Below are 219,317 nucleotides of genomic sequence, written 5' to 3'. Positions count from 1 at the left end.
TCAAACGCATTGCCTCTCTTGCATTGGCCCGTCGCGTCCCTGGTCTCTGTGTTGTCGGACGCGCCTCACCGCCCTGATGCATGTTACATATACGCTCAGCCTCTCTTGAGCGCCGCTTGCGTTCAGCGGTTGCCGCACGTCGCCTGTTGGGAGACACTGGTTTGGCGAGACGAGGCATCCTTCCCACACGATACTGCAAAGTAAACTGCCGCCACTGCCGCTGCCACACCATACCCAAGCAGACGGTCGCCATGCGCGCCTCGCGACAGTGACGTCAGGCCACACAGCGCCCAATCGGGAAGCCACCTCAAGCGCCTGACGACAATGACGTCAGGGCGCACCGCCGAACACACGGCCGCCATGCGTGCTGATGTGATGAGTCATCCCGCGCGGCGCCGAACCACCCAGACATCCGCACTTGACGACAGTGACGCAAGCCAATCAGGAGGCTCACACCTGCGTCTAGCGACAGTGACGTCACAACACAGAGGAGACCAATCAGGAGGCCGGAAAGCTGTGACAGTTTCTGCTAATGGCAGATGACCTTGACAATGAGCCATTAAAGGCTTCCGCCTTAATACCTTGGTATATGGATAAACGAAGGCAATAGATATATGGAAACACAGGAAAAAACAATACCAGTAAAGGGGAAGAGAAATCCAGCCATAATGAAGCACAGATCGCTATGGGGATACAATAGGTACGAGGTGCTCCGGGGTATGTGGAAAGGTGCAATGATTCCAGGACTTACTTTTGGAAATGCAATTGTTTGCTTGAAATCAGGGGTACAATCACGACTCGATGGCCACCAGAGGTCAGTGGGACGCCTCACGTTGGGCGATCACGAGAAGACTACAAATGAAGCTGTGCAGGGTGATATGGGCTGAAAAAGTTTTGAAGTGAGGCAAGCTCAGAGAAAAATTGATTATGAAGAACGACTGAGAGAATATGGAAGAAAGTTAATGGGCTGGGAGAGTGTTCAGGTATTTGTACAGGAAAAACATTGATTCACAGTAGAGGAAAAGAACTAGGAAGCTTACCAGCAAGTATGTGGCCTGTAGGGTGAGCAACACAGCAACAAAGAACATCAATTGGAAAGTCAGAGAGGCTGAAATATTCTCATGGGTGGCGGCAAAGGAACAGAAACCTGCCATGAGTAACTACCTAAGAGGAAAAAATGAAATTGGGAAAGAAACAATTTATGATAATTCAAAGGGGAGCTCATTACTTTTCGAAGCAAGATCAGGATGCCTTAGAACACGCATCTATAAAGTGAGATATAAGAAGGAAGAAGCATGTGCTTGCTGCGATAAAGCTAGGGAAACGAAGGAGCATGTTTTATTAGTATGTGAAGATATATGCCCAGCAGTCGATTTAGGCACCACTGGCTTCCTTGAAGCCCTTGGGTTCAGCGAGAGCAGGTGGAAGGTAAACATGTCCGCAATAGTGATTAGTAAGAGGCGATAGGAGTATTTGTGGAAGTAGGGAAACGACAAAAAACGGAGACTTACAAAAACAAAGTTCACAATGGGGGGTCAGAAAATTTTGTTATGGGAATTGATCGTGGAGTTTTTTTTTTTTTTTTTTCTTTAGCCTAGGTAGGACATTAGGCAGAATAATAGCAAGAGCTTGGTGGCGCAACCTACCGCCCTGTTCCAAAGGGGGCGCTCATAACATCCATCCATTGATCCATCCACCCATGCTCTACGCGGGTGCAGCTCTGCGTTGGCGAAGGTGCTTGGGTCCTCCGACTTCGCAACTTTCATTATGAATGCAGCAAGTGTTTTTACCGATGTGTTTTTAGAATGTTTTTATAGTCTCGCGTTTACCACATTAATTAAAACATTTACGTAGCTGTGAAATTGCTGCTGCGCTCCCCAGGAGTGCGCTGTGGAGTCCTTAGTCCAGCACCACAGTAGCCTCAGCCGTCCACTGTGCTCTACTAATCAATTGTTGCTGATGAGTAGCTGTAACTGATTAATAGCTGTAATCAGCTGTTGCTGATTAGTAATAATTAGTTATTAAAGCAAACACATTGTATGACTCATGAGGCGGTGTTAGCGCGACCACAAGATGGTCCAAAAAGTCGAGGGAGCTCAAGTGAGCTAATCGAGGCAGTTGATGACGCCAGTTAAGGAAGAGTGGATTAAGGCAGAGTGAATTAGGTGAAGTTTATTAAGGCACAATTAATTAAAATAGTTAGGGCACTCAAACCCACGACCATTAGTGGAAGTCGAACCCGCCACCGTTGGTGTTAATTAGGGTGATCTTAATTAAAGCCCAGTTTCTAAGATATAGTTAAGGCACTCGAACCCACGGCATTCAATGGGAGTCCAACACACGGTCTTTGGTGTTCATTAAGGCAAGGCTAATTAAGGTAGAGAGAATTAGGGCACATGCTTAATTACAATAGAGTTCATTACGACAATCGAACCCATGACCATAGGTAGGAGTCGAACCCACATACGTTTGTAGTAATTAAGGTTATGTTAATTAATATAGAGTTAAGACACTCAAACCCACGATCGTTGGTGAGAGTCGAACCCTCAACCTTTGGTGGCTTTGGTTTCACATTCATCAACTCAGGGATAACTAAGTCTTTCTTTCTTTCTTTATTAGAACATAAGAGATACAAATAAAATATTTAATCATCTCAGTGCCCCTTGAATTTTAATTATTTCATCGTGTAATTAAACAATTAATTTATCAGTACTAAAGTTGCTATAATCAGCTGTTGCAGCAGGTCATTCGGGTAATTATTTAGTTAGTACTAATAGGTGCTACTCATCAGTAGCTGTAGAGGTTAGCAAGCTCATCTGCGCACCTTCTCTCGATATACACCCGTTTTTTCGTAGGCGCCGCCATATTGTGAACGCAGTGGCGCTGCCTATGAGCAGCGCCATACTGGCTTGCGTGAAAGCGGTCTTTTGCATGGCAGGTATACGCTCGGCGGTAGGTTCTGGCATTTGTAACGTGGTCGTACGGTCTGTTTAGTGTGACGTGCGTCTTCTACGTGATAAACAGTTCTGTGAGACGTGCTGAAGTAGTTTAAGGCGTCATGGCCCGAGTTTCTGCTGGCGTTGCGGTGGACGGAACGCGCAGCGCGATGTGTGCATGCATATTTGAACCTACAATCAGCCTCGGAGATCAATTGTGTATTTCTGAATGTTCCATTCAATAATGTGACCTTATTGCAGTATTATCCTCTATTTCAAAGCTGCGGTTTAGGAGCCATGAAACATACGAGACGATCGTAACAGCGTGGGTACCGTTCTACTACGATAGGAGCTGTGATGTCAAGCGTTCAAACTGTTCGCTGCAGGTTACATTGTGTGACTACTTGGCTCGATGGATGAGGTCTCCGCCCCTGAATAAAATAGTTTTGGCAAGTAATAGCAGCATACCTTACAGTCTGAATTAAGCTTGTCCAGCAAAGGGACTGTTTAGGAACTGCGCGAGCGTCCTAAGCAGTGGTAGGTGCTGTATTACAGATATCTTTGTTCTATATACCGCATGGTCCAAGCATACGGCATCAGCAGTTATATATATCTATAAATGTGCGGCGTAACTATGCGAGGTCGTATTGCGGTGTATTGTGGCAAACAGGCCGCCATTGGAATCTGAACCTGGCAACGTTTAACGCTAGAATGTTATCTAGTGAGGCGAGTCTAGCAGTGCTATTGGAGGAATTAGAGGGCAGTAAATGGGATATAATAGGGCTCAGCGAAGTTAAGAGGACAAAAGAAGCATATACAGTGCTGAAAAGCGGGCATGTCCTGTGCTACTGGGGCTTAGCGGAGAGACGAGAACTAGGAGTCGGATTCATGATTAATAAGGATATAGCTGGTAACATACAGGAATTCTATAGCATTAACGAGAGGGTGGCAGGTCTTGTTGTGAAACTTAAGAGGTACAAATTGAAGGTCGTACAGGTCTACACCCCCACATCCAGTCATGATGACCAGGAAGTCGAAAGCTTCTATGAAGACGTGGAATCGGCGATGGGTAAAGTCAAAACAAAATACACTATACTGATGGGCGACTTCAATGCCAGGATAGGCAAGAAGCAGGCTGGAGACAAGTCAGTAGGGGAATATGGCATAGGCTCTAGGAATAGCAGGAGAGAGTTATTAGTAGAGTTTGCAGAACGGAATAATTTGCAGATAATAAATACCTTCTACAAGCGTGATAACTGAAAGTGGGCGAGAAGGAGCCCGAATGGCGAGACTAGAAATGAAATAGACTTCATACTCTGCGCCAACCCTGGCATCATATAAGATGTGGACGTGCACGGCAAGGTGCGCTGCAGTGACCATAGGATGGTAAGAACTCGAATTAGCCTAGACCTGAGGAGGGAATGGAAGAAACTGGTACATAAGAAGCCGATCAATGAGTTAGCGGTAAGAGGGAAAATAGAGGAATTTCGGATCAAGCTACAGAACAGGTATTCGGCCTTAACTCAGGAAGAGGACCTTAGTGTTGAAGCAATGAACGACAATCTTATGGGCAACATTAAGGAGTGTGCAATAGAAGGCGGTGGTAACTCCGTTAGACAGGATGCCAGTAAGCTATTGCAGGAAACGAAAGGTCTGATCAAGAAACGCCAGTGTATGAAAGCTTCTAACCCTACAGCTAAAATAGAACTGGCAGAACTTTCGAAGTTAATCAACAAGCGTAAGACAGCTTACATAAGGAAGTATAATATGGATAGAATTGAACATGCTCTCCGGAACGGAGGAAGCCTAAAAGCAGTGAAGAAGAAACTAATAATAGGCAAGAATCAGATGTATGCGTTAAGAGACAAAGCCGGCAATATCATTACTAATATGTATGAGATCGTTCAAGTGGCTGAGGAGTTCTATAGAGATTTATACAGTACCAGTGGCACCCACGATGATAATGGAAGAGAGAATAGTCTAGAGGAATTCGAAATCCCACAAGTAACGTCGGAAGAAGTAAATAAAGCCTTGGGGCGCTATGAAAAGGGGGAAGGCAGCTGGGAGGATCAGGTAACAGCAGATTTGTTGAAGGATGGTGGGCAGATTCTTCTAGAAAAACTGGCCACTGGTATACGCAATGCCTCATGACTTCGAGCGTACCGGAATCTTGGAAGAACGCTAACATAATCCTAATTCATAAGAAAGGGGACGCAAAAGACTTTAAAAATTATAGACCGATCAGGTTACTGTCCATTGCCTACAAAGTATTTACTAAGGTAATTGCAAATAGAATCAGGAACACCTTAGACTTCCGTCAACCAAAGGAGCAGGCAGGATTCTGTAAAGGCTACTCAACAATAGACCATATTCGCACTATCAATCAGGTTATAGAGAAATGTGCGGAATATAGCCAACCCTTATATATAGCTTTCATTGATTACGAGAAAGCGTTAGATTCAGTCGAAACCTCAGCAGTAATGGAGGCATTATGGAATCAGGGTGTAGACGAGCCATATGTAAAAATACTGAAAGATATCTGTAGCGGCTCCACAGCCACCGTAGTCCTCCATAAAGAAAGGCGTCAGGCAGGGAGATACGATCTCTCCAATGCTATTCACAGCGTGTTTACAGGAGGTATTCAGAGACCTGGATTGGGAAGAATTGGGGATAAGAGTTAAGGAGAATACCTTAGTAACTTGCAATTCACTGATGATATTGCCTTGCTTAGTAACTCAGGGGACCAATTACAATGCATGCTCACTGACCTGGAGACGCAAAGCAAAAGGGTGGGTCTAAAAATTAATCTGCAGAAAACTAAAGTAATGTTTAACAGTCTCGGAAGAGAACAGCAGCTTACGATAGGTAGTGAGGCACTGGAAGTGGTAAGGGAATACATCTACTTAGGACAGGTAGTGACTGCGGATCCGGATCATGAGACTGAAATAATCAGAAGAATAATGGGCTGGGGTGCGTTTGTCAGGCATTCTCAGATCATGAACAGCAGGTTGCCATTATCCTTCAAGAGAAAAGTGTATAACAGCTGTGTCTTACCAGTACTCACGTACGGGGCAGAAACCTGGCGGCTTGCGAAGAGGGTTCTACTTAAATTGAGGACGATGCAACGAGCTATGGAAAGAGGAATGATAGGTGTAACGTTAAGGGATAAGAAAAGAGCAGATTGGGTGAGGGAACAAACGTGAGTTAATGACATCTTAGTTGAAATCAAGAAAAAGAAATGGGCATGGGCAGGACATGTAATGAGGAGGGAAGATAACCGATGGTCATTAAGGGTTACGGACTGGATTCCAAGCGAAGGGAAGCGTAGCAGGGGGCGGCAGAAAGTTAGGTGGGCGGATGAGATTAAGAAGTTTGCAGGGACAACATGGACCCAATTAGTACATGACCGGGGTAGATGGAGAAGTATGGGAGAGGCCTTTGCCCTGCAGTGGGCGTAACCAGGCTGATGATGATGATCATTGCGGCGTTAGCCCATTTTCTCTTACTTTTGCGAGAAAGAGGATGATAACCGAATTTTTTGGGGGGTTTGTGTTCGTTCCGTTCTCTACGACGAACTCACACGTACTACGGAAATTTTGCCCTCAAAAATAGCCATCGCATTCTTTTTATGCGATCCCTCTCACATATTATGGCTGTATATACAGGCCAAAAAGGCAATGCCGAAGTGCACAGCTTACATATGTATCGTGCTGGTTCACCAACCGCAGTGATCGCTGTGTCGAGCAGTGCCATCGGCCTCATGCAGGAAGGCTAACGTAGACATATAGTAATTTCAAGCCTACTAGACTTGAAATGCGCGAGAACGATGCCGGTGCATCACAAATATTTGATAGCGCCTGCCACTTAGATGTTTTGTGGTTGCCTTATAGGTTGGCCGTGCACGAGCATGCGCTCTTATGTTTTACTCCCTACGCCAAGCGATCAGACAGTAAGCTGATTTATTATTTAATGCTGGTAATACAGAGACACCCGGTTTCTTTGTTGAATTAAAACCAATATAAGCAAAATAGTTCACAACACATACACACACCGCGACTGATAATGTGCGTACACCGTGGCTGATTGAGCGCATCACATTTTTGCACCCCCCAAGACATATTTATGCCTAATGTGGTTACCGATGCACCGAAATACTTCCCCAATGACCTTATATGAATGGACATGGCGTAAATTTCACAAAGTATGATCTAAAACATTCCAAAATCGTTCTGCAGCACGCGACAGCAATACTTTCAAGCAGCGCCATGCCAGGTCACCCAAGCCAGAGAGGAGAAAAGGCTCTCCGCGCGCCCTATCCTCCTCGCCCCATGAAAAGGTCTATACAGGGTGCCCCAGCTAACTTTAGTGAGAGTTTGAAAATATGCAAATGTCTTGTAGCTGGACAGAACCAAGGTAATGTTATTTGCCGTCGCTTGGAGAAACTCAAATTATTGTTTTCATTAGGGCGAATTAGATAATTAGTCTTAACTAATTAATGAACTTCTCGAATATTATTATTAGATCAAAAGTGTAAATGAGAAAATTGTAGAGCGACATGAAAAACTTCTGATAGAGCTTTCTGTTACTCAATACGTGCTACATAAACATGTTTTTCCGAATGTGAAAGAAGCCCGGGAATACACGCAAAGTGCCTCATGTGGCCAGTCGTGCAGCAATTTCGTGTGCATTTGCAGGCTACTTTCACGCTCGGAAAAACACTTTTATGTAGCACGTATTGAGCAACAGAAAGCTGTATTGGTAGTTTTTCATGTTGCTCTACATTTTTCTCATTGACACTTTTAATCTAATTATCATATTTGAGGAATTGATTAATTAAGACTAATTACTTAACTAGGTGGAATGAAAAAAATAAATAAATTGAGCATCTCCAAGTGATGGCAAGCAAAATTACATTGGTTCTGTCCAGCTATGTGGTTTTCACATATCTTAAAACTTTGGCTAAAGTTAGCTGGGACACCCTGTATATACACACTCCCAGCACTCCATTTCAGGATAAAAAGAAATGAAGCTAGCACTATTTCTTTCATTGAGCTCCACATTCACAAGTGCAATGTTAAAACCTATGTGAGCTTTGCTCTCTTGCGAGCAGACTTGCACATTCCAGGCAGGTTCTCGCTGCAGGAATGGAGCATAGATATGCACTCGCGTCACCAAATGAAATTGGATGACACGGGCGGTACACTCGTCAAAATGCACATGGTATTGAAAATGCACAAGAGTGTCGCAAAAAGCACCGAGACTGCATCAAAACACACACTGCCAAAACGCATGAACAGTTGTGGACGGTGCTTCGCTGCCCCGTCTGCGCTGTGCTGACCGAGCAAAGTGCGACAGCAGCACCACGAGATGCGAGGATCAGTGGTGGGTCGACGCAGTCACAGGAGTTCGAAAACTGAACCCTAGTCTAGTAACATTGGTTCACATGTCCACGGCGTACGAGCAACGAAGTGATTCATGTTCTATGGAGCAAGGGATGAACGCTCATCGAAATCCACAGGGAAATGCAGCCCACGTATGGAGAAAGCTGTCTCGCTTTGAGAAGTGTGAGGTGGTGGTGTCGCGAGTTCGCAAAAGGCCGTGAAGACATGCATGACTATGAGCGTTCGGTTCCAGTCAGCCAGATGAATTCTACCGCAAGCACATCTCAAATTTAGTGCTTCAATGGGAAAAAAATAGTGCAAGGTCGGAGAATACATATATTTGTAATTACCTGTATGTACCTTATTTTGGCTGATAAAACAACTTTCCGATTTGCCCTCGTATAACAGTGAAACTGCATGCATGTATGTAGTCTGGCTTAATGAATTGGTAGATCCACAGATGTGACTACTTCTTCATGGCTTTCACTTCCCTGCTCAAGAATTACCACATCAGAAAATTTGAGGGAGGGTTTTGCACTAGTCTTATCGGTCTGACTAAGTTTGGGGAATTTTGTTATGCTTTTGCAAGAGAATTACCATATTCAAAAATGCTATTTAAGCTGATGCAATGTGTACAAACATAATTAAAATAACTGAATTGAAAGAACATGGGTTATTATTTAAGTGGAAAGGAACTGTCCATTTCTGCAGGTCGATTTAAAGGAGTAGTTGCCATATGGTAGCAGAAGGGAATGGGCATGTCTGACCTGCCAATTCTTATTCTGTGTTTTTTCAGACCCTGCTGAAACAGTCACTTTGGTGACAAATTTACAAATTTACAAGTTATGTACAGTCATATGTATAACAAATGAAATAAAGGTTTTAAATGTAGTGTACTCCACATTTAAACTCCTTTGCACTAGGTTGCAGGTAGAAGTGTATGTAAAATATGTGTATAACAATTTCAAGGCTATTATTACAAATTGATCTTTGTCCTTGTTCTTCGAGAATTTAGCTACTAATTGGTCTGCACAAACTACAGTATGAACAGTGTGTGAAAAGTCTTCATAAGCTTTTCAGCTATTACTCTGCACAAGCTGCAGATATGTTGAGTTGTTCGAAGAAAGGCGTATTCAGGGCCGGTATAATTAAACAACTCTATTTAAATTCTTTGCCTTGTCGCTCATCATCAGTGTTCTAAGTGGCACCCTGCTCGCGTTATCACAGCAATTGCCTGGCTGTGAGTGTTGGACAATAAGAAAGCAATAGGAGCAAGTGAAATGAATTGTTACATTATAATGGCCTAGGTAGCCATTCTATTAACTATGTTTTGTCTTTAATATAGCATTTTTAATTTTTGAAATGTTGCTGAACTTCTTTTTTACTATTGCATTTGAAATTTTTCCTAATATGTACAATATGTTTTCAGAGTAAAGTGTTACAACTTTTGTGCTAAGTTTACTTTATTTTTGGAAAGGCTGAACTGGAGCATCTGAAATCAAAAAGAAAAGTATAGCTTTGTGGGCGGACCACCAGCAGGCACGCATTGATCATGCAACTAACTAAATGTGTCTATTTGAGAGATGCATTGCACATGTGGGCGGACCACCAGCAGGCACGCATTGATCATGCAACTAACTAAATGTGTCTATTTGAGAGATGCATTGCACAATGCAAGAACTAAGGGTGATGATTACTTTATGTATTTATATGCACTACACAAAGCCCTCAGTTTCACTTTCTCATCCTGGTTTAATGCTCCAATCATTATTGCACAATCAGCCAAATGTATGCTGCAACTTTGAAACAGCATTATGAATGTTAAAAATTTATATCATTCTGCTATAATGTACCTTGCCCTTTTTTCCTGTGCCATGCTACAAAAGAACCACCATCACCCTATGCCATGGGTGGTGGTGGATAACTGAGTAGCGGCCCTAAATGCCGTTTTCTGTGTGTGAAAGCTTTCACACCAACTGACCCCTAACTCATCTTGCCATGCACCTCTTGGCAATCACAGAAGAAAGCATCTGGCTATGCCATTGTGTGTTATTGCAGAATACAGTAACCAGGCGTTATGTCCTTGGTGATGACTGTAATTTTGCTTCAGACCTGGAAGTGTGCCAATGCAGCATTTGTCTTGTAAATAGAGCTCCTACTTATCCCAAGTTTTTCACACATTCGCAGCACAAAATGCTGCTCCAAGAGGACTGCAAGTCATCTGCAGGTCAAGCATGGATACAGTGTTGTGCTGTGAACATGTGAGGTGTTGTGCCTTCGCGACTGGAAATTGTCACGTGCGTTTGCTGCAGCCAGGCAACCTGATGTACACCCTTAAGCACAGCCACTATGTTTGCTGTCATATATCATTTTTCTGCAGGTAATTTTATCACTGCTCCTCTTTGTGTCTTTCACGGGTGTTGAAATGATATATTCAAAGCATGACTGCACCTTGAACTTTTTTTCCATATACTGGAAACTACCATCCATGTGACAAGCATTGCATGCACATGCTGTTGCTGACATAAAATCAGCATCAAAATGCTAGTTTCTTAATAATTCAACATTGAGGCAAACGCATAACTGCATAAAATGTAGCTCATGTTGGAAGCAATTAAGAGTAGACTGGTAGAAGCAAAAGAATATTACTGACCAGCATGTTCTGTAGCAAAATGTTGCTGGACTTGCAAGCTCTAATAATTACTATTGCCTTTATAGTCAACATACACCAGAATTTTAGGAATCATCAACCCAAACAATGCACTTTGATTACCTTTCCTTTTGCCTATAGAGACCCGCTCAATGTTGTGTAGAGCATGTGAATGGCCTGCACTGGCAAAATGCAGAGCCTGATCAAGCGACATTTTCAGAAAGCAACTTGCCAGTGTTACACATATGTATGGCCTCGTGTGCATATGGGCGCGCTATCACAAACCCACCAGGTACCCCTGGGCATTGCCCGCACACCGGAGCTGGCTGTTTGTGCACTCTACACAGCCGTGAAGGGATTTCCACACAGACACAACATTTATTCACCCCGTGCTACTTCTGTGGGCAGTCATTTAAGGCATAATGAAAGGCTAAAAATTGTTGTATTGTACTCGGAATAATTACCTTTCTCTAGAAGAGTACTAATGTAACTAGGACTGTTTGTCTTAGGATGCAATTACTTACTCATCTTAAATGATTTGCCATTACGTTTGCACATTATTGCACAGAATCGACAGTTGTCCTTGGAAATTTCATGCCCATCTATGCACAAAACAAGAACAACGTAAAAGCGGGAGCCAACGTTTCGATAAGTGGACTCGTCTTCTTCAAGGCCTTGAAAAAGACAAGTTCACTTGTCGAAATGTTGGCTCTCGCTTTTACCTCACTCTCGTTTTGCTCATTGTCTTGAATTTCTATCGCCCACCTTCCCCGTGTATGCCCGTGTGTAGGCACACTACGTGCATCATAATCAATAGGTGCACATACACCCTTTTGCAAGAAAGTAAAGGCAGTCCAATTCAAGTTAAAGGGTTCCAACTTTCCCACATGCTTGTCACACGCTTATTGTCTGAGTCTGTCCTTTTCATTGTGTGGCCGGTTGAAGAATGCGGACAAAGTGCAACAGGGTGATGGCTACCCTGGCAAACAATTTAGCCTCTGAAAGTTTAGTGCTCTTCAGGGCATCGGAACAAAATGTTTTTCATTCTGGTTTTAGTTTTGTTCCACTGAAAAAAAAAAAAAGTTCCGCCCTGGTTCTGCACCGGAACGAAAAAGAAAAAAAAAAGAGAAAGATCCGTAACGGTTCATAACAGTTTTTGTTTACATGCAAGAATTTTCGAAGCAACGTAACGATAAAAAAAGTATTAATTTTTCCCACTGTGAGTTCCGAGATCATGCTTGGTGGCTTGAGTCAAGGCACCAAGCACGATCTCGGAAGCAGCAGGTCATTGAGTATACTTGCCAAAATGCTAAACCGCTGTACTGATAAAACCAACTTAAACGAACATAAATGAATGATAAAACTTTAGTAACAATGCATTGTACCCACAGAAAACGAAACGATAAGCTCTTCAGCGCGCAAGCCCTGGGTTTTGCTACGATGCCGATTTACTAGTGCACCGAGTGACAGGCTTAGATTAGTGGAACGCTCGATCGGCTATTGCTCACACTATCCCTGCCTGAGATACGTGCTAATGCTGACATTGCCCGACATCGGTTGTTTCAGATTGCTGACTTTCCCCTTGAACCGAGAACCGATAAAATGTATTTCGGTTTCGCTCACAAACAAAAGAAACATTTCGGTTACATTTTCGTTCGGTCAAAAATATTTTTTTTTTGTTTTTAGTTTTTGTTTTCATTCGGACACACTGGTGCTTTTAAAGGGACAGATAGCCGCTCAGAACATGAATCGCGATGACCCCACTGATGGAAAGATTGGCTATTGTATTGGTTAAAACGAGCCATGTTGTTCTCATTAAACATGGATTTATTTTCTGAATTCTTCACTAAAAGTAGCGAAAAATGACCTTTGGTGCTCCACGCGACAAAAATATTAGGATTCATAAGCGGCCTATCATGTGACCTTCTATTAAAGTACACGGTTCCTGGTCTTTTTATTAGTATTGAAATGCAGCACACTTTCTTCTGTTATAAGTTTTTCTAACTTACAATGTGCAGATAGGCCTTCGTTTGCAGTGAGTAGAAAAGTGGCACTGCCTTCACCTTCGTTTTTGATGAGTTGGCTTGGCTCGTCTATCGGCAGAATAACGACGCTGGGGGCCAGCCAGCGATGATGTAGGCGTGTACTTGGAGAAAAATGCGGTACAAATATAAGAATGGTCTGTGCAACAACAACTTATTGTACCAGCTTTTCATTTTTAAAAGTGGTTGAAAAGGTCAAAATATAAATGGTTAACCACAGCTGCACTCACTCCTGTGAAAGCAGAGTGATGGGCAGCATTCACAATTTGCGAGGTGGGCTATCAACATTGCTCTCACTTCTCAGCATTACTGGAGAAGGTACTCTTACTTTTTTGAGGCTTCTCAGATTCAAAAATTCTGCTGACAAAACAGCCATGCGCTTTTGGAAGTAACCGCTGCAGGTGTAAAAAACACTACCGAGGGTGAGCTTTTCGTTGTGCTGTAAAAAACCAAGTCCTTAAAAATTGGCTATCAGTCACTTTAAGGGTAACCTCTCCAGGCAAGACATGCATGAACAAGGGCCGTGGAAGGTAACATTGAACACATATTTTAAGAATGAATCCAAGATATTGCAGGCTTACGAAAGTCAGAAAAAAAAAAGTGATAATTCAATAACCTAAAGTGCATGTTTTTCGCCGATCCTGTGAGACTTTAACGAGCAAGTTTCTGACCTATACTGAGTATGCATAGACTGTTCTCAGATATAGCAATATTATAAGATTTGCAGTTTCATTCCTTAGGTGTACTGCATTGTAAAACAAATTTACTTGAGATGTTCACATGAGGAAGAGTAGATGCACACAAAATTTTTCATTGCATGATACCATGGCTCACTTATTACTTTCATGACAATACATGCATTCTTTCATACAGTGTGTGTTTTAACAAGTTTACACTTTTTTCTTTCTTTCCCGACAGTCGGTTCTAGTTTGCCACAAAGTGTTTCTGAAAAATACATAAAAATGCAAAATAAGCCCACAAGTACACAACACATTATTGTACTTTTTCAAGAAGTGTAACAGACCACAGCTTGCTTCCTTACGATTAAAACTGCAGTAGCCATACTTTATTTGTCCCTTGCTGCATCCTAAACACACATGATGGGCTACCACCATACCTGGCAGGGCATAATGACTGCTACTTTTGACAAACACATTGATGTCTGCATTATATGATGACAAAAACATTGTAAAATTTTCTGCTTCCAAGCTAAGCTCACACAAGAAACTGGCTTGAACCTGCCCATTAGACTTCCCATTTGTTATCGGAGACCCTTTTCATAAGACACTTCTTGAGCTGAATGTACAAAACACTTGACAGTCAAATGTGAAAAGTGAGCACAACACACTTAATCTCATAACTGGAAAGAATGTAATGGAATGCACATTGCAGTTGTAACTTGGATAGCATCTGTGTTTCCAAGATGATTGTGTTAATTTGGTAGCATGAAAGTGAAATATGATAACAGCTGATGCATTCGAGGTGCAGGTAGTTGATCTGGCTGCCCCATGCAAGCAAGCATTGTCTCTAGGAGCATGTAAACATTCAAACTTTGAATTAACATGTAATAACTTGCCAAACAATCCAATCCAACTTTCAAATGCTTAGGTATTTAATTTCAAATAATTCGAAGTGTCAAACAGTTCTCTTCACCAACATGACATCCAAGATCTGTACATCTAAGAAGTCAGTGCAACGGTGATGTTTACACATGCACACTTTTACGGGCAGCACCACAAGCTGCTTCGGGCCAACACTGGAGGTCTTTATGTGTCACTCCTACACTTTCAACATCATCTTCTCCATCAGCAAACATCAAAAGCATTGCTTGCTCAGCCCGAGTAACTATTTACACGAAATGAGTCAACGTCACTTGTTCACAGGGATGTGGCAATATCAAATGCTAAATATCTGGTGGCATATGTCAGTCACACCATCACCGCGAAAAAGACAGATGCGGCGGTATCTTTGAAGGTTTACTGTACACGCTATATCCCATAAACACAGAGCATTTCCACAAGCTTTGTCTCCTATTTGGGTTTAATTTTAAGCTTTATTTATTAACCTCTATAAAGTGAGTTTTGCATGTTAAATATAAAAATTTACCATATTTGCATGACTCTAACGTGCACTTTCTTTTAAATAAAAGGTGTGTTCAAATTTGCATGCATGTTACAATCGTAACCTATTCTCAATGCAAGGTAGCTAGCTACAGTGCCATCGATCAGGTTGTCTGAAGAAAGTGACGCTCGGAGACAACACAAGGTGGGTCCATGCTGCGTGGGATGCCCTCTCAGAGACGATGGTTGTGGGAGCCTCTAGAAGTGTGGCAATTGTAATGCATTAAATGGAACTGAAGATGACTTTCTGTGGTTGGTAGACAGCGAAAAGGAGGTGTTGTCAGACTCCGATAGCCACTAGCCGCCAAGATTCAGCTGTGTGCGTGTCTGTGTGGCCTTTGTATGTTCCATAATATTGTTTCAACACGGAACAAGTTGACTCAGGTTTCATTACTTGATGTGTGCTGTAGAAACGGTAGCAAGTTATATTTTGGGGTATTTGGGCAGTAATATACTTGCGTGTCAATCGGTGGCATGGTATAATCATGCAAATATGGTAATTAAGCTCCTGCTTTTGATTTGATTTGTCTTTAAGCTGTTGCTGTCAGTTCAGCTCCTCCATCATGTCTTGGCCTCTAGCTTAAAGGGGTCCTGAAACACCTTTATAACTAATTATAGAATGACATCACTATTAAATTATGTCCTGCCAGAGAAATTTTTCGAATCCTTCAAGCACAAGTGGAATTATACATAGTTATTGGACCGATGAGCGGCTTTCTTTCTCCTTTCATTTCCACTAGCAAGCTGGAAGCTACACACATGAAGGAGCAATGCCTCGCTGGCCCTGCCCAAACGTTTAACGGTGAGATGGCTTATGGCGGCACCTTGTAGCAGCCGCAGTACCTACACTACGCTTTTAATCTCGGAGGCCACATGCAACTGTCGTGTGTAGACTGGCAGCGCAAAGAGTAAATCTTTTTTCTGTTGTATTGAGATCGCAGACAGACATATTTTTCATTGGTATAACACAAATGAGCAATAATTGTATTGAGAATGCTTGCGTGATCATGAAATCAGTCAGTAGCTGTTGGTGGGTCCAGCTGCTTGCAATGACATTGCATAACGCCGTTGCGAAGGAGAGAGCAAGAGATTTTTCACTGCTTTTGACACGAGATTGCAAATTCTCTGCTGCATGCAGTGCAATATTATTTGGCTCGCATGTTCACAGGAGCCTCGTTGACAGATCGGCAACATTTTCTTACTATGTTCGAAAAGAGTTTCGGGGCCCCTTCAACACGAATACATAGTATGTTTCTTTTATTTACGGACCGAATTCAATATTCTAATTTAGTCCTACATACAACTTCACACATGCATTCTAACATTACATAATCAATAAAAGCTGAAACCTCGCTATTTGCACACTCCTAATTGTCTCTAATACTTAGCAGCTTTGTTAACACGTTGACTGCGACGTGGGTCACGGGCAGGTCACGCTGGTGATTTCCCCTGTGCAGCTGTGCACAGGGCTTTCCTGTAGTGCACAAGTGACATCTTTGCTAAGGAAGAGGGTTGTAGCGCCAAAAAAAGACAACACACAGCAAGCGAGATGGGATATGCATTGCGCCTGTCCTGTCTCGCTTGCCGTGTGTTGTCTTTTTTCAGCGCTACAACCCTCTTCTGGAAACATGCGCCAACTAGCCCCTCAACAAGTATTACTTTGCTAAGGAGCTCGCGAAAGTTTCAAACGAGCATGACCCATCGGTAGGTCATGACACATGAGAAATAGGAGCTCAAAAAGTGCTGCCGCAGTGAACTGTTTCAAATAGTGCTCTTCATTGCTCCCCAGAAGGCTACCCAAGTTATGTGGAAAATATTCTCTGCACCTCACAATTCACATAAGGAGCTTGGTCATGAGGCACAGCAATTATGCATGGAAGGTAGAAACTCATGTTTATTAAATAAAGGCTAATTTTCCATCTGTATGTGCATACAATGCAGAATTACAGTAGTTTCAGATGTGCTCATGCATGATTGCTACAAAACATTGTACGTAATCACTTCAAAATGGCTGCAAAATGCTAAAAACATTACAAAAAGGCCACAATAGAGGCTAAAAGAACAATATTGCTGACCCACGAGTGCTGCACTCCTTCAGCTTCAAGCAAATCTAGTGTATTGCCATATTTGCATGAATAGAATGAAATTTTATGAAATTATCAGGCTGAGAAAACACCTCGAGCTAAATTCATGGAGCCATTCTCTGAATATAACACAAGATTTTCTTCCTTGTAATTTAACCTTTCAAAATGTGACAGGCTCACACACTGGGTGACAGCCCTGTAGATGAGCCAACTTCTTAGAATTCTGTGGTGTATACAGATGCATGTGCTTAGAGTGCAAGTATGTCAGCAAAGCAGCAACAATGCAACAAGCTGCAAATATGGCTACAAAACAAAGGAGCCCCATGGGCTGGTCTGTCATCACTACACAGATCTGCCCACAAGCACAAGTGACACGCCCCCTCAGGGCAGCGCACTGTGGCCTTTATAAGACATTTAGAGTGGAACGGATGATACACCACAATGTGCGGGCGGCCCAGCATGAGCATGCAGACCTGCATTGCTGTAGTGGACCTGCGGGTTAGATATCCACGCTATGTGAAACATCTTACCACAGTTATGGTTGTATGTTCAGATTGTTATATAACTGTAATATTGTCTTTTTCCGTCGTCGTAAAAAGCTCGCACCTTTCAGTCATTACCTATCCTTGCAAACACAGTGCACTTTACTATAGAAGACCTCACTCAATTGACACATGCTCTGATGCACACACAAAATGGTTTGATGACTCATGAAAGCTCTTTCCACACTATTCGCAAAAAGCAGCACACAAACTTTCAAATATATCTCGTAAAATATGCTCAAGCAGAGGGAGCAAGTAAGCACTTTCAAGGTCTAATACACTAGTGTCAAGTTGTGACACATCATACCGTAAAGCAGAATAATATACAATTTTGGTACAGATGGGCTATATACATGAAAACATAATAATTAAGAGTATACTTGTAAAAATCTGTCAAGGGCGTAAAAAATTTCTAGAATTATAAGAAACAGCTTACATGCAATTAAAATGAAGCATTGGAGCAGGTGATTAAACAACACTGAAATAATGGGCTAAAAACAGTATATGTATGCCTTGCATTCCAGATACAGTGGAACTGGCATGTTCTACACGTGTCAAAAAATATACAAGAAATGTTACTTCCCATGCCATGCACAAAGAAAAATGTAAAAATTGAAGGCCTGTAAGGGGGCCACATTATCTGTTCTAAATATATGTTATGTATATATATATATATATATGCAAATGATTTCACCTCTCTTCAAATTATCTACAGCGAAGCAAAGTCACACTATCTGACAGATGCAATTAGAACTATAATGACTTTCAGAGAGTATATTTACACTAACCCATATAGTTTCCTACAATAGTTGCTAGAAGGAACTCAGGCACAGTGATCGTTAAGCCACCATGGGAATGATGGCAAGTACATGGGTCTGATCTTTGTGCTTGTAGCTTCAGACATTCTTGTAGCTTCATTTATTATGCTTTATCTGCCTTCATTGGCTTCAATTTTTTAAGCAATGTATACTTTTTTTTTGTCTTAATGCAGAAGGCAACGACTGCACTAACCATGCACTAACCAGCATGCCTATGCTGGCTGAACCACCTTGCTTGCAGCTCCCATATACACTAGTGCCACAGTTCCCACTAGTAATTGTATGAAACTATGCACTAACCAGCAGAAGGCTGCTTGCCACTTGGTGACCGGGAGCATCGGTGAGCTGCGAGCCAGGACTAAAATCACACCAAACTGTGTGGCACCAGTATCACACATCATCGAAATCAGTGATGCCAGAAGTGATGCACTGCTGCTAGAGTAGTCACAGTTAGGTTGTACCAGCACCCTCTTATCAATAAACATAAGAACGACCAACTTGCCCCAGGGCATTGCAGGGCTCCATTGCAAGCAGCCAAATGTGCAACACAGGCTTAAATCATTATAGATCTCCGATAAGGGCTAGAACTTTGACAAGGTGGCAGCGCACTGCAACAAGTGCCACTCGCATGGTCCAAAGGTTGTGAGCACATAGTGTCACTACACTGGCATGATGAGACCCTTCACAAATTCCCAAAAGTGATCAACAGCTTGCCCTTGTGTGTCACCACTTGTGACCTGCAGATCACGCGGAAGCTTGGATGTCAGCGAGCGTTTCAGTTTCTCCCAGTAGCTGATGTTGTGAGGCTCGAAATCCTTGCAAAAGTTGAGTGCATCTGGTGATCCACGGTAGTACTCAGACAGCAGACGCTGAGAAAAAGGGTGAAAAATTTACTGGCAAAAAATATTTAAATAGGAAAACAAAATATTCTGCTATACTGCACAGTATTGAGGCAGCACCACGATAAATCACATACATGGGTGGGATGCAATGCTTTTTATTTTGCACTTCCCAAAGGACCAATTCTGTGAACATATGCAATTGAGCATTGTCACATTAAAGAGGCCCTGAACCACTTTTTATCGCAGTGGAGAAATGCATTTGAAGTGAAAATAGGCTATTTCAGAAATACCTTGCTGCAAAAAGTACTTCAATGCGTTCAGCAGAAGCGGAGTCATTGGCAATCAAACACGGCCTCTGCTGTGCTCCCGTTCCTTCTTCAATGCCTTGCACTGTGAAGGCTATGGCACAGTGGAGCATACAACGCTCAGTCTTCTAAATGTCACCGTGGCGCACAGTTCGAATTTCATTTTGGAAGTTAATGTAGATGCCACGACTTCTGCCTTTCGTGCCTACGACGTGCTAAACATAAGCCAAATGCAGTTGTACTCAACTAGCCACAGTGTGCTTGGCCAGTGGACTCATGGCAGAACCCCGCGGTGGCCGCGGTATCTACACCAAGTAGCTGACTGCAGCTTTATGTCAGCTATCGGCCATTAGAAGCCATCTAAGGAAATGATGAAATAAAGAGTCCAGAAGAGAGTTAGGACAGGGCATTCTGTTGAAAAGAGAGCGTTCGAAAGAAAGGTGACTTGGCAATCCGCTTGCGAGCTCCACGTGCCGTGTACGACAGCAAACCTTGGCCGAGATGTTCACAGCAGTGTATGCTACCCATTTCACCAATCCCGAGGGGTGGTTTAACAGATTTATTATGATATTCAAAATTTTCCACCCAGAAACACACACCTGAGATTTTTCCAGCAACTTCAGATTTGGAAGCCTTAAGCAGAGAACTGTTCCACATTTTTTGCTAAACAATGCTGCAAGAAATAGAGTGGCATTCTTATTTGTCTTCAACCTGACACCATCTGCATATTGCTCAGATTAACAGGCTAAATGCTACGGCTTGTTTGTTCCAGGTTTCTCACTGACCGACTACATATTAGGTTTTAGGATGTGTGCGAATTGGCAGGAACAGTGCCCATCCGATGCCCCCAAAATACCACCATCTGTAGCTTGACCCCTTCTCTGCTATGGATGAGGCGGGTTCATCTGCACATTTCTACTAAAAATGGCAAAGAACGAGCCCAGCTAGTCAACTATGATTTCCATTTTCTTGCAATTTGCATTTTCTTGTTGATAATACTTTCTATTTTCGTGTATAAGGCTGTTAAGCTTCACTTTTGCAATAAATGGTCGAGATTTTCCGTAAATAAATACTTAAATGATGTTTACATACTTTTTCATTAAGGATTCTTATTTTAGAAATGTGGCTATTTAAGACCAGAATTCAGGATAATAGTGCGGCACAAGAGGGGTTAACTTCACATGGACACGTGTTTACAGCAAGAAGCTCTTTGAGGCGTGTACTTGTTCTTGGTTCCTACTGGTGTAAGCACCACAACAGATGAAGGCATCATGAAAGCGCACGCGCGCGCACACACACACACACACAAACACACACGCACGCACGCACACACACGCACGCACGCACGCACGCACGCGCACACACACACACACACACACACACACACACACACACACACACACACACACACAAAGCATAACACATCATTACATATGATAGAATCGGAATCATCAGAATAATGTTTTATTGACTTACTCAAGTGTAATACATCAAGTGGTGCATTTATTCTATGACCACCATGTCTGTTGTTGCACAGCATTGAGAAAAGCAATTTCTTTGCACAATAAAACACAGGCAGGGATAACACAGGTTTGACTTTTTGTGATTATGGATATTGCACCCCATTACTGCTCATGTACAGTGCTCAGCAATTCAAATGCGATAATTGGCACACGTGCCAGCTGGCACTTTTTTTTGCACCCCCAGTGGGCACTGGGGACACCAAGCTGATGCATTGTAGTATTAGCTGTGAGAAGTTGGAGCAGTGCCCTCTTGTGAGTGATGTCACGGCCAGGACACCGCTCTATCCGGCTTGCTCAGCTGCTACGTGCACGCGTTCGCTTTGTGAATGCTTGGGGTATCGGGCGTGCCAGCCGTACTTCCTGAAAGATGTTTCGACTGCTTTCTGCTGTCCCGCCTAAAGTGCAGTTCCTTTTTTTAAACTGCATGAATCGTGAGAATTTGTGGCTTGGATATTGCAAGGTATGTAGAGTTGAAGGGGTCTACTGCTTTTACAATACAGAAGTGTGCCGTGTGTGTCTATAAATTTTGCGTAATAAGAATGTCTGCAAATTCAGCATGCAAAATTTTTTACGATGCTTTGCTCAAAATATAGCGTTCCTTTAGTGCCTAGTTATCGCAGACATTGCATTTTACACAGGAGAGCAATCTTGGTGTACATGTATTTGGTGTCAAGATTTTAAATCCCTATGTTATACGGATACTGCCTGCAAAGCTTTCATGAAGATTATTAGAGCTCTGGTGAGTTGTTCTAGTGAAATGTGGGCACTATAATAATGTGTAATGGGAAAAGCAAGGCGCACATTTTGTGTGAAAAAATTTGCTACTACTTTTACTGGTCTTCGAAACAGGCCCCCCAAGAAAGCATTGTTCATGGCTGTTGCCACAACTGCACATTATGTATAGTATATACTGTTTTATTAATTAGTTAATTACTTAATTCATACCTCAACCATATCATTTAGGGTTTTGCATGAGGGGTGGGCATATCTATTAGGTTATATTTTCGATGAATGCCTTGAAAGATGAATGACTGGAGTTGCACCGCTTCAGCAGGAAGCTAATTTCAGTTTTTTGCTGTCTGAACGAAGAGATGAGATGAGTGGCGGTGTGAGCTGGAGGGGGATAAACAGCCTTTGAATGGCCATGATGGGATGAAGTGCGATGCGCAGGCATGATGCTGGTCTGGTGAAGCAGTGAGTGATAAAACTTGTAGCAGAGACATGACCTTTCTTACAAAGAAGCTTGAGAAGAAGTTAAGGACCACGCAAAGAGCGATGGAACAAAGATTGCTAGGCATAACATTAAGAGACCGAAAGAGAGCGGTTGGGACCAGAGAGCAAACGGGCATAGACAATATTCTAATTGACATCAAGAGGAAGAAATGGAGCTGGGCAGGTCATGTAATGCGCCGGTTAGATAACCGTTGGACCATTAGGGTTTACAGAATGGGTACTAAGAGAAGGACAACGCAATCGAGGACGACAAAAGACTAGGTGGAGCGATGAAATTAGGAAATTCACGGGCGCTAGTTGGAATTGGTTGGCACAGGACAGGGGTAATTGGAGATCACAGGGAGAGAGTCCTTCGTCCTGCAGTGGACGAAGATGATGATGATGATGATGATGTTAGAGCACTGTTCGTTTTTTCGCATTGGACTAGATACTGGCTGTGTTAAACCAAAGGTGAGGCATGTGTTACGAAAATTACTTTCGATGTTATTCTTAGACAACGTTATGGCTGTTTCGTACCAGGCAGGTTAAAGTCACCTAAGAGGAGCAGTTGTGGATGACTGACATAACAGATTGCAGTGCCTCGTGGAAGCGAATAGTGAAGGAAGCATCTGCTTCGGGGGTTAATAGCATACACTGATAAGAATTTGTAGGTATGAAGAACTTCATGAATACCACAACAGCAATCACGTGCAAGAAAAGTTTCGTATTTAAGGTCGAGAGCCAAGCCACTACAAGCGATGGAATGTTTCATAGTGACCTGCAGCAGCCTTTGTCGACAATATGGCACACCCATCCCGCAATGGAAGTAACTGACTGTTGTTATGGCGAGGCACACATTATTCTGTAAACCCATTCATTCATTACAACTTCGAATCGAAACCATGAAGCCATTCTTTACAGTGCCAATTGCAAAGCCTAAAGTATACTTGAGGCACTAGAGTGCAGCTTAAGCTGTCTTGAAGAGGAAAATCCTTGTACCTTCTGCATCACAATGTCTCAAATCTCCATAGTTTATTTACACAAATTGAGAGCTATTTGCTGCGTAGGTGCATAAAACACCACCTTATATACTTGCCTTGTAAAGCAGTCACCACAAGCCTCATATGAATTCACTTGATATTTTACTTTCTCTGGCGAATTATACCTTCAATGTGCCCCATACTGTTAATGAATAAGGCTTCGGCTTCTTGCTCGCTGCAGCCACATGGTCTAAAAGGCATATTTCACCCAAAATGATGGGACAAGCAGCTGTGTCAGTTTTGCCAAGAATATCCGTCATAACAGTTCCTCAAACAACAAGCACCTTCAAATGACTGACCTGAATTGAGTGTGTAGCACTGAAAACAAAATAAATATTGGTCCATGGCTTTTTGTGAGCTGCTAGCAGCTGAAACCCTCTATCAGCTTTACTTCAAATTACCACCACTTACAGTTACCTGGCAAAGAACAACCTAATTTTGAGAAGCAGCTCAAAAAGCAAATATCGTTGGCAGAATTTAGACTGCAGTGTTGGTTGAGTCCTCGTGCTGCTTTTGAACATTTCTGTGAAGAAATGCAAAAATTCTGTATTTTACTACAGCCTACTAATCATTAGCAAACAAGTTTTAACGGCTTAACATCAAATTAAATGTTGTAAAAGTCGCATATAGCCAAGCCAGCATCTGCTGCATGGTTGTTGCACCACGGCAAGTATGGTGGCAAGTATTTATGCTTTTATTATCGACATGAGCTACTGCTGCGGAGTGTAGAACCATGCGTGAAAAACTGGCACCCTGCTGGACTGAGCTCAGTCCACTGGCATTGTGATGCTGCCTTTGAGAAATACATTGTTTAGGAAATACCCTCCTTGAATAAATTTTTACGATCGATGACACTGTAAAAATATATTTGAAAGGACCAACATAAGTGTACTAGATAGGGAACGAGATCAAATAAACGGAAATACCAAAGAAGACGCTCGGACGCCACCCTAACTGTAGCAGATGAGAGGGGTGAGTTCGTGCCCTGACGTTACATGAGCGGCACTTACAGCGCCCCTGTAGGTCGTTCTTGGGGCCAAAACAATGAACAGCAAGGGCCTTTGTGACGTATTGTGACTGCATTTACCCTCCATGTCCAAGCGCTCACTGGTAGTGCAAAACATGCCAACTACCATGCGGGCCAATAAGCACGTTTGAATTGCTAAGCACTGCACATACATCAATGGGGGACCAGGAGGCAAACAGAGGGAAAAGCTATAAACACATTACACCTTTTGCAATAACCTCTGCTAATGTCACAAATTCTTTTTGTTCCAGAGAGCAGAGTAAAAGTGCTTCAAAAAAAAACAAAAACAAAAAAGAAACAATACATATGTGCAAAGCCCCACAATTTTGCTGAGTGATATCTTGACACTGGTGACACTCTGTCATACTAAATGAACATCCTTCAAGTACACAATGGTTTCCCCAATTATACAATACCCCATGAAGCAATCAATAAAAAGTTGATTTCTGAAATATTTAGATCAAGCTAGCTTAACCTGCCACTCACGTGCACACTTCTACATTGCTGAGAAACAAGCTGCAGGAGATGATGCATGCCCCTCCTGTGGCTCTGTCGAACTTAGAAACTTAATTCTGGGCTTTTACATGCCAAAACCACGACCTGATTATGAGGCATGCTTTCAACACTGCCTGTCGTACATGCACAGCTTTGGTGGAAAACAAGCTGTGCAGCCAAAGATGCTGATCAGGTCAGAAACACATATTGCTTGAGATGATAGTCATAAGTAATTTGGTTAATGAGTATAAGCTTCCTTCAAACAGTAATTACATTAACATAATTACAGTTAAGCCTCGATTAACAAAGTAAAGTCAGCGATTTGCTTCGTTACACAGCCGAACCCACTTATAACAATATTCAGGTGCCACGAAAATTCCATTGTTATAACCGATAATTGTTGTAACTGGGTTGCATGAAAAAAATCAAAATTTGGGGATGGCAGAGCTGTTGTGAGAAAACTATAATGGCAGGGAGGCCAGTGCCCCTCCCCACCACCTTCCTCCAACAGGCTGCTGATTGTGTTCACTCGTTTAACTGCTTCCTGGGCGCTCCGATCGCGTGTAACAAGCCGCGGCTGTCAGCGTTAAAGAATGGCACTCTTATAACAATTGCAAAGCGGAGTCACGGGTGGCAAGTGATATGCAAGCATCGCCGAGGCATTGCTTTGGCGGCTCCAAAAGGGGCCTTTTAAAAATTGCGAGAAGGTTGCCACGGCAGCCTGTCCGGTTGAGAAATCTAGAAGAAATGCTGAACAGAGATCGCCACAAGCATCTCGCCACGTACTTCTCACTGGCTTGCACGAGAAATGCCTATGTCCGTCAGCTTTGCCTGCTTTACGCGAAGCTTGCCGACATCCTTCTCCAAGGCATCCAGGCATAGAGTTTCTAAATAAATACCCGAGAGGGAAATGAGGCACTAGTGTCTATGGGGGCTCTCCTCAACCTACATGGTTGAGCATGTAGGTTGCCTCAACCTACATGGGAATGATGGGAAGTACAGGCTTTGGATTGACTTCGATCTTTAGATTAGCAGCGTTAGCTTGCGGTGGAGTAAACGAAGCTATACTCAAGTATTTTCGCGTAAAATGTAATTTTATTTCTGAAGTGTCTTATATAATGTACAACATGTTACATAAATTTTGTATGACTGAGATTGCAGCACGGTTTACTATGGTTTATTACCAGGGCACACCAGGGTATGGGTTCTTGTGCGATTTTGTTCCTGATTTAACACCAGAGAATAATAATTTATTTATTTTTACAATCGCAATAACAACCATGCATGTGCGTATATAAAAATACTCAAGTATTTATGGAAATAAAATTTTGTATTGTGAGAACGTGTTGTGCCCTTGAGAGGAATGCTAGAAGTGTGGTCTGTTACGATGCCTGCTCACTGCAAACGCGAGACTTTTCTAACAGACGACAGGCACTTGCGAACTCTCTCACTCTTTTGAAAGGCTGCGTCGGCTGTCACGATTGCCGAACGTCTTCAAGTACTTTTAAGGACATCTGCTGCAGTGCTAGCTAGGATGCTTGTGGCCTCCTGCGAGTAGGCTTCTTTATATTTCATATTGACGTGCCGCTTCTGAAGCGTTATGGTGTGGCTTTGCACTTACCCATTTTGCAACACTAGACTACAGCCAAGATGTAGCAACCTTTCCTACCACAAGTAAGTTTGTGTTCTCAAAGTCCTAAAACATGCATTTCAATGAGCACATAAACAAGCAATGCATAATGAAGCCCTCAATAAAATTTTATTGTCAAGCCACTAGAAGTACAGCTGTCTATGTCTTGTATCAGTAGTGCCTTCTTTTTCCTATTCTGAAGTTTCATAAAGCGTGTAACGCTACAGCGCCAACCTAACACACTTGACAAACCAAAGTCCAAACGGTCAAAACAAGTTTTTTCAACGTTTACGATGCCGTCGCTTTCTCATCATGGCTTCCACACCACACCACGACACAATCATCATCCCAGCCGCTGGTCCAGTGCGCTATCGCCACTTCGAGCAACAGAATAAAGGCAGAGATCTTTGCATTTCACTGTCCCACTGCAGGTTATAACAATTGCGCTTGGAGCGAAACCAAAACTGCCAAAAAATACTTGGAGACTAGTTTGCCAGTCAACAGAATACCAATCCGTAGTCTGTACTTCCCATCATTGCCACGATGGTTGAACGATCGCAGCGCCAGATTTCCCTCTAGTTATACTAATCTGAAACTCTACGCATCCAGGTGCCTCACGTAGTGCAGTGGAAGGTTCCTCACGAAAACGAGGACAATGTTGAGGCAGTCTGCCCTACCGCATCATCACTGCCGTCGCTATCTGATGCAAGCACGGTCACGACGATCACCTCATTCATTAGAAGCACTTAGTTTCCAAATCTACAGCCGTGCGCTTTCTTTGCACCAGCAACATCATGCATTGCCGATGATTAGCGGGCGGATCAGCCATCTTATGTTTCGGCTGTGAGAAACCGCGTGGCCAGAAACGATTTCAACGTAAACAACGAAGACGAACGCGAGTGATTATGCTGTTTCCAGAACTGCGCTGAATGAGGAGCCAGCGAGCAACATGCGAGCAGTGCAGTTGGTGCGGTCCATTCTTGTTTCGGAGGGTGGGGCAGCGTAGAGCTGTGGGCGCAGACGAGCTGTGCGCGCAGCCCATCGTGCAGCGGCTTGAATTTCTCGTTTTCTTCTTTTTTTTCAAGAATTTCGCATTTCACTACCTTTCGGCTCGGACACTCAACAGCCAAACTTTATCGTTATAACCGATAATGCAGCATTGGGGCATTGTAGTAAGCGGGTTTTTCACCATGGAAAACATACAAAAGTTGACAGTGCAGCACCTTCTCATTGTTTTAATCGATATATTGTTAAAACTGGTATCATTATAAGTGGGTTTGACTGTATCTAAACTTCGTTTTATTGAAATCTGACCTTTTATGCAAACAAGTACAGTCACCGATGGACTTGCATGGAAGGGCCCGCAAAATTTTTCAAATTATTGAGTAACCAGAAAAACCTAATTCAAATAAGACACAAAAAAATTTCATTGAATTTGAGAGTCAGTTATGAAAGATACGATTTCATGCTATGTTAACGACATCTTCACATTGGTAGTACGAAATAAAGCCAGCCACGCTGTTGTCCGCAGTGAGACGATGGATCATGAAAAGCACTGGCAGCGGGGAGCGAATGCTTTGTCTGCCTCTCGCTTCAACACGTCTTCGAAACTTGAGATTACACAGCCTCCAGCACTGAATGCGCTGGAAGACAGCGCATATGGCGCCACCCCATCTCGGCATGCCCACTCTTTGCACATGCAGCAGATCACTTCTAAAACAGGGTGTGCAGGCTGTGTATGCACCACGGAGTAAGATAAGACAAAAGAGCCGACTCCACTCGTCTGGAAGGGACACATTATGAAACGCCAGCTCCTGCTTCACAGCGTATTTGCCAGACGGCGCTACAGATGAGGAAAAAACAGTGGACCGGAGAGGCACATCTTCCAAGAAACCAAAGAAATATAGGCGCTTGCGGACCAAGCTAGAGTCTCTCTGTCATTGCTATAGCAATGGTGCACGGTCGTGTTTAGACGTGTTCTTGCACCTGCTATTTGCCTATCTGTTTTGTCGTCTGCTCCGCACATACCCTCACCCCTGTAGCACGCATAGCGCTTGCAGTTTATGGAATGATGTTATCAGAAGGAGCAAGTGTTCGTATCACATTATTTTATTAATCTTATACAGGCAAAATGTAGGAAATTTGTAAGGTGGGCTACATAGAATTATACAAGGCATATCAACAGAAAATAAGCCATTTACAGAAACCAAGACCGAAAGAAAAACTAGGAAAAGGGGAGGGAAATATAATGGCAGTTAGTGTGGTCTTGAGCACTGAGAGACGACAGCAAAAAAAGTTTGTAACGCAAAGGTGACATTTATCACCCTTTTTATGTGAGCATCCACCAACTACAAAGATGCTTCACTTGCTTCTTTTCTCGCGAAGCTTCCCGCGTCGCTCGGCTCTCTTGCAAGCCACATTGCCGCATTCTCATTAAAACGCAATAATGCAGAAATCCTGCTAGTGCTTCCTGCTTATGAATTTCTCAAGAGAAACTCAGATTAGGTGTCTCCAGCATGTGGCAAATTGTTGCTTCGTACACATTTTTCGACTTTGCATGGCAAGGAAAGTAGTCGTCGGCATCGCATAGCAACACAATGTGCCCGCAAGTCTCTCGCAGTGCGAATACTGGTCAGCATCGTAAATAGTGCCCCTTCTGTGCGTCCACACACCAAGGAGTCCACATAGGCACCATGAGCATTCACAGCGGGGTACTCTTGCTTTGCAGGACCACCCCTGTACATCTTTATCTTGTTAGTAGTCTCTATCAAGCGCTCAAAGTCTTCGATGGTAGTCGGTTGTCCTTCAAGGTCGATTGTGTTATTCAAATTGCAGTTTAGTATAAATGCCTCGAATGTTTTCCCATGAAGGCCTTCCGTGACATAGATGCACTTCGTTATAGTCGAGGCAATTTCTTTACATTGCTGAAGTACCTGTCAAAAATAAGGTGCATCTCAAAGTGTTGTGCATATATTTTGTCTTTTGCTTCAAATGGTCACAGAATTTTAAGGAATTTTTTGTCTTCACTGGTGCAGCAGCTGAGGATTAGGTGGCGCCATGCAGAGTAAATACTTCTCCTATCCTTTGTCTTACATAGATTTACAGTCGGCAACACCGTTCATCGTTTCCTGTCCTGTTGGTCCATCTCTTCACGCATAAATAAGTACCAAGATACCTTGTTCCGTCAGGCATATATAAACATTCTGCAGACATTGCAAACAAAGTGAAGAAGATGAAAATTTCGAACCTTTCGCGCAAACGTTCAGGCATGAAAAACAAGTACGCCTGTTGTGCCTTTCTGTGCAGCATTATTTTTCGTCTGTTTCCACTAAAAACATGCAAAAATGTTTCGCATACATGCAGAAAAAGTGGTACCATGTGTTGATTTGCACTTCTGTTTTTTGTGTGCATATATTTTTTGTGTTTGATTGCTGTCAAACTGACACAGGCGAGGGTCCGAGTTTCTAGCAGACAACACGTTCTATGTGCGCTGCACCGGCTGTTCTGCGCCGCCATCGTCGCCAGCCTCTGCCACTCAGTGAATGGGCACCTGGAAGCAAACTCTTGAATGATTTTCACACACCTCGGCACACCGCGCTAGGCGATGAGTAGTTGGCGAAAAGTGAAAGGTAAGGAGAAAGCATGCGCGAAAGCGTGACGAGGAGTGGAGGGAGAGAGCAAAGGAATGAGCTAGACCTCCGGTGTCGCTGTTGCACGGTTTGTCCCGTGCGAATGCGTTGCATGGCATCGGAGTCAGTGCTCTCCTGTTTATCTTACTCCGTGGTATGCACTCAGCCGCGCTGACAGACATGCGCAGCCATGGCCAAGCTAGAAAAGGAGACGTGTGACGATGTCCTTGTTGCATCTTTTGGTGCCAAAGCATGCCGAGTAAGATGTCTGATGTGGCTTCATACCATTTCCGAGCAGACGAAACAATGGTGGCCTCACACTTCCTGACGTTGCACAATTCATGCCAAAATGGCAGTCGTCGTTAGTGGGAGGAGCTTAGAGCCCCGTCTCTTTGTGTGTATAACCGTATTGACCCCTCTGTTCTCAGTCACATTGATACACTTAGAATAGTTGTATAAGCACTGCATGGCCATTTTAATAGAGAGATCCTAATAACGCTTATGCCACGTGCAGTCGTAATGCGAGCACTCATGTAAGAGATGCCTTTGAAGTGACCGACTCTTCCCTCTGTGCTCATACATTATCTTCAGGCCTTGCCTGCCACATGTGTGTGGGCCCGCACAGAGATGCGGCAGTGCCTCTGAACCCATGATGACAGTGGTTCTATGCCCTTTTGTCTTTGCTTCATGGCATGTAAATGCTCCAAAACAAAGTGTCTCAAAATGCCAGCTTATTTCTAGCTTCTATGACTGATGTCTGCATCAAACTTTATGATAGTGGGCAATGAGAGTAATGTGCTGCACTGCCAGCAGCAGAAAAGTAAATCAATATGTGCAACCTGTTCAGAGCTCCTTCAGGTGATTCATGACAAACTATTTGTAATTCATGGGGGTTTAACATCCCAAAGCAACACCTCAGCTGTGAGAGATGTCGGGTGGAGAGCTCTGGATTAACTTTGACCCCCTGGGATTCTTAACGTACACCTGACTACAACAAGTGAAAGGTGTTTTTGCACTCAGTCACCACTAGAATGAGGCCACCAGTACTGGGGATTGAATCTGTGACCTCGTGCTCAGTAGCAGCACGCCAAAGCCAAGTCAGGCCAGAGTGCACAACAGAAAAAGTGTCTCCTCACTCCAGCCAGCCTCCTGGCTTTACTGGCAGAGTGCAAACTTGTATAGAAAATCAAATATTTAGTTTTCAGAGGGATGTAGCAGGACAACTTACCATTTCCATTAGAAGATCCTGAGTCAGGAATGAATCCTGGGCAACATTGTACATCATCTGCATTGGCCTTCCATACTCATTGGGTCTGTGCTGTAAGCAAGATGACATGAGAAACGTTATAGGGGGATGTGGGGCTAAAATCAAGATTTTCGCAAGATAAAAGCAGTTTCCAATTTTATTTATTTTGGATTCCTAGATATATAAAGAAGCTCATTACCAAATTTTGTTGCAATCTGCACTGTAGAAAACAAAATTAACTCTCTTCTCGTAACAGTGGTGCACACTCGATGTTGAGAGAGCCCATGAACATTGTACTCAAGGCTAAATTGCAGAGTGCACAAGAAACCAAACACGGAGTGAATGCCTGCATTAGAAAGTTTCTTTTTCGCGCTTTTCAAACCATGGGAGACCTTCCATCATGGGTACAGGAGACTGCTAAATAAAAAATAAATAAGAAAGACATAATTCTGGTTGCGGCACACTTGTCGACGAGCGCAGACAAGGGTGCTGCACTGTTATACAGCTTAAAAAAAAAAAAAAGACGACGACTTGAAGCAATTGCTGCAGAGCAGGTTCAAATTGAAGAGGATAGTGAAACCTACAAAGCAGGGTCCTTTATTAATAATTTATAATAACTTTTGGTCTTAAAGGGCCCCTCACCAGGCCCCACAGCAAATTTTGGTTATACGATGGAAGTTGTTACGTGTCCTCTGGAGAGCGTTCTGCCACAAAAATTTTATAAATCGGCTCGCTAATAGCTGAGATAGAAATATTGCTGCTGCAAACCCATGATTTCAGCAGGCGGGCTCTACTGCCAAGTGAGAAGCTCTGTCCACTCACTTTGTCTAGCCTCCGCAAGCAAAATTCCTTCCCTGCATTCTCCTATATTGGACCTCGAGGATCACGTGACGCATACATCACGGGCCCCACCTTCATTAGTGTTTTTTCCCCTCACTTCTTTTTTTTTTTGGCGGCGCTGTGCACTTTCGCTGACAGCGTTTCACGCGATCTCTTGTGATTGTCTCGTTTTGCCCAGCGCATGATTTCGCACACTGTGTGCAAGGACACATGACTAGCGGTATAATTCAATGATACACGAATACTGAGGCAGAACAAGCGGATCGCAAAGCATAATCATGCACTAGAACACGGTAGAAAATGGCATTGTTTCGGTACGTGCGCACGTGATTGCACGACCGTGTGAACAAGCAGACGAAGCGGAAGCACATCTCTCTTGCTTCGGTGCGAAGTAAAAAAATAAATAAATAAATAAAAAAAATGCAGACATTCTGTTTGTGTGCTTTATTATTTCTCTAAACTTCAATTGTCAATTCAAGAAACAGATAACACAAATAACAGATGTTGCCTTCAATAATTCTCGAAGTCACATGCCACCACGAGCGACGTGACACTGCAGACACAGCTACGTAGGCACAGGGACCCGAGTATGTCACTGTCCAGCTTGGAGCGCGATTGCCACGAGAGAAAGGGAAAAAGGCACTTGGGTTGAAATTTCAGAACTTTCCACAGCGCGTAGCGATGTAATACCTTGCAGACACTATTGTTAGCGTGCATTGTATGCTCTGCGCTTGTCAGCTCAAAATGGCCAGACCTGGTGGGGGCCCTTTAAAATAAAAAGCATCTTCTAAATTTTTGAGCTCATTTTTCTCAACTTGCACTTTTTGGCCAAACAAAACCTTTAGGAATACTGTCATTTCTAAACTGCCTCGCCAAAAGCTTCTTACAAGATGGTTTCTAGACTGAATTAAATTTTGTCAGGAACAAGGTGAAGTACTTTTTAGATCCATAAATATTTTCCAACAAAATAAATTATCAGATGTCTGACATATAATGATGACAAAAGAAATGAACTTCGTTTTTAGAGTGATGACATTTTTACAGAAAGTACAAAAAATATGCAACTTGCCTTATGCTGCACTATAAACCGTCTAGGAGGTATATAATTACAAACAATTAGTATACATTTATTATTTTTGAAATTATAGTTTCCTAAGTTGACACACTTGATTGCTCAATATGACACCTATAAGCTCTTCTCTCTTCATGCTAGGGTGCTGAAATTTAGTACATATTCTAATGACAAGAAGATTAACCATCCTTAAAATTTTTATCAAAATTGGTACAGCAGTTCAAAAGTTGACTCTTCAGCCCCGCATGCCCCCTTAAAGAAATGACCACAATGTTACCTGTATATTTATTCTAACCACATTTAATAACTTCCTCAAATATTCCATTGGTCTCTTGGTGACCAAGTACTACACAAATAGCTTTTTTCTATCTAATCTGAATATAAATGAATCTGAATTGTTATATAATTCGCGAGTTCTTACGATCACAATTTCTGTATTACCCCTTATGCGAATGCCCTTCTGGGCATGTAAGGTATATTGAAATAAAAAAATAAATAAAAAATAAATAAACAATGCCTTTGTCATTTGTAGTTCTCTCAACTATGCGACGTAAACTAGCAGCCACAGACACTTTGGAACCCAGGTCTCAAGAAATCAAGTTTAGGCAAGTGAGCAGAGCAGTGTCATGAAAAACATAAAGCGAGTAGCCAGGGCCAACGGGCTCTACTCACCATGGGTAGCTACAATTAAGTGCCTTTGCCTTTCAGGAAAGGGAGAAGAAAGTGTAATTACTATAATAACTGAGGAATAGCTTTAGCCAGAGGCAGTAAGAGTTGTGGAAGTTTGAGTGCTCGTAGTACAGTTGCACGTACCATTGCGTTTCAGAGAACCTCTCCGTCCTCTGCCTTTCATTTGAACGGGGTGGCAGCGAGTCATAAAACACTGTCACATGGCATTCACTCTACCCACAGAGGGTCAATGGGCTACCCTATTGGCACAGCTATGGCGCGACTCGAGCCCTTGCTTCTGCCCGTGAGACAGGGCTTGGGGAGACCATATCAAGGTGTCGAAAGGTGCGTGTGTTAACCTCTTTGGCCAGTGATGGCCCTTTGTTCGCTTCTGGCCGGCGGTTACTTCAGCTCATCGAGGCTCCCTGCCTCAGCTAGCTTGCACACCCTCAATGTCGTGAGGCAGTGCCTTGCCCAATCGTGTCTCCCTCTGTTTCTATACACTGTTTCTCCCTCCATTTCTACTGCTCTGGGGTGGGCGATCACAAGAGTGGTAGCCAAAGAATAGCTGGCCCCTCCAGGTAGGGTCCTTGCATGTTTTCTCTTTCGCAGTGCACCATTTGCAGTCACTGACAACTATTTGAATATCTACAGTGGGGCTGTTAGAAGCTCATTGGGTTTCTCTTGACGTTCACAGCTAGCTTGTGGAGGGAGAGCTGAGAGTGTTAAAGCAAAGTATAAAAATAGCACCCCGCAGCATAACGCCGTGGCAAGGGTGGATGAAGCCTAGAGGTGCGCACGTGAGCGAGGAATGCGGCCTGGATGCGTGCCCTCTCCTGTGGCGCACGAGGCTGGGAGATCAGGCAAGGGAGGAGGGGCATTCTCCTGCGGCTGCTAGGTCGCCTCGATGTCCTCCTTGCCTGCCGCTCCTTACAGAGTGGAGACAACCGCGGCGTCTACCACGGCGTTGGCCACGCAAATCGCGGACGCCGTAGGGATGCATTGCCAGCACTCGTGTGTCTTGTGCACGGTTTGGCACTACTTTACTGGCCTTCCCCCAGCTCCAGTGGTCTCTGGTGTTTGTGATAGCAGAGCCACACATAACTTTTTAAATTAGGATCCAATTCAGCTGTATACTTAACAATTGTGTTGTGTTTCAACCCCCAATTAATAAATGTATTATTGAAGAGCGTTGTCCAGGGTCTCTCCCTTGCTGCTGGCACGGGGATCTTTTTTCCATGAATGGGAGCAGCTGAGCATATACGTGCAGTGGCACGTTGGTACATGGTGTGGAGCAGGGGCAGGCGCAGCACCATATGGGGGCTTGGCGTGCTCGAACCCATGGTGTTTGTGTGGTGCGTGACTAGTGTGCGTGTGCCGTATAAACAGCAAGAAAGAACGAAGCTGTATGTGAGACCATAGCATATGCAATCAAGAGCAAGTTAGTCCCCATTTTTCCTTTTCAGACAGACATAAAATAAAAGGCTCACTGCTTGGCATCTTACATTTTTAAAATTACAATATAGGAAAGTGTCTGGCACCAGACTGTCACTATCCCAGGCTTTCACAAGTTTTTGGAAGATATATCTCACACTAATTACACTCTCCTCTCTCTCACCCCTTTCATAATAAATCCTGAGCTGAGAACATATCAGGGCTGCTCTTATCGAAAGGCACAGCTAATATAAACCATACCAAGAACAATTGCTACAGTCTTGAAGAATACAAGCTCAACTGACAACATAACCGCACTGGGCCAAGGCTCCGCTAGAGATCAGCTTCAAATCATTCAAGGTTCTTGAGTTCTTGAGGCGTTTTATACATGCAGAGACAGCATGCACTTCAACTCACTTCAAGGTTACAAGTGCACTCTTGTAACAATTCAACATTTATGAGTCTACTGGGCAACAAGCTGCAGCCATATTCTGTAACAGTTCGCTTTGGAACTGGTTCGGTCTGGTTGTTACGTCAAGGTGACGTCACTCGGAGAAAGAGTGGAATGTCACGGCGCGTGGGAGACCAATGAACGAGCACCGTTCTGCCGCAAGGTCAAGTCATCATTTTTGTTTGTAATTTAGGGACGATATAGTAATTGAAGGATGTTGCTAGTTTGGCAAAAAATATGTTTGTATTCATAATGCAGAAAAGAAGTAAGGCGTGCAGACACAGACACAAGAAAAGAGAAGTGGATAACACTTCTCTAAGGCGTCCGTGTCTGCACGCCCTACCCCTTTTTTGCATTATGAATCCTTACCAACTAGCTCAACTTTCTGTCGTTCTAAGCCTTGTTTGTATACAACGCTTGCACATTCAATTTCCAGTAACAACTGAACTTCCGACGGGGACGGCTAGTGGTTTATTTTATCTGCATTGTTTTACTTATTTTTTGTAGCTAGGTGGTGCGCCATACAACAAGCAATCAAAGCAGCTCTTTGCGTGTAGGCCGCGGCTCCAATTGGATTTCGTTTAGCGTAGCTGAGCTTCTTGGGGTTCATGATTGCTATGAGGGTTCTGTCCACACATCCCACATCTTCGAGAATCTTGCCGTGGTCAAGGAAGCACTCTAGAGTACGGCTTTCTCTTGCAGTGTGGAGAGAAATCTTGCACCCCTTTTTCTTTTCCCTCAACCGTAATGACCCTAGCAACGGCGGTAATGGTGCGACTGACTGACGCTTGCGACAATCCAATAGCTTCTGCATTCCAGACGCACTGCTGAAAACAACCTGTAGCAAAAAAGTTGCACGCAGAACACTTACATCGCAATATCAACGCTAGGAAATCTTGTGGTCCGCGATATTTTAGCTCGTTGCAAATGTATCGCATTCTGTTTTTGGGGTGTCTAAAATGCCTTCGGAACTCGTCTTCACTTCACTCATGTCGAAAGCACTGCCCCATTGCCTCTCATCACATCGTTGTCTTTGGCAAATGCTTGCGAGCAATACAACCAAAGAAGCCACTATCGGCGTCCCTCTCGTCGCGCCGGCCAGCACGAGACTAGCAAACAGCCACGGTTGCCCTAGCAACCCTGAAGATCATGCTCGCCACCGCACGCGACCCTCGAATGAACCACTTCTCTGCGGTTCCTCTCGTAGCAGACGACGGGTTCCTTTCCAGATGATTGACAACCTGTGTGACGACAACAAAATTTGTTGTCGTGCCCAGCAGGGATGATGATGACAAAGCGCTGACCAATTGCATTCATGAGAGCGAACCGGTTCCAAGGCGAACCGTTACAGAATATGGCCCCTGTTGCTGAAAAGATATATAATGTTTGTGCAAAAAGTTATTTGCATTCCTGCCACTTCTATTCCATGTGAAAAGGCATTCAATATAAGGGCATTTGCCCACGCTGGAAGTGCATTCTTCCATGGCAAATGCTTACTTAACAAACCACTGTAGGGGTCAAGTTTTTTCATGCAAACTACAAATGTCTGCACTTTGGTTTCCTGACCATAGTTGCAACATCAATTGCAACACATTAGAATAATTGCATAGAAAGATTAAATGTTGGTTGTGCACATTGCAAATATACTGTCTTTGTATGAATACAAAAACATATAAATACTGCGTTCTTTTTCTCTAGGATTTCCAGCCTGAGAACATGTGTTGTATTAAGAAACATACTCAATAGGCAAGCATATTACTCAGCACATGGGGATGGGGGTGACGCAAAGGAATCCAACTACAGTAAAAAGTGTATTAAGAGGCTTTAGGCACATCCTGGATCCAGTACAGCAGTGGTTCTCAAATAGGGGTCTATGGACGCCAGGCGGTCCGCGAAACCCAAGCCGATAAAAAATAAAAAATAAATAAAAAAAAAACGAATACTCAAATATTCGAATCAAATTGACTATGTTGCTGGCTGTGCGGGAGCAAACACATTTCTTAGCATTTGGTTCTAATCTAAGAATATTGTGGCGATATTGTACTGAAATATGCTATATTTTGTGCGGCACACTTGGCCACTCAACATCTAAACTTTGCACGAAAGCCAACATCTCAGTAGCAAGGGGCACAGGTTTGCCGACAGCAAGGGTGCCTTTTCTTCCTCTCTCTCTCTCTTTGTCAGCGCCACCCCCAATTCTAAGTTTATTGCTTGAAAGCAAGTGCGATGAGCGATGACCGGCACAGGGTCAAATGCCTCCGAGTTTACAGGCATTTGATGCAGTATATTAAGGCACAGGTTGCCGAGAACACCTAATGAGACTTACTCAATTTTCTAAATTAACATAAGCCAAATGCACAATGTCTTAATTTAATGGCTTACTAGTCTAGTTTGTTAACACTGACAATGCAATTGCAATGTTCCAACATATCAAATTAACCCAACTTGCTAACAAAGCATGTGCATATCATTATTCAATATTTGAAGCTTAAGTATTCGTATTCTAAAATTCTGATATTTGCAAACCCCTAAAAAAATTTTTTTTTTAATTGCAGATTTTCTGGAGGCCAGTTTGACCTCGACTAATTCCCAGTTCCGGGACCTGCTGCTGGAACTGCGGCAGCAATACACACAAGATAACAAAAAAATTAAATACATCACAATGTTCGTTGCCAATATTATTCGTCGAAAAGAAAAACCTTTGACTCCCCCGCCCCATCACTGCAAGGCATTCCCCATCACTTCCACCAGTCCGCAAGGGGTCCCCGACACATCCATAGCCAAGAACCACTGCAGTACAGCAATGTATGCCAATGCAGCCTCACTGTGATAGTGCAGCTGCTCTAACACACCTGTAACCGGCCTTTTGGTGCAGTGCTTTGTGATCTTGTCAGGAAGTTTTAACGTGGCACCATGACCAATTTGCTACCGTGACTCATGCCCAAGCAGGCAGGCCCCATCACAGGTACAGGTGGTTCAGTGTCGGCACACATCCAGTAATGGATCACTCATTACGCTACCCTAAAAGGCCCGATTCTAAGCCCGTGGATACAGATACGTAAGGCATCATTAGTTCATATTATATTCATATGATCACTTTAAACATTCGCTAAATCATTTAAAGTCACCTTTGCATTGTACATGCGCAAATAAATGCAGCATTACAGGTGAACCTGCAGCCCCATTTTACCAGGTTCTTCCTTTATATTAATTAAGCATTGCTTCCCCTTAGATATTTTCATTGCTATGAGAAAATTCGGCATCAGCACTTACAACCAGTTTCATGGCTTAGATACTTTATATTTGAAACACCATTTTCTTTTATTCCACAAAAGACAGCACATTTCAGTTCAGTTGCTTACAATCACACAAGTTAGATACTCCACATGCTCCAATTAGATACCGTTTTCATCAATCATATAAATTACTTATAATCATATAAGTTAGATACTCCATATGCTCTAATTGGATACCTTTTTTATCAATCATAAATTAGACACTCTACATAAAAGTATATTTTGTAAAACTGCTTTACTAAAGAATAACGAAAACAAAACACTGGTTTTCATTCACAGCATTACAAGTATAGACTGTTAAATTACCCATTTGTTAAATAGAGGTTTGCTATAGTACCAAACTTTTCTGGACTATATGACACGTGGATACTAGAAATAAGACATGCTAACACCTACAATTTTCTATGCATAAAGGATAAAAAAGTTATCCAACGATCACAATACTCCTTAATCGAAATTTGAGTGCAGCTCGATACACGTTTTCATTTCGTGATATGTTGAGGCAAAGAATTTGAGACCGAAACCACCGCACCAACTGGCAGTGGGCTAGATTTCATTTTTCTTTTTTCTCAATGCTATTGTAGCTTCTGTTTTTGTTTACATGCAACTGCTATGTATTGTTGCCAGTGTAATTACCATATTTGCACTAATCTAATACGCCCTCGAATCTTTGCGGGCTTGAATTGTTGTAGGCTTATAAGGTAGGCAAACAAAAGTGCACCTGAATCTAACATGCAGCTGAATGTAATGTGTGCCCAATTTATAAAAAAGAATTAAAGCATCTGTCCCCCACATTGACGATCACGAAAAACGAGAAGTGCAGAATTTTTACAGAAGGGAAACTTTTAAATTAGCTTTCATAATGGAAGCAGCACATTGTCATTGCCATTTGCACTTCGTTGGCCACAGATACCACGCACACAAGGCAGTATTCTCAAGAGATCCCTTTTAGAGATACTACTATGTATCACTTTCACTAGATATTACGTGAATCAGCACTGGGCTTGTTGAAATACGCAGCTGAGAGCGCTCCTGGCACTCTGCGCAGCTAGTGAGCTTGGCAGGGTGCCAAAAATGTTGGTGGCCGTATATGCCGATGCATCTGGTGCCAAGTCGCACGATACCTCACAAGAGTGAAAAACAAAAAGAACTCACAGCAACCTTCGAGAAAACGTGCTCTGCCCCCATCTCGCGATTGTGATGACACTGCGTCTGACGGTAGGCTTTTGCCACCGCAAACATAGTTTCGGTTTCATATCAGATTGTAACACGCAGGCACTTGTCAGACCCATTTTCTCATTAAAAAAGGTGCACGTCAGATTCGTGCAAATACGGTAAGCGCACTTGCCCTGTTGTCAATGGAATGTGGGAGCCATGGCGTAGTCAATCTCATAGCTTTTATGCTCGGCCCCCTCATCCCTTGTAATGAAATAAAATCACTTGAATTTAATTCAACCTTATAGGTGCCTTTAGTATCCTTTTAGCACCATGCAGTGCAAGATCTTACCTCTGGTGGAGGCATGACCCAGTAGGCCAGGTACTTGGCATCTACGCAGGATTCATCTTTAACATAAGGAGCTGAAAGAAGAAGAACAATTTCTTTATTAGCTCGGACGTTCTTTGCACACAACTGCCATCGAGCATAAACAGCGAACATGCTTGATTCATGGGGTTTAGAATGACACACAATACATTATTTTATCATCCAGATATGATGTAGCTCATCACATCCTTTTGATAAAACATACACAACACTTAGAAAGACTCAGCAAGGATTTGACTACACTAAAGGAAACAAATAATCCTACAGGATTATATTTAATTAAGCAGTAGTAGATGCAAGCACAGAATTATTATTACATTAACAACCCATAATGGTAAGCAAGACAGCTGGGTTTCTCACTGTGACGGACAACTGCCCTTATCCCCTCCTTGTCAAAAAGTTGGCTCTAGCCTGAGGCTTCCCTAGTACACAGATATACGAAACATACACAGGGAATGTATGGAACTTCAGTACGCAGCCACGTCAATCAACTCGCTCAACAGGTACTCTCTCCAAGAGCCAAACTGAAGGACACTGGTGAAATGGCAGACAAACATTTCATTTTCAGTTGATAAAGCTGTTAAATATTGAAGGGGAACAAAGGACTTCCAGGGAGATTTGCCTTCTTTCAAACAAGGAACAAAGAAACTTCACTGTCATCAATGACATGCTGTATCCATAACATGTGTGCCAAGCCAACTTAATTTCCCCGTGTTAAAATCTGCCACAAAAACTAAGTGATCACTTGTTTGGCGATGGACAAGTTTTCACAGACACTGCTGCAGTTCTCGCACAATGCAGTGCTGCACGCTTTTATAATTTTTCTTTTCATTCATTTTCTCTTTTCATAATGCCTTATGACAACAAATCCTCTCAATAAAACAAGAAATTGGTGAAGTATCATCGAATGCTTTTACTTTTAACCCTTTCAGTGTCACAGACCTACCGGTAAGTTTCTGTATTTCTGTCCCATTATGCCATTAACGTACCCATACGTTCCACACTTTCTCCAGTAGAAAATGCACAGTAACACGAAGTTGAGCTCTGAGGTAGTTCTGCCATCTGCTGTACATTTATAGAAACATATTGCGCCATCTCTCTGGGTTTATGTTAGCGCGCTGCGTGGAGTGCACATCGGCAGATGGTAGGGGTGGCTCCCAGACTTGGTGCACCGCTACCGCTGCGATTCTTCGTTTGAATACAGCCAACTTCCGATTTTTCCGGTTCCCTAGGGGCTGCGAAAACATTCGAAAAAATGAGTGCATGCCTTTTACTGCGCCCAAGGACTCAAATCACCACAGGCATGTCTGAAATAGCTCTGAAGGCCTGCCGGTACATTTAGTAGGCGTATCAGTGCTCTTACTGTGACCGGAGAGAGCGGTGCACATCTGCATAATTAAGGAATACATACTGCCTACGGCTGCCAGCGGATCTGCGTGCGAGAGCACCTGTTCGAGGCAGCGAGATAATAAAAATTGCGGCGGTGGTGGCTTCGATAACGCCGTTTCGGACCTGCGGTCATGGCGAAAAGTCCGAATTGGGCAGCGAAGGGTTTTTGCGCTCGAAATCTGTCGTTCTTATACATTAACTCTATAGGGTATGCGGCGGTGCCGCGAAGATGTCCGAATTATCGGTTGACTGCATTTGCACTGTAGCGTAAGCCACCTCTCTTGCGTGTTTCTGCTATCTGTCATACTTTCAGAGGTTGATTTTCTTTTTACCCCGACACGATGGCGGTATCACGGGAGCGTGCTGTTATGGTTCCCTTTATGCGGCAATGAATGGAACAGATGCCAAACGCCTGAAACACGACGTGCCTAATCGTCACGCTCATCAACATGAAATGACTTGTCCGTCGGATGTGCGTTACGGGAGTATGCACCAGTGCAAATCCTACTCTCCTTTGTCCTATGTTAACCCTGTCTATGCCAGAGAGTGGTTTCTCTCCATATTTCTCTGTGTGGGTTGACCCGACGTGTGATGAAAAGCCCCTCTACCAGGGAGCAAGAGAGAATGAGGTTGCCCAGATGCTGGAGGGTATAAGAAAACCAGCGAGACGCCACGTGGAGACACTTCTTCTCTGCCCTTGTGTGCAGAAGGACGCAGGCTGAATACTTCTGTATTTTTGTCTAAGAGCGCACCGCTCACTTGTAATGATGTATTAAACTTCTGTTATTTGTTTTTACATCATCTCGTCTTCCCTGCCGAACCCTCTCCGAAGGTCAAGCTGGTTTCAGCTCCAAGCAGGCGCTGTTGAAGGTCGCCAAAACCCCGTCCCCGTAAGTGGTGGCAGCCTTAACAGCAGTGTGCATCAGAACAAAACTAGGTAGGAGATGGAAAATGAAGATAGAAACATACTAAGAGTGCATTTGCCATTATCCGTGTCATTTTTCTTCCTTCTGCATAACCGAAAATAAACTGTTGTGTTCATTTGATACTATCCAAGAAAAAGTCCGACACTGAAAGGGTTAGAGAGTTATGTTTGCCCATTCAGTGGATGAACTGTTTTATGCCACCTATGACGTTTTACATGCCCATAAATTGCACACTTACCTTTCACTTCTGTTTACTATGCCATTATTTTTTTAAACCTTTATTTTTTGCTCTGAGGAGGAAGTGTTATTTTTTTCTCCTAATGTGTTTTGGTGCCACTCCTTATTATTACGCTATTATATGTCTAACAGTAATGTGTGCTTTTTCTCACACTTCTTATGGTTATAAACACTCCTTGTGTATTACTTTTCACAGCATTGTGCAAAGTTGCACATGCATGTATAATGTAGAATGTAACCGAGCTGTGTGTGCCATATCTGCAGAGAGGGTCAAGGTCTTGTCAGAGACTAAAATTTAGCCTTGAGCCTGGAGTTCCTCTTAGACATTAGGGAATGAAATAAGCTTTGACGTTTAACCCATAACCTGCCATTCTTGTCATCCTGCTTCAGCATTTTCAATTGTGCCCATGACTGTGTGCTCAGAAGCAGGCAGCCTTAGCTTAGCCACTGAGCTACTGCAGCAGGCCTGTATGTAAAATAAACTGCTGGATGTTTCCCTTCTATATTAGCAACAGGAATAAAATTGTCTGCATTGTATGCGATGCACCTTGAAAGCACCTAAACATTTTATAAACCCACAAGGCATACGGCAGTTGCCAAACTGGCAAATACAGTAGTACTAGCAGCACTAGTACTAATAGTAATAATATAGCAGTGTTTGTGCAAATATGGTAATGGTGTTAAATTAATGGAAGTAATAATAATTATCCACACAAATCACTTGAACCAACTTCAGATGCTTTTCTTGTTTAGATTTTAAAGCATTAAATGATACGTCTATCACAAAAGTGAACGACAAGCAGAAATGGTGCTTCTTAGAGTAGCTGGCAGTGGGACTTTCTTTTTAAGCACGGCAAGAAAAGACAACAAACTGGACAAGTGCAAGAAAAAAAGGGGGGGGGGGGGGGAGGGGGACAAGACGTGTTTGCTTTGTCCAACTTTCGTTCATTTGGTGCCCCAAACATGCCAGCATGTAATAGCCCCCACTTATTTGGTCTTGCTCAAACAGCTAGCAATGAAACAACTTACACACAATGAGGCTACCCTCTTGTATTTTAGAACTAGCTTCACCTAGTTTTTAATACTGCATGATCCGCTTCCCCCTATGTGCCTTATGTGGTGAGCATGGCAATGTGGAGCACTTTGTTTGTGTCTGCCGTTCAATGTGGAAAGCCATTTGCTTAATGGCCTAGAGAATAAATGTTTTCCATATGCCAGCTTTCAAGATGTAGTGCTTCCTTTTGACCACGAGTAACAAGGAAAGGAGGTCTACATATCTGTTGATTGCCTTCCTCTGAGACACACAGTTGATCAACATTTAGCACCCTGAACAATAATAAATGCTGGACAAGCATGCCGGGCTAATCCCGCCTTCTGCAACACCACTACCAATAAAAATTCAAGGTGCACTTACAGCATATGAGGCCAACGCATGGTGTATATGAAGAATCACTTTCACCCTTCATAGTGATCTGGTAGTCCAGCTGGGAGTTGCAGTCTCGTAAGCTTGGCTGTGGTGGAGATTTTGGGTGACTGTGGTACCAACCCACAACGGTGAGATGGCGTTGCTCAAGTGACTCACGAATCTGAGAACAGTCATGGTGAAGTGATGCAATCATGAATACTAACTCTATGAGTAGCCCAGAGCCTCTCCGAGAAACAAAGTGAAACGCTTTTAAGCATTTACTGTACCTCTTCCTCTATGGCTGGAGCAGCCTCCTTGTCCCCAAGTCTCCCTCTACATGGGAACGCTTGCAATATGGAGAGGTCTGAATGGAAAAGAATACCAGTATTCACATTATAAATGCACAAATAACAAGATATCTCTCATGCTTTATGCTAGACATGTTAACATCTTTTCTGCTTCGTGCAATACAAAAAGAATGTAATACACATACAAAACATTGAACATTTATTTTGAGCACATGGTGCACAACGAAGTTAAAGGATTTAAACAAGATGATGTACTTATCAAATAAAACCACGTGCATAGTCAATGACATGTACGAATTGCATGCAAGACTTTCATTACTGAAGATATTTTTTAAGCCTTTGACCAATGGTTGACCTGCCATGGGTTGTAGAAATTTTTGCCCAGTGCTCAAGCGAATGTCCAGCTGAACACCACAATGGACAGAAGTTGTAGTTCACACTATGATTCATTAAGGGTCTATGGTTAAGGGAACACTAAAGGCAAATACTAAGTCGACGTGGACTGTCTAAATACCATTCTAGAAACCTCACAATGCTTGTTTCGTGTCAAGGAAAAACTTCGTTTACAAGAAAAGTGCATCTGAAGGGTGTGAATACTTTTTTCAAAATTAAAATCTCCCACCACCCAACCGGGGGAGTGGTGATGTTGCATACACCATCACTACTGTTTGCTGCCATTGGTGAGTAAAATGGCGCTTGACAGATGGCAGTACTGAGCCAATACAGAGCAGTGGATTCACCGCTGCAGCTGCTTTTTGGTCAAGTGGCGTAGACCATCGGGCATCCCACGACATCACATGGAAGTTGAATTCTCTGCTGCTTGCAGTTTGTGCGAGTTTCGCGAGCCAGCAAAACCAGCGCATCACTACGCGACAAGGAAACTACTGAGACACGAAAGCGTGGGCGGCGCAGAGTCAAGCGAAAACAAAACCTTTCGACCGCCCGCATCGCTGTCAAGGGTATTTCAGAGTTCTTTTTTTTTTTTCTATGAATTAAACAGAACTGGACATGTAGGATTTTATTTCTTCTTATTATACAATAGAAAGATGTCTTTTGCAATGAGTAGTTGAATACTTGAGACAGAATTTGCTTGAGGATTACTTTCGTCATCGGGCAAGTGCTAGAATGTCCCGGGGGAGTCTCTAATCATGTCCTGCATTTACCTCAATTTCTCAATTATTAAGGCACTGTTTGCGAAAATATTGACGCCTTAGAGATTCTCGAGCCCTAATCTATCACTTTAGCTTGACTTGGTATTTGCCTTTAGTGTCCCTTTAAGTGAAACAATGAAAACAAGCCAGTGATAGTGCACTTCTGTCCGAAAAACGTCTTCCATGCTGTAACATGTGTGTACAGGCTTTATGCAAAGCCATTTTTTAACTACAAGTATAATATATACCAAGCATTTTTTTTTTTTTAGCTGCACCAAATTTTTAGAAATCATTTGAGGTAGAGATAGCACTATTCCAGCCCTTGAACTAAATTACTTGAGGCAGACATTGCTTCTGCAAGAAATAAAAAATACTTGATTGAATAATTAACATAATTGCACCAGTGAACTTATTTATTAGTTACTTTACCGCACACATTTAAATTTACAAATTGTAGCAGGTCAGTTCGCAAGCCATATACACTTGGAATGAATACTCACCATGACCGCAGTTTCAAGATATTAATTTTCAAAGTGTGCAATAAAATACAGAGGCACTCCAGTTACTTTTGCGCTTCAATGCACAACACAACATTCCCTTAAAAAAGTAAGTGGAACAACGGTGCATTTTTACCGCTAGTTGGATGGCACATTCCTCGAAACCGGTACCATCCTTAGAATTCGTCCCAAGTCTATATGCCTTGCAAACTCACTAGCTACAGTTAGCAAATTACAATATATGCCGTAAATGATTAGTAAAAAACTTCATTACTGAAATTTTGTTAATTTGTCAATCACACATTTGATTGCTTGTGGAAGTAAGGTCCACCCGATCGATTGTTTTAACCCTTTAATGACAAGACATATAAATGCCCAGAAATATTTTGATTTTGTACCTAAATGTGCAGAACCCCCCCCCCCATCAAGAATAAGCTTAATCAACAAAAAGAACAATTTCTTTGCAGAAACTTTTTTCAGAAATTGGGGGAAAACCCTAGGCAGAAAACTGGTAGTAGGCTTCACCCCAAGCTACCAAAGGCTTCGTTTTCATTTCGTATAGACAGCTCTCATCATATGTAAACCATAGGTGTACATCACATTTGCTTTACACCACCACAGCTGGATATCTTGCATCAGCCTGTCTCCTCTAAACCTTGCTTTCAAAAGACGGTGAGTCACGTGCCAAACTCTTTCCTTGTCCAGCGTTCATGCACTAAACCAACAAAGGACGCTTGCTGCCTGTCATTCAGTGTTGAACAAAGGTATTTAGCCAGAAACTTAATACTGAATACTAAAACTCGGCAAGAAAAAAGTATTTTTCTGGTATGTTGCCCGTAGGCAACACTCTACAATAAAGGGTTAGAATTCTGCTACCTGCCACAGGAGATCTTTAAAAATTTTGGTGCAGATAAAAAGAGCAGCCTATATTTAATCTTTCTACCAAAAAGCTACAGCTGAATAACTCACTATGTGCAGCAATGTCCCATGTTCCGCCAAGGTAACCAACCACTTCACTCTCAGTCAAGTGGCAGTGAAAGTCCTGCAACAAAGAAAAAGAAATAGGTGCTGTCCATAAGAATTGTTCTTAATATACTGCAATCATGGGAAAAAAGCTGCAGTTACACCCAAAGGTGAAGCATCGATTATGATAGCAAATTAGAGGATAGCTTTACAAAGTAACGATAGTAGTTTTTGTTGTGTCAGCGATAGCGCGCCTGATAAGCAGACTGCTGTTAGTGCGCATGTGCGCACAAGTGCTTATAATATCATGCTATGTGCGCTAACCGTTGATTCTTGATGTAACCAGGAGCCCGTAAGCTTCGGGCAATAAACACCGTTTTCCTGTTAGAACCCTTGCCTGATCACCCACTGACCGAGACTCAACAGTTTTATCAGCTGTATAAACTTGTAAACATAGGCATACTAAATAAATTAACAAGAATGGTGTCACGCGTGCGCAAGCAAACATGAACGTATCTTACTCGATTACTGCAAAAACTTGCTGTCAAAACGCTGCAGCGAGCGAATTGACCTTCATGCGGCCGCTCGCATCAATGCAAACTAAGAGGCGAAAACACAGCGTAGCGCGGACTCTGTACCCGTCGCACATGGCTTCAAGGTTGCCAGGTCTTTGGGAGGAAAAGTAGCCAAAAAATTCCGAAAAGTAGCCAAGAAAGTCGCCAACTGTGGGAAAAGCTTTAACTGGAAGCCAAAAAAGGTAGCCATATTGCCACAAACCAACAATTGGCAATTTTTGATGTGATAATAATGAAGAAAACAAAAAAGACTTGTAGTTTCTTGTTTTACTAATGGCAAGCAAAAATAACAGAACAAAACAAATGTTATTGCATATTATTGTGTCATAATTTACCACAATGACCAGCTGATGTTCCTTGATAATTTTTTGCTGCCCACTTTCGTGCTTTCTCATAGCCGAAGTGGTGACGCCAGTTTCAGTTCAATAAACTCGCTGCATGCCATTCTTGCACTACTATGACTTCACTTCAAATGTTCCCGTGCGAGCTGTATGACGTCACACACTTCTCTCCCTAGTATGAAGTTGCATAGTCGCATGGACATTCATGCCTGTAATGTCATGGCTGTCACGATGCATTTTCGGTTGTCGCAGTTGTTTCTGGCGCCAAGAACCATGGTCTTAGAGATTCTCTATAGAGGTACCGTCGCTGGGGGTGATATTGGGACACCACCTTCCGTCGTATGAAGGGAGCAAAAGCCTTTCCTTTAAGATTCGTTAATTCCTCTTACTCAGAAGGAGGTGCTTGGGCCTATTGAACTATCCATCCACGACAGTCCCGCACTGCTCGAAATGCTGATTTCAGCCAACTAGCGTTGCATATAAAACATCTCGGGCAGTACAGGACAACCCAGGATAAGTCAAATAGGCCCACTGACTATATAGCGGCTATGATATATTTTCAACTCCTGAATTTGCTTTCAAAGCTTGCAAGACACAAAAGGATGGCCTTCAAGATCCGGCATTTGGGGCTGTTGCTTGGATGGGGCCGTCGGCGAGGGGGGGAGTGTGATTAAGACACTACCTATACTAATTACTAGCGCCAAAAGTAGCCAGAAAGTAGCCAAGTCGCAAAGCCCAATTTTCGGTCGCCAGGAGCCTCGAAAAGTAGCCAGTTTGGCGAGAAATCAACAAACCTGGCAACGCTGGATAGCTTTCATGATACAGTGGTCTGGCCGGGCACGCGCGGCCACCCGGGCTGCCCGGAGTAGAACCCCCTTTCTCCCTCTACCTCCTTCCTTCCCTCCCTCCCTGCCCTCCACCTGAAGCCTTGCGCGCAACGAAAGGCGGCGCACTTCCTCTCCACTATCCTCCGTTGCGTGCACGAGATTGAGCCGTGATCACTGGCTCACCCTTGCATGCTTTCACTCGCACATGCGGCACGTGGCGATGATTTTATCCCGCTTGGACTTCATACGGAACCTCACGGCAATGCAGCCAGCAGAAATGCGGCCTGAAGTGTCCATATAATTGCTACCGCAAAAAAAAAAAAGGAATGCCAAGATTCTTCAACCGAAAAATACATTGGCATGATATACTTCATGCCAATGTAACATTTCAATAATTATAACATAAATAATGTCCAATTTACTGGTAGGGCACCATAAATGTCTACAGTACTGTGCTGCAAAAAAATTTTTAGTCGTGCCCGACAGTAGACAAATGATATCAGACAATATGTGCAACACTGTAAACCAGTTGTGTAAAATGCACAAACAAACAAAAAATCTGTACATGTCAATATGAATGAACAACCCTGATCGGTTTAACCATTCCCGCAATCAATAGGGAAAAAAATATACTAACAATAAGCAGTAAGCAATTTGTAGATATTGTCAATGTGAATGGTTGAATCCGGTCCAGAACACTAAATGGCGTGGAGATGACGAGGGTGTTCAAATCACTGAAAGAAAGAAAGAAAAAAAATAAAATCCAAGAAATCCAACTCTGAAGTAAATCGAGAGGGCAACAGAATATCAAACTGTCTAAAGAAAAGCATACCAATCAACATTGCGAGTCCCAAGGGCTCCATGACTTAGAATAAGAGTCTCCTTTGGTGCTGGCTGCCCTGGTGCATTCTGGTAGGCCACTAACAAAACAACAAACACTGTCAGGCACAATAAAAATGAGCATTTCTGATATTCACACCCGACTCTGTGACGTATCAAATGTAGCAATGTTTTGCAAGTTCAAGCACACAAGAAAAGCAATGCGACATTTATTTTTGATTTTCAGTGCACAATACACAGTCAAATCTCGATAATTCGAACTCGAAGAAGCCCAAAAATTTCGAATTAAAAGAAGGACTTGTTCTTGAAGTATTCATGCACCATAGCACGACGGCCGAATGGTGTTAGTCATGAAATATTCCGGCGCGCAAGCACACAGCCAGCAAAAACCACAAAACTGCCTAAGTCCGCCAACGCTCGGTTCCCGATGATGGGAGAGGCGCCGGGCCGGCTCCCACGGGGCGCATCTTGCCACTAGTGTGGCTAGGGCATTATGGCACAACGCAGAAATCGTGACCTTGCCGTTTGAGAGAGAATAAAATTTTCACCCCCCCCCCCGCACGCGTGGCATTGAGGGGTGCCTTTTTGTGGTGGGGTCAGAGCAATGCTGTTCAGTGGTGCCGTGTGATTTAGCGCGTTGCTGAGACCATTGTCGGAGCGCGGTATGTTCGAATTAACCGTGGCAAATGCTTGCGCGTTTGAATTATCGGGCGTTTTTGCCCATTGGAATACACCTAACTTTCATGGGACCATGGCGTCAGTTCGAATAAACCAGAAGTCCGAATTAAGCATGTTCCAATTAACAAGATTTGACTATATTAGTGCAAGGTTGCTACAGAAATGCTGCTACGTTCAAAATTTGAATAAACTATATATATTGATAAAAGAACTTACAAGGCTTCTTGATAACAATCCTATGAAAACAAGAAGAAAGCATACATTAGTAAATTTCTTTCCTGTGCAGTTAACACATTTAAGGCTGCATGATGAGACGAAAAAAAATTTACCCAGACTTTGTCTTCTCTCCGGTAGGAGTCTTGGCCCCAACGTTATTTTCTCTGTCATCCTGCATGCCAAATCATATATGCATTTGAATTAGAACTGCTGATTAAAAATTTGAATGCCATAAAAACAAAAACAGCTACAGTTGAATCTCGCAATAACGAAATTGGTGGGGAAGGCGAAAAAATTCACTTTTGCGGGAATTTCGTTGTTGCGAAATACAGCACAGATAGGTAATGCGTCACAGAAGGAAACTTTACTGTCAAAATTCAATTAGCCTACTTTGGCAAGCTTTACTCAAGGATATAGAACTACATTGCCGACAGTACAAAGTGTGCCGCATGCATCGATAAGCAGTGGCAGCACTGCCATGGAGCTGTATTCTCAGTCAACTGCTTTCCGAGATACAATCACTTTGCGAGATTTTGCATAACTCAGCACCGGATGCACAGCAACAGCGCTCCATGCATGCAGCAGCATTTCCCTAGCGCATGCTGTTGACCGTAGGTGCCCGTAAGCACTGACGGCTCTGGTGCTGAGCACGAAAGTGATCGCATCATGCATACTCGAAGGCAATCAATCAAGATTACGGCCCTTCCGCACAAATCTGCGTCCAGCGCCAAACCCGCATGCGATGCCTGTCGGGTGGCACCAAAACCAGCGTTCTTGAAGCAAGGGATGCGTATTCCCGGACGATTGCACAATTCTGGCCCGATGCGAGGCACTCTATGCTGCAATCGCCATATCAAGCGCCATAAACAATTCCACATCAGTGGGACGTGAATTCCCTGGTTTTTGTTGCATTTTTCTCGCCGAGGCACACATTACGCACTGCACCAGGTGTGCAAAAACCATCGTCACCTGTCGGTAACAACATGCGTGTCACTTCATACGGGCGATCAACAAACAAGACAGCGGCTACGACGTGTTTTCAGTGCATGCGATCACTTCTGGCGCTTGGTTGGTTTTGTAAACAAAAATGGTGGTGCGAAGTGTAATGTGGTGGTATTTTACGCAATTTTAGTGCAAAATAATTGCATTTGAGCACATTTTGGAGCCTGGTAGCCTTGTGCGGGTAGGCAATATGCGAGGTTACGTTCCAGCAAATTTCATTGAGGTACAACATGCATTGAATGCTATGGGTGTTCGCAGGGAATAAGAAAATATTTTGTTGTTGTGAGAATTTCGTTGTAGCGGGATTTTGCTTTCACGAGGTTAAATAGAACAGAGCAAACAATGCTTAGATGTGACCGAACTGTAGAGAACGACACACATGCTGTGCTGACTAAAGTTTTGTTTTTATTGTTCTTGCACACTGAATTTAAACATGCATTATATTAGTGTACGCAAGGGACCTAAATCATGAGAAAATTTTCAGACAAACAAAATAGGTTGCAGCACAATGGTAGGCACTCTCAAGTTATGACTGACAGCTTACCGATATCCTTGAAGAAAAGAAAGGCATACGATCAGTGCATTCTACCAGTATTGGCCTATGTGGCTAAAGCTTGGAGGTCTTGGAGGTCAGTACAGACTTCGGTAGGCACAGAAGGATCGAAATGGGCCAGAACGGGAGGCGCTGTGAGAAGGTCGATTAGATGCGAGAATGCAGAGGCCTCGTTATCGCCCCACTGGAAAGGGGCGTCTTTTTTCAAAATCTCGGTTAGTGGTCGTGCTATGGCCACGAACAAAGGCCGATGAAGCCGCGCACATCCTTGACACACTTCAGAACAGGGAAGTGCATAACAGCATGGATCTTGCCTGGGTCCGGTTGCACTCCGTTCGCATCAACAAGATGTCCAAGGACGGTAATCTGGCGACGGCCGAATTGGCACTTCGATGTGTTGAGTTGCAGACCGGCTCGACGAAAAACGTCCAGGACTGCAAGAGGCACTCGAGGTGCGTAGCGAACGTTGGGGAGAATACTAGAACGTCGTCCAAGTAGCACAGGCACGTGGACCAAACCGTGAAGAAGGGAGTCCATCATGTGTTAAAAAGTGGCAGGATCGTTACATAGACCGAACGGCATCACTTTGAACTGATAAAGACCGTTTTCCAAAGGGAAAACTTCTTGTCATAGTGGACCAGACATTGCTGTTTGAGGTGCAACATTGCAAAATGAGTCGACGTCTTCCACTTCACATACGAGTGCACAGTCTTTACCCAGCACCGATGCAAAATTATAAGCAGTCTACTCATGCAGCCCTCCGCCTGGCAAGCTTTCAGCAATGGAAGAGGTCAATAGTGGAGCCACACCACAAGAAGGGGATCCTGGAGTGTCACAGTATCTTTTTGTGAGATAGTTACCCTTTTTTCCCCAGGGCAGGTCATTCCCGTTTATTATAAATAAAATACTTGCGACAACGCAGGTTAGCAGGCAAAGAAAGCTTCCGATTTAAATATCACGTATGCGGAAGCACATGTCAGAAGCAATATGTTATTTATTGCACCTACTTCAACTTGTGCGATTAAAAGCCACTACCCAGCTAGAATCGCTTCTTCATTTCAAAAGTCATATATAGGTATATGACTAACAGACAACTATTTGAAGGTCACCAATTTCAAATGCTGACGAGTGCATTACTAACATGTCTGCCCCCTCGCCGCGATACACTAAAAACTGTACTAATGCTGCTACTTCTAAAATCACAGAAAGATGGTTTTTATTTACAAATCAGGTAGCATAGTTGAATCACAAGTTCAAGCAATGCATGGAGGAAAGCCTCCAGAAAAGGTGGCCAGCCTGAGACGATAACTATCATTTTTTCTTTTCAGTTTCACTCCGGAGAAAAAGAAACAGTAACGTAACATTGCACAACTGGTGCGCAACGTGTTTTGTAGTCTGTCCGTAGACAGTGCGCAGACAGAAGGCCCCCCCTAAATCTTTTTGTGCAGCCACTTTTGTGCTGTTTTGTTTTTACGCTGTTATCATGACAGTTCTCAAGGATAAAGGTCGCGTCACGTGTTCAGGAGGACCTGTTGCAACAAGTAGTGCAGATGTGCACCCTGGTCACTGCCCCTTCAGGCCGTCTAGCTGAACAATCGCACAGTACTTCACCTGATTCGCAACTCCGACCACAAGTCGAGTTTCTGAAATATACAAGTTTTATGATGACCCTCAGTCAGTGGCTCACTTCCTTGAAAAGCTAGAGTGGTAGACTAAGGCTACTGGTACCTACGTACAACAGACTTTCGTATATAACGTTCCATATTTCAACCTTAGTCTGTTCTACCTATTTTATTAATGCAACGAAGTTCGCTATTAACGGACCGCGCTACAACGAACTATCGGCTACAGCAGACGAAATTTGCGGCAATTTTTGTCAAAATCGGGTGTATCAAACGGTCTTTTGCTGTTTGGGAGGGTCAGTCGACGATTGCAGCTCAATATCGTGCGCGCGAAGAAGGGAGGAAAGCGAAGCGGAAGCGCGCCGTCTTTCGCGCCTCGAGCGCTCGAGGCACGGAGGAGGGGCGAGGGTAAGAGGGGGGGGGGTTCTACTCCGGTGGCTGCTGTTAATGGTGCAGCCGCCGTATCTAGAAAGCGATCTGCGATGTAGACAAAGTACGCGCACGCGCAGGCGCCATATCTTGAAAGCAATCTGCGATGTGACAAAGTGCGCACCTGCGTGGGCCTCATCTTCAAAACGATCTGCGATGTGGAGAAAGTGCGCCCAGTGCCAGTAGCTTCGTATGTGCTGTGCTTTTGACGTTTAGTTCGCGTTTTAGTGAGAGACAGCATGAATGTCAATTCGATCGCTGCTGCTGCTGCGCTTACCTTGCTTAATTTGCTATCGCAATAGATGCTTCGACTTTCGGGCGAAACTGCGACTTTTTCTTGTTTGCTTTTTATTTTGGACATTTGTGACTCACTGTTTGCAATAAACTTGTTAGACATCGCGACGAAAGTTTCGGTAGTGAGTCGCCCGGATATTACAGATATCGGATAAAACGATCGTTTTTTGTCGAATTATCAGGGCCCATTGTAAAGAGAGTCGACTGTATTATGGCTTGACTCCTGCCATTACCACTGCAGGAAGGTGCAGGACACTGGTGGAGGCTTCTGTCTCCTTTTCCAACATGGAAAGATTTTTGGACATGCTTCCAGGAAGAGTGCCAGCCACCTGGACACGAGCTTCAAGTCCAGCGTGAGCTCAATTTGCAAACACCTAGACGAAAGCTTGCTTGAGTACGTCCGAAGAATGCAGGAACTGTACTGCAGAGTGGCACCAAGTGTGCCTGAGTATGACAAAGTTGCTTGGGTCACTCAACAGAGTGACTCCAGGTGTAGACCATTTTTGTACGGCCATGCATTCGAGACGCCCTGCTAGCTGAGAGAACCTACGTGCCCCTGTTGCTGCCAAATGCTGCCTTATAACCATCACTGGCTTGGTGAGTTCCCATTGCCTGTCCCTCCCTGCATGTTGAGGCGAGTCATGTTGTTGCGTCAGTCTGTTCTCCACAGACACTGGACACCTTTGCCTATGGCCAAGCATTGCGTGTCGCGCCTGAAGACCCCTTACCAGGCCATGGCCGACTTCACTAGGAACAGTCCGAGGAACAGCAGGGTGAATACCGTTCACCCTATACTCGAGCCAGTCAGCAGGGCCCCCAGTCTGGTCCATTTCACCAAAGCCTTTCCAGAGCCTTTCCAATACCAAAACTGGAAAACCCTCCCATAATGGTTTTGACACTGGGAGGCTTCCGGCGTTTAGATCCCAAAGTACAGGCCCACACAATAGGCAGAATTTCCAAGAGCAGATAATACATTTAAATTGCGGTCAGCCAGGTCATGCGTAGTGCCAATGCCGCGCCAGTAGAGGCCTTCGGTAGAGAATTGGCCTTAAAAAGACGCGCAAAGTCGGCAACACTGAACTCTGGTAGGTTGTCACGATGCACGGCCGATATCAGGCAACAAGGCTGTCAAGAGGGCGGACCAGTCGTCATTCCTACCGTGTGTCATGTTACACCTGTTCCAACAATAGAACCCAGGATGAGCATTAGGACTGATGGAAAGATTTTTCCTGCTCTTCTTGATATTGGCTCAGGCATAGCACTTATTGGTGACTTGCTGATCAATAAGAGCAAGCGAAAGGAAATGAAACTGCACAATGTGCATGTCTGCCTGCAAATGGCATTGAGCCATATAGCTGAAGCTAATCGATGTATCCTTGCGCATCAGCTTTAATGGTAGAACAAAGAGGCAGCTTTCTGTTTGTTTGCCTTCATTGTCTGGCCAGCTACAGGCACTCAAGTTGCGTGAATAAACATCCTTCTTTGAAATGAGGACTCTGGTCTGTCTTTCTGCAAGGCTGCGTACGGTTACAGCAAGCGAACCCCTCGTGGTTCAGTTCTGGTTTAAGCAAAAAAAATGACAACCATTCCACTCTGTGAAGATGGAATGGCAGCGAAAGCTGAGGACAGTCAAAGCTCTCAAACGAAAAGCAAAGTGCTTTCACTGCCATTCCATCTTCACAGAGCGGAATGGTTGTGTGGGAATGTATGGGACAGTACCTGTAGCGCGCGATCCCAATTAGTTACGTTTCGTACATTTCCGATCCTCGTCAGGTCGTTCTCCAACCACAGATGGCCACACACTCTGCAACTAAATCCGAGATGTTTATCCAGAAAGTCTCGTTGGAACTTGGCATCCACACCTTTGAAGTTGTTCACTCGGTCCATCCGATATCTCTGCCGCCATTTGCATCGCGAGTCTGGCGTCGTTCCTCAGTCGTAAGTGCCCGGGCTCGCGATTGTCGTTTTTATTCAGCATCGTCGGAACGTTCTTCGTCAGTGATGGTTTTGCGCCGGCGCTGTTAACATTCTCATTGCTGTTCTCTCCAGTGCTCCTCGTACACATGTTATTCTTCGGGTGTACAAACTATACGTGCATGCCCCATCGATAACGCAGCTGTTGAATGGCTCACACCCCCTTAATCAACGGCTCATACCCCCATAGACACGACCTCCCAATTACGATGACAGAAGTGAATTTACGCTGGAATGATGAGCGGCAACGGAGCCAGCTGTGGAAGAAGACGACGCTCCTGCCATTGCTGATGGTGAAAGTTTTTTGCACAACGGAGCCAGCTGTGACAAAAGATGACGACGGACGCAATGGCGCTAGCACGTTTGTGCGGTTGGCGGCGAGAATTTTTAATTCTTTTTTAAACATTTTTACGAAACATTTTTACGAAACATTTTTACGAAACATTTTTCCAAAAACATCTGTTCTTACTCATGTGCCTGGGACCTCTTTGGGTCCTGCGTGTGACAATAGTTCAGGGGCACGTTACAGGTTCCCGAGCTCACAGGGGTATGTGCCATTGAGCTTGGACCCTTTCTGCACTGTCACAAGGATCGGCCCAGATGATGATTTTTTCTGTTGCTGGACGCCGAAAAAACTACAGAAGGTTAGTCATAAACAGCTTTCGCTGTAATATAATGTGTTTTTCCAGTTTTCGGTTTAGTTCCAGTTTGATACCTTGCCTGCTATCACTTTCTTTCTTGGTCAGCCAAAGTGTGCGATTGGTTATCAGCATTTCTTGAATTTATGTTAAATAAAAATTTTCTTTTGCTGGACGTGCTTCGCTGGCACTATTACGAGTGGCACAGTGCGCAATCTTTACAATAAAGTGACCTGTATAATGAACGACATTGGAGGCCTCAAGCGCTTCATTATAAAGGCTTTCAACTGCTGATTGGCATTTGTTGCATCTTCTTGTGTGTGCATTAATCTGTGGGTTGACTACGTATCGTCTACCAGATCAATACAGACAGCAATAAACTTTGCCTATATCCATCTCATAGTCTTTCCATGGAATCCTAAACTTCTGAAAATTCAAGGGATGTGAGAATTGTAGGAATGTAATTTACACTGTTATTTGGTTTAAACAATGTAATAAAATTTAAAAAAAAACCTGAACAAGAATAATGGGAACCAAAGGGCTTGATTTTTTGTTAGACACAATCACATGAAGCCAACAGACAATGAAGCAAAGGAAGCACAGGGGAAATTACCTGCAGTTTTAACTGAAGTATAGAAATGATAAGGTAAAGGCAAACAAAAGAGGGAAACAGAAATGGCTAAATTCACTGCCATGCATGGTTGAGATTTTCAGTGCACTTGTACAATTGGAAAAGATATAGTACCACCATAGCTCTGTGAACTTGTTAAATACTGTCTTTATTATCCAACAAGTGCAATGAAGCTTCAAGCATGTACCAAGAACCAAGTGACCCTGTTTGCTGCCTTGTTCTCACTACTCAGCACATCTGTTTCTGGTCTACCAAATAACTGAAAGTGCAAGAGATATGAGGTGAAGTGCGACACATATTTAATTAAAGTAACAACTGGTGAAATTTGATGTTCCAGAGCAACATCTGGGCTTTGAGAGTGTGTACTTGAGGGCTCCAAATTAATTTTGACTAACTAGGGCTCTTTAAAGTACACTTAAATCAATGTACGCAGGTACTTTTGCATTCTGCTATCGTCACAACGCAACAATAACAGAATGATGGACAGCAGCCATGAACAAGCCTATGACCTTACGCAGAGTGGCAGAATGTCATAGCCACTAAGGCACCACTCTGGGTGAAATGAAGCAGATAACGGATGCAGTAAGTCATTCAACCAATAGTGAGAACACATCTCTACATGCCCCACCATAGGTGACAAGTGTATTCAGGCACTACCTCTAAACTATGTTTTTACAGCATGTGCGTGTGTGCTACAAGAATATTACAAAATAAGCAAGTCTTCACAGACCTTCTTTATCCTCTGTTTTCTGAACCAGGTAGCCTTGTACCAATCCAGTTTTTTTCCCTTGTACCGGATCTAGAAGAAGAAGAAGAAAAAAAAAGAATAGAGCAGAACATACACAGGTTGAACAGGACAGTCGATAATTTTTTTTCGACACCATCCTGAACATATAAACTAAATTGCCTCGCAAGACATATTGCTCAGAAGTGTTATTTGCTAGAACACATAAGGGTATCATTTTTGCAGGGAATCTTTATATGGCTAGCCGATTCGTACGTCTATCTGTCGCCTGTACGCCGAAAACTTTTTCAGCACAACCTCATGAGCATGTGCAAAAAAAAAAGAGAGAGAGAGAGAGAAAAAGAGAGGCATGCAATTGGCTGCACCAGTAGTGACATCGTTGCTCTCCGTCGCAGCCGAGCTTGTGGGCAGCAGTTTCTCTCCGGCTCCAAAATGAGCAGGCCACGCATCATATGTACGCCTGAGGAGCAGGCAGCTTGCTATCAGCAACACCATGAGCAGAACCGGGAACGAGCCCATCTACGCCATTTCGATGCTGTACCCCGGGCACAAGAACAGGCTCGTGCAGCCGAGTGCAAGCAGCAACTGCGTACCGCGGACCTGGCAGCCTACCAAGCTGTCGTTTAATTAACTGTCCAAATTAACCCAGAGATAAACACTGGAGCCACACATTTCAGCTTCACTGGTTAACCATTTGTAGAGAGGGCTTGGGTGATTTTATCTTTGAACAAAGAGACTTCTGCCCGAAGCTATCCCAACAAAGTATTCATGTCAAACCTCAAGGCACTTCTCTTAATGTGTGCCACGTACAGGGTTACCTACTACAAGGGGGAACATCACAATTGTATTTAAGCACTCAAAACAGCCCATATATACAATGAAGGCCAGCTGATTAATCTTTCATAAACAGATATCTGCATAACACATCATATCCTTTATAATGTACCAGCAATGCAAAAGCCATTGCATCTATTTGAAGCTAAGCAAATGTTTTTTTTTTTACCTAGGACCATACAATATAAAACTCATAGGACAGCTTCAATTCAAGGATAGAGCGTGGACAGTGAACCACACATCTCTTACACTTTTGCTTGGTGCCTGGCAGAATAAGACAGTGCGGCATAACTAATGTGAGCTGCTGTCATAGCCACTGCAAGCCAAACATTGCCATTTTGTCTAACAGACAGGGTGTTTCCACATGCTGACCTCTAATTGCACACTCTCACAAAGAAGCTGGGCTGCAGTACAGGCTGATAATTGAAACACTACAGTGATGTAGACAACGAAGACTAGTGACTGTATGAGGCAAGTAGCCAATGGGTTGTGCCAATGCTTGAATAAATGCTCTTTCCGAAGTCAACATTTCACCCCTTAAAGGGCCCCTCACCAGGTCTGGCCATTTTGAGCCAACAAGCGCAGAGCATACAATGTGCGATAACGATCATGTCTACAAAGTAGTACATCGCTACGTGCAGCGGAAAGATCTGAAATTTGAAACTGAACGCTGTTTTCCCTTCTCCTTGCGGCCACCTTGCTACAAGCCGGAGGATGACGAACACATGCTAGTGCGCCTACGTACACGTGCTTGCACTGTGATGTTGCTCGTGGTGACACGTGACTTCGATAATTATTCAAGGCAACATCTGTTATTTGTGTAATATCTTGCTTGCATAGACGTATTAAAGCTTCGAGAAATTATAAAATGCACAAACCGAATGTGTGCATGTTTTTGTTTTACTGCACACTGCAGCAAGAGAAATGTACTTCCGTTTCGTCTGCTTGTTCCCGCGTCGTGCAGTCGCGTGCGCAGGCAGCGAAACTATGTCGTTTTCTACCGTGTTCCAGTGCGGGATCATGCTCTGTGATTCGCTTGTGTCTGCCTCAGTATTCGTGTAGTACAGACTTATACCGCTAGTCAGGTGTCCTCGTGCACAGCGCACAAAACTGTGAAATGAAACAATCACAACAGCTCACACATGACGCTGTCAGCAGAAGTGTGCCACAAAAAAGCTAGGAGAAAAAAAAAAAATGAAGGTGGGGCCTGTGACATATGTGTTACGCGATACTCGAGGTCCAGTATGGGAGACCGCAGGGAAGGAATTTTGCTTGCGGAGGCTAGATGGGGCAAGTGGAGAGAGTGTTTATGTTTGCGGTGAAGCTTGCCTCCTGAAATCATGGGGTCGCGACAGTGAAATATTTCTACCTTGGCTATTAATGAGCAGATTTGAAAAATTTTTGTGGTAGAACACTCCCTAGAGGACACGTAACAACTTCCAGCATATAACCAAAATTTACTATGGGGCCTGGTGAGGGGCCCTTTAACTGCCAATTGCGAGTTAACTCATCCTGAAACTTTGACAATTTTGGCACATGTGTAGGTGTTCAGTTTCTTATAATTTTAACAAGAAAATAATACGTAATGACTTTCACCGATATATCTTTTGGCACTTAAAAAAAAAAATGTTTTTTTGAACTTGTCACGGCAGTTAAGGGGTTAATGCATTACCTGTTTCTTTTAGCTTGTGTATGAAAAAACGTTCTTTTTCAACAACCAGCGTCTTCAGTATTGGCTTCGAATTGAACAAATTTCGAATAAAAGCTTATGCTGAATTCTAACTGCAATTTGGAGCTCTTCAAGAAAAAAAATTTCTGTTCCTTTTTGGAGAAAGTACGTTTTGACCCTTTGAGGATTGTCACCGTACATGGCAGTGAAAAGAAATCCCAAGTGATCATGGCTGTACATATACGGCAGTGACCAAACTTTTGAAACAATGCGTTCTTGCAGAACGAACTGTCACCTAGTGTCACTCCAGAGGTGCTGCAACTTTCCGTGAATTCTAGAAAAAATTCTTAAATCTGCTGCTGCCCCTTGGCTTACACCAAAACTAATTTTCTGCTTCACACTATGGTGGCTGCCCTTGTGGTACACTCCAGGAGTATTTCAGCTTCGCCTATTTTCGTGCTGTGTACTTAGGCTTGCGCACTTTATAACCTGCATTTTCGCACATGTCGTTTAGAGTTATCAGCGTCTGGAAAACTGATTTCTATCTTATTTCTTACCACTCAAAGTGTCAGCGCGAGGTGTTGCCCACTTGGCTCTTCCTTATAGGTGTGTGATTACTTTGTTTACAGGCGGGTGCTCAAAAACCGGCAATACCGCCGCACAGGCGTCTCTTTTTGTGATGTGCGCAAAAACAGACAGAACCTCATCTAGTAATCTAACAATTGATTACCATAAGGGCCTTACTGGCTTTGTTTTTTTGACAGTTTCGCACCACTTAGTTTGCTTGCAGGCGCTCAGATGACATCTTCATTCAATGATAAGTGCCTCTGTCAAAATGTTGGCTCCAAAGACACTTGTTTAATCACTAATGAGTAGCATTGCACTATTATGATACTTTTTCTTTTTAAGAAAATCGTAAGTTGCAATGCAGTCTCTTGGATTGAAGCAAAGAGGAATCCAGCTGAGACGACGACAAAGGCTCTAGTGCCTGCAAACGTATGTTTGACAATCTGTTCCATCCACTGAACCAAGAAAGCACTACTACTCAAATAAAAAGGTAAGAGATAAGCTGATTTTTTATAAGATTAGACTTTTTCAGAGTTTACATTTTAGTTCTTCATTCATTTGGTTCATTTTAGTGCCCAAAAATAGTTGAATTTCTGATTAAACTGATTAAACGTTTTGTGTTGCAAATTTAAAACCAGTGTTGTTCCAAATAAGCAGGCAAGCACTGTTTTGGCACTACAAATGCCAGTAGTTCTGTGGGCAGTCGTGCACCCTTGCTTGCTTTGACTGGAGCACAGTGTTCCAAATGCAGAACCAGTGGAAGCGTTCTCTTCTGGAGGACCGCACTGTCACAGAGCTGGTGGAATTTGAATATATATAACGTATACCAGATTTAATACTGATGAGGTGCCTGCCCTCAAATGTGGATGACCATGTACACTTCACCACAAAAACTTAAAAATATTGCTGACCTGCCTTTATGCACAATGATACACTCTGCTCTGCAAGAAGTTCTAAACATGAGAGAATGCTTGACCTTGGGCTCAGCTCCACCTAATTCTCGTATCTGAACAGGTAAGACATGCATGAATGGTCTCATTTCGCAAATGCGGCATTAAAAAATTTAGAAACCTGAAGCAGTTAATGAGTTAAAGTATATGCAAGATGTTGAGAACAGAATTTTGGGTTAGAAACCAGGACTTAAATTAACTCAAGACAAACGTATCAGGGAGTTCTAGAACTGGGTGACCAAAACTAGGCAGTTTGAATCAGCCAACACGAGAGACCTTTTGCATACAGCCTTTCACTGGCTTTGTGTTTGCTGCCTACAATGCTTATGTAAAACATTCACAAAACAATTATGGTTAAAATTATCCCGCTTCATATTTTACAAAGTAAAACAGCGTAATGAATAACAAACGGTCACCTAATGACAAAATGTTCTTGTGAAATAAAACCTTTGGGAAATCTGTCCCTGAATGTCACGCTTGCTCTGACATCGCATTTCCATGGCAGTGTGTCTCTACTAGGCGTGAGAATTCTCAGAACTGTAGCACAATATTAAAAAAAAAATACTGTGATGTTTTACTGCTCAACCTTTGCTATTGAAATCAAATCAAAGAATGCAAAAGCCTGCTTTGCCATTCACTAAACATAGCGCAAGAAAAATGGTACCTTCATCTTGAAATGAGCTGCCACGTTCAAGAGTAGATGTTAAAACAGCGAGGCTTTCATAAATAAAATTTAAGTGCAAATATTCAGTACACATAGAAGTTTAATAACAAACTGATGCGAAATGCCTTTGTATGATAAAAATGCATAAAAAAGAAAAGCAAAGATAACAGTTACCTTGTTTCCTTCGATACAAGCAACACTCTTTACAAGCCCGTTCAACTTGGCAGCTTTTTCTTTCCATTATTGCACCCGTTCTTGTATCTGCTAATGCCCTATTATAGGTGCTCCAGGAATGTAATGATAAACATAGATCTAGCAGGCAACTACAAAGCAAAGCTGTTACAACATAAGAAAACACGGATACAACAGAGCCTTCATGTATGCTTCAACATGATTTTATAATGGAGGAATAAACCTCACCGTGGACCAGCCACAACCAGACTTCTTGTCAGGGTTTAACAACTTTTTGCAGTGAACTGCCCACGAGCTAGGTGAAGAGTAGACTTCTTGAGTTTCACGCCACTTGATTTTTCCGTCCTTCAGCAAATCACCGGTGAATCTTGAACCCTGCAACAGTAAATGTCGAATGACAAGACTGCTCCAGATGGGCATATATTGCAAGGGAATTTACTCAAACCATGACAACCAAGGGGGAACATTCTAATGCCACTGGCTAACATTGCCAGGGCAAGGTACAGCACGCACACAAATACCCAATAAAGTGGATGGAGGACAACTGCCACTATAGCTCAGTTTGTCAAGTATCACATGCACCATACAGAGGCTGTAGGTTTGGCTCCCATGTGTGGCAAGTTGACTTTTCATTTCCCCTTTACTAATTTTTTCTATGTTTAATTTACAAGGGAAACATTAAATTTTCCAATTTTCCCTATGCTTTCCTTGGCTTCATATGGTTGTTAGTGATCATGGTGCCCCTTAGTAACTCACCATGGTACAATGGTGCCCCTTGCTTCCCCCGATTATACACACTCATTGCATAATGTGGGGTTTATTAGCCTAGTTTTATTGAATTCAGAGACTATGTGAATCCTGTGGTTGAAAGGATGTTCCACACTAACCACCATGGCAATTATTGGTGTTGCCCAAAACTTTGAGGGCTCAAGCTCAATACCTTAACCACAAGCAGTAAGGAAAGCGGGGGTGGGGGGGGGGCACAATTATCAAGATGAGGAAGGTGGTTTCCCTAGCCACCACAAGACCCAAGCCCTCCCATTTTATTAATATGGCCCTGGTAACAAGTTTTGGGAAATGCAGAGCAGGAAGAATTAAAGCTATGTTATAAAAGTGTCACGGTAGAGTCACGCCCACTGTGATATATTTACAACATAGCTTTCAAAAATGTGAAGTCAGAAACGTTATCTGCAGTAGTAGGTGGCTTCAAATGAGTACCTACATGGAATTTTTGTTGTAGTAGGTGGCTTCAAATGAGTACCTACATGGAATTTTTGTCTTACTTTTTTTTTTCTTTGGGTAGTTGTCAGCCAGTAATTTAAAATATGAGGCCACCATTCCTCAAGAGCGCAAAAACAAATTAATTACATCGCCTTTTAATGTGACGCCAAGTGTAGTGTGGCTTTGGAGTTGAAGCACAAGGCTGGTCCCATTACAGAAAGCAGAGGTGATAGTCACATGGTACCAAACACTACCAGCAAGTTCCCAAACTGTGACCATGCTGCTGAAAGCAGAATGCACAGGGCACTCGGTGGGCTAAGAGGGAATATAACGTAGGAAGGTCTCCCTATGCTCTCAGAGAAATTACGAAAGAGATCCAGGCTTGACTTAAATTGCATGGGGCAAATTGTAGGGCCAGCTTTTGGTGATGCAGTTGTGTGGCCTTCAATCACTACACTGAGTCAACTGGAAGAGTGTATGAGCGATTTGTGATACCACATGATTGCCAAATCCAATATTTCTGTGATGTGACCAGCCTCCTGCTTCAAGTCAGAAGCTTGTAGGGCCAGAAATTGTCCAAAATTGAAGGGCCAGCTTTTGGTGACGCAGTTGTGTGGCCTTCAATAACAACACACGGTCAACTGGCAAAGTGTATGAGTGGTTCGTGATACCACATGACTGCCAACTCCAATATTTCTGTGATGTGACCAGCCTTCTGCTTCAAGTCAGAAGCTGTGCTGCAGATAGCATGCTTCGAAATGCAGAGGTACACAGGAACATGGAGACTTTTGAAATGATCAGCAGGGGCCAATTAAAGCCTGTTTTACATAATGCATTGCTCTACATGATATTGTACATGATTTTCATCGCACGGGAAGTGCGATATCAGTCGCATGCGACGAAAATTGCAGTTTCAGGTGTCTCTACCTCCTGTAAAACACATAAACAATGTGAAAAGCAGGCAAACACCTTTTTTTTTTTAAACAGCAGATAACACACTAAACAAAAGCAAATCAAAATCATGCAGTCAAGTCAGCCGGTTGCATCCCTTCCTGCAAATGACGGCATCTTTTCAAGCACAGATGGTTCTTGCATGTCCACAGCTAATAAAGTGTGCAGACGTATCACAAGGCATAGGCCCAACAAGATGGTGGCAAAGCTGCCAATGAGTTTGCAATTACATGTATTACTGCATAAACTCAAATAACGATAGCCATCATTACTACCTCTATAAAATAAGTATCACGCAACTTGAAAGCTATACAAAGACAACATGACAATTTGTGTATATGGATCTTCCTTTTGTTAGATTGTGAGACACAGCTACTTACCGATTTATTCCGTCATCACCATCATCACCAGCCTGTTTTATGTCCACTGCAGGACGAAGGCAGTGGACATAACGATCTGCAATTACCCCTGTCTTGCACCAACCGATTCCAACTAGCGCCTGCTAATTTCCTAATTTCAAGCAAAGAGATCAAGCCACACACATTGATCTGGTTTCCAGCCCACATGGGACAGATCGAGGGTGCCCCGCCCAACCTCAATGAGTCGGCACATGGAGCTGTGCGAGGGATCATCAACCGCGTAGCTACCGGGCAACGTGACGCCGGGGGTACTGACAATCGGGACTCTCCTTCCTCGTACACCGAAATTGCTAAGCACTTTTACTTGGCTCGGAGGATCTACCCCCTCCCACATTGCAAACTCAATAGACCTCAGGCTTTGACACTAAGGCTTCTACAGACGGGGGCATACCCAAACCCCCTACTTCTTCACAAGATGTACCCCGAAATTCAGACGACAAATACATGTACACTATGCAATGACTTAGCGAACTTACCTCACATGCTTTGGCGATGCCCCGCGTTACGCGGCGATGAAAGTAACACTTCTTCACGCTGGGATGCTGTCCTATACAGCCCCAACCTCGAAGAACAGTTATGGGCTGTCCAACGGGCCCGCGACGTGGCGGAGAGGCTCGGCCTCTCTGTCCCGACGTGGGAGCGGCCCGCTGCGCGCTAGGGCGCGCACTAAAGGACCCTAATAAAGTTTTTCATCCATCCATCTAGTCTTCTGCCGTCCTCTACTGCGCTTCCCTTCTATTGGTACCCATTCTATTAACCTAATGGTCCAACGGTTATCTAGTCTGCGCATTACATGACCTGCCCAGCGCCATTTTTCCCCCTTAATGTCTATTAGAATATCGTCTATGCCCGTTTGCTCTCTGATCCAAACTGTTCTCTTTCTGTCTCTTAAAGTTATGCCTAGCATTCTTCGTTCCATCACTCTTTGCGCGGTCATTAACTTGTTCTCAAGCTTCTTTGTCAGCCTCCAAGTCTCTGCGCTGTATGTCAGCACCACTAAAATGCACAGATTGTATACTTTCCTTTTCAATAATAACGGTAATCTCCCATTCAGGAGCTCACGATGTCTGCCATAAGCGATCCAACCCATTTTTATTCTTCTGTGAATTTCCTTCTTATGGTCCGGGTTCCCCGTGATTAGTTGACATAGGTAAACGTACTCCTCCACAGACTCTAGAGGCTGACTTGCGATCTTGAACTCTTGTTCCCTTGCCAGGTTATTTATCACTATCTTTGTCTTCTGCATATTAACCTTCAGTCCCACTCTTACACTCTCCCTGTTAAGGTCCTCAATCATTTGTTGTAACTCGTCTGCATTGTTGCTGAACAGAACAATGTCATTGGCAAACCGAAGGTTGTTGAGGTATTCGCTGTCGATCTTTACTCCTAAGCCTTCCCAGTTTAATAGCTTGAATACTACTTCTAAGCACGCAGTGAATAGCATTGGAGAGATTGTGTCTCCTTGTCTGACCCCTTTTATTATAGGTATCTTCCTGCTTTTCTTGTGCAGAATTAAGGTAGCTGTGGAACCTGTGCAGATATTTTCCAAGGTATTATATATTTCAAGGCACTCCTTTATTACGTAATGCCTCATGACTGCTGGTATCTCTACTGAATCAAATGCCTTTTCGTCATCTATGAAAGCCATATAGAGAGGCTTACTGTACTCCCAGATTTCTCGACAGCCTTATTAATGACATGGATGTGACCCATTGTAGAGTATCCCTTCCTGAAGCCAGCCTGTTCCCTTGGTTGACTACAGTCCGGTGTTGCCCTTATTTTATTGGAGATTATTTTGGTAAATATTTTTTATAATACTGGGAGTAAGCTAAAGGGCCTATAATTTTTCAATTCTTTAACGTCTCCCTTTATGTGGATTAGTATAATGTTTGCATTCTTCCAGTTTTCTGGGACCCTTGCAGTCGATAGACCCTGCATATAAAAAGAGCCGCCAGTTTTCCAAGCCCAAGCATTATGTATCCTCCATCTTTCGAATCGAATCAAATGTTATTCCATCTTGTCCTGCCACTCTTCCTCGTTTCATGTCTTGCAAGGCCCTTTCTCCTCTGGGTACTGTACAGGTCAGTATAGAATTCTTCTGCTGCTTCTATATAGCTTCGGGATTGCTGATGATATTACCCTGCTTATCTTTCAGTGCATTGATCTTGGTTTGTCCTATGCCAAGTTTCCTTCTCACTGATTTCAGGCTGCGTCAATTTTTTACGGCTTCTTCAGTCTTTCTCACATTATAATTTTTAATATCACTTATTTTTGCCTTGTTTATCAGTTTTGACAGTTCCGCGACTTCTATCTGATCTCTTGAGTTGGACATTTTCATTCCTTGTCGTTTCTTTATTAGGTCCTTTCTTACTTGGGAGAGCTTGCCTACTGGTTGCCTTGGTGCATTACCTCCCTTATTCAATTGCTGCCTCTGAAGCCAGCCTAGTTATGGTTTCATTCATTACCTCTATGTCATCGTCTTCTCTCTGTTCTAAGGCTGCATATTTGTTCACAAGTACCAACCTGAATTTGTCTGTTTTTACCGTTACTGCCTCTATGTTGACCTGTTTCTTCTTGACCAATTTTACTCTTTCTCTCTTCAAATTGAGGTGAATCCTAGCCCTCACTAACCTATGATCACTACACTTTACCTTACCTAACACTTCTACATCCTGCACTATGCTGGGATCAGCAGAAAGTATGAAATCAATTTCATTTATTGTTTCACCATTACGACTTTTCCAGGTCCACTTTCTGTTGCTACGCTTCCTGAAAAAAAGTGTTCATTATTCGAAGCTTATTCCTCTCTGCAAATTCTACCAGCACCTCTCCTCTAGCATTCCTAGGATCAATGCTGTAGTTGCCAATTGCTTGTTCACCAGCCTGCATTTTCCCCACTTTTGCATTGAAGTCGCCCATTACTACAGTATACTGAGTTTGAACTTTTCTCATCACTAATTCAACATCTTCATAAAATTGAACTACTTCATCATCATCATGACTGGATGTTGGAGCGTAGGCTTGTACTACCTTTAATCTATACCTCTTATTAAGTTTGATTACGACTACAGCTACCCTCCCAATAATGCTGTAGAATTTGTCAATGCTGCCTGCTATGTCCTCATGGATTAGGAATCCTACCCCATATTACTTTTTATCTGGGAGACCTCTATAGCAGAGGAAATGTCCGTTATTCAGCAATGTATAAGCCTCACCAGTTCTTCTAATCTCACTAAGGCCAATGATATCCCAAACAATGTCTGATAGTTCCTCAGAGTCCTGCTAAGCTAGCCTCACTCGACAGAGTTCGGCAATTAAAGGTTGACAGGGTCAGTTATGTGTGTGCAGACTTCCCAAAATTCAACTCAGCCTAGCTCACGCAAACTCAGACTCAGCCAAATTTTATTCAGTGGAGCTTGCTTGCAGTCATATTAACCAAAATTCTGCTCAGCAGATCTTGCTCAACTCATATTCAAAATTCTACTTAGCAGAGCTTGTTCCGACTCATATTTACCAAAATTTTTCTCAGTCGAGCTTGCTAGAACTCATATTCACCAAAATTCTACTCAGCCAAGCTTGCTATGACTCGTATTCAGCAAAATTGTACTCAGCCAAGCTTGCTCCAACTCATATTCACCAAAATTGTACTCAGCCAAGCTTGCTCTGACTAATACTCACCAAATTTTTACTCAGCCAAGCTTGCTCTGACTCATATTCACCAAAATTCTGCTCAGCCAAGCTTGCTCTAACTCATGAACTCAGCCTCACGGGTCGGTCCAAGTTTTAGTCAGCTGATGTTTGATCGACTTCACCGAGCTATGTATACATTGTGCTGGAATCGTCTGCTCCTGTTTGACGCGTGACGTCAGCAGCCGTCGGCAGCTGCGTCTGCCATCTGTGGTCATGTGACGCAAGGGTATAAAAGCAGTGTACGATAATAAAGAGGGGTCTTCTTTCGTGACCCAAGAACACGGTGTCCAGACTGCTTCCTTGGCCAGCACACAGGCGCAGGCTCAGCTACGCCCCCCGGCCGAACACGACATGGTGTCAGATGGTGAAGAATCTTCCCACTGAGCGAGGCACCTTCGATCAACGATGTCGAAGACTCCTTCAATGCGGCTGCTTGCGCTCCAACAACCGCCACTGCTGGACTTTGACGGCACGTCAGAGTGGCCAGCATGGAAAGAGCATTTCGACGACCACCGATATGCAACAGGACTCAACGAATGCTCCGGGGAGGCTCAGGTATGCACGCTGCTGTACACAATGGGGAGGCAAGCTCCTGAAATATTCAGGACGCTTGCACTATCCGGTGAAGACGCGAGGAACTACGAGACCGTAAAGGAAAAGTTTGACTGGCACTTTGTAAAAGAGAGCAACATCGTGCACGAAAGCGCCTGTTTTCACAGACGTACACAAATGCCAAGCAAGTCAGTAGACCAGTTCATCACTGTGCTACATGGCTTGGCAGAACGTTGCGACTATGGTGAACTGAAAGAATGAATGATCCGAGACAGACTGGTTGTTGGGCTCCACAACGCAAAGCTCTCGGAAGTTCTACAAATGGATTCGCAGCTCACGCTGGCTTCAGTGATGGCGAAGGCTCACCTAAAGGAAACCGTCAAACAACAGCAATAAATCCTAGAGGACAACACAGCCAGCACTTATTGGAACTTAGTGACCAGGACCCCAATGTGGACGCTGTGGTTCAACAGAGGCACAAGGGACGTCTGCAAGTGCACCCGTCGCATGCGCGACAAATGCTGGTGCCCTTTCTGCAATGGCGACGCCCATCCCAGGACAGTGTGCCCAGCCAGAGCTGCCAAGTGTCACTGCTGTGGCAAGAAGGGACATTTTGCAAAGGCCTGCTTGAAGAAAGGGGTGGCTTCTGCTCAACGAAAGGTACATGTTTCTGCGGTCAACCAGGACACTGAAGAGACATTCGTGGGAGCAATAGAAGTATACAGAAAAGTGTGATTTGTTCAGGTGCGCATAAATTCCATGCCCATATTTGCAAAGGTTGACTCAGGCGCGGAAGTGTCAGTGTTACCATCAACTTTTCTGGGATTGCCATCCTAACTTGTAAAAACCGAAGTTTTGCTAGGTTTCGGAGGCAGTAAGCTTAACGTGCTATGCAAATTCGTAGCAGAGATCGCATGGGAAGGGAAAACCGCGTATCAAACATGTTACATCATCAGTCCATTACGCGACGTCCTTCTAAGATTGCCAGCACTTGAGGCGTTAGGGATCATTAAATTTGCCGACACAGTTGAGTCGGGAAACTTGCAGTATGAGGCTCATTTTCCAGAAATGTATCCGAGGTCTAGGCACGATGCCAGGGCAATAACCATCAGACTACAACCCGCCGCTGTCCCACATGCCATAAGCGCTCCACGCAGGGTACCAATCTGAGGGAGTCTCTGAAAAGCGAGATAGATAAAATGGTGCATTTAGGCATAATCAGAAAAGTGGATGGCCCCACCGAATGGTGCACTGGTATAGTTCCGGTTGTGAAGCCTTCAGGAAACCTGAGAGTTTGCATAGACCTCACGAAATTGAACGAATGCGTAATTCGAGAGCGTTTTACGTTACCAACTGTTGATCAGGCTCTCGGTTCACTGTTGGGCGTGAAGTGCTTTTCAAAGTTCGATGCCAACTTGGGCTTCCACCAGGTGCGACTCAGCAAAGACTCGGAAGAGCTAACCACGTTCCTAGCACCCTTCGGTAGATACTGTTTCATGCAACTACCATTTTGAACTACCTCCACCCCGGAATACTTTCAAAAGACCATGTCTGAGATACTAGGTGGCCCACCAGGAGGCAACGTTATGGACGATGTCTTAGTGTTTGGCGAAAGCAAAGCTCAGCCCGACGAGCGTTTAAGTAAAGTGATCACACGGCTAGCAAGGGCAAATGTGACATTAAACAAAGAGAAATGCTTATTTAGGGTTAAGCAAGTATGTTTTTTGGGTCATATTTTGAATGAAGAAGGCATTCATCCTTATCCGGCAAAGGTCAATGCTATCAAAGATTTGAGGCCACCCAAAAACGTAACTGAGCTTAGAAGCATTCTGGGCATGGCCAATCATATGGGCTGCTTCCTGCCACATTTTAGCCTAAGTGACGGCACCCATGCGTGTTCTTTTGCACAAGGATAGAGACTGGGTCTGGGACAGCAATCAGGAAAAAGCGTTCCAAGAACTCAGCGAGCTCGTTTGTTCAGCGCAGTGCATGGCTATGTACAATGCTTCGCTACCAACCACTCTTTCAGCTGACGCATTGTCTTTCGGTCTGGGAGCAGTTTTGTTTAAAAAGCAAAAAGACGGGCAATGTAGAGCAGTCGCATTCGCTCCTCGCTCACTCACCAAAACCGAACAATGATACTCCCAGATCAAAAAGGAAGCACTGGCGTTGACATGGGCAGCGAAAAGGTTTGATAAATATATATGTGGTCTGGAAGTTGTTTTCGAAACTGACCACAAGCCCTTGGTATTGCTGTTGGGTCACAGAGCAATCGATGATATGCCGCCTAGAATTCAATGCTTTTGTCTGCGGCTGATGCGATACAGTTTTTCCGTAGCGTACATTCCAGGCGAATTGCTAACCACTGCTGACACTCTTTCACGTTCACCGTTAGCTTGTACGAAAGTGGAAAGCTGCTTGACTGTCTCAGAGGTGACAGCTTACTCGAAAGCTTGTTTAATGGGCTTAGAAACAGGCAACAATTTTCTCACAAGAGTGAAAGAAGGGCAAGCGAATGACAAAGTGTGTCATTCACACTTTGCACATACTCTGCAATAAAAGGTGGCCCAAGAAACAAAATGTTCCCTGTTATCTTGTGCCATACTGGCAGAATCGAGCATGTTTTACTGTGGTGAATGGGTTGCTGCTGAACGGTATGAAGCTAGTCATTCCTCAGCCCCTTCAAAAAGAAGCACTAAGCAAGCTGCATAACAGTCACCAAGGCATCTCACGATGCCGCAGTATAACTAAAGGTTCTGCCTGGTGGCCGAGACTTAGCACTGAGATTGCATCTTTCGTGAAACCGTGCAACATTTGCACGATGCATGCGCCGGAACAGATCAAACTGATGATTGCATCGCCAACACCCTCTTTTCCTTGGGAGAGAGTAGGGGTCCATCTGTATCAAATTGAAGAACGGCAATATCTTGTCATGGTAGATTATCTGTCGCAATATCCAGAGATTGCCATTCTTCCGTCCACAAAGTCTGCTACTGTGATCAGCAGAATAAAAAGCACTTTTTCGAGACATAGCATTCCCGAGTGTTTGGTGACCAACAATGGTCCCCAGTTCGTCAGTGCAGAATTCGAGCAATTTGCAAAACTATATGGGTTTCGTCACGTCGCCACGAGTTCAAGGCAACCCCAGGGCAACGGGGAAGTCGAACGTATGGTAAAGATGAATAAGAATCTCATTTTGAAGTCGGATGACCCTTACTTAGCCTTGCTGGCTGATAGGGACATGCCTGGTGTTCTGAAAATCAGCCTAGTGGAGATACTAATGGGTAGAAGGCTTAGGACGAGAGTCCCAATGCTGCCTTCGCACCGCAATTCAGGATAATGCTACCCGCAGGAAGCAGTGGCCAATGACCGTAAGGTCAGGAAGGGGCAAAGCCGCCACTTCAACTGACATCACCGGTCTAAAAATCTCCCAAAGCTGGAAACAGGTGATGTGGTGTGGGTGACTGATCTCCATACCAAAAGTATTGTGCTCAAAGCAGCACCACAGCTGTGATCATACCGTGTTGAAACGGAAAGCGGGGTCGAAGTCCGTCGAAACAGGAGAATGCTCAAGCATCTCCCAAAGAACCGGGTGGATAGTGAAAGCTACGAGTTCCCAGATAGTCAGGAACTGCCCAGCAGGGCCCGATTGGTCACTGGTACAGGCAACCAAATTCACGAAGCTTCGGTGCCTCTAACTCCGACGGAGACGGGCAGTAACGATTATCAAACTAGGATTGTAACTACGACCAGATTTGGTAGAGCTGTAAGCAAGCCCATAAGGCTGGGGGTGGACGACTGATGCTTTAAACGATTTTGTTCAGTGTTGTTTTCTTTGGTGTCAAGGATGCTTATGTCTCCCTATACCATTTCGTATTGTATGCATGTGATGTTAATAGTGCTTGAAAAGGGGCTCTTGTCTGACGCGTGACGCTGGCAGCCATTGGCAGCTGCGACTGCCATCTGTGGTCATGTGACGCAAGTGTATAAAAGCAGTGTACGATAATAAAGAGGGGTTTTCTTTCGTCACCCGAGAGCACAGTGTCCGGACTGCTTCCTTGGCCAGCGCACAGGCGCACACTCAGCTACGCCCCCCGGCCTAACACGACATACATTACATGACATTAAAGTTGTGGCCTATGCGGTCCATAAGCAAACATTGCATAGGAGTCCATGTTGCATCGGATGAAAATAAAAAGAATTGTACACATTGCAGGGAGTTTTATAGAATTTAATTGGCCGCTACATGGAAGCTTCGCCTCTGTCTATTCCATCAAGTGCATTGGATCTGCATCATATTTTTGCCGATGCTAGCTATCTTGCATTGCTGGGTGACCACATTTTTACATTTCAACACAAAGTTGAATAAATGACCAGTGAAATATATCAAAAAGAACACTTACAGAGTCTGTTCTGAAAGTAGTAGGTCTGGTTTTTTCCTGGGCGAACAGGCCGACGAGAGGTGGTCTGCGCGCGCAAGATCGGTGAAGGGAGCTATTGGGAACGCTGGGAAAAATCGGCAGTCGGCTCTCGACCGTTCAAGAGAGCAGGTCACTTGTACTGTGAACCCCTGTCGAAACGCCTCGTCACGGAGAATCATGGAGCGTTTACTGGATCAGCGATATGCAATCAAATTTTGTGTAAAGCTTGGTAAAATGAGCAAAGAGACTCCCAACATGATTAAGGAGGCCTATGGCGATGCTGCCATGGGTAGATCAGGCGTTTTTGAGTGGCACGAGCTGTTCCAAGAAGGTAGGGAAAGAGTGGAAGACGACAACCGCTCCGGACGTCCTTCAACCAGCAAGACCAATGAAAATGTGTCGCGAGTGAAAAATTTACTGAACAGTGATTGTAGGATGAGTACCACAATGATTGCTGATGACTTGAGCATTCCTCAAACCCAAGTTTTTGAGATCGCGACAGAAAACTTTGCCATGAGGAAAGTGTGCGTGAAGTTCATTCCGCAAGTGGTTGTCAGAGGAGCAAAAGACCAACAGAAAGCGATCTGCCAGGATCTTCTTCATCATGTGAATGAGGACCCAGACTTTTTTGGACAATGTAGTGACCAGTGACGAGACATGGATGTTTGATTACGACCCGGAGAGCAAGCGGCAGAGCTCAGAATGGCACACCCCTTGTTCCCCACACCCCAAGAAAGCACGAATGAGCAAATCCAAGCAAAAGTCCATGCTGACTTGCTTTTTTGATCGACATGGAGTCATCCACAAAGAGTTCATACCACCCGGACAAACAGTTCATGCAGTTTTTTAACGTGGAAGTCCTCAAAAGACTGCAAAAAAGCACTGTTCGTGTTCGCCCAGCCATCGCCAACAATTGGCGGCTGCACCATGACAACGCGCTGAGCCACACAGCGTTCCGCATAGTGGAGTATCTTGCCCAGCACAAGGTGGCGACGCGGCCTCGGCACCCCTACAGCCCCGACTTGGCCCCACCAGACTTTTTTCTATTCCCAAGAATAAAATGACGCTCAACGGTATGCATCACGGATCAGTATAGGTGGTTCAACTGGCCATGACGAGGGAGCTAAACAGCATTCCGGTCCAGGCGTTCCTGGGGGTGTACGAAAACTGGAAAACTCGTTGGCAGCAGTGTGTAGATGCGGAAGGGTGGTACTTTTCTAGTCGTCTGTACTAATCTCATGAATAAAATTAAAAAAAAAAAAAAAAAAATGGGTCCTACTATTTTCAGAACAGACCCTGTACATCACTGCAAGTACAACCATCGAGAACACGATACTACAAACAAATGCACATAATAAGATGCACATGAATGCTTTATACATGTACAGATGGAATCGCATTTCAGCCGAGTTGGCCACCACCTATGGCAAAAAAAAAAAAAGCATGCCAACAGGTCCATGGGCTATAGGAGAAACACACGTAGAACCTAGCAGTTACTTCGTGTTAGCAGCTACGGTTTGCTGTCACATTCACAGCCGGCCACTTTACCATTCAAGTGTGTTCAGTCTGTACTTAGGCACACTTTTTATTGTCGATATTTTAAAATTTTAATGTGGTCTCCTCAAAAATTTTCCAATGCTCGGATTCTGAAATTTGCAAGGGTAACCAGTTTTATTTCATTATTATTCATGAAGAATGCCGATATAAAAGCTTAGAGATAATGTCAATGGTTCCCACTTTCCCTCAGAACAATATGTAGTATGCTATTAACATTCAAGCACCTTTTCAACAGCAAGAACAGGAATCAGTTTCCCTTGTTTTGAGCGTTGGGTTAATGCAGGCAATTCACGCAAGCATAAAATTTTGCAAATACAATTCACTCTGGAATACCAGATTAAAGTGTACCTGGACACTTTCCTTGTACTTTTTTTTTTTTTTTTTGTCGAACAATAGTTTGAAATGGCTCCTATTAGCATGCTCTAGCATTGGTCTAATATAGGTTATGTACAGGTCTAGCTTAACAGATTGGGATGCTTGCTTTAATTTCCAGCAAAGGGATGATAATACCTGCTCCCATTGCATAGGCTTTTGGTAATCTAGTGTTTTCAGCCCCACTGTGTTCTACCTGCTTCAACTAATGTGTTGAAGCAAGTAGAAGCACACGCATATCAACGACATTGGCCAACAGTTATGGTTGCATTGCTACTTTACGCTTGCTACAATGTATACAAAATTCTAGCGCTCTATTTTGTTATTGAACAAACAAGTGTACACCTAACAACGCATTTAATGTTTGCAGTGGGGCTATGCCGCTGCGCTATGTACTGCAACATATAGATTTAAGCTTCTAGATACAGATTCACAGTATGCTAACAGGGACACGGGACAAGTAGACGACACCCGTGTATGTTAGAATGTTATCATGCTACGTAAATAAGTGACTGCAGCTCCTAAAAGACGTGTGGTGTCAGCTTTTATGCCTTCCGAAATATTCAGAAAGAACTTCTATACATAATTACAGCACATGCACCTCGATGGAGGAACCAGGTTAGCGCTAAGATTGAAGTTCACAACATAAATTCTATCGCACATTCAGTAATGACGCACAAATCATTTGTGGCTTCCTTCAGGGGCAACATCTTCCCCTCCAACATGTTCGGTTTCTGACGCCACGTTTCGGCGCAGGACATTTTCTACCACTAAAGTACAAGGTCCTGCACCCCAACAGAGGGTTGGACAATAAATTTGTATTGGCATTGGATATCAAAAAGGCCGTTAACACCATCTCCCACCACACTGTTTTGGAGGAACTGGACGCGGAACACGAATTTATAACTATGTGCCCTTGTTCCTCAGTGACCGCACGGCTACAATTGGATTAGGCTCCGCGAGGTCAGACACCTCCAGCTGTCCTGACAGAGGAACCCTAGGCTCTTTACTCTCTCCACTGCTATTTAATGTGGGGACGAGAAAGCTAGCCCTGGAGCTAGATAAACACCAGAGTCTCAGCTGCGCGATATATGCTTATCGCATCATGCTGTAGGCTCACCAGGGGTTCTATGAGGACAAGCAAGAAACTCTTCCAAAGGTTATAGACACAGTTGTGGAATACGCGAGGGCAGTGCACATGGCATGCGCGCCCGAGAAATTGGAATTTATTCAGGTGCGTGGGAAATATGCAAAAAAGGACTGGGTGCGAATCACTCTGACTCGACGGAGCGCTGATTCGAGAAGTGGAGACACTCAGAATATTGGGGATGTGGATACAGCAGAACTCTGGAACATCCCACATCCAAAAAAAACTAAAGGGGGTCACAGGAAACGTAGCCAGAATGATACGGAGAGTGGCAAGAAGCAGAGACGGCCTAACTTAGGAAGAGACCATGAGCCTGGTCCACGCATTTGTAGTTAGCTGCACCACATATGCCCTTCCACATCAGGCTTTGACGAACGAAGAGATAATACAGGCAAACACAATAATCAGAAAAGCCTTCAAAACCATCCTAGGTCTTGCCAAATGCATTAGCACAGAGAGACTCGAGGGACTAGGTCTGCCCAATACTTTTGATGACTATGCAGTCGCCCCATTATCTGCTCAAAAAGAATGACTTTGTTCTTCAACTCACGGCAGGGAAGTATTGGCGATGTTAGGCTTTACCATGAGACCCCAGTATTGCGGAGAGGAAACGGCCCAGAGAGACCGCAACAATTCGATCACACATTATGGTGGCCCCAATTCACAAAAACATGCATCCCAAGTACCATCCCGGACAACGCAGAGCAAGAGCAAAGACTCTTCCCAAACGTTTCGGCACGGGGCCGGGAGTGTATTACACAGATGCTAGTCGAACCAGCTCTGACCCCTTCACCGTAGTCTCTGTGTCAAAACATAATAACGGCATCCTTCAAAGCCTCCTTGGCATGCGTGGCAGAGGCTACAGCAATTGTCTTAGCCATTCAGGATGCCAAACCAATTCGGCTGTCATATTATCTGACTCGCAAGCAGCTTTCCACCTATTTCTAAATGGAACAGCACCCCAATCAATAATAAAAATTTTAGGCAATAAACTAGGAAGGCACCACACTATCATACGGTGTCCGGCATACGAGGGACTGGCAGGGAACACGAGGGCAGACCGTATTGCTGGAGGATTAAACGTCCAAGCAATGGCATGGCCCAGCGACAACCTTCCACCGAATTCTCGTGACATCCTCTTACAGCAAAGACAGGAGCAGAGACGTTTTGGATAACCTCACTCGAATTTAAACAGCCAAGAGAAGACTGACTGGTGCTGTATTCAGACGAAGACATACCCATGAAGTACACCGGTGATTGGCCGTGGTGCATAGACACACCCACACTAAAAAACATCACATGGGAGTGCCCCAAGAGGCCTCTGCTCATAGACAGCCCCATGATACACAAACATCCACTAATGAGGGATAGGCAGTGGGAGGCATGGCTTGCGGATGAAGGCCACGAGAGCCAACTGGTTCTTCGGAACTAAGCCCAGTGAGCCACTCATGCCAGTGGGGCCCTGTAATAGGGGCCCCAACCATCGTGCCTTATTTAATTTTTTTAAATAAAGTTTTTACTCACTCACTCACGGGCAGACGTGAGCTTTCGGATAATAGTGAGTTTGTAACAAGCTTTCTGCTGCAGTGATGGTAGCGGATTATGGAGACTTGATGTAGACAGTGATCAACAGTGGTCAAACACCTTGACAACAGCCTACATTTCGACAAGGGGACTTATCTGTATGATGTGAATGCAGTACAAAACACTGAATTGGGGGAAGACAGGTGTGTGAACCAACTCACCAAAATCACTATCCTAATTCAATGCATTTTTAGTACAAAGGACAAATCTTCATACACAGAACTTATATTCATATTTTCTTGACAGCATTTATATACAGGGAGGAGCATAAGGGCAGGAGTATAAGGGTTGAGTAGAGCAGGGTAAGGGAAGTTGAATGTTAAAAAATAAGGGGGGCAGGGAGGGGGTTCATTGTGATAATGAGTGCGCGAGGGTTTTCTTGAAGCCCAAAGACAAAACTGTACTTGGACACCCTCATGCTTTAAAGATGCGTTGAAACAAGTGTGTGTGTGCATGTGGTTTTGCATTTCACTTCTATCAAAATGCATATGCTACGGCCATGTATCAAGCCTGCAATTAAGTTCCAATAGGGGGTAGCCTCAACTAAAGTGAGGCTATAGCAATTGATGAGACACCACTGCAAGCCACTACATGAAAAAGTTTCCACTTACAAGATAGTCAATGGACAGAACGTTTTCGCCATGCTGAAGGATGCCTTCGGACATCAGCATGCTCAATGTGACACTTCGGCCTGCACCACGACGTTTGGACAGCCCGCCTTCTTCATCTTCTTCGTCTCCCGACTGCTCACCAGCATCCAAGTCTTCATCCTCAATTTTTGTTGACATTGCCTGTTACGTACAGAACAGCAGCACATCTTAACATACTCAAGATGGACACTAAAAGCAGTCACATTTATTTGCCCCCCTGAAATGACCTCCACAAGTGCATTGCGCCCAGCTCACAGATCCGAGCTATCAAGCGCAGCATGGCACGCCTACTTCGATCAATTTGGCCCTTTAGTTCAACCGCGACGATTACATTGAATCCAGCGTTCTAATTTGCCTGCGTGACCCAGGAAATGAAGACTATATATTGAAACTTGTGTTCACTTTTTATGCGGCCGTTAGACAAGACAACGCAGGCAGCTTAAGGTTGCAGGAAAGCGACTGGAACAACTTTCCGTTCATCAAGAAATCACGATAGACACCGACCAAAAAATTAGAATTTGACGCTTCGGCCCTCACACTGGAGGATTGTTTACTTTAAATTATTGCCCAATGGAAATTATTGAAAAATTTTGTCCCTTTGTAAACAACTTTTTTAGTTGCTTTCCTTAGTTTCAATAAATGTCGGAATTCTTGATACTTTAATTTACTAAAAAAAAAGTTTGTAGTTTCATTTATATAATGCAATCTTTATTGAAGTGGCAATCAAAGTCGTGCAGTGTGCGCAAATTTGAACGTTCATACAGCACAGGTTTGGAGGCCGATGTTCAGCATACGCTGTTTGACAAGCGCTCCAAAATTATACACCAAGGTCTAACAATCACAAGTAAAATAGTTAGACATAACCACTCCGGCCACAACCGTATAAGCATCAAAAACAGTGAAACGTCTTACCTCACAACAAAGAAAATTAAAGAGGGATGTGCGCTAACCATTGGCACTGTTTCATTCAGGCTTCCACGATGAACAAAATGGTCATCTCTAATTCTTCAGCGCAACCGACAAATACGTTCCTTCTAAACACACAATAGACGCTAGCTAAAACTCTGCTTGAAGTGATATTTGATATCATTAACACAACAAAAGCACACACTACGAGTAAAACCACACGCTCTATCGCCACGGCAACCCGATGCCGACGGCAGGGCAACGGTTAGGCAACGGTCTAGGCAACGGCTAAGGGCTAAGAACCATGCAATGGCCAAACGGCCACAATGGCAGTTGCCCAGTACCGTTGACGTTTAGTAATTAAAATACTGATAATAGAAGTAGTTGCGGCAAAACTAAACAGACTTACAGATTTTGGGCAAACTTATGGAACTATTGCATATTTTGCGAAACAATTGTTGTGTACGATGGTGCGGCTACTATACGGCCAAGCGTTTGTCATTTGCATTTGTTGTTATTTTTGTAAGCAGTAGATGCGGTAGATGCTGGTAGAGGCCGTAAAGGCAGTCTTGAACGCCCTAAAGGCAGCATAGCGTTAAAATTTTAAAATGTCGATTGTCGTTGATGGTAGCGGCGATGCCAGGATGCGAGAATATTCAAAGCTGGCTGCCGACCTTGAGCAGCAGGAACTGGAGGTAAGCGCACATGTCCTGCGCTAGGCGCTTTTTCCAAGACTTGTGTATACAGCTGAAGGCGGCGTGCATCACCATCGTGGGCCAAATTTCAAATCGCTCCCTGCCGGAGGCTAACAGCAGTGCGTGTGAGCAATGATCTGTATGTTTTAGGTCGCTGACCGGCTGTAGCGCAAGGTGCTGCCAAGTTTATATATATAGGGAACTAGTTCCACGGGAAATTCGCTTGATCCTTACTTCACTGTTTGCGCCGTCTTCGCCTCTGCTGCATGTCCTGGAAGCACCCAACACGCTGTGCAGTATGTTGGTGTTGAGTATATGGAAGCGAGGAAGGGGCGGGGACGTTTAAGTAATGTTCACTGCAGCAATCAAATTTAGTGTGCCGCGATGACGAGCATTACGTGAGTGGGTATAATGTCAACTCATCTACTGAGTTTGTGTTTTTATAAAGGAATTAGCAAAACAGAGGTTTGTGCCGCAGTATGACGAAGTGCTTCGGTCAATTGATTTCTCTTTTGCTATGCTAAATGAACGCCAAATTCGATTTGTTACGTGAATGTAACTTAACGCTTTATCTTGATGACTTGCTTCCCAGGCTGCCAATGGCATTGCCAGCCCACAGGCTTATGGTCAACTACTAGCAATCTACCTCCTTCAAAATGACCTGTAAGTATCCATCGTCACTTTTAATATTGTTGTGTATGTATCTTGATTACCCATTTTATCCTGGCTAGGCCGAATGCCAAATTTCTCTGGAAGAGGATCCCTCAAGAAATCAAGCAGGTATGTGATTATATGCGTTAAGCGAAATTATTTACCGAATGTGTTGCACCATAAATAGAATAGTGTTTTGCAAATGAAAAGAGTGTTTTGCGAGTGAAGACAGTCATGCGCATGGTAACACATTCAGTCTGTTCAATTTGCCTGCACCACCTGAACCAGTTCATGAAGCGCTCCACCCTACCATTCGATTCAGCAGTGCAGCAATGACACCGTCTGAACCATGCCATTGTTCAGAAGGTGCAGAAGAGATGCGGAGCTGCTTCACAATTTTGCTGTACCTTGCCTACTGTCGACGCCAACTTAGTGCAGACGTACAGGTACGAAGCAGCAGCGTAGCAGACGACACAGCACAAAGGTGCAAGTGCCTTTGAAACCCCGCTTGCATGCATCTACCGTGTCTATGCAAATGCAGAGTGTATTTACACTTATGAAGCCGATGATATCTGCAGTTCAGGACCTCTCAAACTTATGCACTCGGTGCATATTAGTTGGACAAAACATAACGCCTGCACCGCCTCTGCACCTCGGCATTTGTTTCGAGTGTTTGCTATGTCTGCACCGTAGAAAACGAGTTGTGCAATTTATGAGCTTCTCATGCACCACTGTGAGCCAATTCACGGTGCGGCATAAAAAATTTAAAAATTGAGCAGCTTTACTTAGGCTGTGCAGGCACAATGCAACACTAGAAATGAATGCTAATGTGCATCGTCTGCATGAGTTTGAGTATGGTTTGAGAAGCCTCTAACCGCAAGTGCTTCTGAGGTGTTTGGTTTTAAAACAGCAGAAAGCAGTAAAATGTGCATGCTATGTCTTTGGTTAATGCTTACCCTTCTTAATTATGCTACAGAGGATCAGACAGCTTCCACTGTAGGATATATCTCAACTTGCTGTGTGTTGCTGGTGAACACGCAGGTGATTCTTTTTCTCTTATTTTATTCCTCTGCTTTAGAGGGGAATAAAAACACAAAAATTACTAGTGCTGACAATCGACAGACATGTTGTTTAATCCAGAATACCATTGGTTTGATCAGGATGAATGGATGAAATGTTGGCTGTGGCAAATACACAACATGCTAGTGTACACAAGCAGTGTAAACAACACACCCAGTATTGCGTAGACGCAGCAGGTGCAGGTAAGGGGGGTTTCAACGTCGATTACGCCTGTGTGCTGCGTCATCTGCTGTGCTGCTGCTCTACACCTGCATGTTTGCACCATGTCTGCACCATCAGTAGGGGGGATGCAAAAACATTGTGAACCAGCCCTGCACCTTTCTACATTATTGAACCTCATGAACTGGTTCAGATGGTGCAGTCAAATCAAACAGACCCATCATTACAGCTTCCTGCCATTGGGTATAACAAACTTTCTAAAAATCTGTGGTCCTATATCACGAAGAGAGGTTTGTATGCTTTATTTAGTTGCTGTGTAAAGATGCAATGAAGTAGTTGAATGATACCGTCTTTTAGCCATTGCTTAAAGGGTCCCTCACCAGGTCTGGCCATTTTGAGCTGACAATCACAGTGCTTACAATGTGCGCTCACGATCTTGTCTGCTAAGAATTACATCGCTACGCGCTGCAGAAAGAGCTGAAATTTCAAACTAAATGCCGTTTGCCCTTCTCCTCGCGGGCACTGTGATGTGATGTACAGGTGATGTACATCATCAAGTGTGCCTCCAAACATGTATATGTTGTGATCTCACACATAGTGACCCATGACACCTCAAGAATTATTCAAGGCAACATCTGTTATTTGTGTAATCTGTTGCTTCAATCAATGAATTAAAGTTTAGTGAAATAATGAAACACATAAACTGAATGTCTGCATGTTTTTGTTTTATTTCGCACCGCAGCAAGAGAAATGTACTTCCATTTCGTCTGCTTATTCCCACATCCTGCAGTCGCACGCGCTGAGAGTGAAACTATGTCATTTTCTACCGTGTTCCAGCACCCAATCATACTCTATTATCCGCTTGCGTCTGCCTCAGTGTTCGTGTAGCACTGACTTATGCCGCTAGTGAGGTGTTCTTGTGCACAGCGTGCAAAATCGTGCACTGCGCGAAACGAGAAAAACACAACAGCTCGCGTGCAAGACCGTCAGCAGAAGTGTGCCGCGCAGCAGAAAAGCGAGAGAGAGAGAAAAAAAAAAAGAAGGCAGGGCCCATGACGTATGCATCACGCGATCCTCCAGCTCTGGTATGGGAGAACACAGGAAAGGAATTTCGCTTGCGGAAGCTAGACAGGACAAGTGGAGAGAGTGTCCTTGTTGGTGGTGACGATCGTCTTCTGAAATCATGGGTTTGTGGTACTGAAACGTTGCTATCTTGGCTATTAATGAACCAATTTTCAAAAATTAACGTACTGATATACCTTGGAGTTACTTGGAGTTACAGCATATATAAAGCAGCTACATATCAAGTGGACAAGCAAGAATGTTGGCTACACATTTCACGCATCTCCGTTGCATGGAGTTTGCAATACTAGCCTGGACTGTGCTGTGCGTGCAGTGGTAACGGCTGTCAAGATTAGTAGTATCAGCCATACATAAATTATTTTAAAGAGTTAGCCTAAAAATTCCCAGTAAATGCACACTTGTGGCTTACGATATGTGTAGGAGGTCCAAAGTAGAGTATGCCACTGTTACATGGAGCTGCCATAATAAGAAAGATATAATGTGTTATTGTGATTACAGAGTAGTAGTCAAGGCTTGCCATTTCTTTATTGATAAAGCTTAAATGTTACAAAACATTAAAGACTCGTAATAAAGGCCTCACATTGCGTTGTGACCCTGTCAATTAAACCTAACCTGGCCCTCTCGAAATCTGTGACACATATTCATAACTGGGTGCAGTCATTACACCCAATATCATGGGTTGATGGGTGAGTTGCTTCAGCATGTTGGAGCAGCAGCACAAGAAGAAAGAACTGGCACAACCACATCTAAACTAACAACAGTTTTATTGCTCAAGCGCCAACAATATGTATGAGTACAGGATGCCAGTGTGAAGAGCATGACAAGAAGCAGCATCACAAACATGATGAAGGATACGGCATGGCATCTCTAGAGCCTGCTACAATGATGCTGCTTCCTGCCATGATCTTTACACTGGCATGCAATGCCTATGTTTACTGTAGGTTCTTGAGCAATAAAACTAGTTGCAAGTGCATTGCTTGTGGTGTCTGTTGTACGTCTTTTATGCCATTTTCCTTGTATGTCTGCTTCAGTGCACTCATAGCAACATGTTTTGCTGGGACACCATTAAAGGGGGCTGGAAACACTTTTAAGCATGGTATATGAACCTGCTTAGGCACTAGACATTGCTACCATAAATACCCAAGCCACATATTATTTGCACACAGCAGGGAGCCTACATTTACTCTCAAAAGACTGCTTGCTCTTTCCTTCAGCTTTTGTTAAAGCCGCACCACTTTTCATGCTTTTGTGATTCACCATTCTTGCACATCACAACTAAGCACTTCCAGTACGACCAAGGATGGCTGAAAAATATTGTGATGGTGATGATGATTTATCAGCATACCCTTTGAAACGGGTCAATGATAAATAGTCACATTGTCAAATAATCAAATTATTGCTATGGCAGATAATCATAGTAAAATATAGTCACATCACCTATTGAGGAGACTGAATCAGGTATGCTATACATGCTTTTCATTCAAGCATTTTTGTGTACATGTCCTTAATCTTGTTTCTCTTCCTCAGTCCAATATCTCAGAGTCAAATTGATAAGCAATGGCACCATCTGGTGGCAGAGGATCATACCATTGTGCAGATAGTGTGTACTTCAGGATCAAGTATTATGGTGGAGATTTATGCACTACTGATATCAGACCTCAGCACAATGATCGGTGGAAGGAGCAACACGGACATTGCAATAGGAATGATGAAAAGGAGGGGAAGGCCATGAAGGCATGGCATGGCAGCATTTGATCGCCAATAACTCCTCACAGGGCACATTCAAAAACATTTTATTGGTGAAGGTTTATGAGGTGATGCCCTTTAATACCAGACACATTCCACAGCTTAAGAGACGTTGCAGTGCCCTGTGAATTGCAGTTGTTGCTTGCATGTAGTCTCAGTGTGGAAGTTTTTCCATCAAATATATAAGATCAAAAGTTTTGTGTCATGTTCTCTACTGTTAGCATTTTGAAACCCCGTTCTCCTTTCTTTTGTGATGTTTGATGCGAGATCGGCTTAGAGGTGCCAGCACTGTTGCTGTATTAGTGTGAGTAGGCAGTCAGCAGTGTATGTAAAAATATATGCAGGGACATTTTGGCGTGGATGGCATGGGCTGATTTTCTGGTACTGGAACATGCTCATTGTAGTGAAATGGTTACATACTGTCCTCCAACGTCTCACTTTTCACACAAAAGCACCTGCTTAATTGTTGCATCATTACCTAATACTATGTCTTCTGTTAATCTTTCACAGTTATGCAAAAGCAAATATTAATTTACTATAAAGTTAATGTTGCAAATTTATATGTGCTCTTATGTTTGCACATATTGGTTTTTCTTTTTCATTTCGCTAATAAATGCCAAACAATAGTACTGAGTTATGTTAAAGGGCCCCTGAAATGGTTCGGACAAATTTTGTAGACGCATCGGGTATAGCTAAAGTTAATCATTTGCACCACAATTTGTATGAAACGTCTCATATTAAGAGAGCTACGGACGATTGCAAGTTACCCTCCTCCATAGTCATGCATTTTCTCCTCAACTCATTCGCTGAGTGATCGGGGCAAAGCTCGCCTTCACTGGCTCTGCGTCATGATGGCACGTCGTGTTGTCGACTTCCGGTTCTCTAGGAGCGAGCGTGCAAAGCCTCTCCAAACTCTCCGCCAGCTGCTTGGCAGTCAATCCCAAGTGAGAGCTATCGAAGCAGCATGTGTTGCAAACATTCTGTCGCAGTGCCGAATGTGTCTGGTATTCCGCTAACCACAGGCGAGCTAGGCGTTTCGACAGATGGCTGGAGGCATAAACTCAAGCTGATGAAGGAACTTAGCGTAGACGTACGTGAGCAGCCTGATCGGTCTGTACGGTCCAGCCACCTGTTGGCGCAGAGCTTAACCAGCCAAACAAAGCGCTAATATTGCTCTAGCCAAGTGTAAAACATTTTAAACATTTACAAAAACAATGTGTTAACGATTGCACTCCTGTGAAAAATTTACACCAGCAGCTAAGAAGAATACATTTCTTTACTGCTACTGTGTGTGGTTGAGCTCCGTGTAACGAGGTGGCTGCACCGTGCAGACCATTCACGTTTGTGCTTCTGCTCATCCCATGAAACGACACGGTCAAACGGCCAGGCCCTGTCCCCTTGCACTTGCGTTTACCCTAATACCGGACTCGCGAAAAGTGACCCGCAAACACGCAAATCCTGGCACCGATTGGATAGCGGCAGTCCAATGCGCTGCAGCCAGTCCGCTCGTCTGCTGCCTTGCAGAGGGACACGATGTCGCAGCTTGACATATTGCCAGTTGCTACGTTTGCAGTCCACAATGCAACAAAGTCGAATCATAGTGCTCTCGGAAAGACTGAGACTGACTCTGACCGCGGAGCTCTCGTCGAAATGGAGCATGTTGTAACACAAGCAGACGACGCTTGCTGTGTGCCGGAACTGCTTAAGTTTAGTGTGAAATTGTTCTTGTGCATTCTCTTTCTGTTACTTTCTTTCTATAGAAATAAATTAACTAACATTCCAACTATTACGAACATCATTTGTTCACCATAAAGGTGGAAAAATTATTGATGACACGCCCTGGGCAGCCAATCGTATAGCTCGCCCTACTGACGTCAATTGGATGATTTACGTCATATGCGTAGAGGCGGTTGTAAATTCTGCCGAGCAGTGTGCTGCGATCGGCAGCGATGTACATTTTTAAAACCTTATAATAAATTACATGCTTTACAGAGAGCACTTAGATACGTCAATTAATGATCAGAAGGACGTACTCTAACGACTCAGTACATTTGTACAAGATCGTCAAAATCGTTTCAGGGTCCCTTTATAAATAAGCTGTCACTGTGAGGTGACAGCACATTAACAAGGTCATCACATTCTTCCACACACGTACAGTTTGCGCAGAATAATCGGTGCCAGGATTTGCGTGTTTGCGGGTCACTTTTCGCGAGTCCGGTATTAGGGTAAACGCAAGTGCAAGGGGACAGGGCCTGGCCGTTTGACCGTGTCGTTTCATGGGATGAGCAGAAGCACAAACGTGAATGGTCTGCACGGTGCAGCCACCTCGTTACACGGAGCTCAACCACACACAGTAGCAGTAAAGAAATGTATTCTTCTTAGCTGCTGGTGTAAATTTTTCACAGGAGTGCAATCGTTAACACATTGTTTTTGTAAATGTTTAAAATGTTTTACACTTGGCTAGAGCAATATTAGCGCTTTGTTTGGCTGGTTAAGCTCTGCGCCAACAGGTGGCTGGACCGTACAGACCGATCAGGCTGCTCACGTACGTCTACGCTAAGTTCCTTCATCAGCTTGAGTTTATGCCTCCAGCCATCTGTCGAAACGCCTAGCTCGCCTGTGGTTAGCGGAATACCAGACACATTCGGCACTGCGACAGAATGTTTGCAACACATGCTGCTTCGATAGCTCTCACTTGGGATCGACTGCCAAGCAGCTGGCGGAGAGTTTGGAGAGGCTTTGCACGCTCGCTCCTAGAGAACCGGAAGTCGACAACACGACGTGCCATCATGACGCAGAGCCAGTGAAGGCGAGCTTTGCCCCGATCACTCAGCGAATGAGTTGAGGAGAAAATGCATGACTATGGAGGAGGGTAACTTGCAATCGTCCGTAGCTCTCTTAATATGAGACGTTTCATACAAATTGTGGTGCAAATGATTACCTTACTTAATTTAACACAAACCTGCCTTTGCACAGTTATGTATGTCCATGACCAACAACATTTATATAAATGTGACAGTAGCACATGCATGCAAATGGGGATAACGGGCTAGGAAGCCAAAGCACAATAAAGTTCCGAACAAGGGTAGGTCAGGAAGGGTCTTCTCACATGGTGCATGTAAATGTTGATGCTTTGCATCAAGGGAGAGAGAGGGGAAATGCAAGAAGGCTTCTGGCATGCGCTGTCTTCCACTCACCTGCGAACTCATTTCAGGCACTGTCATGTAAGGGGTAACCAGATACAGGGATAACCAGATACAGCGACCTGCATTTTTTTTAACTGCTACAGAAAAGGATGTGCTTACTGCTGCTTTATTCATACTGAACTCTTGTTACACGATCACTTTTTTTTTGTCTGCATTATTCAGTATAACTTTTGCCATTGTCGCTTGCCTGGTTCATATGGAAAAAATGAAAAAGCACTATTGTATGAGCATAAGCAAGCTGCCGCATAGATGTGAACTGGTCTCACCACCTGTCAGCAGCACTTTTGGATTCAGTAATGCGAGGCTGTTTCATGATCTTAAAGCAAGAAGATGGAACAGAAGCATCACATCAACCAAGTCGCCCTGTCCCACGTGTTATTAGCACTGCTTTCTTTAGTTGCCGACAGGTGGAAAAGCTTGTTTATGTCCATGCAGCAGATCATATATGCTCAATGACAGTGTACTTTTTCATTTCTTCCAGACGAACCAGGCGAGCAATGATGCCGAGTGTTATATTGAATGATGCAGACAAAAAAAAAGAGAGAGAGAATGCAATCATGTAGCAAAATTTCAGCCTGAACAAAGCAGTGGTAAGCGCAAAAAAATTTTTTTTTGAAGTTGTTAAAATAAAATTGCAAGTCGAGGTATCAATGCTGTAGTGTAGCATTACTGTGACGTGCTTTGAAATGCGATACTGTCGAACCTCGTTATAGTGATTAAATATTGCTACTTCTGAACTTTTGCTAAAATTTTATATACATGCACATTAAATAGGGGTGTTCAAATAGCAAAATTTCTTCATCGAATACGAATATTTGAGGAAAATAATCGCTAAATATAGAATTCAGTGCCAAATATTTGGAATTCAATACCAAATATTTTCTTATTTCTAAACAAAGCCAATAGAAAACTGCATGGAGTCTGTTTGGTGAAAGCTTTTTCACATTTGACACGTTAATGCCATTCATCATTAGTGCACCAAAAGTTTCTGCCTGGAAGGGGGGGCAGTTGTAATTTTGGCAAGAAGTTATCGTTTTTAAAGCGCTACTAGGAGAGTAGCATATAGGGTGTTTCGGCCAACTCACGCCAAGTCTTAAAACATCCACGTGTGCGTTATGAAAATGTAACCAACTTAGTATTGTTAACTGTCCTCTTGAGCAACTCAGAGTATTTTTTACTATGAGCTCAGGTAATTAATTAAGAATAGATTATTAACAAGCTTTTGGAGGTATTGCTGCGTAAGCACCTAGTCATGTGGTACTTTTTCGAATCTTGCGTGCTTTCTTTGCAGCCCGGAAAAATTAAAACCACAGCAGCTGTCATCATGTAAAGAAATCATCTGGATATTTCTCAATAGGGGAGGCTGCACAACTTTTCCATTAAACATTTTGCATTTAAAGCATTACCTTAAAAGTTGGTTAATTATTGTTAATGAATTACCTAAACTCATAGTAAAGGATGTTTTGAGTTGCTCAAGAGGACAGTGGACTTTTTTTAAAGGTTGGCATGAGTTAGCTGAAACACCGTGTGTGTGTGTGTGTGCGTGCACGCGTGCGTGTGTGTGCACATTCATACAGGGCATTTCAGCTAAATAATGCCAACCTTTGTGTGTGTGTGTGTGTGCACACAGACACACACCACTGAAAAGACTCAACCCCCCCACCCCCCCCTGTTATGCCACTGCCATTTGTAACTAACCTCCAATCAACTGAGGTGCTTGTACATGAGAAACTGAAAAGTGGTTGTGTCTGGTACATCATGGCAAAAACAGTAATAAAACAAAGAAGCAGTAGATCACTAGGTGGACATTGTGTGTTGTGTTCATTGAAACATAAGTGTAATATGTAGCAGCATTGATGCATTCATCACCCCACATTTATTTAAAGGGATGCAAACATGGTGAGATTGTCCGAATAAATTGATTTGCCTAAATCGGGACAACAAATTCATAGGCTGCCTGTAAGGGCTAGGCATCCTTATTGAATGACCATAAATTATTGAGCAGAAGTCTTCTGCCCTGTGCGTTTGCTTAAGAACTGGTACGTCTGTGCAGAAACTGGGACTCTCTTGCAGCCGAACTATTTGCAGCTGCCACTACTTGTATCAGTCTTTCTGTGCACAAGTTCTTTTGCTCTTTTATGTACTTGAAGATGGATGCTGCTGTGGCTCAGTGGCGATGGCATTCTGCTGCTGAGCATGAGTTTGCGGTGGCCACATTTAAATGGGGTATAAATGCAAAAATGTTTGTGCAGGTAGATTTAGGTGACTGCTAAAGAACTCCAAGTGGGTGAAAATAATTTAGAACCTTCCACTATGTGTGCCTCACAACCCACTGTGCAGTTTGGGACATTAAAGCCCCATTGTTTCGTTTTTTATATTTGAAGAGAAATGAATATTCGACAGCATTCAACTATGAATTCTCGGATTGAATAGTAAGGACTACATGCTATGAATTAAACATTTGAATATTTTCGCACCCCTAATGTTAACTCTTTCTTTCCCATGGGAAAAAATTGCTCTTTCTTAAAGGCTGTAGTGAAAATGTTTTATTGAACAGTTACAATAACATGCTATATATCAAAAGAAAGCTAAAGAAATATGCTTGCCAGAGATATAAACTTCAGAGACCGCACATCAAGGTGTTGTGCATAATATATCAGTTAAAAACAAATTTTACTGAAATTAACAAGAAAAGTTTACCACGTTACACTGAGAGGAACAGTATATGCTAATTATTTTAAAGCTTATAATTAAGCCAAGAATGTTAGTTTCACCACACATTACAATTAACATATGCCCCACTGCCACCACATGTGAGCTTGGTGTTACGTAGAATTATCTTGGAACACAAGGAAATAGTGGATAATGGTCATATAACACTTCCCCGCACTTGCTGAAAACATTTTTTACAAAGGTTGTAATTCATTCACACAAATTTAACTGTGCATGCAAATTGGCCATTATGCTTCCCCCATTCTTATTAAATTTGTTTTCAGAGGCAGTTATAGTTGTAGCAGTTATAGTCACACTGCTAACATAAAAGAAAAAGAAAAAAAGTTCAGTTGCCTACGATGCATGAAAGTTTCAGTTGCTGCAAGAAATGTTTTTTCTACCTAGGGAAAACTGCCCCTCAGTTCCACAAATCCATCACTCTCTGCTGGGCTCATGGTAGCAGATCTATGCCATATGCTGTAGATGCACTGAAAATAAGGCTTGTAATGTTGTCAATGTCTCTATGTCATCTGATTTAGCACAAAAAATTTGTCAGCTGTCAACAAGCAGGAAACAGAACTCGCTGCCAAACAGCTGACGACTGTCTAGGCTGGTTTTGCAGGTCTCTATATTCCAAAATAGACTCCCATGATCTGACATCATCCTCAGCCTAACTGCTGCTAGTAGCATTTAAACAATCATGTTAGGACACTAAAATCGTCAGATCATCATCATTCTCACATGTGCTTAGCTACCAAGGTACCTGCCATCTTGATGATCACTGGGTGCCATAGAGTTAATATAAGTCTATGCTTGGTGTACACCTCTGTGCACTAGTTAAAAATCGTCTCTACGTGGCAGAAAATAAACTACTCAGAAAAAAAAGCGTTGGGGGTAAAATGCAAAAACATCCATGTACTTAGATTTAGGTGCACTCTAAGGAACCCCAAGTGGTCCGAATTTTCAGATTCCCCTACTAGGCGTGCCTCATAATCAAATCATGGTTTTGGCATGTAACCCCCCCCCCCTTTTTTTTATTCTTCTTTTTCTTTCTTTTCTCCCCCCCCCCTCTTCCCCCGAAAACAAAGGTTTACTCTTATCCTATGTACCAGATGTGCAGTAAGTTAGTAAGGCTGTCAGGGGTTAGAAATTGAGTGTGATGCTTGTGGATCGCCCACTACTCATGTTCAATGGCCATGGCAAGAAAAGAGTTAAGCATAACTACGATGACTTGTTTATTTGTGAATTCATTATAATGATGCTTGACTGTACTGCATTCTAGCCACAAAAGTGTATGAGTGCGGGTGCTGAACACTACTCACCAAATGTCAAATGTGCTGCACTGTTGAGACAAATAATTCCCTCTAGATGGGGGTGAATGCATGTGTGCGGTGCAAAGAATCCGTATTGATATTCTGTAAACTTAATTTAGTCTTTACTTGATCAGCATGCTCCCACCCCAGCACATCCTCCTCCTCTCTCAGGTGACCTCTCATGCTCCTCCTACATCCCTCCTCTCTTTCGCTTGGCTTGTGCCATCTTCCTATCCCGCTCCGAATTCCTCGTCGACAGCTGCCATGAAGGTCGGCCACTCTCCTGTACAATGCTAACGCATTAAAAGGTGATGCTGCCACCGTTTTTACATGCCTGAGTTACTATGGTCGGTTTGGATCAAGCATTTGTCCTGGCAGTTCCATGCTAATTGCTGAATGAATTGTGCATGTTGGCAAGTTTCAACATAATTTTGTACACTAAATTTTGTGTATAACTAACCCTTTCTTGAAGTTTGTAGTATTTATCACAAGGTTTGACTACACATCTGTCACATTCATGTCAACGCAGCTACAATTTTATCAAAAGGACAGACTAATGGGCTAGTTGGTGTGACATTATTTACACAGTAGCGCAGAAGCACATGGACGAAAGAAAAAGACGGGACACGGCGCTAACAAGTGAATGTTTATTGCACGAGAGCAGATGTATATATCACTGCACAAAAGGAAGGGAGAGGGAAGGCACAAACAAATCAACCCAGCAAGATCTACTGACACAGGCGGCTAATGCGACAAAAACATTTCTTTCTCCGATAAGGAGACTGATGGGCAACTAACACAATCCCTATTCCTTATCTCTGCAGCTTCTACTATTTCTCTGGTGAGCGGGTCAGGATTTCTGGCCAGCAATAAGAGTGCGATAAAACAGAGGCTTGCAACTGCAGCGTGCGCAATGTGCGGCAAGGTGGCCTGATAGTGCTAGTTTTTCAATGTTGTTCCTGTGCTCACATAATCGCTCATTGATGCATCTGCCCATCTGTCCCACATACTCTTTGCCACAGTCCAACGGGATGCGGTAGACCACCCCTTCAACACAAGAAACAAACACTTTTCTGTGGGTCTTGCTTCACCCACGTGGCTTGCGCATATCCGCGTTTACCCTGCACACAAACTAGACAGCCTCAAAGGAGCAGAGAATGCGATATCTATACTGACTTGTTTCCCAATCTTTTTCAAATTGTGACTAACCTTATGTAGGTAGGGCAAGACAATTACTTTCTTTTTTACTTGCGCCACCTAGTCAGTGGCATTGCGGATTTCTTTCTTACTTTTCTTTGGAATGCTGCCTGTCACGGCAGTCAATACATGCGACGGGTAACTGGCGTCTAACAGACGTGAGACTTAGTACTCAAAACTTCTGTGAACCAAGTGCAGGCAGGACTTCAGAAGGACGTTTTTGAAGCACAAATTGACAATACCTTGCTTCACTAGCTTTGAATGAGCTGATGACTGTGCAAGGATGGGTTTTTTGCCTCTCGGTTTGTAAAACCAACACAACTGTTTACTGGCAAATATGTGCTTTGTTGGGAAGAACTTATCCGCTTCTGAAGGCTTTCGTTAATAGTACATTAAAGATAAATATTAAGCTAACATGGATTGAGAGGTTATTCTGGAATACCAAATAAACCCTTTATCACGAGCACAAGTGTGGTAAAGCTACAAAGGATGCGAAAAGCACAAGAACGAAAGATAGGTAGGTGGCGGTACTGCATATCCCACGAGAGCTTCCCACTATGTCATGTGTTTGTAGGCACTTGCTGGTGCTAGTTAAGCATTCAGTAATGTGGCCACGGCATGGTCATCAAGCTATTCTCAGTTTATCATTGTAACTGAGTGTAGAGGGACCAGTATGGTTATACGTACACTTGAAAAAACTGGGCTCTAAGAATGCATATTAACATGAAATTTCAATTTGAAATGGCTGCCTTCAAGCCCCTTCCATTGACAGCAACTGCCATTTTGGCATGGATTGTGTGACGTCAGGAAGTGCAGAAAGTGTCATCTGCTCCGAAACATACTGAAACCACATCGAACATCTTGCTCTGCACACTCTGCCACAGAATTCAGCGGCAAAGGTGTTGCCGTTGAATTGAGCCCGGAATTCCTTTCACACAATAAAAAGAGCTCAAACCAGAGAGCGCCTCGGTGACTATCTCGGGCTGACAGCCAAGACACATGTGGTAATGAAACGATACATGGTGACCATGACATACTTTTGGCTCCTGCAATAGCTCCTGGCACTTGTAGTACACAGAACCATAGCCTTCGAAATTGGCTTTTGTTACTCCAGGGAAGCCCTTGCGGGGGGTGTTATTTCATTTGGTCACCAGTTAGTGTTGCCAAACTGCTGTACGGTTCAACTGCAATATAAAAAATTCAAATACAAGTTTTCTACTACACCAAATGCATTCAGATTTCGCCAGCTTGCTATGTAGTGCGTACAGTTTAACATGCGATGCATAATTCAAGCTAAACAATTTAGTGTCATGGCTCCTATAATGAATAAGAGCTGCATTGTGTTTGCAAGCGGTCATCCTCGCAGCTTTCAGAAACTTTTTTTTCACGAAGGCACCCAAAATATGTACAAATGCAATGAAATCTGCAGTGTTGCATTATTTGGTGTTTTGATTGGGGTGCAATGTTCAAGATCAGAACTTTGGCCTACATTATCTCTAGTAATAATCAATAGTGTTGTCATATTAATGCTAGTAATAGTTTTGAAAGCCAACCTTACCAGTGTAAATTAAGGCCATATTGCACTGGATGTGGTGTCCAGTGCAAACCCTTATTGGAAGGATTGGCAATCCCCACCTGGGGAACCTGATTTCCATGTCTCCCCAATTAGATGTGATAATCTACCAATTGAGAATGTCCATCTCTCAATTGGGAGATTGCCATTCAATTGAAGAGACTTCCCCAAAAGTGATTGACCTAGAATAGAGCTTCGTATATGGTGTTTCTCAAGTGTCCCTTTAACTGTTGCAAATAAAAAACGGGGAGTACTTTTTAATGTTCACTTCTTTTTTCTTTTAAGTCTCACACAGAGCTGGGAAACATCTGGAAGGTTGGACAAGGCCTCTGGTTCAAAGATTTTCCGGCAATTTACAATGGCTTAGCCCAGGAATGGCCTGACCACATCAAACCTATCATGCAGGAACTTGGAGGCAAGTTCAGTAGTTTCGAGGAACAGCTTTCTTTTCCTTGCGTCTTTTTGGGCCACAAGATAAGTGAGCTCCCTGTCATAAAATAAATGAGCTCTATAAAATCATACTGTGGTGAATATCTGCTTGGTTGCTCCATTCCTTTTGTACCAAATGCATCTCAGACATAGAAGTGGCATCCTGTGGTATTGTTATGGTTCATGGTTTTCAGTTATTAGTCTTTAATTTTAAAAGATTACTGTGATTTTTTCTTTCTCTCTGTGGACACAACTTTCTTTATGTTTTCTCATTATGATCATTGTTTCATTTCTTTTAGTAGTGGTGAATAGCTGTAATATGCAGATGCATAGGCGGTAGAGTTTAAAGTGATGTCGCTACCAGGCACATGCAGCCGTTACTATGTATTGACAACGCAACAAGATGAATGTTTTTAAGTACAGTGTACTCCACTGCTACTTCAGCTATGGCAAAAAGAATTGCAGGCTGTATTTTTGTGCATCTAGTGGTGCTTTATTGCATCTAGTGACCTTTATTGCTAATAATGTTTAAGGACTGTTTCAGTTAAGTTTGCTTTAATAATGTGTAGGTGTCATCCTTTAAGTGTGCAGCATACTGTATATGGTGGTAGGCCTTACCAAGTAGGAAAGCATTAACTAAAATGAAGTCTATATTTAAGTCTTTGTCATAATATATGTGTAAAATGTGCAATAGAAAGCTTGGTGGGCATTTACAAGCTGTTTGTGTCACCTTGACTACAGCAAACCGTTAGCACTGCCTATTTTTTATCCTGATCACAGCTTGCTTATCTAATATCCTTTAACTCAGATATACATATTTATGCTGGTTCATTTGGATGAAACACTGCACTTCTGCAATTTCTAGGGGTGTGTGAATGGGATAGTCAAAACTTTCGAATAAAAATTCTGATATTGTCAAATTTGATTCTGTCTTCAAATCGAATAGTCACTATTCATAAATATGAATATTTTTTCTGTAGTTTTCAAATAGTTTAAACTGTCAACTTACAGAGATTATAAATAAAATTCAAGCAAAAGTGCGATAAATTTCCTCCCTGTGACCGTAGTAGACAATAAATGCAAGAAGCCACATACTGGAGGTTTATGTTGCTAACAGTACATACAGCTGGTTCCTGCCCCCCTCCAATTCTAATTGCAACAGTGCAGAGCCCGCTTTTGATTTGAACCAGAGAAAGCGTGACGAAGCCGACCGTGTGTAGTCGCTCACCAGAGCAATCAAAGGCTCAAGAAGGAACCATGTCAGCACTACTAATGTTGTAAAGAAACAGGCACGCATGTGGCAGACGCCACGCCGACAATGGAAACTTCAGGAGCCACATGACCGCAACTCCACCAAATCTAGGTCACACCGCTCCCAGTTCAAAGTTGTGAATGGCTCTGAGCGCTCTGATCTGGAGCGTGGCACTTTGAAAGAACCAGCCGAATTGGTTTCGAGCACTCGATTTCCACCAGCCGAATTTTCTGCACACTGCCGGACCAATCTCAAGGGCTCGAAAACTACCAGTCAAGCGTACCATAAGAAAGCCAGACTTTTCTGGCTAAACCGCTGTCATTTGCGCTCACTGAACAGCCCTTTGTATGCTAACAAACTGCTTATTTGTTCCAAATGCTTTACTTGTGGTTTTATTAAACGCTTTATAATGACAGAGCATTTTGAGAGACTAGTTCATTCATATTTAAAGACTGTTATTAATGCGCCAGATGGGAAACTGATAATACACAAGGTATGGGGAACCTTCCTGAACCTTCTTTGTGTGCCTTGTGTGTTGTGTGTTTTCTGCCTGGTGCAATTAGTAAACAGTCCTTAGTAATGACAGAAGCTTGCTAACATTGTGAATGTACTAGGATGTGAACATTCTTTATATTAATGGTGACAATGGCTTTTCATTATTTGAAAATTATTCAGAAAATAATTGGTATTCAATTCAATTAGCTACTGGTACTATTCCATTCATATTTAATTGATTCTCGAAAATACCTATTTGCACACCCCTGGTAATTTCCAAGCTAATTGCATGCACATTTTCTTTTTGCTTGTCTGCCATGTGTGTACCATGTTGCCCTCGCATACCTTTTTCAATTAAACTAATTGCTGAAAAAATATTTGGTATACCTTATATATTTAGTATTTCTCAGTTTACTGAATACACTGAACCCAAGGTACAATCCTTAGTAAAGCGCCCGCCATGGTTGCTCAGTGACTGTGGTGTTAGGCTGCTGAGCACGTGGTCGCGGGATCGAATCCCGGCCACGGCAGCCGCATTTCGATGGCGGCGAAATGCGAAAACACCTGTGTACTTAGATTTAGGTGCACGTTAAAGAACCCCAGGTGATCGAAATTTCCGGAGTCCTCCACTACGGCGTGCCTCATAATCAGAAAGTGGTTTTGGCACATAAAACCCCGTAATTTAATTTTTTTTTAATCCTTCGTAAAGCTCATATTGCAGAACTTGTGGAATTATTAGGTGAAATGGCGGGGGAGGGCTGGTCGCCTTGATGAGTATGTTATGTGCGCAGAGATTTATTGAGAAATCGTGGACACTTGTATAGTAGCTGGACAAAATTCCGACCTCCTGCCTAGTGTGTTGGCAACCACAGTGATGCCTCTTCTTATATAATTAATGGATTCATCAGAGAAGTGTTCTAGTAGGCTTTGTAGTACAGGTGTAAAAGATGTACCATAGAGGCATCACCTGCATTGCATTCATGTGCTGAGTGCTGTCAAAATCAGTGTTTGACAAATACACAACTTTTTGTGATTACAAACACATCCACTTTGCCTTGGGCACATTCACAAAGTAATGATGATGCATTTTCAAAATTGTGATGCGTACATCAGATTTTACAAACGTTGGTCGAGTTAGTTCACTCGTGAGCTCTTGGGGCCACTTATCTAGTCTGAATTTTAAGTCTGGTAAGGGCACACTTTTGCCCACAGCAATCTCACCCCCTCATATTTGTTTGTAGTGTTGCTGACTCATTTGTTAAGCTACTTGTCCAGACTTGCTGAATGCTGCAGTTTTAATCTTATTTCTTAAAACTTTAACTGACCTTGAGTGACTTGATGCCTGCAGTTATGACCAATTTTCAGTCATGTTATTGTTGCTGTATTAGTGTTTTATACTTGGTAATGAAGTTAAGTAGGTACTGCAGTTCTAGTGTTATGTTTATGCAACAGGTAGTGCAAGATGTTTAGGCGCATTCCATGGCATTGTATTTTGCCTAGTAAAGGACTCCAGAATAATAGCGGCTTAGTAATCAGGGTATAACGCTTACCGTGCAAGAAAGTGTTTTGAGTGCCACCGCACAGCAAACTGCTGGCTGTAGCCCGTTCAATTTCAAAAATATGCATGAACCTGCCTTAAAGTCTACCCAAATGCGTTTTATAAAGATCACTGTTCTAGGTCTCTCTCGCAACTTCTTTTTTCTTGAAAGTTTTTTTATTGGAGCACTATTATTGTGTCAGGAATGTTTGCATGCCAAAGCCCTTGGCAACAGCTCAACATATTGCTCCGTGCCGGTACTGCTATGACCGACACTGGACTAACCAAGGCCTACTAGAGACCTCTGTATATAAAAATTAGGATATTGCCAGCAACTGCAACACTACCACATGGTTATATGTCTGAGAAGGCCACGGGTAATTTGTTCTGGAGATTTTTGCAGCATTAAGTCAAGTCAAGTCAATTTATTTCAGCATTTCTTTTGTACAGACAGAAGAATGCTAGGACAAGCACAAAAAGCTGCTAAGCTGCAGCTTGACTGGGTGCTTGCCCCATCACTTGGCAGAAACAAGAGACAGAAAATACATTTGAGGGAAAAAAATATTTACAGATTTCAAATGGTCATGTAAAAGCATGGGAAAAAAACACAAAGTACATCATACAGAATACTCAAAAATCTGTAGTGACTGCTCTGTTATAGTATGTCACTGAAAAAAATATAATGAACAGTAGCGCACAGAACAGCAGTCTACAAAAAACGCTGAACACATGACGTAAAATAATTAGAAACCTCTAAACATCCTACATAAGATGTTTGTATACTACTAGTAGTAAATATACTTGTACTAGAAGTTCCTCTAATGCTCTGAAGCACTGTCTTTACACTACTTGAAATTTACAAAATAATGAAAACAATTTGTTGCTTCTCTTAGCAAACAATGGTCATTGCACTTCTGTTGTCCATGAGCCTTGCTGCTAAATAAAGGGACACTAAAGGCAAATACTAAGTCAACGTGGACTGTTTAAATACCATTCCAGAAACCTTGCAACACTTTTTTCACGCCAAAAAAAGACTTAATTTACGAGAAAATTGCATCTGAAGGGTCTGAATCTCTTTTTTGAAATTCATATCTCCCGCCACCCAACCAGGGGAGTTGTGAGATTGCATATGCCATCACCACCCTTTGCTACCATTAGTGAGTAAAATAGCACCCGACAGACGGCGCTACTGAGCCAAGACAGAGTGGTGGCTTTGCCGCTGCAGTTGTTTTTTGGTCAAGTGGTGCAGACCATTCGGCCATCCCGCAACATCACATGGAAGTTTAATTCTCTGCTACTTGCAGTTTGTGCAAGTTTCGTGAGCCAGCAAAACCAGCACAGCACTACACGATAACGAAACTAGTGAAATGCGAAAGCGTGGGCGGTGCGGAGTCGAGCGAAAATGAAACCTCTCAACCACCCGTGTTGTTGTCAAGGGTAATTTCAATGAGTTCTTTTTCTAAAGAATGAAATAGAACTGTGCAAGTAGTATTTTATTTCATGGTTGAATACAATACAAGATGTTTTTTGGAAGTAATGGTTGAGTACTAGTGACAGAATTTAACTGAGGAGCGCATGAATTTCCCGGGGGTCTCTCGATTATTAAGGCTCTGTTCACGATAATATTGATCCTTTTGAGATTCTCAAGCACTAATCTATCACTTTAGCTTGACTTAATATTTGCCTTTATATCCCTTTAACACATCAATTCTCTCCTAACAGCCAAACAAATGCTGAGAATCTTTGGAAAGAGCAATATACCATGCTAGTTTGATTTGAAGTTTGCCTTTAGTGTCCTTACATTCAGTCATTCCTGTTGCCTCATGTTTCGGAAACTCTTCAAAAAAGCTTACTTATGTTCCAAGTTGTGGTTAATCATTTCTGTGCCCACTGACTGCTTGTATGTACTAAATGCTAGCTTGAGGTGCTGTCACAAGAACCTTTTGATGCATGCATTTAAAATCTATATATTTTTTATTCTTTTCATGGAAGTGTGTGTTGACTATGTTCTCTTTTTTTGTTTTTAACTGTGTTGTTGCAGAGCGCACAAGACGGCGGGCCTTGATGCTGGTAGCCAAGGCATATTCTTCTATTTCCCTTGATGACGCATCCTCGTTTCTTGGTATTCCCAAGCTTGAATTAGCTGATGGTAAGAATGATCAGCATGTTCGCTGAAGTTCATAGTGGCATTTTAATTTTTTATCTTTTTTCCAGTTGTGAGTCCATTGGGATGGTCTGTTGATGCCACAAATGGTATGGTCTTACCAAAACACACAGGTGAGTATTTCTTACATATTATGAAAAAAAAACAACATATTGTGCTGTTTTTTGTTTTTTTCTGAACATGTGCTTGCTTTTGACATTGGTGGGAGGTATAAAAACGCCATTTGGCTAACATGTGTCTCCAGTAGAAGAATGATCATCCAGGCATACTAACAAGAAAGTACAAATGGAATAAGTGGGTATGGAAAGAAGCAAGCGATTTCAACACTCACTCACAACTAGTTTCTTTATTAATTATTATTGTGAGTAATACTGAATTATATACAGTCACAGAAGAAACCAGCTCAGCAACAACACAAATAAAAAAAAAGCTGACAAGAACAGTTGGGTTATGATAGTCTTTACATGACTTCTTTTTTTTTTTTTTTTTCCTGTTGTTTGTCTGGTTTCCATGATTGTGTGCGTTCAATATTGCTTCCAATCAAAAAATGCAGTAAGGGCTCTGTCATGCTTTCCTTTCTGTGCCTGTCTACCGCATTGATGCGTTTTTCTGTGATTAAATTACCAATGAACTACATAAGCCTGAATGACAGAGTTAAACCTCGATATAACAAACTTCACTATAACAATGTATTTAACTTTTTATAACTTCTTGTCCATAGAACACCATGAATTTAGAACCTTGTTATAGTGTGTTTATACACAATTTCAATATAACGAAACTTCCCTGCCGCCGCAAAGGAATACAAACTTCCGTGGACATAGATGGTCAAATTGTAGAATTGCAAGCAGCTGCTTGCAAACGCGCACTTATCAAATCTAGTTCTGCGTGACCAAGAATGACCGCTGAAGCAGAGCAGCATCACGTTTCATATAAAGTCCAACTATAAGACCTTATCGCACCTCGCTCACTGTATGCTTTGTGTGTAAGTGAAAGCGTGCAAGGGTGAGCCTTGGATGATGGCTTGATGGGTACCATTTTCTCGCATGAGCAAGGGAAAAAGAGGGAGGGGAGTGAGCTTGCGGTAACATGATCAATCGTACAATCTCCATTTCTATCATGGCTGTGGCTACCCAGGACTGTCAGTGTGGCTGAGTGCAAACACATCCCGCGCCGAGATGATGTGGCATCGTGAGCTGTCTTCCCACGTGTTTAGGGCAAGAGTTTCCATAGCCTTGAGTTTCGGAGACACGTTGAAGCGAAAGGCAGAAGCAACATTCACTCCCTGCTACCTGCGGTTATTATTCTAGCGCCGTCCCACTGCTGGCAGTACTACGAGCTGTGGAGGGGGAGTGGATGTGAAAGCATGGCTGGCTTTACTTCGTACCGCTGATGTGAAGATATTGTCAACATGGCATGAAACCGTACCTTTCGTCGCCAACTCAAATTCAACGATTATATTTTCTCATTGAAGTTTACTTTTCCGATGGCCCATAATGCAGAAAATTTTACAGCCCCTTTCATGTAGGAAAAAGTCTATCGGCAGCTGTACTTATTTTCATAAAAGGTCAAATTTTAATACAAGATTTCGATGTAACAAAGCAAATTGCTGATATTGAGGTTTAGCTGTACTTTCAAAGAAACGTCAGTAAAATATTGGCTTGTCCTTCTGCTGACTAAAGCTGCACTCGAGCTCACTTCTCTTGCAGCTTGCCCACTGGACCAGTTGTCCTTCCTGCCTTTCAAGGCAGGAAGCCTGTCACATTCAAGTGATAGCGCACCATGAAAAGTTTAGAACTTTTTTTATCTTTCTTACATTTACGATACAAATACCAGTATAACATCTCACTTATTACAATTTATGGAATTGTTAGTGATGAGAAGCTGCTGCTTAAGGAATGTTTGGTCATGGTTGGGTGAAGACGAGATCCAAGTGCACCCTGTAGTGTGTTCTGCAGGCATAATGTAATTTTCATATGTGAGCACATGCCTGCTGACTCTCCCGAATTATTCCTAAAGATAACAATTTCGGGCTCATTCTACAATTTTATGAAAATAAATTATGTTCGCAAGAAAGTTTAATTCGTCGGTCTCCATACCCTTGAACACCAGGAAAAAAAACTTCTTAGAGCAAGTTTATTAAGGCAAGTTCCTCAAGAAGGTGAAATCAACAGTAGCAGTGTTGCTGAAAAGGTCACTGTGATCTGAAAACAGTGTGCTGTCTGTCAATTCGTGTTCCAAGTATTTATGCTGCCTGTGCGCTGCATCTAAAGCAAATTGTCGTTCATAAAGTGTGTGTATCCCACAAAAGAAAGGTGCGTGCTCAGGGAAAAAATAAAAATACGCACTCTTCACCATCTTTCCTTCAGTAGGTTGGCAGGTATGTGTGAGCATAGAAAGGACACAATTATTCCCACCACTTTTAGCATAAATTCTTGTGCACCAACAAAGCAGACATACGTGGTTAGAACGGGTTGGATTATGCCTATTTGGTGACAATTATTGATAAACACTGCAAAGACTGCAGTGATATCAAGTGTCACCAAAATCAGTGATTCCCATAGAGCTATTTATATGGCAAATGATTTTCCTCCTATCTTTGTTGGTAATGCTTTCATTTTTTCTCCGTGCTGACAAGCAGTGCTGTAAACTCAAAACTAATTATCTGCCGTTTTATGATGTTTGCTTCAGCTAGAGTGTCAAATGGAAAGTTGTTGCCCTTTTGATGTATCTCCTATGTGAAAACATAAAGGTTCACATTGGTTTGGACTGATTAATATTCATTTGCATAAAGTAAGAATAATTACAAAAAAAAGTTTATTTTGTACAAAAATGCAGTGGTGCTTCTAAGCCACACGAAAAGGCTCAAAAAAGGGTGTGTGTGCTGTTGCAGATCGCAAGTAAAAAAAAAAAAAAGTCCAAGTGTGGAAACATATTTTTACTTTGTTATAGAGGAGAACACAGCAGATAACCATCTCTGCACATTGCATGTTATGAAGTATATCTTAAAGATCCATCTTGAGCTTGTAGCGCTTAAGGGCTGATATCTGCCTACGAGTGCTTTAAAAGAAATCCCCCACAAAAGCTATGTTTGCATATACTCTAGAGTAGCTAAATATGCTGCAAAAAAAAATGAGGCATGCCAAAGCTCATGACGAGTCCTGCCACCACTAGCAACCACAGTGAAAGGGACCTGGTGGAATGAAAGTACCGTATTTACCCGAATGTAACGCGAGTTTTTTTACCAAAAATAGAAGTGAAAAGTCACCCCCCACATTACATTCGAATACTAGGTATAAAAATGCTTAGAAAGGCACCAAACACTCATTATTAAGCTCGCTTAATGTGCCGCATTTACATGCGTGTCGATTGACCTGCTCCTTCAGAGTCGCACGCTCCAAATTCAGCGATGAACCAATACACGAACCACGGTCAGGGCGAGTCGCGAATGCGGGTAAACGCGAAAAACAAGAGCCAACGAGAGCGCGCCAGCGACGAGTCACCTTGGAGGGACCAAACGTGCGCGTGAGTGTCGAATGATTGGCGCGCGAAATGGAAGCGCCTTTTTCTCACCACTAGGTGATTCTAGTGACATAGCAATCCGTTTGGGTCACTGGCACTTGTTTCCACGATAGTACCATGTGACCTACGCCACCGACTCCTCAGGCAGTGCACAGCCGCATTGTTCATTCAGCGCTTCAACACGTTGGTCTGTTCCTGCCTGCTTAATGTGCCTACATCCAAAACGGCGTGCTGTCACACTCAGTATACCGCTGGCTTCAAACACAACGCTATTCTACTCGCCGAAAAAGTCTGTAACTCAGTGGCCGCAAGAAGCCTGGACATCAACGAATCGACGATAAGGGGGTGGAGAAAGCATCACCAGGAGTTGTTCAATTGCAACAGTCATAGAAAAGGTTTCCGTGGGCCCAAGAAAGGCCGCTTCTCGGATTTGGAGCGTCGTCTTGCGGACTTCGTTGGTGAACAATGCTCCCGGCTTCTTGATGCGAGCATTGAAATGCTTCCGCGCAAAGCACGTGAACTTGCACGAGATGCGGGTTTGGTGCCAAACCAAGTCAAGGCATCACGCAGCTGGATACAGAAGTTCATGCGAAGGGCCAGTTTTTCCCTTCGACGCACTACCTCGATTTGTCAGAAACTACCCGAGGACTTCGAGTCGAAACTTCTCGCGTTTCAGCGGTATGTCATTGATCTCCGCCGCTCTACCAACATGCCACTTGGACACATCGGGAATGCGGACCAAACCTCCGTGTACCTTGATATGTCAATGGTTAGGACAATGCACAAGTCTGGTGAACACGAAGTTCGTATTAGAAGCACTGGAAACGAAAAGAATCGGATAACAGTTATGCTCGCATGTTTGGCTGATGGTCGCAAGCTCCCTCCCTTCATAATTTTTCACCGGAAGACTATTCCGAAAGAAACATTTCCGAACAATGTTGTCGTACGCTGCCACGAAAAAGGCTGGATGGACTCAGAACTCGTCATAGACTGGATTTCCAGCATTTGGGACCGAAGGCCAGGTGCATTGCTGCATCCAGAATCAATATTGGTGCTGGATTTTCAAGGTCACCTCACACCCGGCGTGAAAGAAAAGCTGCAGTGTGACCGAACGCATTTGGTTATACCGGGTGGAATGATGTCCATTCTTCAGCCCTTGGATGTTTGCTTGAACAAGCCGTTCAAGGATTGCTTGCGGCAGCTGTATTGGGACTGGATTGAAGGTGGATCTACCCCAACATCTGCAGGGAGACTGAAACGCCCGAGTGCATCTACTGTTGCCCAGTGGGTTTCAGCTGCTTGGTACCGGCTGTCTCATGAAACAGTCTACCGCGCATTTAAGAAATGTTCTATTTCAAATCCCCTCGACGGAAGTGAGGACGATCTGCTGTGGGAAACAACTAGTGACAAAGAGGAGTCCAGCTGTGATGACAACAGCGACGGCGACATCAGTGGCGAGGATGAAGATTAGGCATAGTTTGCAGGTACTTCAATAAAGCTGCTCTCGACTTTTCCTATAGTTTGTTTCCTGCGTTACATTCATGTTCTATAGTTTCGGTTTCTCGCGTTACATTAGCGTTTTTGCGTCTTTGATCTTGTGCGTTAGCAAAGCTGACCCTCGCGTTACAATCGTGTTCCTTTTTTTTTTTCCGATTTCACCCTCACAATGTCGACCCTCGCGTTACAATTGGGGTTGCGTTACATTCGGGTAAATACGGTACTTTGTTGATGAGTGGGCAGTCTGCAAGTACATGTAATGCAAGTTCAAGTGTTTGTGTTGGTTTACTGATCCGATAAGTATTGTGTTATATGGGCCATGTTTTTTTATAGCACTAACAAATGCTTGTACATTTGCTAACTGGAGTTAACTAGTAATTTTTATGTTTTATAACTGTTGTTCTCTCTTTCTCTCTTCCAGTTGTTAGGCATGAAGATTCAACACCAAGTGAAGAACAGTTAGCTAAACTTACAGACTTTGTTGCCTTCCTAGAAAATTAATCATTGCTGCCAACTCGGAACCCATTGTATACGGGATTATATAAAATGATTAAAATTAATGAATCGCAACAAACAAAATGCTTTTTTTTTTAGCTGCCACATTTAATAGCCACAATCAGTATCGTTATGCCACTCAGTTCACAGAAAACTTCACATAGAGGTAAATGCTGACCTTTATTTACATTGTGAATGACATCAGTACACACAGAAAGATGACTGTCTTTTCCTGCAGTATGTTTCTTCTTGGGGATGCATTGTTACTTGGTTTCCAACGTAGCTGTAGTGCTAAACTCTGTGCTGCAAAAGAGGTGGTGCCATCACTCAGTAACACCAGCAAGCCTTTGGCAGTGAGAATCAAGTGGGCAGAAGCTATAAAACGGGTGTCCCTTATGCAGACTGCCACACTGTGACAAAGAATGGTTCAAGCTAATGAGGGTTCAACATTTGTCTATTTCTTTCTGATAGAAGAGGGCCTTTTTATTCTTCAAATGATAGTGAGCTCTTAAGTGATTTGCATGAAAAAAAATTAACCTTTTAGTATACAACAAAGTAATGTGTAAAAATGTTCCACATTGATGCTCTTGCAAGAACATGACCACAAAATTGTAAGATGTAGCATTTCATTGATCCACAGCAGTCGCATATCCTGAGTGGTGTGCCCTGAGGCAAAACTGTACGAAAATTAGAGTTAAGGAGTGGAGCCATCCATTCTATTGGGAGAGTGGAGATGCCCATAATTCCACTCCTTTTAACTCCTTGAAATGGTGAAAGTTAGAACATTTCCACTCTGAGTGGCTGAGCTGATCTATTCTTCTAATTCCAGTAAATGCTTTATAATTGTTTATTACTTCCATCTGCCTCTTCCCCCCCCCCTCCCATATTTTTGAAGCCATAATGTTATAATGTTGCATATCTTTTTGGCCTGTAATTTCTGCAGTTGTTGCCTATGATCTAATATCTACTTTTAAAAAAACTTTTCTCAGTTTTGGTTTCAGGATAAGTCTCTGCCTAAGTGCATTGAATGTGTCAACATTAGCCCTTAAAAGAAGCATTCTGCAACCACTCGGATGGTATAAAGCACATGCCTGGTCAATTCAGTACCTATACTTTAGGAACTTTATTTCACTAATACATATACAAGTACACATGACAATGACCTGTAATATGACAAAAAATATACATAAAACTGAACATGAATTGAAACATGTACAGTGCTCACGGAATGAAATGGGACACTGAGCATTTAGTAGAACCCTACATATGTGCAAAGTACGCGAGAGCACCATGTCATGTTGCTAGGAATTAGGCCACCAAAGGTGACGAGGACTCTGATGTAAGTGTATGCGCCAGAATTACGTCGATGTGACACGAACTGCAGGTGGTTGAAACGAAAGTATGCGCATTACTTAGCCCTAAATTGACGTGTTTCATTCCGTGAGCACTGTACACCATTCAATGAACGAGGTCAACAATATAAAGGTGTGATAGCCTCATTAGCTTTTTTATGTTTTGTTTTCAGGAACATCGTATAAAATATTTGATGACAATACAGCATGTAGTCAAGGATTCATTTCATCATCCACGCACAAATTAGAAACGATAAATGATGCAGTACTGGTGATGCAGGCGAGATGCGCTGCCCAGGCGGCACTGCGGAAACGCCGGTAAACAGCGCCCTCCATGCAGCGTTTATCGGTTTCGGATAGTACAAAACGCGAGGCCCTGCGGTGAATGCAAAACGGCGCGCTCAGCCGAGCAGACCGCCCGTGGTGTTAGTGTCTGGACTGCATTTTGGAGCGCAGCTCTTAGGTGCCCGCTCCCGCGGTGGCTGTCGGCATTGACCCTTGTAACCGAGCGAAAGAACGCAGCGAAAGATGAAAACGAACGCTGAGCACAGCGGGAGATGAAAGACTGCGATAGCGAAGAAAGCACGAGGAGGAAAGCGGAAGAGGAAGGTATGGCGAAAGCATGAGAAGAAAAGCGTAGTGCCGAGCAAGATGGGCTTCGCGGCGACGAGTAGCGCGCGTCGTCTATATGGAAACGGCGCTGCGTGCGCGGAGGTCTGTTGCTGCATCTGCTGTGAATCGCGCCCGCGCGTCATCTCCGCGCTGCCTCTCGCGATCTCCCGATTATAGCTAGTCAGTCTCGCCACTTTTCGCTCCGTTTGCAATGTGCCGCACGAGATAGATTGTCCGCGCCAGCCAATATATCGCGAAATGAAAGCACTTATAGAGTTGCGCTCAAATTTCGCATTAGGGAGTATCGTAATCATAGGTAAATTTTTCTCCGTGTTTTTTGCATGATTAAGCAAATAACAGGGTTCACACTCGTCGAGATGAGATGAAGGTGCCTTTTCCGGTAGCTGAACACCCAAACACACTTAAGAAATGACGGAACACACAAAGCAAGCGAGACCGGCTGTACAGTCCGACGACTACATGCGGAGACCTGCGACTTGTACTACCGAGTCAATTTCGTCGCTCGCCACCAGGTCGCAGCACGGTGAGTTCATAACAAAGGGTCGTAAAGTGTTGGTGTGTGGAATACTGCACTTTATTAAAAATCAACAACAAAAATTGCATAGCAGTTCTAGAAACAGGGTACTATATGAAGTTCTAACTTGCGTTTTATGAACATTAACTGGCTAAAAGAGGCGTCTTATGGGGGCGAAATGCGAAGACACCCGTGTACTTAGATTTAGGTGCACGTTAAAGAACCCCAGGTGGTCGAAATTTCCGGAGCCCTCCACTACGGCGTGCCTCGTAATCAGAAAGTGGTCTTGGCACGTAAAACCCCATAATTTTTTTTTTTTTAAGAGGCGTTGCACAAACGACCCCTTCGTGCCTTCGTGATAAAAGACTCCGTGGAAAGGCGCGGTATATATATCTGCCGACGTGCTAACATGCAAATACCCTTTTTTGCGACCCTCGTGAGCAGCGGGAAACGAGGCGCGTTTTACTTCCCGAAGCTTAACTGTCACCTCGTCGCCGCTAAAAGAGAAACTCGACGTTGATTTCTCTAAATGCACTTCAAGCTTGTAATGCAGAAATGTTTCCGGGTCTTCACTGTTCAGAAGTGTAGAATGTCCCACGTTAATTGAGCCAAACTTTAAAAATATGAGTATGACACGTAGCTGGATAGAACCATGGTAATGTAGTTTGCCGTCGCTTGGGGATGCTCATTTCTTTAATTCCGCCTAATTGCATAATTAGTCTTAATTAATCAACTTATGGAATATAAAATTAGATGAAAAGTGTCAATGAGAAAATTGTAGAGCAACATGAAAAGCTCGCCGATACAGCTTTCTGTTGCGCAATACGTGCTACATAAACGTGTTTTTCCAAGCATAAAGTCAGCCCGCGAATGCACGAAAAAGTTCCGCGTGATTGGCCGCTCGAGACAGTTTGTGTGTTACACACACACACACACACACACACACACACACACACACACACACACACACACACACACACACACACACACACACACACACACACACACACACACACACACACACACACACGAGACGCGGCAAAATGCATGTTGCTGACTATTATATGTAGTGAGTCACTATTTTTTGTATTCTGCTTAATTGCATAATTAGTCAAGATTAATTAACCAGCTTCTGAAGCAACGAAGTTAGGCAAAATATTCCTATTAGAAAGTTGAGTGGTTTGCAAGCCGTCCGATTAAACAGTTTCTAACTTTTTATCTATTAAGTATTTTCCCCCGCTTACTGCAGACGCTCGCTAACTACAAAAATATACAACGTGACATGCCCGCTTTCGGGCCGTGAGTGCAGTGCTCCCAAACGTTCCGCGTACAAGCGAACATTCCATTTAGCCGCGTGTGCTGCCGCTTAAAAGGCGACAGTGCAACCGTTATCGCAGCGCAAGCGATAAATGCTGCTGGCGCCAATCGCACAGCCAACGCCTGCGTCGCTGCCCTGTCGCGTTTTTCTTTCGGCTTCCGGTTTGCTCGAAGTTGAAACGATAGAGTGTGTAAGATTAGGGGATGCAAGCGGCTTGCGTACGCAAGAACTAGGGGCCACGCTACTGCGCATGCGCAAGCCCCCACGTCTGGATGTGCACACGCGCAGTACCGTCGCCCCTAGTGCTTGTGTACGCAAGCCGCTTGCGTCCCCTAACCTAAAGCTATCTAATAAAGTGAATTCGTGGCGTCCCAAAATTTCTAACAAAAATTGATCCGTTTTACAGAGCCGATAGACAAAGATAGACATTCCCCACTATCGTGTCCGCGTGTAGAAAAAAAAATTCCGAAGATAGTACAATACCGGGCCGACCCGCGGCGGAGGTGAAGTAGGCGTTAAGCTCTCCCCATGCGTGGGCCGATCCCGAAGATAGGGATAGTGCAATGCCGGGCCGACCCGGAAGTGCAGTTCGCCATAGGGCCCACATACACAGCTTCGCTGGTCATCCTTCACAAAGCCGAAGGGCACTGAGTTTTCTTTTTTTTTTTTTTTTTTTATTAGGCAGTAAGGAATAAGGAAGGGGGGGTGTCAAAATGAGCTATAGTCGGATAAAACTTAAGTATGCAGTGAAGCCCCGCCCACGCGCTCACAACCGCCAGCCACTGTTCCTTCCCGATGCTGCAGATAGTTCGTAGTTCAAACTTTCCCGGTTACCTAAGTAAGGCGGTAACCACAAAAATAAAATTGTTAGCATGTAATTTATACGTTTTCAGTCTTGTATTACAGTGGAGCGGTAAAGCCTGATTTTTTTATTTAACTGAAATAAAACGCTTGCTTCGCTTCCACTATTGTCAAGTTTCACTTCAGTTGGCAGTGAAATTTCATGAGTAAAACGGGCTCAGCACTGAAATGAATTGTACCGCAGACTTTTGAAGAGTGAAATGCTCAGACACCATTCACTTTGTCCATGTCTGTTGCACATCGCTTCCGCCGATGTAAATACTCTTCAAGAACAGCAGACGCTCCGGAGGTATAAAGTACGACGCCATTTTGAAAAGGTCGCATGACGACAATTTTGTTTGCTTCTGTGATTGGCTGGCGGAGTAACAACCCCGCGCGGTCCGTGTAGCTCGGATGCCAACTGCCGTTTTTTTTTTTTTTTAAGTTGCAAAAAAAAAACGTTTTAACGAAAAAAAAGAGTAGAAATAAAGAAAAAATAACTTAAATGCCTCATTCAGGCGCAATTGCGCTGTAGGATAATTCAATTTAAAGTTACTGTATATGGCTCCCGCAGTTACTGTAACTTAATTAAAATGTAAAATTCAACGCATTTGGCTGTTTATGCAAAGATGGCTTATTTCTGAAAGTTTAATGGCACTACTTTGTGTTTTAAGTAAGAAAAAAAAATCATATTGAAAGTCCGTCGCGTCCCCGGACGCTCGTACGTAAGTCCGTTTCACTGCGCGGTGCGCTTTTGCCGGGCAACGGAGAGAATTAAGCGGGCGCACGCACGGCAGGGCAGCATGCTGCGTCGGGTTCTTGCTATATTTTCAGCCTCAAAAGAGCGTGGCGAGTCCGGAATGACGTCTTCGGCGGTCTACAGCCGCCAAGGCAGTACCACATCACGCGTCACCGCCGCCATATTGAAATGACAGTTGGGCACAGCAAAAAAAAAAAAAAAAAAGGAATAATAAACAACACAATTTCGCACGAAGTAATAAAGGAGGACAAACAAAGTGACATTGTGAGTCTTCTTCAATTGTTAGAAAGAACTCTGAGATGGTCGATCTCAATCTGTATTCTGGAATGACTGGCACAAGCGAGGCACTAAATTCGCTTCGCAGCACGAGAGTGAGTGGCAGATGGAGTACTACCTCTGACTTCCCGCGCAAATCACGTCAGGAGGCCTGATGCGTGACGAGCGCGCATGAGAATAGTGAATTAATAATTACCTGTCACGAAACCGAAGAAATTTTCTCCGTGATAGGACAATGTACGATTAGACAGGGGTCCTACGTAGTGCTTATATCTGCAAGTCCCATATGCCAGGCGTGCAACGGTTGCCGGCCAAGCTGTGGGGCACCTTGTTTGATCGAGTCACCGTCGCTTTAACTCCTTGACTGGTGTTTTTCGAAAGTAACAAAATATGCTATTTGGATCACTCATGAAACCTTACTGTATTGTTTTATTAACATCCGTAATGCAAGGATCGTCAGTAAAATTTCTTTAGTTCGTTACCTGTGTCGCAAGATCCCTTGGCCAAGTCTATGATGGTCGCCACAAGCGAGTTTGTGGTCTTCTGGAGGAAGTGCAGATTCAAGTCATTCAGCGCCGTGACGTCATCACATACTTCGTGATAGCACTCACGCATTGTCCCACGGAACGGTCCTGTGTTAGCAAACAAATGGCGGCAGTTGGAGTTAGCGCGAACGATTTTCAAGCATCACGCACGCACGTTTCCATCGTCGAGCTACCCGTGCTTCTCGGAGTAACTTTCCTAGCACCGTGCTAGTACACTGTAGCCGTGCTTATAGCATGTCCTGATCAGTGTTATCAACTACACTTCTTCAAAAAGGGCTTACGCGGCGGCCTAAAAAAACCCTGCAAGCTCATATAGGCTGCATTCGCCGTGCCCCCCCCCCCCCCCTACGTTTAGTCCTACACACACATTTCTGGTTCAAATAGACGATTTAAAATAAATAGTAAGGCTAACAATAAATAACAACATAAACCGAAAAATATTTACGTTTACGTTACGAAAAAACAATTCCGTTTTCTATTAAATGAAGTTTCCTGCAACTTAAAGTCACATGTGCATTTCTCTGGCACTCTTTTATAGCCTAGGTTCGTGTTTGCAGAGGCTACGTTAGATTTTGTTTGTACCAGCAAGAACACATTTATAATGTAAAAAGCTGCAATACGGTATCTGAGGATATCACGCATGACGAAGAAGGAATGACAACGATGGAACGACCACGCCGGCATGATGACGCAAAGTCAATGATAAAATGACGACTAAAGCATGACAACAATGACACTAAGATCACTACGACAAAATGACCACGTTGTATAATCACAATGGCATAATGATGACTGCAAGACGAACATGGTACGGTCGTCATGATCTCTGTCACCATAGTACGACGATGCTGAAGTGACGACAACGGTGTAACACAATGGCGCGACGACCACGCGATGACGACACCTAGGCGACGACGATAGTATGGCGACAGTGGTGAGCCTCGCAGTTGAAGAAAAATTCGTCCCGGTCCGGGACTCGAACTCGGGACCAACACCTTACCAGGGCGGTCGTTCTACCGTCTGAGCTCAGTCGATCGCAGAGCGAGGGTGAATTAGTCAATGTGTCTTTATCGTCGCTATTGAAGTAAGAAGGAAGCATTCTCCAATCTTGATGACTCCTTCCTGGATTAGGCAACAAGTCATTGCGGTTTAGAAACAGCAGTGGCAGCTCCATTCTGGCCTCTATAAACTCCATTTCGTGACAAGACATTCAAGAGGCCGGCATTCTGGCCTCTATAAACTCCATTTCGTGACAAGACATTCAAGAGGCCGGCAGTCTTTTATTAATGTCGATGGCAGCTGTCTAATAAGTGGCGGCGAATTCGGAGATCAGGCACCTCAGCTTGCTCGTCAGCGTCAATGCATGCGACTATATCGCGCTTGCAGACTTTGCCCATGTAAACACCCTTCAATAGCAGCAAAATTCGTGTGTCCCTATATGACCAACGTCACTCATTTTCGTGGCCCTTGTTTGGATGAAGCTCTGCAAGAGGACCATCTGTTCCTATTCCGCAAATTCCTGAGCAGGTCCAGCAAGAACATGCATTGTTTTACCATATCGTATCTTTCGTTTCAGCGGGTACGCATGGCGAGATTTTGTGCATTTTCTAATGTTTTCCCAGGGCCTTTGAAATACGGGGTCCTTGAAGCATGCCAGGCTAGAGAAAAAAAAAAAAACCATATTTCGTATAAAAATTCTGGCATGCCTCACACGTTACCCTGTTACTGAGAGCCATTTCGTGATTGAACATCATTCAAGAACGTCAACCATTGAGCCCCGTGTTGTGGTTGCTGCAAGAGAGAGCGCCACCGTACTGAACAGTAGTAGCACTGGCTCGACCGTGCGATGCTAAAGGTAGGTCGCACACTCGATGTGCACTGCAGTAAAGCTCTTGTATTATCAGGGTACTTAGAGCGCGCCTAAAATGAGAACGACAGTTTTGGCCAGCTTTCGAGATTCCACAGTGGCAAAGCCCTTCGAACGTTCAAGTCACGCACTAAGTGACTTTGGCACTTCTGACATGAACTCTGATACGCATAAGAATGACAAGAACATCAGCTAAGAGCGGGGAGGCAGTTATTCTCTGCGGCCAGGAGACCTGTCGCTGGAAGCGATAATAACGAGTCCGTACGAGTCCTTACAGCGGCACAGGACAATGCATGAATATGCGTTACCTTAAATTGGCAGCAATTACGGACATGCTAGTAGTCTGGCTGTAGCGCGACATACATATCGCGGCAGTCGGTCAACAGCACGTTATAGACAGCGGCACGTAGCAGAGAAAGAAGGAAAACATGAGCATCTTGGGCACGAGGCATCCTCCAACACCTTCTAAGTAACAAAGCTTGCATGCTGCAATGCAGTCGAGAATGCCGGCAGCCTATACATTTCAACGGCGGGCGCGGGCAAGTACTTTTCCCCCGAAGCATATATTCTTCAGTGATGTCGCAATTAGAGCGCGGGGGCCTTCTGCTATCTGGGAGGCGTTTTTCAAGCAGGACTTGTGTAGCAACGTTTATGAAGGGTGTTGTCAATGACTCTGTAAATGCGAGAGCGTCTTTCTTCAAATATGGCGCTCTAAAAAATAGAAAGCCTGCTTACTGCGGACAACTAGAAAATTTCTCAAATTCTGTTGCTAGTTTGATCTTGGATTGTATCGCGAAGTGACACGGACAGAGACTAGAAGCAGACAGGACGAGTGTCTTCACGGCGGCCGCATTTCGATGGGGGCGAAATGCGAAAACACCCGTGTACTTAGATTTAGGTGCACGTTAAAGAACCCCAGGTGGTCGAAATTTCCGGAGTCCTCCACTACGGCGTGCCTCATAATCAGAAAGTGGTTTTGGCACGTAAAACCCCATAATTTAATTTTTTTTAGGACGAGTCTCTGTCCGTGTCAGTTCGTGCTACAATCCAAGATCATGTTACCGTATACCAACTCGCCCAACTTTCTATCTTTTTGTTGCTATATAGTTGGTTGAACAACGAGCAAGCCGGATAGGTGCGACGTCACGGCGGCGTTTTCAGACGCGGCAGTCAGGTGCCTCCTTACGTTTTCAGCTTCAGTGCAAAAATAGTGCACAAGTGTTTTTCTATCGTGGCTTCACGATAAACTTAAATTTTATTGTGTTATGTTTGCGAATAAATTTTTTTTACATCATACTGCAGCCCTTGTGGCCCAAGCAGGAGGGGTAAGGCACACTGGTAAATATGCGTGCAAAAGACTAGAACGTCAATATAACATTGCAGGAAAAAAATGTTAAGGAAATAACCAAAACAGCACAAAACAGTAATTTTACCTAAACGAATTATGGAGAATGTGAATTTCAAGTGATCCTGCAGAGTTGAGATAATGAAGTATGGCATTCCATCGTTCTATAGTACTGGGAAAAAAGGAATACTTAAAGAGGTTGTCCTGGCAGCGACTTTACAATTGCTTGTAAGTACAGCGGGGCATGGCACTTGCGGAGGCGCCGGACGTTTGCGCGCAGGCGCGAGTAAGAGCGGGCGCGAGAAAGAAAATGTGGAGGCTTTTTGAATATATGACTCTGCCTAGGCACGACGGAAGAGTTTGTTAGTACGTGTTCTATGTTTGTCCCTATAGGCGTGCCGGCATTGCGGAGCGCGGTCGAGTTTGTTTACGCTCCGACGCTGGCTGCCGGCGCAGTGTAAGAGGTGGTAACATCGCAGATGTTTCCGTGGGTGCAGTAGGGACCGTGGAAGAGGTCGGTCCGCACATATTGAAAATCTAGAAGGGGGTTGAACTGCGGTTGAACACGAGTGGCTGATAGGGCGCCGGTGATGCTCGGCGCCCCTGCAACCGCTACGAGAATACACCGCGCCCTCCTAACGTGTTTTTCGCTAACCTAACCTAACGTTAACCTAACCTAACGAGGCCGAGACAAAAAGACAATAATGCTCACGACGGAACTGTTGTGAGAATATACCGCGCCACCCGGACGGCTTTTACGCTAACCTAACCTAACCCAACCTACGCTAACGTAACCTAACAGAACATAACGTGGCCTAGACGCAAATACAATAATCCGCATGGCGTAACTGCTGTGACAATACGCCGCGCCACCCTGACGCCTTTTACGCTAACCTAACGTAACCGAAGCTAACGTAAACATAGCCTAAACCTAAGCTAACCTAGCTTAACGTGGACGAGGCGCAAAGCCAGTAATTCTCACGGCGTGACATCAGGCAGTCGCGTCCAAGCGTGGTTGCTAAGACGTTGTGCGTTTATTTCACTCAAAGGGGATCACTCAAAAATGCTCCTGAAAAGTCCAGGAGAGCAGGCCCGGCCTCTACTTCGGCCCTTATTGCTCCCCCGGGAAAATTAGTGTTTTTTTTTTTTTTTTTTTTTTTGAAGGTAGAGTGCCGTAAGGCGCGACAAAGTTATTATCCGGCATGACTGACTCATCACCAGTGCCGCACGCGCGAGAAAATCTGTCCGATGTACCTTTAGACAAAGCGATCCCCAAATGGGGCGTCAGTGCGCACTGGTTCGCCTGTTTCACCGCGCCGGCAGCCAGCGTCCGAGCGTAAACAAACTCGACCCCACTCCGCAAACCCGGCACGCGCAGGGACCAACTAGAGTCACTCTCTAGGACCAACGCATACAACACGCGCAAAGAAACCTCTCCACCGTAGTGTCTAGGCAGAGTCAGATACGCAAAAGAGGCCTACATAGAAGTTCCGTGCAGCGTGCTACGAAGCTACGAGCAGCGCACCTGTGTTGAAAATGAAGCGCGTGGTAGATATACAATGGTTAACCGCGGCTATTCGAAGAAGACCGAGAGGACGACGGCGGCGACAACAATTCGATTAGTTCCAGGAGCCCTGCCGCTCCTTGAATAGCTTCGGTGTTAAACAAGTCCCGGCATGCTCGGCCATGCTGTTGCATGCTTCCGAACGCACATTTTTTCTTGACGTGACAAGTGCATGTAGTCTCAACACTTATGCTCTGCTTGCAATTGTGTATACCGCGAGTCTTCATTGCCCCGGAATATTGAGTGTCATGCCAAGATATGCCTAATAAGTGCTGCGTGCCCAATTGCCGGAGCAATTACATCTACAAATTGGGGCAGAAAAATCATGTCTTGCAAGTTTACGCAAGATGAAGAAGTCCAGAGTGCCTGGATTAGGGCGCTACCACGTGCAGACTTCATCGTATTACCGCACTCCAGGGTAAGATGTTCAGAACTTCTTTAAATAGTTACTTTTGAAAAATACGGAAAGGTTAATTGCTCAATTACAGAAAGTGCCTTTACACAAAGTGATGATTCCTCAGAGCTCGACGCCTGCGAGGATGGACACAAATGTGAATTTGTGTTAAGGCACCTTTTGTGGTGTAGCACAAATATTTTATTGAAGAACTACTGCTTCAAGACGAATGACAAGATATTGAATGCCAATGCTAAGGCAAGGAAGAGAAAAGCTGAAACTCTGCGCAATAAGGCAGTTGTTTCCTTATAAATAGCTGCACGAATGTTTTATATCCCATTTCTAAACTTATTTGAGTTGTTGTAAGTTAGTGGACTGCGGTAATTAGTGCGTCGAAAGTGAAATTATTCCTTTAAGCATAATCTAGATTGGAATAAGTACATGTGTCCCCAATAAAATTGTTCATACGCAATTGTTAAGCTAATCGAATGCGCTACATTCATCATTGCCGCGCCATAAAAACCATAAGTATAAAAATACAGAAGGAAAAGTTTTTATCTATTCAATTTATTTGAAGTAATAGGTATGAAGTGTGGGGTATAATAATAATAATTCACAAACAACGTACATCACAAAGACGACAAAGCGCGACGCTATAAGAAACTGCTGGCATCAATACCTGCACAAGCTTTACAAAGCTGTTTTGTATCTATGCCTCTAAATAAATGCTTTGTAAGGGTTCTGCTGCTCATTCCGCAGTTACGATTGAAGAAAAAGTGTGGACTGGTCAATGGAAGCATACTGCTGCTAGGTGAACCAAGCCGCGATCCCTTCATTCAACCCGTATCCCCAAGCGCGCCGCCGGCCTCTTCTCCGTGACGTCACTCGCCGACACTCAGGCCTTCTTGTCTAGGAGGTGTTGGCAAAGGCCCCCAGATTTTCTCTCTCGCACCCGCTCTTACTCGCGCCTGCGCAGAAACGTCGAGCGCCTCGAGAAACACCACGCCCTGCTCTGTACCTACTAGCAATTGTAAAAATGCGTCCTGGCAAAGTAAGGAAAGAGAGTAAGAGGGTGGGAATGACGGGTTTTTCTGGATGTAGAAAGAGCGTAATGTGGGCTAAGATCTAAAGAAAGTTTACGGCTTATTAAGGAGCAAAGGAATTTCAGTTGTACAATTTTTCGCCTTGTTTGAAGGTTATGATATTCGTTAGTGCGCAATAACTCGGTTACAGACACTTCACAGTCATATTTGGAAGAAATAAAACGAATGACTCTTCTCCGTATCCTCTCGAAGACATTAGTGTTAATTTTAGTGAATGGATCCCAAGTAACGCAAAAATATCCCAGTCTGGGTCGAATAAATGTTTAAACTGAGGAAGGCATGCACTGCGTTCGCACAGAAAGGTGCATGCGCACTGCGCCAGTCTAACTTAGGCTGTGTACATCTTCGCAGTGTATTAAGCCTTTAGGTGGTTTTCCGAGTTACGAAATATTGTACAGCGACAGACGTATACTGGGTCGCACACGCGTACATGGAGCAGTTCTGATAGCAAATTTCATACGAAAATGAACTCGCACATTCATTAGTTCTTCTAATCACTTATCCTTAAACGTCCAACAGCTTTCACCCTTTCTTTCTTTCTTTGCGCACTGCAGACAGCACTTTTGACACGGAGACTGCCTCTGACGTCGTCGCTGCCGGCTTGAAGAGCGGCTCCTCCGAGAAGGGCGCGCGGGCTATCATTTTCAACATATCCAGCTGTTTTCATGACTTTGAAGACACGATCGTCACCGCGTGCCACGCACCGTGCTTGTCTGTCTGGTGCAACAAGGCCAGGAGTCCTTTAAAACACGTGGGAAAGAGTGCGAGAGCGCGCGAAAACATGCACGGGACGATCTCCTCACCGGTGTCCGTGAGCAGGATGGCGCTGAGGCTTTCTCTGTAGACGGGGTGGCTGTGGTACCAGAACATCACGTGATCGCTCCGCAGGAAGTTGATGTGCTTGGCAAGGCTGGCTGCCTGCGGCTGTGGCCCCAGCGGAATAGCCAGGCTGTGCAGGCGGAAGTGAGGTTCGTCCTCGCGGCGCCAAGCGCGACCGAACGCCAGTGCCAACCGCTCGTCCATCCGCCACCGGGACATGCTGGCCAGAAAGTTGCCGCGGAAGCCGTCCGCCACGATCGCATTCGCCACCATCGGGCTGGCCTACACGCACGAACGTTACGATGGTAATGTTACGGCGGCAAATTCTGCCAGCGAACGAAGCGCACCGCTTCATTCGGACGCTCAGACGAGTGGTATACCTGTAATACAACCATAGCCGTGCACACAAGGGGGCGGGGGGGGGGGGGGTCAAATGCCGCACACAGTCGTTAGTTACATATCCCATGAGCACCTTTTTGCCTTTACCTTTTTTCTGAACAGGGCATTGCGCTGTCTACCAGCTGTGTTTCTATCACTCAGCATTAATCAAAAGAATGCAGGCTTCTGCTCAGGTGAGGAGAAGATATATGTAGGCGCTAGAACCTTTACTCAGGTTAACCTTGTTAGCATTCTGAGTTGTTAAAAATGCCTACTGCCTTGAAAAGCACAATGCAAGATTTTAACGCGATAGCGTTAAGCGCCCCGTGTCGCAGAAAATCCGGCGTCGGACGTCGCTTGCGCAAAGAATAATTTCGAACCACGCATATCCAATCACTCTTCCACAACCAAAGTTGCTCACACCTTGTCTTTCATTCTTTGCAAAATTATTCCAGTTCATCGAAGGCCTTGATTCAACACGCCCGGATGGTGGCGCCGCTTGTACGTTAGATCACATGATGGCAGTGCCCCTCATTATTAAAGGGTCCTCAACGCACGACCGAAGAGGAACGGAGCTCCATGCTCAGGAGCTCAGACCTTCTACATCAACTCGGGGCCGTCCAGAGGGCCCGCGACGCGGCGGTGACGGCCCGCTGCTCTACCGCCTTGAGCGGTATATAGCGTACCTCAGGACCTAAATAAAGTTCTGTCTGTCTGTCTGTCTGTCTGTCTGTCTGTCTGTCTGTCTGTCTGTCTGTCTGTCTGTCTGTCTGTCTGTCTGTCTGTCTGTCTGTCTGTCTGTCTGTCCGTCCGTCCGTCCGTCCGTCCTCGGAATTTTGAGGACGGCAACCCACAAACCAATGTAATAAGGAAAAACAAACGACAGCTTTTATATTTTATGTTAGCTCTTATCAGACTGAAATATTAAAAGTGCGAAACAACAGGAGATCGACCCACGCAAGAGGCCGCGTTTCTACCAGAAAGCTTGCCTTCGTGCATAGCGTTCGCCGCCAGCGTTTCCCGGTAAACGTTGCGGTTACATAAGCTAGCTGCAGTTGCCGGGAGGCATGAAAAGCAGTCAGGGGTCTTTGAATGCTATCGCGTTCCACTTTTAAAGGCTAAGCTTAAGCGTCTTTCAAATTTTTGGGGTAGGTTGTTATCCATTTATAGGAAAATGTAACATTTTAGGTGCATTTGCTTGTGCTAAAGGAGAGTTCCGAAAAGAAACCTACTCATTTATTATTTGTAACTGTGTGACAATCAATACCTAGTAGATTTTCTTGTAGAAATGGGGAAAGCCGTTAATACCGTTTCTTGGCACGCAGTTTGTGCCATTCTTCCTGGTGCATGGTTCTAGGTCGTTTAAGGACCAAAGACATTGCACAAGAGCCTAGCTTGCTACAGTGTGGAAGTGTCATAAGCGGTTATTGCATAAATTAATATTATATTCCATGGTGGCTTTTCAATTTTTGTTGAATGTCCGTGAAATGCCTCGGGGTGTATATAACGCGAAAAAGAACGTGGGCGAGAGAGCTGGAGGGGGAGACGCTGCAAGATATATTTTGGCCCAAGGTGTCTCAATGCGCTCCCTCTCGCCAGAGGGAGAGAAAGCGCTTCGATGCAGCCTGGTTTGTCCCCGCTAATGAAAATTCCTGCGCACGCCAATGACTACAACTGTAATACGACTTATAAAAATGGCTAACTTACGTCATGAAAATCAATGGGAATGTCTTGAGAGTACATTGTATCGTTGTAGTGCAGGATGGTGTCCATAATAATGGCACCCTGAAACTTGGATCCATCTCGGAGTAGCTCGTTCGAGATCAGAAAGTCATGCACAAAGTAGTAACTGCCGATGCAGCCCTGCGCGTGAGAAAAGAAGCAGTAAGTCGATGCCATCAGAACACATTAATTACTTTTGCGCCGGTTCTCTGCTAGTCGTTGTTTTGCCGTTTAGGATTAGATAAATACATTTACAACATATTATAGTCTTTGTGCTGTAATACAGCTGTAAGTCAAGTCCTTTATTTAAGTTGAAGGAACTGACCTCCCTTGTGAAACTGCTCACGCGAACTCAGACACACTCGCCGTGGTGATTCAGCGGCTATGGCGTTCCGATACGGACCACGAGGTCTCGCGTTTAATTCCTGAGCACGGAATGCGGCGCCGCAACCGATGGAGGAAGGTGAAAGCACGTGTTAAATTAGATCAGAAGTCCGTTAACGAATCCCAACTTGTAAAAAAGATTAACACAGAGCCCTCCATCACAGTTAACCAATCGAATTCAGGTATATGAACTTAGTCTACACGACAAAAATAATGTTTCTTTCTTCTTCTCCATAGTATTCCAAGATACGGCGACACCAGTCGTGCTTGCAATACGTATGGGCATAATATCTGGAAATTAAGACTGCGTAATTACTCTTCAGACCATTTCAACACGCACGCAAGTAGTCTGGAGGTCTCTGTGGAGTGCAAATGAAATAGTAAACACATACGCATAAGAAGGACTTGAGCTGCCAGCTGTGTATAGGATGATTTTCTTTTTCATTAGGCAGGGCACAACTAAATAATAAACATATTACAAGGCGCTTGAACGCCACAAGGACTTACGATTTCTTCCATGTCCAGAGCGACGAAAATGACGGTGTAGTTGAGATCACACTGGTGCATCGTGAGTACCCGCGCCGCTTCAAGCAAGGCTGCGACACCGGAGCCGTTGTCGTTGACACCTGGGACTCGTCAGCGTTTTAGTGACATCAGTAATAGTGCGTGTTTAGCCCATCATTCGTTCAGGCTTCAATACTTAAGCAAGCCTTTCATATATCGCGATTATTACTTTAGTAAGCGCATACTTATATCTTCAGAAAACAGCGCGAATGCACCTTAGCAAAAACCAACCAACCAAAAAAAAAAAAAAAAAAGAAGAAGACATGTGCTTCGTTCTCTCAGCCGTCCTCTCAGAGCAGTTGTTTCTGCGCATAACTGAACCGCATCTGCGTACCGTCTCTCTTGCAGGGTGACGTTTTCGACATAAACGTATCATGCGATGGTTCGTATCAAGGAATAAAAAAGAAAATGGGATGAGCAAGACTTGGTTGCGTTATGTTCACTATTTCATGCACACGAGTATCTAATGTTTCGCGGAATACGGCAGTCTTATTCACACCTTTTGTTTTTTTAAACGTATCGTAATGCGCTCCCAAAACGATGAGCTGGTCCTCGGGGGTCCTTCTACGTTTCCCAGAGAGGACGCCAATAATGTTGACACCCGATGCCGGCTGGCTGTTGTCCATCTGCATTGCAGAGTGTAGGAAATTCTTGTGAGACCTGTCGCCACAGTTATCACTGAAATAAAGTTATCAAGTCAACGAAATGCCTGTGCTATAGAAATGGCAGCGTCTTGTGACCGCAAAGGCGTTGAGTGAAGACACTCGTTAAGCGACATGGTTTACTCGCATACATGATTTTCCTTCTCTCCTCCTTTTTGCCACTTTGCTGTAAAATAATTTGATCCCCTTTCCCCTCCCTTTGCAGAGTAGCATGTCAGCGGTATATGCATGCCGGCAAACACATTTTATAATACAGAGCCCTTTCTCTCTTTCTCGACGTAATTTTGTGCTCTTTATTAATTTTAGCCTATGTTGTCGACCATAAATTGTTTCAGTGATCCATTGTATTCTGAGTTCCCATGATGGTTTTCGTTAGTTTAAACAATGTCGTTATACCCTGAAGTGGTGAAAATAAATGTGATAAGCGCCCTGACCGATCTCTCTCTTTTTTTTTCTTTTTTGTCGGCCGCAAGCAACAATGCTAGAGCAACAACATCCGGAAACAAGCGCTGCCTTCCATATGTCATCAGTAAACGGTTATGCCGCGGCTGTTAAGATCGACTGATGGAAAACTACACTAGGCTTTTCAGTTGGCTGGCATAAAAACCCATATAGCACAGATCAGATAGCTAACGAGGTTCAAGGCAAGCGAGCCAATATAGTTACCAAATCTTTGTAAAGCTCCCCTGTGAAGTTTTGGTACCGTGTCTCCAGTCCGTATCCGAGAAATTCATTGAATATTCGAACCCTGGCTCTCTCCTTCAAGTGTATGTCGAGGTCGTTTCTCATATCACTGAGGAAGCTTTCTAAATGCTCCCTTAGAACCTCGGCGCTCGATTTCAATTGGTCAGCTGCAGCGTCTTCCTCACTGTCTGGGGCCATGGGTTCCTCAGGTTCGCCTCCGTCGGGTTCTCTCGACCTCCCGTCGGCATAGCCGTCGAAGAAGGGCTTATGGTCAGCGGTCTCAGGACTGTTCTGGGACTCTGAAGGATGCAATGAGGCGAAGTATTCCTCGTCGGTGAGGACCACAGTGGTCCTAAACGCTTCCGAAGGCCTGTGTCCAGAGCGGCCTTCCGTTATCCTCCAAGGCCGAGGTCGTGGCCATGCCGGTTCCGGAGAATGCACGATGGGGCTGGCCACAGATCGCTTCGGCATCTTCAGCATATGAGTGAGGCCGCTGGGCACAGCGCATGAGTGAATGTTCCCTTCGAAAAACAAGCAAAATTGGTAAGATGATGGTCTCTCTTCACAGCAAAATAAAGCATAAATCAACGCAGGACGAAAATAGGAACAGACTGGTACTGCGTTTTCTCCCTTAGCCCCGTGCACGTTTGCGCTTCACTCTATAATCATTCAGCCCCAAGAAACTCTACTTAGCTGACTTTTTTCATTATTTGGGTAGCCAACAACGTAATCTCAACGTCACCACCGAAGCAATGTCACGATGGAATCTAACATGTACAGAGTAGCGCAAACGGAACACAGAAGGTGACAGAAAGACAGGGACAAGGCGCTATATACTATAACTGTTGGTTTTATTGCACGTGATCGATATATATGTCATCGCACAACAAAGGAATAACAGCACAAACAATACAACCCAGCAATCCATGCGTCACAGGCCACTATCGGGAAAGAGACAGGATTTCTTTTTCTGACACGGATACAGATGGTCAGCTGACAGAATCTATCGCAGTTATTTTTCTTTTCTTGGACCACAACATCTCAAGAGCCCATGGCAGACGCCCTCATACTCTCTGGCAAACAGAACTGTAAAGCTACGCAACGTTTGATTTCGCAGTGTCTGCAAAACATAACGCAATGCAAGACACATCACGCCGTGTATTCAATGCGCGTTTACTGATATCACAGAAAATCAGGAGTTCCACTGCGCAATTCTGCACTGAATTGAATTCTGCGGTTTTACGTGTCAAGACCACGATTTGATTACGAGGCACACCGTAGTGAGAGGACTCGGGATTAAATTTTACCACCAGGGGACCTTTAACGTGCGCCCAATGCGCAGGGCAGGGGCGTTTAATTGTGCACTGTGCAAGGTTTGGGCGCCAACTTCTCCATCCTCACCTCACAAATGGTTGAAAGGCGTGTTCGCTTGTGGACCGACAGAAACGAAGTTGCGCTAAGACTCTTGCACCATATGAAATAGCCTGCAATTAACGATTGTCCCTTTAATTGCCGCGTAGTTGAGGCTGAGAAGAGCGGTGTCATCACCTTGCGTGGTACTTGTGATGGGCGTCCTCCGCCCCATTCATTCGCAAAATGGGTGTGCTTTCATACGCGATTCTGTTTTGTGCTGGGCGGCATATATGCGTATTACGACATCACGCATCATTCTGCTGCTGCCCTCCCCCGCCTCTGGACGCTGCCGTCCCAACTGCAGCATTGTTCTGGCGCCGCCCTCAGCTCCGCTGTTGCACGCTTCGTTTGTCTCCGCGATCTTGCGACCGCGCAGCACGCGGCAGTGCGGACAGTGAAAGGGGCGCTCCTCTTTAGCGCTGCTATTTTCCACGTGTACACTTAATATGGGCGTGTGGCCTATTTTGTGTGCAACGACACGCTAGTCTTCAACTGATACGTTTTCGTTTTGGACTTGTTTGTTCCAGTCAACAGCATTACTCCGCAGTCAGATCCCCAATATCGTACAATTAGAAGCGCTCTTGCAGTGCTTTCACTGAGAATGTTGTAGCTTTGGCAGAACAAGGTTAAGCTAATCACCGCACCGCGACACGGCAGGCCGCTTTGATGGGGTCACACATGTACGGGACAAGGATATAGCCAAAGGCGCGTTTAGCTAGAGTCGATCCTAGAGTCGATCCTGTGATAACCACCGGAGCAATTACAAAACGAAATGGAGCTTGCACGGTACATTGAGGGCGTGTCCCGTTGATGTACGAGACACAGTAGGCGTTTCTACGAATTAAGCTCTGTCCTGAAAGAAAAAAAGAAGGAAATGAAAAAGAAAGAATGAACATTGCAGTAGGTAAACTTTATTCTTCCGGCGACAATATCGCACCAGCGGACACCCTACATTGTGTCATATATCACTAATTAACCTTCAAATACAGAAATTTGATAATTGGAGGGCTTTTTATTTCAGGTTATATTTTAAACTTTCAGAATCGACGCCTGACATGGCTGAACGCATTTCTACTTGGCACAAATCCTGAAACTACAACCACCTCCGAGATATTCATCTCTAAACGTGCCGCAAAGTGTATTCCGCATGGTTTTGTCCAGTAAGTAAAGGCTTTCTGAGAAAATAATTAATTGTTTGCGGACACGTATCTCGAAATTGATGTTGTAGACTCTTGGGCACTGAACTTGTCTTGAGCATTTACTGGCTTAAATTCCGCATCTGCACTATATTCCATAAATTAATCACAATGTGAAACAGTGAGCTTTAGTTAATTATATAGTTCAATGATTACCGCACAAATTATCATGTTCACCGAAGCAAATTATGTGTCCCCTCCACCCTCGCCTAAAAAATTAAAAGAAAAGAGAGATAACTATATATTCTTTTGAAGAATTAATATTTTTGACTAAGTACCTGGTATAATGAGTGAAGGATATAATCTCTTTTTGACCCACGGTTATTAAGTTGCTTCAGCGGTCGCTGCTATCAGTAAATGGGTTGACGCCACTGGAGATACGTGCTCTGCCGCGCGGTATCCCGCGCGACAAAGAGACCTGTTACCCTTAACGGGCAGGAAAGGAACTGTGCTTCGATCGTGCATTTGTATAACAGTGCATTCCGGCGCCCGTGCTATGTGTACGCCCCGTATGTAGGTCCCCGATACGACGCAACTACCCAGAAAGGTGTACACTGTCGAGGCGCCTCTCGGTACGTGCTAGGTCGGCCTTTCCCCGAGTGACCACGTGTGGAGGAGGGGGGGTCGCGCCGTGTCCGGCCGTGTCCGGCCGACTGCCCTCGCCCAGGGTGGTGGCTACCTCCGCTGTCACGCTGCAACAGGACCAGGGGACGCGGAACCGCGAATGATCTCCTCCCTCCTTTATTGTCGCTGTTGGCCTTTCGAGAAGGGGCTGAAAAGGCGCCTCGGCCTAGATTCGAATCTCTTCCATCGCATCGCGAAGGCGCGCTCGAGGTGGGGAGGGCACAGACGCAACCTTGGCCACGAACGTTAATTGTAATTCGGTGGCCGTTATCTCGCCCGTGGTGCACATCAAAGCCGCTCGTCCGTGCATGCAGCGAGCGCTGGGCGGCGGCTCTGCTCTTTGTTTCTTTTTTTTTTTGTTGTTGTTGTCCCGCGCTCTTGGCAGCTGCTGTGCCTCCCGCCGCGCGCTGCGACGGGTCAGCTTGGACGCCGAAAAGGGTGCATCTGAAAGCGCCTCAAAGGAGGCGTGCCGCCGCACATGCCACGACGTGGCACGCACGTTGTGCGCGCTTCAATGCCAGGTTACATCCAGGCGAGACTGCTTATGTAAGCTCACTTGGAAGACGTGAGAAAGAAAGCGGCGGGGTGTGTGGGTATGCAGTCGCCTGTGCTCTGTCTGGCTCTTTGCTTCTTTAAGATTTTTCTTAGTGCTAACCTACAAGTGCAAACAAAAAAGGAAAAAGAGAAAAAGAAAAGGTTTTTGGAAAATAGCGGGGCTGCGTTTGTTGAGCTGCACAGTGCACGGGACGGAGAAACACGGACAGCGTCAAATTTCACTAGACGGCGCCTCACCATACGCTGCTATACGGGAAATTTACAAATGCGGCAAGAAAGAAATCAGAAGGGAAACACAAAGGTACAATAACACGAAGAGCAGTGCCTTGCTATTTGAGGCCTGAGGACAAAAACATACCGGAACAAATATTCGCAACAGGATAAGGCATGTGTCTGCTGCAGCGAAAGTCGAGAGACAACTCGGCACATCCTTGGAATGCGAAAGTATTCACCAAGCGAGACGCGTAGGAAACGTCCATTTTCCAGAAGCACTGGTATTCAAAACCGATGGAAGCATTAACTGGTCTACAGTCGAGATGCGCAAGAGACGTTTAGAGTATTGGATAAAAAAAGAAAAAAAAAAGCAGGGAATACATTGACAGAACCGGAGTCATTGCAGACATAGATAGGTAACTGTACAATTAGGAGAAATAGGTTTTAATAAAGAAAGAAAAGACCAAGGAGAGATAGCCAAAATGATAGACTGCGATTGATGTAGTAAAACCTGATTAGATCAAGCAGGTTAGGTGACTATTTGCTGCCGCCCCGTTCCAAAGTGGTTGCCTATAATTATCATCATCATCGTCACCGCCTAGAGTCCAGTGATTCTGAACTGTTTATGCCCCTCAGTTCCTTTGGGAGCGTATACTCCTATACAACAACTCTGTAGGGCTACCAATAAAACACGTTCCGTTTCGTGTTTCCGGCCTAGATGTACAATGCGTTCAGGAAAGTCGACACGGATAGGGACGTTTGCGCTCGTGCCTTCTGTTCAACATTCTTTAAAAGTGAGGGCTTGCGCTTTAGCAAACCACCTGGGGTTCTTTATCGTGCACATAAATCTACGTGCACCGGTGTTTTTGCACTTCGCCCCCATCGAAATGCGGCCGCCGTGGCCGGGATTTGATGCCGCGACCTATAGCAGCGCTACGCCATAGCCACTAGGCCACCATGCAGGGCGTGTAGCGCACGGCAGCAACAAACAAGCGAACAGAAAAGAAAGAAAATAGAGAAAAGAAAACAAGCGCAACATAAGAAAAAAGATAGACACGCAATGCTTTTGCAAATGCTATTTTTCCTCTTCGATTGTTTCACGCTGTTCCTTATTGATGCCTTCCGCACATGTTTTACGACTGAATGCAGACGGTAATTTAGCTTAGAGAAATAAACCTGTCACAAGGATTATTGGCTCGGGCGTCCTGCTGCGACAGCAAACACGTTTGTGGCCGAAGTACTTCAAGTCTTGTCGTGTATCACCAAGCAGAAGAGTGTTGTCGTGGCCCTTTGTGACTATGTTACAGAAGCGGTCTAACAAATACCTTTTTGGTGGTTTATATCGAAGAACCTGTACCGATATCCATGAACTTCGCGCTGCAGGAGCCTCTCGGCGTGTCTAAGTATCCTGCCAAGGTCGATTTTGCGACGTAACGTATTATAATTTGTGTTCTCCTTGGCCATGACCCGATTTCTGGCCTTCTGGCTTTGCAAGTGTGTTCGAATTAGGACAATTTGGGACAGAATTGACAATATGCGTGTGCTCTACGTGCTTTCTGTATATAGGTAGCTTCTCCGTCTCCTTCGTTTACTCCAGGACCACAGAGTGAACTGTCTAAAAGGTTTTATAGCTTGTATTCAGTAATGCAGGATGACAACGCCATCGGTAAAAACTCCACCTGTATCGTAAGACGTGCTTCACGGGTTGTTGTAAGTCATACAATGTCCTTGCGCCGTGCAAGCTTGTGTTTTACCACCACGTTGAATTTCATGGGTGACGAAATAAAGAGCCATGCAGCTCTGTTCTTGCCGAAAATCTCACTTTTCATGATCTCGGATATGAGTGGAGTATTCTGCGATTTGCGAAATTCGGCGTAATGATGCAGTGCAGTACCCAGTTCAGTAATACTTTAATATCTATTATTATTATTATTATTATTATTATTATTATTATTATTATTATTATCTATTGAGTTTATTATCTAGATATGTGAAGCCGATCAGGCCAATTTGAGCAGGCCAGTGGTACTTAGAAACCGTAAGTGAATTGTACGCGTTGCAACTGTTACGTTCAATCGGCGTCAAATGTTCACGGGGCACGGCTTCTGCAAACCGAAAGAGAGAGAAAAATCAAAACTTAGTTTCCGGGCAGTTTGACCGGGCATCCTGTCAAGGATTGGACGACTCTGCTGACTGTCCATACTTTACCACAAGCTGCAACTCTAAATTCTAGGCTGCGTGCCCTAGCTTTGCAAAAATTGAGCTTTCTCGCGGATTCCGCGCCCTGTAAGCTTTCAACGCCAAAAGCACACACATAAAGCGCGAATACAAGATTTGTGGTACAAACTAATGCACAAGACCTCAACTATACAGCACACGATGTATATTACGACTGCCTGTGAGGAAATAGCTTAACTCAGTTGATACCATGGGAATACTATTTTCTCGCGACAAGTCTACATCTACGTTCTGACGCACGAGTTGCAATGCCTTCTTCCTTAACAAAAAAAATAATAATTCTGGCGTTTCACGTGCCAAAACCACGATCTAACTATGAGTTAGTGGGGGACTCCAAATCAATTTCGACCACCTGGGGTTTTTTAAGGTGCACCTAATCTCATTGCGCGAGCGTTTTTGCATTTCGCCCCCATCTAAATGCGGCCGCCACGCCAGCGATCGAATTTAAGACCTAAGCAGTGCAATGCCATGTCGCTGTGCGACCGCGGCGCGTTCTTCTTTCTTTTTCTTCTTTCCCAGGGACGTAGTTTCCGCGCTCTTACTCTTTATCAAAAATAGTCGTGCAAAAGCAGAAATTATCGCATATACCGCGAGTAGTAACACACGTGCTGCCTTAAATTTCAGAGTGGCTGCACGGTCAGAAAGTGAAAGCGTAATCGTAAGCGGATGGTGAAGCCCGAGAGCTTCGATCGGGTTACATCACGTTAGTATACACACGTCGCCCCGGAAGGAAGTACCGCCAAACTTAAAGCTTGTACTCCAAAGCGGCGTTCCAATCCTTTACCACAATTAAGAGCTACAGTCGAAATAAATAAAACATAAAGGTCTTGCAAGGACAGGACAAGAACGTAGACACGTGCGCTTTCTTTCTTTAACTGCGACAGAAGGAAATGAGTTTGCGTTCCGTACGTTCGCACCTTTACCTCCTCGCCGAAAGCCCGTGAGGATAGAAGTGCGCCAACTCAGTTGCCTAAATTGAAAATTTGGGTAAGGAATCAGCAGCGAGCGAAGTGCTTATCGTTCGACTCGAGCTATATCTATGTTGTTGCTGTACATTTCAGAGGAACAGATTAACGAAAGACAGACAGAGGGCCCGATGGCGCGAGGAAGTTAAGCAAGCTAGGATGCAGTAAAAAGGCGGTTAAGGAAATGTGTGTAACTGCACAAAAGTGAAATTGGCTAAATTGCGCAAAATTTGGAACTTGAACAAGATTTGCATAACACGTTGCATCATTGGGCGGGGGGGAGTACTTGGTGCACTCTCCGCATTAAACGAGTCCCTGGAATGGACTGATTCATTAGAGCCTGGGGATTTCTGTTCTTTAGCTGTGATATTGTTCCGTTTACTTTACTTAAAGATATGGCACCAGCCAACCCAAATAAGCCCAATATCTGCTTTCCCCGGCTAGGTGCCCAAGTGTCAACAGCCCTACTGAAGTTTTACCCGCCGCGGTGGCTTAGCGGCTGTGGTGTTGCGCTGCTAAGCACGAGGTCGCGGCGGCCGCATTTCGATCAGGGGTGAAATGCAAAAACGCCCATGTACCGCGCATCGGGGGCACGTTAACTAAATTAAGTAACCTCAACATTGATCCTAACGTGCTTGCTTGGATCAAATGTTTTTTGTCTAACCGTTCCCAATTCGTTTATTCTAACGAATACTTCTCTTCCACTGGTCGAGTAACCTCCGGTGTACTGCAAGGCTCGGTTCTAGGACCATTATTATTTCTAATTTATATTAATGACCTCCCAGACCAAACTAAATCATCAATTAAGTTATTCGCCAATGACTGTGTTCTCTATCGTGTCATTTCTAACTCTGGCGACTGCGATACTCTTCACTCAGACATTGGCATAGTAACATCATGGTGTGCTAGATCCCAAATGAAGCTCAATTCTAATAAATGTAAGGCGATGCGTGTGTCCCGTGTTGTAAGAAATACCACCCTTCCTACGTACAATACTAACAACATACATGTAGAAAATGTATCATCATACAAATATCTTGGTATCTACATTACACACAATCTTACATGGAACATTCATATAAATTACATTTACGGTAACGCTAATCGCATGCTTGGGTTTTTACGGCGTAATTTTTCATCGACAACTGCAGCTGTCAAGTTATTTCTGTACAAATCCTTAGTGAGGCCTAAACTTGAATATGCATGCTCCATTTTCGACCCTTCTACTCTAAAGCTAAAAAACACCATCGAATCCATTCAATACCGAGCTGCTCGTTTTATTCTGTCGAATTATTCTCGTCATGCAAGTGTCTCATCAATGAAACTAACCCTTGACTTGCCTAACCTAGAGTTACGTCGTATATACTTTCGCCTATGCCTTTTTCACAAGATTTATTACTCTAACGAAACACTTAAGGATGAACTAATCTCCCCGCCATCATACATATCGTCACGCACGGATCATCGTTTTAAGGTTGAAGTTCCAACTTGTCGCACCAACGTTCATTTTGATTCCTTTTTACCAAGAACGATAAATGACTGGAACCGCCTCCCTGCCTCCATCACTGCCATTTCTGACGCCACAAACTTCAAGAATATTGTTAACGAATTTGTTTGTAATAATCACCACTCCTCTCTGTAATGCCCCCGGGCCTTGAGAGTATGACAATAATGATCCCCTGGTGGCCAGAATTAATCCGGAGTCCTTCACTACGGCGTGCCTCGTAATGAAATCGTGGTGCAGGCACGTAGAACCCCAGAATTTAATTCCATTCTATTGAACCTTGTTACACTCGCCGCGTTGGCTCAGTCGCTACGACGTTCTGTTGCTGTACACGAGGTCTTGAGTTCGATTCCCGACCGCGTTGCCATCAGGACGAAATGCACTCATGTATACTTTGCCACACATTCGATTGGTCTCTTTTGATCGCTCTGGCAGTGCTACGAAAAGTCGCGTACGTGTGAGAACTCTACAAGAATAAGCAAGGCTAGTAGTGATGACATGGCTGCATTATCGTAAGTGAATCTCTTTCTTTTTTAGATGCTCGCAGTAAAGCTTGGTCGCTGTATTACACGACTTTTGTAGCGCTGTCGCAGCTTTCTGAAACGACCAGTCGAATGTGCTGTTAGATTTAGGCATTTAGGTGCACGCTAAAGAACCTCAGGTGCCCAAAGTTGACCAGGAACTTTTCGCTATACGGCGTCCTTCGTCACCCACTGTGCAGTTTTGGGACGCAAAACACCATATTTTGACTTTTTTAATGTTTGTTACGATGAATCCTACTGTCTTTTTTCAGGCTGCTGTCGGGATATATATATATATATATATATATATATATATATATGTGTGTGTGTGTGTGTGTGTGTGTGTGTGCGTGTGTGTGTGTGTGTGTGTGTGTGTGTGTTTATACAGGGTGTTTCATGTAACTTGTGTCAAGGATTTCAAAAAAGTGGTTAGCCCCAGCTGAATGAAACCAACGGCGTATGGTTTGCCGTCATGTGGCGCTCCTTATTTTTTTATATTCCGCTTAATCAGTTCGCTGAATTATATGCGAAATGTTTAATATTCTCTTTAGGGCCAAGTGCGTTTCGTTGCGTTGTAGAAGGGATACAGAAACGACTGATCCATTTTTTTTTTGTGTGTGTGTGTGGCAAGGTACATGCTGCGTGGTGATCTTTTTTCGGCATTTAATAAAGAAAGCCCGCGCAATATGAAATAAAAACACCTGACCGCGCCCGTGCGCTATCGTACTGCAGCGCGCTCGACCGCGCTTCGTGCAAAAGAACCGTGCGCGCGGACCGTGGCGGCCGCAGCTCCAGGCATCCGCTTCACAGTGCGTCAGCATCTTTGGCGGTGGCGCACGGAGAGGAAGCGCCGTCCTCCCTGATAAGCGATAGGCTCGACGCACGGTGGAGAGCGCTGCAGTGCGATAGCGCACCAGCGCGGTCGCGTGGTTTTATTTCATATTTCGCGGGCTTTCTTAGAACGCCGAAAAAAATGGTCACGCAGCATGTACGCTGCCACAAAAAGTTGCATCGGTCGTTTCTGAACCCCCTCTACAACGCAACGAAACGCACTTGGCCCTAAAGTGAATATTAAAAATTTTGCATAATTCAGTCAACGAATTAAGCGGAATATAAAAAAAAAGATAAGGAGCGCCACATGACGGCAAACAATATACTGTTGGTTTAATTCAGCCGCGGCTAACCACTTTTTTTTAAATCCTTGGCACAGGTTACGTGAAACACCCTGTATAATGGCACGCTCACAGAGGCTGTGGCATTCCTTAAATTAAGCTTGCGTTTCCAGCTCGAAAGTGAGATCGCCGGAGTCGTGACGCGAGGACGTATACAATAACCTCCGGGCATGCTTGAAACTTGGAGCACTTGCCATATTTAGAAATACATATAGTACGCATAATTTACCTTCAGATAGTCATTTAGAAGCACACAGAACTGAAAAAACAGCACGTATTGGACGGCGTTCCATATGCCGACTCACACATAAAATTAATTCTATATCATGTCTTAATACTTCTAATTTGGAAAAGGTTGAAGCTCATAACACGAGACCACAAGGAAGTCGATATGGACGGAATGGGCGCCCGTGCTGTCTTCCTTGTGGTCACGTGTTTTGTGCCTCAACCTTTTCCAATTATGCTGCCACAAAAAAAGTGGGGTTTTACGCGCCAAAACCACGATTTGATTACGTGGCATGCCGTAATGGGGGTAATCCGGGCCACCAGAGGCTCTTTAACATGCACCTAAAGCTAAGTACACGGATGTTTTCGCACTTCGCCTCCATCAAAATGCGGCCACCGTGGCCGTGATTCGATCCCACGACCTCGTGCTTAGCAGCCCAGCACCATAGCCACTAAGCAACCACGGCGGGTCGCGCTGCCGCCAACCTGCCCCAAAGAATACTTATTTTCTAAATTTGAAACAAGGCACAGTATTGGTGCGTCCGAAGAAGCTGTATTTTCTTTTTAACCGTGGAGTTGGAATTATGCGCAAGCATCCACCATTCGAGGCTAGCGCGCCTTGAAGGCTTCCAGATGGCTTACAAGCAAAAGTTGACTCCGACCACCCGTAGACATGGGACAACGGAGCAGCTTATGTGGTGCAAAGCTTCCGCGCGCAGCAGAGCAATTAGGGCGCATAGTACCCGAACACCGCCCTTGCTTTCGAGCTCTGGCAGCATAGAGCTGAGGGAGCATTGTAACATATATACTATGCGCGGCAAGCAAAACGTGCATTCCGATGCGCTCCGCTCCAAGAGCGTATGGGTACTCTGAAACCGTGACCAGCAAAATTCAAAGCCTCGCCATCCACCACATCGCGTTCAAAAAACAAACGGTGCAGCAATCCTGAGAATAGCACATCCCATCAAGTTTGCTGCACGCACAGACAAACGGCTTCCGCACGCTCGCTCGAACTGTGCATGTGCGCACTGAAAGCGAGCGCTCTGCACGACCTGAACCAATTACATTTTTTCCCCGCAACTGCGGCGCGGTACTGTTGTTAACTGCTAGCCACAACTTTCGCGTGCTGTCTGTCGCATTTAGGAAACGCGCGCGCAGCCAAAGATGGGCGCTCATGATGCGCCGAGTCTAGTCGCCCGCTCGTGTTCAGCGCGCGCAGAGAGCAGAAGAATGGGTGCTCTCACCGGCGAGGCGCAGGAGCAGCAGCAGGACCCAGCATCCCATCCTGCACGGGGCGGCCGAGTGCCGCGGACCGGACGGCTGTGCGCGTCTTGCGGCAGGCGCTCGGCGAGGAGGCCTCGCTGGAGACCCTCTCCGCGACCGCCGCCCATTCTTCCACTATGCAACGCCGAACATCAGGGGCGATGGCGCAAACGAGGCTGTTGCTGTGCTGGCCACCGGCGAGTTGCTCCCGCAGCGCAGCTCGAGCTCACGCGAGAGCGGTCGCGCTTCGTCAGCAACTTTGGGAGCGGGAGCGCACGGAATGACACCAGCCGAGCGCGGCAGGACGTTCTCACATTTTATGCTCAGTGAAATGCCTACGCAAACACGGCAGATACGACCTGTCGCCACGTGCTGTTCACATCGGTGAGCGACATTATAGAAAAGAACACAGTGCGGACATGTGCTCTCCCGAAATGTAGAGATTGAGAGGAGAGCTGTAGTGCGAGGAGGGCGAATGCGAGCGAGTTCGCTGCATGTAAATGACGAGCACGCTTGAGGTATGTTAAGGGCATAGGCAACTGGAAAACAGTCAATTAGGATTTGATTTATCGTACACGCGTAATGGACAAATGGTGCAACAGAAGGTCCCCGCATTGATGTATGCGGACGACATAGTGCTACTATCGAACAATGCAAGTAAATTACAAACACTGGCCAATGTGTGTGGCAACGCAACGAGAAATCTAGGCCTCAAGTTTAACACAGAGAAATCGGGAACTATGATCTTTAATGAAGAGACGAGTAATTACGTGGTGTCAATTCAACAGCAAGTCATACCCATAGTCAAGCAATATAAATGCTTCGGCGTATACATAAACAGAGGAAAGCCTTACTCAAGCACCCCTCAAGATAATCTGAAAATGAAGGGCAAGCGGAATGCAGTAATAATGAAACATAGGGCACTTTGGGGCCACAATAAATATGAGGTGGTGCATGGAATCTGGAAAGGAGTCATGGTGCCAGCGCTCACGTTCGCAAATACATCATTCTGTGTCTAAAATCAGACATATTGTCGGGGTTGGAAGTTAACCAAAGATCGGTAGGTCGGTTGGCTTTAGCTCGAGCCTACGCCGAAACCACAAAGAGGCAGTGCAAGGGGACATAGGTTGGGTCTCTTTTGAAGACAGCGAAGCGCAGATAAAAATTTGTTTTAAAGAAAGACTCGGGAACATGGATCGCAATTAATGGGTGGCTAAAGTGCGCAAGTAGTTGTACCTGAAAAGCGCGGACACGGAATAGAGGAAGAGGTGAAGAAAATTGATAACCAAATACAGGGTAATTGAAAGTGCATGGACAACCAGGAGTCATTAGAGAAAAAGTGAGAGAAACAGAGACACTTAATTGGATGCATAGAATTGAAACAAGAAGGACGATTGAGATTTACAAGAATGGAAGAAAGAAATTACAAGGGAAAATCTGTACGAGAACACAAAGGGCCGTGCCTTGCTATTTGAGGCTCGAGCCGGTTGCCTAAGAACAAAAACATGCCGAAGCAAATATTCGGAACAAGTTGAGGCATGTGTATGCTGCAGCAAAAATCCGGAGACCACTCAGTACATCCTAATGGAATGCGAAGGGATTAACCCAGCGAGACCAGTACGTAACGTACAATTTCCAGAAGCGCTTGGATTTAAAGTAGACGGAAGTATCAACCGGTCAGCAGTCTAGATAAACAAGAGACGTTTAGAGTATTGGTGAAAAAAATGCATGTTAGAGACTTATACGACTGGATCCATTACAGGCATAGGCAGCGGTACAAGGTAGAAAAAGAAGATTAAAAAGATGTATACAAGAATGCTAGAAGGAAAAGCATGATAGCATACTGAGTAACTCAAGCAGGCTAGGTAACTATATCTCCCCGCCCCGTTTCAAAGGGAATGCTAATACATAATTATCATCATCACGGGCGGCGGGCGGCATAGATTTGTCATTGTATTTCCCAGGGAACAATTGAGGAGGCTCGCGTCACCCCTTTACCTGTCTATCTACGATGCGAACCTCTTCGAGTATTCCTGCGACTGCTGTGCCGTCATGGACGCCACCTCTTATCGACACTGCCCGACATACGGCCAGACTCCCCTTTTTCAAGAGCCATTAAATGCCAAGAATGTGCCATACCATCATACTTTGCCCCTGCTGACCTTCCACGTATGGGTAATGTCCAAAATACGGGTACGTCTATCTATTCCCGGAATTTCTAAAAAATCGCGAATACCTACCGTCGGCCTCAGACATTTAACACTTGAATATATGTCGAAAGGATACGACTCCTCGGTGAGCGTGTACACAGACGGATCGGTCTCGTCGTATGCGTCAGGGTGTGGCTTTCGTCGTGCCTGCGCATCAAGTCATTCGACGGTTTCGTCTGTGTAACAAGACGACTACAACATCTACGGAACTAGTGGCAATCAGAGAGGACATTCAATATATTTCGCCACAGCCTCCTCAAGTATGGACAGTCTTCAGTGACGCAAAATCGGCTCTGCAACTACTTAGAGTGGTGTTGAAAGAAAGCGCTTACAGAGTGTTGGCTCTTCAAACTGCCGAGCTCTACACTTTAGCGCAAGAAAACGGCCACCACATCACATTTCAGTGGATTCCGACTCACTGTGGTATACACGGCAACGAATTGGCCGATGCCGAAGCAAAGAAAGCACTCGATGAACCAGTCACTGCTTGCAATTCCTTTTTCAAGAGCGGACGCCAACTGCCTCCTCTCCAGTGTCATCCGAAAATCGACAGAAAAACACTGGGACGATCCGGATAATCGCCACAGACGACTCCAGAGATTGGACACTACCATGAAATTTAAGCTACCACTGAAAATTCAACGCAGCTGTGCCAGTCTTCTGCACAGTCTAAGACTGGGGGTAGCGTTTACGCGCGGATACGTACACCTCATGCGACGCACAGAGTCTCCAGACTGTGAATTGTGCAATGTGAATGAGACTATAGGTCATGTGCTTTGTGACTGCCCTAAGTAGGTGGAGGAGCGTCAAAAGTTAAACAACGACCCTATACGCGTCTCGACAGCCCACCGTTGTCGGAGGACGTTATTTTAGACCCTTGGCCAGACGCTCAATCGAGTTTCAAGGCCATCCAGGCGTTACTGAACTTTTTAAAAAGTACGGGCCTGGACTGTAAGCTTTGAGCATGCCAAATTGCTTTCCATATGTTTTACATCCTCCTTCTCTCGTCATCGTCACCCATCATGCGCCTCTTTCTTCCCTCTTTCTTTCCCTCTTCCCCTTTCCATAACGCAGAGTAGCTGGCTAGAGGAATATACCTCAGGCCGACCTCTCTGCATTTTGTACAATCAAACTTATCTCTCTCTACCTAGAGGGAAATCTGGGGCTGCTGCGCTGTTGTATGCATGGGAATGCCGGTATATGGTGACTTCGGATTGGCCTCGGAGAGCCAGGACACCTTGAAGACGGGCCTGCTAGCACCCTTCTGTCTGTCACAATGATTCATTTCCTACTAAAACAGCACGTAAAGAGCTGAGTTAGCTCTATTATTACAAAAAAGCGTGTTTTTTTTAATTATGAGGACTTCTGGCCCGGTGTTCACTTATATGAAACGTAAGTAGGAGGACAGACGACAAGATTCGCGCTCATTTTCGAACTGTTTGTCGTCTGTTCTTGCTTTCTTCGCTTAATTATGCATGTTAGGTGAGTAAACTTTGTTGAAATATGCAATATGGGTAATGGACTGATGGGCTATAGTTGGTGAGCCAATATATTGAACCAGCGCACTTAAATCTGACACGTATACACACACATAAAAAAGGACATACACAGGCGCTGGTAGCGCCTCTGTACGTCATTTTTTTACGTGCGCGTATACGTGTCAGATTTCGGTGCGCTGCTTTAATGTCATGTAATATCGGTGAATGAAAACTTTTTATGAAGATTTTAATATAAGAACGCATCCCTTGTGTAGCCATATCCACGTTTTAGACGAAGCATCGTACAACACCGGCCAACACAAGCCTCGCACAACCATACACTGTCATTCCCATGACGGCACAGCACTCGTTAGAAAACTCCCAAAGACGGTGGCGACAGATTTCCATCTAGGCATGGAGGAAGAAAAACGTTAGGAGGGAGCATGCATTGCGCAACGCGATTGAAGCCAAACCTGGTGACCCACCACGTGATCGTACGTCAAAGCGCGCGGTTAGTTTTAGTGTTCCCGCTCTGCAGGCAGAGCCATGCACGGCAGGGCAGCTGAACAAGCGCGCACCGAATAATAACAACTGGTATACTGGGAGCCAAACGTCTCAGAAAATCTCGATTCTTGCTTCGTGATCTCGACGCAACAGGTCATGTGTTGGGCCACCGCTGAGCAAATGTATGGGCTTCACGGAGCGTTCGCTTGCCAAGGCTGGCTGCATGCGTGACGTAATGCTACCTTCTAACTTTTTCCTTCCTCCATGCGTAATATATATATATATATATATATATATATATATAGTGAGAAACTCTATGGCGGGCAGTATCGACGGCTGGTGACCCAGCGCACGGTGTTTACGCGGTCGGTATATATACCGCGGTGAAATCACAGCCTGCACAATCATTTGCGTGAGCCTCATGCGGCAGGCAACTAGTAAAGGAGGCAATGGTACACTAAAGAAGCATAACCTGTGCTGTCTAGCTGCCAACAATGTGCAAGTTTCCTTTACACCACTAGCCATGATGGCTCGCGTGCACCCTTGCATGTGCCCACTTCGATCGAAATTCCCACTTGTTACTTGCTCTCCGTCTCAACGGCAAAAAAATAAATGGTGAGATCAGCCATCACTTAGCCTCATCCCATGCGGAGGATAGGGCATTATGTATATTTTGTCGTTGTTATTGAGGTCAGTTACTTGTTTTGACGCTATTAGGCCTACACAGACGATGTCTAGGTGTAAAAGGGGTTTGATTTCAACTTAACAGATGGCACCACAGCATTAGCGTTAGTGCGGTTTCTCCCCGAAGCGGCATATGAAGAAGTGGCCAACGAATTTGAACTAAGTCCCAGCCGCGAAGAAGCGGAGACCTACGAGCAGTACATTTACCAGCTCCGCCGGATCATGCGGAAACACGAGAAGATTGTCAACGCGCATCAAGGGGTTAAAAGGAAGAGCTGGTGGGACGGGGAGGTCCAGGCAGCACTGAAGGCTCGCCGAGCTGCCACGCTTAACTTACTCTTAACCGCCACGCGGTTAAGAGTCCTCACAGCGCGGATGTCCAGGGGACATGGCAGGAATATCTGCACCGAAAACGGGAGATGCACACTATCACGCAGCGGAAGATAGCAGAGGCCAACCACAAGACGCTCCAGGCAATCAAATCTGCAGGCACAGGAGCAGCAGTCAAATTCTGGACGTATGTGTATCGCCTTGATGGTAAAGCTGCACAGTCTGAAGTTCGCACAGAGTCAACGGGGGCCAAAGAGAATGATCTCCACCGAGCCTTAACTGACCATATCCGCCAACTATATGCGCCGCCACCACAGGGTTAACCCGCTGTGCCCCTCCCTGCCCCAGATCGCTCAGGCTTGGCGGGTACCGACCGTCAGACGTGGACAGTGTCTCGGAGTGCCGTTGATAGGGCAATCACGAGAATAGGTGCGCGCACTGCTCGAGGCCTTGACGGTATCGCGGCGGGACTTGTGAAATGTCTCGGTACTGAATCACGGTCACAGCTGGCTGATTTCTTCAGCGAAATTCCGGACGGTGGACCAATACCTATAGACTGGCTACGCGGCAAGGTGATCCTGCTCCCCAAAAGGGGTGGCGACTCCGGCCTTCTACGTGATTACCGGCCACTTACAATCACTAGCGTAGTGTATCGTGTGTTCGCCCAAGTGATAAAGGCTTGGATGACTGCGTGGGCCGAAGAGGGCGGGCACCTCACTGAATTGCAGAATGGTTTTCGGCGCGACCGACGGCTCGAGGACAATTTGTTTGTCCTCAGCCAATGTATAGAGGCCGCACGAAAGGAGGAACGTGGGCTGATTAGCTGCTTTCTTGATGTGACGAAGGCCTACGACAGTGTCCCGCACGAGCCATTGCTACGGCGTCTTGAGGCGATTGGGATGACGCCCACATGGACTGAGCTTATCAGACGCCTCTATGCAGACCGCACGGTTGTAGCTACTCTGAACGGCGCCTACTCGAGCGAGGTAGTGGTGGGCAAGGGTTTAAAACAGGGTTGCCCACTCTCGCCTTTACTCTATATGCTGTATACCACATGTGTAAAGCGCACGCTATTGGCCTCCAGGGTAGGCTTTGTGGTGGAGAGAACATGTGATGGGCTCAGGGAGCAGCAAGTGTTGCTGGGGCTGGTATTTGCAGATGACGTAGTGCTGCTGGCGGGGAACACTGGCGATCTGCAGACCCTCATCACCAGCTGTGCCGAAGCCATGGCGCCACTGGGACTGCAGTTTAACACAAAGAAATCGGCAGTGATTGCCTTCTCTGGCCCTGAGGCACTCGGCTCGCTGACACTACCATGCGGAGGACTACTGCCCCAGGCAACTGAGTACCGATACCTCGGTGTGAACTTCAGCACGCAACAAGATTATACGGCAAACCATGAAAAGCACCTGAGAGGAACATCCCAGCGGGCCAGCCAAATACTCCGCAGAAAGTGCCTGTGGGGATTCAATCGCTTCACCATGGTGCGAGAGCTGTGGAAAACCGTACACGTGCCTGCACTGACGTTTGCCAATGCAGTCGTATGCCCCACAGCGCAGACCCGAGAATGGCTGGAACGCAGCCAGCGCGCTGTAGGGAGACTGGCTCCAGGCTGCCACGGCAACGTGGCAATCCAGGGTGACCTCGGTTGGTCCCGGTCTGAAGCGCGCGAGGCACGCAGCAAGCTGGCGTACGAGGGCAGGTTGCGCCTGATGCAGCCACACCGCTGGAGACGGCGTATGTTTGATTACATACACCGCAATGGCATCCGCACCAGGTGGACGAAAAGGCCGCAGCAGCTGTCCAAGAAATACGGTTTCTTCTCGAGCCCTGTATAGGAGGAGACCGAGAGAAAGTGGGCCAAGGCAGTTGAGACCCTGGTGCGACACACGGAGACGGCCACTTGGCGGCGAGAAATGGAGGGTAAGCCCACACTGAAACTCTATAGGGAATAGAAACATGAGATCCGTGTGGAACCCCTCTACGACAACTGTGTAGCCAGCAGCCTCCTCTTCGAGGCACGAGCCAGCGCTCTCAGAACTCTGATTTACCGCCGGCGCTTTGACGACAACGGGGGAAGCGCTATGTGCAGAGTGTGTGATGAGGACGAAGAGACAATTGAACATTTGGTCCTGCACTGCGCGAGTCTCACACCAGCGCCTATAGATGGAATCACACTACCGCTAGCGCTTGGCATCTCCCCCAGCGTTCCATCTAGCGGCGGTGACCAAGTGGCCTCAACCAAGAACCGACTTAATGGGTGCTGGGCCATAGTGCGCGCACATTAACGACCAAACTTGGCGTGTACCTGATGTTGACATTGATACTGTGTGTGAGTGCATGTGTGATTGTGCTTATGTGTGCATGTGCCTAATATGTGTTACCTACCAAGGCCAGGGCATCGCTACTTTTTCACGGCGATGCCCACCCATTACAGAGGGTGAGGCCCCTAAATCCAATCCAAATCCAAGTGATGCGTTGACGATGCGGAACGCTTTAAAAGCTTAATTGATCAGTGCATCAATAGGGCTTTTTTTTTTTTACCCCCATTTCGTTTAGCCTGACGTAGTGCTTACTGACTGCGTGTATGCACTTGCCTGAAACTAAAATTTAATGTACGAGTTTGAGCGACAAATCTAAACAAACTGCAGCTAAATACATTGCGAATGCGTAGCGTACGAAGACTTCTCTATTCATGTAATACATCGAGATGCCGGCGTGACCGATAGGGAAGGTTAGTTGCAGGGACGGGCAGCGAAGTGCTGGCGTGACTGTCTATGACACACGGTCACACCAGCACTTCGCTGCCCCTCCCTGCAACTAACCTTCCCTATCGCCGCCATATCAGCGCCGACAGACAGACAAAATGGCCCCACGCATTTGCAACGCCAGCCTTATTGCTTGTCGTCTGCTACCTACACTAATCGAAACTGCGGGGTAGAAAGTGTAGTTTTCATGCTACACTACTGCTAAAATAAATGGCATTGCGTAGGTGGGCGGATCTACACTTTTTATACACAAGTCAAGAAAAATGGCGACTTCCTACGTACGCTAGCCCTATTAAAAATAGCCCTATCATTTTACTGCTCCGCTCTAGTCGGTGCGCGATGACGGTGACGAGCAAACGCCAACTATAGACGCCGAGCCGACAACACGGCGTGGGTTAACATATTTAGAGGAGCGCTCGCCCCTGTTGTCGGCTAAGTAAACTGTAAGGAACAGCTGAGAAAGAGTATAGTACTGTAAATAAAGGGAAGCCCCGCTGTATCATTCATGTAAACGTGGCTTATAGTTACAACACCGAAACATATTTCTTGCTGTGATGTATCACCGACGCCGACGTCCGACTACCTGTTTGCACCAACGGCCTGGTTATACAGCCGTTTCGGGACTCCGACGCGGGTTGCGTTTCGCTTTAATAAAAAATGCCTTGAGTGAACTCTGTCCCATAAGCTGCGTTTAGCAGATCCAAGACTGCGAGGCATGGGAAGGCAGGTGCTTGCTCAAGGAAAATATAGTTCGCATGTCCGCTCTTAAGCCGTATCTGCGCAGTCTTGCACAACAACGGACACTGGAGGCGTTGGTGGTAGATGACAAAGCGCGGACGGATACATTTTGATGTATTCGCCTTCCTCATTGGCAGAAGTGTCTGTAGCTTCCAGAGCTGGACGGAGCTTCTAATACAGAGCAGTACAGCGGCCGTGGTAGTCTAGAACACCGCCTTATGTCTTGGCTACGACTACGCCTTCCGACAAAAAAAAAAAAAGAAAAAAGAAGAAGCCGACTGGATCATGGTGGAGGCGGACTTATTTTTGAATCTTCCACAAAATATTAAATATGACCGTTAGCCACTTAGAACTTCACGCGCAAGCAGTGCACCAATCACAGACGCTAATAAAGTATAATAGAGAGAGTAAGCGCGAGAGTGAGGAGGACGGCGCAAAGAACAATTAGTGGTGCTACCTTAGAAACTTCTTTATCTAGGCACCTTAAGTGGAAAGCGTGAGAGAGAAACCAGTCTGCATACGTGCCTCACACATAATGGGTCTCTGCGGCGGCAATACGGTGAGTCGCTACATTTCTCCAATCATAATCGCATTTACATTGACATTAATCGTAAGATTTCTTCTTTCAGAATTTATTTTTTGTCGCACCTTTTCCCAGGACAGCTCTCTGATTGCCTGTTATCGCGCCTTTGATACTCGACAGTGCGCGAAAAACATGGCGCGCTTTCCAAATCACCGTGGGCTCGCGCAGGGTGCAACTTGCTGCGACGTGACCGTTTTATAGCGTAGCTCTTAGGCGCCCGATCCTGCGTTGAGCGGCGGCGTCCCTCGGCGTAACCAAGCGACCGAGAACAGCGAAGGAAGAGAGAGCGAACGCGGAGCGCAGCGGGGGATGAAATACGGCGAGAGAGACATGAGCACGAGGAGGAAAGCGGAGGAGAGTATGGCGAAAAGGCAAGGAGGAAAGCGGAGTGCCGGACGAGACATGCTTCACGGCGGCGACCAGGCATGCGGCGAGCACGTCCACATATACCATATATGGAAACAAAGCGCTGGCGTGGGCTTCGGAGTCATTGCGCACGCGCTAGTTCTCCTGCGCCGCTGCCGCTAGAGAATACGCTCCGCGCGAGCCACGCGTTCACGCTTTCTTAACAATGAGCTACGCAACCGGTGGTAATGCGTCGTCTGCCACTGCTGCTGTCGTTCAGAATCAAATTCTTAGCCACAATATATCGCGAATTCAAAACACCTAAACAGCCGCGCTCAAAATTCGCATTATGGAGTATCGTGACCGTCGGTGAAATTTTTTGGCCTGCATCCCTTTGTCGTAGGTCAAGCATGCTCTTGCGAAATAAAATAATTCTTGGGAACTGAACTCCTTGCTTAACAGTTAAGTAGTTACTGTCTAAAAGTAGCTGACTACAGGGGGTGCTACGCCGACAATACGACGGAAATACGTGTGGTTGCTGCTTTCCCCAAAAGCAGGTTTCTCTGGCTTACATTATTCGAAGAGAGAGGGGTCAACTTTTGTTATCGATGAAAGACGCAGCACAGTGCGTAATCAAGCATATTAGTCCGTACCTAAGTCCACGCAGTTAAAAAATTTTATTTGAACCAGGCAAACATTCCAGGATACGGTCTTGAGAAGAAACTGCAAGTTCACAGCACACTTGTCTGGCTCCACTCGCCTCTTGCGAGGTTGCACTGCACACTTTCAAGTTCACACATCTAGATGTCAGCCAAAGAAAATGGAACACAAGAACATCGTGAAATATTGGCTAGGTGTGCGCAAAAAGGCATTGTCCTTCCCTTTTCTCATTCAATGGAAGCAGTAACAAGGCATAAAAAAAAATGCTTATCTTGAAGTTTCCTGGAAGGACCTTGGCACCGTAAATCAGTCCAAAGCACTCAACACGCTGCTTCAGCAGATATTCGAGGCACCATTAATGGGAGAGGGGACAGCACAGGAACGCATGAAGTGGTCCGATATGATCCACGGAAGCAGCAGCAAAAACAGGATCACAAAGGCGGGACGTGAAGTTCATGCGCATCGATCGGCAGTGTGGTGCGCCATGTTGAAGGTAGCTTTCTGCGGAAACTGTCGCGGGTCGTCCGTGTAGTTGACTGGTCCCTGTTCGAAGGCAGCCGCCGGCGCCAGTCTGCGTGCTAGCCATCTCAAATTTTAACCCTGGAACAGCGTCAGGCTCATACGCCGCCCCAGGTTCAAGCTGCCACCGCGATGCCGGCCCCGCACCAAACATTGTGTCATGCTGACACTCGCCTTCGGTGAAGATGTTCGGGAAAACCAGCTGCTCACCCGGTGGTCGTCGGTCACTCATGGTGCAATCTATGGCTGCAGTAGACACGTACTCCTTGAAGTGGTGCGACGTTGGCACTGGGTCTTGCTTCGCAGCGGCAGCCTGGATGCCGAGAATGGAACACACACGGAACGGAAGCAACACGGCTGCGCGTGCCGCCCGTTGCACGCTTCTTCGAATAAGCTCCACGTGCTCGTGCCACCACCAGGCTTCGACCGAAGCTCGTTCGCCACGGGCCTAGCAGAAATCAAGAAAATAAACAAACACCGTTGCCCCTCTCGCTCGTTCCTAGCCACAAAGTAAATGTATAGAATAGAGTTTCATACAGTAATTAACTCTGGCGTTAAAGTCTTTCGAAGTTGTAAGCGGGCTCACAGAAAAAAGAACCAAGAAGCTGATTCAGCTTGCATGAGAATAATGGATTCGCCTAAACTACGTCCTTTAAGGCTTCAAACGGCTTCTTCACTTCGTAAACACATCATTGTAAATTAGGTTCTCTGTCATAAATAATTCAATAAATACAATTAATATCGCCAGAAGACAGGATGCGAACACACAACGGCAAATTACACAAGCCCGATATTGAAACAATTACGCCAAGGACGCATGTATCGACAGGCGGCATAGACGAAACGTTCATATGAGGGATCGCCAGCCGTTTGTGCGCAGGCGCGAGCACGAGCGTGTGTGAGAGAGAATCTGCGGGCTTTTGCTCCTTGAATATGTGAGTCTGCCTAGGCTCTACGGAGGAAGTCTATGCAATTGTCCCCTAGACATGCGTGCATTGCGGAGTGGGGTCGAGTTTACGCTCCGACGCTGGCTGCCCGCGTGGTGAGGCAGTAGGCACGGAGGCCCCATTCGGTGATCGCTGTGTTTGAAGGTAGTACGTCGGATAGACTTTCTCGCGCTTGCGGCACTGGTGCTGAGTCAGTCATGCCAGATTAAACCTTTCTTGCCCCTCACGGTGCTCTTCCAAAAAAGAAAAAGAAAAGAAAAAAAAAAGATTTTTTTCGGGGGAGCAGTAGGGGCCGTATAGTAGAGGCCCGGTGGTGCAGTGTCTTCGCTCCTGGCAGGCTTTTCGTATGCTGCTGTCCGCGACTTTTCAGGAGCATTTTTGAGTTGTCCTCTTTGAGTGAAATAAACGCACAGCGTCTTAGCAACCGCGATTGAACGCCACTGCCTGGTGTCACGCCGTGAGGATTACTGGCTTTCCATCTAGCCCATGTTAGGTTAGGTTACCTTAGGTTAGGTTACGTTAGCGTAAAATGCGTTAGGGTCGCGCGGCGTATTCTGACAGCGGTTACGCCGTGCGGATTTTTGTCTGCGTCTCGGCCACGTTGGGTTAGGTTAACGTTAGGTTAGGTTCGCGTAAAAGGCTCGGGGTGTTAAGCTGGCGAAGCTTCTTGCAAAATACAATATAGAGCCCTTGAACGATGGCAGCATAACATACCTGAAAAATCCGAAGACTGTTTGCTGCATTGACGTCACATTTACATCAAGTCAAGTGGCCCCTATGTTCGGATGGTGTAAAGATTTCGAGACTCGAGGTAGTAACCACTACCCGATCCTAATCTCTGCCCTTCATTTTCAGACGTCGCCCAAAAAAGTTAAACTGAAGTCGGTAGACTGGGAAGCTTACACAGCAGCCGTAGACAAAGGGATCACAGCCTCGACTACGAATGCAGAATTAATACCGACAATAGCTGATTACCTCAAACAAAGTACCCGCTATGCCACTAAGCATTGTAATGTACCAACTAACGACGAGGAATTCGAAAGGTTATGTGCCATTCGAAGGCGTGCCGTAAGGAAGGCTCTACGTATACTAAGAATATCGAAGACCTCATACGTTGTCGATGGGCACAAAGACATATACGACGTTACCTCCCCAAACTGAACTGAAAAACGTGGAGAGACTTTTGTGGGACACTGGACATACGACAACCGCTGAGCAAAATCTGGCGAGTGGTCAGAGGCATTCGCAAAGAGCCGCAACAGCTTTATCCTTTTATCGCCCTCTCATTACACGAGCGCGCATCCCTGAAAAAGGTGGCAGAGCAGTACTGCAGACTCTTTCCCAACGGGGCACACCCTTCTCGGCAAATTGCAAGTCATCAGCCTAGTCCACCTCGAGCTACCCTTCCTGTCTTAGAATTACCATTCACAATCGAAGAGCTCACGGCAGCAATCGGCGGCGTAAACAAGTGATCATCACCTGGCCATGACGGTGTGAGTTATGAAGCGCTCGCAAATCTATGCCACACATCTCGCCTACGCCTTCTGGAGTACTACAACGCCTCATGGATAACTGGGGAGGTTCCTACGGAATGGAAGCTTGCGAAAGTTATTCCTATATTGAAGCCAGGGAAGCAGCCTACAAATTACGCCTCCTTCAGACCCATATCTCTGCTTAAGCTGCGTAGGAAAGCTATTAGAAAAAATGATTCACAAACGAATAAATTGGCTCCTGGAAACTACAAAAGTTTACCCGGAGGAAATGAATGGCTTCCGACAAAATAGGTCCACAATTGATAATGCCATTGCCTTGGTCTCATCAATTGAAGAGGAATTGGCCTGTAGAAACACACCTACTGCATTATTTTTGGACATTTAAGGCAGCATATTGTCACGGGGTAGTGACGGTGAAGAAAGCAGCCAAACTGGGAAAGACGAAACTAGCGTTTTATTGGGCGAACTTGTGCTCTCAAAACAGGCTACACTCAAAGAACGGCGACAGCGGCGAACGAAGTCGGCGATCGTCGAAAATCTGATCAGCGGGTCAAGCGCGTCGCGTCGGCTTTTATACATCAGTCGTCGAATGTTCCAGAGTAATCGCTGGCACCCGCGTGCCTTCCACAAAGTTCTACATTATTCACGCCGCGCACACATGCAATCAGATTACACATGGTTCGGTCACAGACAGCGGATGGAAGCATCGATAACATTCCAGAAACATCCGATACATGCAGACGCGTCCTGCGCTGAGCGATAACATTTGTTAGGCGGTGAAACGTGTCGACCGATAGAGACAAACAAGTACACGTGTCAATACCCCCCTCTTAAGAAGCATCGACCCGTTGCTGCAAGCGAAAGTAATAAAGAAAAACACCCGTAGCAAAGAGAAGAACAAAATAAGGAAGTTAAAAAAGTTAAGTTATGGGGTTTTACGTGCCAAAACCACTTTCTGATTATGAGGCACGCCGTAGTGGAGGACTCCGGAAATTTCGACCACCTGGGGTTCTTTAACGTGCACCTAAATCTAAGTACACGGGTGTTTTCGCATTTTGCCCCCATCGAAATGCGGCCGCCGTGGCCGGAATTCGATCCCGCGACTATAGTGTTAGGCTCAGCAGCCTAACACCATAGCCACTGAGCAACCACGGCGGGTACAATAAGGAAGTTCGTCAGCGTCCGTAAAATGGTTTAAGACGCACCACGTGGACTACTTCAGATGGTGCGCGGCACCGCTGTGAATACAAAATGCCGTCTGGCATGACCTCATAGTCCAGTGCACCAATACGACGAATGACCTTGTAGGGTCCGAAATAGCGTCGCAATAGTTTCTCACTCAGTCCTCGTCGGCGCATCTGGGTCCAAACCCAAACACGGTCGCCGGGCTGGTACTCGACGAAGCGTCGTCGGAGGTTGTAGCATATGGTTGTAGTGTCGGCTGTCGGTACGCTGCTGGTTCTTGATCCGTAGGCGGGCGAGCTGTCGGGCTTCTTCGGCGCGTTGGAGATAGGTAGCGACGTTAAGATTCTCTTCGTCAGTGACGTGCGGTAGCATGGCGTCGAGCGTCGTCGTCGGGTTCCTGCCGTAAACCAGCTTAAACGGCGTGATCTGTGTTGTTTCTTGCATCGCCGCGTTGTAAACGAATGTTACGTACGGCAGGACGGCATCCCAGGTCTTGTGTTCGACGTCGAAGTACATTGCTAGCATGTCAGCGAGGGTCTTATTCAGGCGCTCCGTAAGACCATTCGTCTGTGGGTGGTAGGCAGTTGTCCTCCTGTGCCTTGTCTGACTGTACTGCAGAATGGCTTGGATGAGCTCCGCTGTAAAGGCCGTTCCTCTGTTAGTGATGAGGACTTCTGGGGCGCCATGTCGCAGCAGGATGTTCTCAACGAACAATTTCGCCACTTCGGCTGCGGTACCTTTCGGCAGAGCTTTAGTTTCAGCGAAGTGGGTGAAGTAGTCCGTCGCCACAACGATCCACTTACTTCCGGATGTTGACGTCGGAAAGGGTCCCAACAAGTCCATCCCGATCTGCTGAAACGGTCGGCAAGGAGCTCGATTGGCTGTAGTAATCCTGCTGGCCTCTTCGGTGGTGTCTTGCGTCGCTGACAGTCTCGGCATGTCTTGACGTAACGGGTGACGTCGACGGTCAGATGCGGCCAGTAATACCTTTCCTGTATCCTGGACAGCAATCGGGAGAATCCGAGGTGCCCAGCGGTTGGATCGTCATGAAGGGCGTGCAATACTTCTGGACGCAGCGCTGACGGAACAACAAGAAGGTAGCTGGCGCGGACTAGTGAGAAGTTCTTTACGAGCAGGTTGTTTGGTAACGTGAACGAAGGCAATCCGCGCTTAAATGCCCTAGGTACTACGTCGGTGTTCCCTTCCAAATACTCGACGAGGCATTTTAGCTCCGTGTCTGCTCGTTGCTGTTTATGAAGTCTTCCGCGGTTATGATTCCGAGGAAGGCGTCGTCATCCTCGTCGTCTTGCGGCGGGGGATCGATGGGGACGCGTGATAATTACCGTGACGTCATATTCTTGCAGTCTGAGGCTCCACCTCGCCAGCCGTCCTGAAGGGTCCTTTAAGTTAGCGAGCCAACACAACGCGTGATGGTTGCTGACGACTTTGAATGGCCTGAGATATAGGTAAGGGCGGAATTTTGCTGTAGCCCAAATGATGGCGAGGCATTCCTTTTCAGTCGTAAAATAATTGCCTTCCGCTTTTGACAGCGACCGGCTAGCATATCACCCGTTCATGTCCGTCTTTCTTCTGGATTACGACGGCACCGAGGCCTATAGGCTACGGGCGTCAGTATGGATTTCGGTATCGGCGTCTTCGTCGAAATGTGCAAGCACCGGCGGCGACTGCATGCGTCGTTTTAGTTCTTGAAATGCGTCGGCCTGCGGCGTTTGCCACTTGAACTCGACATCAAATTTGGCTAGATGCGTTAGCGGCTCAGCGATGCGTGAAAAGTCCTTGATAAAGCGCCTGTAGTATAGGCACACATGCCAAGGAATGTCCGCACTGTACGCACTGCCTTCTTGTCAATAGGCCGCGGGAACTGTGCGATGGCAGCTGTTTTCTGCGGGTCGGGCCGTACTCCGGATTTGCTGATGACGTGGCCTATAGGAACAGAAGCTAATCGTAAGCGAAGCGGCACTTTTCCGCCTTCAGAGTGAGCCCTGATGATTTGATGGCCTCTAGTACTGTCGCAAGCCGCCTAAGGTGATCGTAGAAATTTCCGGCGAAGACGACGACGTCATCCAAGTAAACAAGACACGTCTGCCACTTCAATCCTGCTAACTCCGTGTCCATGACGCGCTGGAACGTTGCAGGCGCCGAGCACAGTCCGAATGGCGCGACCTTGAACTCTTAGCGGCTATCTGGCGTGATGAAGTCGGTCTTTTCGCAATCTCTCTCGTCGACTTCTATTTGACAGTAGCAAGACTTGAGGTCCATAGACGAGAAGTATTTAGCGTTGCAGAGCCGATCCAACGCGTGGTCTATCCGTGGAAGGGGGTATACGTCTTCGTGATCTTGTTCAGTCGACGATCATCGACGCAGAAACGTAGGGCTCCGTCCTTTTTCTTCACCAGGACAACAGGAGATGCCCACGGGCTTTCCGACGGCTGGATGATGTCGTCGCGCAGCATTTCGTCGACTTGTTCCCTTATAGCTTCACGTTCTCGTGTTGAAACTCGGCGCGCACGAGTCACGCGTTCCCCTGTTCACGCTTTCTTTCAGACCAATGAGAGACGCAACCGGTGGAAATGCTTCGTCTGCCGCTGCTGCTAAACGAACTGCCCGAGCAGAGGCTCAGCGCCGCCGCCGAGAACACCCTGTCCTTCAGTATCAAATTCTTTGCCACAATATATCGCGAATTCAAAACACCTAAGCAGTTGCGCTCGAAATTCGAATTAGGGAGTATCGTAATCGTCAGTGAAAATTTTCAGCGTCGTTTTTCTGTCTTCTTTTTCTTTTTACTTCATATCGATGCCCCAGCGACTTTCAAGCTAGCGGCGCCTCGCTTGTGCTTTTCTGCAGCCCGACGTTTCCGTGCTGTCCTGGCGACGCAGCCTCTCCGCCGCATCTGCGGCACCTTCGAATTAGTTGGGCGTCCGCACCAGCTCTGCGTAAGCAGGAAACCTGCGGACGTGACAGTGCGCATGCGAATTAAGCAGGTGCACGCATGGTCTCTTGCGTGCGCCCGCAGCTTTTTAACAGCTACGTAGCGTCCGCTGCAGGCTCTGCGGGCTTTGCGGGACGTTCTCGCGTGTTCTCGCGTGTCCACGAGAGCGCGTTTTTCGATATGGTTTTTGTCGTCGATATGGCGGTAGCTTGTGGCTTGACTTCGTGGTGGCTGATAATAGCTACACAGTTTCAAAAGCTGGCATTGAGTAACACTACCGGCTCCTGCGCGTGCAAGTCAGCAATCCTCTTCTCAACTTCTGCGTCCGGCCAACTATTGCCGTTTCGTGCATGTGCGCTTCGCTACGTGCGCACGACCTCGCGCGTTGCGTTCATGATTCGTTACGGACGCCCAACAAACTCTCTAATAACCGGCTTCTTCCTGGGAAGATGACGACGCGCTATCACGTGACGCTGGCGTAATCGCTTGCGCCCACCTTCTCGTCACCCTTAACATATTCTCCCTCGCCCCTTGATCTATTTTTCTCCTCTTTGCCTCCACGCGCGCACTCCTCTCCCCCTCCCCCTTTATCTTTTCACCTGTTTTCTAATATAACCTACAACACCAATCGAGTAACCTTAAATTATCAGTGTAAAGCTGTCCTATTAAATTCTTGCGGCAGCAGGTTAATTGCGGATTAGTATGCAACGGCCACCGTATATTAGATTTAAGAGATCAGTGCTGTTACGTCACAACACGGCCAAGGGCATTAATTAGACGTTTGCCACGAGGCAACCCCATCCATCCATCCGCGCATACACAGAAATCAACGCAGCGTTGATACCGACTGCCGACGGCTCCACAAGAAGCTCCCATACTACCACGTGCCAGCCTGAACTAATGATGAAAAAGGTCAACGTCAGATGCTACCGAAGAACGGCGCCGACCTTGGACTCACAGCGTGCTATCCTGTCACACATTCCATACCACCAGCAGGTAGGAATAATGCTAAGGTAGGAGTGCTGCTAAGGTAGGAAGGCTGCTAAGGTAGGAATGATGCGGAGGTAGGAGGGCTGCTAAGGTAGGATTGCATCGGAGGTGAGAGTGCTGCTTGCGATATCTTGGGCGGGGTATTGCAACCGATTCGATTATTGTCATTGGCCGCGATACAGTCATCAGATTCCCTAGTCGAGTCGCCAAGTGAAGACGACGGTTTAAAAGCAGAGACCTTTCGTGCAATGGGGCGACGTGTCCTGATGTGAACTCGGACGTTTAACATGCATCTGCATGGAGTGGTCTTCCGTAACTGGAGCCGTGTAACTAATACCAAATAGACCCTTTTTCTTTCATTCCTACTATACTGGACGTACTCTTCGATGGGCTTGGTGGATTCCTTGCCCTAACGCCACCTATAGCCGCAACAGTGCGTTTTAGGCGTCCTTTAAAAGGCCCCTATAGTTTGGACATTGCTAACAGACAAGAAAGATAACGCGGTGACGATCGTGCTAAAGTACTGCACCGATGACTAAGTACTCCCTGAGAACACGTGAAAATTTAGCAGTTCCGCACGCCATTGTTCTCGAAGCAGCCATAGCGCCCGCCTAATGAGATGACTTTGCGCGTATGACGCTACGTGTGACGCTTGTGCCCGTAGCGTATAAATAGCCTGGAGCAACGCGAACTGCGGATTTCCGTGAAACGCAGGGCGTTGAAGACCGCTTCTCCCAAAAACGCAAGAAGTGTAAAAGAACAAAAACGAAGCCATGTTTTGAGGCAATAAGGACGACAGCGACACGACAGTGACGGTGAAGCACAGGTCTTGACCATCATCACATGGACCTTCATCCCCGATATGAGTGAAGCAGGAGAGTAAAGTAGCTGACTTCCTCGCGCCTTCACCTCGCAACGTTTCATTAGCTTCTGTCCCGGCTACTACTAAACCCAGTGTTTTAAAAATTCTTGCAGTATAGCGCTCTCTGGACGGCGCCTTACAAGTATAACCAAAATTTTTGACGGCACCCTGGTGACATGTCCTTTAAAGAAAAACTCCATAACAGCCATGCTTGAGCAAGGCACGAGGTGTATACCATAAAGAAATGGGATGTGCGAAGATTTGTTCGCACAATAGCAAGAAAAAAAAAAAACGGATGACGGGCGTTTTTAAGGTAAAAGAACCACACTGCCAACTGTCACACCAACAAATGCACAAGACTGAGGCCTCCTTTCCCAAGTGGAAGGAAAAGGTTGACCATTCTCATTGCTTCCCGTGGTGAACGAGAAATGAAACATACCTGTATTCTATAAAATGCTTGGACATATATGCGCGATCAGTGTGAAACCTGTAAAACATAAAGAAGTTGAAATGCCAGCAGTACACTGAATGTCTTAGCTCTCGCAAAAATGGAGAAGTCACATATTTGGCAGGATGACGGTTTTCGATGAACGGCGGTTAGCGACAATGTCAAATGAGGGCCACTATTACGGAAGTTATCGAGAAATACAGCAAGGTATCTCAACGATGACTAATTGCAATGAATATTCGAAAATTTTGACGGAGGTATAGCTTACATGCACAGCCAAAGCCCTTCTTACAATATTGACACTAACCCCTGCAGACTGGCAACTATACGCAACTGTCTCGTTAACACTGGGTCTATATCGATGCAAAAGAAAGCAATGTCTGCATAAGCTACAACACTAGCTAAAACATTAGCTAAAACATCAATTTAGATTTAACCTACACGCCTCAATTCTTGTATCGCATCAAAAGACGAACGTCCCCGCATTGTAGTTTCTGTGAAAACTCCAACGCCTCAGTGGAGTATATAATCATAGAATGTACTCAATATGACCAACAGCGGGTTCTCCTGTTTGATCGTTTGGTCACACATGACAGACGTCCTCTCGCATTGAGCAAAGTGCTTGGACCGTGGTCATGTACTGGTAAGAAGACGCGTGCTATAAGTGCCTTTTGCGATTTTATTGCGATAGCAGTTATATGGACACTCCAGGAGCATTTTTGCCATCGCCGTCGGAGTCGCCGCGATGTTCCGTATAAAGTCGAAGGGCGATAACACCGTCGCCGTGCGTCGTATGCTGCGTGCGCGAGTGAAAGCACGCGAGGGAAGCCGACTTCGCGCGCGCTCAATCTGGCGCGCGCGAAGGACAAAACGGAGAGCAAACCCGCCGTCGTCCGTCGCTCGAAAGGCCGTGGGGATGGATGGGAGGGAGGGGGCGACGTTGTGCTCCGGCAGCAACTGCGCATTAAGCGACCGGGCACAAGGGGAACTGACGATCGCGGCTCAATCTCGCGCTCCATGCATGGAGGCAGCGCGGGAAGGAGGGCGGGCGAATTGATTCCGCGAACGAGTGCGTATAGTTAGCACGGCCGCGCGCGGCGTATCGTGAACGGGATCTGCAGGCTAAAGCCGACAGCTCATACCTTTGTGCGCGCTGTGTTTTATTCTAGCCGCTCTCGCGTTGAAGCGATACACGGCACGAAGGTCACTTCGCCCGCTGCTGCTGCCGCGCTTGCTCACACCAGCGCTTTGACAGCGAGTGTTCGCACTCATGGAGTGTGATGTGTTCATGTTTGCTTCTGCGCGCTGACACCATGCTTGTTAATTCAGTATAGTAAGAGAATGTTTACAAGTTTATACGGCCGATAAAACTACTATCCGTACTTCGTATATAGCTGTCAGCCAATTTACTATCGCAATCGATGCTTCTCCTTTCGGGCGCAACTGCGACTTTTTTTTTTTTTTGAAATGAGACTAACCTTTTGAATGCCAGGGTAGGCAAGAAGCAGGCTGGAGACAAGTCAGTGGGGATATGGCATAGGCTCTAGGAATAGCAGGGGAGAGTTATTAGTAGAGTTTGCAGAACAGAATAATATGCGGATAATGAATACCTTCTTCCGCAAGCGGGATAGCCGAAAGTGGACGTGAAAGAGCCCGAATGGCGAGACTAGAAATCAAATAGACTTTATACTCTGCGCTAACCCTGGAATCATACAAGATGTGGACGTGCTCGGCAAGGTGCGCTGCAGTGACAATAGGATGGTAAGAACTCGAATTAGCCTAGACTTGAGTAGGGAACGGAAGAAACTGGTACATAAGAAGCCGATCAATGACTTAGTGGTAAGAGGGAAAATAGAGGAATTCCGGATCAAGCTACAGAACAGGTATTCGGCCTTAACTCAGGAAGAGGACCTTAGTGTTGAAGATATGAACAACAATCTTATGGGCATCATTAAGGAATGTGCAATAGAAGTCGGTGGTAATTCCGTTAGACAGGATGCCAGTAAGCTATCGCAGGAGACGAAATATCTGATCAAGAAACGCCAGTTTATGAAAGCCTCTAACCCTACAGCTAGAATAGAACTGGCAGAACTTTCCAAGTTAATCAACAAGCGTAAGACAGCTGACATAAGGAAGCATAATATCGATAGAATTGAACATGCTCTCAGGAACGGAGGAAGCCTAAAAGCAGTGAAGAAGGAACTAGGAATAGGCAAGAATCAGATGTATGCGTTAAGAGACACAGCCGGCAATTTCATTACTAATATGGATGAGATAGTTCAAGGGGCTGAGGAGTTCTATAGAGATTTATACAGTACCAGTGGCACCCACGACGATAATGGAAGGGAGACTAGTCTAAAGGAATTTGAAATCCCACAGGTAACGCCGGAAGAAGTAAAGAAAGCCTTGGGAGCTATGCAAAAGGGGAAGGCAGCTGAGGAGGATCAGGTAACAGCAGATTTGTTGAAGGATGGTGGGCACATTGCTCTAGAAAAACTGGCCACCCTGTATACGCAATGCCTCATGACTTTGAGCGTACCTGAATCTTGGAAGAACGCTAACATAATCCTAATCCATAAGAAAGGGGACGCCAAAGACTTGAAAAATTATAGACCGATCAGCTTACTGTCCGTTGCCTACAAAGTATTTACTAAGGTAATTGCAAATAGAATCAGGAACACCTTAGACTTCCGTCAACCAAAGGACCAGGCAGGATTCCGTAAAGGCTACTCAACAATAGACCATAATCACACTATCAATAAGGTGATAGAGAAATGTGCGGAATATAACCAACCCTTATATATAGCTTTCATTGATTACGAGAAAGCGTTGGATTCAGTCGAAACCTCAGCACTCATGGAGGCATTACAGAATCAGTGTGTAGACGAGCCGTATGTAACAATACTGAAATATATCTATAGCGGCTCCACCGCCACCGTGGTCCTCCATAAAGAAAGCTACAAAATCCCAATAAAGAAAGGCGTCAAGCAGGGAGGTACGATCTCTCCAATGCTATTCACAGCGTGTTTACAATAGGTATTCAGATACCTGGATTGGGAAGAATAGGGGATAAGAGATAATGGAGAATACCTTAGTAACTTGCGATTCGCTGATGATGTTGCCTTGCTTAGTAACTCAGGGGACCAACTGCAATGCGTGCTCACTGACCTGGAGAGGCAAAGCAGAAGGGTGGGTCTAAAAATTAATCTGCAGATAACTAAAGTAATGGTTAACAGTTTTGGAAGAGAACAGCAGCTTACGATAGGTAGCGAGGCACTGGAAGTGGTAAGAGAATACATCTACTTAGGGCAGGTAGTGACTGCGGATCCGGATTATGAGACTGAAATAATCAGAAGAATAAGAATGGGCTGGATTACGTTTGGCAGGCATTCTCAGATCATGAACAGCAGGTTGCCATTATCACTCAAGAGAAAAGTGTATAACAGCTGTGTCTTACCAGTACTCACGTACGGGGCAGAAACCTGGATGCTTACGAAAAGGGTTCTACTTAAATTGAGGACGGCGCAACGAGCTATGGAAAGAAGAATGATAGGTGTAACGTTAAGGGATAAGAAAGGAGCAGATTGGGCGAGGGAACAAACGCTAGTTAATGACATCTTAGCGGAAATCAAGAAAAAGAAATGGGCATGGGCAGGACATGTAATGAGGAGGGAAGATAACCGATGGTCATTAAGAGTTACAGAGTGGATTCCAAGGGAAGGGAAGCGTACTGAGAGGGCGGCAGAAAGTTCGATGGGCGGATGAGATTAAGAAGTTTGCAGGGACAACAGGGCCACAATTAGTACATGACCGGGGTAGTTGGAGAAGTATGGGAGAGGCCTTTGCCCCTCAGTGGGCGTAACCAGGCTGCTGCTGCTGCTGCTGCTGCTGATGATGATGATTATTATGATGATGATGAATCTTTTTGACTGCCATTAAGTGACAATACTATTTTGTCTTTTGCATTGTGGTTATTCTTTAACGAGCTGATCTCGTGTTGTTGTTGTCCTTGTATGCCTATTTGAAGAAACTTTTGTGGACTCCTTCATTTCTGTGACCATCCTATAGTTACTGGACTGTGGCTTTTGGTGCTGGTTCCCGTAGACGAGTCAATCTTTGAGCGCCGGCGTTCGTGTGTGTATCGTGTCTTTTGAAAATTTCTACCTTTTACTTTTTTATTTTCTTTGCGTAACGAATCTGGGATTTTGGGATAGCCGGCTCTGATGTCCCTACCTTCTTATGCTTCTACATCTAAACAAAAAACAACATCAGTTTCCTCAGATACAATACTGTATGCGCTTTGCGCTATAGCGAACAGACGCATTTGCATTTGACGGTGACAAATGATGATGATGATGATGATGATGATGATGTCCTTGATGAGTTTGGCGCTTACCCACTCGCGGGGATTGGCCAAGAACGGTGACAAATGCCGACGGTATTCTGTTGCTGCTTGCCGCTGTCGTCGTCGTTGTTGTTTCAATATGATTTTATCTTATTTCCCTGCAAGAGTGGCGCATACCCACTATATGGGAGGTCGACCAATAATTATGTCGTTAGGGTGCCTCAATGACAGCACGTCCGCGACGGTATCATGGCGGCCTGTTGCTTGGTACTCGCTAAAAGTCGCCTCGCGGAAGCTAACCAGGCGTGCCTCGCACGTCGTCCTTGAAATGGGTGCCGCTGCGGACATCCATACGCGTGTTTTGTTGCATGTTTCTTTACATGGCGGGGGAACCTCTTAGCGTTTGCGTGTAGTTCGCGGGAATTCTGCCTGCGGCAAATGATGATCTTTCCCTAGATAACCCGGGTGCTATTCTTGAGATGATGGTACATACTCTAAACGTATCCAGGAATCGGGAGCTCATGACTGCTGTTCGCAGAAACTGAATTAAGGGAGCCACAGAAGTCTCGTGGTTTTTCCTTTTCCCGTTAGGATGGTCTTTAGCTAGTCGTCCCCCTTCAAGGCGCTCGCGTCCCCACCAAGAACCCACCGAGGCCCACCACATCCGCAGGCTTAAGCATGCCATCAACGCGCCGTCCTGATTCAGGCTGCGCATCAGGTGTGTGTGGACTGGCATCCGCTGGAAAGCGACTGGCGAGAAGTCGCGAGCCGAGTCGGGGTAGTGCCTACCCCGATTGTGCTGCGTACGAGACCACACTTGCTGCTCCATCGTGCGGTGCCAGTTTCAGGGGCCTGGGCCTCGCTGCACTGATACCACTCCGCTGTTACCGATCGAGGGCAGGAGGTGGACTCGCGAGAGGGCTTATACGCCAGCCTAGCGACTTTCTGGAGGAGATTGGCCTGGCAGTGCGCATAACAACGCTGGACGGTTAAGCATCTCAACGCGATAGTGTACACGTGTTTTGCTGTGTGTCATTCAAGTGTCTCTGTAAAGTTTTCTAGTGCTGTTCACGCAATTCTTTATGCTCGTTCTTTTATAGTCTAAGTTTTCTTACGTGTTGATAAATATTTATTTTTCTTTATGGCCACTTATTCTCTTTGTACTTCTATCCATTTATTCCAGTATTTCCTGTCTCTTCTTAACAATCTTTTTTTATCTTCTCCGTGACCGCGGGACAGTTAATTTGTCAACCGAAAGGTGAGACAGTCGTGTTACTGGTGGCATTTCCATTTCATTTTTCCTTTCCTAACGAACGCAATGAACTACTGCTACTACGCAAAACGTCAAGCGTATACAACAAAACGTTCTCGTCATTTCTTTCTTTCTTTTTCCCTCCTTCTTTCAAGTTGCCGGCCTGTTCTTCGATCATGGTCATCATGTGCGCTGTTCTTACTTTAATTTTTGATGTAATAAAGAAGAAGATTTATATAAGGCACTGCCACTTTTTCTTTCCACCAACATCGACGGACGCACGCACTGTAATTAATACGCGGATTATTGAATGATCCGATTTAGATGAGGGCAGTTTTACACGAAAACCCTCTCATGTGGCTTACAAACGTCCCATTCTGATATGCAAAAAAAAGCGGTGTTGATGGCTCACACCTGATAAGACAGTATAATTATTGCAACGGGTTTATACAGGCTGACACGGTGATTCGATGGAAAAGGACGACGCCGCGTGCAGGTACGACAAAGACGACGGGCAAGCTCTGCACGCTGCACGTAGAAGTCGTTCGCAGGCCTTGCGCCGCTTCTCCAGTTGACATCGCAGAGATCGTCGCCGTTGCTTCTGTTGCCCCGGAAGCTGCCTCTTCAGACCGCCACCACGGGAGGGACTCACTTGCACTTGGGCTTGTTGCAGCAAGAAATGGCTTCTTGGGCACCCAAGCGAACCCTGTACTGGGATCCCCCGGGCCAGGCGGACGAAATACCAGCGAAGAGGATGTGCCTGACACATCGGCAGGCACCAGCACCTGCCCCGAGAATGGACATTTCGGACGACATACCGGCGAAACGACGACGTGTCGATTACCTGGGTGCTCCATCAACTGCTTCAACAATGGCTGATGAGATCTATCCTTCGTCGTGCGGCGACATGCCAGCACAGCTGCTTTCAGGCGAGGCATCAGGTCAGGCCCCTGAAGGATTGTGGCAGCTGCAGCAATGCCAGCAGAGCAGCTACCCGGAGCCTCAAGACAACTGCAGCCCACCGGAAGGTTGCCCACGTGCCGGCACCTCGTCCGAGGGCGCCGGCGCTGGCGACGTCAAGCCTCCGGTGCGTCCAGACCAGCCCATGTTCACCTACCGTCAAGTGGCGAACATTTGCGAGAACGTCTGGAGGGATCGCGAAAACTTGGTACGTGAGGAGTACGACCGCATTCTGTCTACCATGCTGGCCGAACAGCACGATGCATTTGTTAAATTCACACTCGAGCAAATCGAGAAAAAACTTCAGGGGTCCGTGCCCAGCTACATGTCGTAACCTGACCATGGGTGTCATATTTGAAGAGGACTCGGACGGGAATATGCATCAGTTGTGCGCTCGATGGAAACACCAAAGGAAACACCAAAGCAGCACTGTCTGTATTGGGCTGCAAATAACAACAGCAAGGATCGACAAGAGAGTTGAACGACTGCATGCTACAGTGATGTTTCCCGTCAGTGGTTTTTCAGCCTCCTTTCTTACTTTACTTTTTTTCTAAACAAGAGTTCCTTCGCCAGTTCTTTTTCCTTCTTCCTCCGCTCACAAAGTACATGTTCGGCTCTCCGAGGTAAAACGCAAGAAACATCGAGCTCCTCGAACTTCCTTTCTGGAGTGGCCAAGTGTAGGAACAGTGTTTCTTTTTTCTTTTGGTGTATGAACCTGTTCTAAGTCAAAGCATGAAAATCTAGAACTGTATGCATTGTAACTTCTTTTTTTGCTGTGGCAGGAATGAATAAACATTCTTCTGTGCGATTCAGCGAAACTTTGTCAGTTATTTTGTATGTTTGGACAAGCAGGTAAATGCGGGAGCAAGGAGCGCCATGCTGCAACAGGAGCTGTCATTTAAGAAATGGTACAGTTATGATTGTTCACGGGAGTGTCGCGGAACATTATCGGTGACGACCAAATTTCGAAATCTTGAATTGCGTCTTAAGATAACCACTGCAGCCTTAACGCTTCAATTTTTCTGGGAATTTTATAAGCCGATGGCTATAAGTATATAGTTGAGAAATAGAACCAAATATTTGCCGTTGAAGATTATGTCTTGTAAAGTCGGTGACCGGACACGTCATTACGGGATCTTTCACGTCGTATAATCGATGTCCTATGCAACCAAAGGCACAGTTCACAACTATAACGAAAAGCGTTCTGCAATCATGGCGTTGATGGAGGGCTCTGCATGAGACCAGAAAACGCGAAGTCTGCAAATGTACGAATACGTACAGCGTGGAAGCAAGTTTTGTTTTTCTTTTGAGAGCAGAGAGAGAGCGGCTGAAGTGTTTGGAAGATCGGATGAGAATAAGGTGAGATCCAACCCTCGTGTAGGGGTCAGCCATGCCCAGAAAGACCAGATGACTTCATTTTGATTGGCTATCCCATCCTCTACTAATTGATCCGCATCTATAAGCGCCTTGGTGGGAGCATGCCGCGATGTCACCTGGAGACCAGGTTCCACTTCAAAGTATTGCGCAGCAAATACGTGGACACAGCGGAGGCGTGCGTTTACATGATTCATTACCTTTTGGTGCATTATACTAGGTCCGATAGCTGTTAGAACAAGATCCTTAAGCTTCTTGGACATAACCTTACGTGTGAAGAACGTTGCACAAATACATTTCTTCTATATGTCGTTAGGCACAGTCGGCTCCTAAAGCTTGCGGTATGCACCTGGAGCTCTATAAACGCGCGCTGTAAATGTTTCCTTGGTCAAGTTGGTTCACAACGAAGAACAAGAAAACATAGCGCAATGAATACGACTACAGAGATGAAGTTGCGCTATGCACAAGACAGGCGCTCATTATCGCTTGTTGACTGTTTTCAGCTTTTCTCTCGACTCATGGCTCATACACTGTAAGCGGAAATAACTCCGAGGTGGGAGTAGAGCGCTTGTCCTCTAGCGACCCCCCGGTTCGGAGTTTATGCTCCGTATGATCGGAGTAGAATTTTTACTCCGTGCGAGCGGAATTTTTGAGTGGAATTATGGGAGTTTATTTTTCTGCCTTTTCTTTATTTTTTGCTTTGCAATGAACGGAGTTTTTTCGAGGTACAATGGGAGTATAAAAGGAGGCATCGCGTGAGTTTGCGTGAACATCTTTACATGCAGAGGCTGCTGGTCAAATTTCGAAATACGCACACGAGACCTCGTCAAATTCGACGAAACAAGTCAATGAAAGCACATATATCATGACATAAATAAACATCTCATAAATACCCAATGCAGAAATTTGAAAGACATCCTACGTACACGCGATACTCAAGAAGCAACGGTGCCAGTATATATAGCCACGATACTGTGTGCCTCGAAACCGCCTAGGGAGCAGCTGTGCTGTTTTCAGAATTACGACTCACATGCTCGTTCATACGAGATCTGCCTCGCTGAAATTAAAAGAATACCTTAATCAACACAAAACTGTTAATTCAGAATAGTGAGAGAAAAAAAATTAATGGCGTAATTTTTCAAAATTATCATGCCATTCTGTGAGTGCTGAAGCGACTTCGCACACTGCCGGCGTTCGCGGCCAAAAAGTAGTGCGTTAGTTATAGTAAGCAAGTGAAATGTAAGTGCGTGTGCTTCATAGCAAAATTAAATTTTTGCGATATAGTGGTAGCGTAGCAAGAAATTATTACGTGTGAGCATGACCCGCAGCAGCCGACGTAACACCAAAAAATGCGCAGTGATACGTTTTATACACCGCACTACTTGCTCTGCGTCCAAGCAATCTCTCTCGGTTGTGAAAAGGAGCAACATTGCTGATCTGTCGAGTGAATCCTTAAACTCGGAGCCAGCAGGCATGCGTCTAAATCAGTGTCTCGGATAGGGCGTATTGTTAATGCAATATCGGAAGCAACGACGTGACCAAAACCTATATGCGCGTTAACAATTCGATTCACATCGCTCAATAAGAAGCTTTATTCACAGTACGCATACTTATGTCCTACCGTCTTTTTCTTCGGGCGAGGATATCCGTTCACAGATACATAAAAACAGTTACTTGCACTCCGGTCTTTCTCACTGACAACACAGCACCGCAACGAACTTGGGGTACGCCATTCGTGCGCGACTAGCATGGATGTCGTCGCTCGAACAGTGGCTGCTGTTGCCACTGCTGCGCGGTCCTTTCAAACATTACACCGGACGTTGTCACCATGTATTCACAAAGACATCCAAGTCGCGTTTCACGTACTGAAGAACACAAGCCAGGGTCACGCAGCACGAAAACACAGTCAGAACCTGAGCCGACATCACGAGCCAGTGAGCAGCTTCGAGGTATACCTAAGCCTTTTTCCGCACTAGAAAACGTTGCTCTTGCATTCATCGTCGTCAGCAAAGTGATCAGAGCTAACGTACTTGAAGCTGAGCTACATGTGAGCTTCAGGCATGCCTATAACACTTTCTGGAAGGAAATACTGGAAACAAATTGACGAAACGCTGTCACGGAACGACACTTCACAGATGTAAACAAACCGTCAGCCATGAGCACTGCCGGCTCCGCCGAACGCGCCCGGTCGCTGGCAAGGCGCACAGCCTCATGGGAAGCGCCACGTGACCAACCAGTTTCGGCGGAGGGGAGTTTTTTAAAACTCCCTGTCGGAGTTTCACGGGAGAACAAGATTTTGAAGCGGAGTAAAATCGCGTCATGTCGCCTTAATACTCCCGCAGCTAGCCAGCGGAGTGAAACGAGAGAATGGCGCTGTTTTGCTCCGATACATCGGAGTAAATATTTCAGGAGGGGAGGTTTTAGGGCACATCACCTGTTAAAAACTCCCAGGTGGGTTTATTTTCGTTTACAGTGTATCCACTTAGGGTAGCGGCCAAGACTCGAGTGGATAAAACTAATGGATGGATAAATGGAAAAACTTTATTAACAGTCCTGAGATACGCGATTATCGCGCAGCGGGCCGCTATAATGACCGCAGACATTAAATTTCACTTGCGAATTTGGAAGCAAAGTTAAATTTAGTGTTACGGATGCAAGAAAATGAATCACTTGGCATGAACTGAAAAGCACTGAAAAAAAGGAAACAAAGAAAGAAATTAATACAAACAAATTTAATCGCTCGGAATCCATGTCATGGTTCCTGATAATCGAAGCTCCAAATGAAAAGATAACGGGGATTGTTAGTTTCAAGTGGTTAGTTTCAAGCTGGTTATGCATAGGGACCGCGGTCAAGCGCGCACAAACAAGGACAGAGTGAGGAGTAGACAACACAAGCGCTTACATCCAACTGATCCTGTATTTGCAAAATTGCATCATATGAACACTTTCCTTCATGACGTCACCAGACCGAAATGCCGACATCAGGTGGCCATGCTCAGAAACTCAGTTTCTTTGGACGACAAAAAAACAGAAGGTGCGCTGACACACGACACACCCGCCTTTCTAATAAAATATGCTCCTCTTATCTCCCTAACATCCTGGTTCTTATATTTTGCTACTATCTTACACATGTTGAACAAAGGTTTACACGGCTTCTTGTTCTTTATTCCACACTCCTGACAATGCACAGAAAGATTCCCATCGTGGTAATTCCCCACCTTCCTCCTGTGTTCTAGAAGTCTTTCATTCAGACACCTTCCACTCTGACCGATATAGCTGCAACCACACGATAAGGGAACTTCATATACCACGCCAGACACAAATGTTACAAAAGGATCACGATCGTAGCAATGTAAGAGTAGTGCTGTCTGCCCCTGAGAAGCTAGGGAAACTTTGCAAAATGACTAATCCTTTTCAGAAAATGAAAGAGCGGTGCACTGTCAAACATCGTGAGGTATCGGGTATTGGGGGCGAGGACTTACGGAGTCGCCATCTGTCGGAAGCGCCTCCCTTGCGTAGTATGAGGGATCACGCGGCGCGCTCCTCATAGGTTTCGCTTACGGCGCTCAATGAAAACACCACGCGGCAGCCCTCCTGGACATTTATGGAAGTACTCTCAAAACGAGGGAAGTTTTTGACTGTCGATGTAATAATCTTGGGTAAACTGAAAGCACAGACTCGTTTACAGACGCGATTTCTTTACCGAATACGTACAGTGAACGCCACTGCGCGCGGTCACCACGATGGAGTCTCCCGAACCGTCTTCTTGTGTGAAAGGTAGGTAAACGCTGAGAGCAGATCATGTGAAGTATGTTCTTATAGTGGGCTGTCTGCATAATCAAACGGAGCATAACAGAATGAAGCCTCGATGCAGCGATCGCACGGGTTCGCAGCGACCGACTGCGCGTCTGCATGCATGTCCGCGCACAATGTTTCGCTTTCGCTGTGAGCGCGTTTTCGCACCGTGCCGTGAGCTTCATGCCACAGCATATGAGCATTTGAGAGTACAATAGAAACCATTGTTGCGTGGATCCTATCAGAACTGTTCAAAAATAATTTCATTATAGAGACTTCGACGCCTACGGTGACTGTGATGTGCTGTCGCGACGGTTCAATCTGTTTTTTTTTTTTTTTTGCTATTGCTATATTATTGCTCAAGCTGCGTCGCACTGTATTTTCCCTCTGCTTCTTTTTCGTAATACAGTGCATTGATTCATAACACAAGCATGACCATATGCCATGCCTTTTTTTAATGTGCGTTTTACCGCTCCCTTTCCGTTCTAGTGAACTTGCCAGTAACTAGCATCAATAAGTTCATAGACCAAACCATCATGACATTAGCCGGGCAGCGGGCGCGGGCGAGCGTCTCAGTGCGCGTTTTCTGCTACTCACCGGACATCGCAGTCCCGGCGCCGTAGCAGAAATCTTTCTCGCGTCTGTGCTTGCTGCATACCGTAGTTGTAGCCGATGGCTGTCTGCCGGTTCTAGGTTTCGCGAGCCAAGGTTCACGCAGCTCCTTGTCCTGCGGCTACGTGTGGATAAGGCTGACACCGGGCTCCGTAGCGTACGTCCGGCACTGCGGCACCGAGCACTAGCCTACCATGCTGCACGCCTCCAAAGGCAGCCACTACCTATTGTAGTACTTTCAAATGTTGTCAAGCAGACACCCAAGGCGGTAAAGCCTCACCACTTAATCGGAACCGCAGCGCAGCTGGGACTTTAAACTTTCGATTTCAGCTCGCTTTGGCGCTTCCGAAGCAGCCGACGCGGTCGCTGTATCCACGTGATCCCTCATGCCACGTCACGCCGACGGTGGCGCCAGCATTTCCAGTGGTGGAGCTCGCCCTCAATATGGATTTCAGCCTCTTTCGTGGGTCGATCCAGACGGTAGTGCAGTCTAAAAATGTGCGCCAATCATCCTGAAGATGGGTCTTGTACCGGTGGTATCGGCACCGATGGCACCAGTGGTGCGCCGATCCCAACGATATATCTGATGCCAGTGGTACGTTTCTGGTGGTGTCGGAACTGGTACGCTTATTCCGAATATAGATCTGGTACCGGTAACACTTAACAACCGAACTCCCTCAGGCATTGTTTGGGATATCAGTGGCCTTAGTGAGGTTAGAAGAACTGGTGAGGCGTATGCAGTGCCGACAAATGGCCACGTCCTCTCCTATAGAGGACTTCCAGATAAGAAGCAGTACGGAGTAGCATTCCTAATCCATAAGAACGTAGCGGGCAACACTGGCGAATTCTACAGCATTAATGAGAAGATAGCAGTAGTCGTAATAAAACTTAATAAGAGGTATGGATTATAGGTATTACTAGGCTATGCTCCAACATCCAGTCACGATGATGAGGAAGTAGGTCAGTTTTATGAAGATGTTGAATTAGCCATGAGAAAAGTGCAAACTCAGTATACTGTAGTAATGGGCGACTTCAATGCAAAAGTGCGGAAAAAGCAGGCTGGTGAACAAGCAATTGGCAACTAAGGCGTCGATTCTAGGAACGCCAGAGGAGAAATGCTGGTAGAATTCGCGGAAAGGAATAAGCTGCGAATAATAAACACCTTCTTCAGGAAGCGTAGCAACAGAAAGTGGACATGGGAAAGCCCTAATGGTGAAACAAGAAATGAAAAAAGATTTAATACGTTCTGCCGATCCCAGCGTAGTGAAGGATGTTGAAGTGTTAGGTAAAGTGTAGTGATCATACGTTGGTGAGGTCTAGGATTCACCTCAATATGAAGAGAGAAAGAGTAAAATTGGTCAGCAAGGAACAGGCCAACCTAGACACAGTAAGAGTAAAAGCAGATCTATCCAGGCTGGTACTCACAAACAAATACGCAGCCTTAGAACAGAGAGATCAAGATGACATAGAGGTAATGAATGAAATCGTAACTAGGCTGGCTTCAGAAGCAGCAATTAAAGTGGGAGCTAAGACACCAAGGAAACCAGCAGGTAAGCTCACCCAAGTAACAAAGGACCTAATAAAGAAACGACAATGAATGACAGTGTCCAACTCAAGAAATTAGATAGAATTCGCGGAACTGTCAAAACAGATCAATAAGGAGAAAAGATGGTATATTCGAACATATAACGTGAAAAAGACTGACGGAGCCGTAGAAAATAGACGCTGCATGAAATTAGCGAGGAGGAAACTTGGCATAGGACAAACGAAGATGTATGCACTGCAAGATAAGCAGGGTAATATCATGAGCAATCTCGAAGGCATAGCAAAATCAGCGGAAGAATTCTGTACTGACCTGTACAGTACCCAGAGCAGCCACGATACCTCTATTCGATGTAGCAATGAACTGGTTACAGAGGCTCATTCTGTAACTAGCGATGAAGTTAGAAGGGGCTTGCAGGACATGAAACGGGGAAAAGGTGCAGGAGAAGATGGAATAACAGTCGATTCAATCAAACGTGGAGGAGACATAATGCTTGAAAAACTGGCGGCTCTTTTTATATGCAGGGTCTATCGACTGCAAGGGTCCCAAAAAACTGGGAGAATGCCAACATTATACTAATCCACAGAAAGGAAGACGTTAAAGAACTGAACAATTATAGGCCCATTAGCTTACTTCCAGTATTATACAATATATTCACCAAGATAATCTCCAATAGAATAAGAGCAACACTGGACTTCAGTCAACCAAGGGAACAAGCTGGCTTCAGGAGGGGATGCGCTACAATGGATCACATCCATGTCATCAATCAGATAATCGAGAAATCCGCAGAGTACAATCATTATGCAAAAAGGTGAGGCGTGCAGACAGGACACAAGAGAAGTGGACAACACAAACGCCGACTATCAACTGAAGAGCGCACTGAGGCGAAAAGAAGAAAGAAGACACAAAACTCATCTGTGCAAGCTCTGGAATGGTATGACCACGTGTCAGTAGGGTACATGTGCCGGTCTACGTGCGAGATAGCTGTTAAGGCACTTAATCTCTTCCTCATGTAAAGTAATCGAAGGCTGACTCACGCACGTACTTCCACCGTTATAAATATGCCATGCCTCTACCATAAGACGCGTATCTTCATTCTTGTGCCTGTTGTTATGATTGAGGGCTCAATCCCATCGCTCGTAACCCGTTGTCAAGTTTGGAGTCCGGCATGAATTAGAAGGTAGCTGGCCCATGCCGTCGTCCAAGTTATCCTCGCTGAGGACATTGATGAAGGGAAGGACTGCTTCTCATCGAGAACGAGGAATATGGGTTTATTTACAGTATTTACATGCAGTTCATCAGTCTAGCATGACTGCGAGAGAAAGTACGTCAGTCTAACACGACTGCTTGAGAGAGTGTCTCGAGCATCCGCACAACAGTGGTTTTTAAACACTCGGTCCCCCCTTGATTCCAAGGGGACGGAAACGTTCGTCCAGTCATTTTAAACACGCCGCCTCTCTCCGGGACGGCTTACACACACACACGCACGCACGCACGCGCGCACGCACGCACGCACGCACGCACGCACACACGCACGCACACACGCACACACGCACACACACACACACACACACACACGCACGCACGCACGCACGCACGCACGCACGCACACACACACACACACACACACAAACACCCAGGTTCACGGTCCGAAACCGACATCACACGAATTTCGTAGAACTCGGAGCGGACCCTCGCAGCGCGCCGGGTAGCCATTGTCCTGCGTCTTGGTCGGCGCGTGGGAAGGGGCCTCCGCCGACGTTCCCGCGGCAACTCCCCCACTCATAGCAGAACAGGGCGGCGTTGGTGGGTTCGGTAACAATAGTTGGCCCGCCGAACGCATTCAGTTACAATGGCAATTTAGTGACGCCGTGGCTAGAGGTTTGCGGCGGCGCTCCAGGAAAAGATGACGCCCGCGGTCGCAACTGGTTGGCAAAACTTGCACTGCAGCTGGCCGTTCTTAACAGCGCCTGCATGGCCCGGAAAATCTCGACTGTCTAGCGCAAACAACCGCTGGGCAGGAAGAGAACGGCTGGTGGCCAGAGGGTGATGTCTTGGCTCGCAGTAACCACTTCTGCAATGATGTCACCGCCCCAAAACATCCAACAAGGACAGGCAACTGCAAAATGAACTCCACAACACGGCTCTGCGCCGAGATGACGTACCTTTGCTCTCACTTTAGACCCGCTAGGCTTCAAAAAAAAAAAAAAAAGAAAACGTAAGTGCAGACACAAAAAAAAATGCTCCATTTCGCTATGCCAATTTCTGAAGCAATTTCGTTCTGACAAATTCAGCAATCATGGAGGGAATCCTGCTAAATGAGCGGGGATCTTCTTGGCTTAATAAAATTAACACTAGTAACCCTAAAATTTAGGCGGGACCCTCAAACGCAGAATTCAAATTAGCCTGCTCAAACCATCCGAATTGCTATGCAACTTTCCCTTCTTATATCTAACGGAGAAGTTGTACTCTTGGAGAGTGAGGCTCCATCGGAGCAAGCGGCCATTTTTGTGTGACATTTGATTGAGCCACGCCAGAGGACAGTGGTCGGTCTCGAAGATGAACTTCGCTCCGTACAAGTAACACGACAACTTCTGGGCGGCCCAAACTAAACAAGTGCATTCCTTCTCTGAAGCGCTGTAGGCTTCCTCTCTTACATTTAGTTTACGGCTGGCATAGAGGATAGGATGCTCCTCGTTATCGTCGCCGACCTGACCGACGCTTGCGTCTCATTGAACTATGAATTCCTTTGTGTAGTCTGGCGCGCGAAGCACAGGACGAGAAACCAATAGCGTTTTCAAATTTTGGACAGCGTTCTCTTTCTCCTTATCCCAGTGTACGCTACTCGGTGCTCCCTTTCGGACGGCGTCCGTTAATGGACTTGCCATTTGCGAGTAATTCGGAATGTACCGTTGATAGTACCCCACAAGTCCCAAAAATGAACGAAGCTCTGTTTTCGTGCGCGGCTGAGCACATTGTCCAATCGTAGCTATTTTCAGCTCGGCCGGCCGTCTCGTGCCTTGGACGACAACATGGCCCAGATAAGTTACCTGTGAACAACCAAATGTACACCTTTCCGCTTTCATTGTTAAGCCAGCTTCCCTCAACCGTGAGAACACCTGTTTGAGGTGCGATACGTGTTGTTCCCAGCTGTCCGAAAAAATTGCTACATCATCCAGATATGGCAAGGCGAACTCCTACAAGTCTTTTAGGACAATATCCATTAACTTAGAGAAGCCAAACGGCGCATTCTTCAGCCCGAAGCTGAGTGCAAGAGGGCGAAAAGTGCCTACAGGTGAGATGAATGCGGCATAGCGGCTGGCACTTTCTGAAAGGGGAACTTGCCAGTACTCCCGCACGAGATCTATAGTTGAAGTGTATTTAGCAGCGCTAACTCTTTCAATTCGTTCCTCAATGTTGGGTATCGGGTACAGCTGATCCCTAGTGATGGCATTTAACTTCCTGTAGTCAACACACGGACGAGGGTCCTTGTTAGGGGTTTCTACCAGTATTAGCGGTGACGTGTAGTCACTCTCAGCGGGCTCAATAACTCCCAACTCTAGCATGCGCTGTATCTCTGCCTCCCTAATCTCTCTCTGTCTTGGAGACACCCTGTAAGGCTTTTATCTTACTGGTTCGGTTGATGTCAGCTCTATTTCATGCGTTCTACATACGGGTTCATCAAATTACAGTGATATATCTTCACTTCCTTCCTGCGACCGGGCATTTTCAGAGCATAGTTAGTATATGAAAGTTTGTGCAACACTTTAACGGGCCCGTCCCAGTGAACTTCAAGCTTGTTCTTTCTTGAAGGTTTGAGGATCATTACCTGGTCTCCGGCGTTAAACGTACGAATCCTCGCATTCTTGTCGTAATAGAATTTGGCGTTCTTTTGAGCTACTCCCATGTTCTTTCCGACTATTTCTTGGGTTTCGCTTAGCCATTCCAGCAATTTTAGCACGTATTCAACCACTGTTGGACTCTCCCCTCTTTCCTCCCACATCTCTCTTAACATTCTCAGTGGAGAACGGAGTGTCCTCCCATACACTAGTTCTGCTGGCGAGAACCCTGTCGCTTCATGTGGAACCGTTCGCAAAGCGAACAAAGTTGCCGGCTGACAGTTCTCCCAGTCCTCCTTGTGCTTGTAACAGAGCGCACGCAAAACTCGCTTAAGCACCGAATGCCACCTCTCTACACTGTTTGACTGAGGGTGATAGACAGACTACTCTGTCTTCCATTATCACCAATGGCACCCACGATTATAATGGAAGACAGAGTAGTCTAGAGGAATTCGACATCCCACAGGTAACGCCTGAAGAAGTAAAGAAAGCCTTGGGAGCTATGCAAAGGGGAAGGCAGCTGGGGAGGACCAGGCAACAGCAGATTTGTTGAAGGATAGTGGGAAGATTGTTCTAGAGAAACTGGCCACCCTGCATACGCAATGCCTCATGACTTCGAGCGTACCGGAATCTTGGAAAAACGCTAACGTAATCCTAATCCATAAGAAAGGGGACTCCAAAGACTTGAAAAATTATAGACCGATCAGCTTACTGTCCGTTGCCTACAAAGTATTCACTAAGGTAATTGCAAATAGAATCAGGAACACCTTAGACTTCCGTCAACCAAAGGACCAGGCAATATTCCGTAAAGGCTACTCAACAATAGACCATATTCACACTATCAATCAGGTAATAGAGAAATGTGCGGAGTATAACCAACCTTTATATATAGCTTTCATTGATTACGAGAAAGCGTTTGATTCAGTCGAAACCTCAGCAGTCATGGAGGCATTGCGAAATCAGGGTGTAGACGAGCCGTATGTAAAAATACTGAAAGATATCTATAGCGGCTCCACAGCCACCGTAGTCCTCCATAAAGAAAGCAACAAAATCCCAATAAAGAAAGGCGTCAGGCAGGGAAATACGATCTCTCTAATGCTATTCACAGCGTGTTTACAGGAGGTATTCAGAGACCTGGATTGGGGTGAGTTGGGGATAAGAGTTAATGGAGAATACCCTAGAAACTTGCGATTCGCTGATGATATTGCCTTGCTTAGTAACTCAGGGGACCAACTGCAATGCATGCTCATTGACCTGGAGAGGCAAAGCAGAAGGGTGGGTCTAAAAATTAATCTGCAGAAAACTAAAGTAATGTTTAACAGTCTCGGAAGAGAACAGCAGTTTACGATAGGTAGTGAGGCACTGGAAGTGGTGAGGGAATACATCTACTTAGGACAGGTAGTGACTGCGGATCCGGATCATGAGACTAAAATAATCAGAAGAATAAGAATGGGCTGGAGTACGTTTGGCAGGCATTCTCAGATCATGAACAGCAGGTTGCCATTATCGCTCAAGAGAAAAGTTTATAACAGCTGTTCTGCCCCGTACGTGAATACTGGTAATAGTATTACCAGTATTCACGTACGGGGCAGAAACCTGGAAGCTTACGAAAAGGGTTCTACTTAAATTGAGGACGACGCAACGAGCTATGGAAAGAAGAATGATAGGTGTAACGTTAAGGGATAAGAAAAGAGCAGATTGGGTGAGGGAACAAACGCGAGTTAATATCTTAATTGAAATCAAGAGAAAGAAATGGGCATGGGCAGGACACGTAATGGGGAGGGAAGATAACCGATGGTCATTAAGAGTTACAGAATGGATTCCAAGGGAAGGGAAGCGTAGCAGAGGGCGGCAGAAAGTTCGATGGGCGGATGAGATTAAGAAGTTTGCAGGGACAACATGGCCACAATTAGTACATGACCGGGGTAGTTAGAGAAGTATGGGAGAGGCCTTTGCCCTGCAGTGGGCGTAACCAGGCTGATGATGATGATGATTATGATAGACAGAACTGTGTATTAACTTTACCCCGCACTTTTGCAAGAATGTGTAAGTCAGTGCGCTCGTGAATACTGACCCTTGATCTGCCTGAATTTCGGCTGGAAACCCAACTCGTGCAAACACTGTCAAAAGCGCGTCTACTACTTCGGTGGAGCTGAGCTCTTTCAGAGGGATTGCTTCTGGAAACTTTGTAGCAGGACACAACATGGTAAACAAGTACCTGTAGCCCGATATTGTTTTTGGAAGAGGCCCTACCATGTCTATTACAAGTCGTCTGAAAGGCTCTGTTATTAAGGACTACCTTCAGTGGAGCTTTCCATGTCTCTCCGGGTTTACCAGAACGCTGGCAGGCGTCGCATGATCTTACAAAGTTTTCTACGTCTTTGAAACAGCCAGGCCAGTAGTATTCCATAAGCAATCTTTCTTTTGATTTGTTTATGCCTAGGTGGCCGGACCACCCATTTCCATGACAGAGACTCAAAAGGTCCTCCCTATACTTAGTAGGTACGACTAACTGATATAAAATCCTACCCTTTCGATCTCTGTAGTGCCGATACAACAATCCTCCTCTCTCATTTATTATCACGTTGCGCCTAGCAATGCCTTCTTTAGCTGTGTCATGTAATTTAGCTAAGCTCTCATCATTCTTTTGCTCGGCTGCCAATGACTCTCTATCCACACGTAAGAGCTGATCAAAGTTCTTTGAGGCCGGTGATAATAACGACCCTGTCTCACTTGTGAGTGCGTCAGCTTGCTCTTCCTGCAGGCTTGAACTTTGACACTCTAGTGCTACGCTCTCATTGATCTGGTCAGCTGGCAGGCTTTCCTCAACTGTTTTTTCATCACTCGAGCCTAGCTCGGATTCGGTTATTGCAGTTCTCTCCTTTGCTACTTCCGCTGGAGCAGCTTGTGCATTTTCGGCCGAAAGCGACGCGATTTTACGAGCTTGGCCTCGCGTCAACGCCTGTACTACGCCCTCTCCCAGTTTAAGCCCTTTTTCACGCCGTAACTGATTTGAACGATTCGAAAAGATGTAAGGGTACTGCAGTGACAAAAATTTGGAAACTGCAGCTTCAGTCTCTAGCTCCCCGAATGGTCCACGGATTTTGACTTTGGCCATGCGCAGACACACGCTGTGTTCTTCTACAACCTATTTGATCCATGCTACTTCTCCGGTGAAGTCATCTACCGTCACGTAAGACGGATGGACAATGTCCTCTGTGGCGGCACTGTCTCTTAGCACTCGGCATGGTTTGCCATTAACTTGCAGGTCGTGAAGATATGGACTTAAAAGTTACATATTCTCGTCTTTTTCCTCTACGTAGGAGAAAACTACGCTATAGGCTTCCCGCAGTTTACAGTTATATGTCCCAGTTTGTGGCATTTGTAACAGCGAATTGGTCTAAAAGTTTCGTATTTTCTTTTCTGTTCTTTTTGTGCGGTTTCTCCGTTAAGTTTCTCCTCGCTCTTTTCTGCGGGCTTTTCCTCCATGTCTACAGGCTCCGATCGTCTAGTCTGCGAACCCTTTTTCAACGGAAAGGGTTTCCGCGGTCCATTTCGACCATCCCAGTTTCCGTCCTCGGCGTTCAACTTTCTACGCGTTGCGTACTCTTCGGCTAATTCAGCCGCCCTTTCCACAGTGTTTACATTCCCTCTGTCTTGCACCCACAGTTTCACAGCTTGGGGGATGGTTTTGTGAAACTGCTCTAGACACATGCATTCAATGATCATGTCTCTGCTGTCGTACGCTTCCGCGCTTTTCAGCCACTCGACTAGGTTGGCCTTTAAGCTATATGCAAACTCCGGATATCCCTCACTATCTTTCTTGCCTGTGCTCCTAAACCTTTGCCGAAAAGCTTCGGCTGAAAGGCGGTATTTCTTCAAGAGACTAGCCTTAAATTTTGCATAATCATATACATGCTGTGCACTCTGTCTGGCGATTACTTCCGCCGCCTCACACGGCAACATAGACAGCAACCGCTGTGGCCATGTACTCGGGCCGAAGTTCATCTTTTCGCAAGTCCTTTCAAAATTGCTTAGGAACAAGCCTATGTCGGTCCCGACCTCAAATGGCTTTAATAGCCTGTCCATGCGGTACCATTCTGCCTCATTTGATCGTCCCAGAGCGCCTTCACTTCCTTGAGACAACTCCAAACGTTTGCTTTCAAGTTCAAGTTGCATTTTTCTTAACTCGCGAACTTTATCGAGTTCCTCTCTCTCTCTTTCCCGTTCTTCTCTGTCCCGTTCTTCTCTTTCCCGTTCTTCTCTCGCTCTGTCCCATTTCTCACTTTTCTTTAGAAGTTCCAATCCCATTTCAATTTCTTCGTCACTGGCCTGATCGGAAATTAGCTCCAATAATTCCGATTTTAGCATTTCCTTGCGTACATCTAGGCCCAGTTCCTCACCAACAATCAACAACTCGTCTCTCAGCAGTGTCCTTAACTCCATGATTGCTGCTTTACTGCCCTGATCCTGCTCTCTAAGTCTAGCTAGGAAAACACAACCTAGCTAACACTCAACAATCTAGCTTCCCTACTGTTCTAAACAGAACAACCACAAAATGAAGCCTAGAGAGTCAAAGCACGAACCAAGCACTCACCACAGTCACAGCACCACGTTGCAAAGTCCATCTCACCGCTGTCAGCCAGTTGTAAGGATTGGGCGCTGAATCCCATCGCTCGTAACCCGTTGTCAAGATTGGAGTCCGGCATGAATTCGAAGGTAGCTGGCCCATGCCGTCGTCCAACTTATCCACGCTGAGGACGTTGATGAAGGGAAGGACTGCTTCTCATCGAGAACGAGGAATAACGGTTTATTTACAGTATTTACATGCAGTTCATCAGTCTAGCATGACTGCGAGAGAAAGTACGTCAGTCTAACACGACTGCTTGAGGGAGTGTCTCAGTCCAACATGACTGCTTAAGAAAAGTGTGTCGAGCATCCGCACAACAGCGGCTTATAAGCACTCGGTCCCCCCTTGATTCCAAGGGGACGGAAAACGTTCGTCCAGTCATTGTAAACAGGCCGCCTCTCCCCGGGACGGGTTACACACACACACGCAAACACACACACACACACACACACACACACGCACACACACACACACACACACACACACACACACACACACACACACACACACACACCCACATGCAATGGTCCGGAGCCGACGTCAGAGGGGCTTCGTAGAACTCGGAGCCGGCCCGGGTAGCGCGACCGGGTAGCACATTGTCTTGCGTCTTGGTCGGCGCGTGGGAAGGAGCCTAAGACGACGTTCCCGCGGCAACTCCCCCACCCGTAGCAGATCAGGTCCGCGTTGGGGAGTTCGATAACAAACGTTGGCCCACCGAACTCATTCTGTCACAACTGCGACGAAGCTAGAGCGTAACGGTGGTGGTTTCAGCACAAAGCCTGCTTCGTCAAACGCATCCTTGCTGAAGCGACGGAGAGTGTAGGACGTGCGTATTGTTCCCGACACAAAGTCGACTTAGTCACGCCATGGCTAGAGGTTGGCGGTGGCATTCCAAGATGAGGTTGCCACCGCTGGCGTAAATGGCTGGCAAACTTGCACTGCAGCTGGCCGTCCTTAACACACTCAAGCGCAACGATAGCGGCGAGAACATGCGACGATCGTCCAAATCTGATCTGCGGTTCAAGCGCGTCGCTTTTAGACATGCACTCTTAGGCAAAGGGGGATGTATCTTAGACCCTTTGGGGTGTATCTCTGCAACACAACGATAATTGTCAGCTGCCTTGCTTGCGTTTCCTTTCTTGAAAACGCCGCGCCGGCTACTTTCCTGTAGGGAATGCCATGTGATGCTGATAACGCGCATGCCGTTCGTTACTGGGAAGTACCGGGCTCGCAGCGTTAAAAAAAGGAAATGCGGACAAGACAGATGGCGTTTATTGTTGTGTGGCAAGATACAACCCCAAGGGTGTTATTTTGTTTTAGAGTGTGACTCGTTCAATTTTCCCGCGTAAACGATGGCGGTGGCATATCTTCCAGAAAGTGCAACACTATTCCCGTCGAGCATGCAATCCGATTACACAAGCTTCGGTGAGATAAGCAACAGATAGAAACAACGACAACATTCTAGTAAGTTCCAAATCATGCAGGCGCGTCTTGCCCTGCGATAACCTGAAGTTGTTAATGGGTGGAATGCATTTCCCGGAAAAAAAGTCGCAGTTTCGCCCGAAAGGCGAAGCATCGATTACGATAGCAAAGTAGGGGACAGCAATACGAAGTAAGAATAGTAGTTTTATCGGCCGTGTAAACTTGTAAGCATAGGCATACTAACTAAAGCAACAAGCATCGTTTCACGCGCTCACAAGCAAACATGAACACATCAAATTCGATGACCGCGGAAACTCGCTGTCAAAACTCTGGAGTCAGGAAGCGCGGCAGCAGCAGCGAGCGAATTGGCCTTCTTGCTGCGCCCGGCATCAACGCGAACTAAGCCACGGAAAGACAGCGCGCGACGAACTTTGCCCTCTGCGCAGATTTGCAAGATACAGCTGCCCGGGCGTATTTTTACAATTGCTAGTAGGTACAACGGGGTGTGGCGTTTCTCGAGGCGCTCGACATTTCTGCGCAGGCGCGACTAAGAGTGGCTGGGAGAGAGAAAATCTGGGGGCCTTTGCTTCTCGAATATCTGACTCTGCCTAGGCACTACTTCGGTGAAGTTTCTTAGCGCGTGTTGCATGCGTTTGTCCCTTGGCGTGCCGGCATTGAGGAGTGGGGTTGAGTTTGTTTACGCTCAGATGGCTGGCTGCTCGCGCAGTGAAACATGTGAACCAGCACACACTGACGCCCCATTTGGGGATCGCTATGTTTAAAGGTACGTCGGACAGACTTTCTCGCGCGTACGGCGCTGGTGATAAGTCAGTGATGCCGGATTATAACTTTGTCGCGCCTTCATCATCATCAGCAGCAGCCTCGCTACGCCCACTGCAGGGCAAAGGCCTCTCCCATACTTCTCCAACTACCCCGGTCGTGTACTAATTGTGACCATGTTGTCCCTGCAAACTTCTTAATCTCATCCGCCCACCTCACTTTCTGCCGTCCCCTGCTACGCTTCCCTTCCCTTGGAATCCAGTTCGTAACCCTTAATGACCATAGGTTATATTTCCTCCTAATTACGTGTCCTGCCCATGCCCATTTCATTTTCTTGATTTCAACTAGGATGTCATTAACTCGCGTTTGTTCCCTCACCCAATCTGCTCTTTTCTTATCCCTTAACGTTACACCTACCATTCTTCTTTCCATAGCTCGTTGCGACGTCCTCAATTTAAGTAGAACCCTTTTCGTAAGCCTCCAGGTTTCTGCCCGTACGTGAATACTGGTAAGACGCAGCTGTTATACACTTTTCTCTTGAGGGATAATGACAACCTGCTGTTCATGATCTGAGAATGCCTGCCAAACGCACCGCAGCCCATTTTTATTCTTCTGATTATTTCAGGCTGATGATCCGGATCCGCGGTCACTACCTGCCCGAAGTAGATACATTCCCTTACCACTTCCAGGCCTCGCTACCTATCCTAAACTGCTGTTCTCTTCCATGACTGTTAAACATTACTTTAGTTTTCTGCAGATTAAGTTTTAGGCCCACCCTTCTGCTTTGCCTCTCCAGGTCAGGGAGCATGCATTGCAATTGGTCCCCTGAGTTACTAAGCAAGGCAATATCATCAGCGAATCGCAAGTTACTAAGATATTCTCCATTAACTCGTATCCCCAATTCTTCCCAGTCCAGGTGTCTGAATACCTCCTGTCAACACGCTGTGAATAGCATTGGAGAGATTGTATCTCCCTGCCTCACGCCTTTCTTCATTGGGATTTTGTTGCTTTCTTTATGGAGGACTACAGTGGCTGTGGAGCCGCTATAGATATCTTTCAGTATTTTTACATACGGCTCGTCTACACCGTGATTCCGTAATGCCTCCATGACTGCTGAGGCATTACGCGCCTTTTGGCGCTCTAAATTCAAGAGAAAAGAAACGGAAAAAAAACATTTTCCCGGGGGAGCAATAAGGGCCGTAGTAGAGGCCGGGCCTGCTATTCTGGACCTTTCAGGTGCATTTTTGAATGGTCCGCTTTGAGTGAAATAAACGCACAGCGCCTTAGCAACCACACTTGAACGCGGTTACCTTATGTCACGCCGTGAGGATTACTGGCTTTGCGCCTCGTCCACGTTACGTTACGTTAGCTTAGGTTTAGGTTAGGTTCAGGTTACCTTAGGTTACGTTAGATTAGCGTAACAGGCGTTAAGGTGCCGCGGCGTATTCTCACAGCGGTTACACCATGCGGATTATTGTCTTTGCATCTAGGCCACGTTATGTTACGTTAGGTTAAGTTAACGTTTGCTTAGGTTGGGTTGGGTTATGTTAACGTTGCGCTTGGTAAGTGTAAAATCCATTAGGGTGAAGCGGCGTATTTTCATAAAGGTTACGTCGTGACCATTACTATCTTTCTGTTTCGGCCTCGTAACGTTATGTTAATGTTAGGTTAGGTTACCGTTAGGTTAGGTTAGCGTAAAACACCTTACAGGGCGCGGCGTATTCTCATAGCGGTTGCAGATTAGTCGAGCGTCGCCGGCGCCCTTTCAGCCATTCGCATTCAACCGCGGTTGCTAATGCGCTCTGCCTTCTGGATTTTCCATATATGCGGACCGGCCTCTTCCATGGCCCCTACTGCTCCCACGGCAACATCTGCGATGTTATCACCTGTTTCACCGGGCCGCCAGCCAGCGCCCGAGCGTAAACATATTCGAGACCACTCCACAATGCCGGCACGCCTAGGAACAAACGCCTACAACACGCGCTAACTTCTCCTCCGTAGTGCCTAGGAAGAGTCAAGGAGCAAAAGGCCTATTATTTTCTCTCTCGCACCCGCTCGCACTCGCGCATGCGCGCAAACGTCTGGCGCCACCGCAAGTGCCACGCTCCACTGTACTTAAAAGTCGCGCCAGGGGTAGAAGCCACCCCTCCTCCCTATTCTCCCCCCGGAGCCTTGTGCCCGACGGAAGAAGGCACGCTTCCTTCCCACTTCCTTACCTTGCGTGCGCGAGATCGAACCGCGATCGTGGCTCAGCCTCGCACGCTTTCACTCGCACATACATCATACGGAACATCATACGCACATACGGAACCTTAACGCGACGGCGACGTGGTAGAAATACGCCTGGAGTGTCCATATAATTGCCCTCGCAATAAAGGGATAAATAAGTACTCGTGTCAATATGCACGCCTCCTTGTCAGTAGAAGTCTTTCCTGTAACGCTGCCCGCATGTTGATTGTATACAGCGTGTCCCAGCTAACTTTAGCCAGAGTTCAAAAATATGCTAATGCCACGTAGCTGGACAGAGCCAAGGTAATGTTGTTTGCGTCGCTTGGAGATACTAAAATTATTTTTTTCATTCCACCTAATTATATAATTAGTCTCAATTAATTATTAACTTTACAAATATTATTATTAGCTGAAAAGTGTCAATGAGAAAATTGTAGAGCGACATGAAAAACTCCCGATACAGCTTTCTGTTGCTCAATACGTGCTACATACAAGTGTTTTTCCGAGCGTGAAAGAAGCCCGGAGGCTTTCGTTCTGCAGTGGACATAAAATAGGATGGTGATGATGATGATGGTTTATAAAAAGGAACAAAGGTCAGCCCGAGATTTTGTGCTCTACCTACTCTTCGCTATATAAGGGGAAAGAGGGAACGCTAGAGGGATGGACGATGATGATCTCGGGTGATGCCGAGTACCCAGAATAATGTCCCGAGAGAATGGTTGCCACAGGAGAGGCTGAAGCCTGCCACGCTTGTGTGTAAGCTGGGCAGACGTAAAACAGTATTGTCTGTGTTTCTTTTTCTTTTTTTTTGCGTGTGTGTGTTCTACACAACACTTAATTCTCAAACTATGAACACGATGTTGTAGTGACCGTTTGCCACTTGATTTCCCCCCACTTCTGTGAAATTCAGTTACCACGTGGTGTCCACGTGGGGGGTCATTGGCCCTGCTCTTTTTGGGGACTTGAGGTGGCTCCCCGACAGGGGCACCACCTTGCCACTAGGCAAACCTGTTTTACTGTGAAATAAAGCTAGTCTACTCTTCGTTCTCAATCTGTCAAAACGTGTATTGCCTCCGCCCATCGTCGCTCCAGCTTCCGGCGGTGCCTCTTCCCTACTCAACATTGGTGATAGCTGACGCAGATCTTTTTTAGACGATCGCCGCCTGTACTCACCGCTATCGTTGCGCTTGAGTGTTAATTCTTTTGTGCGTACAGGCTCGCCCAATAAGGGGTTTCGTGAGTCACAGTTTTGCCATCATCTTATTCTTCAGCGTCATTACAACGTGGCAATATACATCACCATATTGCATCTACTTAACTTAGGCGAGGGACTATAACGACGCCGTCTGCAAAATTTCTAAGGAGGAAGGTACGCTAGACCATGTAATATGGGAGTGTGCTGGCTCCCCAGGGGCCAAGGAAAAGATTGACAGCAGAGAAGCCTGGGAGCCTGGGAGCAAGATAGTTGTCACACCCTGAGGGGGACTGGACATCGTCAAGACAGGCACCACCACCGTCGCTTCGGCCATACCCGCTGTGGCCAAGATCACGAGTAAGGAAAGCGCCGCGGACGCCATCTGCCCCAACACGCAACAGAACATCATGGTCGTCAGTACACCGAACGAAGACAACGCGGCAAGGTGCGCTAATATCCAGGAAATATCTATTCAAGGCAAACCCTACGAGGTCAGTGCATATCGCACGGCACCTCACGACACCGTAAAGGGCGTCATCAGAGGCATCCCCATCGACGCGAGCGCCGACGAGCTAAACAGAAACATCGTCAACGAGAGGAACCCACTAGCAGTGGGCGCAAAAAGGATTGGAAGCACGACCACTGCGATGGACCCAAGGTACCGAACTTCGTCCGATACGGAGTCACCCTGATACCGTGCCGCCTCTACAAGAAACAGATGGACGTTTGCCAGCAGTGCGGCCGAGTGGGACACCGCAAGGACGTGTGCGCGACCCCCACAATCAAGACGTGCCTGGCCTGCGGACTCGCGAACCCTACAGAAGACCATCGCTGTACCCCAAAATGTCAGTTGTGCGGAGACGAACACCCGACCGGAGACCGAACGTGCAAGGCGAAATACAAGATCCCCTACGTAGTGCGCAAGCGACAATGGGAGCGCCGACAGGCCGAACGCCAGCTGCTGTCGGAGAGCGATTTCCCACCACTCGACAAGCCGCCAGATGCGCGAAAGTCAAGGACCCCATCGGAAAACCGCGCGCCTAAATCCAGAGACAGCAGCTGCTGCAAGAGAAGCCTCAGCAGGAAAACGTCACCATCACGTGAGCGAGTGAGCTGGGTAGACGCAGCGAAAGGAAACAATATAAGGAACGCGCAGAAAATCACCGAAGCCACGAAGAAAGAAGATATATGAACAAGGTGCGAAAAGCAAATGAGATCCTAAGACAAGAAAACGCGGCCTTGCGAGCGACCATCAACAACCTCAGGAGAGAGATCGCCGAGATCCGCCAGTAGCTGCTATGCAACAACGAGCCTCTACAAAGACCCACGCCAAGCACAAGCAAGACCGAGGAAACGACAACGAACCTCCAGGAGAAAGCCATTGAGGAACCGGCACCGAAGAAGCGAGCCATCGAGGCCACGCGCACGCAAACAGAAAACGATCGCATCGACAGCCTCGAAGCGAAATTCGAAGCTAATCACGGCGAACATCGCAGCAGTGACAGCATTGAAACAAACAATGGAGACCTACCAAGCAGAGAACACGAACAGATTCGCCTACATCGAAAGGACCCTACAGCCGATGGCAAACCACCCGACGTTGGCGCCCCTTCTCGCGCAACATCCACCCAACCAGGGAGCCCCGTACACGCCAACGCAATCATGGCTGCCAACGCAACACCAGCAGCAGCAGGTGTAACCGCGTGGCAGTGGAACTGTCGCGGCTTCGGAAGGAAGAAGGCAGTCATCCAACAGCACATCGTACGTGGCGCGCGCAAGCCGGACGTTCTACTACTACAAGAAACACTCACCGACGCTCCGACCCTCCCCAGCTATAGAGTGCACAAGGGACCGCCCGATGGGAGAGGAAAAGGGACTCACGTTCGTCGAACACGAGCTGCAAAGCAATATCCAGATCGAGCACACACTCACCGAAATCATCCCGGGCAAGAAGAGAAAAGGAAGCATATTTCTGCTCAACGTCTACAGCAACCGATCGCAGAGAAAACAGAGATTCAAGACATCACTGCACAGAGCCAGCACTGCAGCGGGCCGCAACACGTTGATCGCGTGCGGAGACTTCAACGCGATGAACCCTGCTTGGGGCTACAACAACTACACAGCAAAGGGCCGCGACCTGTACCAAGACGCCACGGAACTCGACTTCACCCTCATCACGGACCCGACACATCCGACGAGAATCGGTAACTCCGTGTCCAGGGACACCACTCCGGACCTCACGCTCGTCAAGAACGACATCCGGGGCGCGATCACCTGGAGAAACACGGGGACCTACCTAGGCAGACACCATTGTGGAAATCGGCATACCGGAACACAACGAAACAGCATCAAAACACACGAGATGGAAACACTCGTGGACGGCCGAAATCACGAAGAGCGTACGCGACGCGACCAAAGAAATTGAAACGGGCGCGGAGATCGACAAAGTAGACAGCCGGCTTGCGCATCTCATCGAAGCCAAACAGTCGATACTCAATCGCTGGAAGAAACAACGGCTTAACCGCAGACTCAGAAAGAAGGTGGCGGAGCTGAACCGAGCGATCGAGGATCACTGCCGCGCTCTCTGCACGCAACAGTGGAACGAGATCTGCAACGCGGCAGACGGGCAGATGCACAGCGGGAAGACGTGGAACCTGCTGCGGCACCTGCTCGACGAAACCAAGACTAAGTCGTATCAAAGGGACAGACTCGCCAGGCTCATACATCGGGCGGTCTCAGCTCACGGCGTCGACGAAGTCACCAGGCGCATTAACGACAAATACCTGCCGACTACACCCACCGAAAACACGCGCCGTACAGCGGCCTGCCTAACGGGAAGCTCGATCGTGACATCGACGTCGAGGAGGTACGCGCGGCCCTGCACGACCTCAACAGCCGGTCGGCAGCCGGCCCGGACCTCGTCACGAACAAGGCGCTCAAGAACCTCGATGACGGTTCGATTGAAAACCTCGCAAAATACTTCAACAAGTGCTGGAGAGCGGGCGCGCTGCCAAAGCTGCGGAAGATAGCCAAGACCATCCTGATCCCCAAGCCGGGGAAGCCGCCGGACACGGATAACCTCAGCCCCATCTCACTCACGTCCTGCGTGGGCAAGGTGCTGGAGCACGTCCTGTTCAACAGGTGGCAAGACTACCTGGCACGAGAAGGGCTGTACCCGGCCACTTTGATCGGCTTCAGACAGCACCACAGCACGCAGGATGCTATGCTGCAGCTCAAATACCAAATCATCGATGATGGTGGCAGCGCCCGCGACAACAAAGCAATCGGCTCGACCTGCAGAGCGCCTTCGATAAGGTGAAACACTCGGCGATTCTGTCCCAAGTCTCCAAGCTCAACATGGGCGAAAGATCCTACAACTACATCAAGGACTTCCTCACGGACAGGACCGTCGAGCTACGAGCAGGCGACCTACAGACGCAAGAGAAGAAGCTCGGGAACACCGGCACACCGCAGGGATCGGTCATTTCGCCGATGCTGTTCAACCTGGTAATGATCGGAGTGGCCGAAAAGCTCGGGGACATCGAAGACGTCAGGCACACCATCTACGCGGACGATATCACGCTGTGGGTGACCGGTGGCAGCGACGCCCACATCGAGGGCGCGCTGCAAGCCGCCGTCAACGCAGTAGAAGCTTCTCATACTCTCACCTACCAAAAACAGCAGAGGCAAGACCAGACAACGCGAAAATGAAAAAAATCAGAATCGTAACCAAATCCGGCAACGTGATCACCGAGGTCAGCAAAATTAGGATCCTAGGCATGGTCATCGAAAACCACGGAAGAAACGGCGAAACCATCACCCGTCTTAAGGCAAAAGCAGCCAATTGACGCGATTCGGCTCCTCAATCGAGTCACTTCCCGGAAGGTTGGTATGTGAGAGGAGAGCCTAATTAGGCTCGTCCAATCCTTCGTCATCAGCCACGTCGCGTACGTTGCAGACCACAGATGGCTGCAACACGAACGTAAATATCAACGTGCTCTTCAGAAAAGTGTACAAGACGGCGCTGGGCCTGTTCGAGTCCACGAGCACGACCCGCTTGTTACAACTCGGAATACACAATACGCTCGAAGAAATAGCCGAAGCGCAACGAACCTCTCACCTGGAGCGGCTGTCCATGACCATAGCCGGGAGGAAGATACTGGACGATCAGGGAATTGGACGCTAGAACGAGTTGGAGATGAAGCTCACCGTCCCCGAAGAGGTCCGACGCCAGACCAGAATCGACCCCATACCAAAGATCATGAATCCCGAGTTCAACAAGGTAAGAAGAGCGGCTAGGGCCAAGGCTCTCATCGACCAGCATGCCAACGACGAACACGCGCGGTACGGGGACGCGGCCGAATACCAACAGAACGCCTTCGCAGCGGTCGTCATAGAGGCGTCAACCGGTGCCACGAGGACGGCAGCGAGCGTGAGAAGCGCAAGAGCGGAACAAGCGGAGGAGGTAGCCATCGCCCTGGCCATTGCCGACGCAGACTGCCACACGGTGCAGGGTGACTCAAGACAGGCGGTGCGAAACTTCGCCAAAGGCCAAATCTGCAGGGAGGCTGAGCGCGTACTGCGAGCGGTCTAACTACAAGAACGAAAAGTAAGACTCAAGTGGTTCCCGGCGCACGCGGGCGACGCGTAGGAACGCAATGAGAACCACAATGAGACGGCACACGCAGCGGCGTGAGCGCTAACCAATCGCGCCCCGGCGACAGACCGTCCGACGTGGTTCGGAACCAAGGACCGCATGACGCATTACAATGAAATCACAAAAGCCTACCGCCTGGCTCGCAGAACTCTCCCACCCCCGCACCCGAGGCTGAGTCGAGCGGAGGCGGTAGTACTGAGACAGCTCCAGACCGGATCGCTACCGACCCCGAGACCGATGAATCGCATGTACCCCGAGACATATCCGACCGATAAGTGCAGAGTCTGCCGTAGGGAGACCGCAGACTACACGCACATCTTGTGGGACTGCGTTATAAATATCCAGAAGAAGCAAAATCAAGAACGCTCCCACCGCGGCTCGAGGCAGCCGCGAAGAGCTATGACCGAGACGATCAGCTCTGGGCCGTCCAGCAGGTCCTCGAGGCGCTCGAAAGGCACGGACCCAGCGAGCCGGCAACGGCGAGCGGAGGCCCGCGCCAAGTAAAGGCGACTTCGTAGATGACGTAGGCCCTCGTCGGGGGGCGCGAGCGCCCAACTGCAGGCATAAATAAAGTTGGCTCCAATCCAATCCAATCCAATCCAATTCAATCCAATGGGAGGCCTTGCTCCAGAGCGAGGCCGAAGACGACCAGCGTTGAGCAATCCCCCTGGCCATTGAGGACGTGAAGACTTACCGTCCTCAACGCGTGGGGAAAGCTTCGTCCTCTCCCCTGACCTGCGTGTAGGGTAAGAGGCGGGCACCCCAGCTGGGTGGAATAATAAAGTTTTCAATGAATTAAGGGAAAGGTTTGCCCGTTCAGACACCGCACTGGCATCGAGACAGAGAGCGCGCGGCCGCACGGTGTCTCGTGGAAAGAAAGACGACGTGTCGTATCTGTGCGCGAGCGAACGCTGAGCGCGGTGCGTGGCTAGCTTCTTCCCCGTTCGAACGTTTCTGGGGCCCTCTGGAAGTTCGACAGCGAAGGGAATCCTCTGGAGTCAAGTGGATCGCTGCAAGATGGATGCCGGACCATCGAAACGAGCACACGGCTGGGATCATCTGCAAGGACTCGACGAGGCACCAGCAAAGCGCCCAAGGCTTACGCCTTCGTCGGATATCCCACCGACTGCTCCAGCAATGGCTCATCAAATGGATCCTTCACCGGGCGCCGGAGTCCCAGCGGCCAACATGCATGAGGAGATGGAGTGGATACACCATCATCAGGAGATTTGCCTCCAGTGGGCCGCGTCCAGGTCTAGGCTTCCAGAAGGTCCCGTAAGTTCGCTGCTTCGGCAGGCCTCCATGGAGGAAGACTTGCCACCTGCCCATCTGGGCCATGCTCCTTTCATCAACTTCCAAATGGGCCTCATTTGTGAGCGCATGATGAAGGAACGCCAGAACCGCACGCGTGAGGAGTTCGACCGTGTGTTCTCTGCGTAGCCCTCTAAGCAGCTCTGCGCATTGCTTCAACTTGCGCACCAAGAGGGCGAGAAGCGATACGGGGCCGCCACAATCAGCTACTCGTCGTAACGTGATGGGCGTCGCTTCGCTAGGGGACATGCGCGAGCTCTGGCACGAGGAAGCACCACGAAGAGACCTTCTGGCAAAGCCTGCACTGTACAGCAGCAATAAAGGTCGGGTCTGAACGCCTGAGTCTGTGCTACAGTGGTGTGTATATTGTGGAGAAAAAATTCGCACCCACCAGAGGTGCTCAGGGGCCATGGAATTTAGATGCTGAACTCGCGGTCACGAGTTGATTTCCGGCTGCGGCGGCAGCAAACTTAATGTGCTGGGATGAAAAACTAAAAAAAAAAGAAAAAGCTCGTGAACTGAGCATTATCTACACGTGGAACACCAAGCGGTCGAAATTAATCCGCAACGCGCCATACTATTCCGTCATACACTCGAGTCTTTGGAACACAGGGCCCCATGCAGCGCAGTTTATTAAAAAATGTAATTCTGGGAGGTAGGTCTGCATAACGTGAGCGAGAATGGGGCTGGGAAGGCAAAATGCATAGCTGGTGTCGTCGTCATCAACATCATTATCTTTATCCATGTATTCGACGGGGCTCAGAAAGGAAGTCGGCGGATTGGTTGTCCCTCAATGAAACGGCGCAATCCACTCTGGAGGATCGGCCATGAATCGGGCAATACAAGGGTTAAAATAGTGCAATCAGATTTGTTGCTTTTGTAAGTGGATAAAATTAAAGATAATTAAGATTACGTGAAGTCATAGTAAAATAATATATGTGAATATAAAAAGAAGAAGAAAGAAAGTTTTGGAATGCAACTCTTTTTGTCTCGCTAAGAAAATTGAAGAGGGCACCACAAACGTTTGTCAGGCTGATACCTAGTTCGGAAGTAGCAAAAAGCTAACCATTGCAATGTCGCATAATTTTTTTCTTGATCTCGTTGCTTCTTTACAACTGCCTCATGGGCTGCGGTGCTAGTGCCGCCGAGGAGCCTTCATTACCAGCTACAATAGAGAAGACACGATGGACCGAAATCATGGATGGGATCCACAGGTGTAGCAAAGCAGCTGTTGATTTTGATCTGTACACTGCAGCGCCTGCTTGGGCGTCTCCTAATGCATTTATTGCGATTCGCATTCTTTTCCTACTTCGGCCGTTTTGAGCCTACCTATCTATCTATCTTGTTAGGCCGACCCAGTGACCCAAGTTGTCTACCAGTCAGGGCTACAGGGGTTGCGCTCGTGCATGGTCGTAGTGCCATCGTCGTCATTCCAGCGTCGTGATCTTACTCACCCCATGACGTCGTTGGTTCTTTATTCTATGGTCATACGCCTTCGTCGATCCATCGACGTCCTTCCTTCTTCGTCATTCTGTTGTTGATAATGTTGTCGGCAATCAATTGTGATTATGCCTCCATTATCCTAACATCGTGTCATTGCGTCTTCATCAGATAGTCGCTACCATGCATCCGTTATGACCGTCGTCGTCATGCTATCGTGGTCATGCCATCGTCATTCCAGCTTCGTCATCCAGTTGCCCTTCCGCCTTCGTCACGCCATTGTCTTCATACCATTGTCGTTATCCCATTGTCCTCATGTCGTCGTCACGCTGTCGACGTTATACCACCGTTATCATTTAGCAATCGCCTTGTAGTCGCCATGCCGTCGTCGTCATGCCACCTGCGTCATCCCACAGTCGTCACTCCGTCGGCATCGTACGGTCTTCATACCGCCATGCTCACAGGCGACCTTGTGAAGCCCGTGCCATAGCCAAGTGGGACAACACTGGTGCATGTCATATACCGAGTGTTTTTGAGAAGACTTTCGGTAATTCTTTTAAAAATCATGCGCGGCAGGTAACGCAATTATAATTTTTGAGCTGGATTGCGAAACAGGTGGATATTACCTGGGCGAGAAATCGAAATGCATAAGTGAATAATTAACAAAAATCCCCTAATTATATCTAATTACAGCGGTTGCGCGTGAATGTGCAACCGCATTCACGCGTTGGCGCGGTTGCACCTAGAGGAGCGAACGAGCTAGTTCGCACATTGTTCACGGACGACGGACAACGGAAATTCGCTAGCTATACACAGCTTCGCTGTAAAAAGTTCCACTTAAAGCAAATACAGTTGGACCAACAACAGTGATTGCAAGAACAACAGGAGTACGACGACTATAACGACGACGGAGATGAAGACCCCGATGACGAAAACAGCTGCGACGACAACTACGCGACGATAATGACGACAGCCAGAAAACGATCACTGCACGAAGAAGGCGTGATGACGACGACGGAACGACCCCGACACGATAATGGCAGCGATGACGATACGGTGCCAACTCCGCGGATGGCAAAGTGGCTCAAACGCCGCCGACGGCTCCCATGTGGCGAAGTTAAGACGAGGAAACATCGATACACATGGTTATGATGATATGATGATGATGCCTCCTACAGACGCCGCGAAACTATAACGAGAGAAAGAAGGAGAGATCGGCCTGAGTGATATGACTCTGTATATAGCATGCTATTGTAGTCTAGGGAAGTCGCTTGGGAGAAGGACGGAGAGACCCAACATAACCCACTGTGCACTTTCAGAACAAAGATATTCCAGGTGCCCCACCTCGGAATTTTCCGACGCGTAAAGATAATCTTTAAGGGTGATTGCCTTCCTTCGCATGTCAAGGTTGGTCATTTCCGACATGCTGTCCAGCCATTTGTCCTTATGCAACTTGCAGAAATGCCAGAAATGCAAGGTCATGTGAGCGTCGTCTGTGGAAATACTACGATATGTTCCATGCTGCACAACATTATGCAGGCAACTGCCAGGCTAAAGGTTACAAATTTCCAAACTGTCAGAGGCGCCACGACGTCTCATCAAAGCACTGTCCAAAGGCAAAGCTGTAAATTTTCGTTTTGAAAAAAAAATGGTGAGAGACTCGTCGAGAAGCAGAATCCTGGGTTTGGCAGCTCCTCCTTTTTTATTTACCGACAAGTAAACTGGTCAACTTGTTCAAGATTGTTGTTCAAGATTGTTCAAGATCGACAAGATTGTTCTAGAAAAACTGGCCACCCTGTATACGCAATGCCTCATGACCTCGAGCGTACCGGAATCTTGGAAGAACGCCAACATAATCTTAATCCATAAGAAAGGGGACGCCAAAGTCTTGAAAAATTATAGACCGATCAGCTTACTGTCCATTGCCTACAAAGTATATTTACTAAGGTAATCGCAAATAGAATCAGGAACACCCTAGACTTCTGTCCACCAAAGCACCAGGCAGGATTTCGTAAAGGCTATTCAACAATAGACCATATTCACACTATCAATCAGGTGATAGAGAAATGTGCGGAATATAACCAACCCTTATATATAACTTTCATTGATTACGAGAAAGCGTTTGATTCAGTCGAAACATCAGTCGAAACCATGCAGGCATTACGGAATCAGGGTGTAGACGAGCCGTATGTAAAAATACTGAGATATCTACAGCGGCTCCACAGCCACCGTAGTCCTCCATAAAGAAAGCAACAAAATCCCAATAAAGAAGCGCGTCAGGCAGGGAGATACGATCTCTCCAATGCTGTTCACGGCGTGTTTACAGGAGGTATTCAGAGACCTGGATTGGGAAGAATTGGGGATAAGATTTAATGGAGAACACCTTAGTACCTTGCGATTCGCTGATGATATTGCCTTGCTTAGTAACTCAGGGGACCAATTGCAATGCATGCTCACTGACCTGGAGAGGCAAAGCAGAAAGGTGTGTCTAAAACTTAATCTGCAGAAAACTAAAGTAATGTTTAACAGTCTCGGAAGGAAACGGCAGTTTACGATAGGTAGCGATGCACTTGAAGTGGTAAAGAAATACATCTACTTAGGGCAGGTAGTGACTGCGGATCCGGATCATGAGACTGAAATAATCAGAAGAATAAGAATGGGTTGGGGTGCGTTTGGCAGGCATTCTCAGATCATGAACAGCAGGTTGCCATTATCTCTCAAAAGAAAAGTGTATAATAGCTGTGTCTTACCAGTACTCACCTACGGGGCAGAAACCTGGAGGCTTACGAAAAGGGTTCTACTGAAATTGAGGACGACGCAACGACTAATTGAAAGAGGAACACTGGGATTAACGTTAAGGGATAAGAAAAGAGCAGATTGGGTGAGGGAACAAACGCGAGTTAATGATATCTTAGTTGAAATCAAGAAAAAGAAATGCGGGCATGGGCAGGACACGTAATGAGGAGGGAAGATAACCGATGGTCATTAAGGGTTACGGAATGGATTCCAAGGGAAGGGAAGCATAGCAGAGGGCGGCAGAAAGTTAGGTGGGCGGATGAGATTAAGAAGTTTGCAGGGACAACATGGCCACAATTAGTACATGACCGGGGTAGTTGGGGAAGTGTGGGAGAGCCCTTTGCCCTGCAGTGGGCATAATCAGGCTGCTGCTGCTGATGATGATGATGAGGCGTAGCCAGGCTGCTGCTGCTGCGGATGATGATAATAATGATGATGATGATGATGATGATGATGTTAAAACGATGGTGTTAAGGGGACGAATGGCATGGCGACGACTGTGTGACGAGGATGGAGTGACGACGACGGCATGATGAGAGCCGTATGTCGAAGTTTTATAACGAAGACGCTGGAACGACCCCGTCGGCATCACGAGGAAGGAATGACAACGAATGTATGACGATGACTGTATGACGACGACGGCATGACAATGGTATATAAGGATAATGTGATGACCAGTGTACGATGACAATGGCGTGACGTTGACTGTATCACGAAGCCTGTATGATGACGATGGCGTGGCGACGAATACATGACGACAATCGAATGACCAAGCTGAAGTCACGACCATGGAATGCACACGATGGCATCGCGATCTCGGTGTGAAAACGAACGCATGACGACTGTGTGATAACGATGGCGTGGTAAAGACAGCATAATGAGAGTCGGATGACAAAGTTGGAATGACGACGATGCAACGGCCACAATGCCGTCTCGACAACTACACATAGCTCGTGTCCCAAGCTATTAACTTGAGCAACTGGATCAGTGCAGAAGTCGTGAAGTGAGTCAGATCTCGAGGCTGGAATGACGATGATGGAACTATCACGATGGCACTACGACCACGAGCGCATCCCCAGTAGTTGACCCAAGCAGTGACCCAGCAGTGACCCAGGTTGTCTACCCTGACGGGTAGATGGGTGGATGGGTGGATGGATGGATGGATGGATGGATGGATGGATGGATGGATAGATAGATAGATAGATAGATAGATAGATAGATAGATAGATAGATAGATAGATAGATAGATAGATAGATAGATAGATAGATAGATAGATAGATAGATAGATAGGCTCAAAACGGCCGAAGTTGGAAAAGGATGAGAATCCCATTAAATGTATGAAGAGACGCCCAAGCAGCCATTGCTGTGTACAGCTCAAAATGAACAGCTGCTACCACATCTATCAATCCCATCCACGCTTTCGGTCCCTCGCGTTTACACTGTTGAAGGTGGCCCTTGAGGCAGTGCTAAAGAAGCAACGAGCTAAAAAAAATATGCGATATTGGTGACCTTTTTGCTGCTTCCGAACTGGGTTTTATCCTCACAAATGTTTGTGGTGCATTCTGCAATTTTCTGAGCAAGACAAAAAGAATTGCATTCGGAAATTTTTCTTTTTTCGCCTTTTTATGTACACATATTTTATTTTACTATGACTTCACGGTTTTTTTTTAAGTTTAGCTTATTTTAGCCACTTTCAGTAACGCTTACAACAGTAAAAAAATTAAAAGAAAAATTTCCCTTGTATATCCGGATTCATGGCCGATCCTCCAGAGTGGACTGCGCCGTTTTATTAAGGAACAACCAACCCGCCGACTTCCTTTCTGATCCCCGTCGACTAAATCGATGAAGATGATAAGGATGACGACGGCACAAGCAATGTATTTTGCCTTCCCACCCGCCGTGGTTGCTCAGTGGCTATTGTGTAGGATTGTCTTTAAACAGCACTGTTATTCTTTCCCTTGGAGCAACAGTATTGGGATACAGCCACGGGAACGTCTGCCTAGCCATTTATTTCCTATGTGGCACAAAAAGAATGCCTTGTTAATAGCTCTTAGTTTCCACAATTGATTTGCTTCTACTTCAGTCTAGAAAATTCAAAAAGTAAAAGCACAAATGCCAAGTTTAAATCCTACTAGTATTATTATTCAGAAAACTTACCTTATTCAAGCTTAAGTATATGTTTTTTTATTATTATTCTCATTCTTTTTTTAGTATTCCGATCAACGCAAGGCTTACTATAGTATTGATCACTATTTTTACTCATGCATTCACAGTTTATTTTTCATCTTGGATTATATATTTGTTTTACTTTTTTGTGTTAGTTATTTATTAACCAATTTCTTTTATTTATTCAATCATATTACCACCCGATTCGTGGCCTATCCCCCATAGTCGGTTTGTGCCAGTAATTGAGGCTTCATCATCATCATCATCATATGGTGTTGGGCTGCTGAGCACGAGGTCGCGGGATCAAATCCCGGTCGCGGCGGCCGCATTTCGATGGGGGCGAAATGCGAAAACACCCGTGTACTTTGATTTAGGTGCACGTTAAAGAGCCCCAGGTGGTCGAAATTTCCGGAGTCCTCCACTACGGCGTGCCTCACAATCAGAGAGTGGTTTTGGCACGTAAAACCCCATAATTTATTTTGCATTCCCAGCCCGATTCTCGCTGCCTTGGAGGCTATCGCCATGATTATCATGTTCAGCTTTTGAATGTTATGCATGCAGACCTCCCTGAATTATTTTTAATGAACTGTGCCGCATGGGCCCTTGGGTTCCAAAGGCACAAGTATATGACGGAATAGTATAGCACGCTGCTGATTAATTTCTTGTGCGTGTGGAACCACTTGGGGTTCCACACGCACACTATGCTCTGTTCACGAGCTTTTTCCTTTAATTTTTAACCCAGCGCATTAGGGTTCCTGCCGCCGCAGCCGGAAATTAACTCGTGACCGCGAGTTCAGCATCTAAACTCCCTGGTCATTGAGCAATTCTGGCGGGTGCGAATTTTTTCTCCCTGAAATAAACACACCACTGTAGGTCAGACTCAGGCGTTCGGACTCGACCTTTACTGCTGATGTTATCATTGCCCACATAGCCAAGATACACAGTGCAGGCTTTGCCAGAAGGTCTCTTCGTGGTGCTTCCTCGAGCTAGAGCTCGCGCATGTCCTCCTGCGAAGCGACGCCCATCACGTTACGAGTAGCTGATTGTGGCAGCCTCGTATCGCTTCTCGCTCTCGTGGTGCCTAAGTTGAACAAATGCGCCGAGCTGTTCAGAGGGCTACGCAGAGAATACATGGTCGAACTCCTCACTCGTGCGGCTCTGGCGTTCCTTCATCGTGCGCTCGCTAATGCGGCCCGTTTGGAGGTTGATGCAAGGAGGATGACCCCGGTGGACAGGTGGAAACTATCCCACCAGGAAGGCCTGCCGAAACAGCGAACCCACGGGACCTACTAGAAGCCTACCCCTGGCCATGGCCCACTGCACGAGGTGAAGCTCCCGATGATGCTTTCTCCACTGTATCTCCGCATGTATGTTGGCCTCTGGGACTCCGGCGCACGGTGAACAATCCATTTGCTCAGCCATTATTGGAGCGGTCGGTGGAGTACCCGACGAAGGCATAAATCTTGGGCGCTTTGCTGATGCCTCGTCGAGTCCTTGCAGAGGATCCCAGCCGTGTGCTCGTTTCGATGGTCCGGCATCCATCTTGCAGCGATCCGCTTGGCTCCAGAGGATTCCCTTCGCACTCGCAGCCAACTGAAGCGAATTGCTAGACAGCTGAAGGAACGCTATCGAGCAGAAACGTTCGAACAGGGACGGTGGAAGGAGGCCTCGCATCGCGCTCAACGTTCGCTCGCGCACCGATACGACACGTCGTCTTTCTTTCCACGAGATACCTTGCGGCCGCGCGCTCGGCCACAGCCTGTGGCTCGGCGCGCTCTCTGTATCGATGTAGATGCGGTGTCTGAATGGGCAAGCCTTTCCCTCGTCATATTGTCACGTTGTAATGACGCCGAAGAATAAGACGACGGTAAAACTGTGAGTCACGAAACTCTTTATTGGGCGAGCCTGTACCCACAAAAGTACTAACACTCAAGCGCAACGATAGCGGCGAGTACATGCGACGAAAGTCCAAATCTGATCTGCGGGTCAAGCGCGTCGCTTTTACACATGCACTCTTAGACAAAGGTACACCCTTTGGGGTGTATCTCTGCCACACAACGATAATCGTCAGCTGCCTTGCTTGCGTTTCCTTTCTTGAAAACGCCGCGCCCGCTACTTTCCTGTAGGGAATGCTATGTGATGCTGATAACGCGCATGCCGTTCGTTACTGGGAAGTACCGGACTCGCAGCGTTAAAAAAAGGAAATGCGGACAAGACAGATGACGTTGCATTTGCATCTCGGGGTGCCAACACAAACGTTTGGCCCGGATAGTCCAGGCCGCAATCTCCACTAACGATCGCCACTTATCGACGGTTGGCCTATCTTTATCAGCAGAAAAATCTGCCTTCATGCTTTTCCCGGGAGTGAGACGCAAGTCAACACGTCTGACGCTGAATATCAGAGGGCATTCAATTCTTCGTGCAACTCATGTTCGATTCCTGGGCGTCACCATCGACAACAAGCTACTATGGCGTGGTGCGGTCGAAAGTGTTGTGGCTGCATCAGTGCAAAGAGTCAATACACTTCGTCGATTGGCGGGTGTACGTTGGGGAAACAATCCTATATCCATGCTTAAACTGAACGCTGCACTGATAACAAGCCGCATTCTCTATCAGCTCCCTCTGATATCACTGTCATCGAGTCAATTCGAGCGCTTGGAGGCAGTGCACAGAAAGGGACTTCGCTTAGCGATGGGAGTCCCAATGGCGGCTTCAAACAAGAAAGTCACTAATGAGGCAGAGTCACCTCCACTCCGCCTCTTGGCATCTCAGGCCTTGCTGACGCAGCTATTAAGGCTGGGCGAGTCACGCGCAGGCACGGCGCTTCTCCGGCGGCTAAGAGCAAGAACTCGCTCACATTTCCATGCGGCCCTGAACACCTTCCGATTTTTAGGATTGGAATGGCCTGAACGAAGTCGCCTTGACCCGCCATGGTCTTTTTCGGACGTTACCTGCAACCTCAATGTACCCCACCTACTGACGAAACGCACCATTTCAACTGCCGAAGCAAAGTTTATTGTGCTGGACCACTTGAGCACTGTCTTTCAAAGCCATCTACAAGTGTACACAGACGGTTCGGTGTGCGCACAAACAGACAGCTGTGCAGCGGCATTCTGCATACCATCCCTTGATGTGTCATGGTCTGGCCGACTGGATCGCGTAGTTTCCTCTACAACAGTAGAAAGCGCCGCAATCACCGCGGCTTTGCGGGAAACTACGGGCCTTTTCTGCACGAGATGTCGTGGTGCTGACGGATTCCAAGTCAGCATTACAGACATTACATCGGGGCCTACCTCTAGAGAAATTTACAAGCCAGTCTCTGACACTGATTACCGACCTAACGAGCAAGGGATTTAACATAAGGTTTGAACGGATTCCATCACACGTAGGAATTGATGGAAACGAGAAAGCTGACGCCCTTGCACGCCTAGCGCTGACATGTGTCCCAAGAGTGAAAGCTCCAAAAGCTTTTCAAAACCCTAAGGGTGCAATCCGGCTTCACTTAGAGAGATGCACAAGAATCCACACGAATCCTGTGTGACTCATGGATTTACACGCGAACAAGCGACGCTTTTATACCGCATCAGGACCGACTCCGCGTACACCCCAGCTTGGTTATTCAAGACTGGGCTTCGCGCTTCCCCACTCTGTATTTTCTGTGGTGACATTGGCGACATCGAACATTTCATTTGGCTATACCCGCAGTTTGACACAGAAAGAAAAGCGATGGTCGACAACCTACAAGAAAGCGGTCTCACGCACAGGACCTTTGAAGACGTTGTTTTCCCCGGAGGGGCCGCGGCATTCAGAAAGAGAGCGCAACGACTGCTGATAGCCTTCCTGCGAGACACGGGGCTCATCGACACCTGGTGACACACCCCTGATCTCAACTCGAAGGAGGATCAAGCGGAACAATTGCCGGCTATGTATGCCAGGCTAACCCCGCCTGCTTCAACATCACCACCACCACCACCACCACCGACGTTTATCGTTGTGTGGCAAGATACAACCCAAAGGGTGTTATTTTGTTTTAGAGTGTGACTCGTTGAATATTCCAGCGTAATCCATGGCGCTGGCATATCTTCCAGAAAGTACAACACTATTCCCGTCGAGCATGCAATCCGATTACACAAGCTTCGGTGAGATAAGCAACAGATAGAATCAACGACAACATTCTAGTAAGTTCCAAATCATGCAGGCGCGTCTTGCCCTGCGATAACCTGAAGTTGTTAATGGGTGAAATGCATCTCCCGGAAAAAAAAGTCGCAGTTTCGCCCGAAAGGCGAAGCGTCAATTACGATAGCAAAGTAGGGGACAGCCATACGAAGTAAGAATAGTAGTTTTATCGGCCGTGTAAATTTGTAAGCATAGGCATACTAACTAACGCAACAAGCATGGTTTCACGCGCTCACAAGCAAACATGAACACATCAAACTCCATGACCGCGGATACTCGCTGTGAAAACTCTGGACTGAGGCAGCGCGGCAGCAGCAGCGAGCGAATTGGCCTTCTTGCTGCGTCTGGCATCAACACGAACTAAGCCACGGAAAGACAGCGCGCGACGAACTTTGACCTCTGCGCAGATTATTTGCAAGATACAGCTGTTCGGGCGCATTTTTACAATTGCTAGTAGGTACAGCGAGGCGTGGCGTTTCTCGAGGCGCTCGACCTTTCTGCGCAGGCGCGACTAAGAGCGGCTGGGAGAGAGAAAATCTGGGGGCCTTTGCTTCTCGAATATCTGACTCTGCCTAGGCACTACGTCGGTGAAGTTTCTTCGCGCGTGCTGCATGCGTTGGTCTCTAGGCGTGCCGCCATTGCGGAGGAAGAGTCAAGGAGCAAAAGGCTCATTATTTTCTCTCTCGCACCCGTTCTCACTCTCGTATGCGCGCAATTGTCTGGCGCCTCCGCAAGTACCACGCCCCACTGTACTTAAACGTCGCGCCAGGGGTAGAAGGCGCCCCTCCTCCCTATTCTCTCCCCGGAGCCTTGTGCGTGACGGAAGACGGCACGCTTCCTTCCCACTTCCCTCCCTTGCGTGCGTGGGATCGAACCGCGATCGTGGCTCAGCCTCGCACGCTTTCACTCGCACATACATCATACGGAACATCATACGCACATACGGAACCTTACCGCGACGGCAACGCGGTGGAAATACGCCTGGAGTGTCCATATAATTTTCATCGCAATAAAGGGTTAAATGAGTACTCGTGTCAATATGCACGCCTCCTTGTCAGCCGAAGTCTCTCCTGTAACGCTGCCCGCATGTTGATTGTATACAGGGTGTTCGTTTCGCCTCCGACGTGCGGTATAGCCGGCGCGGATGCAACGGACGCCGGGGCTTCGTTCACAGCGGCGGACATTTTGGCCGGTTCAGCGCTGCCCCACCGCCTCCTGACAAGTGCGTCCAGGCATGTTTCAATGCCACGTGTTTTCGTGTGTGTGCGTGTGTGTGTGTGTGCATGTTGGTGCCCACGCTTGTCAAGGCGCGGCAGCCGGGGAGAGGAGCTCCCCAACTGTGAAGCGAGGAGGTCTGACCGGCGCCGGCCCGGCGGATACGTCACTTTTTGTCACAACGTGTCCGTGCGCCTCTTCCGGGCCGTTCCTTCTTGCCCTCGACTCCGAGAGTATAGAAGCAGCTGCCCCCGGACGCCAAAAGAGAAGCTTCGATTTATTCAGTCGAGTAACGTGGTCTCCCGTTTCTCCACTTCGGTCGACCTGACCGGCCGCTCTTTTGCGATGCTATAATAAACAAGTTGTTCTGTTAGCAGTCGACTCATCCTTTGCCAGGACCTTCGGATGCTTCCAGCTGAGCCCCAGGCCGCCAGGCCAACACTACCCTTGGGGCTTGCGACCCATTTGCAACAACTGGTTGCCAGCGGTGAGATCGCGACAACGGAGGCCAGCAGCGAAGATATGCTGTCGACTGTATGCTGAGCAGCACAACGACCATCCGGGAGCAGTGCAACGAGCCCTGTGTAATGACTGGTTGCCTGCAGCGGAACGATTGCGCTGAATTCTTGGCTGCGAGGTTTGGTGATTGCGGGACTTTCTTCTGAGTTTTGCCAGGCTTTTGTTAGTGTCAGAAACAGAGCTGGTAATTGTGGTTGTCGTTGCTGCCGGGTTAGTTTGCGGCAAGACAATAGTAGGCAGTAGAGAAAGCAGCATTCAGAGCAGCCATAGATTGGAAGTCGTTGCGCAAACCGAAATTGCTGGAGCTTGCAAGAGAGTTGGGTCTGGATGTTTCAAACAAACTCAGAAAACCAGAACTGCTAAGGGCTATTCTTGAGTTAGAAGCTGAGGATGACGAGCTATCGGAATGCCTTGAGACCATTGAGGAGAGGGAAACGGCAAAAAGACAGGAGCGCGAACGTGAAGAGCAAAAAGAAAAAGAGGAGCGCGAACGCAAAGAGCAAAAAGAGGAGCGCGACCGTCAACACGCTTTGGAAATGAAGCGTCTCGAGGTAGAGATGGAACGCGCTCATAATGGAAGTCAGGCACACGGTGCAGGAGAACGAGTATCGTTCAAAATGACTGACCTGATGCGGCCGTTTAAGCTTGGGGAGGACATTGGTTTGTTCCTGGTTAACTTTGAGCGAACGTGCGAGAAGCAGGGGTTCTCTCGGGAAACGTGGCCACAGCGCTTCCTCACTTTGTTACCCGGCGAGGCGGCCGACGTAGTCGCTCGCTTGAAGAGAGAGGAGGCAGAGGATTTCGACCAAGTGAAATCGAGTCTGCTAAAAAAGTACAGGCTGTCAGCGGAGGCGTTCCGTCGGAAGTTTCGGGAAAATGAGAAAGGCAGAAGTGAGTCCTATACAGAGTTTGCCTACAGGCTTATGTCAAACATGCAGGAGTGGCTCAAAGAAGAGAAAGCGTTTGGTGACCACGAGAAAGTTCTGCAGTGTTTCGGGCTGGAACAGTATTATAGTCGGTTACCTGAGAACGTGCGGTACTGGGTCTTTTATAGGCCAGACGTTAGTACGGTGGCTAAAGCCGCCGAGCTAGCCGAGGAGTTTGTGACGCGTCGGGCTCGCGGAGCTAAGGACGGTCAAAAGGGTGAATTTGGCTCCAAGTTTGAGAGGCCGAAGTTCACGCCCATGAGAGCAAGGGGGGGACACACGTAGTGCGGATGCGAGTGAAAGCAGCCCGACCGAACGTAAGGAGACAGCGGCAGCCGAAGCCGAACGCAGAAAGCGGTTCGAGACGAGGCAAGCGCGCGTGTGTTATACGTGACAGAAGCCGGGTCACTTTTCGGCGCAGTGTCCAGAAACAAAAGCAAAAGTGGTGTTTTTGTCATTATGCAGCACTGACGAGAACATGAAGCTCCTCGAGCCTTACATGCGAGACCTCCTCGTGAAAGGGAATGAGTGCCGAGTGCTTCGTGATTCCGCAGCTACAATGGATGTAGTTCACCCCACTTACGTAGAACCAGATATGTTCGCGGGCGAGTGCGCATGGATCAAGCAAGCCGTGGAAACTCATAGCGTGTGTCTGCCCGTAGCAAAAGTGCTTATTGAAAGACCTTTCGGAGTACTTGAGACGGAGGCCGCAGTGTCATCTATGCTGCCCCCCCCCCCCCCCAGTACCCGTACCTATTTTCGAACAGGTCCGATCAACTCCTGCGCGAGAAGGGGCTTTTGTTTGGTGAGGCTAGCGTTCAGGCCTTAACCAGATCGAGAGTTCGGGAGCTCGCTGCAAAGGCGGTAGTTGCGGGGCCGACGTTGTCGAACAATGAGAAAGGGTCGGAGGCGCAGAAAGCTGATATTCAGAGCACGTCCGAACTGAATAAAATTGAGCCTGTAGCGTTGAAGGCACCAGATACTGGAGAGGAAATGCCCGACACGGGAAAGTTAGAAGAGCTATCTGCAGATTTGCTCATCACGCCTACGTCAGATGGACTTAATAGGTTGCTAAAAGTCAGCCGGTCGGCTTTGATAGCCGAGCAAAAAAAGGATGGCAGCCTAGAAAACATGCGCTGCAATGTCAAGGAAGGTATCGCCAAGAAAAATGCTCGTTTTGTGGAAAGAAGTGGGGTCCTGTACCGGAAGTATCTAGACCGCAGGGGAGTGGAGTTCGATGAGCTGATCGTGCCTCAGTGCTACCGTCAGGATCTGTCGCGCTTGTCGCATGGAGGTTCGTGGTCCGGACACCTAGGAGTTAAGAAAACTAAGGACCGTCTCTTGCAAGAGTACTATTGGCCAGGGTGTTTTCGTAACGCAGAACACTTTGTGAGGACATGTGACACATGTCAGCGGGCGGGCAAACCAGAGGACAAATCGAGGGCGCCGTTGAAGTTGGTACCTATCATTACGGAGCCTTTTAGACGGCTCGTTATTGATACAGTGGGACCTCTGCCGGTAACAACCACAGGGTACAGACACATTTTGACTGTGATCTGCCCAGCGACAAAGTTCCCTGAAGCAGTGCCGCTTAAAGAACTCAGCTCAGTTGAGATAGTCAATGCACTACTGTCCATATTTGCGCGAGTTGGTTTTCCTGCGGAAATCCAGTCAGATCAGGGCACAGTGTTTACTAGCGCTTTGACGACAGCCTTTCTCGAAAGGTGTGGGGTAAAGCTGTTACACAGCTCAGTGTACCACCCACAGTCGAATTCCGTTGAGAAGCTCCACTCCGTCATGAAGCGCGTGTTGAGAGCATTGTGTTTTGAACAACAAACTGACTGGGAGCTGTGTCTGCCTGGGGTGATGTTTGCATTAAGGACCGCGCCGCATGCGGCTACGGGGTTTGCGCCAGCTGAGCTGGTGTACGGTCGCTCGCTGCGGTCTCCGCTTCGCATGCTTCGAGACTCGTGGGAAGGCAGGGGCGACGACCCAGTCGTGGTGGAGTACGTGCTTAGGCTCCTCGAACGCTTAAGAGCACAGGAGTTGTCAGGTGAAGCAATGGCAAAGGCCCAGCAGAGGGCCAAGGTTTATTATGATCGGACAGCCAGGGCCCGTCGTTTTGAGGTGGGCGATGAGGTCATGATATTGCGCACATCGCTAAAAAACAAACTCGACGTGCAGTGGGAGGGCCCAGCACGGGTTGTTCAAAAACTGTCGGACGTTAACTACGTGGTGAGTCTGCCAGGAAAACGGAAAGCACAGCAAGTTTACCACTGTAATCTGCTCAAACCCTATAGACAACGGGAAGCAGTGGTGTGTATGATGGTAAACGTTCCCGAAGAGCTTCCGGTCGAGCTTCCGGGACTAGGCTCAGTGACGAACAGAGAAGACACCGATCAAGTCATTAGTGACTTAATCAGTGAAGCACCGCTGTCGCCTGAGCAGAAAACCGAACTACACCAGCTCTTACAAGAGTTTCAAGGTCAGTTCTCTCAGAGGCCTGGTAGGACTTCTGTCCTTACTCATGAAATAGAACTTACCTCCCCAGAGCCAGTACGATCCAAGGCGTACCGGGTGCCACCCCGCCAGCGCGATATTATGGAGGCTGAGGTAAAAAAAAATGCTACAGCTCGGTGTTATTGAGGCGGGTGAGAGTGATTATACCTCCCCTTTGATTTTAGTTGAGGTACCGGGCAAGGAACCTCGTCCTTGCGTCGACTACAGCAGGCTTAATTCCATCACTAAGGATCAAATTTATCCGATCCCTAACATCGAGGAGCTCCTTGAAAAAGTTCATAGCGCTCAGTTTATTTCCACCCAAGATCTTGTCAGGGGTTATTGGCAGGTTCCACTTACAGAAGAGGCTAGTAGGTATGCGGCGTTCATTTCACCAATGGGAACATTCCGCCCAAAAGTTTTGAGTTTTGGTTTGAAGAACGCGCCATACTGCTTTTCAAGCTTCATGGACAAAGTGTTCCGGGGACAGGAAGAATTCGCTTTACCGTATTTAGATGACGCAGCGATATTCTCCGCATCCTGATCTGAGCATATGGCACATTTGCGGGCAGTGCTAACCCGCCTGTGCGAAGCGGGCTTGACAGTCAAGGCTCCCAAGTGCCAGTTAGCACAGGCCGAGGTTGTCTACCTCGGTCACGTGATTGGACGGGGTCGTCGCCGCCCCTCTGAAATAAAGGTGGCCGCTGTGCGAGACTTCCCGCAACCGCGCACGAAGACCGATATTCGATCGTTCTTAGGTGTCGCCGGCTACTATCAGAGGTACATCCCCAGATACTCTGATATCGCGGCTCCCCTGACGGATGCTCTAAGAAAAACAGAGCCCCAAACAGTCGTCTGGGACGAGACAAGGGAAAGAGCTTTTAGCGCCCTAAAGAGCGCCCTAACAAGCCAGCCTGTGCTACGATCGCCAGACTACACAAAAGGGTTCGTTGTTCAGTGCGATGCTAGTGAGCGAGGCATGGGCGTTGTACTGTGCCAACGGGAAAATGGAGAAGTGGAACACCCCGTCCTGTATGCTAGTCGTAAGCTGACCAGTCGTGAGCAGGCGTACAGCGCCACCGAGAAAGAGTGTGCGTGTCTCGTGTGGGCCGTTCAGAAATTGTCATGCTACCTATCCGGCTCGAGGTTTATCATTCAGACGGATCACTGCCCTCTCCAATGGCTGCAGACCATCTCTTCCAAAAATGGCCGCCTCCTGCGCTGGAGCCTCGCTTTGCAACAATATTCCTTTGAGGTGCGTTACAAAAAGGGGAGTCTCAACGGTAACGCCATATGGCTTAAGTCGAGGCCCCTAACGTAGGAATCAGCCTCAAAGTTGTTTGTTACTGATGTTTTTCTTCCTGAGGCAGGATTTTTAACATATTGCTTTTGTTTAGTGTTTCAAAGTCATGACGTGCTTTCTAGTGCAATTTTCCAACTTGTGGACGCGTTCTGAATGCTGCTAGACTACTGTAAGGAACTACGCAGTAGTATAAAAGGGGAAAGAGCCTGGCATGGCTTAGTGAGGGTTGTGTCGTACTTGCTGACTGAGCGATTGAGTTTCGGCGTAGTTCTAACGCTTGCTGGGAACGAGAACAAAAAAAAAAAGACAACTCTCCCAAAGTCACTTTGCAGTGTCCTGTGTGAGCCTGAACGTGAGAACGAGGCCTTCTCGGTGCGCTGCGCTCAAGAAACGCCGAGGGACGACCGACTACGGTTATGAGCATCATCGAGCGACATCCCTCTGGACAGCGGATGCAGTCCCCTGACCATCGGAATCTCCTTCTCCCGGCGGGGCGGTCTGTTACGTTTCGCCTCCGACGTGCGGCATAGCCGGCGCGGATGCAACGGACGCCGGGGCTTCGTTCACAGCGGCGGACATTTTGGCCAGTTCAGCGCTGCCCCAGCGCATCCTGCCAAGCGCGTCCAGGCATGTTTCAATGCCACGTGTCTTCGTGTGTGTGCGTGTGTGTGTGTGCATGTTGGTGCCCACGCTTGTCAAGGCGCGGCAGCCGGGGAGAGGAGCTCCCCAACTGTGAAGCGAGGAGGTCTGACCGGCGCCGGCCCGGCGGATACGTCACTTCTTGTCACAACGTGTCCGTGCGCCGCCGTCACGTGCGCCTCTTCCGGGCCGTTCCTTCTTGCCCTAGACTCCGAGAGTATAAAAGTAGCTGCCCCCGGACGCCAAGAGAGAAGCTTCGATTTATTCAGTCGAGTAACGTGGTCTCCCGTTTCTCCGGTCGACCTGACCGGCCGCTCTTTTGCGATGCTATAATAAACAAGTTGTTCTGTTAGCAGTCGACTCATCCTTTGCCAGGACCTTCGGGTGCTTCGAGCTGAGCCCCAGGCCGCCAGGCCAACGCTACCCTTGGGGCTTGCGACCCATTTACAACAAGGGTGTCCCAGCTAACTGTAGCCAGAGTTCAAGAATATGCTAAAGCTACGTAGCTGGACAGAACCAAGGTAATGTTTGCGTCGCTTTGAGATATTAAAATTATTTTTTTCATTCCACCTAATTAGATAATTAGTCTCAATTAATTATTAACTTTACAAATATTATTATTAGCTGAAAAGTGTCAATGAGAAAATTGTAGAGCGACATGAAAAACTCCTGATACAACTTTCTGTTGCTCAATACGTGCTACATAAAAGTGTTTTTCCGAGCGTGAAAGAAGCCCGCAGGCCTTCGTCCTGCAGTGGACATAAAATAGGATGGTGATGATGATGATGGTTTATAAAAAGGAACAAAGGTCAGCCCGAGATTTTGTGCTCTACCTACTCTTCGCTGAATAAGGGGAAAGGGGGAACGCTAGAGGGGTTGACGATGATGAGCTCGGGTGATGCCGAGTACCCAGAATAATGTCCCGAGAGAATGGTTGCCACAGGAGAGGCTAAAGCCTACCACGCTTGTGTGTAAGCTGGGCAGACGTAAAACAGTATTGTCTGTGTTTCTTTTTTTTTGCGTGTGTGTGTTCTACACAACACTTAATTCTCAAACTATGAACACGATGTTGTAGTGACCGTTTGCCACTTGACGTTTGCCACTTGCCACCACACCTCGCGTGGTGTCCACGTGGGGGGTCATTGGCCCTGCTCTTTTTTGGGACTTGAGGTGGCTGCCCGACAGGGGCACCACCCTGCCACTAGACAAACTTGTTTTACTGTGAAATAAAGCCAGTCTACTCTTCGTTGTCAACCTGTCAAAACCTGCATTACTTCCCTCCGCCCATCGTCGCCCCAGCTTGCGGCGGTGCCTCTTCCCTACACAACATTGGTCATAGCTGACGTAGATCTGATTTGGACGATCGCCGCCTGTACTTGCCCCTATCGTTGCGCTTGAGTGTTCTTTTGTGGGTACAGGATCGCCCAATAAAGAGTTTCGCGACTCACAGTTTTGCCATCATCTTATTCTTCGGCGTCATTACAACGTGACAATATACATCACTATATTGGATCTACTTAACTCAGGCGAGGGACTATATTGACGCCCTCTGCAAAATTTGTAAGCAGGAAGGTACGCTAGACCACGTAATATGGGAGTGCGCTGGCTCCCCTGCTGGGGCCAAGGAAAAGATTGACAGCAGAGTAGCCTGGGAGGCCTTGCTCCAGAGCGAGGCCGAAGACGACCAGCGTTGAGCAATCCGCCTGGCCGTTGAGGCCGTGAAGACTTACCGTCCTCAACGCGCGGGGACAGCTTCGTCCTTCCCCCATTCCTGCGTGTAGGGTAAGAGGCGGGCACCCCAGCTGGGTGGAATAATAAAGTTTTCAGTCAATCAAGGAAAAGGTTTGCCCGTTCAGACACCGCACTGGCATCGAGACAGAGAGCGCGCGGCCGCACGGTGTCTCGTGGAAAGAAAGACGACGTGTCGTATCTGTGCGCGAGCGAACGCTGAGCGCGGTGCGTGGCTAGCTTCTTCCCCGTTCGAACGTTTCTGGGGCCCTCTGGAAGTTCGACAGCGAAGGGAATCCTCTGGAGTCAAGTGGATCGCTGCAAGATGGATGCCGGACCATCGAAACGAGCACACGGCTGGGATCACCTGCAAGGACTCGACGAGGCATCAGCAAAGCGCCCAAGACTTACACTTTCGTCGGATACCCCACCGACTGCTCCAGCAATGGCTCATCAAATGGATCCTTCACCGTCCGCCGGAGTCCCAGTGGCCAACATGCATGAGGAGATGGAGTGGATACACCATCATCAGGAACTTTGCCTCCAGTGGGCCGCGTCCAGGTCTAGGCTTCCAGAAGGTCCCGTAAGTTCGCTGCTTCGGCAGGCCTCCATGGAGGAAGACTTGCCACCTGCCCATCTGGGCCATGCTCCTTTCATCAACTTCCAAATGGGCCTCATTTGCGAGCGCATGATGAAGGAACGCCAGAACCGCACGCGTGAGGAGTTCGACCATGTGTTCTCTGCGTAGCCCTCTAAGCAGCTCTGCGCATTTCTTCAACTTGCGCACCAAGAGAGCGAGAAGCGATACGGGGGCGCCACAATCAGCTACTCGTCGTGACGTGATTAGCGTCGCATCGCAAGGGGACATGCGCGAGCTCTGGCACGAGGAAGCACCAGGAAGAAATCTACTGGCAAAGCCTGCACTGTAAAGCAGTAATAAAGGTCGGGACTGAACGCATGAGTCTGTCCTACAGTTGCGTGTTTATTTTATGGAGAAAAAATTCGCACCCGCCAGAGGTGCTCAGGGGCCATGGAGTTTAGATGCAGAGCTCGTGGTCACGAGTTAATTTCCGGCTGCGACGGCAGCAAACCTAATGTGCTGGGATGAAAAAAAAATGAGAAGCTAGTGAACTGAGCATTATCCGCACATGGAACCCCAAGTGGTGGAAATTAATCCGCAACGCGGCTTACTATTCCGCCATACACTCACGTCTTTGGAACACAAGGCCCCATGCAGCGCAGTTTATTAATAAAATGTAATTCTGGGAGGTAGGTCTGCATAACGTGAGCGAGAATCGGCCTGGGAAGGCAAAATGCATAGCTGGTGTCGTCATCAATATCATTATCTTTATCCATGTATTCGACGGAGCTCAGAAAGGAAGTCGGCGGATTGGTTGTTCCTCAATGAAACGGCGCAATGCACTCTGGAGTATAGTGTACTAGAATAATGTATACTCTGGAGGATCGGCCATGAATCGGGCAATACAAAGGTTAAAAAAGTGCAATCAAATTTGTTGCTTTTGTAAGTGGTTAAAACAAAAGGTAAATAATAATTACGTGAAGTCATAGTAAAATAAAATATGTGAATATAAAAAGAAGAAAAAAGAAAAGCTTTGGAATGCAACTTCTTTTTGTCTCGCTCAGAAAATTGAAGAGGGCACCACAAACGTCATTCAGGCTAAAACCTAGTTCGTAAGTAGCAAAAAGCAAAACAATGTCGCATAATTTTTTTTGATCTCGTTGCTTCTTTACGACTGCCTCATGGGCTGCGGTGCTAGTGCCGCCGAGGAGCCTTCATTACCAGCTACGACAGAGAAGACGCGATGGACCGAAACCGTGGATGGGATCCACAGGTGTAGCAAAGCAGCTGTTGATTTTGATCTGTACACTGCAGCGCCTGCTTGGGCGTCTCCTAATACATTTATTGCGATTCGCATTCTTTTCCTACTTCGGCCGTTTTGAGCCTACCTATCTATCTATCTTGTTAGGCCGACCCAGTGACCCAAGTTGTCTACCAGTCAGGGCTATAGGGGATGCGCTCATGCACGGTCGTAGTACCATCATCGTCATTCCAGCGTCGTGATCTCACTCACGTCATGTCGTCGTTGGTTCTTTATTCTATGGTCATACGCCTTCGTCGATCCATCGACGTCCTTCCTTCTTCGTCATTCTGTTGTTGATAATGCTGTCGGCAATCAATTGCGATTATGCCTGCATTATCCTAACATCGTGTCATTGCGTCTTCATCAGATAGTCGCTACCATGCATCCGTTATCACCGTCGTCGTCATGCTATCGTGGTCATGCCATCGTCATTCCAGCTTCGTCACGCCATTTTCTTCATACCATCGTCGTTATCCCATTGTCATCGTGTCTTCGTCACGCTGTCGACGTTATACCACCGTTATCATTTAGCAATCGCCTTGTAGTCGCCATGCCGTCGTCGACATATGCCACCTGCGTCATTCCATAGTCGTCTACCCGCCGTGGTTGCTCAGTGGCTATGGTGTTGGGCTGCTGAGCACGAGGTCGCGGGATCGAATCCCGGCCACGGCGGCCGCATTTCGATGGAGGTGAAATGCGAAAACACCCGTGTACTTAGATTTCGGTGCGCGTTAAAGAACCCCAGGTGGTCGAAATTTCCGGAGTCCTCCACTACGGCGTGCCTCATAATCAGAAAGTGGTTTTGGCACGTAAAACCCCACAATTTAATTTTTTTCCATAGTCGTCACTCCGTCGGCATCGTACGGTCTTCATACCGCTATAGAGGCTAGAAGGTTCTTCTAGCCTCTATAATACCGCCATGCTCACAGGCGACCTTGTGAAGCCAGTGCCATAGCCAAGTGGGACAACACTGGTGCATGTCATATACCGAGTGACATAGAGTTTCTAAAAATATGAAACTCTATGCCGAGTGAGAAGACTTTCGGTAATTCTTTTAAAAATCATGCGCGGCAGGTAACGCAATTATAATTTTTGAGCTGGATTGCGAAACAGGTGGATATTACCTTGGCGAGAAATCGAAATGCATAATTGAATAATTAACAAACATTTCCTGATTATAACTAATTACAGCACATATTGCAACTTATGAAGTGTAGCCTGGGAGTTCGCAAGGTAGATCCGATTGAAACGAATTCTCCAGATGGCACCAGCTTCGAGATATTAATTTCCTAACTTTGCGAAGAAATGCATTGGTGGTCAAGTTACTTTTGTGCTTCAATGCATAAAACGGCATTTTATTGAAAACGTAAGTGGAACGACAGTGCATATTTACAGCAGGTTTGACGATGCATATCTCGGATGTGATGTAATCCACAGAATTCAAGTGGATATGCCTTGCAGTTGCAAGAGTTAAAATTTTTAAAATGTCATACGTTACGCAAGGTCATTAGTTAAAAACTTAAAACTTAAAGTTAAAAACGAGGTACCTCGATTTCTTGTGCAAATAATGTCCGCCTCTTCGAGTAGACCTGCTCAGGGACTAGAATTTTTGAACAGATAATATTTGAAGATTACTGAAAGTCTATGCAGAAAAACCCGGTATAAGCCGCCGTAACTTAAATTTCGGCATGACTACAGATGTTAAAAATACCCGATTTCAGAAATATGGTCTGTCGCTACATTGCTCAAGTGCTAACCACATTACCATCGACAGTCATCGTGAGGTACGAGTTCTGTCCTTATATTTTTTTCTTGGCTCATTCATCATCATCACCAACCTATTTTAAGTCCACTGCAGGACGAAAGCCTCTCCCTCTGATCTCAAATTACCCCTGTGCTGCGCCAACAGATTCTAACTTGCGCCTGAAAATTTATTAATTTCATCACCCCACCTAGCCTTTTGCCATCCTCGACTGCATTTCCCTGCCCTTGGCACCCATTCTGTAACCCGAACGGTCCACCGGATACCTAATCTACGCATTACAATACCTACCCAGTTCCATTTATTTCTCTTAATGTCGATTAGAATATCGGCTATGCCCATTTGCTTTCTGATACACACCACTCTCTTCCAGTCTCTTAACGTTACGCCAATCATTCTTTGTTCCATCGCTCTTTGTGCAGTCCTTAACTTGTTTTCGAGCTTGTTTGTCAGTCTCCCAGTTTCTGCCCCATATGTGAGCACAGGTAGAATGCACCGATTGTACACCTTCCTTTTTAATGATCATGGTAAGCTTCAACTAAGAATCCGAAAATGTCTGCCGTTGCGATCCAACCCAATTTTATTCTGTAAATTTCCTCATGATCAGGCTCCCTTGAGAGTAATTGTCCTAGGTAAAAGTATTCCTCCGCACTCTAGAGCCTGACTGGCGATCCTGAACTCTTGTTTCCTTTCCAGGCTATTTATTGATCATTATCTTTGTTTTTTGCATATTAATCTTCAACCCCACTCTTACACTCTGTTAAGCTCCTCAATCATTTGTTGTAACTTGTCCCCAGTGTTGCTGAACAGGACAATGTCATCTGCAAACCGAAGGTTGCCGAGATATTTGCCGTTGAGCCTTACCCCTAAGCCGTCCCAATTTATTAGCTTGAATACTTCTTCCAAGAACGCAGTGAATAGCATTGGAGAGATTGTGTCTCCTTGTCTGAGCCATTTCTTTATAGGTCTCATCCTACTTTTCTTGTGGAGAATTGGGGTAGCTGTGGAATCTTCGTAGATATTTCTTGCAATTTTCCCTTCCTATTGCATTTTAGGAATTTTTATGGAAACTGTCGGTGCGTTCATATCTCGTCAAAATAACAAAAACAAAATGGGAGAAGTAGATGAAAAATACCCGAGAAAGATGCATGGCCACCAACAAAACATTTAGTTGTTTAGAAAAAATAATGGTGATAATGTAACTTTTTCTAGCTTCAGTGTGGAAGCCTCACCATAGAGGACATAATAGGACGAGCTGAAAGATATCACGAGATCTTTTTAACACGACTGAAAGGTGTGAAAAAAAAAGAAAATGTATTAGCGTCCCCGAATTGATCTATAATCCGGGATTAGAATACACTATACAATGATGTGCACTGCGAAGCCCCAGAGAGCCCTTTGAGTGGCTGTGTACGCGTACAGTAAGCAACGGGAAGAATGTAAGCAAAGGACGCAAAAGGGAGGGGGGGGAAGGAGACTTTCGTGGAAGCATGAGCTCGACGCTGACAGGAGGTGGTTTGCAAGTGAAAGTTCAATTTGAGTGCTAAACAAACAGGTGAATGGCAGCATCATATACCTAACATGTGAAGAACACTGCGCATGACTTGCCGAGTGTTTGCACCGTCCTCCATGTGGAGGACAGTGGCTTGCGAGGTTGAAGTGATTCGCAAAATGTCTTCCACCATTGGTCCACCATACTGTCCATACGAAGTTGTTCTTTTTTTGTATACTTTGAGCGTCTCAATGGTAGGGAAATGACTCAGTGCTCTTGTATCTCCTTTTGGCACGCCTACGAATGGTTCGAACTCGCTCAGTTCCACGTCGAAATCTGTACGCTTTGTTGTGTACATAAAGGTGTACTTAGCCCCTTCCATCACACTTGTACTTGAGGTCCTCAATGCTACAGGCAATACAAGCTTCCTTGCATGCCTTTTCCACCTTTTTCTTCCAAGTTGACCATTTTACTTATTAAAAAAAAATTGTGGGGTTTTACGTGCCAAAACCACTTTCTGATTATGAGGCACGCCGTAGTGGGGGACTCCGGAAATTTCGACCACCAGGGGTTCTTTAACGTGCACCTAAATCTAAGTACACGGGTGTTTTCGCATTTCACCTCCATCGAAATGCGGCCGCCGTGGCCGGTATTCGATCCCGCGGACTCGTGCTCAGCAGCCTAACACCATAGCCACTGAGCAACCACAGCGGGTCATTTTACTTATTAGTAAATAGGAAAGGAGGAGCTACCAAACTCTAGGATTCTCAAATAAGTGGGAATATGGTCACTGCAGCGAGCCTCAATATCAGAAAACCATCGAACATGTGGCTCAAGACAGCGTGACATCAAAGTAATATTCAAGCAACTGCTATAAGTCGACCGCGCAAGTACGTTGGACTGCCATCGTTCATGATGCCCAGTTTGTGGTTGTAAGCAAAGTGCATAAGTTTCTGCCCCCTGGAATCAATTCTGGAGCTTCAGCAAAGCAAATTATGAGCACTGAAGTCAAGTTAGGAGTTCAGGGTCTAGGAGTCACCATCAAGATGTCTCGCAGTCGATCGCATTCGAACAGACTAGATTGGGAAATTTAGGTACCAATAAGGGGTGAAAACCACTTTCATTGTAATGCGGGGACACAAATGCTAGTTTTCATCATGAAGTCGCACCGAATGGGGAATGTACGTTAGTTCTGTGCGGTTATAAGCAATTAATTTGCTAGGTTCTCCACACATCTACGGTCGATGAAATGAAAGCGCCGTACCAAGAGAGCCTTAATCCTTCTGACACGCTGGGTTGCCATATAGGAAATCCTTAGGCGAAAACGTATTGACGAAAACATGATATCCGTGATTTAAGTCATCAGGCATTGTACTGTAAAATCATCGAGCTGCGTACTTTATCGCGAAGTCAAGGCAGCGGACGATCCATGGCGCCTTTACGCAAGGTTTTCAAGCACTGGGTTTAGAGCATTCAAATTTTGCACTCCACTTCGAGCATTTGGTGAATTACAATTGTCCACAACCATGCGAATCACTTAGAGACGTGAACATCGTCCCAATTTGGCAGTCCCGCTTTTGGGCAAGGCACCAGAGCATTGTGGTACCCCTCCTTGCTGAAGCTCATCCACAACACTTATCCTTTGCAATGGAAGCCATGCTTCTCCACGGCATTCATTTCATCTGCTGTATTCTTGGTGCACGGATTGGATATTTTCTGCAGCACTAGCGCAGTGAATAACAAGAGGCTTTGAGGAACGTATCTTCTGTGTGCGCCGAGTAGAAGTCCTTGACAAGCGTCTGCAATGAGAACGTCGCCCAACGTCAGCAGCTGCTTCTCGACGAGTCTCTCACCATTTTTTTCCAAACGAAAAGTCCCAGCTTAACCTTTGGATAGTCCTTTGACGAGCTGTCGTGGGGCCCCTCACAGCTTGGAAATCTATAAGCTTTAGCCTGGCAATTGCCTGCATAATGTTGTGCAGCAGGACGGGAACACATCGTAGTATTTCCAGATGTTGCTCGCATGACCTGGCACTTCTCGCATTTTCGGCTCTCAAGTTGCTTGGGAAGAAATGGCTGAACAGGATGACGCAAATGACGAAGCTTTACGTGCGATGGAAGGCAGTCACTCTTCAAGATGATCTTTACACCTTGGGAATTTCAGAGAGGAGGCACCTCGATTATCTTGATGTTCTGAGAGTGCATAGAGGGTTAGGGGAGACTCCGTACTGGAGGGCTCCATGTTAATTTTGACGACATGGAGTTCTTTAATATGCACCTATATGTAAGTGCACGAGCGTTTCCTTTTCTTTTTTTAGAATTTTGCCTCCTATCTTAAGAATGCGGTCGCCATGGCCAGTAATCGAACCCGCAAACTCGTGCTCGGCACACAGCACTGCAACCACTGAGCCACCACGGCAATGAACAGTGGAGAAAGCACGAGAATTGCGCATGCGATTCTCGTTTTTTTTTTTTTGTTCATCTAGTGACAATATCTAACTATTTGTTTGTGGCAAAAGTCTTCATCCTTAATTCATGCTCGTCACTTAATGAAGAAGGCTAGTTCAAAGTGCCAGCATTCACTATATTTGAAAGACGATATCACAGTAAGTGCATCGCAGGATGCATGTAATGCTGAAACATAACTAATTAATTATACTATAACGGGAGTAGCATGGCAGCCATTTCATACAAAAATCTCTTTCCTCCGATAAGGCGTCCAATGTTCTGGTCCTTGACTGCAAGGCCAAGATCACCGATTTTCGGACAGCCTCGATTTTGATGCTGGTCGAGGCCCCACGAGAACGATAAGGTCACATGCAAAGCGCGAGCATTATGGCTAGCAGATAAAACTTGCCAGCTCTCCCTCAATCACTGTCATAACTGTGCAGCGTTTCCACAGCCCTTCATTGAGATTTACTTTTACATTATACAGCGGTATACTATATTGTTTCAGCATATCTAACCTGAATGGCACTTCGCAAAGAGGCCTTGAAGCCACTGGCAACTGTTAGCTGTTCCCGGTCAAAAGGAACTATGAGACTTCTGCATAATCTAGTTTTCCTTCAGAATAGCCGTAATGTTGCAAAATGCAAAACACCTGGTCTGAAAACCTCCAGTTGGCAGAATTTCATGGCAAAAAAGAAAAAACTGGCCTATTGAAACGCACCTTCAACACAAGTTGAAAAGATCTGCCAGTGAGGACAATCTGACACCATCTTGCATGTCCACACCTCATTCACATTTTAATTCCTCACCAGCTCTGTACCACCTTACTCTCTCATAGACACACCATTACTTTA

The 219,317-nt window shown here is 45.9% G+C and overlaps 7 protein-coding genes and 1 long non-coding RNA gene across 12 annotated transcripts; 6 read left to right on the top strand and 2 right to left on the bottom strand.

Annotated features, from left to right (window-relative positions):
• Window positions 1–14,047: 14,047 nt before the first annotated feature.
• LOC126546006 (MPN domain-containing protein-like) lies at window positions 14,048–81,809 on the bottom strand. Of its 2 annotated transcripts, none has more exons than XM_050194068.2 (14): window positions 81,421–81,809; window positions 80,470–80,649; window positions 64,173–64,319; window positions 59,054–59,122; window positions 51,294–51,352; window positions 51,181–51,200; window positions 50,279–50,366; window positions 50,084–50,180; window positions 47,710–47,782; window positions 45,072–45,148; window positions 44,794–44,965; window positions 40,792–40,862; window positions 31,505–31,594; window positions 14,048–19,442 (listed from the first exon to the last, which is right to left on the bottom strand). In XM_050194068.2, exons 2-14 carry the CDS (start codon window positions 80,644–80,646, stop codon window positions 19,233–19,235), a joined length of 1,350 nt encoding a protein of 449 aa, XP_050050025.1. In that variant the 5' UTR covers window positions 80,647–80,649; window positions 81,421–81,809; the 3' UTR covers window positions 14,048–19,232. The 2 variants fall into 2 exon arrangements, with proteins under 2 accessions (XP_050050025.1, XP_054917539.1); XM_055061564.1 differs by having other exon boundaries at window positions 81,459–81,809.
• Window positions 33,469–38,655, top strand: LOC140215224 (uncharacterized). Its single transcript, XR_011892167.1, has 2 exons — window positions 33,469–34,448; window positions 38,544–38,655. It is a non-coding gene; the product is annotated as an uncharacterized lncRNA (long non-coding RNA).
• Window positions 81,810–81,935: 126 nt separating the features above from the next.
• Window positions 81,936–108,304, top strand: CSN8 (COP9 signalosome subunit 8). The gene is made up of 7 exons (XM_050194072.3): window positions 81,936–82,109; window positions 82,702–82,772; window positions 82,841–82,889; window positions 97,115–97,244; window positions 102,584–102,691; window positions 102,757–102,819; window positions 108,147–108,304. Exons 1-7 carry the CDS (start codon window positions 82,023–82,025, stop codon window positions 108,224–108,226), a joined length of 588 nt encoding a protein of 195 aa, XP_050050029.1. The 5' UTR covers window positions 81,936–82,022; the 3' UTR covers window positions 108,227–108,304.
• A 77-nt stretch (window positions 108,305–108,381) lies between these two features.
• Window positions 108,382–138,026, bottom strand: LOC126546004 (uncharacterized protein YfbL-like). 4 transcript variants are annotated; one of them, XM_050194066.3, is made up of 8 exons: window positions 137,815–138,024; window positions 125,927–126,465; window positions 125,098–125,224; window positions 124,542–124,660; window positions 123,636–123,791; window positions 121,535–121,832; window positions 114,396–114,545; window positions 108,382–108,518 (listed from the first exon to the last, which is right to left on the bottom strand). In XM_050194066.3, the coding sequence occupies exons 1-8, from the start codon at window positions 137,852–137,854 to the stop codon at window positions 108,484–108,486; spliced, it is 1,464 nt and encodes a 487-aa protein (XP_050050023.1). In that variant the 5' UTR covers window positions 137,855–138,024; the 3' UTR covers window positions 108,382–108,483. The 4 variants fall into 4 exon arrangements, with proteins under 4 accessions (XP_050050023.1, XP_050050022.1, XP_054917537.1 ...); XM_050194065.3 differs by having other exon boundaries at window positions 108,382–108,523; window positions 137,815–138,023; XM_055061562.2 differs by lacking the exon at window positions 114,396–114,545 and having other exon boundaries at window positions 108,382–108,523; window positions 137,815–138,026.
• Window positions 138,027–143,938: 5,912 nt separating this feature from the next.
• Window positions 143,939–144,877, top strand: LOC140216918 (uncharacterized). The gene has a single exon (XM_072287455.1). It carries the CDS (start codon window positions 143,939–143,941, stop codon window positions 144,875–144,877), a length of 939 nt encoding a protein of 312 aa, XP_072143556.1.
• An 8,427-nt stretch (window positions 144,878–153,304) lies between these two features.
• LOC126543215 (uncharacterized) lies at window positions 153,305–164,902 on the top strand. The gene is made up of 2 exons (XM_050190351.2): window positions 153,305–153,374; window positions 163,578–164,902. The coding sequence occupies exon 2, from the start codon at window positions 163,804–163,806 to the stop codon at window positions 164,416–164,418; it is 615 nt and encodes a 204-aa protein (XP_050046308.1). The 5' UTR covers window positions 153,305–153,374; window positions 163,578–163,803; the 3' UTR covers window positions 164,419–164,902.
• Window positions 164,903–191,177: 26,275 nt separating this feature from the next.
• LOC129388196 (uncharacterized) lies at window positions 191,178–191,600 on the top strand. The gene has a single exon (XM_055078344.2). The coding sequence runs from the start codon at window positions 191,178–191,180 to the stop codon at window positions 191,598–191,600; it is 423 nt and encodes a 140-aa protein (XP_054934319.1).
• Window positions 191,601–211,204: 19,604 nt separating this feature from the next.
• LOC126546012 (uncharacterized) lies at window positions 211,205–211,627 on the top strand. The gene has a single exon (XM_050194073.3). It carries the CDS (start codon window positions 211,205–211,207, stop codon window positions 211,625–211,627), a length of 423 nt encoding a protein of 140 aa, XP_050050030.1.
• Window positions 211,628–219,317: the final 7,690 nt, after the last annotated feature.

Source organism: Dermacentor andersoni, chromosome 1 (assembly GCF_023375885.2).
Source record: "Dermacentor andersoni chromosome 1, qqDerAnde1_hic_scaffold, whole genome shotgun sequence".
Lineage (NCBI taxonomy): Eukaryota > Metazoa > Arthropoda > Arachnida > Ixodida > Ixodidae > Dermacentor > Dermacentor andersoni.
This window is presented reverse-complemented; position numbering and strand designations above follow the sequence as displayed.

Coding starts and splice junctions, on each gene's coding strand:
- LOC126546006 (XM_055061564.1), bottom strand. Junction 50,367..51,180: donor GATTGTTATCAAGAAGCCTT/GTAAGTTCTTTT, acceptor TTGTTTTGTTAG/TGGCCTACCAGAATGCACCA. Junction 40,863..44,793: donor ATGCGTTGGCCTCATATGCT/GTAAGTGCACCT, acceptor TTCTTCTTTCAG/CTCCTTATGTTAAAGATGAA.
- CSN8 (XM_050194072.3), top strand. CDS start 82,023: ATGTCGATTGTCGTTGATGGTAGCGGCGATGCCAGGATGCGAGAATAT. Junction 102,692..102,756: donor CAAGCTTGAATTAGCTGATG/GTAAGAATGATC, acceptor TCTTTTTTCCAG/TTGTGAGTCCATTGGGATGG. Junction 102,820..108,146: donor GGTCTTACCAAAACACACAG/GTGAGTATTTCT, acceptor TCTCTCTTCCAG/TTGTTAGGCATGAAGATTCA.
- LOC126546004 (XM_050194065.3), bottom strand. CDS start 137,854: ATGGGATGCTGGGTCCTGCTGCTGCTCCTGCGCCTCGCCG. Junction 123,792..124,541: donor CTCTGGACATGGAAGAAATC/GTAAGTCCTTGT, acceptor TCTCACGCGCAG/GGCTGCATCGGCAGTTACTA. Junction 114,546..121,534: donor CATCCTGCTCACGGACACCG/GTGAGGAGATCG, acceptor TTGCTAACACAG/GACCGTTCCGTGGGACAATG.
- LOC140216918 (XM_072287455.1), top strand. CDS start 143,939: ATGACGCCCACATGGACTGAGCTTATCAGACGCCTCTATGCAGACCGC.
- LOC126543215 (XM_050190351.2), top strand. CDS start 163,804: ATGGCTTCTTGGGCACCCAAGCGAACCCTGTACTGGGATCCCCCGGGC.
- LOC129388196 (XM_055078344.2), top strand. CDS start 191,178: ATGGATGCCGGACCATCGAAACGAGCACACGGCTGGGATCATCTGCAA.
- LOC126546012 (XM_050194073.3), top strand. CDS start 211,205: ATGGATGCCGGACCATCGAAACGAGCACACGGCTGGGATCACCTGCAA.